Here is a 246,755-nt window from a genome sequence, read left to right as displayed (position 1 = left end):
AAGTCTCCACCTTCACAATATTCCATCACAATATAAAGTGTTGTATGTGTCCTGTCAATTATACGATCATAATAATGAACAATATTTGGATGTTTCAGTTCACGGAGTAAGTTCACTTCAGAAACAAGCATTTGTTTTTCAGATTCTGTCATAGATCCATAGTCCAGCTCTTTCCAGACTAAAACCTGAAAGAAGACAGATAAACCACTTCTAAACTATGAATATATATAATAAAATGATTAAATAGCACAATCATTTGGAATGAAGTCCAATGAACTAAAAAATAATAAGACAAGAATTAGGAAACTGTATCTCATGCCAATCTTGCAACAAACATCTTAGCCCTCCATTTTTATAATATCAAGATATGCCTGCATTTTAAAAGTACAGTTCAGACTTTTTCCTCATGAAGAGCCTTGCCTTGTTAAATATGGGAATATACTGCCTCTGGCAGGAGGCTGTAAATTCTGTCAGTTCCATCAGAAATAATAAAGAATAACACTTTTTGTCATAATAATCCACAAGGAGAAGCATATAAATTATAGATTATAAATTACTTTATTATTGTCATTGTACATATATACACAGTATACTCATACAACGAAATTCACATAACGCCCAAAGACACTATATCCCATGGAAACTATGCAATTAAGAACAAAAACCTTAGTAAGGATTTGAAAACATAGAATTATCTAAACTAGTCACAAACATCCTAATCTGGTTTGTGCAATAAACATTCAAGTAGAAACAAACTATCCCAAAGGACTGACTGTTCATAGCAACATTTCTTAAAGTATATCCACAAAACATGTTTTCGGAACAACTTGGGATAATCCCAAGAACCAATACATTTTTGAGGGTTTTCAATCTGCTCACTTTCACTAACCAAGTAGATACTTTCTATCAAAGAACAAAGAGACTTTAACAGACCTATCCTCAAATATTACATTGAATAACTGGAGGGGGGGGGCATTAAAAGGCGGTTGGTAAAAATTCACAAATAAAATTAAGCTTTTAAGTAAACAGTTGTATAATATCCATAACTACACTATTAACTTTTTAGGAAGACTGTAAAAGTCATCCTATTCCTAAAAGCATCAGGTAGATTGTATCACCTTTTAAAACATGATCCCAAGATTTATTTTATTATATGTCTGTATTGTTGATTTCCCCAGATTTACTGCTTTATAAATAACCAAAACCATTCAAATATTCCATAAAACTAACATTCTATAAAATCCTCACATGGCAATGACTCCTCAACAGTATCTTTATTTATTTATTTATTTATTTATTTATTTATTTATTTATTTATTTATTTATTTATTTATTTATTTATTTATTTATTTATTTATTTATTTATTTATTTATTTATTTATTATTTGGACTTGTATGCCGCCCCTCTCCAAAGACTTTATACTATTAAAACTCTTACTGTCGTTATCTTTAACTTGGCAAAACAGTGTACCATAGGGTATCAATTTTTGAACCAATGTACCTCAATTAATCTAATTTTAAATCCAGACCCCATGACTCCCAAAGGAATGAAATTTGGGGAAGTTGTGGCTGCCTCAACATTGTTGGCTACTGCTGCAATCACATAATCTTCTATTTCCAATGCTCCTACCAGGATGCTCAATGGAAAAGCCAGCAGGAAATCAGAAAACTTTCCTGCTCCCTTTGCTTTTTTATCTGCCTTTGGCCACTCTGTTTCTCTGCTTAGGTAAAAGATTACCTTTTCAGGGCAATGGTTGCCAATTGAAACAATTGCAGTAAATAGATTTACTAGATAGATTTATATGGCTGCCCAACTCACATTCGAGAGATGGTACAACATTATAGGTCAACATCTAGATTGTAAAAATTTTAAATACAAATTACAGATTCAGTATCTTCTGGAAGACCATCAGATTTATTTTGCTTTAATATGTGCTTATTGCAGAATTACTAAGGCAAACCTTGCTAGTCACAAGAGCATATCCCTATTATATAAAACGCTGTGATTCCAATTTTTAATTATGATCAGACTAATATAGAAAATATTTTCTTAGCACACTTAATTAAAATATCAAAAATATTCCAATTTAATTGTAATTATCAAAGGAACTCCACATGTACATTTAAGGACAGTTTCTGGAAGTGCATGAGGCTTTAGCACTTGGCAATATGTATCCCAGACTAAAATCGTTCTAAGCCAGGATACATGTTGGTTTATCTACCTTACACCTACCTTACCTATACATTGCCTTCTCCAGGTCCCATCGACTAAGCAATGCTGCCTGACAGGACCCGGGGGAAGAGTCTTCTCTGTGGCGGCACCGGCCCTCTCGACTAAGCAATGTCATCTGGCGGGACCCAGGGGAAGAGCCTTTTCTGTGGCGGCCCCGGCCCTCTGGAATCAATTCCCCCAGAGATTAGAACTGCCCCCACACTCCTTGCCTTTCGTAAATTATTGAAAATCCACCTAGGTCACCAGGCATGGGGAAATTGATATACCCCTTAGCTTTTACGATTTATGTATGGTTTGATTGGGTTGTGTGACTATTTTAATGACAAGGGTTTTAATTATTTTTTAAGTATTGGATTTGTACACTTTATTATTGTTGTGAGCCGCTCCGAGTCTCCGGAGAGGGGCGGCATACAAATCTAATTAATTAATTAATTAATTAATTAATTAAATAAATAAAGGTTATTAATTAGTAACACCTCTCCGTTTCTAAGAGGTCTGTAAGGGGTGTGCATAAGCACACCATTCTGTCTACTGTCCCTGTCCTACTGTCCCCTTTTATTGTTACTTTTAATTTAGGTTTATACAAATTACTACTATCCCACAAGTTTGATAAATAAATAAAATAAATAAATATTTTTTTAAAAAATTAACCAAATTCACTTTTTGGGGAAATTTTTCGAGCTGGTCTTTATTTTTGTCCAAGGCCAACTTCAAAATGGATTCACTTCGCGAGCTCCAAGGCTTCTAGGAGGAGAGCAACTAAAACATGAGGAACTACATAGGACTAGTCAGGTGGTTTTTTCTGGCTGCCCTAAACTCTCCCCCCAGTGGCTGTTCGTGTAACGCCTTGAATCACAAACAAACTACATTTTAGCTTAGAATACTGTGTAAACATATTAATTAACGCTAATAATAAACTGGTAATAACGTATGGTTTCGCATATGGTGCAATTTTGCAACATGGACTAGTCTCCAACCTCGGCCGCTTTAAGACTTGTGGACTTCAACTCCCAGAATTCCTCAGGCAGCTGGCTGAGGAATTCTGGGAGTTGAAGTCCACAAGTCTTAAAGCGGCCGAGGTTGGAGACCCCTGGACTAGAAGATCTTGGCTAAGGTAGCAACAAGTGCACCGCCCCCCATTCTCCATAATTCTTCAGACTTGATGGATAACAGCCAACCAGCCCTCGGGATCTCCGCGCAGGCGGGGCGGAAGAGACGGCTCCGCGGAGTTTAGGTGTATCCGATCAAGCAACGCCAAGTGCCAGGGGCACCGTTGTTACCCGACGGAGGTACCTCCGCTCACCTTGCCGTCCGCCTTCCGCCGCACTTTCTGGCATCTGCCGTACGAACCGGCGCCGATAGTGAAGAGCACTTCGTAATCCTCGGGGCGGCTCGGCATCCTCGCCTCCTTCGATATTCAACGGGACCCCCTAAAACAGTAGTCACGCCGTTTCGCCACGGAAGTTGTTTAAAACGCGCCGCGCCTGTCGCTGATTGGCCTGGCGTCGAGGCTCCGGCGAAGCCGCGCCCTCCGATTTTCGATTGGCTCCCTTGTGACTACGTTGCTGGACGCGCGGCGCAACGGTTGCTTCGGCTGTTGCTAGGCGACCACAATTGGTGGCGGTTCAGGGCGGCGCGAGAAGCGGCCAGAGATCGTCCGGATTGGCTGTCCAAGCCACGCCCCTATCATAACTTGATGCTTTGGATGGCGGTCTGCCTTCCGAAAAGCATCCTCAGGTGTTGTTTTTTTTAATTTCAAACAAACTTATCGCCGCTTTCATTTCCTTATTTCAATACCTTCTATTTCCTAATCATTTGCCCTATAACGGTTACCCGGACAAAAAGGTTAGTTTGTTCTCTTTTGTAAATTAAGTGTATGAAAAAAAATAAGCGTATTAATTAATGTATTGATTAATAATAAATTGATTAATTTGTTGATTAATAATAAATAAATAAATGTTAAAGAACAATAATGAAAATATGATAATAATAATGATCAATAATTAAAAATAAATTAATAATAAATTTATTTATTAATAAATTAATAAACTAACTAAACTTTATCCTGAGACTTACTGTTGACCTCATCTGTGCATAAGCTCACCAGCATGCTTAGTCGTCCAAATGTTCCCTTTTATTTGTACCCATCTTATGTACTCAAATAATGTTATACTTACATATACAGTATTATCAAATACGTACTTGACTAAATAAATAAATAAATAATTTTTTAAAAAAAAAACATTTTAAAATATAAAATAAAATAAGATTGGATTGGATTGTAAGCAACTAACCTTTAATAAACAGCCTAATCTTTGATACGTGTGTTCGGAAATAAACTTTACAAATACTTATATTTTTCATCAACTACTCTTGGAATGAAGTTTTCCTGGACATGTGTAATGTTCCATAAAATAAAGTCCATAAAGATAATCCCACCAAAAAATAATTAGACTATCAAATTTCACAACGTAGAAACCAATAGTGGTTAATTAGCTTTTTAGGAAGGAGATAAAAGATCAGAAAGCAAGGGCATTTTGAGATTTCCATGAAATCTTGGATAAGACTCTTGGAATATTATCCTGTCTTTATTACCTTACTTATAAGTAACTCAATGTTTTGGGAAACTGCCAAATGCTGTTAATTTTCCAGAACAAGATATGGCTTCAAGTGTTCCAGAAGTAGAATGGGTCAAAGGAGCTCTTTATTTGTAGGTTTAATTATGTGTCATTCTGCATTTAAATAGGTTGAGCAAATATATTTGCATGGAGGGCTTCTTTCAAAATGAAAAATCTCAATTTAATGAAGATTTGTTTAATATATAGTTGCTCCGTTTTCTCAGACTGAGCAATTATACACTGCAGCCTAAACTGCTTGTCTCCCATGCTGTTCCCATCTGTTCCTTAAACTCATATCATAGATTCACACCAGATTGCAATGAGTTGGCAACATGGCCGCCCTAAGGCTCAATCCCTACTATTGCCACTACAAGACTTAACTGGTCATTCCGCTGCTTCTTGCTCTTCCCATCTATGTAAAGGTGGCAGCATTCACTAATTGACTCCTTATGGACTGGGGACCAGATTAGATGGACAAATTTAACTTAGAGAAAAAAGTGGCACAGATATATTGACTGAAATATATTCGCACACAATAAGAGCTACGATATTCATAGACTGTATACTGTATCTCATATTTATTTAGACCAAAGCTTATCTTGAGTTGCAAGGTCCCTCATTCAGGTTGTTGATGCATTAATGTTTCTATTTAAGTATGAAGAATATACAAGGAAGAATCAGAATCTAATTTTACTCTTGCCTTTGAGCTTCTGTAGCTGAGCCTTTGCTCTCTGCATGTTGTAATTTCATTCTTTTGAAATAATGCCAGATTTTTTATAAAGAAAAATACAATACTAAAAGACTAAAATAACAATTAATTTTATACTGGTCTTTGATTTATAACAAAATAAACTTGATATCTGAAGACTCAGAAAAGAAGACGAATCTGAAAAACTGCCCTTTCTTTTAAAAACAAGACATTTGCAAAAGGCAAAACTAGTAAAAATTTAATACAGCAACTTTTATTTTAAATATCTTACAACTGAGTTATCAAATATCAGCCTTCCATCCTTCTGAGTTGGGTAAAATGGGGATTCAGATTGTGGGGGCAATATGCTGGCTCTTAAAAAGTTCTATTGCTAAAATGTTGTAAGCCGCCCTGAGTCTAAGGAGAAGGGCGGCATAAAAATTGATTGATTGAATGAATGAATGAATGAATGAATGAATGAATAAATAAATAAATAAATAAATATGACCTCTTTCAAACATGACTTTTTCAAAAATAACTGAAGTGAAGCTTTCAGAGCTCATACTGCAGGCACTAAATATTCCACTAGATGGCATTACTTTATCACGTCTAATACTCAGTTTTAAAAAAATATTTGTACTGTAACATAATGTTACAGCACATCTTATTAGATATGTTGTGCTGTCCTCAGTTGGCTCTATGTGTGTGCAAATGAAAAAGGGATGAAGTGCAAGAATAAAAGGTAATTTGGTTATTGAAATGGATGTCCATGTGCCGCCTCTATGTTGGTTGAGGCAGGCAGGATTCCCTTGAGTACCATTTGTTGGGGGTCAAGGGAAAGGGAGGGTCTTGCCTTCTCTTTCTGCTCAAGATCCCCAAGGACAATTGGTGGGCTACTGTGTGATAACAGAATGCTGGACTCGATGGGATTTGACCTGATTCATCATGGCTCTTCTTATGTGCCTTTTTTACATGAAAGGCAACTGCATAAGGCAATATCACCTTTTAAAATCCTCAAATGGTCTGCTGGCAGGTAGAGTCTACAAAGGGATGGAGCCAATTTAAATGAATGTTTGTTTGTTTATTAAGATTTCTATGCCTCTCTTCTCAAAGCGACTCAGGGCGGCGTACAACATTAAATATAACAATATATAAGAAATCCAATAACCATAAAATATGAAAATTTACTTTAAAAAATTAGAATACCCCATGTACACTCACACACATTTAATTAGTTCAAAAAAGTGAATATAATTACATATATTTAATAATGTTTCTAATTTGTCCTTAGTCTAAAATTTATAATTTGACATAAATGCTATGGGGCTGGCCCCTTATTTTTTTTCTTTTTGGGGGGGGTTTACACATGTGACTTCAGGCTGTAGCTTGGACAGTCTTGAAATGTATAATGAGAGCCCAGGGCACATTGACTATAGAAGTGATTGGTCTTTCCAACTACATTCTGCTGTTTAGTTTTACCCTAGCTAGCACAACATTGCTGGAAGGAAAGCAGCATCCTCAGCAATTAGTGTTGTTATAAATTGTTGTACGCCATCTGTTTGCCTTTTGAACTCATATATGAATGTACTTGGAAATGTGTCTATGCACATGCAATATCTGTCAGACAGGTAGTGTTTGTAGCCCACAAACATTGTTTCACAACAATCCAAAACAGGTTTACTTAGAGGTCCTGTTACATCCAGCTATTTTTCCTTTTTTCTGAGTATGTAATAGGCCTGCTGAAAGAGCATGGGAAGCTGTATGAGAACTGTTCTTCGTAGGTTTGAAGTGGTTTTCCAGCTTTTCGGTGATTGTGGTCCATGGGGCCGTCCGCACCGGTACTGGATCCGTGAGAGTTTTCGTTAGATCATACATTAGTTTGCCACAATGGTTGAGGAAGATTGCTCTCTTGACTTTGTCACTAGCATCTTCGTAGCCAGACGCCTCCAAGAAATTTTCGAACTTCTCCATATAGGTGTCCCATGATTCTTGTTCTGGGTCAAAGAATTCCGGCGCTTGAGCTACTAATTTGTGTTCCATGATTTCGTCTTGGGTTCTTTACTTCCGCGTCGCCACTTTTAAGTTGTGAGAGAACACACAAAAGCCTGGTCAGATTCGTTTATTAGGAATCCGCAGTTTGAAACAAAGGAATCATTTTGTAGCAACAAAAGACAACACGCCTCTCGGGTTTCCCTTTTTTAAAGGGCTCAGATTTTGGGAGGCGCGGCTTTGACAGCTGTTTGTACTTTCCCGCTCGCTGCTTGACCAATTACTTTAAACTATCTATGCATAGGTAATTTGGATAATGATTGACACCCCCCCATAACCATGGATACAGAACACTGCCTCTTTTGTTAAAGCCAGTGGTGCATGAATATTTCAAGTAAATATAAAAGTAAAAATAGTAATTGTAACTTTAATTATGGTAATTTAATTTTGGGGAAACTTCACTAGGACAAAGTGACTGCAATGCTGGATGTGCTTATTTGGGAGGAAGTTCTATTGAACATTAAAGATTTGCATTATGATCAGCCATGCTCAGAATTGTGCCATTTGGGATCTCAGTTTATTGATTATAGTTGTGTGTTTCTAAATTTATTTGTCTGGAACTAAGCTTTTGTTTATGCTTAGCTTATGATAATTATTGACATCAGTGAAAAGCTGGCAGACTTCTTTTTAGAATATTATTCATAAAAAACACAGTGCTTGCTATTTCAGGCAAAAATTATCCTGGCTGGCGTCTAAATGCTAGAGAAGAAATTCTAAATAAGCTTTTCAAGAAATAGAAGAATTTTCTCCAAAAAAAAATTCTTAAAGATGCCAAACATTCATTAACGATAATTGCACAGAAGATGGCCAGAACAAATGTTGCTGTTCAGCTAAAAATAGTCTTCTTTCAAATTTCACAATGATGAGAAAAGGAAACACAAAGTTCATGTTGTCTTTGCACGCATTACAAGCAATGAATGTTTCTAAAAAATCTTGCTTACTGATACTGCAGATAGCCAAAAACAAAGAATGAATCATCAGCAGTTCTATACAATGGCCTTACAGTAAAGATTCACTTGCATTATTACTGTCATTAATAAGAATTGCAAATATCATGTGGAACAAACCTGAGAGCATTTAGCAGGCAGCTATAACTGTAATTTTCTATTTTAAATATATTGATTTCAAATTTCTTTTGCCATGAAATTACCCCTTAAGGTAATGCTCAAAAGGAAAACCCATTGAATTCAAAATATTGACCAGAATCTTTCTACCATTGGTGGCCAATATTCTGCTTATGATTCATTCATCCACTTGCAGGCCATGAACAGGATGCTGTTACCCAATTATTGCTGCCTTGAATTTTCCACGATGAATTGTCATCATTTCCCACATGTTCAGGAAGCTCTACTTTTTCTTAAAACTGAAAGGGACATCATCATCATCATCATCATCATCATCATTAATTAGATTTGTATGCCACCCCTCTCTGGAGACTCGGCATGACAAATCCAATACTTAAAAAGACATCTAAAACCCCATATCATTAAAATAACCATACAAGTCAATCATACCATACATAAAACATATTAGCCTGGGGATACCTCAATTGCCCCATGCCTGGCGACATAGGTGGATTTTCAGTAACTTACGAAAGGCAAGGAGGGTGGGGGCAGTTCTAATCTCCAGGGGGAGTTGATTCCAGAGGGCCGGAGCCACCACAGAGAAGGCTCTTCCCCTGGGGCCCGCCAGACGACATCGTTTAGTCGATGGGACCCAGAGAAGGCCAACTCTGTGGGACCTTACTGGCCGCTGGGATTCGTGTGGCAGAAGATGGTCCCGAAGATATTCTGGTCCGATGCCATGTAGGGCTTTATAAGTCATTACCAACACTTTGAATTGTGACCGGAAACTGATCGGCAACCAGTGCAGGCTGTGGAGTGTTGATGAGACATGGGTGAATCTAGGAAGCCCCACAATTGCTCTCGCGGCCGCATTCTGCACGATCTGAAGTTTCCAAACACTCTTCAAAGGTAGCCCCATGTAGAGACTGTTGCAGTAGTCGAACCTCGAGGTGATGAGGGCATGAGTGATTGTGAGTAGTGACTCCCTGTCCAAATAGGGTCGCAACTGGTGCACCAGGCGTACCTATGCAAACACCCTCCTTGCCACAGCTGAAAGGTGGTGCTCTAATGTCAGCTGTGGATCGAGGAGGACACCAAAATTGCAAACCCTCTCTGAGAGGGCCAATAATTCCCCCCCCCCCAGGGTAATGGACAGAAAGATGGCATTGTTCTTGGGAGGCAGAACCCACAGCCACTCCGTCTTGTCAGGGTTGAGTTTGAGCCTGTTGACACCCATCCAGACACTAACGGCCTCCAGGCACCGGCACATCACTTCCACTGCTTCACCGACTGGACATGGAGTGGAGATGTATAACTGGGTATCATCGGCATATTGATGATACCTCACCCCATGCCCTTGGATGATCTCACCCAGCGGTTTCATGTAGATGTTAAATAGTAAGGGGGAGAGAACTGACCCCTGAGGCACTCTGCAAGGGAGAAACCTAGAGGTCGACCTCTGACTCCCCACCAACACCAACTGCGACCGACCAGAGAGGTAGGAGGAGAACCACTGCAGAACAGTTCCTCTCACTCCCAGCTCTTCCAGCCGGTGCAGAAGGTTACCATGGTTGATGGTATCAAAAGCCACTGAGAGGTCAAGAAGCACCAGGACAGAGGATATGCCCCTGTCCCAGGCCCACCAGAGATCATCCATCAGCACGACCAAAGCAGTTTCCGTGCTGTAGCCAGGCCTGAATCCTGACTGCTGATGGCCTAGATAATCGGCTTCTTCCAAGGATGAATGATACCACTGTCTATCCTGTTGTTGCTTTTACAAGGCAAGGCTTTTGCCATATATGTGTTTCACTGAAAACCGAAAGTTCAATGAGAAGAAATAATAAGATCATAAAATATTTTATGATTGTAAAATGAATGTGCTCAGCTTCATGTAACATCCACAGGACCTGTGGCACATCAACTGGTATGAACAGAATGTATCAATAGAGTGCAGTCCTCTTATGTACGTGGTAAGCTAACTGTACTTTGACTTTAGAACAGAAAAGCAAGATTTTATAGTGATAGGAATCACCTGTTTGGAAATAGTATTTCTCCTTAGGAAGTATATATTGCAATTTTATTTATTCTTAAGACTGATATCACCATCCATTTTATCTATAATAACCTGGGTGGCTCACAGCAAAATTACTCCCATTAACCAATAACAGCAAACTATAAAACATAAATATACAACTTATTAATGACATAAAAAGAACTGTCCTTTATGATAAAGGATGTATGGTTATTGTAACTATACCTGACTATATATTCTATATCAGGGTTTTGTAACCTTAGCAGCTTTATGATGTCTGGACCAATTCCCAAAATTCCTAGCTAGCATGCTGGCTGGGGAAGTCTGCAAATTGAAATCCACATACTGTATCTTCAAGCTTCCAAGACAGAAATACTGTACTATTTTCTGCTGCAGTTCTCGTTTTATTGGTGGCTGCGAAACACAGAATTTCTCCTCTCTCCTCTCAGATCTATGTAAAATTGCTGCTTTATTGATAATTCTGCCATGCTGACACTGAGGAAAAGACTCAAATAGGAGAGAAAAAAGGCAGCACGTGTGCCTGAAATTTTGTCAAGGAACCTGCTCTTCCACATACTTTAGGGAGAAACTGTAAAATGTTGATTTATCTGTGTCTACCACATAACATCTCAACAACAACAACAAAGTCTGGATAGAGGATGTTGCAGTTCCTGCAGACTTCAGAACAGAGAAAAAAGAACTGGAGAAAGTACAAAAACCTACAGATAGAAGTAGAATGATTATGGTAAAAGAAAGTAAAAATTGTACATTAGTAATAAGAATCATGCATGCAGTTCCAAAATATTTGAAGGATCGTTTGAAGAACATTGGCATCAACAACTTTGCTATCTATTATTCAAAAGGCAACTTTACTTAGAACAGCTTATGTCCTATGATACCATTACAATATCAAACAACAGCATCTTCCTCTCCCAGATCATAATAACATACAGAACAGCACTTAATGAAACTTAATTGTTCAAAGACAGCAAATATATGCTATAGTTGTCCCCTGTCAGTTCCTTAAAGTTTTCTGGAAAATTTGTAATTTTGTCAGTTTCCAAAAATACCCATCGGACTATTTGGGTAGAAATGATCACATTTCATACTAGTGTTTTATGTGTGTTGATAAGATTTTGGTTACTGAACCTCATCAATTAGCTGATTGGATCGATGTTCATGACACGGGTTGATGTGTCTCCTCATGGATCAAAACTGTCCTGCAATCACAAGTTGGGAGCCACTGGCTATAAAGAGCAAGATCATTTCACATTTGTGATGAATCACTTAAAGTCATGTAGCAATCTCAGCTATACTGCATATAGGTGGTTTTAAATTATTTTATTTATTTATTGGGTTTATATGCTGCCCCTCTCCGAGGATGTTTGCATTCAGAGAGTTCTAGTTTCCTGTCTGGCAAGGAGGTCTATCAACATACTAAAGGAGCAGTCAGAAAGAGCTTTCTGGCCCTTTATCTTCCCCACCCCTACAGTGTTGCAGTACTTAAAGTGGTAAAATGGTGCGTTAATTTTTTTTGTGTTTAGGCCAGCCATGCATAACCTTTGACCCACTAGTTTAGCCATAACTTCCAAATAAAATAATACTGTCTGCCAACAGTCTTCCCCAAGCTTTTTTAATTATTATTTCTAAGCAAGAAACAAAGAGATTTCTTGAGTTCCTGCTAGACACAGCTGGTAGGCCTGCATCCAGATGAGTCAATTTGTTCAGGCTTGGTTTGATAGTCAATTGTGAATTTCCTGTAGGAATGAAATGGAAGGAACAGACTGAGGATATTTGATTATATCAAATTTAGGTGGGTAACAATGTGACTCAGAAAGCTGACACTATCTCTCTGGGACTTTGCTAAAGCAAAATTAGCATCATGCAGGCTGGTTGCCTGAAGAGGTGCAGATAGCAGTAAGGAGTGATCAGGAGGCATTTGGTTCCCTGCATATTTTGGCCATTAAGTGTATTCCTGCGTCATGTCCAGTATGGAGAAAAATATATTACCGTGTATTTACCTAGATAGAAGTCATCTGTATCTGGAATTAGGCAGTGGTCATAATTTCATATTTCACTGCACAAGATCATGGATACATCATTTCATAAATGCTGCCATGGATAAAATGGAAAGATCCAGAAAGAAGCTACCCCCCCAAAAAAAAATTTCTATATTTTTCTCACCCTCCTTACTTCCACTTATAACTTTTCAATGGAAATGTGAACTGTCTCCTGTTATCTGACCTCATGTTCTGTACAATTCTTTTCTTTTTTGCGAAAGTGAGAATATATGCTTTGGAGCTGAACAGCAGAGTTAGACTGAGGTCTCGGAGAGTTCCATAAAACAGGCCAAACTAATTTTCAGTCTGAAAAAACCATCACTTCTGAAAAATAGGGCATAAAGCACTCCACTTAAAAAACCTTTGAGAAGTCTGGTCTGCAGTTATGTTGTTGAGCAGATAAAGAATATGAATAATGCAGCAATGAAATCTACTTACCTTCCCTATTGGTTCAGAAGTGTGTGTGATTTTTTTCACCCTCTGCGCATGCGCAGAAGGCTTTACGCATGTGCAGAGGGTTTAAAAAAGGGAAATGATGACATCTAGGCAGGTGGGCAGTCTTGTGCTACTGTCAATACTAGTTCTCTGAACCCCCGGCAGTCACCGCTACCGGTACATCAAATGAGGCCAAACCGGTAGCATTTCACCCCTGGAATAATGGCTCTGCCATATCTGAATTTGGTTTGTAGGTTATACTTAGGGATATGTCAGACTGAGAAAAATATTTAAAAGTTGTCCTGTGTGTTCAAGTATTTAGACCATCTCTGGATGGAATGACCAGTGTGTCAATGTATTTTTTTTTACTTCTGTAAAAGACAACCTAACTAATTGACTGGTTAGTAAATATCAACAAAAAACAACTAGAGAGTTTCCTTTGATATAAAAACCATAAAAGAGGCATAATTGATCTACAGCAAGGGCCTCAAAGTCGCGGCCCTTGGGACAGTAGTTTGCAGCCCCCACCTCAATATCAAAGTTTAATGTTAGTGAGGCCCGAGTTTGATACGAATGGCACTTTTCAGTGTTGTGTGCGGAGCTGAATGAACCTATCAATCACAATGGGGTATATTGCTCTCGGAGGCAGGACATCAGCCGGGCTTATTGCGAACTTGCACCATTACCCCGGGCTCAGAAGTGGAGGCGGTCATGGAAATTGCTACTCAGTGAGACAGAAAAAAAGGGGAAAAGTTTAGCCGCTAAACACTAAAACAGTGACACCAAGTGTAATTATATATTACACAGCCCCAAACATGTCTTTTTCAAAGCCTGCAGTGAAGAGAAAGGTTGGTGATAAGCACAGACAATTTCAGGAAAAGTGGGAAGTGCAATATTTCTTCGTTGAGCACAGGGGCATCCCGACGTGTCTTATTTGCCCAGATAAAGTTGCGGTGCACAAAGAATACAAATTGAAACGTCATTACACAACTAGATATGCTGAGGAGTATCAGATCCAGGGGCTTAAAACACAGAAGTGTTTGTGCTTTTTTAGAGGAAATGGAATCAGAATATGGGGATGTGCTCTACTTCACCGAGGTACGTTGGCTCAGCAGGGGAAACGTATTGAAGAGATTTTTTGAGAGCGGAAGCGAAAACCTTCATGGGGAAAGATGGAGTTGCTGTTCCTGTTCTAAGTGATCCAAAATGGCTTATGGACTTAGCTTTTTTTGTTGATATCACACATGAGCTTAATGTACTGAACAAGAAGTTACAAGGCCAGGGGCAACTTGTCAATGCTGCCTACAACAATGTGAGAGCATTCTCTACAAAACTTATGTTATGGAAAGCCCAGCTTTTTCAGACAAACCTTTGCCATTTCCCAGCATGCAAGGCACTCATGGACGCAGGCACACCATTCATGGTGAGAAGTATGTGGATGTCATTTTGAAGCTACAGGAGGAATTTGATCACAGATTTGCAGACTTCAAGATGCACAGAGCCACATTTCAAATTTTTGCGGACCCTTTCTCCTTTGATGTGCAAGATGCCCCTCCTGTGCTTCAAATGGAGCTCATTGACCTGCAGTGCAACTCTGAACTCAAAGCCAAGTTCAGGGTGAGTGGAAAAGCAGACAAGCTCTGGCAATTTTTGAGAGAATTGCCCCCCAGCTTCCCTGAGCTTTCCCGAATGTTCAAGCGGACCATGTGTCTTTTTGGGAGCACATACTTGTATGAAAAGCTCTTCTCTACCCTGAACTTAATAAGTCCAAATACAGGTCCAGACTTACTGATGAGCATCTTCAGGTCCTACTGAGGGTCTCAACTGCTTCCTCCCTTAAGCCAAATGTGGCTCGTCTATGCAAGAGTAAGCGCTGACAGATCTCTAGCAGCAAGAAGTAGGCAGAAGAAGCCATGTTCAAACAGTTTATGTTCAATGTTCCATTCATGTTCACAAAGTTAAATGTTAAAGAACTGTTAATACAGACATTTGAATCTGAATAATAATAATTACATTTCTCTAGTCAGCAACTATATGTGGTTTCTTCAGTCTTCTCCTGTATATCTGCTGTATTATTATCATTTTCATTTTTTTAATTTATTACCGATTGATTAATTTTTTTCTTATGAATTTGTTAATTTTTTTTATTTTTTAACACAAAATAAGATGAAAAAATAAAGACATTTGATAACACTGGAATGTTTTTGTAAGAGCTTTTCTTGTGGAAAACCTGATGCGGCCCAGCCTCACCCAGTTTGAGACCCCTGATCTACAGTGTTCTCCAGGCTATGGAACAAAATGTAATCATAATATAAAATCATTAGGGGAAGGGCAGGAAAAAGAAATTGGATTAATTAGGAGAATCTGTGCTGATACCTACCCACTGAATGCTGTGTAGTGTGTATGCCCTTGCTAACAGGAAAGCAGAAATACAAAAGCAAGGAAGAATATTCTGGTTTGAGACAATTTGAAAAAGATCTGTTCTGATCGCTCTTAAAATTGAAAGATGGAAAATATTTTTTTCATTAGAGAAAGTAGCATGATAGAGCTGCTATTGATGCTTGTAGCAATGTCGTTAGTCAATTTCTGTTCTATTCACTACTTGGCCTAAGGCTATCCTAGAAGCAGAATGGTAGCAGACTGTGGCTTCATGTAATTTAAATACATTTATTAAAATATTTATGACCTGCTTTTTGAACTGACTTCTGTTCAAGGACACATTAAACATAATAAAATAAATGAACAACTAATTTAAAATCAGTTGCCAATTATTAAAATACACACACACACACACGTGCATGCACAAACATCTAATAGAATAGAATTTTTTATTGGCCAAATGTGATTGCTCACACAAGGAATTTGTCGTTGGTGCATATGCTCTCAGTGTACATAAAAGAAAAAGATACATTTGTCAAGAATATATAATATAAACTATTAAAACAAACAAAATAAATCTCCAAGAACAAGGGGTTGGACTAGAAGCCTTCCAACTCTATTATTCTATGATGTTCTAAAATCAAAGATGGAGTGGGAAATCACAAAGGGAACTGAAAGTATTGCAAAAAAAAAAGTAGGATTGATGACCTGCAAAGTCACAATGAGAACAGGAGCCACCTGAACTGCTGGTTAACTTACCTCACCAGGAGAGATCATGTCCATTAGCAAAATATTGAGTACTATTATTGAGTACAAAATATTGAGTTTAAACATTATCTTTTTGCTGGTTTGATAGAAACATTGATTTGTCTATAGGGAATGCTGGAATTTCTTCCTGAAATTTGACAAAAGTATTTGCATATTTGGCCTTTTCTCTTCAGATTGATTGATTGATTTGATTTGATTGATTGATTTCTATGCTGTCCTTCTTGAGGTGACTCAGAGTGGTGTACAACATTATGTTTTAAAGCCACTTCCCCAATCTGAGTCCCTCTAGATGTCTTTCCTAGGCTAGCAATGGGACTTTTATGTGACAGAGACAAGGGCAGGGAAGGATCAGAAAAATAGACACAGGGAAGGATCAGAAAAATAGAATAACAGAATAACATTAGTGATAGAAAAGACCCCTAACAATACCATGGAGAGCCAAGAAAGCAGAACAAGAGAGTTAGAAAAAATCCTGGAGGTCTTCTAGTCCACCCCCTGCTAAAGCAGGAAACTTTATACTATTCCAGAGAAATGCTTGTCCAATCTCTTCTTAAAAACCTGGATGAAATTATAATGGTAGAAGAACTGAAGTTTTATTGCCAGACATTGTTCTCTAAAACATTGATACATAATCTGTGTCTAGACTTGATCAGCCTGCATTTTACTTCAGGCACAAAATCTAGCGATTATAGTGTCAGGGTGGAAGCAGTAAAAGTATTGCTCTTGTCTTATACCATATTATCTTGACCCTAGCTTTCTAACATCAGGGTAATAAATCTTTCAGCCAATCCCACTATCAATGGAGCAGGTCTAATTTATTGGCCGAAAAGCATGTACTGTAAGTTGCATGATCTCTCCAACATCAGGGTTAGTGAACTTCACAGAGGAGTTGGAGGTGACTGAGGAAATTGAATCAGCAAATGCTAATGAGGCTGATCAGCTGGGGAGTTTCCACACTCCTGAGCATTAGAAATTGAGTGCCTTGGGGAGAATAAACAGCTTCTTCACCAGAATGGGCATATGGAGTCTTCCTATGGGACGAGAGTATGAATTCTGCCTTTTGTGAATGTATGATCTAATTATCATAACTACATGTATGTATCAAGACTGCTTCAGATTCAGTTTGGATTGTGCTTGTATTTTGTTGTTTTGTCTCAAAGTAAATATTGTAATTGATTGTGCCTAGCATTAGGATTCTAAGATGATTTTAAGTCCATATGGTAGAAATGGGTTTGCTCCAGTATTCTGCAACCTGTTGGAGCCCAAAACCTGTCATCCTATTGAATCCCTGGAAATATCACAATAGTTTTCTGCAAGGATGTCCATAGAGTATGGTAAAATAAGTCAAAATGGCAGTTGCAATCGCGCCATCTGTTTTTTTATGACCATGGATACATTAAAAATTCTGATCACGTATTTGCAACTGACTTCTTAAAGCATGCCCTGCAGACATCTTGTCACCTTCTGCAAAGCCATCCAGCAGTAAACCACCACAATAATGAATTAGGAAAAGATTAGTGGAATTAGAATGCATTCGGAAAAGAAATAGAAGTGTGTTGAAATTTAATGCCACTTACTATTACTGCCAATTCTTAATAACTATAAAATAATATATCCTTAGAGAATTTCTTCTGAATTTAACTAAGAGATCAAATTTGCCTGTTTCCATAGTTGGTCCTTGGGAGTCAAACTTAGAAGGAGGGAAGGAGATTCTTTTTTAATCTATATTGTTAAATACTGTAGTTTTATACTCGTAAATATTTATGAAGAATCACCATTTATTTATTTTGTATATCACCTTATTGATTTATAAATAACTCAAGTCAGCGCACATACCTACCGGTAATCATCCCTTCTCTTCCTAATTTCCCACCAATAACAACCCTGGGTGGTGGGTTGAGCCGAGAGTCGCCCAGCTGTTTTTCATGCCTAACAGTCACAGTCTCCTGATTTCAAGGCCAGCCTTTCAATTGAGTTTAGATGTAAAGCATTCGGAGTCAACTTTATGTGAGTCGAGTAATTGAAAGTTTGTTTAAAAATAAATAAAATGTCTTTAAAGTTTCATTACATCCTACATTTTATTCAAACAGATCCAGTTTGGAAAAGGCATTAAAGCCTCATTTGACATGATGATGGACAATTGTAGGAAAGTTTTAGTTGGTGAGAAGAGAGGAAACACAACCTTTCTTGTACTCATGGGCGCTTCCTGCTAATTAATATCTGTCCTTTCCACCAGCCATTTTTCCATAGACAAATTTACTCCAGAGTCATAAATCCATCCCAAGGTAAAAAGAATCAGGCACTTTTATCTGGGAATATTTAGTTGTCAAAAAACAGGTTAATTGCTTACTTCTATTTATAAATAGAAAGTCCCATTTTGGAATATAGATGAAATTGTTTTGGACTAGAACCTATTCCTTTTCTTCCTTTATAACCATTCCTTTCTACCCCATTCTACCCCCAAAAACACCCCATGTGGCTCTGCAGCAGTGAGAAATCTCCATTAGATCAGTGACACAGATGAAATACAATTTCCAGAATTTGTATCCCAAGAAGAGAGCCTGACAGACAATTTGCCACATGGGATAAACAAGTACAATCTTCAGCACCTGCTCCTTTGACAAGGTTTCTCTGGGGCAGTTTTAAAGTTAAATTTGGTTTGTGGAAGCTACAGAGTTTAAAGACAATAGGGCTGATCAGGAAAATAATAAAAAGGTTACTATATAGGAAGGGGGGTATCACTTTCACTGAGCCCTTTTCAAATCAGGACATGAGTAGATTCTGCCATCACAATGACAGGAAGGAAAATCTGATGCTGAAGCAACAGCAGATAAAGGAAAATTTGGCCAACAGGGCTAAGAAAGAAGAAACTTTGGGGCAGGAAACATCTTTCAGTGCTCAAATTATGGTAACCCAAGCCAGCCTTAGTTTCAAATCGTTGTAGCTGCCTTATTGAGGACGTTAAATGGATTTATTTTGTTTTATTTATTTATTTATTTATTTATTTTTTATTTATTTATTTATTTATTTTGTCCAATACACAATACATATTGAAGAGAATAGACATGAAGTATTATATATAAGAGAAGATATAAAAATAGAGGAGAAGATATATGAAGGAAGAAAAGATATATGATATATGAGATAAGGAGAGACAATTGGACAGGGCACAAAAGGCAGGCTAGTGCACTTATGTACGCCCCTTACTGACCTCTTAGGAACCTGGAGAGGTCAATCATGGATAGTCTAAGGGAGAAATGTTGGGGGTTAGGGGTTGACACTACTGAGTGTGGTAATGAGTTCCATGCTTCGACAACTTGATTGCTAAAGTCATATTTTTTACAGTCAAACTTGGAGCGATTAATATTAAGTTTGAATTTGTTGCGTGCTCTTGTGTTGTTGCAGTTGAAACTGAAGTAGTCATTGACAGGCAGAACGTTGCAGCATATGATTTTGTGGGCAATACTTAGATCGTGTTTTAGGCGTCGTAGTTCTAAGCTTTCTATACCTAGGATTGATAGTCTGCTTTTGTAGGGCATTCTGTTTCGAGTGGAGGAGTTAAGGGCTCTTCTGGTGAAGTATCTTTGGACATTTTCTAGGGTGTTGATGTCCGAGATGTGGTATGGGTTCCAGACAGATTAACTGCATGCAAGGATTGGTCTTGCAAAAGTTTTGTAGGCTCTGGTGAGTAGTGTGAGATTGCCGGAGCAGAAGCTGCATAGGATCAGGTTAACAACTCTAGAAGCCTTTTTGGAGATATTATTGCAGTGGGTTTTAGCACTTAGGTCATTTGATATTAGTATTCCAAGGTCTTTTACTGAGTGGGGGTTGGCTGTAAGATTTTGTTTATTCAGTTTATATAACAGGTTTGGATTCTTTTTGCCGATGTGGAGGGTAGAGCATTTGTTGGTTGATATTTGAAGTTGCCAGGTGTTAGACCAATCTGAGACAAAGTCAAGGTCTTTTGGGAGAGTAGATATGTTGTCCATGGTGTTGAATAGTTTTACATCATCGGCAAAAAGAACACAGTTGCTTGTGATATGATTGCAGAGGTCATTGATGAAGAGAATGAAAAGAGTAGGACCTAGTACGCTGCCCTGGGGAACGCCACTTTTGACAGGGATGGGACATTTATGTAGCTCTCAGTAGTTAACAGTTGATCCTGCATTGCAGCCCCTCATACCTCATCAAGAAGTCCAAAGAGCAACACTATTGTCACCTCTTCTAGCTATTAACCAGAGGTTGTTTCAAATTTAGATTAAACTAATCAGGTTTCTTTGTTTTTTCATATATTTAGCTGTATAAACTAATATCTCTGCAGATTGTTTTAAAAAAAAAACACTACATGTACACAATTTTCAAAGCTATAATGCTACTACCGGTAGCTGTGACAACAACATGCTTCTCATTTTGCTTTTGTTCAAATAACATACCAATCCGAAGTATTGAAATTACTGTTTATCCGGTTATATGTTTCTTTAGTTCTTCTGAAAGCATTGATTTAAGGAAAAGAGCTTTTTCCTATGTTAATCCATCTTACGAAAATTCAAATGTTCTGGCCAAAACACAGGGCATGTATGCTTTGATATTAACTACCTGGATGCATTGTTCTTTCAGCTGAGTTCAAACCACAGCAACAATGGGGAGAGGATGTAGATATCTAGGATTAATAAATACAGAGGCTGGGGAGGGGTGGACATTCTATGTGTAAGAAGCTGGGCACTCTGCTGGGCAAAGTGATCCCAGATATGATGTATAATTATAATTTCCATTATCCACAGCCCAATGAATAATGCCAAGTGGGCACCAGATGAGGGGAAGTTGACACAAAATAGGAAATCCAGCCAAGAATGGGAGATGAAATTGAAGGAATATGATGCACTGTTAATATTTTTTTTTCTGAATTTCAAATCCACATTAATAGAGCAGCAAGTTGTCAGAGGGAAAGGTTTTGGCTGTCTTCCACTGCTGAAATATCTTATAATTCTCCACTGGAACAGAGCTTATATCTGAATTTGGCTTGCAAGTATCCATTAAATTAATGAATATTAAACATATTCAACATAGTTAAAGCAAAAAGAATGATGAAGAATGCCACAAGCTTTTCTTTAAACTACTGTAATTTGCATTTTAATGAAAGGATGGGTAAACTTAGGCACATGGAAGCAAAAGAGCCTCCTCTCACAGACAAAGTCTATAATCGAATGTTGAGCTAGTAGCCGCTGATAGCAGAGAAATGGAAGGGCAGGGATGGAGAGTTTGATGAACACGTGGATACATTGCAAAACTATGACAAAGGCTAATTACTTGTTGGGATCATTAAAAAGGGCTACAAGATAAAATTGCTCATTTTGTAACTACAAAAACTTTTGTGCAACCATATCTAAAACCTTGGATATTGGACAGAATACTGCAGAGGTAGAAAAGGTGCATTAAAAATATATATGTGGGAATGGCCTTGGGAAGTGGTGGGGAGATGCTGCCTATGGAATGATCAAATAAGGGATGAGTGAAAGCCCACAGCTGTCTGTCTGTCTGTCTGTCTGTCTGTCTGTCTATCTATCTATCTATCTATCTATCTATCTATCTATCTATCTATCTATCTATCTATTGGATTTATATGCTATATAAATATTCTGCTCACATAGCCTTACAATAAAGTAGAATTAGCTCAATTGGTTTGCTTCTTTTTAATTTATGGGGGGGATTAAAATATAGGAAAGTAAAAGAGGATATTGTAAAAGAGTGTAAGATTATGCTTGAAATAGAGACAAGAACAGAAAGACATGTTTTAAAATAACATTCTCTGGTACACATCCTCTAGTGCAGGGTTCCCCAATCTGTGTGGGGATTGCAATAGGGCCACAGAACAGCCAATGAGCAGGCATGCACACATTTGCTGTCTGCTAATGTGGAAACATCTCTCCCCCTTCGTAGGTCTGCAAAGCCGGAAACGTTGGAGAACACTGCTCTAATGAAATTGAATTATTTGCTACTAGGATTCCCCCCCCCCCCAATCTTCCTTTTTAATGAGGGTTGAATTGGCTTAAATTCAGGCTCATCTTCCTTTTGGGTAAATACAGTAAATAGTAAGTGATTTATAAAGTTCAATGACAATCCTCAGAATGAAATGCAATCATGACTACAAACTAGGACAACTTTAAAAGGGAAATACTATCACAGAGTCTTCAACCTAGACAATTGAGTCTAAAATATCTGTTGTTAAGTGAAATAGTGTTAAGTGAGTTTTGTCCCATTTTACGACCTTTCTTGCCATAGTTGTTGTGAATCACTGCAGTTGATACGTTAGTAACCTGGTTGTTAAGTGAATCTGGTTTCTCCGTTGACTTTGCTTGTCAGAAGGTCGCAAAAGGGGATCACGTTATCGTGAGACACAGGAACGGTCCTACGTATGAACCAATTGCCAAGCATCTGAATTTTGATCATATGATCATGGGTATGCTACAAAGGTTGTAACTGTAGGAAATGGTCATAAGTCACTTTTTTCAGTGCCATGGTAACTCTGAACAGTCACTAAATGAACAGTTGTAAGCCGAGGATTACCTATAGTAGTCATGACTCATTGTTTATCTATTTAAAATTTATATCACCCAATTTATATCAAAATCTGGGCAGCTCCTAATAAACAAGAGTATATGTATAACCTCTAATATTAAATGTGACATTGTATTACTCATTATTCTTGGGAAGCACAAGTGAGCACAATTGTTAGACTATTTTGCTGTTCCTTCAAGAGATCTAGGCTGCATAACAACACTCCTTTTTCAAAGTCCCCCCCCCCCCCAAAAAAAAATCCTGTGTGGTAGACAGAACTGAAAAATAATGTCAGATCCCAAATTTTGACCCAAGAAGTTTCCATAAATAAAGGAGAACATGGACTTTTAAGTCCAATATGTTATTTCTGTTGTGAGCTTCCTAAGGTTTCTATAATCCATTTTAGGAAGAGAATGTAAATCTAGATAAAATGGAGGTATGTGTTTATTGTAACTAAATGGTACTGTTAAGCTCAGATGTAAGAAGACAGTCTCCATGATCGTCTGAATAATCATCTAATTAATTTCTTTATGAAGAATTATTAATAGAGGGTATTTTTCCTTCCTCATCTCCTTTTCCTCCTGTCTTTAAAAGCCTGAGGCCAGGTACTATTTGATTTAGTGATTACTTGACAGTTCTGAAAAAAACAGATGTAAAAAATAAGTGATCAAAATAAGTGGAATGGGCACTCATTTGTTTAAATTAGGCTTGCAGGGGAAGTCAGTATTGTTGGATTGTTCCCAAGTTGCTATCCTTCATGAATCACAGTTGCTACTGCAGGATCAGCAGGGAAATGCAATTTAAGGTTCTGTGGCAGCATTTAAAATATAAAATAGCACCTGCCTAAGTACTCCTAGAACCTTTCTAGGGCTGTGCTGTTTGTACCTTGATGTTAATCTACATGCTCCCATTTCTCATGTATCTGGAATGAAAGGGTGCATCATAACACTTCTCTTACTAACTCAGAGTAAATTACTTATCTGGAATATTTAGATGTTTTATGGAACTGCCCAATCCTCATAATCAATTCCAAATGGTGTACATTAAGTAACCCCCCCCCCCCCAAAAAAAAAACAGTAATTACAAATGAGAAAAACTGTATGAAATGAAAAATGAAATCCATAAATCAGACAATATATACAGCCCAATACCAATCAAATACTTCCACCCACCCCCCCACCCCCGAAAATGGGTTCATCTATCATCCTGGCCCAAATCCTGAAGGAAAAATTGCATCTTTTAAAGCTTCCCAGGTGGCTTAATGGATTGGGACATTTGAATCTTAGGGGAAGCAGAATATCATACCAGAGAGCAGGCAACACCTCAGAAAAGGCACACCTTGTAGCTCTCATCAAATTAAGCGATTCCCGAGAGGGGAACTGGTCTGCTATGCTGTGAGAGTATGTGGGATAGGCAGTCAGGGGCATAAATTAGGTAACATCATTAGTGCTAGTAAGGAGTGCTGTTTGCTGTCATATTCTGCTGTCGCCTGTGTGGGTGGAGGCAGTCTTAGAGATTCTTTGGTTGGGCTGTTTACTGCTGGCTCTTTGGCACTTTCTTGATTGCGGTATTGCTTACTTGATTGTTGGTCTGAGGTTAACCTTGAAGTTAATCTATGCTGATCTAAATGATGATTACTGGTGGAGAGGTGGAGTCCTTTCCTCTTTTGTCTGGCTGATTGCACAATTTGTGCAATCAGCCTAATGTTGATGATAGTTGAATGTAAATACAGTGATCCCCCGTTTATTGCGTCCCCAACCATTGCGAACAGGGTACTTCGCTATTTTTCAACCCGGAAGTCAAAATACCATCTACGCATGCGTGCCCGTGGGCACGCATGCGTAGATGGCAACCGGGAGATCAGCTGCTGGGCGGCTTCCCTGAGTCTTCCCCCTCTTGCTGGCGTCAGCGAGGAGTTTCCCCACCGCCCACGCAAACTCCTCGCTGCCGCCCGCCCTTCGCCCGCCCACGCCGTTCATTCTCGCCGCACGGGCCTGTCCACGCTGTCTCTCGGCGCTTTCGAGCTGAGTCCGGGAGCGAGTTCGCTCCCGGACTCAGCACGAAAGCGCCGAGAGACAGCGCCAAGGAACGGGCCTGTCCACGCTGTCTCTCGGCGCTTTCCAGCTGAGTCGGGGAGCGAGTTCGCTCCCGGACTCAGCACGAAAGCGCCGAGAGACAGCGCCAAGGAACGGGCCTGTCCACGCTGTCTCTCGGCGCTTTCCAGCTGAGTCGGGGAGCGAGTTCGCTCCCGGACTCAGCATGAAAGCGCCGAGAGACAGCGCCAAGGAACGGGCCTGTCCACACTGTCTCTCGGCGCTTTCCAGCTGAGTCGGGGAGCGAGTTCGCTCCCGGACTCAGCACGAAAGCGCCGAGAGACAGCGCCAAGGAACGGGCCTGTCCACGCTGTCTCTCGGCGCTTTCCAGCTGAGTCGGGGAGCGAGTTCGCTCCCGGACTCAGCACGAAAGCGCCGAGAGACAGCGCCAAGGAACGGGCCTGTCCACGCTGTCTCTCGGCGCTTTCCAGCTGAGTCGGGGAGCGAGTTCGCTCCCGGACTCAGCACGAAAGCGCCGAGAGACAGCGCCCCCCGGACCCCCAACCCGGGTTTGGGGGGCTGCTAGGAAGCCCCCCATGCCGGCGGCAAACAGCCGCGCCGCCCCCAATCTTCGGCTCCTCGCTAGCGCTGTGGGAGTAAAAACACCATCTGCACATGCGCAGAAGGTGTTTTTACTTCCGCATCGCTACTTCGCGAAAACCCGCTCGTTGCGGGGGCTCCTGGAACGGAACCCTCGCAACGAGCGGGGGATCACTGTAGTTCGGGATTAAAAGCAATATAGGGGCCTAGTGGTTAAGCTGCTGGGCTTGTCAACCAGAAAGTTGGCAGTTCAAGACCTGAGCATCAGCTGCCCCAGCTCCTATCAATTAGCAGTTTGAATACATGCAAATGCAAGTAGATAAATACGTATCATTTCAATGGGAAGGTAACAGCATTCTGAGATCCTCGGCATATAGTCATGTCAGCCACATGGCTCAAGTGTCCTTGGACAACGCTCAGCTAGGAAATGGAGATGAGCACTGCCCTGGGGTTGGACATGACTGAATAGGAGAAAACTTTACTTTTACCTTTTTTAAGAATGAAGAATGTTCTCAAAACCGATGCACGCTTTTCTATTCCAGAAACATAATGTAAGGGAGGGAAATTTTGAAACCTCAGAATGTGGTAAACTTAAATGGATAAATTATAGTAAAAATTATAAGTTCAAGGGTCAGAAGAATATACAAATATGACATGAGAGAGCTGGGAGGGGGAAGTATCTAATTACTCAAAACGTATCTTAGAAAATAATGAATCCCAGATAGTCTAATGATCTTTTATCTATCAATGAAACAGTATCAAACAGTTCAGTTTAACCCAATACTCATTTTTTACCTTACATCATTAAAACAATTAGTATTCTGGATGCTATTGCAAAAATATTCATTGATGTTATTTATCACAGAAGAAAAAAACTCGTATAAGAAATACAAGATCAAAATGTTTCTCCTTTGGGATCTTTGCAGGGACATCCATAGTTCTTTAGGCTATTTTCATATCTTTGATCTTGCTGAGCCTCTTGTGCTTTTCATATTCATCTTTGACTATTTTCTCTTAGGAGAAATAACCAAAGAACATATTTTATAGTACAGCCCAATGGAACATGTTTTCCTTTTGAAGATGTTTATTGCACACAGAATGGAAAAAGCAGCAGCAACATCATTACTGTATTGGTCAAAAAAGAGTATCTTTCTGGCAGCTTTATATTTATCTCAACAAAAGAAACCACTAGATGAGATGAGTTGGCCACCTAAACCCATTAATATAGTATTTGCATAATGAGAAAAAAGCAGGTGTCTGCATTCTGAAATCAGAGCTGAAACTAAACAGAGCAAGTAGACTTCCAATCTTGCCAAATGCATCTTTGTTCAAGCATTGCATGTACAATATATATATTGAGATAGTTAAACTGAAAGCTAAATGAGAACAATCTTGAAACACACATTCTTGTTTTACTTAGAATATCAAGATTCCATTCTCATTACTTAATATGGAAAAATCACTCTTAACAAAATAACAAAATGGAAGGGACCTCTTTCTTCTAGTCTAACAACCTGCTCAAGCAGGAAACTCTACATTTCAGACAAATGGTTGTCCAATCTCCTCTTAAAAACTTCCAGTTAGAGATTTTTAAGAAGTTGGAGCACCTACAACTTCCAGAGGCAAGTTGTTCTACTAATTAATTGTTCTATCAGGAAATTTCTTACTTCTGGGCTGATTCTCCTCGTCTTCCCTTCAGAAGCTTTGGAGAATAGGGTAACCTTCTCTTCTTTGTGGCAGCCCCTTAGATGTTTAGACACTGCTATAATGTCACCCTTATTCCTTCTTTTCATTCGACATAACTAATTTCTGCAACTGTTTGTGTGTTTTAACCTCATTACTTAATAATGTTGCTCTTCTTTGCATTTTTTCTAGAATCTGAACATTTTTATATTGTGGTGATCAAAACTGGATGCAATATTCCAAGTGTGGTCTTACTAAGACATTATAGAGTGGTATTAACATTCAGGCCACCCTAGTTTAGCCTAGGTAGCCCTTGACGTATGATCACAATTGAACCCAAAATTTCCAAGCATCAAAATTTTGCCAAGCATCCGAATTTTGATCGTGTGATCCAAGGAGATGCTACAACAGTTGTGAAAACGTGACTGTATTGAACTGTAGAGTTACAATTCTATTTAGAATACAAAGATTTAGTTTTTAGATTTAGAATGCTAAAATAGATAGTTGTGTTTTCATGCTATTTCAGTTGTTTAGGAACTAGTTTTTGTTTATTTAAAGCATTTGTAGCCTGTTCTCAGTACTGTATCTGATGTTCCCCGGTCGGTTTACATATAAGTGGGATGGGGGTTGCGGAATTGCTTGTGTTTCATAACTGAATGGAATTAGGCTTTTCCAGATTCAAATTAAGACAAATTAAGGCTTGAGGATAGTTCTTCCCAGCCTTTCATCTATGGAAGTGGGTAGCTGCATTTTACCCCCAGCACTGGTAGCTCCATGGCATTCTTTTGCATCTGAGGTAGAAGCTTTGTTGAGGCTTTCAGGGTAGACTATGTGGTCTCATGGGATTCTGTACTCAAGAGAAAAACCTTCCTTGTTGAGGTCCCCTCCTCCGTTGTTTTCTATGGTTACCGTATGCACATCAGGAATCCCATAGAGATCTATCAATAAGTCTTGCTTACCTTCTTTCCAGCCCTACTACAGGCAATCCTCCACTTCCCACTCATTTAGTGATCATTCAAAATTATAATGGTGGTGAAAAAGTGACTTATGACTATTTTTCATACAACTGTTGCAGTGTCCCTGTGTCATGTGATTCCCTTTTGTGATCTTCTGGCAAGCAAAGTCACTGAGGAAAATTCACTTAACAACCATGTTACTAACTTAACACCTGCAGAAATTCATTTAATAATAGTAGCAAGAAAAGTTATGGCAGGGGGAAAAACTCACTTAACAGCTTTCTTGCTTAGCAACAGAAATCAATTGTGGTCATAAGTTGAGGACTACCTGTCTAGGATTTTTTTTTTTTGGCATCCTGTTTTTTTAAGCACTTGTACAATCAAAAATTATGTTAATAATGGTTTAATGTTATTTTGAGAAAGTAATCAGAGCTTATAACCTTTTTGGTAAGTTATTGAAAAGGGGGGAAATTTAAGCAGAGCATTAAATTTAAATGTTAAAAATCTCATTCAGACACTATGTTATTTCTGAGATTCAGCAGCACTACCCACATACTACCAAGCATCTTGTGGCAACTAACCAGCTATATTTTAAAAACCAAAAGAATAAAAGGAAAAGGAAAAAAATATAGGACACTAAGTTTTGTTTCCATTACTGTACTGTATAGAAAATGCTGAATGGGGAACTCAGTGGCCTGGTTGCTGTTAGGCTACATCTATCCATATTCTTCAATGCTTGCTGGGAAAGTAGTCATTACTCAACATCTGGCAAACCTCCCAAGCCAAGGCAAGTCAAATCCAGACAAAATCCTCTCTCTTACAGTATTTCCTTATATATCTATAACCTGGATGAAATCCAGGTTGGAAAAAGTTCACTGAAAACTTGTAGAATTCCTTTCACAAGGAAGCTTGGCTTGTACTTTCCAAACAATGAAAAAAAATCTCTCTCCCATTGTAGTATGTTCACCTTTACAATTTGTTGTTTGTAACAAGAAAAATGCCTGTATTATAATAGATTGTGTTATATAGAAGATATTTTTAAAACTAGGTTTAGGTTTAAGTTTAATTGGATTTGTATGCCGCCCCTCTCTGAGGACTTGGGGAGGCTCACAACATATACAAGAACAATAATGAAACTAGATAATCGAACCACTTCTTTCATATTCCAATTGCTTCTTACTACTCTGTTTCTCCCAGTAAGACATCCCCTGATAATAAACCCAATCGGGCTTTTGAGTGCATGGCAATAAGGCCAAGCACTTATTTCAGGGTTCAAAAAAATATAAGGCAGAGTCTTTTGGGGGAAGCACAGTATATTTTTATCAATGAGTGAAGTTGTTCGTAGAAAGCACATTCAAAGTATGTACTAAAACAATTGGCAAAGATCCAGTGATCTTATTGAATATTGTGAGTTGCTGGACCCTAAGCCTTAGGAATCAAAAAGTCCTGTCATAGGTTATTATTGTGCTATTTATATGATATGTGCAGTAATAACTATTAGGTCCTATCAATTGTTGCATGTTAATGAAGGCATAATGATTTTCTCACTAGTCACCACATCCTGAATGTGAAGACACACAAAGGGTGCTTTTGTACACATTGTTTATATTTATTAGGACATATGTGATGTCTTTGTGGTATTTGATCTCGCAGGACAGAAGCCTTTCCCTCAACAAAGAATCATGTCCTGAAAAGCAATCATGCCTACTTAGACAAATCCTATCTGAACATTACTCTTGCATTTAATAAAACTATATCCATGAATATAGGAGTAGGGCATATATAGTATATTACTGTGGAATCAAATGTATTTGATCAAACTACAGTATATGTCTGTTTCTAAATTTTAAAAAACTATTCAAGTAACATCTTTCTTCTAAGACCAGTTTTCTCAACTTTGGCAACTTTAAGATGGGTGGACTTCAACTCCCAGAATTTCTGAGCCAGCCTGACTCAAGAAGTCTGGGAGTTGAAGTCCACCCTTAAAAGTGCCATGGCTGAGAAAGATTGTTCTAGACAAATAGTAGAACCAGTTCCCACTGTGGAAAAGCTCAAACAGCCATCCCTTTCTAGGAATCATTTCAGAAATTCAATATGTATGTAAGCATCTCAAACTAGAGTGTCTTCTCAGTGCCAGAAACGTCAGAGAGAAATCGGAGAACTACTTGATTGTAATTTCCTGAAGAGATTAGATGAATCATGCATGTCAACCAACTGGCAGACAAGACTAAAGATTTAAAAGCCAAAAGACTGCAGCAAAGCAGGGTGTGCCAAATGTGAATGCCATTTTGGTATTCTGAATTTGGAACAAGATATGCAGTATTTCAGATTTTCATCACAAGATCAGGACAAAATGAGAGCTATTTTTGTTCCACAAAGGTTAAGTCCTAATTTTAAAAAAAATCCCCAACCATTAAGAATGTATATTAACCAATTAAACAAGGTGTCCCTACAGAAGCAGGAATGTAGTGCTATACTATTCTCTGTAACTCTCTAAAGCATCAGATCCAAGAAAGTGCACAGCCCTATTATTTTGTTTTATTCTAGGAAAAAATCTTTCCTTCCCTTTCCCTCTAATGCAGATAAGGCATTTCAATTTGTGGTGGTCTAAAAGGAGATAATGCAGCTTTTTGACCCTGAAAATTCACACTTCAAACACCAAGCACAAAGAGTTCCAAAATATATACATTGTATTGCTTTCTATGGAGTCAGCATTATTGCTGTCAAACTCATCACTTCTGGCCTAAAAATAATATTGTGCTACTCCTATGATCTAAAATTAACAAATTTTATAGGTATATAGTTTCAACACAAGGTTTCAAGAACAGCAGGTGAGCCAGGCAAGCAGGGAAAAGGTAGAAGATCAGATATGAGCTGCACTTAGTTACCAGCTAAGTATAATATTGCATACATAGCACACTGTTTGCATTCTTAAATTGGATCATTTGGTCCAATGGGTTATTGCTGAATAAACAATTTAAGCATCTTATATTCTGGGTAGAGAAATACTTTTATTGAGGAGTTCCTGAAACCACTGTCTTCAGTTTCTCCTGATTTAGCCATGAAGAAGGCACAATAATCTTTCTTTGTGTTTTCCACTGCAAATACTGTAGAATAAAAAACCCAGGGCAGTTTATACCGAAACGCCTCATTTGGAAGTGTCTCTTGAAATTAATGGGACATAGCATAACAGCATAGCATAATTTTAACAAAATCACAAACACAAATCATAATTAAAGGCCCATCAGTGTTTTATAAATGCCTTATAAATGCTTTATAAGTGATTTATAAATGTATCACATTAAATAAGTAGTGGAAGATCAGAAGATGTGGAGAGACCTGGCCCAGAGGATCGCCAAAAGTCAGACACAACTGAATGGACACATCATTATCATCATTATCACTATCATCTTAAAGAAAATAAACTAAAATTAGTGGTTAACCTGCATTACATCTAGTGATACCCATTTCTATTTTAAGAAGGCCTCTTTCAGAATTTGTAGTATTTTTCTATCAGCAATTTCTGCAATGAACAAGGACTGTATTCCTCATGACAGAGTTTAAAAACAACAGTGAACTTGAGTATCTACTTATTTTGAAAGCCCAGATTATTTTAGAAGCAAGTTAATCTAATGTATCTCCAAGTAATGTACATTTAAACATCTATTAGTTTCAAATCAACAAATGAGTCTTGAATTATAGTGATATCCATCTAATGAGTAGAAAAAAACCCTGTACTTGTAACACCTTTTTGCTAAAGGAGAATGAAACCTTCTGTTAGAACCAGCACAAAAAGGCAAGTGCAATTAAAATTACTTTTACTCCAAAATGCTGTATCTCATAAGAATTAATTCAATGCCTTTCTTTTTCTTACATTAGTAATCAATTGATCATGTTTCAAAAACTGATTAAAGTGTACCTTTAATATTCACAGCTGAATTACACACACCAATGGTCTATTGCATGTAATTGTGATGTCTAAAATATACGTTATCCTAGAGTGACCTATGGATGTTGCCATAATACATAATAAATGGTATTCTAGTTTAAAATTAGTATTATTTGTATATTATGGCATTTATATAATTAATATAAAATTTGCTTTTCTGGTTGTAATTCTATCCCATTCAAAACAAAAGATAAAAATAATGTGGTTTTATATTTTTATTTTATATACTACTCACCAAAGCTGGTTCTCATGAAATTTGGGGAAACAAAAACAGAACAAAAACAGGAGAATATATATCTCAAACTCAGCACAGACAACTGTTGTTGGTTTGACTTTGCTCTTAGAAAAAAGTTACAGTCCAGAAAAGACAACATTTGGTAATTAGTGTACAGGTCTGAACGTGTAAATTAGAAACTGGTTTCTAGGAATGGTTTTGTATTATAATGATGCAGTCACACAGTATTGATGTCAAGCATTCAAAGAATGATAACACAGAATTCTTCAAAATCATTATAAAACTGTAATGTGATCACCTGGAACCCTGTTATAGTGCCAAACTGCCTTTTCAGTTAAACTCCCCATGACAGTGACATATTTCAACAAGATGACAGATTTAGTAATGCCCTTTACAGTTCTGAGAATTTTACAACAGCTCTGGATTATAAAGCAGATACGGTAATCTCCCTTTTTTTTTGTTTTACTCAATGACTAGGAATTCTGTTTGGTGATTAAGCTGACTTCCTCTTATTTTTCCTATAAGCAAAGCATCTAGGTGCTTGGCATGTATGTACATAAACTGTCCCACACACATTTCCAGTGCTTCTTTGTCTCAGATGAAAATAAAGGCCTCTCTGAAGATTAAAAATTACTCCAAAAAATCATTTTGCCAAATCTATGACGACTCAAGTACTTCAATGCTGAAAATCCAGATCGTTCTGAACTGCTAATAGCTCTCCAAAATACTAGTTCTTAGAAACAGCTTCTACAATTCTGTCTAGCTATGCTGCTTATCACTTTTTAAAAGTGCATTTTGAGAAAAGAAGAGAGAGGGACAAGAAAGAAAGAAAGAAAGAAAGAAAGAAAGAAAGAAAGAAAGAAAGAAAGAAAGAGGAAAAAAGAAAGAATGAAAGAAAGAAACAGACAAAATGCATTCTATAATAACAACAGGAAACAGATTAATGACATTCCATTTCTGAAGCACCCTTTCAAAAGGATATTCACAAGAGGTTCAAATGACAAAAACATAGTAAAAATAGATTGGTCTATGAGGTATGCACAATTTTTTCAACACTTCGAGACACCACAAATCTTTTTGCAGTATACTTTTCCTTTTCTTATATTACAATACAAGATCTCTCAGATAGAATTCCAAAGATTTTTTTTAAAGGAAAAAAAAGCTACTAAACAGGTATCATGGGGCAATCACAATACCATAGCCAGGGCTGTGAATTATGTTAAACAGATCCAGCATAATTAATTACAATACAATTTGAGTTGTGCAGATGAAGGATCTCTACCACAAGACTTGCAGTACAGACTACTGAAGAAAGAGTTGCTGAAGATTTGAAGTTTTAACTACAGTGTTGAAATATTACCGGTGACAAAAGCATTCTCTGCTACAGATATTCACTTCTGATGGCTGCATAACTGCATTTCCTGTTAAAACGCTGAATTTGCTGACATAGGTATGAAGTCACCCCTTTTAAAAATATGGATAATTCTTAAAATATATCATTCGGTCACTATATTGTTGATCCTTTCTTCTAGTGGAGTTTAAAATCCTTCCCCAAAAGGAGAGAAAGTCTATCCAGTATGCTCCTTTCTACTGGCATATTCATATTTGAACACATAACATGATGCATTCTGTAAAGTACCCAAGTTCCTCATTGTGTCCTTGTGTCCCATTCATTCACCTTTTAAAATAGGCATTCATAAAAATACTGAAGAATGCAGTACCACATACCACCTGACAAAAATGCAAATAACTGTACAAGAACTAGCCACAAATTACTAAGAGTCATCTCTCGGGAAACAACTTCGGTCTGTCCTTGCAGAGGAGGGAATGTTCCTGAAACAGAAAGGAAAAAAAAACATTTTGTGACAAATTCAATTTACCTTTCTAAAAAATTTTCTCTTTATTATGGAATTTACCAAGAACTCAGGGCATACCAGATATAACTCTGGTTCTTTTTTTATAATCATCAATATACTGTATTAGGAAGCAGTTGTGTTTCCTATCTACATTTTCCTATCTGGAGTAATTATTGTTTATATAGCTCAGTAATGTTTATTCCACTAAGTCTAATTAGTTTTATCAACAATTTGATTTCTTATCAAATCCTAATCAAGCAATGGAAAATGAAAGTATCTCTGTTAAATTTCTGTTTGAGTAAGCATCGGGGTTTAGCTTCAACTATGATTAGGATCAGAGCCGAGTTCCTTGGCCTTGAGATAGAGCTGTGATGGCAAACTTATGGCCCGTGTGCCAGAAGTGGCAGACAGAGCCATCTCTCTGGGCATGGGAGCTATCACCTGTTGCTCTTTCAGGTTCCAATACACAGGCCAGCTGGTCCTCATGTGTGCGGGAATACTGGAAACTGGAAGGGCAACTGCCCGGTGCGCATATGCGCACCAGGAAGCTGCTTTTCTCGTGTCGTGTGCTCATGCGCCCTGGCCAGTTGACCTTCCGGTTTCTGATGTGAATATGCATGTGAAGATTAGCTGGCTGGGGCACATGCGTGTGCCAGAAACCAGAAGATCATCTTCCTGGCACATGCATGCGCACTGGGCGGCTGCTCTTCTGGTTTCCGGCATACACGCACATGCTCCTGTTCAGCACTTGGTGCCGAACAGGTTCACCAACACTGAGATAGGAAGAACCCACATAGACAAAGGAATCATATAACTTCAATAATTTTGCATAGCAAGAGACTGTTTTGCTCATAAAGCAAGACACTGTATCAAATTGTTACACTGTTTCTTATTACTGTTGTGAGCCACCCTGAGTCTTCGGAGAGGGGCGGCATACAAATCTAATAAATAATAATAATAATAATAATAATAATAATAATAATAATAATAATAATAATTAAAAATCTAAGCTGCCCTGAGTCCCAATGGAATTGGGTGGCATAAAGTTAAATAAACAAACAAACAAGCAAGCAAACAAACAAACGGAGAGGCTCTAGATATACAGTATACAGTTTAAAAGATTTTTTTAAATTTTTCTAAAATTAAAGAAGCAAAGATGACAGCATTTCTGCAATGAAACAGTGTAGTAAACTAGTATTAAAATGCAATTAATGTATTATATGAATTTATGTGAACAATCATAATGTTCAATAACTCACTCACCAAGTGTCAGTCTCTTAACGTTCATGGTAACAGGAGAGACATAGGACAATTTTCAATAACTGTTATTGATCTGGTCACCTGAATTTTCTAAGACAAATCTACAAGCTATGAAATAACTCGTGGTTTCTACTATAGATGTCTTATTTTTCCATGATTAGGCATCAATAGAAGTCAAATAGACATCAAAGATTTATTGTCCATGTTAAAAGTATATATTATCTCAAGAAAGGAGACTAACCCAAACCAATATCCATTGCGTGTTGGACCAACAAAATGAGAATATAAATAGGAGTTGTTTATCAGGACAGAAACACCTACATTGATTAACAAATTGTTGGTGGTGTTGGTATTAAACAGACAATTCTTACATAGTACCTGTCTTGTAAAAATGTGACAAAAGACCCTCCTTTTCAATGAAACGTTGATATAACCAAACAGTGAGTGCTTCAGGATCATTGGGTACATCCTTAATTGGAAAAATTCTGCATTTAAAAAAACAACAGAAAAGTCAATTAGATATATGCAATATTTTTATTTTCTAAGATAATTTCATTTTTGCTCTGAACTCCATCAGGATTTAGTACATGTTCCAATATTTACACAGCTTATTATTCAACAACAAACTATAATATTTATTAGTATTATTCAAGGGAGACATTTTTAAAATTATTAGGGCAGTTGAATTGTTGAATGATAGTTATTCTTCAATTTCAGATTTAAAAATTAACATTAATTCTGGCTTTCAGTTCAAACTCTAGCATCTGGCCTATATTTCACTAAAAGCTTATTTTATTCCTTCAAAGACCTCTACATTTTGTAAACAAAAATGTAATTTAAATTTTGTACTAAATACCTGGATTCTGAAAAAGAGAATCAGCAATTAAATATTCACAGATATAAATATGTAATATAAGGAGTGATAATTCTAGCTCTGATTTTATTTTCTATTTGCATCGGTCTATGAAGACAAGTACTATAAAAGAAAAATTAACATATGCATTACTATCTCTACCTAATGTGTGGCTTACATTATATAATTAGTATGATTCAGTCATGTTGAAATATGAAAAATCATGCCCATTTGCTAGTTGTGATCTGCTCTGTTCCTATCACATTTTTCTTGACAATTTTATTGACTTAATTTTATTTAAATACACAACCTGAGCAGTTGTCAGCCTGAAAGCATCAACCTCATTTCAGTATTACTGTATATACAATGTTTCTTATTCTTAATTTTGTTTAGTTTTGTTGAGAGCATCCTGGCTCTGCAAATCTTGGTTCTTACGTGCATTATGCACAGCCTTACGGCTTGTACATTCTTACTTTCTACTTCCCCCAGTACCAGAAATGCAAGATTTATATAACAAAGAAATAACAAAAGCTCTCAAAAGCAAGTTTAGGAAAATCAATATTTAGATGAATGGAATCAACTAAGTCAAGTTGAGAAATAAGGAATATTCACTTTGAACACAATGTTATCTTATTAGAACAATTCTCATAGATTTGAAAATGAAAGATTTTTGGCATCTGGCATTCCCAAATTGACCTCTCCTCTTGATTTATGAGATGCTTTCCTCTCATTTTTATTGATTTATTCCTCCCTCTCTTTGTTTTACAGTATTGCTTTATTTTGCTCCATTTTGGTTTCCTGAAGATAAGCAGATTGGGAAGTAACTGAGATTCATTACCTATATTAATTTGAGACCCTTTATCTATGAATATGTATGCTTACATCATTTGTTGCTTATGTATAAGAACATAAGAAGAACCATGCTGAATCGGGACAAAGCCCATCAAGTCCAGCATTCTGTGTCACACAGTGGCCCAACAATTGAACATAGGAATCTTCAGCAGAAAGAGAAGGCAAAACCTTCCCTTTCCCTTGACCCCAACAAATGGTACTCAAGGGAATCTTGCCTGCCTCAACCAACATAGAGGTGTTGCATGGACATCCGTTTCAATAACCACCAATATACATGGCATCACATACATATTAATCTCCCCTGTCTTTCTGGCAGGCAGACAGACCCTTTATCAAGTGGGGTCTCTCTCAATATTCTTTGGAAGGAGTTCCACTAGCATGTGTTGTTTAATAAGCACTTCAATAAGCTTTGATTATTTGTTTTGGGTCCTGCATTTTGATTTCGAACAAGTAAAACCTATTCCTTCCTTCTGTCATCAGTTTATTGAACCTTCTCCCTCAATCTGCAAAACAATGATTTCCTCTTTATTGACAAGTAAATACCTAAGAGTGAAAAAAACATTCTATTCAATAAAAATCCAAGGTGTTTTAAAATGTTATCATGATAGCATAGTCCTCAGAGAAAGGTTTATTGTCCTAGCCTAGTACAAGAAAGCTAATTCACTGAATAAAATGTTTTCTGTTCATTTGAACCAGTACATATCTGCTTGACTCATTTCACTGCCAATTTCTGATTATCATCATCCTTGCCAGGAAGATACTGAAAGGTCATGAAGTATCTGCTTTTGTTAGTAAGCTCTCTAAGCAAGTGCCTCTGGGCTTCTCTTATGCAAGCCTACTGAGCACCAACCTTCTGTTAATAGTATGAACTGGTGATCTAAGACTTAGGCATTCAGAAACATCTTTCATAATCAGAATCTGTAATGTCCTTTTTGTTGGTATGATTCTTTACAATTCATTGAAAAGTTGTTCAAATAATAAACTATATTATTGCATACTGTATTATATTCCAGATGTATCCTATTTTGGGGGTCAGTTGGAATCATAAATTTGAAAGTACCATTCATCTATTACATCCAATATTCATTACAGGAATCTCAATAAAAGCATTCTCATGTTAGATTTTTTTTTAGCACAGTCATAGAATTGGGACATGACTAATATAGTATGTGTTTTGTTTCATTAAGCGAATAATAAGCTTGCATGTTTACTCATAGTATAGCATCATATTTTGCTACTTAATAAACACAACTGTGAGTTTGCTGCTATGCCAGGAACATTGCAGTACGTGGTTTAGAAACCTTTAAGGGCATTGTGAACTGAGAAACTTTGGAATCCTCTCTTGTTGGGTATAATAACCGAATCACGAAAACTTGCTGGTACTTCCTTTTTTCCCATTACAACAAGAAGAATCACAGTGGAATTATTTTACTTCTCATACTTCCTCCTTTCCCAGGACTCATCAGGTCTTGCACAACCTTGACAAAACTATCTCTGCACTCCTCTACAAACAGGAACATAGAGCCGGGAGACAATTAAAGGTCCACTTCAGTGTTATCTACAGGTATCACACTGGGATAGGATAGAATAGAATAGAATGGAATAGAACAGAATAGAATTTTATTGGCAAAGTGTCTTGGTGCATATGCTCGCAGTGTACATAAAACAAAAGTAAAGTTCATCAAGAATCATAAAGTAGAAATAAGCAATCAAATCCTATTAGGAACCAGTCAATATAAGCTGAAAGGATACAAGCAAAAAAGAGTCATACATTCATTTGTGGGAGGAGATGGGTGATGGAAACGATAAGATTAATAGTAGTGCAGACTTAGTAAATAGTTTGACAATGCTGAGGGAATTATTTGTTTAGCAGAGTTATTGTTTTCGGGGGGGGGGGAAACTGTTCTTGTGTCTAGTTGTTCTGGTGTGCAGTGCTCTATAGTGTCGTTTTGAGGGTTGGAGTTGAAACAATACATGTCCAGGATGTGGAGGGTCAGTAAATATTTTCACAGCCCTCTTTTTGATTCCTGTAGCATACAGGTCCCTCAATGGAAGGCAGTTTGGTAGCAACTGTTTTTTCTGCAGTTCTGATTATCCTCTGAAGTCTGTGTCTGTCTTGTTGGGTTGCAGAATCAAGCCAAACAATTATAGAGGTGCAGATGACAGACTCAATAATTCCTCTGTAGAACTGTATCAGCAGCTCCTTGGGCAGTTTGAGCTTCCTGAGTTGGTGCAGAAAGAACATGCTTTTTGATGTTTTTCATGTTATCCATTTTAGATCTTGCGATATGGTCTAACCTAGGAATCTGAAGGTCTCTATTGTTGAGACTGTGTTGTCTAGTATTTTAAGAGGTGGAAGTATCGGCAGGTTTCTCTTAAAAGTTTACCCTTATTTCTACAGTTTTAAGGGCACAGTGGTGCCTCTACATAAGAACTTTTCTAGATAAGAATTGTGTGTTCAAGATTTTTTTGCCTCTTCTTAAGAACCATTTTCTACTTAAGAACCTGAGCCTGGAAAAAATGTCCAGGAAATTTGAGAGCAGAACAAAGGCCTGGCCAGTTTCCTGCTATTCCCCCTTTAATCCTGACCATCTCGGGCTTTTCTGGGTGTCCAGAAGAGCCTTTCAGTGGTTTTCCTTTCTCTGGGCACTTGGAGAGGGAATAAACCACTTCGCTGTGGTGACTCGCTCACACTGCCTCCCACACATTTGGAGCGAGGTTGCCTCCTGGAGTTTTTGGGCACAAAAAAGGCAAAAGGGGGTGCTTCGCCCCAGCCGGATCAACTTGGCTTCAGCCAAATTGAGGAGTCACCATAGCGAAGGAAAGGCGCCGGCTACAAAGTGAGCGAGCGAGAGGAGAGGGAAGTCCTTCAGCATTAGAAGGAAGAGGAAACAGGTAGCAGCAGCAGCCGCAGCCTTTCAGTCAAAGGAGTGGGAGGTTCCCCCCTCTTACCCGCATGGGTTTCTCTCTCTGGCGCAGTGTATGGGAAGCAGCCTCGTGCCGGGTATATGGGAGGCGCATGCTCTTCCTCGCCGCCTCAGAGTCCCTCTTTTTTTTTTTAAGCCTTAAAGTTTTGGATTTTTTTTATTCCTCTCACCTCACCTTCTTTCCTTCGGCAACGACTGTCCTCCCCCTCTTCTTCCTCCTCCTCCTCCCACCCAAATTCCAAGCTTTTCTTTTTTTCCTAATGGGTTTGTACGCATTATTTGCTTTTACATTGATTCCTATGGGAAAAATTGCTTTTACTTACAAACTTTTCTATTTAAGAACCTAGTCACAAAACAAATTAAGTTCTTAAGTAGAGGTACCACGGTATTCAGTTCCAGATTGTTGCATTCGCACCACAAGGTTAATTGTTCAACCTCTCATCTGTATGCGGATTCATCATTGTCTTGAATGAGTCTGATCACTGTTGTGTCATCTTTGAATTTCAGTAGTTTAACAGATGGATCGTTAGAGATGCAGTCATTGGTATAGAGAAATGGAACTTCACCTGTTGCTTCCTGTTTTGTTAGTAATAATAAAACCAAATATACGAGGGTCACCCAGAAAGTAATGCACATTTTTTTCTTCAACGATTATTTATTGAACACAATGAAACTTACACACAAGAAAGAATGATGTTTCTTCTACACTCCCTATTTTTCCATGTAATCTCTGTCCTGTTCTATGGCCTTCCTCCAGTGAGACACAAGGGCATGTATGCCTTGTTGGTATCACTCCTTGTTCTGGTCATGAAGCCATTTGTGCACTGGGCGAATCACCTCTTCGTTATCCTCAAAATGTCTTCCGCAAATGACATATTTTAAGGGCCCTTTTAATGGCACAGTGCAGAAATGGCTTCGTGACCAAAACAAGGAGTGATACCAACAGGGCATACATTCCCCTTGTGTCTCGCTGGGGGAAGGCCATAGAACGGGATGGAGATTACATGGAAAAATAGGGAGTGTAGAAGAAACATAATTCTTCATTGTGTGTAAGTTTCATTGTGTTCAATAAATAATTGTTGAAGAAAAAAATGTGGTGCATTACTTTCTGGGTGACCCTCGTACTTAATGACTGTATTTCAAATACCATAAGCTCCATTTATTTAATTTTTAATAGCTAGTATTACACAGTCATGATTTTGTTTTGATTAACTACAATTTCAAGATCCTATTCACATATATTGTTACTAAGCCAGATATATATTTGATATCTTTCCATTTGATTTATTTTTTTAGAACTTTGAATTGGTTTCTATTAAATTTCATCAGTTATTTTCACTCCACATCTCTTGCCTTAGCTAACCAATGTAATTTTGAATGCAATTTTCTAGAACATTAAGTTATGCCACCCAGTTCAAATTTTTAATATGTTAAATGGTATGTGACCAAAAATGAATGCTGGAATACCATCTGGAGTTTACCCCAATTTATTTCCAGAGACTCAAGCAGCTTAAAGAATGAATATATGAAAGTAAAGAATAAAAATCAATCAAACCAATACAACACCACTTGAGTTACCCAATCTTATTCATCTCAATCTGAAGAACCATAATTTCATAGGTCTCTGAAAAGAATGCATACTGAAAGGAGGGAGGGGATAACTGGATATCTAGAGAAAAATTGCCTGAAAGGAGGGAGTCTATTTCTTAGAAGATTTCTATAAAATCCCTGAAAAATGCATCTACTTGTCGGTGGGAGTCTCAGCAGGCCTTCTCTCCTCTAAATTCAATTTAGAGAAAGTGGTCAGTAAGATACACAATTTGACAAAAAACTTGGGTGATGAGCATTGACTGAATTTTCAAGTCACATTAATTGATGTGCCATCACCCTATATTCAATTAGCTTGCTAATCATGATAACATGGAAACTATAAAGGCAGGATGGATACACATACACCACCTTTATTATAACAAATATTTAATTATGAATGTTTATTAAAGTCCACAGCACTAACAAAAGAAAGCCTGCTCAGAATATCTGATCTGATAAGACTTAATCTTGATAAATCAAGGTTGATTTCAATTAATCACAGCGTTGTTTGGAGGTATTTTCTTATTTAATAATTTATAATCTGTTTTAAAATGTTTCAAAGATTTAATGTTAGACTGACTGCAGAATAATTCCATAATACCTTATTTTTCCTATTTTCAATAACAGGGACATTTGCTGTTTTCCATCATGTATAACTTTCAAGTATTCAGCAAGATTTCTCACAAATAACAGACATATGTTACAATGTATTATACCATGATTTAGCACTACATAAACTCTCTAAAATAAATCTGCACAAAAGCTTTGAACCTGCTCCCTCTCTTCCACTCTTATGGGGAAGAATGTCCTTTTTCTATCAGTTGATTTCATTTTATAGAATCTTAGCTGATTTCCTACTGTTTCACATCTGACCGCTGTTGAAAAATACGTGCTTGAAATGTTTCTAAAATATTTAATTGATTTTATAAGAATCTGCACAGCATATTATAAAAGCAAAATATTTATTTATTTGTTTGTTTGTTTCGTCTATATATTCTAAATACTAGCAGAACCCTTCTGGGTGCATGGGAAAAAGCAGTAAGAGAAACAGAAGCCTCAAGTGCAGCAGTGATTCCTTCCAGCTCATATAGGTAGCACTAAGAAAATTTTCTACAATTTGGTACACTCCAAAACTGTTGAACTATAACTCACATTATCCTCACGAGGAAAATCAGTTCTTACAGGAGTGGAATCAATTAAATCAAGCTATAGAGAGATATAAAGCCAAAATCTGTTATTTCATCCCTTATAATTGCAATGGATTGTGTGTGTGTGTGTGTGTGTGGTGACTTGCATTCCCAAAACGCCTCTCTCTTCTTGGGTTATGGGAGATGTTTTCCTTCCTGTTTTACCACCTTATTGCTTAGTAACCTGAGCTCATTTGCTCACAGTAACTTGAGGTCCTTTACCTACTACTTACATTAGTATCTGTTATTTATGCATTAGTCTCTCCTGTTGCAGCTGAATCAATCTACCAGTTTAGGAAATGAAGACCATGAGGAGATGGAGTAACACAGGTTTATTAATGCATGCAGGTTCAGAATATTGAAAGGTAAAGTCTGAACCCAGCTTATGCCCAGGGAAAGATTCTTATAGTTTACAGAATGCTTGGATGACCAAAGCGTGTCATCTTATCTACCAATTACAACTTTATGAGCTGAGGTGGCGCAGTGGGTAGAGTGAATTACTGCAGACCCCTAAAGCTGATTGCTAGATCTGCAGGTCAGTGGTTCAAATCTCATCACCAGGCTCAAGGTTGACTCAGCCTTCCATCCTTCCAAGGTGGAATGAGGACCCGGATTGTGAGGGCAATAGGCTGGCTCTGTTAAAAAGTGCTATTGCTAACATGTTGTAAGGCGCCCTGAGTCTAAGGAGAAGGGCAGCATAAAAAATTTAATAAATAAATAAAATAAATGAATAAATAAGTTTCAGATAATATCATATTCTTATACAGAAAAGGAGAAGTTAACAAATATATATCCCGTAAACAGGAAAATGCAGGTTTGATCATGCAGCTATAACTGTATCTTACACCATCTGGTACTTTCCATTTTGTGACACTGTTCTTTGCGTGTTCCAGTAAGCAAAAGGGTTCTTCAAAGGTTAGGGAAGTGTAAAAAGGGGAAGTCAGTACCAAAGCATAGATTTATAGAAATAATGATGAATTTAATGTAGATAAAATAATGATTAGTATGCACCTTCCTCATTCCCACCTTTTAAAGATAAAATATGAGTGTCCCACCAGTATGTGATGTTTAATAAAACATTGCAGTAAACCCTGATTATTTGCTGTGGGTCTTGCACTTGATTTCACACCAACCCTTATAAATGTTGGCAGAAGAGTGATAGAACAAGTAATCCTGTATTTTACAAAGAGACCAGGAAGAAGAAAACTATTATTTAATGGTAAACCAGCCTATTTTTAAATTACTGTTTTGTAAGTTGCAGAAACTGGCAGCATTGAAAACAAATTTAAGGAAGATAAAGAAATTCACTATTTTCCATAATCTCCTCACATTTTTCAAATTATCAGAGACAAAGCTGAAAAAGAAATACACCTAGAAACACAAATAATGTGTTTTTCTTTTCTTACGCGTAATTATTCCCATGATATTTCAAGTTGTTTAGCTGAATATTATTATTGACAGTTCATTTTGGTTAAGGAGATTTGATTTACCCTCCTCACAAAATTTGTTGCCGTTGCAATAATTATGCAAGAAAAAGTGGCAGAAAGAGCTGTTCTAGTCAGGGTTTTTAATCTGTTTGGGATCTCCTTTTGTTTTATTCTTCTTTGATAGATATTTAACTGTTAAGACTTTTTTGGGGGGAGTTGTAAGCTTATCACAGATATCTTAAATATGTTTACTATTAAATGTGCTAAAGCCTAATCATATATAAATTTATAGATGGAGGGGCTTCTTAAGCTCATTAGTTTGGACTTGGAACTGTAACATATAGCAACCAGGATTTAAAATATACTTTCCAACATTTCCAATTGCAAAGGTGCTTGCTCCAAAAATAAAACTCTAACTGTAAAGCTATTTATATTTTTACAGAATTGTATGTTCTGAGATGTTCCATTAGGAAACTTTCAAATCCAGGCCTGTTAAAATGAATTGAAGACAGAAAGTGCATTTCATACCTGTAATGTACATGAGTAATTGTTGGCCGCCTGTAGCCAAGAATCCATGTCTGAATGTCTATGGGCTCAGCTTTGGGATATGCAATAGTTGTATCTATCACCCACTGCAGACCTTTTGATTTACTTTCTAAGAAAAAGAAATTATAGAAAGAAAACCAGGAAAACAACACTTTTAATCACATATATCATAATTCTAATATATTTCATTAATGTTAATGTTCTAATAATTCATCTTTAAAAGATACTAAATCCCACATACTGTATTCAAAATTTTTATTTCTTAACTTGGATAACAAATGAAATTCTTTAATCTGTCAACTGCTACCTACACACATTGGATAATTTTAATCAGTACTGTACATCAAATGCTGGATGTTTTAAAAAATGTCCTGATTTCTTAATGAGCCATGAATTAAATCAACACTGGAATATAAAAGAAAAATGCTTGCCATTCAAATGCTTTATATAGTGGTTTATGTTTTTATTATTACATTATGTTATTAAATTTGTTTGCTGCCCAGTTTAAAGTAACTATGTGTTAATGGAATTGTTCTAATATCAAACTTAAATGATAATAAAAATAATAAAATAGTGGTTAATTATTAGTTTTAAAAATCGATGAGCACTGGAGCAGTTCTATCAACATGTGAATGGCTAATAAACCAAGCACTTAACTCAAGCTATAAATGCTAAGTGCTAAATGTATGTTTGTGTATTCTTTCCAGGCAAAAGAACTGACACCACGCCAATAAGTAACTTTAAAGTGCTTGCAATTTCTAGTATCACTAGCTTAGCTCTAAAATCTATTTTCAGATCCAATTTCTACACAGGAATAGAAATAGAAATAGAATGGTTCTGCTATTAAGAACTAGAACTTCCTTTTCTCTCACTTCAGTTTGCAAGATAATTCTTGTAATTCTTCAATATGCATGACCCTTTAGTAAATATGTCTTTGACACACAAAAGCCTTATGTTAGTACAACTGCTTAAAACAAAGCTGATTAATGTAAACGATACATTTCTTAATAACTATAACATTGTAATCTACATTGCACTTAAATCAGCATTTTCATTATCACCTATATGGTAATTAGACAGAAACCTTTACCTTTTACCTACATCACCTTGCAAATCCTAGAAGGGTGGAGTTGACCCAGAACCTGTTGTTGACCCAGAGACTGTTGTTGGGGAAGGTATGTGTTGCAATAAAGCATTGTATACAGGTTTGCTATGATGTGATGTGTCAAGTCCTTGGAGAGCAAAGAAGCGGGGCTATAAACATTCCTCAATTGAAATTTTCATGAATATTCTTGTCATAACATGAGTATAGTTATTTCACTACACCAGTATTGTACCATTTAGATACAGTCCGATGCATATGGGAGGATAAAGCATGATTTAACAACTGATTTAATGCCTTAACAATAGCTACAAAATAATTTATTGTTATAGTTCAGAATAAATCTATTAATCTCATTTATGAATATTGGAACTGCTACTGTTTTTCTGGAAGCCTCTGTTCTTGCAGTGCCCAATAACCAAATGCCTATTCAATACAAAAGCCAATACTGGACTTTTTGACAAACTGGCTTGACTGTGCACTTTTCAAAATGTTGGCAGTGGGTAGCAGCCCAACAATTAGTTGGAGACAGACATTATAGGGATTTGTGCAGAAATTAATGAAAATACATTAAAGGTTCTCATAGAGTTATACCCCCTCTAACTTAAGTGCTATAACTACTTTACAAACTTTTCAAAACTACAAAAGTTAACTAAATAAAAATTAATATCTGGAAATATGATGAAGAAGGATATTCAAAAGTAGACTATTGTTATCTAAAAGTTCGAGATCATGTGAAATTGCAAGTCTGGTGCCAAAACCAAATTACATGCTTCTATTTGATTGCTATCAAATCATTGTCAAATCTTAATCACAGATAAGACTTTTCAGGATGAGCCTAATCTGGCCTACCAAATCTTCCAATGGTGCATCACTACTACAGTATACAGTGTTCCCTCGATTTTCGCGGGTTCAAACTTCGCAAAAAGTCTATACCATGGTTTTTCAAAAATATTAATTAAAAAATACTTCGTGGGTTTTTCCCCCTATACCACGGTTTTTCCCGCCCGATGGCGTCATATGTCATCGCCAAACTTTCGTCTGCCTTTAATAAATATTTTTTTAATAAACTTTAATAAATAAACATGGTGAGTAATAATCTAAATGGTTGCTAAGGGAATGGGAAATTGAAATTTAGGGGTTTAAAGTGTTAAGGGAAGGCTTGTGATACTGTTCATAGCCAAAAATAGTGTATTTACTTCCGCATCTCTACTTCGCGGAAATTTGACTTTTGTGGGCAGTCTCAGAACGCATCCCCAGCAAAAATCGAGGGAACACTATACTTGAATCCATTAACTTTGGTGCTAATTATTTTCTTCTTTTTTTGTTCCATCCCCTCCCCCCAATGAGGACTTCTCAGGGGATCTGGAACTTTGCAAAATATGTCCACAATATGATAGGTGAGAACTCTGCATTCATTTATTCTATTATTCGTTTGTGTGATTTCTTGGGTATCCAGTGGGAGTCTTTGCCCACTAAAAGCATCAGCACTTTTTCTACCCTGCTTCTTCAAAGCAACTTTCATACAATATTGCCTACAAGATTTTTAACTTTTTTGATGGAGACATGTCACAACAATTGAATATATTTTCAAAAGCCTTCATCATTATCCTACCAAATGCTAATTTACTGCATACTTCTTGATTTCTGCTTCCTTTGTTATCTTCATTTGACACTTCTACAATTGGTTGTAGTAACTTGTCATCAGTTCAGTTTCTTCATATTTAATTATAATCCATTTTTTAAAACGTGCTCCTTCACTTGCATTACTACAGCTTCCACATCTGCATTTTCAACCAGCATGCTAATATCATCAACTATAAAAGTCATTGATGTTTCTTCTTCTAATTTTAAAATTGTATTTATCTTCTTCCAATACAGTTTCGTCTCAATGTATTTTCAGCACATAAACTGAATAAACAATTTATCTTCGGACTTTACTAAAGTCATTTGGAACATCTAATATTCCCTTTTCCATGTAGGGCTCTAATTATTTGTGTGTGTGTGTGTGTGCTAGCATGCAAAATAAGGATATTGTATGATAGAATGGACATTTGGTTAAGTTTTCTTACTTTGATATACTAGTATGTATATTAACCTCTTCCAATCTTTTTCCAGATTTGATACCTTAGTTTGATTACAACCTTTACTAATCCTTCTATTACTTGCCATATTTCTATAGATATTCCAATAATTGATACAGTTTTCCACTAGGCCTGCTCATTCAATGTTGAAAACTCTTTTTTTGTTGGGAAATCTTTTGGAAGAGCATTCTTGCATTTCTGTGTCAACTTTATGTAGATTGTAGACTCAGATCGAGACATTGCAGTCTAGCCCGAACAGCATTGTCATTTGCCTGTGGTCACTCGTGTGACCAACGGACAGAAGAGCTTTCGTGCTCTCTTACCACTCAGCCAGAGAGTAACAGCACAATCTGCTTTTCCCTGCAGAGGACTGTGCTTGCGCGGCTACCTATCATCTGCCCTCAGGCATAGGAGTCTTTGCCGTATAGACCTGTTCTTTTGCTGCCACCTTTTGCCGACCTCTGCCAACCTCGCCTCACAAGCCCGTCCGGATTCCGTCTGTGTCCCCAGCATATTTGATCTTCTGTCTCCCCAGTATATTTGTTTGGCTCAATTCAGACCGCAGCAGCTGCTTTTGTCATTCGGGCACTCAGTGAGGAAGTGGCCATCCTTTCACTGCCAGAGGCCACGCTGTGGGATAGCAGCCATTTTGACAGCTATGTGGCTGTCTGGCTGCAGCGATGGCCATTTTGAGTGCCACGGTAGCTATTTTGACCATCCTTTGTCCTCCTTTGATAGCAGCAACCATTTTAAAGGGCAGCGGCCATTGTTACCAACTTAGGCATGGCAGAGACAGGCAAAAGCAAGCATAAAAGTCACTCAAACAAGAGCCAGCATACAGTGCCAGCAGACTCGGTTTCAGAGATCTCTCCTGCCGCAGCCGGCCCTTCCTCCTATAGGAGGCGGTCCCTCCACCAACATTCCTCTGTCTCTGCCAGCCCAAATAAGGTCTCCAGGGCCACCCAGAGGATGTGGGTTGCAGGGCCAAAGCACTGGACAAGATTTGCGCCAGGTCCTATCACAACAAGCAAGTTCCAATTCGGGGTCACTCAGAGGGGCCTGCCTCAGCAGCTAGGAGTGATCTGGATGGTGGCCAGGCTGAGGTGGTATCTATTCACCCATTGGAAATCCTGTCCTTGGACAATCCAAATCTGAACATTGCTGATAAGGACATTTAGAAGGTTAAAACTCATCGTGAGATTTCTGGGCCTTCAGCTTCACAGACCACTGTGACCTTTACTCCAACGGCCACTGGGCTTGCTGCCCCATTGCATAAAGCAACGCTTGACCCAAACATTCAGGCATTGATTGGGGCCATGATCAACCAAAGTATTGAGGCAGGTCTTCAACAGAGAGACAGGCCGCTGGTCCTGGTCACCCACACCACTGGCCCTTCTGACCACGCTTCTGCCTTGGGGTGCAATGACTGTGGAGATCAGTATGACTACTACTCCCCAAACCAATCACTGGGTCTCGCTCTGATCTGGAGGAGGGCGAAATTGACCTCAACCTTTCTGATGACGAGGGGCTTACTCTGTACCCTCCAGCTTCTTCGGTCCTCTTTCACCGTGGCCTTTTCAAGTCACTTTGTTTAAGAAGAGGAATGCTGCCAATTTTATGTCTTCTGCCTTGATGCTATCAGAGGCCTCCTCCGCCAAGGACCCCGTTTGAGGAGATGACTTCTGAGGCTTGGGTATGGGAAGTTTTAGGGCCAGTTTGGTTCCAGACAACAATAGGGTCAGGACAGGGGTGATAAAGGCAGACAATTCAGGCGGTCCTTTTGAGATGTAGGAGGTTGGCCCCTTCTGCCATGTTTAGTGATTCCTCCCTCGATCCTCGGCCTCTTTGCTCATCAATGGGAGAACATTACTTCTGATGTGTGGGTTAGGGAGACTGTGTCATCTGGGCTCTCCCTAGAATTCCTTTCCTCCACCACCAACCAAAGTTCTTCATTGCCCTGTGTCTTCCAATCCTGAAAAATAGGTGCTCACGGATGCTGCCATACAGCACCTGCTGGATATTCGACCCATTCAAGCAGGTGCCTAAGGACCGGAAGGGGTTTTATTCCATCTTGTTTGTGGTCCCCAAATCCTCAGGTGGGTGAAGAGCTATTCTTGATTTGAAGCATCTAAATCGCTATATCGTATATAAGAGATTTAAAATGCATACGCTTCACTCAATTTTAAGTGGCATATAAAAAGGGGACCTCCTCGCTTCAATCTATCTTACTAACGACTATCTGCACATTCCAATTAGGCCTTCCCATCAAAAATGTTTACGTTTCTGTTATGCAGGTTCCCATTACAAGTACACAGTCCTTCCATTTGGCCTCTCCTCAGTACTGTGGGTTTTCAGCAAGGTTCTGGTGGTGCTAGCCACTCATTTGTGATTGATTCCTGTGTGTCCAATGTTACCCTGGACAATATCCTCATTCAGGCATCATCCAGGCACCAGGCATTGCAAGATTCTCGGTAAATTTGGAAGAGCCACCTGTTGTTCATTTCTAGACTGACCCACTTGAGAGCTATTGCTGATTCACTGGAGTGCATGATGTACTTTTCCCAGGAGCGGCGGGACAGTATATCTAAGGTTCTGGGGCAGCTCAGGGTTCCCCTGAAGCTGCTATCCTTGCTTCTGGGTAAAATGATATACGCCATCCATAACACACCTTGGGCTCACCTGCACTCCAGAGACTTGCAATGGTTTATCTTACCCTTTCAGAGGTCAGGACACAGTCCTATTAACATCTGCTGTCCGACACTTGCTCCATTAGTAGATCTTGCCTGCCATCACGAAGGGTTGTTACTTCCTGGAGCCCCGCAGAGTCACCATCACCATGGATGCCAGCATGTATTTTTGGGGTCCCATGAGCAGTCAGCCATAGCTCAGGACACTTGCTCTCCGACAGAGACACAGTTCAACATAAACAGGCAGTTGGAGTTACAGGCAGCTCAAACAGCTGAAACACATGGTGGCCAGTCAGCACGTTCTGGTCCTTATCAACAGTGTGGCTGCAAAAGCCTACGTCAACCGGCAGGGGCCACCATGTCCCATCATCTCATGGAAGAGGCCAAAGCTGTTGCCACACACTGCTGGCTCATGTTTAAATGACCATCCACTAGGATTCCAAGGTTCTTTCTCACAGTTGTTTTTGAACCAGGTTTTCTCTAATTGTATTTGTACCTTTGGTATTCATTTTTGGTATTTGGTATTTATACAAAGATTCATGTTATATGAATACTATAGTGAAAGCACAATCATGGGCTTTCAAAAACAGAGCAAAGAACAGGCTGGGCAAGATTTCTACGACTGCTGTTGCTTCCATAATAGAGGTAATCTTTGACTTACAACTGTAATTGAGCCTGGAAAGGTCATTAAGCAGGTTGCCATGTGATTGCACCCAATTTAGTGACCATTGTTGCTCTGGTTAAGCAAACAATGAAATCATTATGCAATCCCATTTTGCAAGAAATTGCAAGTAAACACTGTGTCCCAGCAAAAAAATATTGTAAATCACAGTGATAGGACTGCTGGGCACTGCAAATGGCTATAAATGTGGGCTGGTTGCCCAATCTTGTAGATGATTCCTTTGACTAGTGAAATACTACATCATGGCGATGGTTGGTGGGGGGAGTGCATAGATCAGGTTACAAGAGATACCCAATTCTTTTGATACTAGAAAATAACTAAGTTTCCTCTTTAGCAATTATGATAGATTTCAGCTGTTCTAAATCATCTAATGACACCTCAGGAAAAAGAAAAAAAGATAAGCACTTATATTTAGATGTTCCTCAAGAAAAACTATAAATGAAGGGGTTAAAATGTTTAAAAGAATCTCAATTGTTGTTACTTGAAGAAAATACAAATTTGTATCTAGTTCAGAGACTGCTCCTAAAAAGACTTTTACAGTTTTCAGTGTTGCTCCTCTTGAGAATTCTCCAAGTTCTTGTATCCTCTGAAAGCAACCAAATTAGCCTATAGAGATTTGAATTGAACCCTGCAGAGTGTAGGATGCATGTATCTATTTCTCTGAACAGGTCATTTTTCTCTCATAGCTTCTTGCAGTCAGAGGCTGACAAGAACAATAGTTTGCCTTAATATTTCATATGAACACACCATGAAGCACAGTTGCTTTCACTTAGTGTGATACAAATCTTTACAATACTAAGCTTTAAAAAAAACAAGAAAAAATTTGCAATGCTAAATGAAGTACCCTTATAATTCAAGTATATTTAGTCACAAAGTGTGTATATGTAACAATGAAATAGAAAATGAATGCAAACATGCACAGTTTTTTGGGGGGGGGAGCGTTAAACAATACAGGTAGTCCTCGATTTACAACATTTCCTTTAGTGACTGTTCAAAGTTACAGTGGCACTTGAAAACAGAGACCATTTTTCACACTTAGTTGCAGCATCCCCATGATAATGTGAATTACATTCGGATGCTTGACAACTAACTCGTATTTATGATGGTCGCAGTGTCGTTGGGTCATATGATCTCCCTTTTGCGACCTTCTAGAGGGCAAAGTCAATGGGGAAGCAAATTCACTTAATAAGCGTGTTACTAATTTAAGAACTGCAGTGATTCCCTTAAAAATGTGGCAAATGTCATAAAATAGGGCAAAACTCATTTAACAAATTTCTTGCAGCAACAAATTTTGGGTTCAATTGTGGTCGTAAAATGAGGATTACCTATATATCTGATTATCATCATTATCAACTGCTTATCATAGAGCCTTTGGCATACAGAAAAATAAGTGGATTATTATAGCCAAAAATATAATTTTGCAACCAATATTAAATTGACTTACATAATAATTTATATACATGTAATAAAGTGTGTAATTCAATTAAACACCCACATTTTAATATCGCATTTAATATAATATATATTTATTTGTTGAGTTATAATAGTTTTGTGTTTTTATGATGTCCACCAATTGAAATCATGTGCTGAAATGCATGGCTGTAGAAATCAAATAAATCAATAAAATTAGAAATCTACAGAAGTATTATGAGTAGAAATGCAAAAAATGAAATTAATAGTGTCATAATATATGAGGACCACAGAAGCCATTTATTTCCAAAAATGGCAAAATAAATAAGATAGCCAAGGCTAGAAAACTATTAGAATAAATGAAAAGTAAATTGGTTTGATCTTCACATAATTATTCTTGTATAACTTTCCACTAAAAGTAGCCAGCTTGTTGAACATATATGAAAATTCAGAAGGTATTGGTTGTGATTGTTGTTTCTGTGGATTGTTTTTCAACGAATTCAAAACACATGGATCCAGTTTAATTTTTAAAAACTAAGTAATGTATTTATTATTATTAGTTCTATATTAGAATCTCTGTAGTAGCCAAGATACTGCATATATTGTTATTAATGCATATAGGTACAGGTAGCCCTTGATTTACAACCAGTCACATAGCAACTACTTGATGTTATAATAGGCCCCCAAAAACTACTTTCAACCCAGTTTCCTAATTCCAAAGTTACCCTCCACCCTCTGGTCATGTGATTCCATTTTGAGCACTCAACAACTGGCCACATTTACAGCGCCCCATGGTCATTTCACTGCAGTTTATGATGGTTTGCTGAAAAACAGTGTATACTTCAGATATCTACCGGTAGCACAAACCAGCCCAGAGTAAGCATTAATAACCACAACTTTGCTTAATGACTGTGACATCAGAATAATGAGTTCCACACTGTAAAATCAGGTCTAGTTCCATAGTGATCCACTTTATGACCATCATAATTTATGGCTGAAATTGCCAGTATCAATTACAGTTATAATTCGAAGACTACTACAAATTTCATTCCTAAGAAAGACACCGACAAGTATTATTTTCATGATAGTTTACACTATAATCATAAAGGGGTCCACAGAAATGTGTGAATGTCAAAAACTGATCCCGGAACTGAGACTTCACAGTTTGATGTGAGACTAAAATGGTCTGAACAGTGTTTGTGTTCTACAAATTTGCCATTTAACCACAAAGTGTAGGTGTTGTTAGTTCAAGACGACTACGAGCCCCTAAACTGACTAAATTTGATCTGGAAGATTATTTTTATGGTGGCCTAAGTGGAAGTATTCTTGTATCTGGTAACAGAAGGAAAAAACCAAAGAAGCAATGCCAGCATTTGCTTGAGACAAATTTGGGGTGTTGTCTCCACATACGTATTTTGTTAGTTATCCTATTCCAGTAATTGCTATTTGGGCAGCCACCTTCCCTGATGGCAAAAGACTTGCTCTATAAGACCCCATGGAATTGCAAAGGCCTGAGATCAGAAGAGCACCTGCCTTAAATTTGGATCTGTTAATCTCCAGAAAAGAAATGATTCCTCTATTCTCTCAACTCCCCAGAAGGACTGAGAATAATGTTTCACCCAAGGAAAAACATAAGGAACCTCTAACTGTTATGCTGCAGATGTCAAGGGTGATTCCTGAAGAGCGCTACATGGAGAATTGCCTTTATAAATTCTGTTGAAGATACTATTCTGATTCTAAATCTCCATGTAAGGTCATCTGGTGTAAAGATGATCTTGATGGAAATATGCAAGAATCATTACTTAGGCAAAAGAAGCCAAAAAACTTTTCAAGTCCAGAGTAAGGCAATATCATTTGGAAGTGGCTCAGGGAGATGCCTACTAATTTGCTGAAGTATAAAAGAGGGAGTACAATCAGCCTTGCAAGATTCTATTAAAATTGCCAATTTCAGTAAAGATAGTTTTAGCCTTCCTCCGGAGTTGATTTCCTGATCTCACTTGTCAAAAAGCTTTTTCTAAAGTACCTTAGGAGCTACTCAAGACTTTAGAGGTCATAGCAGCAAAGAAAATTAAAATAAAACTTAAAAAAGGAATTATTTGGTAGCTTAGTAGTATTGCACAGCTTTGGGTAAATGTTAAATTTACAGGATACAATGTTAATTTATACAAATTGTTGTGTAACAAATTATGCATGGAATACAGCACAGCATAAAACCTCAGACTATTTTTAAGATTCTGCTCAGATACCAGCTGAGCCGTAAATATTCAAAATGTTCCATACCTGATACAGGAACCTTTTCACCCGCCAAAGTTCCATTTTCTTGCTGAGCTACCAGATTTCTCAGTATAACTTGTGTGGCTCCCAGTCTTGGCAGTGTGACATGTGTAAGAAATGGCAAATTGTTTTTCTTGGCAAATGTCTGACTGGTTTCTCTCCTTTTTCTAAGAAAACCACCTTCTGGAAACAATACAATCCACTTGCGGCTACGGCTCCTGTAATATTTTTCTAGATGTTCATGGAGGAGTATAAGCTGCTGGTCACGATAAGCCTTTCCCTAAAATGGAAATGACAAAAAGAATACTTAATAAAATATCAGACGCATCTCTACTTTCCTACCCAAACCAGGTATTTCAACTGAAAAACTTCAAACCAATGTTTCCAATAAATTGTGAATTTAAGAAATAAAGTATGAAATTAATGTATAATTAAAATATTTACAGAACTTCAATTTTCTTTTTCAAAGGTAGATTCATACATTGCAATAAGGTACAATATTGCTTTGTTTGATTAGAAGTATGTATGGATTTTTAAATAAAATATAAAATAAGCCGTAGCTTATTACATTGTATGATGAGAGATCCTTGATGCTTTCTGATCTTGGTTGTTTTCTTACAGATGTCTCATTACCCAAACTATGTAACATCATCAATGCTAGTAAGGAGTGGGGTTTGCTCTCAGTTCATTATTCCAGTGGCATGCTCTGACAGTGTTAGTGGGGATGGTCTTAAGAGCTGCGATGGCAAACCTAAGGCACCTGTGCCAGCGATTGGCACGAAGAGCCCTCTCTGTGGGCACGCACACCGTCTCCATCTTCTCTCCCAGGTTCTGCTGCATGCATGCACATCTGACAGCTAGTCTGGCACACATGCACCCCAGCCAGCTGCTCTTCCAGGTTCTGGTACTCCAGAGCACGCACACATGCTTCCATTCTGGTGGTGCTGAAAAGATTAACCATCATTGGTTCTTTGGTTGGGCTGTTTATTGTTAGCTTGACATACCTTGATTGGAGCATTGTTTACTTCTTGATTATTGGTCTGATGTTAATCGTGGTGTTAATCTATGCACACGTGGGTGTTGGTTGCTGGTGGAGAGATATTTTGGTCTTTTTGTTCCCTTTTGGGTTTGTTGTCTCCTTGGCTCAGTATAGATGTTGTTTATATCTATGTGTCTGTTAATGACCGATTCGTCAGAGTGCCAGGTTTACAAAAATTCTCTAACATTTTTGGGCCTGGCTTGATGTAGAATGGTCAGTTTTCCAGTTGAAACTATGTCCATATATTGTGAAATTAAAGAGGTTTTTTTCATCATATCTGGATGATGATGGATGCATTCTGGATGATGATGAGCCACGGTGGCGTAGTGGTTAGAGTACAGTACACTGCAGGCTACTTCTGCCCGTTGCCGGTTGATTGCAATTTGGCAGTTTGAATCTCACCAGCTCGATGTTGACTCAGCTTTCTGTCCTTTCGAGGTGGGTAAAATGAGGACCCAAACTGTTTGGGGGGCAGCAATATGCTTACTCTGTGAACTGCTTAAAATGGGCTGTAAAGCATTGTAAAGTGGTATACAGTAGTCCCTCACCTATCGCTGGTGTTACGTTCCAGACCTGGCTGCAATAGGTGAAATCTGCGATGGGGAATTTATTGACTGATAGTACTTATTTAAGTATTTATATTGTAATTGTTTGGTAAGTTTGCATTGTTTTAAGTGTTTATAAACCCTTCCCACACAGTATTTATTTTAGATACAGTATTTAAATACAGTATTTACAATTTTAGATATATTTTTTTAAAAAAAACCCTGCCGATCGAGTTCGGCGGGCTGTTTAAATCTGCCGATCGACTTCCTCAGAAACCCGCGATGAAGTGAAGCCGCGGTAAGTGAAGTGCGGTATAGCGAGGGACTACTGTATAAGTCTAAGTGTTATTGCTATTCTATTAGTTCTCTGCCTGTTTGTCCTACACAGTAGCTTTGTAATCTTTACAATATAGGTTGTATATGACTCTTGTTTTTTTCCTTTTTAAAATAAAACATACAAAACATTGCATATACTTCCAATATCAAAAAGACACCCCTTCAGAGTGGTTCTGGTCTGGTTCCAACAGGTCCGGACCTCCTAACGAGGATATTGGAGCTTCCCAGCAGAGCGTGGGGAACTCTGTCTCACCGGGGCCTTTGGCTATGCCCTCTGACTCTTGTTTTTTCTTCTGGGCCTGCTCAATCTTTGGGTTTACTTAAGATGTTTTGGAGAGCTTGGGTTGGTCTGTTTGCTGCGCTGATGCCGTAATTGTTTATTAGTGGTTTCTGAGATGATTTTTATATATGACAATGTTACCCACTTTATGGCTAGTTTTGGTTGTGCTATATTGAGTTGAATAGCCAGTGCTCAAGCATAAACATACTGCAGCCACCGAGAACAGCATAAAAAGGAAACATTTATGCAACATATTCAAAAAAAAAAATGGATATCCATGCAATTTCATCAAAAGTGCATAGCTTAACACACCAAGTGAACAAAAAGATCAAAACACCTTCCCATCAGCAATCAACACTCAGATGAACATAGCCTAAGATTAACATAAGCCTTATAATCAATAAGGGTTTTTTTCTGTTTATGACATTGTAATTTTTTTTTCCGGGTTGGAGTGAGGGCAACTGAATGAAGCTGAGCTTTATACTGGGCCAGATGCTCTTCCTGATGCCTATGCAGAGTTTGCAGCATATGTTTTCTCTTTGCGCCCTAATAAAGAAACATTTGTCACTGCCTAGGATTGAATTCTCAACCTTCTGAGTGGAAAGACATCTAGTCCATCTTGTGACTCAATCAAAAAGTACACAATACCCCAATCAAATAACTGCAAAACTCTTAGCTTAAGAGTAAACAGTCTAACAAAAAAACCTCCAGACCACTCCCACCAATACTGACAGGGCAAGTCACTGGAATATGAACCGAGAGCAAACTCAACTCCCCACTAGCACTGAATGTTATCTAGTTTGAGCAATGAAACATCTACAAGAAAACAACAGAATTCAGAGAGCACCATCTCAATATTTTCCTTTATCAATATATTGTATGATTTTCACACAAAGTGTTTACATTAAGAGAATTACTGTATTAGAAATTAGATACAAAAGTAAATCTTGGAGCTGTCCATTATTTAAGCAATTTATATATTTTGTAGTTACAAACATAATACATATCAACTTCTACACTTCACTAACAAGGAATGGTAAAATAATAATGCTATTCACAGAACTAAGAAAGATAGCTTTCATTCATGTTTAAGTGCTGGGCCTGGCCTAGAGAATCCTTTATGGCCTGGCACCAAATTACCTTCAGGACTGTAGTCACCCACTAGAATTGGAGTGATCAAGTTGATGGCTCTGAGAAAAGCAGTTTGGGGAAGGGGAAAAATCTCAAAGGTGCTATTTCGGCCACTAGGAATTAGGCAAGCACTTATTTGAATTGCCTTACAGACACATCTGAAAACAAGCAGATGAGCAAAATCGAATCAGTTCTTTAAAAAGTATCCTATTTCTACAAATGATCTTCTGTACATGTACATTGGACTTAAGCATAAAGCTTCAACTTTCAGAAATAATTTGTCCCTTCCTTACCCTAGAAAAAACATCTAAAAGCTTACAAAGCATGCTGAGTAAGCTTTTATGTTAAAAAAAATAATACTTTTAACCTAAATTTTAAAATAAAATAAAAAAGTGAACACATAATCTGTTCACCTGGGTAAATAAAGCCAATGTAATCAGCCTTATCATTATATAAACTTGTTAAGCACTATTCCAGTAAAAAGTAAACTTCCCAGAGAACAAACAATCAAATTTAATTTAATTATTTGTGAATTAATCATTCTTCCATTTCTCCCTGTAGCCCAACAAGGTAGACCAGATTTTTTTAAAAACCCAAAAACAATGCTACATAGATCAAGATTTTTGTTTTAACTAATGGATAGGTCCTGTATCTTTATCTTCAGGAGAGATAGGGAGGGGCCTGCCAATCAAATTTATTCAATACTCTCTTATCTGATCAATGCTATGGTCAACTCTTCCTCTTGCAGTCAAGATAATTTCCTATATACTCTATATTCCCCCATTGACATGATCTTACTTATTTGAGGATAAATCCAATCAAAATATGTTCCTGCCATTATTTCCTTTGCTACTAGTTTGTTGCTAAGTCTCCCAAGCACAATTTCTAGCCAAACAAAAGTTAATATTCAAAGACCTTAAATTGCGTTAGTTTCTTTTCACATTTTTCCATAGGAACCTGGGGTGATCAGAAATGGAAGGAGAGAAGCAATAATCTGTTATAGAACGGAACTACTGTATACCTAAAGAAGAGCAGGAACTAGATATCAGAGTTTGCAGAGCTATGATCACTCTATTTTGAACCTTGTGGTCTGGATCTAGGCTACTTCCATTTCTCCGTACTGAAGGAGCGGGTCCAGCAGTCACATGGGTTGCTCATGTCCAATCCGGTGGAACTGAGCCTAGTATTAAAAAAGCTTGCCGGATCCGCCCCTTCCCCAGAATTCGCTCAGTTCGCATATCCTGCGGTTGTATTGTGAATGCTCGTTCAACATTCTAACACCTTCCCTTCGATCTTTCCTTCAAAAAAGTAGTAAGATTTATTGTCTTTATTCAATTACTTGCACTATTTGCGCCAGCCGTTTTTAAAAGGAAAAAAATAAAAAGCGGCTAGGCTTTTTTACTTGGGAGAAGTTGCGGTTTCGTTTTCCCCCGGCGGTTTTGCCGGTTACGATTCCTGCGGCCGCTTGTGGATTCTTCTAATCCCTTGGCCTGGAGGTTCTGGTGCAAGTATTTATTATTGGATTATTGCTTAATTATTGTATAAAAATATATTTAAGGGCTTATAAAATACCTCCTGCGGAGTGGGACGCCTTTAGTCTCCTGGACTTAGTCGATCGCTTTTCCCCTTAAGAAATTCTACGAAGCGATTTTTTGGCGCGAAGGCCTTCGCGCCCTTTCTTAAAATATCTAGGCCTCTCGTGTTGGCCTTCTGCCAGCCGCGTAGGCCTCAGTCCACCGCGTGGATCCGGGAGCGGGCCTTGGGGGTCCCAGGCTAAATTCTCCACCGGCCTAGCCTCCAACCAGAGTGCCTTGGTTTTACTTAATTGCAAAGTTTAGGGAGGCTGGCCCCGCTGGATTTGGGGGCACGAACTCTGGGTTTGCCCAGATTGTCCTCACGTTTCAGCAGCTTCGAGGCCTCGAAGCAGGATCCATTCCTCTTGGGAAGTCCTTGAAATCTTCTCCTTATAATTTAATTATTGGCTCAGCCTTGTCTTCTGTTAATTGTCAGACTATGGCTACCTTTCCCAAGAGAGGCACAACTAAAGGTCCCAGAGAGGCCAGGCCTACAGGCGATGAGATTACTAGTATCCCCCAGGCCTCTTCCTCCTCTTCTCCAGGGGCCCGCCCCTCGACCAAGGTCACCAGGGCCGAGAAGAGAAGGGACCTAGCCCTACAAAAGATTCATGATATATCAGCAAAACGTTTGAAAGTGCAGGCCCAAGTAATCAGTAGTCAAGACCCACCAGAGGCCTCTAGCCTGCCTCCTTCTGGGGTCCCTGTGTTATCTCTGGATGAGCCAAACCTAGACAGACCCCAACCTAACCTATGGGGCATAGGTCCAGAGGAACCAGATATTATGGAAGATTCCCCCCAGCCAGGATCCTCCCAGGCCTTTAGGGATTCTTCTGCCATTTCTGCTGATATTTCCAGTTTACCTCCTGAGTTCCAATCTATTTTTGCTGTGTTGTCCAAAGCCATTGATGCCAAACTCTCCTCCATCAATGAGCTTCCTTTACCTCTTCCTCCTTCTCGTTCCTCCCGCCCCTTGGGTTCTTCCCCAGCGGTCAGAGCTCCTATTCAGGATGACTCAGAGTCCTCCCAAGATGAATATGAGGATGTAGAGGAGGATGAAGACCCTTTCCAGGGCCTATCTGAGGACGAGGAATCCCAAATAAAGGTCCCTCCTCCCATTACTATTTTCCCTTCTCAACTATTCAAATCTCTCCTCCTCAAAGCTAGAATTTCTACGGGATTAGCGGCCCAGGAGAAACAAGCCTCCACTTCCACTGATCCCCCGGAGGAGAATTTACCTTACTTCACAGAGGAACAGGAGGATAACGAGGTAATCCCTATGCCTAAATTATTTAAAGATGCCTTACTTAAACAGTGGGATTTTCCAGCCTCTGGCCTTAATCCCTCTACCAAGGACAGAAAGTTGTATAAACTCTCCTCTTCCTATGAAGAGCTTCTATCTTTTCCCAAACCAGATGAACCTGTCAAAATTCTTCACTCGGCAGCGGCTGTGCCAGGCGAGGCGGAGGAAGTCCTCCGTCCAGAGGACAAGCGCATCGAGCAAATGCTCAAAAGAGGTTTCTCCGCTGATTCCTGGGCCATTAAAAGTTCTGCAGCAGCCTCCTTCTTCTCCAGAGCCATGCTGCTGTGGCTTCGCCAACTTCAACAGCACATTCCTCCAGATGACTTGAGAGGTCAACAAGACTTCAACAAGGTCTTTGCAGCTGCCCAGTACGTGGCTGATGCCACCTTACAATCTACTAGATTTTCTGCTAAGTCTATTGCAGCCTCTACAACGGCAAGAAGACTCCTATGGATTCGCCCTTGGCAAGCGGGAGTTCGCCAAAAGTGGCAGTTATCCCAGGGCCCCTTAAAGCGCGACCTTCTCTTCGGTGATCTTCTGGATCCTCTCCTCACGGAGACCACAGACAAGAAGAAGGTTTTGGGCCCAACCACAAAAAAGGTTACTAAAACGCAGTCCTTTCGTCGCCCAGGGCGCCAGCAAGATCAAGCGGCTTCCTATCAGAGATCTCCAGGTCAGTATTCCCCCCGCTTTCGTTCCCAAGGTAGGAACTCCAGGGGTAGGGGTTTTCGTTTCCAAAGGGGAGCTGCCTCTAACAGGGCTTCAAAAAAACCTAGATGGTAACCTTTCCTCCATTCCCATAGGGGGTCGCCTAGCTCATTTCGCTGCAAATTGGCGTCTCACCTCCAAGGACCCTTGGGTCATTGACACTGTTCAATCAGGCCTTCTTTTAGAATTTATTTCTCCTCCCCCTAAACGTTTTATTTCCTGCCCTTCGCCCAGGTCATCCTCAGATTGTAACCGTATGGAGGAGGCCATTTCTCATCTATTGTCCATTAGAGCCATTCAGCCGGTCCCTTCCGGTCAGAAGGGCCTAGGTTTTTACTCCATCCTATTTATGGTTCCAAAGTCCTCCGGAGGTTGGAGAGCCATTTTGGATTTAAAGAAACTAAACCTATTCATCAAATATAGGAAGTTTAAAATGCACTCCTTGTCTTCTATTTTGGCCGCCATTCACTCGGGAGATTTCATGGTCTCCTTAGACCTCACTGAGGCCTACCTTCACATTCCTATAGCCAAATGCCACAGAAAATTTTTACGTTTTTCCTTTCAAGGCAGGCATTTCCAGTATAGGGCGATGCCATTTGGCCTTTCCTCGGCCCCTCGGGTCTTCACAAAGCTCTTGGGGTCCCTGGCGGCCTATATCCGGGCGTCTCCCATCCACATTTTATGTTATCTTGATGATATTTTAATTCATGGGAACTCCCTAGAGAGAGTGAAATCAGACCTTTCTGTCACCATGTCAGTCCTTCAGGACCATGGGTTTTTCCATCAACTTTGAAAAAAGTCACCTCCAACCTTCCACTTCCATTCCTCACCTGGGAGCCATTATTGATTCAAAATCTTCCCAGGTTTTTCTCTCTCCCGAGAGAAAACTCAGTATAGTGGAGTTAATTTCTAACATTTTATCTAATCCTTCAGTATCCATAGTTACTCTATCTTCTCTTTTGGGGAAGATGGTGTCATGCATAGGCATCATTCCCTGGGCTCGCCTTCATGCTAGGGAACTCCAGTGGCTTCTGTTGCCTTTTCAGAGATCGGGGCACAGCAACTCAAATCGACGCATTGTCATCCCACTGAGTGTTCGCAGATCCTTCAAGTGGTGGAAGTCTCCGGCCATGGACAGAGGATCCCCGTTCAGGTGCCCGGATCAATTTGTCATCACCACAGATGCCAGTCTATCGGGATGGGGCGCCCACGCCCAGGGGATGATAGCCCAGGGCACGTGGTCCCCGGAGGAAGCTTCCAGGCCAATAAATTGGCTAGAGTTAAGAGCCGTCTCCCTGGCTCTGAAGCATTTCTCTCCTCGCATCCCCAACAGGCACGTTCTCATTCTCACCGACAACATTGCCACAAAAAGCCATATCTGCAGGCAAGGGGGCACGAGATCCAAGGCTCTCATGAGGGAGGCCCTCAAGCTGGGCCTTTGGGCGGAAAAACATCTCCAGTCGCTCCTAGCCGATCACATCTCGGGGAGTCTCAACATCCAGGCGGATTGGCTATCCCGGGCAACGATAGACCCAGGAGAGTGGAACCTCCATCAAGACCTGTTCCATCAAATCACCCTCAGATTCGGCCTACCAGTCCTGGATCTCTTCGCGACCAATGCGAACGCCCAACTCCCTCGCTTCTATTCCAGATTTCCATCCCCAGGAGCGGAAGCGATCAATGCCCTCCGGAGTCCATGGCCTCCAGGCCTACTCTATGCATTTCCTCCGATTCCAATCCTCCCGGACGTGATTCACAAGGTCCTCACCGAGAGGGCCCGAGTAATCTTAATCGCCCCTCATTGGCCCCGCCGGCCCTGGTTCGCAGATCTCCAACAGCTGTCCGTCCAGGACCCTTGGCGACTCCCCGTTTCGGGGGATATGCTGCGGCAGGGGGCCTCTTTCCATCCAGACCCGGAGTGGTTCCACCTCACCGCCTGGCTGTTATCAGGAGAGATTTAGAGCTGCGTGGGCATGACCCTGATTCAGTGGAGGTCATTCTAAAGGCCAGAAGGGGCTCGACCAACCGAATCTACGACCACACGTGGTCCAAGTTTCACCAGTGGTGTCTTCAGGAAGGTCTCTCCCCTCTGTGCATCCCCATACACAGAATTATTTCCTTCCTTATGCAAGGTTTCCATAAAGGACTCTCCACCAGCACCCTCCGGCGTCATCTGGCAGCCATTTCATCTGTCCTAGGGGGCCCCCGCAGACAGCCTCTCCGATCCTTCCCTGAAGTTCAGGAATTCCTCAAGGGCATAGCCAACCTCAGACCTTCCAAGGTCCACAGGTATCCATCCTGGGATTTGCCACGGGTTCTCCACTCCCTCACGCAGGCACCATACGAACCCCTAAAATCGGCGTCCCTCAGGTACCTATCCTTTAAGGTAGCCTTTCTGGTGGCTATTACCTCTGCCCGACGCATTTCGGAGCTGGCTGCCCTCTCAATCAGGCAGGACCTTTGCCAATTCCATCAGGACAAGGTAGTCTTGCGACTGGACCCCACCTTCTTACCCAAGGTCAGTTCCATGTTCCACAGATCTCAGGATATTGTCCTACCTTCCTTCTGCCTCCAACGAGACCATCCCTTGGCAATTAGATGGCACACCCTGGATCTCACCAGAGCGCTGAGAATATATATCCAACGCACAGGACCCTTTCGGAGGTCAGAAGCACTTTTTGTAGCCTATCATCCCAGAGTCATGGGGGCCAAAGTGTCTTCAACAGTAATAGGCCGTTGGATCAGAGGGACTATATCTAAGGCCTATGAGTCGGCCTCCCTCTCAGTTCCAATGAACATCACTGCGCATTCCACCAGGAGCGCAGCCACCTCGGCCGCTTGGGCGACTCAAGCCCCGTTGGAGGAGGTCTGCAAAGCAGCCACTTGGGCCTCGCCAAATTCCTTCATCAGGCACTACAAAATTGATTCTTACGCTTCAGCGGACGCTGCCTTCGGCAGAAGGGTACTCCAATCCGTTATCTCACACGATAGCAAGCTAATCCCACCCTAGGGACCATCTATTGGGTATGTCCCATGTGACTGCTGGACCCGCTCCTTCAGTACGGAGAATAGGCGTTGATTGCTTACCTGAACGCCTCTTCTCGTACGGTGAGCGGGTACAGCAGTCACTTCCCGCCCTTGTATGTGTCTTCTTTACCTTTCTATCTCTTTCTTCCTCTAACAATGAGAGTTGAACACTACAGAGCTTCACAACTGAGCCTAGTCTATGGATTCGCGAATTCTGGGGAAGGGGCGGATCCGGCAAGCTTTTTTAATACTAGGCTCAGTTCCACCGGATTGGACATGAGCAACCCATGTGACTGCTGTACCCGCTCACCGTACGAGAAGAGGCGTTCAGGTAAGCAATCAACGCCTATTTCCAGCTACTCTCTAAGAGGAAATGTTATTTTTTAACTCACTCTTTTTTCTCCAGGGAGTATTATTTTTTCTTTATAGCCTATGAATATTTCAGCTTCAACTACAACACACACACACACACACACACACAATAGATTCAAACTCAATGTAAACTGCTTGAAACTCAATTGCAGAAAATACAACTTCAGCAAGATTGAGCAATGCCTGCAATGTACTACCTGACTCTGTGGTTCCTTCCTCAAAGTCCAAAAACTTTAACCATAGACTGTCTACAGTTGACCTCACCCCATTCCTAAGAGGTCTGTAAGAGGCATGCATAAGCGCACCATCATACCTACCGCCCCTGTCCTACTGTCTTATACAGATTTACCTTTACCTACTTTGCTTTGTTTATGTTTATACCATACCTGTTATCTTGTACATGTTTTGACAAATAAATAAAATAAATAAATAAATACATGTTCTCTTTAATCCCTTTCAAGTTTATGGCTGTTTGTCCTTATCACTTTTTTCTGTCTTTTACTTTCTTTTTCTGAAAACATTGAACAGCAGGAAACAAGTTTTCAAAAAGCAGAATATTGTATCTGCATCAGTAGCAGGGGTGGGTTCTAACATAACTTGCTGCCAGTTCACTTCCTCCTGCACCATCTGGCTATGCCGCATAGGCCTGCACATGCTTTGTGCATGCATGCATGCGCAGTGGCAAAAAATCCAAAACACCCCCCTCAAAATATTAGCCAAAAACAAGATGGCAACCACATGCACAATGCTGGAAACTCAAGTTCTGTGCATGCTCAGAAGAAAAAAAAACCAAAAAATTCAGAAAAAATATGACGGCACCCACGGACTGGCACCAACTGAACTAGTTCCATCACATCATCATGATGTCATCAGCGGGGTGCTACCAGTTTGAGCAAACTGTGAAGAACCCATCTCTGATCAGTAGTATTCTCTGAAATACATATGGTTGGTTGATTGTTGGCTGTCTAATAATAAATATACTATAGCTTAGAATTTGTCATAATTAAGTAAAAGTACTTCCAAAAGTCTATAAAACTATAAATGTCACTCAAGTTGGGTTCCTTGCCTAGGCAGATCAAATTATAAATTAAGAAATGTATATGATTTATAAGATAGATTTATAGGAGATGAAATTTACAGTTTAAACAACCCTTTCTAAATCCGTAATTATATGAAGAATATAAATGTTTTGTATATCAGGGATACATTATTAAAATTTCTGATCCCCTGAAGGATGCAAAATATTCTGTTGCACTGCAGTTCCAAAGAATCTTCTACTGTTTCCCCAAAAATATGACATGCCCTGAAAATAAGGCCAAGCCTGATTTTTGGGGAGGGTGCAAATATACATCTCCCCATGAAAATAAGCCCTAGTGAAGGGGTGGGTATGGCCAGCACTGGAGGCAGTCTTCCCTTCTCTGGTCAGCTGATGGCAGCTGGGCCCCTTAATCATGACTTGGAGCTGCCTCTCTGTTCTACTTCTCCCCAGTGTTCTTGGTGCTCTCTCCTGCCTCCCCCGTCAATCCATCCATCCCCCTTGCCTGCAAACTCCCACCCCACTTACAAGAGAGCAACAGCCCGGCACCTCTTGCCAAGTAGTGCCCACCCAGCAGGCAAACACCATCACCCTCTGGCCGGGCAGAGCGCCACTAAACGAGGCTGGTCAGGCCAGCTGCCTGCTGCCGAGCCTTCCGGGAGCCAGGGCAGAGTGTCTTCTGGCAGCGGCCGCTCTGGGACTGCGCATCCCGCTATATGATTCCAGTTCCATGTGAGGTTGCGGCTCCATTCTGACCGGCCTCTTCTCTTCCAGCAGGGTGTATGTCTTACACATCTCACAGCCCGGCCCACTCCATTCCCTGCCCGACCTGCCATCCCCAAAATGCACTCCACTGCGACACGCGCATCTTACCATCTGGCAGTTCTGTCACATCTCTGGGCCAGTCTGTGCAGGGAAACATCTTGTACAGGGAAAAAAACTTTCTCTAGTGTGAACAAACTTCTTCAGTCGCAAATTTTTTTTCTTTACTGTGCAAAGTGTTTCTTTGCACAGACCGGCCGAGACGTGTCAGAGCTGCCAGACCCCAATAAGATGCATGTCTCATGCCCCCCCCCCGCCCCATATCCCATAAGGCCATATTTCAGGGGTCAAAAGAAAATAAGACCCTGCCTTATTTTCGGGAAAATACAGTGTATTTGTAAAAACAGTAAATTTTTAAGATAAGGTGGGAGGTTATATAAATGTTTTAAATAAGTAACTATGGGACAATCTTGCATATAGAAAAGTCATTCAGAGAAAGCCAAAATATGGATTAATATTTTATTTTTAAAAGTATGGATTCACTTGTTTCTAATGTGTTTCTAATCTCACATTAGATTAGAAACTTGTGGCAAACTATGTACTGTACTCCAATCTGCAAAAAAAGCATAGTAAACAGAGGTCTTGTATTTCTAAGTTGGTGAACAAAAAAAAATGGAACATGTCTACAGTACACCAAACCAGTATTCTTAGTAGTTACTATGTTTTTCTCCACATTCTGTAAATTTTTTCATTGTTGACACTATTTGAAATGGGTTTCAATTTAATATATAACAGTAGTACCGTACTTAGATTTATATACTGCCCGATAGTACTTTAAAGCACTCTCTGTGTTGTTTACAGAATCAGCATTTGGCCCCCAGCAATCAGGATTTTCATTTTCCCGACTTTGGAAAGGTGGAAGTTGGAATCAACCTTAAGCCTGTCAGCATTGAACTCTGGGCTGGGGAATGAGTTAGCTTGCAATACACTGAATTCTAACCACTAAGCCACAAAGGCTTTTAATATACACTGACAATCATAGCAAGATACAAATAAATATTTAAGAAAGCAAATTTTACTATTAAAATATTTATAATTCTTACCTGTCTTATAAAGAAGTCTCCATGAATCAGAGATACAATTCCAAAATTTGTGTATTTAAATATATGATCCATCAGCCACATCATTCGACGAACAACCTGGGAAAATTGAGATAAGAAATAGTGTGCATTCTGCATATAAACAAAACAAAAATCAGAGATAGGTTTTCTGTTCCATAGAAGCAAATGTATAAAAATACAAAAATATTTTTGCTATTAAATAGAAAACTTAATACAAATTGCATCTTTTTAATGTTCATATAAATGTTTTTACTAAAAGCTTATCAGCTTTCAATAAGTATTTACTAAAGCAATATTCTCTCAGTATATTTCTCTTTCTTAACTTTCATTTTATCCTAACTTTCATTTTATATAAAATTCTATATAAAGTTGGAATCAACCTTAAGCCTGTCAGCATTGAAATAAAATCAACAGATAACTACTTCTTCACTATTTTAGGTAAATCATATTATTTAAAATCCACTTTCATTAATTAAGATTTTTAAAGTTCTCACACAATCTTTATTTCTATACAAACATTTAATTTTTTTTATTTATATATAAAAAACAAAGGTAGATGGTAAACATGATTTGCAAAATATATTGATTATTCAAAAAATGTATCTACCCAATAATACTTTTTAAGATCTTTAAGATCCATTTACAATGTTGACTTAATTTTTAAAATTTGTATAGATGTATGAAGTTCACAAAATTAAACTTGTTCTGGTATTATACCCATCACATTGATTTTGAACATGCTAGTATATGTTCTCCATTTTTATTTGTCCCATTTTGAATGATATAATTTCTTATGTTACAAAAAAGAGATAAGAAAAAACATGAGGACCAAATTAAGGTATCTAATTGCCATCACCTATTTCCCAATTTATAAATATGAAACAAAAACAGATATGTGAAAGAGTATAGGTAGGCCTCCAGTTTCAACAGCAACAGGGACTGGGATTGCTGTTGCTAAGCAATGTGAATATAACGCATGTCACACGACCACATCATTTAGCAATGGCAATCCAGGTAGTCCCAGTTGCCATTATGAAATAAAGATGTGTAAATTAAGCAGAGAAGCGATATTACACTGATATTTACCTATGACTTTCTACCATTAAATTCAATCAGTACTTTTGAATTTTCTTAAGTTCAAAAATGGGATGATTAAAGAAAAAGAGAAAAGCAAGCAGGTGAAATAGATGGAAGACAAGATGAAAGACTTAGAGACTGAGGTTCAACCTCTTAGATAAAATTGCATTCTCCTTAAAAGATCAGAACCGGTGTGGGAATGTGTCTTGAACCTCAGCTATGAGTGGATTCTTTAGTGATAGTGACAGACAGAAAGGAGGACCTTGCATAACCCCATGTGGTATACCAGCTGCATCCTTCCTGAGACAGTCAAACCTGACTGCTTTATCATGCCCTCGTGACATCCCATCTTAAGTGCTGAAATATGCTTACTGGGAGCTACAGTACCCTTGAAAAGTACTATTTGAAAATGTAAATTAGTAGAAAATTCTATGGTGCAAGATAGGATTTCAAATTAAACTTCTGCTGAAAGATCTGTACTATAGTCATTTCCTTACTGGGTACTATTTAAGGTGTAGTCAATCAACTTTATAACTCCTTAAGACCCACCTTTGCCGTCAGGCATGGGGGAACTAAAACACCTCCCCCTTGCCCATGTTGTTCTGTTGATTGATTGACTGTGTGCCTGTTTTTTATATATACTGTTTTTTATGAGATTATTAATTTCAATTGGAACTGGATGGGTGGGCATTGGATTTGGTATTGTGTACTGTACTGTTTTTTTATTATTGTTGTGAGCCGCCCCGAGTTTGCGGAGAGGGGCGGCATATAAATCCAATAAACCTAAACCTAAACCTTTAAAAAAAAAAACTGGTTACCAAAGGGTCAGCTATTACAAACTTCTTATATTTGTAAAATCAGAAATGTAGGTCCTCTTAAATATATTTATACTCGTGATGGTGAACCTATGGCATACGTGCAAGGCATTGTCCTATATCGGCACTGGCCAGCTGATTTTCAGGCTTCCAGAGGCAATTTTCGTTGTCCCCAGGCTTCAGAAAAGTCTCCGGAGCCTGTGGATGACGAAAAACAGACCCAACAACCCTGCAAGAAGTTCGCTTCTCAATTTCTGGTAGGCTTGTTGGGCCATTTTCCACCTTCCCCAGGCTTCAGGGGGCTTTTCTGAAGCCTGGAGAGGGTGAAAAACAGCCCAATGGCTCTACCAGAAGTTCATTTCCAAACTTCTGATAGGCCTGTTGGGCCATTATTTTCACCATCCACAGGCTCTGGAGGCTTTCCTGAAACATAGTGAGAGTGAAAACAGCCCAAAGGGCCTACCAGAAGTCCAGAGGCTTCAGTGATGTCTATGTGCATTGTGGGTGCATGTGCGAGGAGAAGGGATTGCGCACACACCCTTTTGGCACCCAAGCAAAAAAAGGTTCACCATCACTATTTATACTATCATATAAATAATCTTTGGAGAGGGGTGGCATACAAGTCTAATAAATTATTATTATTATTATTATTATTATTATTATTATTATTATTATTATGTTGTTGTTGTTGTTTTTGGCACATGGGAGTGGCTCTTCTCTTGCTATGGCACTCACTCCCTTAGCATTTATATCTGGCCCCAATTCTCTCACGATTTGTAACTTTGTAAAGATGCATGTGCAATGATTTTATTATTTTGTTTTTTAAATGTCTACTTTAGCTTCAATACAGCCTCAACTTATGAAGACAATTGAGCCCAACATTTCCACCGCTAAATAAGAAAGTTAAGTGAGTTTTGCCTCTTTTTACAACCTTTTTTGACATAGTTATTGAGTGAATTACTGCAGTTGTTACATTGGTTTCAAGACTGCTAAGTGAATCTGCCTTCCCCATTGATTTTGCTTGTCAGAAGGATGCATTTATGACTCTGGGAAACTAATTGCCATAAATATTTATCAGTTGCCAAGCATCTGAATTTTGATCACATGACCCTGGGGATGCTGCAAAGGTCATGAATGTGAAAAATGATCAGAAGTCAGTGCTTTTTTTCAGTGACTTTTCTAACTTCAAACAGTCATAAATGGTTGTAAATTGAGGACTACCTGTACTCAAATTTTTATTTTTATTTATTATCATGGCTATACATTAGAACAGGTAGGTAGGCAGGTAGGGGTAGACCTGGCTGTCACACTTCCAGCCTATGGACTGATGTGTAATGAGCTGGCCACGCCCACCCTCAGTTTAGCAAAGGGTAACAAAATCCTGATATGTCACAGGATGATACCATGATATGAGTTTGACACCCTTGGGATAGACAGATAGAGACAGGCAAGCAGACAGAATGTATTTAATGCTGCTTCTACAGCGCAAAATAGACATGTAAATAATGTAAATTGAAAAGATACAGAAGTATAAGATATGATTAAAGTATTGGATGGACATAGGTTTTGTGCACGAGTCTTCTAATGTTATATTTCTGAAAAAAGTACCCAGATTATTCAACAAGTACAATATATCAACAATATATATCAAAATAGCATACCGTGCCTTTGTCTTGAAGGCACATCATTAGAGTGCAAATATCTCCGGTTGCTTGATGGTTCACCAGCATCAAAGCTTCATCTTCTGAAACTGTTCTAATATTATCTCCCCATTCCATGACTGTGCAAGAACAGAAGGAAAGAACAGACTTAACTAAAATAATGGTCACTTACAGAAATTTAAAATAAATGACAGCAACTCATGTTTCATAGGTATTCCAACAAATTACAATACATTGATTTGTAAATTTGGATTACTTCAAATATAATACACAAAATATAAAAAAACAAAGACTTACAAAAGTGAGGCAAAACTAAAATGTAGCAATCAGGTAGTAAAATTTCTAAATCCAGGAACAAACACTACATTTTCCATTTGTAAATTTGTAAATTATTCTATACTACCCTGTTTCCCCGATAGTAAGACACCCCCGATTGTAAGACATATCGGGGGTTTCAGGGGGGTCGGCTAATATAAGCCATATCCCGAAAGTAAGACATATTGCCGCCTCCCTCTCATCTAGCTGCGCGCCGCCTCCTGCCCACGTCCGCACCGTCCCCCTCTCCATACGTCGCCGCGTCTGCCACCTCCCTCTGATCTTAATGAGCGCCGCCTCCTGCCCACTTCCGCGCTGCCCCCCTCTCCATACGTCACCGCGCCGTCCCCTGCACTTGTCACTGCCGCCTCCTGCTTAAAATGCGGTAATGCACACAGTATTAATCATACATCAGTAAAACATACACACTGGCATACTGGGGTATCATCTGCTGTTTTGTGGTGAATACAATACTGTTCAGGTTGTTAATAAATGTTAATTTTATGGTTAAAACAAAAAATTTGACAATTTTTTTTCCAATATAAGACATACCCCAAAAGTAAGACATAGTGGGGCTTTTGGGGATAAAAAGTAAGACACTGTCTTACTTTCGGGGAAACACGGTATATATTGAGCATGTACAGTGGAACCTCGACATACGAGCAGCTCTACTTACGAGCTACTCGAGATAAGAGCTGGGAGGGGAGCGACATTTTTGTTCGCCTCCCGAGCTCACATTCGGGATACGAGCGCCAAGGAGCTGTCTCCTGAAGCCGAACGCTAACTTCCGCGTTCGGCTTCAGGAGACAGCTCCTTGGCGCTCATATCCCGCGTGTTTTAAAAGGTTGCAGCCGGCCTGGGGGGCTCGGGGGGTGCTGGCAAGCCCCCCAGGCTGGCTGCAACCTTTTAAAACACGCGCGCCGCTTCGCAGCTGTCTCCTGAAGCCGAACGCTAACTTCTGCGTTCGGCTTCAGGAGACAGCTGCGAAGCGGCGCGGGTGTTTTAAAACGTCGCAGCCCCCCAGGCCGGCTGCGACGTTTTAAAACACGCGCGCCGCTTCGCAGCTGTCTCCTGAAGCTGAACGCGGAAGCGGGTTTTTTTTGTTGTTGCTCGGATTAATTGACTTTACATTGTTTCCTATGGGAAACAATGTTTCGTCATACGAGCGTTCCGACTTACGAGCCTCCTTCCGGAACCAATTAGTCTTGTAAGTCGGGGTTCTACTGTATGTCAAAACTATCATTAAAAATAAGTAAAAGAATGATAAGGCAACAAAAAATGAAAGCTTATAAAGATGAGGCAAAATCAAAATATAGTAATATGGCAAATAAATATCTAAATCCAGAAACAAATATCCTAGATTTTCCATTTTTAAATTTGTAAATTATGATGTACTGTATATGTATGTATGTTAAAACTATCTTTAAAAATAAGTAAAACGATAGGACAAAATCTCTTTCAAAGTGAACCCAATACCTGGTGATAATATAATGTAATATAATAAATATAATATATAACGTAATGTGAGATATGAGATATATATGATATGATATAGTAATGTAATGTAATGTAATAATATAGTATAATATAGTACAGTACAGAATAGAATAGGATAGTATTAGAAGAAACTCTTTATTGGCCAAGTGTCATTGGACACACGAGGAATTTGTCTTTGGTGCATAATTTCATCATTATGTTGTTGTAATTTTAAAATACTTGAAATGATTTGCTATTGTATTCTTCTATTATTATTTCCTTAATTTTCTACTCTAGCCTGATATTTTCTATGTCTCCTGCTCATATATCAATCCAGCCTGGGCAAAGATATTAAGCTTAAAGCTTAAAAAACACTGATGAATGACCAAGACCTGCACATAGTGAAACCTTTTCCTTCACAGGTATCTAAAAATGTCTACAAACAATACTGAATCATACAAAAATATAGTGTATCATAAAATTCCAATTCAAGACACACAAATTCAGCGTGGATAGAGTTATGTTAACAACCGCCCAAATGGATCAACTTTAGTTAACCATGGATAAATGTCATGTGATGGTAGCCCATGACTGAGTAGGACATGCAAGGAGAGATGTAAAACATAAGTTGCTAAAATTACCATGGCACAATTATGTTCTCGATTTTATTTCCAGAATTCAAAATCCATTCCCTGATGATCGACCACTTTGTGACTTTTCCTATGAGCATATTGATACTAGCACTAATCCAATTGAAGCTGATTAGTTTTCTTGAAGCATAGAGGGAATCATGATTGAACAATTCTAAGTGTACATATGTAAATTCTCTCAGTGATGGTGAACCTATAGCACCTGTGTGCCACAGGTTGCACGTGGAGCCATATCGGAGGGCATGTGAGGCTATGTCAGCTCTAACAGGCATGCATCTGCTGACCAGATGATTTTCAGCCTTGGGGAAGACCATTTCACCCTCCGGAGGCTTCAGGGAAATTTCTCTGAAGCCCCAGAGTGCAAAAAAACGCCCAATGGACAAGCCAGAATTTCAGAAAAACAGACTTCTGGTTTCCCCATTGTGCTGTTTTTCGCATTCCAGAGGCTAAAGGAAGCTTCCTGAAGCCCCAAAGTGCGAAAAAATGTGCAGATTGCCCAGGGCAGGAAAAGGCTGCCTCTGAAAGGGAAGCCATTGGATCTTCCTCAGTTAGGGCCTTTTACTAAGACTTGGTCAAGTGTTTTCTCATGCCCTGTGGTGCTTTTTGGCATCCTTATCCAACGCAGGGGTGCTTTTCCATACATAGAGGTTTTAGACCTGCTCTTTCCAGCAGTTTTACCCCTGGTGGTCTGTCAGGAACTCCTGGGGCAAGGAATATGAGCCCTACAGGTCCAGGAAGAGGGATCAGCCTGCTCAATATCAAAGAACAAATCTTGCTCAGCCATTTTACAGTGACCACTTCAAACCCCTCTATTATACAGACCAGTCCGATGTCTTTGGACTCGAGTTGGTCTCTATGGCAGTCTTGAAGGAGTGGTGGACTAAGCAGGGAGTTCCAGTATCCTTGCAATGGCCAGGGAAGGCAAGGCCCAATAAGGGACTAAGCCACAGCAATGGAATCTTGCTGCGGTTGCAAGTGAGAAAAAAATCAGACGAGAGCGGGAATCCAGGTCGCCCAGCACTGCTGCTGCTTGCATTCCAGACAAAATGGTGCAAGAGTAGGAATCCAGCTCTCCCAGCACTTTGGGAAGTGCTAAGTCCTCTGAGTTTGCCCCAGGGTTCCAGAGCCACCCTGAAAGTAGGAGCTGATGTGGTGGCAGTTGTGCTGGCGGACCAGGGAAACCAGCTCACCCATCGGCAGCAGAAGAAATGTGGGGGAGCAGATGCCCACACTTACCGGAAGAGCCCCGCAGGATAGGTTGAACTCTGGATGCTGCCTGATCAATGAATAAAGCAATAGCAGTTGACCTGGAATCCAAGGGAGACCAGCACACTTGCCGGCAGCTTTGGTGCCATTATGGCAGCCCAAAGGCTGTAATATGGTAAAAAAAAAAATCCCTCTTACTGGTTCTAATACTTCAGCTTCTAGATTTTTGGAGAATCCAAGCTGTTCAATAAATTTTCCACAGCAAATTAATACACGTCACTCTAGCTAGACTGAGTCGAAAAACTGGAACTCATCTGAGCAGAGGAGCATGGCCAATAAAGAAAAAAACTACACTCGGTCTCTGGTAAAAAGATAGAAGTCAACCCACTCTTGGATTCTCCAAGCAACGCATTTGAGAATGTCAATGTTCAAGACCATCCTCAAAAAAACTACAACAACAATGCTGTTCATGGCAAGGGTTACAAAGTGAAAGGCGTTGCTGATAGAATATTTATGGCCCATGATGCGATCGGGTTTGATATGCCTGGTCTAGTGGCCTAATCTAATCTTAATATTAATTTCTGCTCATCCTATTGATGGCTGATGAAAATAGTACTTAGGTCTTGTTTCCTTTTTGGCTTTTTAATTCTCTCTTTAATGTTATGTAGGTGTTTTTCTCTATGTTGATTTTTAATCAGTCATTTAAGCACACCTGATGTCAAATAACCTACCAACAATTCCTTTTTCAGAATGTGCCCTATTTCCATCAGAAAACACAACACAATATCCTAAGAAACATTGTGATTCATATGGACAAGAGATTGTAGAAAATCAGCAATCTGCAGGGCTTCATCTGGCCTGCTGGAGAACAGTTCCCTTCCAGTTACAGCTATTTTGTTCCTCCAAGGCCATTTATACATACGAAAGAAGAACAGAGAAAAGGAAGAGTTGATTAAATTTGATTTTTAAAAATTTGATCCTATTTCTTCAGTGGCAGTGCAATCTTATCTGGAGTCAATTTTAAAATCTATAAGTGGAAGATGCAAACTATCAGCTCAGAATTTACCAATTACATTTAAAGTTGTAAGAAAAACAGCTAAATGTTACTTTATAAGTTCTTCCATAGGGGATGAATTCTTACTATCAGTAGAAAATGTAGGTATAATAGCCATTATCTCAACTATCACAGTTCAAACAGTTTTAGTAAATAGCTACAAAAATGTTGACACCTGGAAAGTCAAATGCTTCTATAATAGGTAGCAGATGATATAACTGTAAAGCACGTGATGGAAATGTAAGGAAAAAATTAAAGGACGAACGTGGGGCGAGGGAGATTGTTTGATTTTTTTCCCTCTTGTCTGGGCAGTTTTCTGTATCTCATACATGAAATTTGGTGCTTGTTTTATTCTAGGCAGAGAAGCAATGAAGAATCTAATTATTACTGACTTCATTACTTCGGAACCTATTAAATCCTTTAAACAGATAATTCTTTATAAAGAGAAAAATCATTTTACTATTATTGTTTCTTAATTCTACTGCAATTTGTACAACTGTATTGTAAATTAAAGAATTCTTAAATATTGTAAGAGAAATGACTAGTCGAAATGCCATAAGTCTGTTACAATTTCAAAGATACTGAATGTTTCAGAAACATACTTTGAAAAAGAACCAAGGTAACCAACATAATCTTCAAAAGCAAGCATATACAGGTAGCCCTCAACTTGCAACAGGTGGTTTAGTGACCATTCAAAGTTACAATGGCACTGCAAACAGGACTTATGACATTTTTTCATGTTTACAATTGTTGCAGCATCCCCATGGTCACATGAACAAAATTTGGATGCTTGGCAAGTGACTCACATTCATGATAGTTGCAGCACCTCAGGGTCACATAATGGTCTTTTGTGACCTTCTGACAACCAAAGTCAATGGGGAAGCTAGATTCACTTAACAACCGTCTTACTAGCTTAACAATTGCAGTGATTCACTTAACAACTATGGTCAGAATGATCATAAAATGGGGCAAAACTCACTTAACATCTATCTCACTTAGCAACAGAAATCTTGGGCTCAACTGTGGTCATAAGTCAAGGACTATCTGTACCACCATGAAACAGTTTTATAATCATTTAATAACTATTATCTGTAATTATTTACTTAGCAACTTTGACAAGAGGTCGTAAAATGGGGGAAACTCACTTAACAAATCGTATCTCATTTAGCAACAGAAATGTTGGGCTCAATTGCAGTAGTAAGTCAAGGACTACCTGTAACAATCAATCATAAAACAGCATAAACACAGACAGAAACATCCTTGACTCACACCCAAGAGGTTTACTTTGCCCGGCTGAATTCACACACACTACTAAAGCAAAATGCAGTTTACATATCTGTGCTACTTTAGACTCAAACTTTATGCCTTGTAAAGTCCAGTATATGGCCTAGCATGATGATGATGTTCGTTCATCGTGTTCGAAGATGACCTTAACATCTAGTGCTTTGTGGGCTGTACGCGATGTGTCCGCAGGTGACTGGTAAGGCCTATACAGGCATGAAATGTTCTGCCACATGTTGGGCAGACATGTGTGAGCACCATTGTTGCAGCATTTGCAGCTCTGGCTTTGCGGAGTGCTCACTTCTCTTCTGCAATGGATGTTCTTCTGGCCTCATATGTCTGGCAGCCTTGGTGGATAATCATCATCATGTGCCATATTGGTCGATCTTGGGGCAGGGTTTCCCAGGAAGTGGTGTCCATATCGAGGGACTTGAAGGAGGCTTTCAAAGTGTCTTTGTATTGCTTCCTTTGTCCCCCATGCGATCACTTTTCTTTAGACAGCTCATCATAGAGGACCTGTTTAGAGATGCAATGGCCTGGCAACATGGCCTGCCCAGCATGTCTGGGCTTTCATCAGCAAGGTGGGAATTGATGGCAGGCCTGCTCTGGAAAGGATCTTAGTGTCAGGCACCTTATCCTGCCACCGGATCCTCAGAATTCTACAGAGGCAGGTCTTGTGGAAATAGTCCAATTGCCTAGAATGTCTCCTGTATACAGTCCAAGTCTCACTGGCATACAACAGGGTAGTTAACACTACTGCTTGGTAGACTTTGAGCTTTGTAGGAAGGCTTATTCCATGTCAGTCCCACATGTTGGTCATTTAATTCCCCCAAATTCTAGCCAGTATAGATATTACAGGACATCATACCGTCATGAAATTGACGTAGCATCAGGATGAATTTATTAGGGCACCAAATTTGACGTGATGCGCCACAGGCCTTCATGACTGACAGTGTCAAAAGCCTTAGTGAGATCCACGAAGGTGGTGTAAAATTCATGATTCTGCTCTTGACACTTCTCTTGGAGCTGTTGGGCTACGAAGATCATGTCCATAGTGTCACGCTTTTTGCGGAAATCACACTGTGCTTCAGGTAATAGATCCTGTTCCAGGTGGTCAGTGAGGCAGTTCAGCAACACTCATGCAAGGATCTTGCCTGTGATGGAAAGCAGTGATGTTCCTCTATGATTATCACAGACTTGTCGATTCCCGTTCCTCTTGTAGAGGTGTATGAGGGATGCATCTTTCAGTTCCTGAGGAATGGTTCCTTGATTCCAGAAATACTGGAACAGCTGAGTGAGTTTGTCGACAAGTACTGTACCACCATCTTTATAGATCTCTGCTGGTATCTCATCAGATCCTGGGGCCTTGCCACTAGACAGCTGGTTGATGGCCTGTAGGGTTTCAGTCTTTGATGGTGGGGAGTCTACTGTGAATGCTACAGCTACTAGGAGCCACAGGTGAGAGCCGAGTGATAAGTGAGGACCAAATGTGAATGAGCTGCCCTAAAAGCTGCCATAAAATGAGCTGCCATAAAAGGACATGACATGCTCTACACCAGAAGTACTACCCCTCCCTGAACAGCCCATACACCAAATACACACTTAGCATAGTGTTATTTTGTCACTCCATCAACAAGTCAAAAACAAATAGCCCTACAGAATTTGTGAATTAAGTCTAATTACTACTTGGGAAATCCAAGATGCAATGAATATCTTACATCCATTTGATTACCTAATTAAAACATAGTGTGAAATCATTTCACTTTGAAGAATAAATAATCAGAATTTTATGTTAAACAGAGATCAACTTGCAGCCTTAAGGTTGCAATGGATATGTTATGGTCAATCTCCAGACCCAAATTCTGTGATCCCAAGCACCCTTTAGGTGTATCACTGAATACACTGACCAACAAAGATTTTAAATAGATTTTTGGCTGCTAATCATGAAAATAATCCCCAGTTTAACCTATCACATATCATTTTATAGAAATATTCTGTTTTTATACAATAGCAATGTCCACACTTCATATCTATTGGCTATGCCACACACATTAAAGAAACATATAAAAATATGGAACAGCTGTTGAAGCACGTCCAGTACACCAAATACAACTGGAAAACTAAGTTCTAAAAGTAACAGGTCTGGCTGCTTGGAATGCAACTTATATATACCAAGTTCTGTTGTTACATATGTAAATGGGACAGCCATGAAAGAGAGTTGCATTGCATTAAAACAAATAGCCATTCTGAAATACTGTAATTTGCTTCCAAGAGGGAAAAACATGGTGCACAAACCACTTGACAATTTTTTTTTTGCTTCTGCTTCACTCAAAATTCCAACTAATTAAAAAATTTGTAAAAGCAATGAACAAGTGGAGGTTTCATTATTTGAGACACATGTTATCAAGAATAACTGATACCAATATTAAAGAAGTCATAATTGTTGGTCCACAGATCAGATGTCATCAATGACAAGTTGTTGCAAGGATCTATTAGGGTGGCCAGAGAAAATCACATGGAAAGCATCCATGGATGTAGTTGAGAATGTTTTTGGCAACTCCAGAGCACCAAACTTGTTTGACAAACTTCTTATAGTATACAAGAGCATGAAACACAATGTGGATATAATTGATAACTATAAATAACATAATAAAAATGCAAACAATTGCTATATGGATTAGATAAAGCAATAAGGAGATACGGTATGTAGTTTGCTTTTTGATTCACCAGGAATACAAACAAAATGGAAATGATGTACTATGTAACCATTTTCCTTTCTTTTTCTATTTTCTTTTTCTGTTTCTTCTATTTTCTTTTCTCACTTGAACTTGAACTGCTAAAATTAAAACAGGTTGCATAAGGTTGCATTTTATAAATCCCTATAATTGAATATTAGTCCATATTTTATTATGAAAAATAGCAACGTAGAAATTTTTATTTTAAAATTTCCAGATATCAGAGAGAAAATAATACATATTTAAAACAGATAGAAAATCACAGGTAAGCTGTAATAATAATAATAATAACAAAGTTGGAGGGGACCTTGGAGGTCTTCTAGTCCAACCCCCTGCTTAGGCAGGAAACCCTACATCACAATGATGGCGAACCTTTTTTCCTCAGGTGCCGAAAGAGCATGCACATGTACTATCACACATGCACAAATGCTCACACCCATAATGCAATGCCTAGGGAGGGCAAAAACAGCTTCCCCCAACCCCCGGAGGCCCTCTGGAGGCCAGAAGCAGCCTGTTTCCCAACTTCTGGTGGGCCCAGTAGGCTCATGTTTTGCCCTCCCCAAGCTCCAAAGGCTTTCCTAGAGTCAGGGGAGGGTAAAAACGCCTTCCTCCATGATCCATCCCCCGGAGGATCTCTGGAAGCCAAAAACACCCTGCCAGAGCCTATGCGAGCCAAAAATCAGCTGGGCAGCACACATATGTACGTTGGAGCTGATGTAGGGCAATGGCTCGCATGCCAGCAGATATGGCTCCGCATGCCATCTGTGGCACCCATGCCATAGGTTTGCCATTACTGCCCTACACTATTTAAGAAAATATTGGAGCATTTACAGTGTTGGAGCATTCACAACCTCTAGAGGCAAGCTGTTCCACTGATTAATGTTCTAACTGTCAATAAATTTCTCCTTAGTTCTAAGTTACTTCTCTCCTTGTTTAGTTTCCAACCATTGTTTTTACCCTCAGATGCTTTGGAAAATAGTTTGACTCCCTCTTCTTTGTAGCAATCCATGATACTGGAACACTGCTATCATGTCTCCCCTAGTCCTCCTTTTCATTGAACAATTCCTGCAACTGTTCTTCATATGTTTTAGCCTTCAGTCCCCTAATCATCTTTGTTGCTTTTCTCTGCATTTTTTCTAGAGTCTCAACATATTTTTACATCGTGAGGATGAAAACTGCATGCAGTATTCAAAGTGTGGCCTTACCAAGGCATTATTAAAGTTGTATTAACACTTCATGTGATCTTGACTCTATCCCTGTTAATGCAGCCTAGAACTGTGTTGGCTTTTCTGGCAGCTGCTGCACATTGCTGGCTTTTATTTAAATGGTTGTCCACTAGGACTCCAAGATCCTTCTCACAGCTACTGTTGAGCAAGGTATCACCTATATTGGACCTGCGCATTTTGTTTTTCTTGCCTAAATGTACAACCTTACTTTTTTCACCACTGAATTTCATTTTCTTAGATAGCACCCAATGTTCAAGTCTTCTGGAGAGTTGGCTATTCCTGCAAGTTGGTGTCATCTGCAAATTTGATGAGTTCCCCATTTATCTCCTCGTCCAAGTCATTGACGAAGATATTGAAGAATACTGGGCCTAAAGCAGAGCCTTGGGATACTCCAGTGCATACTTCCCTCCATGTAGATGCATTCCATTGAGCACTACAGGTTGAGTGCGGGTTAAGAGTTATGTACTTTCCTTCAAGTATTTTTAAAACACACCCTTTCTTTTAAAAATTAGTTGTTTTAAGCATGAAGATTACCTACAGATTATGCCAACTACAATGATGTGTTGGCAATGCTGCGTATATAGAGGAATTTCTCTTTATCAATTACTTAGTACCAGTAGTTATATAGATTTCTTTCATTCAGCATCCACTGATCATTCATGAACTATGTTGATTATGGGTGTGTATATAATTCACAAACATAATAATTAGCAAGGTACAGTAATTAAATATGACCTGAATGGCATAAAAATTACATGGATATAGAGAAGGTACCAAAATCATACTGAGTGTGTGCTTATCAACAGACATTCATTATACTGGAATGTATCAGCTGAAATACCAAAGAATTTGGCAGTCCTCACATTTTTAAATATTTTTATTTCAGGCTTAGTTCAGAAGATAGAGAATACTTATTATAGGTCTGGTTGACCCAAAATTGATGGAACAGCTTATATTCTAGAAGACAGCATAAATTAAAAATGTTTTTGATTTATTAGATGAGTGGGCTGAAAATAATAAGTTTTTTATACAGAGAGTAGAAACCAAATGTACAGATATGAAATTGGCTATATATGATCTTGCAATAGTGCGTGGGTGTCAAAGTTGGGGCGGGCCTGACCTGTACGTGGATGCATATGGCCCATGGGCTGCCAGTTTGACACCCCTGCAATACTAACTTAAGTGAATCAGTGCGATGTGGCTGCAAAAAAGGCAAATGCAATTTTTGAAAATATCAATAGAAGTATGGTTTCCAAGCCGTAAATAATTCTATTTTAGTCCTACTTATTAGTTCTCACCAGAAATCTGTCATCTCCAATCATCATACTTTACAGAATTAGCCAAATTGGATGAAGTTCAAAAAACAGCAATGAAAATGATCATGAGATTAGAAACTAAGTTATATGAGAATAGACAGAAGGAATTAGGTATGTTTTGCCATAACTGAGAGAAGGTATGAGAAAACTTTTCTAAGCGCCAGAAAGGGTAGAAACACAGAACATCAAGATCTGTTCTCCATCAACCAAAAAAGATACAGAATGATAAAATTAGGTTAGAAGATAGCAAGTGTCAGCTGAATATTAAGAAAATCCTAAAAGAAAGAGCAATTTAACAGTACATCCACTTATTCAAAGCACTACTTCTGATTCCCCCCCAAAAGTGGATGAGTTCAGCAGAAGCAGATATATGCAACCAATTTATTACTGTTTTCATATGAATTCTTCCTTTGAACAAAGAATTGACCTTCATGGTTTAAAAGGTCTCTTTCAATTCTATTATTATGAGTATCTTTTCCTGTAACTATCGAAGTTAATACTTTGGATATCAACACTATTTGGATTAATATGGCAATAAAACAATACAATGAAGTAGTAAAGGGTGACATTCAAAGAAACATTTCCACAAACTATTTGTGATGGTCATTATAAAATAGTATTAATTTCAGCCTTCACTATGGTTGATTTCATGCATCAGATTCTTATATTTTAACTATGATTTATTGAACAAACCTGATTTAAATTCACACAGCTCATACACTATAGTTGACAAATCACTACAGCTGACTTTGTACAATACTATGAGCAACAAATGCAAACAAACCAATTTTTGGTTTAGCATATGGAATATATTGAAGCTCTATAAGTTTCCAACCCACAAATTTCAATGCAACCCAAATAACAGTATCTAGGATAGCATGTAGATTCAGTATAACCAGCTTTTCCACAAAAAATGAAGGGTTTTTTTTTGTAAACCACTTACAAATGAATCCGAATTCAATACAGCTTTTTTCCCTATTCAAAATCAACTTGCCTTTTTAAAAGTATAAAATAAAAGCATGTTTAAGAATACAGTACCTCCGAAGCAAGTTCAGAACTCATTTTTATATACCTAGTCTAATATACATTTTCTGTTGGACCATCACTTTGGTACTAGGTTCTTTACATTACTTTAAGCAAGGTACAACAATGTGGACAAAAACAACTTAATTTGTAATACACTAGTATTTCTGGTATCTGTGCAAGAACACATGTAAATATTTTAAGGATATACTAATATATCTAAACATAGTTGCTGTTTGTACAATATCCTTAATTGAACTATGATTTAATCAATTAACCAAAATGTATAGTTTGCAAAGCAAACTGTGCCATAAATTAACAGCCTAGGTAGGGTCCATATATTATGTTAGCCTAAAATGTGGTACAGTGCATGCTTCATATAATCACTGTCAGTAATTTATTCCTGTATATATAAATGTTTAATATCAAAAAAATGTTCTTACCTGTATATCCTGCCCACCAGCCCCAGGATGCCACCATAGCTAAAAGCCATTTAAATAATACTCCTTCGATATACCAAAACCATTCATTATCCAACAATCGAAGAGGTTGCAGTACTATCATGTACAGAATATAGGACGGAATAGCAACAAGGTTATTAGCAACCATGAAGCTAAATCTTATCAGTGCTTTCAGAAATATATAGCCTGCCCTTTGGGCCTTCTCCAAAGTTATAGCCATTCTTTTTATACAGAAGTTTGTAGTCTTTTCCTACAGGATAAGAAAGAGAAAAATTACTATACACAACTTCATGTTTTAAAAAAAATCTTTCCAAAAAGATTTTTATCTAAAATATGGTAATACATTTTGCAAGTATTTTCATGAGTTTTTAAAATTTTCTAGATGACTACATAAATATTATCCTCAAATCTTTTTCTAAAAAACAATAAAATTCACTGCAGGCTAATAATGAGAATTACTTATCTTTATTGTTGTTATATTCACAACTGTTAGAAGAAATCTTACAAAGCTGTTCTTCAAACCCCTAGGGTTTGTGTTTTTACAAGAATATACATTTGACAAGATTATACAATTACATTCATTTTATCTCTCAATAAGATAACTGCATATGAAGTAAATTTTCATTTTCAATGTCTTAAGTATGCCACAGCAAGCATATTAAAGAAATGTGAATTCTATTTGGTAACACAGAAAACCTAATCATGATATACAAAGGGCAGATATTTTGAGACAAAGAATTCCCTTTGCTCTTCCTCCATAAAAATTGCAATGATGGGTTACACATTAACACAAAGAATACTTATCTGCCCTTTATTTTGCAAGAGGAAATGTAGGTAAAGAGAAAAAAAAATGAAAACATGCAGACTCTTATGCTTTCAAGTGTGTGCCTTGAGATTTTAGTGTGAAGCAATACAGAAATGCTCTTTCTAAATGATTTTAAAAATGACAAACCCATTAATTATCAACATGATTAAAATTACCTCAACCCCTAAATTACAAGAGGGGGAAACAGGGAAAATAAAAAATACAAAAGGGCCCAGTTACATGAAAAATAGGTAGCAAAAGGGGACAAAGACTAGAAACTCCATCCCAAAGGACTTATCTAGGAATAGGGTTTTACTAAATTCAGTGCTTGTATCTGGAGTATGTAGAACACTAAAGGGTTGGGGAAGGAGAATAGAAGAAAGGGAGGCTCAGCCCACACTATTCACTGGGATCACTCACCTTCTGCTGTGCAGAGGAAAGGGAACAGGAGGGCCCAGAGAAGTGGGCCTGATGGCCTTAGCAATAGAAGGGGGTGCCTTGATCGGTGGCTGCCGGTGAAGGAGAAGGAAGTGGAGGCAGCGGCTGCAACTCTGGCGGGATAACGGCGGTCTCATGGACATGGAGGTTGCTGGCCTGGATCCAAGGGAATGGGCTGGGAACACTCCCTATTTCCTTTGCACTTCTCTGAGGGGAGGGAGGAAAAAAAAGCGGAGGTATACCACTGGAAGCACAAGCGCCAGAGACAGCTATGTTACAAGGCGCCGTCCAGAAGACCTAACACACTCTTAGCAAGGTTTTTGCACAATATTCGCGGCCTACGGCGAATTCGCGCGCCTTTCTCGAGACAAGAGGTTGAATCCCGCCGCAAATCACTCCGGCTGGCGTATCCGCTACTTCCTCCCGAGAGGAAGAGGGCAGCAAGCGCAACTCCCGCACCTGTTGGGATAATCGGAGCGCCTTGCGCCGTAAGGGCGGGAGGGGGGGGGGGAGACGCGGAGAATGTCTTTAAAATCTCAGCCGCCGCTGTCGTGAAGGCTCGAGGACTCTGCGGACGTGCTCGAGTTTGCAAGGGCTTCCAAGAAAAGAGAAGCTCTAGCCGTGCCCCGACCAAATAGGAGAACTAAGCGTAGGACTCCGCGGTGCTGGGAAGCCTTTTACGCTGTTTATAAGCAGAGGAGGAAGGGCTGCGAGAAAAGTCTCCCTCCAAACCATGAGTTTCGCCACACCGTATTAAAGTGAACTTCCTCCTCACAGGGAGAGATTGCAAGGGTGGATTTTTTTCCCCACAAGCGCCCCAGGAAGGGATAGAATTAGACTTCTTTATTGGCCAAGTGTGATTGGACACACAAGGAATTTGTCTTTGGTGCATATGCTCTCAGTGTGCATAAAAGATACACTTGTCAACAATCATGAGGTACAACACTTAATTATTGTCTTGGGGTCAAATAAGCAAGAAACAATATCAATATGAGCAGACAGGGGAGGAGAGTGCTGGTCTCTCAAGGTCTTTTCGAAAGCATCCGGAGCGACCCCACTCACCGACACGAAGTCCCTCGAGAGATACTATTATCTTACATTCACAAGAGAGGTGGGGGGGACCTAGAATTCCCCCCTCGTATCCTCTTAATGGCTCGGGGAGTTGTGAATCCGAACCTTTGTTCCAATTCGGGGGGAACAAGAAAAGGATTCTAAACCGGCCACAAACTTTTATAAAGGTCGGGAATGGAAAGGCTGGTTTTGGCTCCTTTCCTCCCGGACTGAGAACTTCTTTTCAAGGGCACCAACGGCGTGCCTCCTCAGCCTCAAGTTGGGGGGGGGGACCTTTGGCCAGCAGCGCCGTTGCATACCTAGGACAACTCCCGGGTCGCTCTCCTGTGTGACCGACCGCCTCCGCCTTGCCGCCTCCCCCCCCCCCCCCACAACCCCCCTTGAAAGGGTCGCGTTCCCGAAGGCGGCATCTCCCCAGAGCCCAGAAGGGCAGTCGCGGGACAGGAGCCGCGTGAGCCCTTTCGAAGTTCAACCTCAGGGCTCCAGGGCAGCCTCCTCAAGGGCGACAGCCGCCCTCGTTCTCCTCCTCTTCCTCCTCCTCCATCACCGCCGCCACGCCGCGCTGCTCACCCAGAGCGAGGGGAGGAGGATCTGAAGAGAGCGCCAATGGGAAGGAAGCGCCCCGACCTCGTCTCGGGCGACAAGGGGTGGAAAGGGGGGGGGGGGTCCTTTCAAGGGCTCCGAGAGCCTGTCCCCTGCTTCTCCCCCAGGAGGGGCTGTTATTTCCCCCAAAAGCCCCGGGGAAGCGAAGGCGACAAGCGGTTTCGTGGCTCCCTCACTTATCTCGCCCCCCCCCAAAACCATCACCACAGTCCCTTCTCTTCCCCTCTTCGAGACGCGGGCAAAGGATGGGTGGGGAGTTTCCTACCTCTGGCCGGGCGGCTTCCCTTGCAGGGCCGTTTCTGAGGAGCCCGCCGGGTTCATAACGGTGGCAACCCGCGGCCGCCAAGGCAGGGCCCTCGCCCACCTCGACTGCCGCGGAGAGGCTGCGCCGTGACCCCTCGACGCCGCCTCTTTCCTCCCTGCGGCTAACTCGGCTCCGCCGGCAAGTTTCGCTGGCTCTCGAGGAGGCGAAAGCGAAGGCAGTAGCAGGTCGCTCGCTGCAGCAAGCCCCACCGTCTCCGGCCGACAGCTCCCTCTAACGAGCCGAAGCTTAGCAGTCTGGCTTCGTCCCTCCGTCAGCCAAACTCCCCGGCGGGCTGGGCCTCAGCAGGCCGCCTCCCTCACAGCTCCCCTCCCCGGTCCCGGAAGAAGGCAGCGAAAGCGCGCCCCTCTTCCCGCTTAAAAAAGGAAGGCGAAAGTCCGAATGTCGGGAGCGGGGGAAAAGACGAAGAGAATTGCAGCCAGTAAAAAAAAATGCAAAGAGATTTAGCAGCCCTTCCCGTTGTCCTCAGGCTTCTTCAATGGCAGCAAGGAGCGGATGTGGCCGAATGACTGCTTGGGCGACCTGACAGCGCCACGGCCTTTCCACAGTGGGTGACTAGCAAGGTTTGAACTTCAAAAGTCGCGTTAGGAGATTTAAGTCTGCTGGTGCAAAAAAACAAACAGCCCCATGCCTCACGTGTTCTCTGAAGGCCCCGAGGGGCTGCGAAAGAAAACTTGATTTAAGGGCCTATTGAAAATCAAACTTATTATTGTAGACAGGAATAGGCTGAGGACTGGAAAAAGGATCACAAGGTATGGTGTGTAAGAGGAGGCCTTCAAAGGAAATACACAGCTCAAAAAGAAAAATAAGGAGAACACTTAAAAAACAGAATATAACTTCAAATAAACTTCTGTGAAATCAAACTGTCTACTTAGGAAGCAACACTGATTGACAGTCAATTTCACATGCTGTTGTGCAAATGGAATAGTTGTGCAAATGATATTTCAATGATATTTCATTCATTCAGATCTAGGATGTGTTATTTGAGTGTTCCCTTTATTTTTTTTGAACAGTATACTGTAGAAGAAATATGAGGTTGAGTGGTGAGGAATGAAACCTCTTGTTGAGTTTTTATAAAGCAAAAGTTTAAACTTTATAAAAACACTAAAATAGGCTATTCTGCAACAACTTAGAGAAGAATTAGCATGTGCCAACAGTTTAGGGACAAAATATAAAGATGTTCTGATAGGAACAACTAGCTGGAACTCTGAATTCATTCTGTATTACAATTTTAAATTGCTTTTCTCTATGAACCTATATGTAACCAGAATCACATAACACAAAACAACATAATTGCATGATATATATTGGAACCATGATAAACTGAACTAAAAGCAGCTTATACAACATGCCATTGTTTTACATTTATATTGGCTGAATTAATTAAGGTGAATTCATTTTCCCTCTGAATATCAGATTTGAATTGAAATTTGCAGCAACTTTTAGAGGTACTCTGGTTTCAACTAAGATTTGCAGGAGCACATGTGATCCTGGAGTCTCATTTCTCATATGTATATATATGTATATTTATTTGATTAAAATATATCTTCTAGAATAGAGGTGTCAAACTCGCTTAGTCATGGTGGCATCACATGATGTATCAGGATTTTGCCCCCCTTGGCTAAATGGGATGTGAGCTTCGCCAGCATATGACACATCTGGCCCGTGGGCCGCAAGTTTGAACAGCCCTGTTCTATAATTTATTTATTTATTTATTTATTATTTAGATTTGTATGCCGCCCCTCTCCGCAGACTCGGGGCGGCTCACAACAAAGTGAAACAATTTACAACAAATCTAAATTACAGTTTAAAAATATTTTAAAAACCCCATTTTCTAAACAACCATACAGACAGACATACCATTCATAAATTGTATATGCCCGGGGGTGATGTCTCAGTTCCCCCATGCCTGACGATAAAGGTGGGTATTCTTGTCGCTTATTTAGGCAGATAGTATAGTAGTAATTTGACCTGATGTACTTTGCAGGCAAAATATATACTGTTTGGCATTTCAGCAAAGCTAAATATTTAATACTTCAGGCTTTAATAAACATTTGGTCTGCATCCGTTACATCACTGAAATTTCAAATTATGTTTTAGATCAACCCTACCCACTGTTAAGTGAGGTAATCCTAAAATCAAGCTTTATCTTTAATTTCAAAATCTGCAAATGAATTAAGGTGGGACATTACATTTTATATAAATTATATAAAATATAAGTTACATTCATATTTGATAGTTTGGACAAACTTTGTAATCAAATCCTTATTCTTAAAGTCACAAATATGTGACTGATGTTCATCTATAATTTCTAACTGTAAAAGTTATGAATCTGCTTTTGATAGGGATCAAGGTGTTAAAACATTGTTATACTATTGCAGGCCTGTCAAATTGGTGGCCTATGGTTCGGATGCGTGACATGCAGGCCATACCCACCCCACCCCACCCCAGCTCCGCAAAGGCAAAACACGGCAATACATTACAATATGCATGACGCGATCAGGTTTAACATTTGTGTACTATTGTGCACACTTCCACAGAGGCTGTGTTCTCAATGCTATTAGTTCATTTATTGAATACATCTCAGTTGACTGGGATTGCAATAAACAGTTACCTTATAGTCACAGCATTACACATAAGGCCAAATTATTCAGTAAACCCCATCTAAAACAAAGCGTACCTTAGAACTTTATGCAAGTTCAACTATTTTTATGATACCAAGAGTCAGTCAATCTTTATTTAGCAAATCTAAATACCATGGAACATAATGGTTTTAGTAAGCGTGCATAGGAATACACTATGATATCAAAATGATATGTAAGTAATGTACTTTTCTACTTCAATCACAAATGACTGTCATTCCATGCAAATAACTAATTCAATCTTTGGTGTATTTAGAAAGATTTATTTCTAGTATATACAATATCCTGTGGATAAATGTGGGACCATTAATCAGTATAAACAGTACTGTGCTAGGTGAACTGATCTGAATTTGTATAAAATATAGTAGATTCCTAAAAGAAATACTACTTTGTGATTAAGTTAACAGTTTGCTCCACCTCTGGGAACTGCCAGCACTAAGACATCAGTTTCTACTTCCCCTATGACTATTTGGCACACATTAAATGAGAGTTTTCAGTTACAGCTAAGAGTGTCAACTTTATATTCCACGACACTGATTTAATAGACCTTGTATATTTAATACACCAGCCAATTATTTTTAAATTAAAAGTAAGATTATCACTATTATATAGAGCAAAATCTTCATTTTGTATAATATATGATAACATGTTAATCCCTTCTACATTTCAGCTTTCAGTAAGTGAAGATATTTACCTTTGAAGAAGATAGCTGTCATGGGACACCATTTGGCATGAACATTGCTTATCTGTGGCCTGTCAGTTAATAAATTTCAGATTATTTAGTACTTGACAATTAATGTTTAACTGAGTTGTTCTAGTATTTTGGGTCAAATGTTATTCAAGAGATTTCAAATTATGGTACAATAAGCTACAGTTAACATGTTTGATATTTTTTTTTATTCCTGTCTTTCTTGTCAAAACGTCCCCTTGATGTCAAGATGATGATCTTTTCCACTAACTCAGTTGTTCCATTATTGCCACTGAAAAAAGGCGATATATTTTGCTACAAATAACCAAACACCAGTCCAAAGACCAGGGGAGCATGGGGTCATGCACACAGGAAGGGTGGTAGTCATGCATGCATGCGTGAGGGAGTGCAAGGGGGAACGTGCATGGACAGGATGGGGGGCAAGTGCGAGGGTCGCGCATGCATGCACGGGGAGCTGTGGGGAATTTCATGCATGCGGGGTGGTCATGCGTGCATTGCATTATGGATGCAGCGGGTGCTGTTGCGTATGGTCATTTTCAGCATACAACAACAAAAAGGTTAGCCATCACTCTTCTATGTAGGAGGATTGGAAAGAGAAAAAAGCTGCCATACCAAGTCTTTCATTTTTGCATATTACATGAGAAAAGAGATAAGTATTTTCAGCAATAGTCCTACATTTTCAGCAAATTTTAATTTTGAGTGTTTCAACTTGTTGAACTCCGAATGTACTTAACTTTAAATACTCCAAATTCTGGCCAGTATAGATATTATAGGATGTCTTTATTAATTGGAAGAATGCAAGTTGGGAAAGACTGATCTATCTTAACTTCGTTTTAAAAATCTAACATATCACACATAAGCAGGAAAATACACTTTCCATTATTTGGCAAACATTAATGAGACATCAAATAGGTATTGAAATTCATTGATGATGATAATACATAAGACCAATTGGTATTGGTCAAATTGGCACAAATATACACTAAGACTTAATCCAGAAAGTAATTTTATTCAGTGAGCAAGACACCAGGATGAAACAATTATCAGATTTGTTTACTGCAAGTTAATTATACAGTTGCTGAAGTACAAGTTCCAGCTTGTTAATCTTTTTAAAAGAGAGTGTGAGAGAGTGCATAATGCAAAAGTACTCAAGTAGTCATTTGTATGTAGATTAAATCTAAACCTCACTCAAACTTTGTGGAAATCCTATAGTCAGGCTGGTTTATGACAAGTTTTAGCCCTTGTGAATAGCAGGGGCTTATTTTTATATGAAAAGAAAAAGTCAGTCCTTTCCACTTGCCTGTTAATTATTCACCATGGTTATTGTGAGTTAATACATATTAACCAGGGCAGTTGTCAGGCCGAAGCTATTTTAGTTGGGTCTTTGGCCTGCCACACTTTATGCTATTTTAAAATGTATTCTTTGCTATGGAAATTTGGGAGGGGTCATCGCGTGAGGGATGTCTGCATGTAGCCATAACAAATTCCTTCTAGATTGTCAAGATCATCCTTTGTCTTTGCACTCCTGCACTTTCAAGGAAGGAGATGGGAGTTTCTGCCAAGTTGGCAGATGAAAATTGGTCAACATGATGAACTTGCGGGTGCAGGGGCAAGGGCTTGAACTTTCAACTGGGTGGAAAAACCACTGGAAATTCAGATATGGGTTCCTCCCAGATGTCCCAACATGGCTCTTGTAATAAATTGGAACTTTGAGGAATCATTAGCCTCAGACTCTGATTTAGTATTTAATGCTATTTAGAACCCTGACACTATTATTTATATAATGCTATTTTCAAATATTTTATCCTCTTATTTTGGTATAAGTCAGACAGTTAAGTCAAATGGAATGATAAATGATAATAAACACACTAAAGAGAGTGTCTGCCAGTAAAATAGGTTTATGACAGAAAAATGTGAAGTATTTAAAAGAAGTTAACTCCTTCAGCAAGGAAATGCTTTTTTGGTCTACTGGTCTTCAGTAAACTGAAGGAGGGTTTTATGTGAGATACTGGTGAAAAAAAGATAAGATGGCAGTCATGACTGAGAAATTGAAGTTCCATCCTTATTTGTGTGACTCACATAGATATTACTTATTATGATACTGTGTAGTGCAGAAATAATGGCCTTGAGAAATAAGAGAAAGAGCAACTATCAACAATCAGATAAAAGAGAATCTGGTGCAAAAGAGGAAATATGAATGTAAATGTTTCAGATACAACCCTCCCTCATTCTCGCAAAGATAAAGGATGGGAGCACATTAACATTTGAATGATTCTGCTATTGCAACATTGCAATAAAAAGTAGTACAATACTTATTTGACATTGGATTCTTAGACTGACTGTATTTATATAATAGGATTTCAGTTACTATTTTTTAACTATTAAATTTGTATACATATTGTTTGTATTGCATGTCATGAGCCGCTCCAGATCCTCAGAGAGGGGCAGCATACAAGTCTAATAAATAAATAAAATATCCACCCAGCTTGTATTTTGTGTTGTTGTTGTTGTTATTATTATTATTATTATTATTATTATTATTGTTTTGCCAATATGTAAGACAGAGCATTTGGTTGAGATTCAGAGTTGCCAATTGTTTGACAATTCTAACAAATAGTCAAGGTCTTTTTGTAGGGTAGCAGCATTGTCAGTGGTATTGAATAGTTTTACATCATCAGCAAAGAGAACACAGTTTTTTATAATCTGATCACAAAGGTCATTTATGTAAAGTATAAAGAGTATGGGTCCTAAAATGCTTCCTTTGGGGACACCACTGTAAACAGCTGCAAGGTTGGATAGGACATCCCCTATTTTGACTACTTGTTGCCTGTTTGATAGAAATGCAGCTATCCCTTTGTGCAGGGATCTGGAAATTCCATAAGATTCGTTTTAGAAGTAGTTTGTCATGTACTACTGAGTCAAAGGCTTTACAGAAATTAATATATACTGCTCAAAAAAATAAAGGGAACACTCAAATAACACATCCTAGATTTGAATGAATGAAATATTCTCATTGAGTACTTTGTTCTATACAAAGTTGAATGTGCACAACAGCACGTGAAATTGATTGTCCATCGGTGTTGCTTCCTAAGTGGACAATTTGATTTCAGAGAAGTTTGATTTACTTGGAATTATATTGTGTTGTTTAAGTGTTCCGTTTATTTTTTTGAGCAGTGTAAATTGTGTCTATTGCTTTACCCTTGTCGAGTTGAGGTCCATATGTTTTTGCAGTGTAAGAGTTGCAGATTGTAGGAAAATTCTTTTCTGAAGCCAAACTGTTTGAGGGTAGGTTGTTGGTCTCTAGAGGGTAATGGATTGGTTTATGACTGATTCTATGACTTTGCATGTGATGCAACATAATGAGATTGGTTAGTAATTTTCAAGTAGGCTGGAGTCACTCTTTTTGAAGATAAGGATGACCAAGGCTAGTGACCATAATACCATAGCTTTTATCATACTGCTGATTTTATTGTTGTTTATACTGTTTTTTTAAACTATTGTTGTATTTATAACTGTTGTCAGCTGTTCTGAGTCGGTTTCGGAATGAGTGGCATATAAATACAATACAATAAAAAATAAGTTAGGTAAGGAGCTGGTTTTGAAGGCTGTTTCATAGGGTAAGTTAAGAGGTTCTGCTTTGGTGGTTGACAGCTTTTTAAAGAAGCAGGCTCATAATCCATCAGGGCCAATAGATAGAAATGGTGTTAGATTGCATAGTGCCTTTTCAATGGCATCTTTTGTAAAATTGACATGTGGTAGATCATTGTGATTAGTTGTGGTATGATTGGGATATGTGGGGCATGTTCCGATGCTCTTTACAAACAATGAACCAAAGAATGTGTTGAAGAGGTTGATTTCCTACTGGCTGCAAAATCAATTGATCTTGACTTCATTGTCTGTACTGTAGAAGGAGGTCATTGTCTTAAACTTTTCACAAACATACAAATTGCATTTCAGAAAAGTCCAAGAGTCCCAGCATGAATACAGAATTTACAGGCTAGTAGTAGTAATATCAAGAGTTATTATGGTTTTCTGCAAATCTCGGCTTTTCCAGCACTCCTGTCACTGTGACATCAACTGACTTTATAAATCTTCCATGTGGAATGTTGGATTAGTAGTCTTCCCAGGGGTGTTGAGACTTGGCTTGAGTTCAAAAGCTTGAGGGATGGGATATCAACAATTGCTATTCTTGCTGGCAAAGAACCATTGCCCTGAGTGATTCTTTTTAAGCAATGAAAACAGAAATAGCACTACAGTAGCTGGATTTCATTCCAGGTAAGATTACAGTGTATCAGATACATAATATACACCAAACAAACAAAGAACAAAAGAAACTTATCATCTCCATGTGGTGACTAGTTTCCTACCTTGCAAATTCAGATTAATTTAGGAATAAATAATTTGGAATGACTTCAGTATCATTCAATCCCATCTACCATGCTTAAAGTTTGGGAATAATGAAATTGCCTACTCTCAAGTGAAACAGGATACTCTTGTCTCTCCCTGATGGTTTTTCCACCTCTCCTTTTCTTACAATGGGATGGATTTCAAGTCCAGTTTCCTGTAGAAAAAAAGGGAGGCAGATAAGATATAAGTCACAAGTGCTGAATTCCAAACTGGATATGATAAAATAATCAGTTTTTATGTATACTTAATATTGGGCTGTTCTTGAAAAGACGGGGAGGAATCGAGTGCAAAGAATTCTTCATTATTTCTTTAGAAAAGAGAAATTAGATTGTAAAAATCTCAATAATCATATACTGTCTATACTCCTTATAGCAAAATTAAATCTAAATTAAGTTTAGATGATTACTTAAGTTTTAGTGCATGAATAATACTAATAAAAACAGGGTTTTTCATTAATCCAGTAATCTCTACCATTAAGCATTTCTATAAATCTTTACCATAGACCAGGAGTTTCTAAAACCTGACTTTACCATGCCATTCCGTTTCATTTTCAGCAACTAATTGCATAGTATTTCAATAATAATGAAGTATGTGCTTGTGCTGCTATAGTCTCTGAATTTTGACCTTGTAATAATCTATCAGTTGCAAAACTGTTTACTATTTGCATTCTTTTTCCTGACCCAAGTTTTTAAAAAAAATACTTTTGTGTTTCCATTTCAAAATCCACAACAAACAGGATCCTAGGAACTTGATTTGCTAGCTAATCTCTATGCAAAGGTATTTTTGTTCCACCCAAAAGTAAATCTGGAATGAAAAGAAAAATATTGATGGCTGCCTTCTATTGTAACATACATAGTGATTCCAACTACCTAAGGACAATTATGGAAGGCCAGAATGCTTTTTTTTTTTTGGCTGCAACCCTAAATAACAAAGCCAGAAATCTGGACCTACACCAGTATTTCTAGGCATTACTAACTTGAATATGTATGGATTACAATTCTCAGAATTCTGTCTGGGAAATTTCTCAGATTTTATTATCTACTTTTAGTATAAATCAAATTGTTAAGCCAAAAGGGGGCAAGGAGAGGCCTCCAATGACCATCATCATAGAGTGGGAAGCACACTTGCAGAGCGGCCGCTGCCCTGGCTGGGGTTTGGAAGCTGCAGAGCCGGAGTTTGGGGGAGAGAGAAAAACTTCTGCTTTCCTTGCGTGCAGCCAAAATCAGAAGCAGTAGAATTCTTTCTTTCTTTCTCTACCCCAAACTCCGGCTCTTCAGCTTCCAAACTCTAGCCAGGGCAGCGGCCGCTCTGCGAGTGTGCTTCCCACTCTATGGTGATGGCTGGAAGTGCAGAAAAAACAATTGCTGCCTGCCAACCTGCCTTCCATTGAGGACCTGTATACTGTATTGCATGAGTCAAAAGAGGACGGTGAAAATATTCACTGACCCCTCGCATCCTGGACATAAAGTGTTTCAACTCCTACCCTCAAAACGTTGCTACAGAGCACTGCACACCAAGACAACTAGACACAAGAACAGTTTTTCCCCGAACGCCATCACTCTACTAAACAAATAATTTCCTCAACACTGTTAAACTTTTTACTAAGTCTGCACTTCTATTTCTACTAGTTTTTTCTCATCATTCCTATCACCCTTTTCTTCCCACTTAGGACTGTATGACTGTAACTTGTTGCTTATATCCTAAGATTTTTATTAATATTGATTATTTCTTCATTGCTTATTTGACCCTATGACAATCATTAAGTGTTGTACCACATAATTCTTGACAAATCTATATTTTCTTTTATGTACACTGAGAGCATATGCACCAAGACAAATCCCTTGTGTGTCCAATCATACTTCTATTCTAAATCCCAGAATTCTCCAGCATGGTCATTGCTGATAATCCTAGGATTTCAAATTACATTTGGTGGGTGCTGGGGAAAGAGAAGCCTGCTTAAAACTACTGTATATGGAATTGTGCACAAGTGTGTCTTAACAACCAGCATGAAAGAGGAGGATCTCAAGAAATGGACAAAAACCTTCAAGTAATTGGAATGCTAAATGGAGTACAGTGATCCCCCGGGTATCGCGATCCCGATCATTGCGAACGGCTATATCGCGATTTTTCAACTCGGAAGTAAAAACACCATCTGCGCATGCGCGCCCTTTTTTCTATGGCCACACATGCGTAGATGGCGCCGGGCAGATCAGCTGCTGGGCGGCTTCCCTGGGTCTTCCCCCTCTTGCTGGCGGGAGGGCGAGAAGCCCCCCCAGCACCCGCTCGCCCGCCGTTCGCCGCTCGCCCGCCCTTTGCCCGGCCACCCGCCGTTCGCTCGCTGCTCGCCCGGCCACCCGGGTTCGGGGGGGTGCTGGCAAGCCCCCCATGCCGGCGGCGACCTTTTAAAACAGCCGCGCGGCTTCCCAACTGAGTCCCGAAGCCAAACGTCAAAGGCGAACTTCCGCGTTTGGCTTCGGGACTCAGTTGGGAAGCCGCGCGGCTGTTTTAAAACGTCGCCGCCAGCATGGGGGGCTTGCCAGCACCCCCCGGACCCCCAACCCGGGTTTGGGGGGCTGCTAGGAAGCCCCCCATGCCGGCGGCGACGTTTTAAAACAGCCGCGCGGCTTCCCAACTGAGTCCCGAAGCCAAACGTCAAAGGCGAACTTCCGGAAGTTCGCTTCAGGACTCAGCTGGGAAGCGGCGCGAGCGAACGGCGTGGGCGGGTGAAGGGCGGGCGCGCGGGCAGGCAGGTGGCGGACAAGCGGCGGGCGCGGCAGCAGCGAGGAGTTTGCGTGGGCGGCGGGGAAACCCCAATCTTCGGCTCCTCGCTGCTGCGGTGGAAGTAAAAACACCATCTGCGCATGCGCAGATGGTGTTTTTACTTCCGCAGCGCTACTTCGTGAAAAACCGATCATTGCGAGGGGTCCTGGAACGGAACCCTCGCGATAATCGGGGGACCACTGTACTTCATTTTTAAAGTTGCGCAGGTTCTGAAGCTGTAGCAAGTTGCCCCATACCATATAGCTGACTTTTCAGAAAGATCAAAGCATGTGGGAATTAGGAAGGAGAGTCTACATTTTTTAAAAAATGTTTACATTTTTAAAAAGTGTCGCTAATCATTTCTGTGGGACTTCACTGTAGCTGGTTTTTATGGCCTTTCAGAAGCTAGCAAAAACCTCTCTTCTTGAGGGCTAGAGCAGCGTTTCCCAACCGCTGTGCCGCGGCACAGTAGTGTGCCGCGAGACAAGGTCAGGTGTGCCGCAAAGTTCCGCTTCCAAACCGGAAGTTGAGTGTCCCGGCTTGCTTCTTCACACCTTCATTTTCGCGCCTTTCTTCTTCGTGCCTTCCTTCTTTGCAGCAGGTGAGCTTGGGACTCGGCGGGATGGCAATAGTAGCGGCTGAGGCTTTCACTTGTGGCATCGGGAGTGGTAATAGAGGCGGCGGCGGGAATAGCGGGGGGGGCTCCTGCAAGTGGAAGCCTCAGCCCTGGAGCCCCCTCGCCCGTGGGAGTGATAATGGTGGCGGCGGCGGCGGGAATAGCGGGGGGGGGGCTCCTGCAAGTGGAAGCCTCAGCCCTGGAGCCCCCTCGCCCGTGGGAGTGATAATGGTGGCGACGGCGGCGGGAATAGCGGGGGGGGGCTCCTGCAAGTGGAAGCCTCAGCCCTGGAGCCCCCTCGCCCGTGGGAGTGCTAATAGCGGCGACGGCGGCGGGAATAGCGGGGGGGGCTCCTGCAAGTGGAAGCCTCAGCCCTGGAGCCCCCTCACCCGTGGGAGTGATAATGGTGGCGACGGCGGCGGGAATAGCGGGGGGGGGCTCCTGCAAGTGGAAGCCTCAGCCCTGGAGCCCCCTTGCGCCCATGGCTTTTCGTCGATGTCTCTGCCTGCCCGATCCGGAGTGCTAATAGCGGCGGCGGGAATAGCGGGGGGGGCTCCTGCCCGCCGCCGCTATTAGCACTCCCGCGGATCGGGCAGGCAGAGACATCGACGAGAAGCCATGGGCGCGAGGGGGCTCCAGGGCTGAGGCTTCCACTTGCAGGAGCCCCCCCCCCCGCCCGATCCTTCCTTTTCTGGAGCCCCCTCGCGCCCATGGCTTCTCGTCGATGTCTCTGCCTGCCCGATCCGGAGTGCTAATAGCAACAGAGAGAGAGTGAGAAAGAACAAGAGAGAGAAAGCATGACAGAGAGAGAAAGAACAAGAGAGAGAAAGAAAATAAGAGAACAAGAGAGAGAGAGACTAAGAGAGAGAGAAAGAAAAGAGAGAGAGAGAGAAAATAAGAGAATGAGAGAGAGCAACAGAGAGAGAGAAAAGAGAGAGAGAAAATAAGAGAATGAGAGAGAGCAACAGACAGAGAGAAAGAACAAGAAAAAGCACGAGAGAAGAAAAGCAAGAGAGAAAAAGAGAGATAGCAAGAGATACTGAAAGAAAGCAAGAAAGAGAGAGAGAGAGAAAAAAAGAAAGCAAGAGACACAGATAGGAAGAGGAAAGGAGAGAGAGAGAGAAATAAGAACAAAAAGGGGAGGAGAAATGAGAAAATGATTGAGGCAGAGAATGAGAGGAGAAACAAAAGAGAGAGAGAGGTGATTCTTGAAGCATATGGTAAAAAGCACCCAAATAATAAGAAAAAAACCCCAGCCCTCACCTGTTTTTGAAAAGAATAAAAGAGAATAAAACCCCAGCCCTCACCTGGTTTTGGAAATGGTTTGAGTACACACAGACATATAAGGGGCGGGGGGAGAGACAGAAATGAGACAGTAGTATAAATTTGAGGAGGGATGATTGATGATTGACTGTATTTATAAGGGGATGTTACATGGGATTGTATGTTCTATGTATAAATACATGTAGAAATACTGTAAATCTGAAGGTCAGCAGTTAAAATCTCATCCCCAGCTCCAGGTTGACTCAGCCTTCCATCCTTCCGAGGTGGGTAAAATGAGGACCCAGATTGTGGGGGCAATATACTGGCTCTGTTAAAAAATGCTATTGCTAACATGTTGTAAGCCGCCCTGAGTCTAAGGAGAAGGGGGCATAAAAATTGAATAAATAAATAAATAAATAATATTTACTGTCTTTTTGTGTCATTTTGGTTGGTGGTGTGCCCCAGGATTTTGTAAATGTAAAAAGTGTGCCGCGGCTCAAAAAAGGTTGAAAATCACTGGGCTAGAGGATTAGTTGCAGAGCCTTGGGTCCAGGAGTGGGCTACTGCCCGGATGGGGAGGAATGCAGTGGGGTAGCGAAAATGGGGTTCCACCCCAGAGCACCCAATTTGCACTTAAATATGTTGAAAGGAAATGCAGGGCGTTCTGCAAAAGCCACGCTGACAGTGTGGTAGTAAAAAGTTTGGTAGCCCTTCACTGCTTGGGTCCCTACATAAGACCATCATAATAATTATTATTTGTTCTTGTTTTGCTTTTTATTATCTATAAACCATCTAGAGTCCTCACATTAGTGCAGGGATAAATCACATGAATTAATCTGAGTCAAGGTGGAACAATGGTTAGAACACAGTACTGCAGGCTACTTCTGCTGCCTGCCGGCTACCTGCAATTGGGCAGTTCGAATCTCACCAGGCTCAAGGTTGACTCAATCTTCCATCCTTCCAAGGACAATAAAACGAGGACCCAGATTGTTATGTTGACTCTGTAAACCACTGTAAACAGTGTTCCCTCTAATTTTTTTTTGGGGTGGGCGGAAAAGTATAGTGTCTGAGCGGCAGTCCCTTCGGGACTGGGCGGCACAGAAATAATAAACAAACAACCCACCCTGTTTTGCCTCAGAGAATTTCAAAATAAAATACTGTACTATTTGTCTATAACAGTGAGCTCATAATAGGGCAACTCTATCAATATCAAAATGGCACTTAAATAGTTGAGCTAGTTTCAAACTAGATTTTGGTTTTATTATTTATTTATTTATTTATTTATTATTTGGATTTGTATGCCGCCCCTCTCCGAAAACTCGGGGCGGCATACAAATCTTTCTTTCTCTCTTCCTTACTCCCATTCTTTTTCTTTCTCTTTTCCTTCCTCTCTTTTTTCTGTTTCTCTCTCTTCCTCTCTTCCTCTCTCTCTCCTTCCCTCTCACTCTTTCCCTCTCGGCTTCTGGGCAGGTTTGGAAAACTCTGAGTTGATTATGATTTTTAAGTGAGTGATTGCTCACTGCTCAGCTTAGAGGGAACTATGACTGTAAAGCATTGCGAGCCAGTATATAAGCCTAAGTACTATTGCTATTGTTCAGGTATTTGTGGCCTCCATTATCACTGCAAGGCAATCATCAGAGTTTTGTAGAAGGTACAGTATATATAGTCTAACACTGTAAGGAAGCAGTCCTATTCAGAGGGCTGTTTAAGAAGAAGAAAAGATAGAAATATCATACAGGTGCATGGGTTTGGCAGGCACCTAACACGTCTGAATGTTAGGTGCTGAGTTTCAGCGGTTGTTACTTTCATAAGTATTTGGCTAGCAAGGAACGGGAGGAGAAAACTGAGTTAGGTAAATCTTTGGTATGATCCCTCAAGGCTTTTCTTAAAATAGGTTTTGCATTAATGAACATCATTCTTTTTCTTGCTCTTACCACCTTCAAGCCATCCAAAAGTGTTGAATTCTCTCAGTTCCCAGCCAATACAGTACAGGTTATAGGAGCTACAGAACAACTTGAAGACAGTATTGTATTGTCAATATGATGCACAACATTTTTGCCTTTGACTTCCTTCTTTCCTTCCTCCCTCCCTTCCTCCCTCTCTCCCTTCCTTCTTCTAGTCAATGCCAAAATGTAAATTGCAAACCATTTGCACAGGAACATTCCTTTTTCATATGTTTATTCAACAAAATGGTAATATATTGATGGTAATTAGCATACCCTTCTCCAATCCATTTAAGAAATCTTCCAAATGTCTAGTAAATTCTAAACCGGAAACTGATTGAGACACCACCCACCATCACCTTCATATAGATCTTAAATACCACGAGGGGAAAAAACCCAGTCCCTGAGGAATTCTAGACTAGGGTAACCTTGAATAGCTGTTCTTCCATAACTGCAACCTGAAACTGCCCAGTCAGGTAAAAAGAGAAGCACTACAAAACAGTCCCTTCAACGGTGTAAAGATAGGAAGTGTTTAATACCTCTCTGCAAGCTGATTAGGGTTTCTTTCCTAATTTATCCTCACTGGGTACTATTACTTACTAATTCCTAAGAAAATATACAGTAGTATGCTTAAAAGAAGAAAGTGTTCATCTTGCCATTCATAAAATCCATAGGACAAGTAGTCTTACCTATTTTTTGAACTGATCCCTGTGGAGGCTATAGTAACTGCGTTCAAACATTGCATAAATCCATAATATAGCTTAGTTGTGGCTTAGTGTAAATATGTGAATGCAACTGCCGGCATTATGGTTTATGGAATATGTCATATGATCATGTAGGTCATTCATCAAGCAATAATATAGCTAATGATATACAAGTTGAAGCCCCTCTCCAAAGCAGAATGTGTTAAGAAGATTCTACTAAATTGTAATGTTTAATGAGGAAAAAAAGAAAAATCATTAAACACATGGGGAACCATTGCGTTCGCTGTATTTGACTAAATCCATTTTTTAAAATCTTGACCTTGGTTTTTAGAGTACTTGGCCTGGAAAAAAATTGTCCATCTGTGACTTTATAGTGCGTATAGTATTTTAAGTTCAGTCGCTATAAGAACCTCGGTGGCGCAGTGGTTAGAGTACAGTACAGTGTTCCCTCGATTTTCATGGGTTCGAACTTCGCAAATAGCCTATACCATGGTTTTTCAAAAAATATTAATTAAAAAATACTTCACGGGTTTTTTTCTATACCATGGTTTTTCCTGCCAGATGATGTCATACGTCATCGCCAAACTAATAATTTTTGCAAATAAATAACAAAAAAAATATTATTGTTAATAAATAATTATGTTTATAAATATCAGAATCACTAAGTGTCTTATTCAAAGGTGAGTACCAGTAATAATGGTGAGTAAATGGTTGTTAAGGGAATGGGAAAGGGTAATTTAAGGGTTTAAAGTGTTAAGAGATGGCTTGTGATACTGTTCATAGCCAAAAATGGTGTATTTACTTCTGCATCTCTACTTCGCGGAAATTCGACTTTCACGGCTGGTCTCGGAACGCATCCCCCGCGAAAATCGAGGGAACACTACTACTTCTGCTGATCACCAGCTGCCAGCAGTTTGGCAGATCAAATATCAGTAGGATAAGGTGACCAGACATCCTACTTTTGGTGGGACCTGTTTTTGAGCAATATGTCCTGTGTCCCGCGGCGTTTTTAAAATGTCCTAATTTTTTTTAAATGGGATGTCTGGTCACCTTACCTTACCAGCTCAGCGCCTTTATAATAAACTGTCCCTTCATCCCAAACCCGCAACATCTACGCTTCCCAAAGTGGTCCCTCAGCATCTTCAGCAAGGAATTCTGGGACTTGTAGGCCCAGCCACTTCGGAGGCAAGCACTGGAATCCTTCGAAGAGTACGTGGATGTCGCTCCCTCTCACCTCCCCTTCACGGCTCATGGCAGGGAGAACAAAATGGCGTCCGAAGTCAACACACCCATTGGTGAGTTTCTATGGTAACCGCCATGCTCCCCGTCATTGCCCATCCCTCTTTTTCCTCCCCTCCCCCCACAATCACCTTCCCACGTTTGCTCCGGCAGTTGGGAGTGGCTGTGCTTTGAGGTTGTTGTTGTTTTTTAAAAGGATGAGCAGTCCTATGGATTTCAAAACATCCCTTAACCCGTTTCTCCGGTAGTCTCTTCAGATTGTTTTGGACCTTTTTTTCCGCTGTGCTTCTGGGCTCCCAAGGTGGCTTCTGCTGTAAGGGTCCTTTCTTATATTTCTTCCCCCCGGAAATATCCAGCAGGCTTCTTCAGACACACTCACACACACACACACAAAAGTTGTCCATCCCCACACCCAGCAATGGTGTCCCGCTTTACCAAAATTATAATCTGGTCACTTTACAGTAGGCTCAAAGTTGTCTCAGCCTTTCATCCTTCCAAAGTTGGTAAAATGAGGACCCAGATTGTTGGGGGCAATATGCTTTGTTCTGTCGGGCTCTCTGGTAGAATCATCCCAAAAATTCACAGGTACAAATTTCAGACACACACACGTTTGAAAATTCAAAACAATGTTCTTTATAATGAAAATTCACTTAAACTAAGCCCTCTTTTGGTATAGCAAAGAGCACTCATCTCCAAACAAACTGGTAATTTATACAAGTCCCTTATCAGTTCTGTGATACTTAGCTTGCAGCTGTGAGGCAATTCACAGTCCTTCTTCTTTCACAAAGTGAAACACACTTTGCTCTGGTTTAGTTTCAAAGCGGGGAAAAATCAGCACACAAAAAGTCTAAGTCAGTAAAGCAGTCACGAAACACAACGATCAGATAATTCTCCACAATGGCCAAACCCACAGGCTGCTATTTGTAGCAACCTCACTAATTACCACAGTCCCACCCAACCACAGGTGGCCTCATTTTCTTTGATAATAATCTCTCAGTTGTTGTTGCCTATGCATCGCTCTCCGCATGCGTGGCTGTATCATTAACTCTTGTTCTGAATCTAAGGAGGAGCTAGATAATTGATCTCCTTCTGAGCTGTCTGCCACACTCTCCTCCTCCCTGTCACTCATGACTTCTTGGTCAGAGGAGCCTTCATCAGCAGATTCCACCGGGGGCAAAACAGGCCTGCAGATGTGGATGTCTCCCCCACATCCACAGTCCTTGGGGCAGGAGCTGGGCCAGAGCTAACCACAACATGCTTACTCTCTGTAAATCGCTTAGAGAGGGCTGTAAAGCATTGTGAAGATGTATATAAATCTAAATGCCATTGCTATCACAGCCACAAGAGCAATTTCCTTGTGCATATTCTTCAGAAACCCCTCTTAAAGCATATAAAAGAATAACTGTAAACAATCACCAGGGATTTCCATGATCTTCATTCCATTCCAGAAAACGTTTTCTACTTCAAAACATATTTTTGCTTGATTTGATTGAGTAACAACTACTATCTGCTGAATGTATTGCTTTTGAAAACAAAGTCATGGATCAGATGTGTGGAAGAACGCCACGCACCAAAGCATTCCCTGTTTAGGTTCAGATAGCGCTGCTATTATCTGATCGCTGTTCCTTCTTTGATTTCATACTGCACTGATTGAGTAATTGTAGTATTGTTTGGTGTCTCAGGTATCTGAAAACTATACCAGGCTTGTCACTGATATCCCTTCAAGGTTTTAATATTGCATAGGGGTACAAATGAGTCACGAGTCAAAGCCCCATTCTGCCCTTTGACCATAAATTATGCATTCGTTATATGAAATTAAAATAAAGGGGGCCAGTTTTGGAATCTACTGAATCACATTTCTATCATTGGAGCCTGGGTGGCGCAGTGAGTAGAGTACTGTACTCAAGGCCACTGAAGCTGACTGTAGATCTGTAGGTCAGTGGTTCAAATCTCATCACTGGTTCAAGGTTGACTCAGCCTTCCATCCTTCCGAGGTGGATAAAATGAGGACTCGGATTGTGGGAGCAATAGCCTAGCTCTGTTAAAAAGTGCTATTGCTAACATGTTGTAAGTCGCCCTGAGTCTAAGGAGAAGGGCGGCATAAAGGTAGAATAAATAAATAAATAAATAAATAAATGTTAACCTCACAAGAGTTGACAAATTATGTACAGTGATACCTCGTCTTACAAATGCCTCGTCATACAAACTTTTCGAGATACAAACGTGGGGTTTAAGATTTTTTTGCCTCTTCTTACAAACTATTTTCACCTTACAAACCCACCGCCGCCACTGGGAACGGGTGCTTCTCTGGCAGCCAAAGCGCCCGTTTTTACGCTGCTGGGATTTCCCTGAGGCTCCCCTCCATGGGAAACCCCACCTCCGGACTTCTGTGTTTTTGCGATGCTGCAGGGGAATTCTGCATGGCAAAAACGAGCGCTTCGCTGGCAACGGAAGTCCAGAGGTGGGATTTCCCAGCGAGGGGGGCCTCAGTGAAATCGCAGCATCGCAAAAACACAGAGGTCCGGAGGTGGGGTTTTGAGGACTTCAGTGTTTTTGCGATGCTGCGATTTCACTGATGCTCCCTTCACTGGGAAACCCCACCTCCGGACTTCAGTTGCCAGCGAAGCGCTCGTTTTTGCCATGCTGGGATTCCCCTGCAGCATCGCAAAAACACAGAAGTCCGGAGGTGGGGTTTCCCATGGAGGGGAGCCTCAGGGGAATCCCAGCAGCGTAAAAATGGGCGCTTCGGCTGGCAAAAGGGGTGAATTTTGGCCTTGCACATATTAATCGCTTTTCCATTGATTCCTATGGGAAACATTGTTTCGTCTTACAAACTTTTCACCTTAAGAACCTCATCCCGGAACCAATTAAGTTTGTAAGACAAGGTATCACTCTACTTTAAAATTTCAAAGTTACCATTTTTATGCCCCCCATTTATACAAAACAGAGCCCTGTTTTGAATTCCGTAAAAGATTTAAAATTAAGGAAGATTTTTTCCCTTTGTAGATAGACATTTTCGCTCAAATCTTTTACATTTTCTCATCTGTTGTGCCTGATAGATAATATGCTAATGTGAGACAGTTAACAAATATATATATACAGATCCTTTGCAAAGAAAAAATGACAAGTTCAACCTGACATCCTGGGAAGATTCTGGAAAAGATCTTGAAAAGCAATGAAATTGCAAACACCTGGAGGCAAACAAACTCATATTCAGGAACTAAAATGGGTTTGTCAAAAACAGATCATGCCAGACAAATCGTTCTTTGACAATGTAAAAAAATTAGTGGAGCAGCATAATGCTGTGGATATAATCTACCATAGTTGGAGTTCAATAAAGAAAACTACAACCTACTACTTGATAAGACAGAAAAATGTAGGTCAGATCTGCCACAACCTAAACCTCTAAATGAAATTCTTGACTCCATTTATTGAGAAAGGTAGAGTTTATTAGAGTTCATGTGTATTGCAGTAGTGCAAAGCTGGAACTGAAAATTGGGTGCCAAAATCTCCGAGTTCTACTTTGCCCTCCCTTAACTATGTCTCATTGGCCAAATCCAGTGTAATCAATTAGAATCAGGCAAGATGTTTTCCTAAGGGTCAGTCCAGGGGTGGGTTCCTCCCAGTTGGGACCAGGTCTCCTGAGCCGGTAGCGACCTGCTGCTGATGTCATTGATCGCCTGGTGCCAATCCGTGAATGCCACCATCTTTTTAAAAGAATTTTTAATGAAGGTTTTTACTGTTCTGCTCATTCTTGTAAAAGGGCCTGCCCGCCCCCGGGCTTAAACTGACCTTTATTCCTTTGCCCGAAGCACAACTGATCAGCTGTGTTTTGGGTCGATTCCAGCTACTGAGCATGTGCAGAAGCCAAATTGCATGAGGGAACGCACCACATGTGTGAGTGGAACATGCACATGCGCATAAACTATCACAATGTTAATCCACCCCGGGTCAGTCTAAGTGTAATTTGGTATGCACCCCCTCCTTCTTCCAGCTGGGTGACCTTGAAGCAGAATCTCAAGGCAATACAAACCTACTTTCTTTTCCCAATGCATTCCCTTCATTCCACTTTCCTCTCCCCATAGTTTATGTTGTGGTTAGCTCTGGCCCAGCTCCTGCCCCAAGGACTTTGGATGTGGGGGAGACATCCACATGCTGCAGGCCTGTTTTGCCCCCCCCGGTGGAATCTGCTGATGAAGGCTCCTCTGACCAAGAAGTCATGAGTGACAGGGAGGAGGAGAGTGTGGCAGACAGCTCAGAAGGAGATCAATTATCTAGCTCCTCCTTGGATTCAGAACAAGAGTTAATGATACAGCCATGCATGCAGAGAGCGATGCATAAGCAACAACAACTGAGAGATTATTATCAAAGAAAATGAGGCCACCTGTGGTTGGGTGGGGCTGTGGTAAATAGTGAGGCTGCTATAAAGAGCAGCCTGTGGGTTCGGCCATTGTGGAGGATTATCTGATTGTGGTGTTTCGTGACTGCTTTACTGACTTGGACCTTTTGTGTGCTGATTTTTCCCTGCTTTGAAACTAAACCAGAGCAAAGTGTGTTTCACTTTGTGAAAGAAGAAGGACTGTGAATTGCCTCACAGCTGCAAGCTAAGTATCACAGAACTGATAAGGGACTTGTACAAATTACCAGTTTGTTTGGAGATGAATGCTCTTTGCTATCCCAAAAGAGGGCTTGGTTTAAGTGAATTTTCATTATAAAGAACATTGTTTTGAATTTTCAAACGTGTGTGTGTCTGAAATTTGTACCTGTGAATTTGTGAGAGGAGTGTACCAGAGAGCCCGACAGAACAGTTTATGGAAGTCTGTCACCACATAGTAGCAAAGCACAAGCAAGGGGGCAGATGAGAAATGGATTCATAACCGGCTGACCAACTGCATTCAACTTATAGTTCTTAATGGAACTGCATCTACATGAATGGAAGCCTGTAGTGAGCTACCTCACTATCTTAGGCCCTGTACTCTTCAATATTTTCATAAATAATTGAGGAAAAGGGATAGAAGAGGAACTCATCAGATTTGCAGATGACACCAGGCTGGCAGGAATAGCCAACACTTCAGAAGACAGGGTCAAAATATAGAATGATCTCCACAGACTTGAACACTGTGCCTATCTAATGAAATGAAATTCAATGATGAGAAAAGAGGTTCTACGTTTAGGCAAGAAAAACAAAATGTACGGGTATAGAATCAGTGGTACCTGGCTCAACAGTACGGTAGTAACTGTAAGGATCTTGGAGTCCTGGCAATAATTCCTTAGTATGAGCCATCAGTGGGCTGCAGCTTTTAAAAAAGCAGACACAGTCCTAGGCTGGTTTAGCAAAGGGATAGCATCAATATAACATGGTGTTAATATCACTTTATAATGCCTTGGTAAGAACACAGTTGGAATATTGCATCCAGTTTTGGTCCCAATGATATAAAAAAGATGTTGAGACTCAAGAAAGAGTCCAGAGAAGAGGGGGAAAGATGATTAGGGGACCTCAGACTAAAACATAAAGAACAATTACTGAAATTGGTTGGGGGGGGCATGATCGCACTATTCCAATATCTAAGGGGCTATCACAAAGAAGAGGGAGCTAAGCTATTCTCTAAAGCAAAGGAAGGGAAAGCAAGTAGGATGCTTGGCTTCATAGCTAGAGGTATAACAAGCAGGAAGAGGGAGATTGTGATCCCGCTATATAGAGCGCTGGTGAGACCACATTTGGAATACTGTGTTCAGTTCTGGAGACCTCACCTACAAAAAGATATTGACAAAATTGAACGGGTCCAAAGACGGGCTACAAGAATGGTGGAAGGTCTTAAGCATAAAACGTATCAGGAAAGACTTCATGAACTCAATCTGTACAGTCTGGAGGACAGAAGGAAAAGGGGGGACATGATCGAAACATTTAAATGTGTTAAAGGGTTAAATAAGGTCCAGGAGGGAAGTATTTTTAATAGGAAAGTGAACACAAAAACAAGGGGACACAATCTGAAGTTAGTTGGGGGAAAGATCAAAAGCAACGTGAGAAAATATTATTTTACTGAAGGAGTAGTAGATCCTTGGAACAAACTTCCAGCAGATGTGGTTGGTAAATCCACAGTAACTGAATTTAAACATGCCTGGGATAAACATATATCCATTGTAAGATAAAATACAGGAAATAGTATAAGGGCAGACTAGATGGATCATGAGGTCTTTTTCTGCCGTCAGTCTTCTATGTTTCTATGTTTCTAAAGCAGTGTTTCCCAACCATGGCAACTTGAAGATATTTGGACTTCAACTCCCAGAATTCCCCAGCCAGCATTCGCTGGCTGGGGAATTCTGGGAGCTGAAGTCCAAATATCTTCAAGTTGCCAAGGTTGGGAAACACTGCTCTTAAAGCACCTGAGGGCAGGGCAAGAAGCAATGGGTGGAAACTAATTAAAAGGTAACCTACCTAGAACTAAGGAACTAAGGAAGAATTTCCTGACAGAACCACTAATCATTTAAACAATTGAACAGCTTGCCTTCAATGGTTATGAGTGCTCCAACACTGGAAGTTTAAAGTAGAGATTGGACAACCTTTGTCTGAAATGGTATATAGGGCAGTAGTGGGTTCTACTTACCTTTGCTATTGGTTCAGGAATGGGAGCATGTGCAGAAGCTTTTGCGCATGTATACAGCATTTTGTGTTGATGTCCTTGCGGGCGAGTGGAGTCTCCTGCCACTGCCACTACCGATTCACTCTCTACATGGGGCTACCTTTGAAAAGTGTTCGGAAACTTCAGATCGTGCAGAATGCAGCTGCGAGAACAATCATGGGCTTCCCAGGTATGCCCATGTTACACCAACACTCCACAGTCTGCATTGGTTGCCGATCAGTTTCCGGTCACAATTCAAAGTGTTGGTTATGACCTATAAAGCCCTTCATGGCACCGGACCAGAATATCTCAGAGACCGCCTTCTGCTGCACGAATCCCAGCGACCGATTAGGTCCCACAGAGTGGGCCTTCTCCGGGTCCCGCCAACTAAACATTGTCAGTTGGCGGGCCCCAGGGGAAGAGCCTTCTCTGTGGCGGCCCTGACCCTCTGGAACCAGCTCCCCCCAGATATCAGAGTTGCCCCCACCCACCTTGCCTTTCGCAAGCTCCTTAAAACCCACCTCTGTCGTCAGGCATGGGGGAATTGAAATTCACTTCCCCCTAGGCTTACAGAATTTATACATGGTATGCTTGTATGTATGAGTGGTTCTTTAAATTGGGGTTATTTAGATTATTTTTAATATTAGATTTGTTTACATTGTCTTTTTTATTGTTGTTAGCCACCCCGAGTCTTCGGAGAGGGGCGGCATACAAATCTAATAAATAAAATAAAAATAAATTAAATAAATACCAGGTCAAACCACTGGCAACCCACCACTGGTATAGGGTTTCCTGCGCAAGCAGAGGGTTGGACTAAAAGACCTCCAAGCCAAGGTCTCTTCCAAATTTGTTGTTCTATACTGTTCTGTTCTTGGCTCTCCATGGCATTGTCAGGAGTCTTTTCCAACACCAAAGTTCAAAATAGTCAATAAAAAATAGTACTCCTGCTTCTTCAAAATCCAGTTTTCACTTCCATACAGTGTCAAAGGAAATACAATTGCATTCTTATCAGACTACTGTTAGTGATGTATTGTACTGTATATCTTAACTACGGTATTTGTTTCTTTGTTATTCAAAGTTGATCCTAAAAGGAAGAAACTACAAGTTTAGTATTGTCATTATCAATTCTAAGACCAGTTGTTCAATCTATTGTAATTGGTTTGGTATTCTTTAATTTTAGTCCCATTTTTCCCTGTAATCCTTGGTTTTTATTACTAGAGTTTGCAGATCCTTTGTGTTTTCAACTATCATAACATAGCACAATTTATTTATGCTTTTTTCTCCAATTTTAAAACACATTTATGTTCCTCTCACCCAGCTTCCCTTATTTTAGTAAAATCATAGTATATCATGAAACATACTAAGCACAATTAATTATATAGTATAACAAAAGGTCTTATACAATATTTTATGCTATACTATAAAGTGATTTGGTTAGGTTTTTTTATGATAATGGATGTGAGTTATTGCCAAAAATAGTATGAGAGGAAGAGAGAAAGGATTTCTCTCTTTGATTGTGCTTTGATGTATAGATGTCAAACTTGTGTCATTATGTTCATGCCATGTGACGTTTTTTGACATTTTTCTCATTTGCAGAGCTGGGGTGGGCGTGGCCTGTGTATGACACATCCAAACCATGGGCCGCCAGTTTGACACCCCGCTCTGGTTTGTGTGAACCCAGACACCATAATTTGCAATGTCTTACCTAGTTTGTAGTCCAGCATTCAGTAAATCCAGATATTCAGTAAGTCATTGTGAACAAACAATGTAATTGTCTGGCCTTAAGCCAGAATTGCTTTTTAAAGAGAACTCAATGTTTTATGGAGTCTTACACACACAGTATAAGAGTACTCCAATATATATAAAATATATGTTTTATATATAATAGTACCAAAGGGACTTGATTTCTAATCTTGATACTACAAAGTAAAATGAGGTACTGTAGTTCTACAGCAATCACAAGGCTTATGAAGAGCAAAACTACTAATATTTCAATTGCTAACAATTCCTACCCACTCTTATGTGCTAACAAATATAATATTGGATGTGATTCAGATTTTCCACTCAGTCATGAATTTTCTTTGTTATGCAAGAGAAATATGCCATTGGAATTCTTTAAAGCAAAATCTCTCCAATACTAACCCATGACCTTATGTAGTTTTTTGCATTCATAAGTAAAAGCCTTTTTGTCTTCTTGTTTTGAGAATTTCATCCAATGAGAAGCTAGTGTACTTGCTTTTCTATTATAAAATGTTAGGCATTTCTTGACATACATAAGATACTATGGACTTGTAGTAGGATATCTAAAAAGATGCACAAAATTTTAAAGATGATGTAAGGGTTGCATAGTATTGTACAAAATATTAAATTATCACGGAGGTAATTTCCCCCCCTCACCCAACTATGAACCGTGGACATCTGCACATCTACTCTTTCAGCTATTATTCCAAATTAATTAGGCAGCAATCATTGTTGAAATTCTTACTGGTCCTAATGCCACACCTAAATTGCAATGGTCTGTGCTATAGATGTTCAAAACTCAACATCACAGAAACAAAACCTTTTGGAGAACACTGTAATCAATGTTTATTCTAGAACATAACCATTCTGGACACTCTGAATACACATCAGTTTTTTTCTGGAAAGTAAATCTTTCAGAACAGAAAGTCACTTACAGTGTTTGGAATAATATTGTCAGGCCTGATAGGAGCACAGTGGCTCATGTGGTGAGGACACTGGGCTGATGATTGAGACCCAGTTGCTGCCATGGGACAGTGTGAATTCCTGTCACATGGTCAAGCTCCTGCAGACCCAACACTTTGAAAGCAGGTGACTATGAGTATATAAGCAGTAGCAGTTGGTGGGCAACTTAATGGCAATATGAAAGGAGCCCCCAATTGGACATCCTAGGGCAGAGGTCTCCAAACTTAGCAACTTTAAGACTTGTGGACTTCAACTCCCAGAATTCTAGGAGTTGAAGTCCACAAGTCTTAAAGTTGCTAAATTTGAAAACCTCTGCCCTAGGGCAATGGTGATGTCACTGTTCCATCCTTTCAACCTAGAAATGCTTCCGTGCTCCCGACACAACTGTAGTACCCGTTTCCCCGATAGTAAGACACCCCCGATTGTAAGACGTATTGGGGGTTTCAGGGGGGTCGGCTAATATAAGCCATACCCCGAAAGTAAGACATATGTCTTACTTTCGGGGAAACACGGATGCAACACACAATTTCATTGGGATCCCAAGTGTGCTTCTTTCAGGATAGACTACCACCAGTATATGGTAATCTACTTATTTATTTATTGTTAGAGTGGAAAGGAACCATGAAGGCCATCGAGTTCAACCCCCTGCCCAGGCAGGAACCCTATAGTACACCAGTCAAGTGGCAGTTCAATCTTCTCTTAAAAATGTCCAGAGTGTTGGAGTTCACAACATCTGCTGGTAGGTTGTTCCATTGGTTGATCGCTCTGACCGTCAGGAGGTTCCTCCTTATCTCCATGTTGAATCTCTCCTTGGTCAGCTTCCAGCCGTTGTTCCTCGTCCGGCCCTCTGGTGCCCTGAAGAATAAGTGATCCCCTACTCTCTGTGACATCCCCTCATATACTTGTAGACTGCTATCATGTCCGCTCTGGCCCTCCTTTTCTCTAGGCTATCCATGCCCAGTTCCCTCAGTCTCTCTTCGTAAGTCTTGGTTTCCAATCCCTTAATCATCTTGGTTGCTCTTTTTTGCACCTTCTCCAGAGTTTCAATGTCTCTTTTGAAGTGTGGTGACCAGAACTGAATACAGTACTCCAGGTGTGGTCGGACCAGGGCGTAGTAGAGTGGTATTAAGACTTCCCTGGTCTTGGAGTGTATTCCCCTGTTGATGCAGCTTAGGATTGTGTTGGCTTTTTTAGCTGCTGCTGCACATTGTTGGCTCATGTTTAGTTGATTGTCCACCAAGACTCCGAGGTCTGTTTCGCAGTCGCTACTGCCAAGAGGGGTTTCTCCCAGGTTGTATGTGTGTCCAGGGTTTTTTCTGCCTAGGTGAAGGACTTTGCTCTTGTCGATGTTAAACATCATTTTGTTGGTGTGGGCCCACTGTGTTAGTCTGTCTAGGTCTTTCTGTAATTTGAGCCAGTCTTCTATGGTATTGGCTACCCCTGCCAGCTTGGTGCCTTTTGGAAGATTATTTCCAGAAAACAATGTAATTATAGTTAGAAGATACAAATATGAATATTCTGGAAATAAAGTTAATCATCTCAGTGTTCAATGGAATGTTCTTCTCCCCAAATGGTGAATTTTGCAGACAACTTGTCTCCACCATCAAGAAGAGGTTCTTATACTAATTTAAACAATGTACACATCAGCAATATGTACTTGACCTTGCTGCTTGGCTAAGTAAACCAGATAGATTTATTGCCGGACTCTTGGCAGAAATAAAAGTAATTCTTACAAGCAAGGCTTTTACAGAGCCTTCTTTAACAGGATTTATTGAGAGGAAAGAAATAGGATTACAAGAATTTCATCAACCGAATTACTTCTAATTTAGAAAATAAAATATTCCCCATTGCATTAGGACAAAAAACCTTGTTTCTTTCTATAGGAGTGGCTTTTATGCATTAAAAACAAGAGAGTTCTTTTCACTGACAATAGAGGAGTTTGCAGGTGGCTGTTCACAAAACTGTTTCTGAATCTTTATCAGCTTCTAAACTAACCTTTACAGTATACATCCTCTAGTAATCAGCTGCAACTGAGGTAAAGCTGGATGATAATCCTCAAAATGATCAGTTTCTACTACATTTAAAAGTCCAAATCTAAATTACATTTAGGAATAGCTAGTAATAATATGATTAAATCATGACTTTCCAGTGTGCAAAGCCTGTTCTTCCTTCCCTTCAATAGTTTTAACAAAAATAATTTCTCGGAAGTTCCTATTTGCATTTCAACTACCATTAATGTTAATGCAAAAGAGCTCAATAAGGATTAGATCAAAACCAGATAAAAGTGGAATACAAACTTAAAAATCATATTTTAACTATTTGGCGGGTCCGCAGGACAGAGCCTTCTCTGTGGCTGCCCTGGCCATTTGGAACCAAATACCTTCCCCCACACACCGATGTCCATACTGCTCCCACCCTACTGGCCTTCTGAAAGGCCTTGAAGACCAATGAGAACATCTAGCTATGGCTGAATTGTGATTTGCTTGATATGTATGTGTGTATGACTGTATAGGTTAGTTTAGGGGCTTTTATTGATTAGTTTAATTGGGTTTTTACTGTTTTTCACTGTTTTTATTTGACTTTTATTGTATTATTGTACTATTTTACTGTTGTAAGCCGCCCTGAATCCCATGGGATTGTGCAGCATATAAATTAAATTACATTATTTTTATATTCATAATGGCATCATTCATAATACAGTCCTACCTCTACCTAAGAACACCTCTACTTACGAACTTTTCTAGATAAGAACCAGGTGTTCAATATTTTTTTGCCTCTTCTCAAGAACCATTTTCCACTTACAAACCCCTGCTTCCGAAACTGTAACCGGAAAAGACAGGGAGAAGCCTCCGTGGGGCCTCTCTAGGAATCTCCTGGGAGGAAACAGTGCCGGAAAAGGCGTGGATAAGCCTTTGTGGGGCCTCTCTAGGAATCTCCTGGGAGGAAACAGGGCCTCCACCCTCCCTGTGGTTTTCCCAATTATACACATTATTTGCTTTTACATTGATTCCTATGGGAAAAATTGATTCTTCTTACAAACTTTTCTACTTAATAACCTGGTCACGGAACGAATTAAATTCGTATGTAGAGGTACCATTGTAGTTTTAAAAATCTCAGACAGAAAAGGCTTGTCCAACATCCAATTATTATTTATGGAAATCAAACTGAACAAAATATAGTTGCAGAAAAAATATAGGGATAAACTGACTCGTTGAGCACAAGACAATCCTAATCACCAACCATGGGGCTAATGCAGAGGTGCATCTCCCCACATTTCATTTGCTTATATTCAGCTGCCAACAATATTTTGCCATGTCCAATAAGCAGAGATTTCTCTGAAGAAAATGACTACTATTCTTGAAGGTTGACTACGAGTTAAACACAAAGCAAGCTGTCATCGCGACATTTAGACCAGTGCTTCACAAAGGAATGTTTTGTAAAAATTACATGTGAAAAGGTATATCAGAGACTTTCCATTGGCACTAGATAGTAGTTGTAAGAGAGGAGGTTAAAGGAAATGAGTCAGAAGAATTACTGAAACAAGAAAATATGCCATTCAACACCCATTTCTTTCATTTTATTTTTGTAAGAAAACCGACTGCAAAAATGTTTATCCTGCTTGACAAGTCTGCTGAATAAAGGGAACACTCAAATAACACATCCTAGATCTGAATGAATAAAATATTATCATTGAATACTTTGTTCTGTACAAAGTTGAATGTGCACAACAGCATGTGAAATTGATTGTCAATCAGTGTAACTTCCTAAGTGAACAGTTTGATTTCACAGAAGTTTGATTTACTTTGAGTAAGTTATATTGTGTTGTTTAAGTGTTCCCTTTATTTTTTTGAGCAGTGTATATTCTACATTAGCAGACCAAAGTAAGAAAGGAGTTGTATTGTATATACAAAAAAAATAACATCAAGAAGTATTTATACTGATGAAGATAGAAGGATTTTAATGGTAGAAATGCTGAATAACAATAAGATATTACTAGTTGCAATTTATGCACCTAATGAAAATCAAGAAAAGTTTTACACCTACTTATATTAGAAATTTGTTGAATTAGAATATTTATTTGTTTGGATTTCTATGCCGTAGACTCAGGGCGGCTATAAAAATATATGCATTCTGGGAGATTTCAACACTATTGTACAGGTGGATTTGGACTATAAAACATCAAAAAAAATAAAACTCAAAGGAAAAAATTACCAAAATCTTTTTTTACTATGGTTGGATGAATTGAATATATTTGATGCATGAAGACAGAAGTTCCCAACAGAAAAACAATATACCTTCTATTCTTCTAGACATATGGCCTGGTCAAGGATTGATATGATCTGGATGTCCTTAGACATGTTAACTAACATACAACATATAAACATTGAAACAAGCATATAAGCTGACCATAACCCAATAACAATAACTGGGAAAGGGAAGAGGAAAAGAACTAGATGGACTTAGAACCAGGAAGTTTTTTAAAAAAGAATTTCAATAATACATAAGAAAAAAAATGGTGTTTTTTTAAAAAAAAGAAAATTATAGAGGTGATATACATCTGCAGATTTTATGGAACACAGCTAAGGCATACTCTAGAGCAGCGTTTCCCAACCGGTGTGCCACGGCACACTAGTGTGCCGCGAGACACGGCCAGGTGTGCCGCGAAGCTAGGGAAGCTCCAGCTGGGCCGGGCGCTGCCAGTGCCTCCGACCTCCCGGCTCCTGCCCGATGCCGCGGTTTCTGGCGCTCTCCTGCTGGGCCCCAAAGAAGGAAGGCAGGAAGAAGGAGAGCTTCATTCTTCGCGCCTTTTTCCTGCCTTCCTTCTTTGGGGCCCAGCAGGAGAGCGCCAGAAACCGCGGCATTGAGCAGGAACCGGGAGGTCGGAGGCACCGGCAGCGCCCCGCCCAGCTGGAGCTTCCCTAGCTTCGCGGCACACCTGGCCGTGTCTCGCGGCACACTAGTGTGCCGTGGCACACCGGTTGGGAAACGCTGCTCTAGAGTATGCCTTAGCTGTGTTCCATAAAATCTGCAGATGTATATCACCTCTATAATTTTCTTTTTTTAAAAAAAACACCATTCCCTGGCGTCGGCGGCAAGTGTCCTTTGGGGCCCGGCGGGAGGGCACTGGCGGTGGGAGCGGGAGGGGTGGCGGCTGCAGCGGTGCAGGCAGTCACGGGGAGATGGCGGTGGGAGCGGGGGGCGGCTGCAGCGGCCGCAGAAATTCACGGGGAGATGGCAGTCGCGGGGAGATGGCGGGGAGATGGCAGCGGCCGCAGGCAGTCGCGGGGAGAGCTCCAGGGTGGAGGCACCGACGGTGGCAATTGGACGTGCTGCTGGACGCCGTAATTGCTGGCGCTGCGGGCCTGGCATATACGGCGTCCAGCAGCACGTCCAGCCGCCGCCGTCAGGGCTCCCGCTTGCAGTCAGCTGAGAGAGAGAGAGAGAAAGAGACATATAAGAGAGGCAGAGAGAGAAAGAGAGACATAGCAAGAGAGGCAGAGAGAGAGAGAGAAAGAAAGAGAGACATAGCAAGAGAGAAAGAGAGACATAGCAAGAGAGGCAGAGAGAGAGAGAAAGAGAGAGAGAAAGAAAGAGAGATAGCAAGAGAGGCAAAGAGAAAGAAAAAGACATATAGCAAGAGACAGTGAAAAAGAGAGAGAGAGCAAGAAAGAGAGAAAAAAGCAAGAAAGAGATAGCAAGAGAGACAGAGAGAGAGAGAGAGAAAGGGAGAGAGAAAGACATAGAGGAAGGGAAGGAGGGAGAGAGAAAGAGAGCAAAAAAGAGAGGAAGAAAGAAAGAGGGATGGAGAGAGAGAAAGAAGGGAAGGAAGGAAAAGAGAGAAAGAGGGAGAAATAGAGCGAAAGGGAGGAAGAGAGAGGGTTTTTTTGTCCAAACTTTTCTTTAGCCCCCCCCCCCCCGCCCCCCCCCTTCAATGTTCCCCAGGATTTTGAAAATATGAATAATGTGCCGCGACTCAAAAAAGTTTGGGAAACACTGCTCTAGAGGATTGACAATAACTTATATTGCAAAAAGATATAAACAAAGGAAAGAGATCCAAAAAAAGAGAGAGATGAACAAAATAAAAAGATTAAAATGATGATGGATTTGAATAAAAAATGTTTGGACAAAAAAATTCTCTCTTCCTCCCTTTCACTCTATTTCTCCCTCCCTCTTTCTCTCTCTTTCTCTTTTTTTCTCTCTCTCCATCCCTTTCTTTCTCTCTTCCTTCTTTCTTCTTTTTTGCTCTTTCTCTCTCCCTCCCTCCCTCTATGTCTTTCTCTCTCCCACCTTCCCTCCCTCTCTTTCTCTCTCTCTCTCTCTTGCTTTCTTTCTCTTGCTTTCTTTCTCTCTTGTTTTCTTTCTCTCTTGCTTGCTTTCTCTCTCTCTTTCTCTTTCTCTCTCTCTCTTGCTTTCTTTCTCTCTCCCTTGTTTTCTTTCTCTTGCTTTCTTTCTCTTTCTTTCTCTCTTTTCTTTCTCTCTTGCTTGCTTTCTCTCTCTCTTGCTCTTTCTCTCTCTCTCTCTTGCTTTCTTTCTCTCTCTCTTGTTTTCTTTCTCTTGCTTTCTTTCTCTTGCTTTCTCTCTTTTCTTTCTCTCTTGCTTGCTTTCTCTCTCTCCTGCTCTTTCTCTCTCTCTCTTTCTTTGTTTCTCTCTTTGTTTCTCTCTTGTTTTCTTTCTCTCTTGCTTGTTTTCACTCTCTCTTGTTCTTTCTCTCTCTCTCTTGTTTTCTTTCTCTGAGCTTCGCAGCACACCTGACCATGTCTCGCAGCACACTAGTGTGCCACGGCACAGTGGTTTAAAAACACTGGCTTAGAGGAAGAAAGATGAAGTAATTGGGGAAAGGAAGAAGTGGAATGGAGAGAGGAAGAAAGGAAGGAAGGAAGGAAGGAAGAAGGAAGGAAGACAAGAGATGGAGAGATTGGGAAGGGAGTGAGAAAGAAAAACAGGAATACAGTCTGATAAACTATTAACATGATAGAGGTATAGATATAGTAATATAAGAGATCAGATAGAATTATGTAACTATGTATATGATACATATTTTATTTTTAATGTATATGTATTGATATATGTATGGATGTGAAGATAAAAAAATAAAAAATTATTGCCAAAAAAAAAATCCTGTTTCCGCATTGACTTTGTCAGAAGCCAGTTGAGAAAGTTGTAAATGGCAATCACATGTCCCTAAGATGCTGCCATCTTCAATATACCATATTTTTTGGAGTATAAGATGCACCTTAGTTTGGAGAAATGAAAATTGGGGGGGGGTCCCCCTGCCAGGTATTCATCTGACTAGCGTCCTTAGTCTGGTCGGCTTCAGCACATTATTTTATCCCCTGGTTAGGCCTGAAAAAAACCTATCGATTAGGTCCCACAGACTTGGCCTTCTCCGGGTCCCGTCCACTAAACAATGCTTTCTGGCAGGACCCAGGAGAAGAGCCTTCTCTGTTGCGACCCCGGCCCTCTGGAATCAATTCCCCCCAGAGGTTAGGACTGTCCCCACCCTCCTTGCCTTTCGAAAGCTCCTGAAGACCCACCTATGTCGCCAGGCATGGGGAAACTGATATACTCCTAGCTACTATGGTTTTATGTATGGTTTGTTAGGTTGTGTGATTGTTTTTCTTTTTATAATAAGGGTTTAAAATTGTTTTTAACATTAGATTTGTACATGTTGTATTGTTGTGGTGAGCCGCTCCGAGTCCTCAGAGAGGGGTGGCATACACATCTAATAAACTATTATATTATTATTATTATTATTATTATTATTATTATTATTATTATTATTGTTATTTATTATTATTATTATCAAAAACATCCTAAAAATTAAAAAATTAAGTTAACATTCATTCAATCAATAATTTATTCTAAACACTTCGTTGGTCGGGGGGGGAAGAGATCTAATGGCCCCAGGCCTGGCAGCAAAAATGAGTCTTCAAACTTTTTCGGAAAGCAAGGAGGGTGGGGGTAGTGCGAATCTCTGGGGGGAGTTGGTTCCAGAGGGCTGGGGCCCCCACAGAGAAGGCTCTTCCCCTAGGTCCCTCCAGCCGACATTGTCTGGTTGACGGGACCCTGAGAAGGCCAACTCTGTGGGACCTCACCGGGCGCTGGGATTCGTGTGGCTGAGTTGGGCTGAGCCTCTCAGAGGTTGGGCAGCATATAAATTTAATTATTTTATGAACACTTTTCCACTGAGGGGAGTTAGGGATTCACCCGCTCATTCCAAAATTATTATTCTACTGGTGAGTATTTAGAAATAATTAAGAACATTAAAAAGGTTTAACCAAAAGCAGAAAAAAAAGTTTTCCATAGAGATAAAGCTCTTGAATTAATAGCTTGAATGGATGCTAATTTTAGAAATGTGTTCTGTATTGCTGGCTGAAGGCCAAAGCAAACGCTAAATCATTTGAAATCTACACCATGAAAGAGAGAAATGCATAAATATATATGTGGTACCAGTAGTGTTGCCTCAGGCTTCATTTGAGTGTTTCGTGTATGATCTGCCCTCCCTTTGTACGTAACAGTTTGAAATTAATTGTGCAGTCAAACAGACCTGTCTAGGCTGGGTGTCCTGAGCTGCTCTTCTATGAAACGAGGTAAATTAATTACGAAATCAGGAATGAGTAAATTAGTCAGAGAGTAATCAGGTAGCTCGGAACTATACAGTGATCAAAACTACTGCTGATAATCTTGTAAATGTTCAGTCATATTGGACAGGAACAGAGAAGGCTGCTCTAGGCTAGATTGTTTGCACAACCCATGGCATAGTTCATTCAAAATCTTGAGTTCACACGAAAACATAAACAAAGGCATGAGTTGCCTTTGTACAACATTGCCTTGTGCCAGCAACAGCAACCGTAAGAAGTCAAGAGTTGATATAAATCTCAGCATAGGGCAGGAATGCAAGAGCTCTGGAAAATAATAAACAATCATCCAACGTTCATATCCATAGAGGGCTTTAACAATCCTAATTATATTGGTACATATTGGACCAATGCCTAATGTCCCATAGATGCTCCCCCCCCCCCAAAAAAGGCAACTGGATGTTCTTGGAATTTTTTTCTTTGAAAATGTTTCATTTCTCATCCAAGAAGTAGATAAGAAGTTTTCAAAGGAAAAAACCAAGAAAGTCCAGTTGCCTTTAGAAAATCGTGACCTGGATGATGTATTTTGCTTAGTAGAATTTGGTATACGTAGTACACTAACATGTTTATTTTCTTTTACTTATTTATTAAATTTAAACATGCTTATTTCAACATTGTGTTGCCAACATTGAACTTATTAAGAGGTATATGCATAATACTGACACACACTTAGTTTACTCAGTATAGGCTATCACTATCTGAATGTTCTCTTTCAGAGATTATCTTTTGGACAGTCGGCATAGTTATTCTGAAGGGTTTCTTTACAAATATTTTGAAAACTTCCTATAATTCCTATAGGAAACTTCCTATAAGAGAAGTATTTAGGGGTAGTGATTTCTGACAGTCTCAAAATGGGTGAGCAGTGTGGTCGGGCGGTAGGAAAAGCAAGTAGGATGCTTGGCTGCATAGCTAGAGGTATAACAAGCAGGAAGAGGGAGATTGTGATCCCCTTATATAGAGCGCTGGTGAGACCACATTTGGATTACTGTGTTCAGTTCTGGAGACCTCACCTACAAAAAGATATTGACAAAATTGAACGGGTCCAAAGACGGGCTACAAGAATGATGGAAGGTCTTAAGCATAAAACGTATCAGGAAAGACTTAATGAACTCAATCTGTATAGTCTGGAGGACAGAAGGAAAAGGGGGGACATGATCGAAACATTTAAATATGTTAAAGGGTTAAATAAGGTTCAGGAGGGAAGTGTTTTTAATAGGAAAGTGAACACAAGAACAAGGGGACACAATCTGAAGTTAGTTGGGGGAAAGATCAAAGGCAACATGAGAAAATATTATTTTACTGAAAGAGTAGTAGATCCTTGGAACAAACTTCCAGCAGACGTGGTTGGTAAATCCACAGTAACTGAATTTAAACATGCCTGGGATAAACATATATCCATTGTAAGATAAAATACAGGAAATAGTATAAGGGCAGACTAGATGGACCATGAGGTCTTTTTCTGCCGTCAGTCTTCTATGTTTCTATGTTTCTATAATAAATAACAATGTTGTGAAAAAGTAATCGTTGAACATTTTATACAATAAAAGTCATAATTCTAAAAGTTGGTAGCTGTTGTGTATGTATATTCATGAAACAATCCTTCAATGAGCTTGAAAAGGAGCATTAAATATGTCTTTACATATGCACTAGAGTTAAACCCCTCTGCCCTTGACTAAAGATTAATAAGAGGATTGGCAAGATAAATTTGTCTCAGGAAAGACTTCCATTTCTAGATAAGGGCTTTCTATCTAATCAAGGAGGATCTAGAACAATCTTGCTGAGCCCAGCTCCCTCTATAATTTCCATAGTATGATGAATAAGAATCACATGGAGAACAGAGACTTCAAAAAATTAGTCATTCAAGACATGAGATGAGAACATCAGAACAGGGGTGGAGAAATCTGGAGCAATTTATACCATTGTGAGATAGGACAATGGACAGAATTTTCTATCGACTTACTTATAACATGTGTTTCTGTTGAGGCAATTTCAACATTTGACAGTGAATCATCAAGCTGAGAAATCAAGACATGAAAAATAGAGACATGTGTATCACAGACAAGATTATTTATAGCAGTAGCTCTGGGTCATCTGAAGGAGAAGTCAAAAAGGTCAGAAAAGCGAAGCATGACAGTGTAGTTGAAGCCCCTCCCTTCTGTACATGCGTGTGACATCAAATGCATAAAGATATGAGGGAAGCTGACAGCTGAGGAAGATCAACGTGTAAACAATCACTTATAAGACACTAAAATACATCATTTTTAGGGCATGGTGTTTCAGAAGGAAGGAGTTTCATGGGCCATAGAAGCTTATTTATTTATTTATTTATTACTTAGATTTGTATGCCGCCCCTCTCCGAAGACTCGGGGCGGCTCACAACATGTAGAAACAAATCATGGGTAATCAGACAAGTTTAAAATGTTTAAATATTAAAAACCCCGTATGCTAACAGACACACACACAGACATACCATGCATAAATTAAACGTGCCCAGGGGGAGATTGCAGTGGCAATCTGCAAGTAATCAGTTCTACTGTCAAACTGCTCTTCCTAATAATTTTTTAAAAAATTGGACCATGCCTTCACTTTCTATTTGCTGATGTTCATCTAGTCCAGCACTGAGTTCAAGCAAATATTTAGGCACACAATAACCATTTTTGGTGGGGTTCTTTTCTTCTAGTACAGTGGTACCTCTATTTAAGAATGCCTCTACTTAAGAACTTTTCTAGATAAGAACCGGGTGTTCAAGATTTTTTTGCCTCTACTTAAAGAACAATTTTCTACTTAAGAACCTGACCCCGGAAAAATTTCCCAGGAAATTTGAGAGCAGCACAAAGGTTCGGCCAGTTTCCTGCCATTCCTCCTTTAATCTCAGCCATCTGGGCTGCCACAGGAGCCTTTTGGTGGCACATAAGGAGGCTTTGGCAGTCCAGAGCAACCAAAGCATTTTCCTTTCTCTGGGCGCTTGGAGAGGGAATAAACCTCTGCCAGCGCTCAAAGAAAAGAAACTCTCCCTTCACTCTGGGCAGCCGAGGAGTCATCACAGCGAAGGAAAGGCGACGGCTACAAAGCAAGCGAGCAAGAGGAGAGGGGAGCCCTTCAGCATGGGAAGGAGGTGTATGGGAGGCAGCCTTGCACTCGGTGTATTGGAGGACCGTGCTCCTCCTCGCCGCCTCAGAGTACCTCTTTGTTTTTAAGCCTTAAAGTTTTGCATTTTTTTGATACCTCTCACCTCACCTTCTTCCTTCGGCAGCAACTGTCCTCCTCTTCTTCTTCTTCCTCCTCCTCCTCCCACCCAAATTTCGAGCTTTTATTTCTTTCCTAATGGGTTTGCACGCATTATTTGCTTTTACATTGATTCCTTTTTTTAAAAAAAATAGTTTTTATTAAGTTCCTTTTTAAAAAAATACATATATCAAAAACAAAGACAATGCAAAACAAAAATACAACAACAACAACAACAAATTCAGAATAATATGTAAACTTATACTTTAAGAGGAGTATTCCTATGGGAAAAATTGCTTCTATTAAGAATGTTTCTACTTAAGTTCTTAAGTAGAAGTACCACTGTATCAGAAAATCAGACATCGTCAGCAAGGAACAGGTAATGTAACTCAAATTCCCTCACAAACTACATGTGCCATTCGGCTACAAAGCCATTGAAAGTGTTTTACTAATAAAGCATTAAATTAGCAATTGTAAAATATCAATTTTGGAAATTTTCAGAATTGTAGTGAAAATCTCATGGGTAAAGTGGTGTTTATGCCCTTATTTAATTATAATATAGCTAAAGGGTGCATGTATGTTCTTCCTTCTGTTTACATTAATCTGGCCAAAGGCCTGCAGCCTCCTCTCCTGCTCTTCAGTTCACTCTCCAAAACAAAACACCTTGGGAGAATTGCTTCCACTGATTTTTCTTAAAGTTGCAAAACCTCCTTCTCTTGCTGAGTTTGTGAAAAAGGAGGTCTAGACGTCTTCTCCAAACATAGAATGGAAACTGGTCTAACATCTCTCATTTTATGAACCATGAAAAATTATGACAATGCTTTGTCATAAATTAATATCTTACTCCTCGGGACGGGGGAAAGGGAGGAATGGGCTAGACAAAAAGAAAAGTAACATAGAAACATAGAAGACTGACGGCAGAAAAAGACCTCATGGTCCATCTAGTCTGCCCTTATACTATTTCCTGTATTTTATCTTACAATGGATATATGTTTATCCCAGGCATGTTTAAATTCAGTTACTGTGGATTTACCAACCACGTCTGCTGGAAGTTTGTTCCAAGGATCTACTACTCTTTCAGTAAAATAATATTTTCTCATGTTGCCTTTGATCTTTCCCCCAACTAACTTCAGATTGTGTCCCCTTGTTCTTGTGTTCACTTTCCTATTAAAAACACTTCCCTCCTGAACCTTATTTAACCCTTTAACATACTATTTAAATGTTTCGATCATGTCCCCCCTTTTCCTTCTGTCCTCCAGACCAGTGTTTCCCAACCTTTTTTGAGCCGCGGCACATTATTCATATTTTCAAAATCCTGGGGAACACTGAACGGGGGGACGGGGTGTGTGCGGGGGGGCTAAAGAAAAGTTTGGACAAAAAAATATCTCTTCCTCCATTTCAGTCTATTTCTCCCTCCCTCTTTCTCTCTCTTCCTTCCTTCCCTTCTTTCTCTCTCTCCATCCCTCTTTCTTTCTTCCTCTCTTTTTTTGCTCTCTTTCTCTCCCCCCTCCTTCCCTCCCTCTATGTCTTTCTCTCTCCCTTGCTCTCTCTCTGCCTCTCTTGCTATCTCTCTTTCATTCTCTCTCTTTCTCTCTCTTTCTTGCTATGTCTCTTTCTTTCTCTCTCTATCTCTTTCTCTCTCTCTCGGGCGGGGGCGCACGGGGGGGCTAAAGAAAAGTTTGGACAAAAAAAATATCTCTTCCTCTATTTCACTCTATTTCTCCCTCCCTCTTTCCTCCCTCCCTCTTTCCATTGTATCTCTCCCTCCCTCTTTCCTTTCTATTTCTCCCTCCCTCTTTCCTCCCTCCCTCCCTCTTTCCTTTCTATCTATTTTCTTTCTATCTCTCCCTCCCTCTTTCCATTGTATCTCTCCCTCCCTCTTTCCTTTCTATCTCTTTTCTTTCTATCTCTCCCTCCCTCTTTCCTTTCTATCTCTTTTCTTTCTATCTCTCCCTCCCTCCCTCTTTCCATTGTATCTCTCCCTCCCTCTTTCCTCCCTCCCTCTTTCCTTTCTATCTCTCCCTCCCTCTTTCCTTTCTATCTATTTTCTTTCTATCTCTCCCTCCCTCTTTCCATTGTATCTCTCCCTCCCTCTTTCCTCCCTCCCTCTTTCCTTTCTATCTCTCCCTCCCTCTTTCCTTTCTATCCTTCTCTCCGTCCCTCAGCGGCGGCAAAGAAGAAGGAAGGCAGGCTGCAGAGGGCACCGAGGACAAGAGCGCTCGCTTGCTCCCTCGCCCTCTGACTTCCCTCCCTCGCTGCTGAAGGGACGAGCGCGGGCACGAGCGCGCGCGCGGGCCTGCTGCAAGAAGTTTTTGTTTGTTTGTTTTTTTCCTTCCCCCGCCTCACGGGAGAGAGAGAGAGAGAAAGAAAGAGCGGAGCCAGGGAAAGCGGCCTCGAGCCGAGTGCGAACTGTAGAATGCGGCAAAGGACTCCTTGCCAACCAAAAAGGGGGTGGGGGTGGTGAAGGCAAAGCCTGGGAGGCAGGGAAGGGAAGAGCGGGAGACCCCCAGACAGAACGGCTGAGGGGAAGGAAAGATGGAAGGAGGGAGGGATTGAGAAGCGAAGCCAGGGAGGGCTGAGAGAAAAGGGGAGCAGCGCGCGCACGAGAGGGGCGGGGCGGGCATTCCCGAAACGGACGGAGAAAGCCCTCTCTCACAGCGAAAGCGCTCCCAGCCAGGGGGCTGCGAGAGAGGGCATTCTCCATCCGTTTCGGGAAAGCCCGCCCCAGCACCAGCAGCGCCCCGCCCAGATGGAGCTTCCCTAGGAGCTCCGCGGCACACCTGGCTGTGTCTCGCGGCACACTAGTGTGCCGCGGCACACCGGTTGGGAAACGCTGCTCCAGACTATACAGATTGAGTTCATTAAGTCTTTCCTGATATGTTTTATACTTAAGACCTTCCACCATTCTTGTAGCCCGTCTTTGGACCCGTTCAATTTTGTCAATATCTTTTTGTAGGTGAGGTCTCCAGAACTGAACACAGTACTCCAAATGTGGTCTCACCAGCGCTCTATATAAGGGGATCACAATCTCCCTCTTCCTGCTTGTTATACCTCTAGCTATGCAGCCAAGCATCCTACTTGCTATTCCTACCGCCCGACCACACTGCTCACCCATTTTGAGACTGTCAGAAATCACTAGCCCTAAATCCTTTTCTTCTGAAGTTTTTGCTAACACAGAACTGCCAATGCAATACTCAGATTGAGGATTCCTTTTCCCCAAGTGCATTATTTTACATTTGGAAACATTAAACTGCAGTTTCCATTGCTTTGACCATTTATCTAGTAAAGCTAAATCATTTACCATATTACAGACCCCTCCAGGAATATCAACCCTATTGCACACTTTGGAGTCATCGGCAAATAATCACTAATAAAGTAAAGCAACATGGTATAATGGTGAAGGAGTTGGACTTGAATCAGGTGATTCCATTTTTAGTCACCACCCTCCACAGAATCTTACTGACCTTTGGTCAGGCAGTCGCCTTCAGTTCAATCTATGTCATAGGGGTGCTATTGTGGAGAAAGTATCCATCTACTATACATGCTGTGAGCTCCTGAATGAAAGGCAGGATATTGGTTTCAAAATAATCATACCAAAGCAGATTGTTTGCTGAAGTTATAAAAATTAGGACTGTATTGGCTCTGTCCAGATTCAAGAGTTCTTAGAGCTACAATAGGCGTTGGGATGTGGTATTTATTTCATTATTAAGGTGTGTGTACAGATGTGTTGACTGAATAATGAGTACATGTGTATACTCATAATGCCTTTTTACTTCACAAAGAATACCATTTTAATACACAAATGAAAACAATTTATTAAACTGGCATGTACGTAAAAAAAACACCGCACAACAATTTAATTAATAAAAAGCCTATTTGAGTAATTTCCCTACAATCAGTATAAAAAGCACCTCTTGCTAATAAAGCAATTAACACACAAACACCCACCTACCCACCCACACTAACTCACTTTAACTGAATAAGACAGTGAGGATCTCCAACAACATGATTGTAAATCTGTAACCGAACAAATAATTATGAGTTGAAATTGTGACACTTAGACCCATTGCAAAGAGCCATTCTTCTTTTGTTACTACCGTTTATGGTATGTGTCCATCAGTGTTCAAATCCACTCACCTCTTTTTATATCAGCTAGTTTTTATTCACGAAGTAGGTAACACGAGAATCTTCTCAACAGGATACTTATGAAGCCTGTATAAGGAAGGAACTAATAATAGCAGGCAAAGTGCATCCCCTCCAGATTACAGGTTAGCGGTCATGCATTGTCCTTCTATCACTGTTCTACCTTAGAATGTATTCTCTTTTTAAGGAGTAGGGCCACCTTCTCAATGTGAAATTTGTATCAAAATTCTCCCATTTTGGGATGCATTATATTATATAGTTACTTTAAATCCAGATAGGAAGTACTCCCCCTCACCCTCAAAATAATACTAAGTATAATATTCAAAATCATAGTGTAATAAGCAAAATTATACACAGTTGGAATTGGATGATTCAAAGAGCTATTACGATTGGAATTTTTAAAAAAATCCTTATAGATCTACTTGCTCACTCACCAAGAAGGATTTCTCACAGTGTGGATGAAGATGGATGAATTGGGATACCAGTCAAAATTATTCTTATCTCAGGCTCCATAATGATCTTCATAAAGAAATAATTCAGATAAAATGTCCTTTAAGTTGAACATAGATGAAGAAAGAAGGGATGAAACTGGACTAAAGTCACTGGCTGTATTATGCAATGCAACTACACTCCAATTTATCACATGCACTGAATCTTGGTTAGATGAGCTGCTCTAGCAGAAAGCTATCGTAAGAAGCTTCAGTCCATCCCATTCTTTTAGTGACTGAAAAATTTCAGCAAAAATTTCCTTCGGTATCCGAACAAAAATTTGGATACCGAACAGCCACAGAAAATTTTGTTATTTATCTGAAATGTTACCGCCGGGGGCGGCTGCAATCCCGGCAGCTTCGGGGAGTTCCTTTCCTCAATGCTTCATCTTGTTACCTGTAGGCAGCTGCACTAACTTTCTCCTTCCCGGCGGCGGCAACGGCGGCGGCTTCCCTTCGAGGAGCAACAGCACCGGGAACGTCACGTGATGAAGGGAAGCCGCCGGAGCCATCTCAGCAGTTGCTGCTGCTCCAGCAGCTTCCCTTCATTACGTGACGTTCCCGGCGCTGTTGCTCCTCGAAGGGAAGCCGCCGCTGTTGCCGCTGCCAGGAAGGAGAAAGTTGGTGCAGCTGCCTACAGGTAACAAGACGAAGCAGTGAGGAAAGGAGCCCCCCGAAGCTGCCGGGATTGCAGCCGCCCCCACCCTTCCTGCAGCTTGGAGCGCTTATAGAGCTCTTCAGATTTTTTATCCCATAGGAAATAAAGAAAATAGATTTAATTGGTTCCCAGCGAGTCAACAGGGGCTGGGAACCAATTAAATCCATTTCCATTATTTCCTATGGGATAAATTAATTCGGTACTCGACCAAATCGGTTCTAGACCACAATTCTGGAACGAATTGTGGTCGAGAACCGAGGTACCACTGTATATGAAAGCCATCAAATGAAATTGGGGATATTTTTTTTTAAAGTTCAGGTTTTTAAGACTTGTACTAGATTACAAGGGCAAATTTGTAATGAAGTGAGATGGAAGACGATAACTGGAACTTCAAGCAGAACCACTTTACATAACCGGTTTGCCACACGAATTGCCTTCATCCACTGTCATGTTAGTGATCTCACAGCATTTCAAAGATAAAAATTGTGCTTAAGGGAAACAAAGTAGAATCAAGACTGCTGCTGTTATAGAGGAAGAAATGTGAACCTTGGGGCAAGGAAAAATTTCCAAACAAAAACAGCAATGCCTTTGACATAGGTCCTTGACTGATTATATGAGAGCTAAAAACGGGAGTACGCTGTCCGTGGCTGTGGTTGCAGCTGCTGTGGTTGTTGAGACAGCTGCTGCCCCTGCTGTTGCTGAAGCCGAATCTGCTGGGAGTAGGGATCTTCAAGAGACTTAATCAATAGTGTGGTTTTTGGCCCCGTCTTCCATATAATGCCGTTGAGATCTCGAACCGAGGACTCCACTGTGATGCTATGGGTGCCAACAACAATGAAGTTCAAGAGAAATTGTGTACTGAAATAATCATTGTGAGGCTCCACCATCTGTTCCATCTCATTAGTTAGGTTGTCGATGGGTATCTGTGGAAGAAAACAAGCACCAGGCAACCAAATGTTTAAAGAATAGTTGAGAGTTTCATTTTGTTTACAAATAGTCTAGGCTTTCTGAAGACACTATTAACCAGAAGTGAATTAAATAAGCAACAAATACCCCCTCTATTCATTTAGCATATCTAAACAAAATACAGTGGTACCTCTACTTATGAACTTAATTCGTTCCGTGACCAGGTTATTAAGTAGAAAAGTTTGCAAGAAGAAGCAATTTTTCCCATAGAAATCAATGTAAAAGCAAATAATGCATATGATTGGGGAAACCACAGGGAGGGTGGAGGTCCTGTTTCCTCCCAGGAGATTCCTAGAGAGGCCCCATGGAGGCTTCTTCCCACCTTTTCTGGCCCTGTTTCCTCCCAGGAGATTCCTAGAGAGGCCCCATGGAGGCTTCTTCCCACCTTTTCTGGCCCTGTTTCCTCCCAGGAGATTCCTAGAGAGGCCCCATGGAGGCTTCTTCCCACCTTTTCTGGCCCTGTTTCCTCCCAGGAGATTCCTAGAGAGGCCCCATGGAGGCTTCTTCCCACCTTTTCTGGCCCTGTTTCCTCCCAGGAGATTCCTAGAGAGGCCCCATGGAGGCTTCTTCCCACCTTTTCCAGTTACAGTTTCGGAGGCTCAGGTTTGTAAGTAGAAAAGTAAGTAAGTGGAAAATGGTTCTTGAGAAGAGGCAAAAAAATCTTGAACACTTGGTTCTTATCTAGAAAAGTAGAGGTGTTCTTAGGTAGAGGTACCACTGTATATGAAGTTATTTTTCCCCCCCTAAGTTACAATATTTCAAATAGCTGAGCTATTCCTATGTCTTTTTACCCAGCCGTGGGGAATAGTCGTCCTTCACTTGACTAGATTTGTTTCTTGCTGTCAGACAGCTGCACATTTTTAAGCTTGTTGGAATACTAGCAACTAGTATTCACTCCACTAGGCAGCAAGTTTCTGGGATGATTCTGGTTCCTTTGAAAATGAGACACTTGTTCCATTGTTCCCTGTCAATGGAGCAAGTGAAGACAAGGATTATCTTCCCAGGGATGTGATGCTTGTCATGGGGATATGAACTTAGCCCCACGATCAGCTTCTTAATCAAGTGTCTCATTTTCAAAGGAACCAGAATCATTACAGAAGCTCGCACTCATGTTAAAAGACAAGAACGTGCTTGAAGTGTAAAAAAATTCTTGCTGCCTAGTGGAGTGGAATTCTGTTCTAATTGTCCATGGGTTTCAGGAAGCAGAAATGTTGACAGTTCATGCTGTCGTGTTCTTTTCTTTTTTTTACCTTATACTCTTGCCCAGGTTTGCTCTGCAGGGTTGATGACACATTTAGACAGATGGATTGAATCTTTCGGAAAAGGCCTGGTTTGGAGCCGTGTTGGACTACTCCCTCTATTTTTAATGCCAGTTGCTGGTTATTTTGAACCACAATTGGCTCAGTAGGGTTACGTGGAGAAGGTGAGAGGGCAAGCTGAAATAGACAATGTTTATATTTATTAATGGATGTTTTTTGGAAAAAAAGAAAACATATCATACTACCGCAAATTAATTAGAACAAGATGCAAGTGGAAGAGAAGGAAGTAAGAACAGTACTGCAAAAGTACTGAGTCCTTCAGGATTGGGCGACATAGAAGTCAAACAAACAAACAAACAAAGAGAGACAGACAGACAGACAAAGAGACAGACAGACAGACAAACAAACAAACAAACAAACAAACAAACAAATAAAGACAAGGGTATTAGGGACCCATTCTGAAAATTCGGGTGAGATTTTTACAAATTGGCATCTCCTGTTTCTTAGCGTATTACTCACAGAGTAAATGCATTCTATCAGTGCATTTGCTGTGTGAATAATACGCTATTTAAAAGAAAGAGGAGATTCCAATTTGTAAAAATCTCGCCTGAATTTTCATTTGTGTCAAATCTGCTACTTCATCACTTCAGCCCTGCTTCACTTTGGTGACAGCCTACCGTAAACTATGGGGAAGAAGGGTAGAGGCGGTGGTAAAATCCTCTGAAGTTTGCTACTGGTTCTGCGAGTCTGTTACCGAGCGCACGCTTGCACAGCACTAAAAAAGGAACATTTTGAAGCCTTCCGAGTCTGCAAAGGTAAGTAGAACAGCGAGGGGGAGGAGAATTCACTGTGCCACACTATTTATATTAGTTGGAAAGCATCTTGCCACCTAATCTCCATCAAACAAGCCTTCTTCATGTGTCTAAAATCTGACCTGGGCATATTTGAAGCTCTAAATATTAAATACAGCATCATGGAATAAAGCAGGGAGGCAGTCAGTCTACTGATCCCGCTTTGTATAAAAAGTAGCTAAAGGATCTCAACTTGAAGGAAATACCTATGCTCTTAACATGACTCTTATAGCATTGTACATGGTTTTAAGTAAGCTTCCTCAGTTGTCAAAAGCTCTTAGGTTTTGATTCTGATAATCTTAAGTAAACACACTCCAAGCAAATCTAAACAGACATGAGCCCAACTGTTATTGACATAATCAACTGATTACCTAAAACAGACCTCAAGATTTCCCTACTTTTTGCAAAGAGTAACTTTTGTGCTTGAAACTGTGCTCTGGAATTATTTTCTTGAGAGATTTATCAGCTAAACCTTTGCGCAAGATGCAGCAGGATGGGAACAGATATCCATTTGAGGGAATCAATTTGAGGAAAATTCTGAATTTTTCAGCACGCTACTGGATTAATTTGTTTTGCATAATCTTTTCCGCCTATGCATTGATTTATTTTAATTTGGGTTCTTTTTACAGCATTTAAATATTTATGCCTAACTATCATGCTATTGCCTTACAGAGGAAGCAATATAATGCAAGCACATAAAAAGAAAAGGAAGTCAAAACCAATAAATAAATAAAGGGATAAAGAAAAATAAATTGAAACATGACTAAAATTAGAGCACATAAGTACTATTCACTATACTTCTCTATTATTTTCTATTATTGCAAATGCTCATCATTTCTACCACATCCATAAATCTCATCAATTCTGTTCAACTTTCTCAATCCTTCTTTTCCTTTTAAACCATAAAATTTTCCTTCATGTTATTTCCATTGTAAATTGATCTTGTTCATCCTGTCTATATAACCATTCCAACTCAATTTACTATTTTCATATTGGTCACTTGCTTTTATATTCCATTTATATCCATTCCTCATCTATTCAGTGACCTTATCTCTATTTTACCACCTATATTTCCAAGTAACTCATTCTAGCGCATTTAACTTTTTTTGTAACTTTAAAATAAATACAAACATAAGAGAGTATGGCTTTTGCCTCCCAAACTAATTGACCACCCAACCTTATTCTCCACTTTGATTAACAATGAGGGCTATGCAGATGTTTTGTGCACCATCTGCTACGAGCCAGGAGGTTAGCCTAGAACCTTCTACATTTCGCCATTTATTATTGAGTTTATCTACAGCATAAATTAAAGCAGTATGTAAAATGAATTGCAAGTATTCCAAAACCAAACACTACATTGATTGTTTACATATACAGTGTCCCCTCGATTTTCGCGGGTTCAAACTTCGCAAAAAGTCTATACCACGGTTTTTCAAAAATATTAATTAAAAAATACTTCCATTTTTTCCCCTATACCATGGTTTTTCCCGCCCAATGACGTCATATGTCATCGCCAAACTTTCGTCTGCCTTTAATAAATATTTTTTTAATAAACTTTAATAAATAAACATGGGGCAGAGCTTCCAAAATGTCCTCATCAGCTATGTTCAGATTTGGATTGTCCAAGGACATGGTTTCCAACGGGTGAATAGATGCCATTTCAGGCTGGTCACCATCCAGGTCACTCCTAGCTGCTGAGAGGGGGCCCTCTAAGTAATCCTGACTAGAGGGTTGCTTGTCATGATAGGGCCTGGTGCAAACTTTGTCTAGTGCTAGTGCTATCATTCTTCTGGGTGGCCCTGGAGATCTTATCCGGGCCAGCAGAGGCAGAGGATTGTGGATGGGAGGAGTGCCCCCTATGGGAGGAAGGGCCAACTGCGGCAGGAGAGATCTCTAGAGACAACAGGCAAACTGAGATAGCTAGCGATGGCAATGCTGTTCGGTCCAGATCGCAATGCCTCAATCTGAGCTGGACAAATTAAAGTGAAGTGAATGCAATGGCCCTCAGCTTGAGGCACTGTGCTTAACCCAGTGACTGCAATTTAAAACCAGTTAGCTGGGGAGTATTCACTGTGTCATACTTGATGAGCGATGGAAGGAACCTTCCAAAGAATGGGAGCAAGAAAAACATGCATCATGTTTAGGCCAAGGACTGAATCAAAGAGGGGGAATTGAGGCAAGATATACAATTTGTCAGACTCAGTCCTCATTGGCTGAAGGGATAGTGTCATCTCATTCTTGGAGGTGAGCTACACCCACTAATAGAGAAAGATACATTTTCTCTGTGACAAAATTACAAGGTGACTAAAGTCTCTACCGAATGTAGAAAACAAACATGAATTGACATTAGACAATCATTGGGAAACATTTTGGCTATATTGTGTCCAGATGCTCTCCATCAATGAACGATTGCCTTTAATGTATGATCCATTTATAGGGAGCGTATTTGTCTAGTAGCATGATTATTTTATAAGCAGGATATATGGTTAATAGACTAGAGGCATCTGACGCCATCTTATACCAAATGGATAATCAATAAAGCAGCCATTAATATGAAGCAGCAAAATAAAGCAGTAAAAGTGACCACAAGAATTTAAAAGATCAACACAAACTATCGGGAAATGTCAAGCTTCCAAAAGATTGTATAGCAGGCAGAAATCAAAATCGTCTGAGAAATTGTGCCAGAAACTGGGTACTCAAGGGGAAGAGTGAATGAGTGAGTGAGTGAGTGAGTGAGTGAGTGAGTGAGTGAGTGAGTGAGTGACGGAAGGAAGGAAGCAAGGAAGGAAGCAAGGAAGCAAGGAAGGGGAAGGAAGGAAGGAAGGAAGGAAGGAAGGGAGGGAGGGGAAGGAAGGGGAAGGAAGGGAGAGAGGGAGGGGAAGGAAGGAAGGAAAAGGCATGATCCAATATCCAATATTAATTCTGTCATTCTTTATTATACAGCAATCACTACTATGTTCCACCATTTTTTTCTGCACATCATCTCCTTCCTTCACCATAGTTTTCCTGCCCTCATCAGCTTGGGATGACAAAAACCCAGAGACAGAGAGAACCAAGATCATTTTCCAGTTTGGAGGAAGCAGAAAAAACACACCTACTGATGTTTCACTTTCTCTCTCTTCGGCAGTGAGACTTATTAGCCATCTGAAATTGTTTTCTGTTTAAAAACTGCTACTTATTCTGTGGGCTAAATTGCGAATATTATATTTTACATAGGCCTCATTCAGTCTTTCTCTGCTGATTATTACCAGAGGGGTTTTTTTTAATAAAAAAAGTAGGGCAACCCCTCTACTTAAAAAAGAACAAATCAGGGAGGTGACCTAGACCCGAGATACTCATTCAAGCTAAAGAAACCAAATTGCAAAGTGCTACATTGCTCTATTTATGTAAGATAGTTTTATCTTGTTTTATAGCTTTTCAAATAAAAAAATACGATAAAATGCATTAGCAAGCTAACGGAAGCAGCAAAACAAAAACATCCCCAACATCAATACATTAAAAAAGCACTACTTGCTTCAAAAGAAATATCGTTATTTGCTAGAAAATGTCTACGTCCATTAAGTCACAAGGCAGCAATGAATTGTCACCGAGGATCTTCATAAAACTGTCTCAGAGCACAAAACAGAACACATACTGATTTAATAATATTTTTTAAATTAAACCTTTCTTTCAGATGTGAATTCTAGTTCAAATATTTCATTAAATGTCTTATCTAACATCTTTCGTAAATCGGGGCTTAGGCAGCAATTGGTTGTCCCCACCTCACTCCAGCCAGTTCTGCCAGCCTGCTTACCTAGGAGTTATAAATAACATTTCTTCCCCCAAACTGCAATTATAAACTAAATGCAAATATAGCTTACCTTAATGCTCGTTGATTGTAGCTTCTGAAAAAAATACCTCTGAAATGATAAGGGGACTTTCAACAAGGCAATGACTGCACTGCATAAACAGGCGGTATGCTAGAACAAAAGAATGGCAAGTCTGATCAGAATTATTTATTTATTCATTCATTCATTCATTCATTCATTCATTTATTGGATTTGTATGCTGCCCCTCTCCGTAAACTCGGGGCGGTTAACAACAATGATGAAAACAGCATGTAACAATCCAATCCAATACTAAAATAACTACAAAAAACCTTATTATAAAAACCAAACATACATACAGACATACCATGCGTAAATTGTAAAGGCCTAGGGGGAAAGAATATCTCAGTTCCCCCATGCCTAACGGCAGAGGTCGGTTTTAAGAAGTTTACAAAAGGCGAGGAGGGTGGGGGCAATTCTAATCTCTGGGGGGAGTTGGTTCCAAAGGGCCAGGGCCGCTACAGAGAAGGCTCTTCCCCTGGGTCCCGCCAAACGACATTGTTTAGTTGACGGGACCCAAAGAAGGCCCACTCTGTGGGACCTAACTGGTCGCTGGGATTCGTGCAGCAGAAGGCGGTCCCTGAGATAATCTGGTCCGGTGCCATGAAGGGCTTTATAGGTCATAACCAACACTTTGAATTGTGACCGGAAATTGATCGGCAACCAATGCAGACTGCGGAGTGTTGGTGTAACATGGGCATATTTGGGGAAGCCCATGACTGCTCTCGCAGCTGCATTCTGCACGATCTGAAGTTTCCAAACACTTTTCAAAGGTAGCCCCATGTAGAGATCATTGCAGTAGTCGAACCTCAAGGTGATGAGGGCATGAGTGATTGTGAGCAGTGACTCCCGGTCCAAATAGGGCCGCAACTGGTGCACCAGGCGAACCTGGGCAAACGCCGCCCTCGCCACAGCTGAAAGATGTTTCTCTAATGTGAGCTGTGGATCGAGGAGGACGCCCAAGTTGCAGACCCTCTCTGAGGGGGTGAATGACTCCCCCCCCCGGGGTGATGGATGGACAGATTGTCCTTGGGAGGCAAAACCCACAGCCACTCCATCTTATCAGGGTTGAGTTTGAGTCTGTTGACACCCATCCAGACCCCAACAGCCTCCAGACACCGGCACATCACCGGCACATTATTTGTTTTACCAAAAGAATATGAGCAAACTCTGGGCGCTACTACTTTAGTTCCTGGTGCTTAGCAAACCAAGACACAACACACTATTGATCCCAAAAGCTCGAGAAATAGGAAACTGGATATGGAAGAAATCTGGAAGAAAATTTGCAAATCCTAAGAACTCCCATGTTCCTATACTGAACTGGGCATACAAGAGAATATCTGATGTTGACAGTCAGTGTCAATTTGGTGCTTATCTCCACTTATTCTAATAATCCCCCAATTAGCAAAATTATTTACTTGCTTGGCTGGAGGATTATAGGAACTGAGGCCTGAAGCATGCCAGCAAAGGTTACACTACAGTCAACGAAAGTGGCCAGCAAGATATGAACCTAAATTCAGACTAACATGGTTGGGTCAAATCAAAAGTCCAACTAATCAAATATCCTGTTTGGTCCATCGGATGTCTTTGGGAAGTATGCAAAGAAATATTGAGGCAATTGTCCTCCTTCCTGATGTTCAGGTGTTATTGTTATTATTTCCGACCTCTAGGCTCTTTTTTAAAAACATAAAAATTAAATTCTACCTGCACAACAGGCAAAACAAATTTCAAAATATATGGCATCTTTTCCAAGGATCAAATGAAAATGGCTTGAAGAACATCTAAAATCTAGTAAAAATAAAGTAAACTCAATTCAACATTGATTGTTTGCCACTTTGTTTTTGGAACAAGTATAAATGGCACTAGTATTCATAGGCGACTGAGCCAATAAAAGAAATACTAGACTGGTTAAAAGCCGTGCTGAAACCCAATCAGTATTACTGAATAAAGCAAAGACAGAACAATTATATAAGGTTTCTGGCATGACTCTACAACCAAACCTTTTATATAATGCACATCATAGCATGAGAGTCTGAAGTATTATTTTAAAAACCAAAAGTTCTGGAAAACGAAATAAAATTAGGCAGGAAAGAGAAGCAGTCTTTCCTTCTTCTCCATTGAAGTATATTTTGAATTAAATATGTGTAAATACACATTAAAAACATTAAAAATACACATATTTAAGCTTTTCAGTTTGAGGATTCTGTTCGCTTATCTCAGGCCAAAAGCAGGAGTGTTTTCCATATAATAAATTATATTACTTGCCATGTATGATACTGGTGCATATTTTTGGTTCAAGGCTTCCACTTCTTCCAACACATGGCCAAACACAGACATCATTCTCCTTTCATATTCACTTGCAGCGTGGGCCATTCTAGCAGAGCCATATTCCTGAAAGCTGTTTAAAAAGACACATATTCCGGGTGTGGTTATTTTATCTTTCCTGCAGAGCACTTTTTATACAGGCAATCTTGGACTCACAACAGTTCATTTAGTAATTGTTCAAAGTTACAGCAGCATCGAGTGACTTATGACTATTTTCCACGCTTATGACCGTTGCAGCTTCCCCATGGTCACATTATCAAAAATCATCTTATTTTTCGGACTATAAGACACACCCAACGGTTTCAAAGAGATAAGTAAGTGGGGAAAAAGTTTTTGTACTCTCCGGGCCTCAGAAATACTCTGCAAGCCCCCCCAAACCCTCTTTGTACCCTGTTTTTCAGGGGCGTTTTTACCTTCCCCAGCCCCTAGGAGCACTCTGCAGGCCTTCCAAACTTTCTGAACACCCTGGGTTTTTTTAAAAAACGTCCAGTTTTTCACCCTTTTTAAAAGAATTGTGTCTGCAGAGAGTCTAGGAAGCCTGCAGATTACTAATGTGGGTTGGTGGAAAGCAGAAATGCCCCCATTTTTGCAAAAATCACTCCATTTTTTGCCTTCCCCCAAACCCTAGGAGCACTCTGTAGGTCTCCCAAACCCTCTGCGCACCCCATTTTTGCAAAAAATGGGCCTAAATGGGATGTGAAAAAGGGATGGGGCTCCAGGAGACCAAAAATGGCTGCATTCAATGCATAAGACTCAACGACATTTCCACCCTCTTTGGGGGGGGGGGATGCGTCTTATACTCCAAAAAATACGGTGACATCCTTGGTAACTGATTGTGCGGTATGATTGCTTTTAATATCTATGGGTTTTAAATCTCGTTTTTTAATTTTATTGGATTTGTATTCTATGTATCGTATTGTTGTTGTTGTGAGCCGCCCCAAGTCTTCGGAGAGGGGCGGCATACAAATCTAATAAATCTTAAATCTTAATCTTAAATCTTAACTGGTGCCCCAGGGTCACTTGATAACACTTTTTGCAACCTTTTGACAAGCAAAGGTCAGTGGGGAAGCCAGATTCACTTACCCACCCCAGTGATCCACTTAACAACTGTGGCAAGAAAAGTCGTACAATGGGGCAAAATTCAACTTAAGAACTGTCTCACTTAACAACAGACATTGTAGCTCAATTGTGGTGGCAAGTACCTGTATTTACGCATATTTGAAGCATCTAGTTGGAAGGGTTAACAGAATAAAGAATATCAATTATATTACTTATGCAAAATTAAACACAGAAAACACAATATACCAAGAGTAATATTACTGGATAGTTTCTTATATTCTTTTCAATATTGGAGCCATTATGTTGCTTAAATCTTCATAATATTTTTTTTCCACAGTTAACCATCTGGGGTGTATCTCGAAGTCCAGATTTTTAAATAATGAATTGAGTAAGTGGTGATTTCTATCAACTCACCCAGATTTTAAGATGAGCACTAGATTCATATGGATTGATGATGAAGCTTAAGAGGACTAAATCAGTGCTGAATGCAATATCTCAAATGTGCTCCAGAACCTTTTCTAATATTGCACAGGAAATATGCAAATGCTCGCTAGCAGAAATAATGGGAAAAGCACTTCCTGAACCAGGACATTAGAGCTGTGTTTCTTAACCCTCACAAATTAATATAGGTGAGATTCAGTTCCCAGAATTCCCCAGTTGTTAAGATTGAGACACACTACACTAAACTCTTTAGATTGCTCTTTAGATTCAAGCTGAAAAATTGCTTGTATGTGTATGAACTTTGGCAAAAATAAGGCCCAAGTCCACTCTAAACCACCTGTGCAGCTTTAGATCAAAGTACAGCACATCCCCAGAAGAAATATTCATGCAAGACAGCTGTTTTCCATAAGGGTACATGAGGTCCAAGATTGTAGGGGGCAATATGCTGACATTTATTAACCATTCAGAGAGTGCTGTTAAACATTGAGGAGCGGTATATAAATTTAAATGCTATTGCTATTGCTACCTTGCTTTCATAAAGATTTCAAGAAGCAGCTGTTGAGTGCTCTTTTACAGAAACTTCGTATAGCTTTTATTTTATAACAAAACTGCTCAGATGAACATTCCCCAACGTGCTTTTTCCAGTTATGCTGGACTTTAGCTCCCATAATGTCTAGCCAACATATTTTTATTTTATTTTATTTATTCATTTGTCAATACACAAAATACATAGGAAGAAAATAGACATGTAGTAATATATATAAGGGTAAAGTGAACTTAGAGGAGAGGATATATGAAAGAAAGAAAATATACTGTATATGATAAGCGAGAGAAAGGAAAGACAATTGGACAGGGGACGAAAGACACACCAGTACACTTATGTACCCATGGAGGTAACATGAATATTAGTGGAAAAAATTAGCCAAAAAAGAAAGACAAAAGGCAATCTGAATTAGGTATACCTTGCAGATTCAGGATCTAAGATCAGAGCTTCAATTGCATGTGATATTAATAAGCAACTCTGCTGCTGCCTGTAGTAACGTTAAAGAATAATAACAAAGAAAAGTTGCAACATACATTTTATATTATCTTATACCCATTTAAGGATTTGAATAATGATGGGAAACCAGCATTTGTTACACATGCATGACATATCCTATAGCATTGAAAAAATCAGTCTATGTATTTGAATGAGACACAAGTATTCTTCTAACCTGGGGACATTTTTTTCTCTTGTATCAGTGCAACAAAACCTCAGAAGAAGTTGGCAGTTGGTGATACAAGACATAAAAGGCCTGAATGAACAGTTCACAGGATATGGCTAACAGCCCAGGGCAGACATATGTGCAAGCAAGAGAGATCTATGCACAGTTGGAAGTACATTTGTAGCAGCAGTGTCCATTGCCAAAAGAATAAATGAAGCAAATAAGAGTCTTAAATAACAAAGTGGAAGAAATGGGGAGAGTCCTGCTTTCCCAAAGCAAAATTAAGAAAAAAAATTAATTTTACACTATTTCCCACTAGGTTAACAGAAAGCATATTTTGCATACACAAAATTGCCTTCTCAATTATTTGCATATGTAGCCAGAAGATAAAGAAACAAATCTCAGAACTAGAAAAGAAATATCGGGGGCTTGTGTTGTAGGGTAGAGACAAAATAAAACAAAAAACCCCCCACAATCCTTCAGAATAGTTCCACTTCAGACTTTACAATGGAACATTCTGAGCCTTCCGTTTTGACTGAATCACATTTAAAACAATATTGAGTATTCTTGCAGAAGATATAATGAGGAGCTCCCTCACGCTCTTTTAGTTTTTGTCCTGGGGCTACAACAGTACTGGTAACTATGCTATGTTGTCCATCAACTTATGTGCAGAAAAACTACCTTGGTGGTGACTTTCTAAAATAACTTCAACATTTAAAAAAATATCTAATCAAACAATAACAACTTTTTCAGACTCTCATGCAACTGAGCCAGGAAATAAAGCAAGCAACAATAATGGATTATCTTAATACAACTGCAATTTGCCGGTAACCTGTGCCCCACAACCCAGCAACAGCAGTTCTGTTAATGGGCAATCCTAATTGATAACTCATCAACCAAACCCCCAACATATAAATGAAGAAAGCAGGGTGATTTATATATTTCACAACTGGAAGAAACCATATATATATATACTGTTTGATATACATGTACAAAGTACATTTTTGCATTCAGCAACTTATCTCAAAAAGAAAGCATGATTCAGAGAGAAGATATAGCAAAAGCAGTGTGGCATTACTGTCTGTAAACTATTAACTTTCTAATATCAGTCATGGAATTTGGGTCTCAAGTTTTAATGGCGTTTGTACTCTCCAACCTTTGGAGAAATGATAACAAGAAGACATTCCATTGTCTTCTTTTGCTCCCAGAACACAGCTCTGACGTACAGAGTATTTTGTCTCAAACGTGCTTTTTTCAAGAAGCAACTGAACTTTTTGATTTTTCTTTGAGGACGTTTCAGGAGATTTGAAGAAGCTTCTTGGATGAGAAGCGAAACGTCTTCAAAGAAAAACCAGAAAGTCCAGTTGGCTCTTGAAAAAAGCACCTGTGATCTAGATGAATTACTTACAAAACCATAGATACAGAGTACAGTGATACCTTGTCTTACAAACTTAATTGGTTCCGGGACGAGGTTCTTAAGGTGAAAAGTTTGTAAGACGAAACAATGTTTCCCATAGGAATCAATGGAAAAGCGATTAATGCGTGCAAGCCCAAAATTCACCCCTTTTGCCAGCCGAAGCACCCGTTTTTGTGCTGCTGGGATTCCCCTGAGGCTCCCCTCCGTGGGAAACCCCACCTCTGGACTTCTGTGTTTTTGCCATGCTGCAAGAGAATCCCAGCAGAGAAATCCCAGCATCGTAAAAATGAGCTCTTCGCTGGCAACGGAAGTCTGGAGGTGGGGTTTCCCAGCGAAGGGAGCATCAGTGAAATCGCAGCATCACAAAAACACCGAAGTCCTCGAAACCCCACCTCCGGACCTTTGTGTTTTTGCGATGCTGCGATTTCACTGAGGCTCCCCTTGCTGGGAAACTCCACCTCCAAACTTCCGTTGCCAGCGAAGCGCCCATTTTTGCGCTGCTGGGATTCCCCTGCAGCATCACAAAAACACGGAAGTCCGGAGGTGTGGTTTCCCATGGAGGAGAGCCTAAGGGGAATCCCAGCAGCGCAAAAACAGGTGCTTCGCTGGCAACGGAAGTTCGGAGGTGGGGCATCCCAGCGGCAGCGGTGGGTTTGTAAGGTGAAAATAGTTTGTAAGAAGAGGCAAAAAAATCTTAAACCCTGGGTTTGTATCTCGAAAAGTTTGTATGATGAGGCGTTTGTAAGACGAGGTATCACTGTATTTTGTTCTTGGGCAAAGAAGATACTTAATTTCACAATCCTACTTGTGATAATCAAATACAATCACCAAGAATAAGAAAATATGATATGGGCTATATCAAATGGGACAGACCTTAAATTTTAAATTAAATTAAAAGGCGTATTTTCAGTGATGAATTCTGGCAGGCCAACCATCATCGTGCTGTTTTTAACTTTAAAAATAAACTTGCATGTGCAAACTGTAAGTATCTAAAAACTGCCTGCACAAATTTACTACTACTTAGGCTCCCATAATAGATTAAAGGGAGCCTCTTTTGGAGAAAAACTTCCAAGCTCTGGTTGTTTAAGAAACAAGATAATCAAATTCAAACAAGCATGGCTTCTATACATACATTATAAGGCAAGGCAAATCCGAGCACTTACAGTAGGGGTTTAAGGGGTCAAATGTTTATAAACATTGCAAATTGATTAGGGTACAGTAAAGGTTAAGTTTTAAGCACAGTGAACTTAAGAAACCAAATACCAAGCTTCTCTCTTTGTTCTTTTCTTTCAGTATTCATAAACAACAATATAATAGAGGTTCTAGTATTAAATTCCAAGCTTTAAGCGCTTTTTTTCATATTATAAGAAGCAGGATACAGTTCCACATTTCTCAGAGTTTCAGAGTCTGCATCAAAAGAAGACTGATAGAGATCACAGTATCTTGCTGCAAGGTTCCTGAATTCTTCCATGGAGAGTTTCATCTGCAGTAGTACAAAGTGGAGGCGAAACAGAAAAAGCAGCCAAAAAAAGAAAAGAAAAGAAAGAAAAGACACTGGTCATGATTAAACATAATACATAGAGAATTCAACCAAGAAGTTTATATTATATTGGCCTGTCCTTTTTCCTATGATTATCTATTGCTTATTTTCACTTCAGTTATCATAGCATCCCTACACCAAGTCCAGCTATTCTTAGATCAAAGGCCAGTCTCTGCTGCAGAGACTCCTAAACGCGATCCTAAAATTCTTTCTGTACTTGGCTCTAGTTCTCTCTTATAGTTCCCCATAAAATGAAGCAAGATGAGATTATTGGCAGCAGGATTGGACTCAAATCTCAACTCATGCTTCTCCCTGTGGCTGAAAGTACCTAATTTTGCTGAAAGTAGCATTTGCCTTGTCCTGCTGTTAGCTGGCATGTAAGATTTTCTTTTTGCTACAGACTCCACATGTTGCCTTCCTGTTTCACATGTCTCCTCCTCTCATTTCAGATGAATAAATAGAAGGAACAGGATTTTTCATATTAAGGAACAGTCTGCTCTGGAAGACCTGCTAAGCTACATGCGTTATGGCCTCTAAAACAAGTTAGATGGAAACTAATGCACTCTACTGATTCCTGGTATCCAGGAAATGACAATTTTTGGATCATTTGCTTGTTTCAATGCCATAATGTTTCAGTGATATACTAATAATAATAATAATAATAATAATAATAATAATAATAATAATAATAATAATAATTATTATTATTATTATTATTATTATTATTTATTAGATTTGTATGCCGCCCCTCTCCGAAGACTCGGGGCGGCTCACAACAATAATAAAAACAATATTATAGTAGAACAAATCTAATATTACAAAACATATACAATCCTATCATTATTTTAAAAAACCAAACAACACATTCATACCAAACATAAAACAAAGTATAAAAGAGCCTGGGGGAAAGGTGTCTCAACTCCTCCATGCCTGGCAGTATAAGTGAGTCTTGAGTAGTTTACGAAAGACAGGGAGGGTGGGGGCAATTCTAATCTCCGGGGGGAGTTGATTCCAGAGGGCCGGGGCCGCCACAGAGAAGGCTCTTCCCCTGGGGCCCGGCAAACGGCAACTCTTTGGGACCTTATCGATCGCTGGGATTCGTGCTGTAGTAGGCGGTTCCGGAGGTACTCTGGTCCAGTGCCATGTAGGGCTTTAAAGGTTATAACCAACACTTTGAATTGTGAATTGATATATACTATATATATGCAAAACTATATTATTAGGGATATTGCAGAGGTCTAATGTCTTTCAACATAAAATAGTTTATTGCTTTAAAATGTCAGTACAGTAGACCCCCGCTCGTTGCGAGGGTTCCGTTCCAGGACCCCCCGCAACGAGCGGGTTTTCGCGAAGTAGCGCTGCGGAAGTAAAAACACCGTCTGCGCATGTGCAGATGGCGTTTTTACTCCCACAGCGCTAGCGAGGAGCCGAAGATTGGGGGCGGGGCGGCTGTTTGCCACCGGCATGGAGGGCTTCCTAGCAGCCCCCCAAACCCGGGTTGGGGGTCCGGGGGGCGCTGGCTCTCGGCGCTTTCGAGCTGAGTCCGGGAGCGAATTCGCTTCCGGACTCAGCTCAAAACCGCCGATAGCAAGCGGCAAGGAACGGCTTGTCTCGGCGCTTTCGAGCTGACCGGACTCAGCTCGAAAGCGCCGAGACAAGCCGTTCCTTGCCGCTTGCTATCGGCGGTTTTGAGCTGAGTCCGGAAGCGAATTCGCTTCCGGACTCAGCTCAAAAGCGCCGATAGCAAGCGGCAAGGAACGGCTTGTCTCGGCGCTTTCGAGCTGACCGGACTCAGCTCGAAAGCGCCGAGACAAGCCGTTCCTTGCCGCTTGCTATCGGCGCTTTTGAGCTGAGTCCGGGAGCGAATTCGCTCCCGGACTCAGCTCAAAAGCGGCGAGTATGAACGGCGTGGGCGGGCGAAGGGCGGGCGGCAGCGAGGAGTTTGCGTGGGCGGTGGGGAAACTCCTCGCTGACGCCAGCAAGAGGGGGAAGACCCAGGGAAGCCGCTGCCATCTACGCATGCGTGCCCGGCACGCATGCGTAGATGGTATTTTTGACTTCCGGGTTGAAAAATAGCGAAGTACCCTGTTCGCAATGGTTGGGGACGCAATAAACGGGGGATCACTGTATACCACTTTTCAGTAAATTTCAAAACAGTTTAATAATTTTCTCTATATAACATCTACTTTTGAATCCACGCAACTTGAAAAATTAAACAAAATTAGATTATATAACTGACAAATAAAATTGGATCACAAAACTATAATGTTTTGGAGTGTTTTAAGAAATTAATTGCCAAAGCCATCCTAGGATGACTTAGCATTAACTTGCCTTCTACAGAAAAATACACAAAGGAGGAAGAAATATTTTGTGTGAGTTTTCTAAACGTTAAACCTGTACTTGACAAGGTCATGCTTTTTATGGAGGTCATTCCAATTCCAATTTAAAGGGGAATATCCCACAGGATTTCATTAAATAGATCTTTAAGCGGTGGTAGAAGTAAAATCTAGTCTCAAACAACAATGCCTAAATAAAGATATAACAGCCCTTTTCACGAAATGCGCCTCAGAAATCAACCATCAACTTACTGCTCTCAAAAAGCATTGGATTTAGAATATTGACCATAAGTTACAAGAAGGCAGATCTCAGTTGACATTAAGAAAAAATGAGCAAACAACAGACATTTTTATTACAGAGCCACTGTAACTCTTAGGGGGCATCTGCCTTAGATGACCCTTTTCAGGATAGATTTCTATGACCGAAGAGGTGATGAAGACTCGGACTCAAGGAGTGGTGAAACTGGCAGTTATAGATTTGGATAATTGCCATTGTGTGAAAGACTTTTATGGTGCTGGAGATGGAATGGAAAAATGATAGGCTTTTATCCCTATTTTTCATTTTGCCTTGATCAGAATGAGGCAAGACAGGCCTCACAGAACATCTTGAATCCTCAATGGGTCACTCACTCAGTACCAGTAATGTCCTCGAAGAGGGGCAGCATATAAATTCAATTAATAAAATAAATAAATAAATAAATAAATAATGACAGCACACAGACTTAAAAGCTCTCTGTGGGCAGAGGAACATCTATTTATTATTATAGTGGTGCATATGCACATGTTGGTAATGACCTTTAAAGCCCTACATGGCATTGGGCCAGAATACATCCAGAACCGCCTTCTACCGCACGAATCCCAGAGGCCGATAAGGTCCCACAGAGTTGGCCTTCTCCGGGTCCCGTCGACCAAACAATGTCGTTTGGCGAGCCCCAGGGGAAGAGCCTTCTCTGTGGCGGCCCCGGCCCTCTGGAACCAACTCCCCCCAGAGATTAGAACGGCCCCCACCCTCCTTGTCTTTCGCAAATTACTTAAGACCCACCTTTGTCGCCAGGCATGGGGGAGTTAAGTTATCCTTTCCCCCTAGGCTATTACAAGTTATGCATGGTATGTTTGTGTGTATGTTTGGTTTTTGATAATAAGGGTTTTTTAGTTGTTTTTATTAATTGGATTGTTCATGTTGTTTTACCACTGTAGTTACCCGCCCCGAGTCTGCGGAGAGGGGCGGCATACAAATCCAATAAATAATAATAATAATAATAATAATAATCTACATCTTGTAAATGTAACTCCTGATTGATTTCTTAAAAAGATATGGAAGCCACCATACAATTTGTAGGACATGGTAGGAAGTATAGAGAAAGATAAGGAATGACCTTATCTTTCTCTAAGCTTTGATTACAGTTTGATTGTGCTTTGGTTAATGCTTACTCCAACTGGTGGCTCACAAATTAAAAGGCAATTACAATAACCTCTTCCGTTAAAAAAGTAGCAATGGTAGGTAACTAGTACGGTACTTTCAGCAAAGAAGAAGACTGTTAGCATACACTACAGGAAGAAAATTTGTTCCTGTAATGCTACCACTTGTGAAGGAGATTCTTGGGAGCCATAGGGCCAAAGATCAGGCAACTGCAATGGGAAGACAAGTTTTCCTTATGAATTACTCAAAGAACCTGAAGAAGAATTGAGCGAAAAATAACACAAAAATAATTTATTTTAACAAATTTTGTGGTCTAAAATAAATTTTAAGGGATTTAGTGGAAACTATGGCTAGTAATGTGATACTTGTGGGGGTAAAGTTCCTACCAAACACAGGTAATCCTCACTTAGTAACTACTAATGAGATTGGCAACTTGCTTGTTAAGCAGGTGCTATGTAAAACTGCTTGCGCTTACTTCAGCTTTCCTTTGTCCTACATAATATTTTGTAAATGTGAGGATTATTTGTTTGTTTGTTTATTTGTTTTTTTTTAATGCCGCCGTTAGCATAGAAACATAGAAGACTGACGGCAGAAAAAGACCTCATGATCCATCTAGTCTGCCCTTATACTATTTCCTGTATTTTTATCTTAGGATGGATATGTTTATCCCAAGCATGTTTAAATTCAGTTACTGTGGATTTACCAACCACATCTGCTGGAGGTTTGTTCCAAGGATCTACTACTCTTTCAGTAAAATAATATTTTCTCATGTTGCTTTTGATCTTTCCCCCAACTAACTTCAGATTGTGTCCCCTTGTTCTTGTGTTCACTTTCCTATTAAAAACACTTCCCTCCTGAACCTTATTTAACCCTTTTACATATTTAAATGTTTCGATCATGTCCCCCCTTTTCCTTCTCCTTAGACTCTTCCTTCTCCTTAGACTCAGGGCAGCTTACAACATGTTAGCAACAGCACTTTTTAATAGAGCCAACATATTGCCCCCACAATCCGGGTCCTCATTTTACCCACCTCGGAAGGATGGAAGGCTGAGTCAACCTTGAGCCGGTGATGATATTTGAACCGCTGACCTGCAGATCTAGCAGTCAGCTTTAGTGGCCTGCAGTACTGCAATCTGTCCTCTGCTTGGGTGGATTGGTCATAAAGGTACTTTTCCCATCACCATTATAATTAAAAACAGTCATAAAACGGGTACCATCTGCAATTTCTCCAGACTCTAGAAGGTTCAAAGGGGTTTTACACAGTTGCATAACTCATGTGAGGAATCACATAGAATCATTATAAAGAAGTATGTTCACAAAGCAGGTGGATCAGGTCACTTGCCTGGTTGGAAATACGACCACATCGCTGGAGATCACTGCCTGAAGTCATGGCAATTGTTGTGGCAATGGCAGGTGGGGGGCTAGTCTTCAGGCTATTACAGGTGCAAATGAGCTGAGAGAAAGCCTGGAGGAGGTCAATGCGTAGTTTAACAAATCCACACTGAAAACTCAAAGGGTTAAGTGGTGTGCTGGCAGCCTGGAAGGGGAAAAAAAACCAGGTAAAGGTATAACTTGGAGATTCATAATCTGTATCCAAAGTAAGCAAGTTCATAAATAATAATCTACTAAATGGTGGGAAACGATTTTCCAAAGAGGAAAGGAGGGCTTGTTTAGATAGGGATTATTTATTAAAAGCAAAAAACCACTTACACAAATGACTGTGCAGATGGTAGCTTCTGCTTATGTTTTGAGATTGCTGCAATTTGCATTGGGGGTAAGTGGACTATATTTAACATATAGATTACCAAACCAATATCATTTGCACCATGCTCTGATTTTGGTGACCTAGTATAGTAGTTCTTCCCTTACTCCACTGAGCCAATTAAATCATCTTCAGAAGAGAAGAGGAGGTGGAGAACAGGTCTTGTTTTCCAATAAGAAATAAACAATTAGTGAATGTAATATTTCAAGGACAAGATGGTACAATGGATTACTGTCCTGGTGTTATGAAAAATGTTATATGATGCTATGGTTTTCTAAAATTCTTAAACTCAAATTACCTAATTTGATTCATGAATTATCCTTTGAATTCAAGATAAGGGAGGCAGGATAAAGGAAAAGAAACATAAAGAGGGAAAATGCCCAGAGGGCACTTGTAAAGAACATCTAGGCATCAGATCAGATGCATTTTGAAGTGATGAATATCTTATCATGATTTTGTTAATCTTGACCGCAACGCTTTATCTGCCCAGTTTTTAAATATCCTATTAAAGGGCAGAGACACTCCAAATAACCAAGCAAACATTTGTCCAGTGAGAGGAATAATGATATCAGCGATGCCCAACCTTTCCAGCTCCACTGACCAGTGGAAGAGGCAAAGAGATGGTTTCACATACACAACCTAGATCCCCTGCATATTCAGACAAAACTTCACTCACTCGCCACTCATGGGAACCCCTGAATTATATGATCACAATTTGTATAATTTTATCAAATAAAAAGCTATTACAAGGTTAATAAAGATTCAACCTGACACTTGTAAAAGCTTTCATTTTTATATACCCTTTCTATTCAAATAGAGTCCATTTTCATAGCATTATTCAATTAAATACATTTTCCGCTCTATATGAACGGTTTCATTTCTGCTTAGGCAAGGTTGACAAATTGCTTTGTTCTGGAGTCAGAAATCACAATTGCACAACACAAGAATGAAGGAATTTAGCTAACCTAATAAGTAAGCCCTTTACCCATTTCTTTTCTTTCTATCACACCAAGTGACTTGCTTGGAAGACATAATTTCTATATTCAGAAAATCTACATAAATAGAGATGGCCTATGTTTGTAAAAGCTCGAAAGAAAATTCTACAAGTACAGTAGACCTTTACTTACAAACACTTGCTCAAAGATAGTTTGGAGTTATGATAATACTGAAAAAAGTGATTTATAATTCACCCTTTAGGCCAGGGGTCTACAACCGTGGCAACTTTAAGACTTGTGGCCTTCAGCTCCCAGGGTTCCACAGTCAGCTTTGGGAGTTCTGGGAGTTCAATTCTGGGAATTGAAGTCCACAAGTCTTAAAGTTGCTAAGGTTGGAGACCCCTGCTTTAGGTTCTGACAGTCATACCATCCCTATGGTCAGGTGATTGCAATTTGGGTGCTTGGCAACTGGCTTGTATTTCAAAATGGCTGCAATGGTCTGTAGTCACATGATTATGTGACCTTCTCAGCCGGCCTTCAACAAGCAAAGTCAATAAGGAAAACCAGATTCACTTAATGGTCACATCATTTATTTAAAGAGTATGTGATTCACTTAAAGACTGTGATGATTTGCTTAATGACTGCTGTACAAATGTCATAAAATTGAGCCTGGTCATGGGAGGACACTTAACAACTATATCCCTTAGATATCAAAATTCTGGTCCCAATTGTGGGTTGTAAGTTGAGGACACTTATATCTATAATACGGATTTCAATATTTAATCATCGCATCTCTACCTCATTTTTCTTTCAGGAAACTTACAGCCCAGTAAAATGCGAGTATCAGAATAAACTGGGGAAGCAAATAATAGGCCCAGCCTCAGAAGTAAATGAGAATTTGACCACAGGGTTCTCAAATTTAAAAAATGGTGTTCTAATTTATACAGAATTTATTTATTTATTTATTTATTTATTGGATTTGTATGCCGCCCCTCTCCACAGACTCGGGGCGGCTAACAACAACAATAAAACAGTATATAACAAAATCCAATACTAAAAACAGTTAAAAACCCATTATATAAAAAAACCAATCATACATACAGACATACCATGCATAAAATTGTAAAGGCCTAGGGGAAAGTGTATCTCAGTTCCCCCATGCCTGGCGGCAGAGGTGGGTTTTAAGCAGCTTTCGAAAGGCAAGGAAGGTGGGGGCAATTCTAATCTCTGGGGGGAGTTGGTTCCAGAGGGCCGGGGCCGCCACAGAGAAGGCTCTTCCTTTGGGTCCCGCCAAGCGACATTGTTTGGTTGACGGGACCCGGAGAAGACCCACTCTGTGGGACCTAACTGGTCGCTGGGATTCGTTGGGAATTGGCTGACGAGTCACTTTGTGAATGAAGCTTTATAAAGATATTTTAAAATTCAACATCATTTCTTTTCCTCTTCTGCTTTACTAATGCATTTCAAAATTATGTGGCAAATTCAGCATTTCTGAGACGAATATAATTCGGCTGCAAATCCTCTGCCTCATTAGAATATATGCAATAGGCAAATTAACCTCTCTTTTTAAATGCTTCAGGAATGTGGAACATAGTTGTATTCTTGCAAAAGCCACATTTTTATTAATTTAAAAAAAAATAAGCTTGTGGGAAGAACGATCTCTCTTTGCAAAAAGGAACTTTGACACTTGACTGATTATACCAAGAATCAAAGACTGCTCAAATTGCAGTCAAAAATGTTAGTGTTCTGACTCTGCCTCCTCCATATTCAGTCTTGGATGAAAAGTTAATGCATGTATCAAAGCAACTCATGGTGTGCTCACACCTACACTCTTACACAGCAGTATTTTGTGACTGAAATTACAGTGGGAGTTAACTAGCTCCACAATAAATGAAGTTATTGAGAAACTAAACACTCCTCCTTTCCATATTGCCCACGCTGCTGGTTCAATGAGGGACACCCCCTTGAGTTTGCTTCTGCAACAATAAAGAATTTTATTGCTTAAAGGTGGAATGAATTTTTCCCCTGTTCTTTTTTAAACAATAGGTGTATCTGGGTTTCAAATAATCCAGGCATAAATTACTGTCTACAAAGAAGCTACCAGACTTCCTAGTTTGGTCAGCCTCTGGACTATGGATAAAAAGAAGGACCAGAGAAGCAAAGAAAAGGATGTATCAGACAGGATTTTCACATGCACCATTGGAACACCCCACTAACTATACAGTGGTACCTCTACCTACGAATGCCTCTACTTATGAACTTTTCTAGATAAGAACTGGGTGTTCAAGATTTTTTTGCCTCTTCTCAAGAACCATTTCCCACTTATAAACCGAGCCTCTGAAACTGTAACCGGAAAAGGCAGGGAGAAGCCTCTGTGGGACCTCTCTAGGAATCTCCTGGGAGGAAACAGGGCCGGAAAAGGCGGGGAGAAGCCTCTGTGGGGCCTCTCTAGGAATCTCCTGGGAGGAAACAGGGCTGGAAAAGGCAGGGAGAAGCCTCCATGGGGCCTCTCTAGGAATCTCCTGGGAAGAAACAGGGCTGGAAAAGGCAGGGAGAAGCCTCCATGGGGCCTCTCTAGGAATCTCCTGGGAGGAAACAGGGCCTCCACCCTCCCTGTGGTTTCCCCAACAGCACACATTATTTGCTTTTACATTGATTCCTATGGGAAAAATTGCTTCTTCTTACAAACTTTTCTACTTAAGAACCTGGTCACGGAACAAATTAAGTTCGTAAGTAGAGGTACCACTGTATTTGGTTCCTCTTCAGAAAGGGAGGAAGCTCATGTCCCGTCCATGTCTAAGCCTACCAGCTACTAGGAAATGATGGAATCTCCAGCTCCTAAATAAGAACCCACTGAATCATTGCTGAAATCTTAGTTCCAGCCAAAGCTTTTTCTGAACCATGAGATACAAAGCTTCTTTTGTAGAATAGAACCATCTGCAATGATCATCAATGTGAATCAGTTTGCCCGGCATCTGAATGTTGATCACGTGACCCTGGGGGATGCTACCAAGGTCCTAACTGTGAAAAATGTTTATAAGTCACTTTTTTCCAGTGCCATTGTAACTTTGAACAGTCGCTAAAAGAATTGTTGTAAGCCAAGGACTACTTGTAATGGTTCTGCAAAAGAAAAGGGAAAAAAAATACTGACCGTTAAAGAAGCTATTCCTTTGTGATAAGATTTTAGTGACTCAGCAATGCAAGAAAGGGCAGAGCTGTAATCGTCCTCTTGCAGCCCGGTTAAGCACTGCTCTGCATGGGAGAACTCCTTCAGACTGTTCAGCCAGAAGTAGAAGTGCTCTGACGCTACCTTAGTCAGCAGGCTTTGATAAAGCTCTTTGGCCATGCCATGATTGCCCTACAAAGGGTAAAGGCAAACAGATGTAATTCACAGCAAAACATTCTCTATACTCAAACATAGGAGATAGCGATAATATTATCTCATGATTCTTGACGAACGTATCTTTTATTTTATGTACAGTGAGAGCATATGCACCAAGACAAATGTATGTATGTATGTATGTATGTATGTATGTATGTATGTATTTATTTATTTATTTATTTATTTATTAGATTTGTATGACGCCCCTCTTCATAGACTCGGGGCGGCTCACAACAATAACAAAGACAATGTAAGAACAAATCTAATAATTTAAAAAACACTAAAAACCCCATTAATAAAAGCAAGCATACACACAAACATACCATGTATAAACTGTATAGGCCCGGGGGAGATATCTCAGTTCCCCCATGCCTGACGGCAGAGATGGGTCTTAAGAACTTTACGAAAGGCAAGGAGGGTGGGGGCAGTTCTGATCTCCGGGGGGAGTGGGTTCCAGAGGGTCGGGGCCGCCACAGAGAAGGCTCTTCTCCTGGGTCCTGCCAAACGACATTGTGTAGTCGACGGGACTCGGAGAAGGCCAACTCTGTGGGACCTAACCGGTCGCTGGGATTCGTGCGGCAGAAGGCGGTCCCGGAGTTATTCTGGTCCGATGCCATGAAGGGCTTTATAGGTCATAACCAACACTTTGAATTGTGACCGGAAATTGATCGGCAACCAATGCAGACTGCAGAGTGTTGGTGTAACATGGGCATACCTAGGGAAGCCCATGATTGCTCTTGCAGCTGCATTTTGCACGATTCCTTGTGTGTCCAATCACACTTGGCCATTAAAATTCTATTCTACTCTATATCTGATGCACTTGCAATAGGTAACTCAAGTATAATCAAACGTGCTGGCAAGTTTGCTCTTCTGTGCTGTAATAGTGCTTGTGTGTGTGTATGCTCTTTCTGTGTGTATGCATGTGTGTACATATACACATTCTCTCTCTCTCTCTCTCTCTCTCTCCTTCCCATCAACTGCTGCCCGAATCGCATATATAGCATGTGATACTGCACTCTGCTCTCGTAACACCACGTAGGTTACATCCAAATATTTTGATTTGCCAAGAAAATTAATTTTGACTAAGTGGCATTTGTTAAAATAATTTAATCTTTTAAGCACATTTAAGCCAGGAGAAATTCTAATTGCTTAGAAAGAAAAAGATACATGATGTCGAATGAGGCTTACATTCTCCCTTGGAAGTTGTCATTCACTTTAGATCTGTTCCTGAACCCAGTACTGAAATTGAATACTAAGATTTCAATAGAGGTCAAAAGGGAATCTCCCTAGAGAAGATTTATAGTGCCAGATGTGTCTTTTACAGCAGTGTTTCCCAACCTTGGCAACTTGAAGATATTTGGACTTCAACTCCCAGAATTCCCCAGCCGGCGGATGCTGGCTGGGGAATTCTGGGAGTTGAAGTCCAAATACCGGTATCTTCAAGTTGCCAAGATTGGGAAACACTGTTTTACAGGATATAACTTATGAATTTATAATGCATTAACAATACATACTGTATTCACACACATATATAAAACTATAAATTTATATTACTTATAAAACTAATAAAGGCGGGGGGAGGGGGAACAACTCTAATAATGTGCTCACATTATTGCATCACACTAATTACAGGGACAATATAACTTTCTTAACCAATCGATTCCACGAATTACCAATTTGTTTTCAGCCATCATTATGATTTGTAAAAGATTGCCAAAGATTGGATATAAATGTCTAAAAGAACCCCATGTGACTATAGAGACTTGCCATCATTGCAAGTATGATTGATGGAAATGTGAGATAAAATTGATCTTCCTACTGTAGCTATTCCCAGGCTCTAAAGTTTCTATCGAGTCTCTTTCAGGCCAATTCTCCCTTTGCTGCATTTCACCAACAGATAAAGCCAATTTCTATTGAGGCAGGTATCTAACACTGAAGTGGGTTTTAACTGATGAGGTTGAGAACATACTCAAAAATATTTGAAAGTGTATTTATTGTGCTTTTCATTTTTATCTACCTGTTAGCCCACCAGGTATCATCTATTGAAGGAAATAAAGATTTACTTTAAAGTATAAATAAACTACATAAATTATTTCACATCTTCAATTCTGTTTTAAATCCTTTTTCAAATAAAGAATAGAGTTATGGTGGCGCAGTAGTTAGAATACAGTATTGCAGGCTAAGTGTGCAAGCGGTGGGCCACAAAGGTCTGTTCTGGGTCCTATTCTTTTTAATATGTTTGTGAGTGACATAGGGGAAGGTTTGGTAGGGAAGGTTTGCCTATTTGCCGATGACTCTAAAGTGTGCAATAGGGTTGATATTCCTGGAGGGGTCTGTAATATGGTAAATGATTTAGCTTTACTAGATAAATGGTCAAAGCAATGGAAACTGCAATTTAATGTTTCCAAATGTAAAATAATGCACTTGGGGAAAAGGAATCCTCAATCTGAGTATTGCATTGGCAGTTCTGTGTTAGCAAAAACTTCAGAAGAGAAGGATTTAGCGGTAGTGATTTCCGACAGTCTCAAAATGGGTGAGCAGTATGGTCAGGCAGTAGGAAAAGCAAGTAGGATGCTTGGCTGCATAGCTAGATGTATAACAAGCAGGAAGAGGGAGATTGTGATCCCCTTATATAGAGCGCTGGTGAGACCACATTTGGAATACTGTGTTCAGTTCTGGAGACCTCACCTACAAAAAGATATTGACAAAATTGAACGGGTCCAAAGACGGGCTACAAGAATGGTGGAAGGTCTTAAGCATAAAACGTATCAGGAAAGACTTTATGAACTCAATCTGTATAGTCTGGAGGACAGAAGGAAAAGGGGGGACATGATCGAAACATTTAAATATGTTAAAGGGTTAAATAAGGTTCAGGAGGGAAGTGTTTTTAATAGGAAAGTGAACACAAGAACAAGGGGACACAATCTGAAGTTAGTTGGGGGAAAGATCCAAAGCAACGTGAGGAAATATTATTTCACTGAAAGAGTAGTAGATCCTTGGAACAAACTTCCAGCAGACGTGGTTGGTAAATCCACAGTAACTGAATTTAAACACGCCTGGGATAAACATATATCCATCCTAAGATAAAACACAGGAAATAGTATAAGGGCAGACTAGATGGACCATGAGGTCTTTTTCTGCCGTCAGTCTTCTATGTTTCTATGTTTCTAAGTCAGCCAACTGCCAGCAGTTCGACTCTCAGAAGCTCAAGGTTGACTCAGCCTTCCATCCTTCTGAGGTTGGTAAAAAGAGGACTCAGATTGTTGAGGGCAATATACTGACTCTCTAAACCACTTATAGAGTGCAGTAAAGCACTATAAAGCGGTATATAAATCTATTTTTTTAAATAAAGTTTTTATTTACAAGGATAAATACAATAAATACATTTAATTACAAATAACAGTGTAGACATGTCACGATACAAGGGGGAAAAAAGAGAATTGGGTAATTGGAAGATTAAAAAACAAAAATTATATGTCAAATTATGGTCTAGACAATATGCATTTAACAGTAAACAGAAACAGACAAAACAAACAAGCAGACAAACATACAGACAAACAGAAAGAAAGAGAAAGAAAAAAGAAAGATAAGAAGAGGAGAACAAAAAAAAAAGGAAAAGGCGGGCGGGTGTATGGTAGATCTGTATTGGAATTATGAACTAGAAATATTCTCAGTATCTCATTACTTTATATCTAATATTTTAAATTAGAAATAAATAAAAGTGTTGAATAAATCAAAATAAGGAGATTTTAAGAAAACCAGTCTAATTTTAACATATATAGATGTCTCATACATCCATTTAGAAGAAAAAGAAAGATTTGACACCAGATATGTATCTATTTAAATATATAGGATTCTTAACATTTATTGGACAAGTTGTTCTTTTTTTTCTAACCAGCGATAGAAGGGATCCCAGCATTCATTCGGTATATAAATCTAAATGCTAAGTGCTATTACTAAAATTAATCAAAAATATAACTATTTTGCATGAGAAGAATTGGGCACCAGTCTCTGCTATATCCATACTGCAGTGTTTCCCAACCTTGGCAACTTGAAGATATCTGGACTTCAACTCCCAGAATTCCCCAGCCAGCGAACGCTGGCTGGGGAATTCTGGGAGTTGAAGTCCAAATATCTTCAAGTTGCCAAGGTTGGGAAACACTGCCATACTGTATATGATTTCCTCTGCAAGCAAAATTCCTATAGAAAATAGAAATTTTCTACAGCATTAAAAAAACACAAAAGGTTTTGTGTAATAAGAAACCTGATTTATAATTATAGACCACATACCATTCTTGAAGCCTGCCTGGCTATCCTATAAGCTGTCCAGCCATTTGAATCATTTTCAAGTTGTTGTTTGATAACAGCTTTCACTTCAGAAGATAATGTCTTCTGACTGGCGACGAATATCACAGTAGCAAGAGAAACCTAATGAGGAAAAAACAGCAAAAGCAAAATGTTGAATAAAAAGTAATGTATATAAGGGCTTGACAGAATGTTGAAGTGGATAAACATGAACATCAACAATTTGACTTACAACAATTGGGACAGAAACTTCAATTGTTAAGCTAAGTAGTCGTTAAGTGAATTCCACCCAATTTTACAACCTTCTTTGCTGTGGTTAAGTGAACCACAGAGATTGTTAAATAAACCACATGATTGTTAATTGAATTTTCCTTGAGCAGTGAGGACTAGAAGACTTGTAAGGTCCCTTCCAACCATAGTTCCCTCTAAGCTGAGCAGTGAGCAATCGCTCACTTAAAAATCATCATCAACTCAGAGTTTCCCAAACCTGCCCAGAAGCCGAGAGGGAAAGAGTGAGAGGGAAGGAGAGAGAGAGGAAGAGAGAGAAACAGATAGAAAAAAGAGAGGAAGGAAAAGAAAAAAAGAATGGGTGTAAGGAAGAGAGAAAGAAAATCAAAATCTAGTTTGAAACTAGCTCAACTATTTAAGTGGCATTTTGATATTGATAGAGTTGCCCTATTATGAGCTCACTGTTATAGACACACGGTACATTATTTTATTTTGAAATTCTCTGAGGCAAAACAGGGTGGGTTTTTTATTTATTTGTTTGTTGGTTTGTTTGTTTATTTGTTTATTTATTTAATATTTCTGTGCCGCCCAGTCCCGAAGGGACTGCCGCTCAGACACTACAGTAGTCCCTCGCTATACCGCGCTTCACCTACTGCGGCTTCACTTCATCGCGGGTTTCTGAGGAAGTCGATCGGCAGATTTAAACAGCCCGCCGAACTCGATCGGCAGTTTTTTTAAAAAAAATAAAAAATCTAAAATTGTAAATACTGTATTTAAATACTGTATCTAAAATAAATACTGTGTGGGAAGGGTTTATAAACACTTAAAACAATGAAAACTTACCAAACAATTACAATATAAATACTTAAATAAGTACTATCAGTCGATAAATTCCCCATCGCGGATTTCACCTATCGTGGCCAGGTCTGGAACGTAACACCAGCGATAGTGAGGGACTACTACTGTATACTTTTCCGCCCACCCACCCCCAAAAAAATAGAGGGAACACTGCTTCCAACTGTTATTTTCTATTCTATAAATACAATAGCCAGTATATTTTTCAAAGTGTGATCAAACCCAAATCCGAATAAAGTCAACATACTGAGAAACACATTAGAATTTTCCATAATGATTCTAATCATTGCTTATAATGAGGTATAGGACTATTTCCCCATATTGATAGAATAAAACCTCCTACCTTTGCAGCTGTCAAAGCATTAGGGCAATTTTCTGACTGAAAAAAATTCTCCTGTGATCTCAGGGAGGACTGACTGCAGCAAATGTGCACCCATTTACTTTATATATACAGTGTTCCCTCGATTTTCGCGGGGGATACGTTCCGAGACCGCCCGCAAAAGTCAAATTTCCGCAAAGTAGAGATGTGGAAGTAAATACACTATTTTTGACTATGAACAGTATCACAAGCCTTCCCTTAACACTTTAAACCTCTAAACTGCAATTTCTCATTCCCTTAGCAACCATTTAGATTATTACTCACCATGTTTATTTATTAAAGTTTATTTAAAAAAATGAAAGTTTGGCGATGACGTATGATGTCATCGGTCGGGAAAAATCATGGTATAGGGAAAAAACCCACAAAGTATTTTTTAATTAATATTTTTGAAAAACCGTGGTATAGCCGTTTCGCGAAGTTTGAACCCGCGAAAATCAAGGGACCACTGTACAGCCATTCCTTGACTTACGACCACAGTTGGGACTAGAATGTGCGGTCACCATGTTCATATATAAAGTTGGACCCAATTTTATGATGAGTTTTATGGTGGTCATTAAGTGGAACCCACCGTTGGTAAGCAAATCATACTTCCCTTTTTGCTGGAAATTCATAAAAAAGTTGGATATTACAATCGCGTGACAACAGGACATGCAATTGGTTGTAAAGGCAAGCTGATTGCCAAGCACTCAAACTGCAATGACGTGACCACAAGGATTGTGTAATGATCATAAGTGCAAGTATAGATTTTAGGTCACTTTTTCCAAGGCCATTGTAACTTTGAACTACCATTAAAACAAATGTTCATAAGTCAAGGACTACATCTAATGTAACACAAGGGTGTTAAGGAGTGTGCAGAGTAATCTCTGAATAGTCGAAGGTACACGTACACAGAGGAAACGTGGAGGTCTGGCAGATATCCAGCTGATAGCCCAGGGGCATGAGTTCAGGAAGATAGTCCAGATAGATTAAGTGTATAAATATTATTTACTCTGGCAAATATCTTAGTCAAGAACAGTCCTAGTCATACACAGTTAAATCAATCAATGCATATACAAAATGATAAGCCTAACTTGTTCATCTTACAAATACCTAAACCAGTGTTTCTCAACCTTGGCCACTTGAAGATATCTGGACTTCAACTCCCAGAATTCGCTGGCTGGGGAATTCTGGGAGTTGAAGTCCAAATATCTTCAAGTGGCCAAGGTTGGGAAACACTGGCCTAAACCATCATTTGAACACACAGTTCTTACAACAGCAGTCACAAAGACAAAACAGAAATGGCACAGAATAGCTAAGAGAGAAGATGAAGCTTCTAGCTCCTATCTATCGATCTATCTATCTATCTATCTATCTATCTATCTATCTATCTATCTATCTATCTATCTATCTATCTATCTAATCTATCTAATCTATCTATCTAATCTATCTATCTATCTATCTATCTATCTATCTATCTATCATCTATCGGACTTGTATGCCGCCCTTCTCCGTGGACTCGGGGCACCTCACAACATATCAATGACCAAACAGTATACAATAATATAGCCAGATCCAATTAATATAAACAGTTAATTTAAAACATTATAAAAAGGCTAAACATTAAAATCATTCATACAACTACAGCCATAAGCATACTAATCATTCAATGGCCAGAGGCAAGTAAGTGATATTTACTCAGGAGTCATTGTATCAGTAGCAAAGCTTACATCACCAGATGCATCTTACGGCAATTCGTAACACTAGCTCTTAAAGCAATAGTGTCCTAATACATGTAAGCATACATTGTTGGTACATAATACTAAGAAAGGGTCCCCAATCCCTGAGCGTGGACCACTACCAGGTCGTGATCTATTCACAATTGGGCCGTCATGTGAGTGGCAGGCTGGCACGCACACATACGTGCACAGGTCAACTTGCAGTTGAGCTGCATGTGCATGGGTGCCGCCCCATCACTTGTGCAGCTCGGTTCCCTTCTCCCCTTCCCCAGCTGGGCCACCAAGCTGCAATGTTTGGGGACCACTGATATAACACAGTTCGCATTTGCTATCCATTCATCCAGTAATATTCCTTGCAACCTAAGTTCATTTTCCACATATTAAACATCAAATTTATGACTGTTCATTTTGAAGCAAGGTAAAAGTTTCCAAACAACACAGGACTCATGGAAGAAAATCATTTATACTTGTTAACAAATATCCATATATTTTTAAGTCAAGTTCCACAGCATGTTAAAAAGAGATTACAAGTGTCAGCAACAGTGTGAAGTTCTCATACTTTCCACTACATTTGCTAAGGCCAGCCAGGCCAACCATGAAAAATAGGTGCCATCTACTGGGCAGAACAAGGATTGGGAACAGTGGTTCGGTTGCTTGTTTTAATAAAAAGTTATACAGAAATGGGCTTTTATATTTCCATTGTTGGCTCAATGAAAAAGTTCACATAACTCTTGTTTTCCACATGGATATTATTTTATTTTAGCCATCTTTCTGATGGCACTCTTTTGTTTCTCATTTGTAAACACATCCTCAAGATTATTTTCTTCTCTTACACTTTCTCAGTCTGCTGATCTCTTCTTGGGTTCTTCATTTTGCTCTCTACTGAAGACATAAGCAATCTTCCAATGACTGACGCTACTCAATATGTGAGGAGGATAGAGTACTTCAAAATGGATGGGGCTATTTCACATATTTATTTATTCATTTGAATTTATTAGCTACTCAAATCCAATGGACATACATATATTTGGCAGGGCCGGGGTGTGTACGTCTCAGTTGCTTTTTAATGGCTATTTACTTCTAGGGATTGCATTCCCCCCTCTAAATATGCTTTGAGTTTTCACTAATGGTCAAAGAAAGCATACCCAAAAGAAGACTTAGAGGCTATAAGCAGCCTTTTCCTGATAGCAATAGCACTTATATACTACTTTACAGTGCTTTACAGTCCTCTCTAAGCGGTTTACAGAATCAGCATATTGCCCGTAACATCTGGATCCTCATTTTACCCACCTCAGAAAGATGGAAAGATGAGACAAACTTCTCCCCATTCATTGCTTCTTCCCTCATTATAGCCTTTCTTTCTATTTTGAATTATGGGCCACTTCAAGTAATGCCTTTTGGCTTTGATTGGTTTGCTTTGCTTCCAACACAAAATCTCCAGTCTGTAGTCACTATGCAAATAATATTGTTTTTAGGCATCTTAGAAACATAGAAGTCTGATGGCAGAAAAAGACCTCATGGTCCATCTAGTCTGCCCTTATACTATTTCCTGTATTTTATCTTAGGATGGATATATGTTTATCCCAGGCATGTTCAATTTCAGTTACTGTGGATTTACCAACCACGTCTGCTGGAAGTTTGTTCCAAGGATCTACTACTCTTTCAGTAAAATAATATTTTCTCATGTTGCTTTTGATCTTTCCAACTAACTTCAGATTGTGTCCCCTTGTTCTTGTGTTCACTTTCCTATTAAAAACACTTCCCTCCTGGACCTTATTTAACCCTTTAACATATTTAAATGTTTCGATCATGTCCCCCCTTTCTCTTCTGTCCTCCAGACTATACAGATTGAGTTCATTAAGTCTTTCCTGATACATTTTATGCTTAAGACCTTCCACCATTCTTGTAGCCCGTCTTTGGACCCGTTCAATTTTGTCAATATCTTTTTGTAGGTGAGGTTTCCAAAACTGAACACAGTATTCCAAATGTGGTCTCACCAGCACTCTATACAGCGGGATCATAATCTTACTTATTTCATGGAATTTCAAAACATCCATTGATATCATTCATTAATTTAAGTACTCTGATTTTTTGTTTACTGACCAAATGGAATTATTTTTGGAAAGTTCAGCACAAAACTATTATTATTTTTTTATTATTATTTATTAGATTTATATGCCGCCCCTCTCCGAAGACTATCTGCATGAAAACTAGCTGGTAAGTGCACTTCTTTGTTGTTAGTCCTTCAACTCAGTTGGTAAGGATTGGCAGTACTAAATTAAAACTCCTTGTATTCTTCCGTTTCCCTGAATAGACCTTTTGGAAGTTGCATTTGAAAAGCCCTAGATTCCTCTGGCTATCAGGTTTGGAAACAAGTTGTCTTTTTGAAACTCATGGTTTGTAGGAATAATCTGCCAATCTTAGTGGCATCTCTAGGAGTTTTTATCAGCAAAGATCTGTCAATTTTCTCCTGGAAGAGCTGGAGAATAAAAACAACCTAATCATAGAAAATGGGTGGTGAAAGACAGCAATTTTATAAGGGTGTCATGCTTTCTACTCCATTTATCAATACAACAATTGAAGTCAGGGATGTCCAATCTTGGCAACTTCAACTCAGGCTGGAGAATTCTGGAAGCTGAAATCCATAAGTCTTAGCATTGCCACCCCTGATATAAGTATTGAATATACAGTGATCCCTCTATTATCGCGAGGGTTCCGTTCCAAGACCCCTCGCGATAATCGATTTTTCGGGATGTAGTGGTGCGGAAGTAAAAACACCATCTGCGCATGCGCGCCCCTTTTTCCATGGCCGCGCATGCGCAGATGGTGTTTTTACTTCCGCACCTGGGAAGACCCAGCAGCTGAGGAGCCGCCTGCCTGCCCGCTTGTCCGGCCGCCGCTTGTCCGGCCGCCGCTTGTCCGGCCGCCGCTTGTCCGGCCGCCGCTTGTCCGCCGCTTGTCCGCTTGTCCGGCCGCCGCTTTTCCGCCGCTTGTCAGCCGCTTTTCCGCTTGTCCGGCCGCCGCTTTTCCGCCGCTTTTCCGCTTGTCCGCCCGCCGCTTGTCCGCTTGTCCGCCCGCCGCTTGTCCGCCGCTTGTCCGCTTGTCCGCCCGCCGCAGCTGATGTGCTCGGCAGCGCAGTAGCAGTGAGGAGCCGAAGATGGGGTTTCCCCGTTGCCCACGCAAAGGGGAAACCCCATCTTCGGCTCCTCGCTGCTACTGCGCTGCCGAGGAGATCAGCTGGTGGGCGGCCGAAGGAACCTTCCCTGGGTGCCGCCCGCCGCTCGAGAGCAAGAGGGGGAGAGATAGAGAAAGAGAGAGAAGGAAAGAAAGAGATGAGAGAGGGAGGAAGAGAGTGTGAGAGAGGAAGAAGCAAGAGAGAGAAAGAGAGAGAGAAAGAAAGATGAGAAAGGAAGGGAGTGACGTCATCAGGTGAAAAAATCGCGATATAGCGTTTCGCAAAGATCGAGATCGCAAAACTCGGGGGATCACTGTATTGTCAGATAGCAACTAGTTCTGCCAAATGTTCATCAATTTGTGTCCAGATTCATTTGTAACCTAGAAGAAATATTCTGAATCAGTGTTTCTTACCAAAAGCTCTTGCTGTTTATTGGCCACAGAACAGCCAATCACTTTATAGAGATTCATTAGGTCTCCCAGCATTCCATCTCCTAAGACAGGTAACTGCATGGCAATGGCTGCCAAACAATGACATATGAGAATTTTAGCAGCATCCTGAGCACGAGGCAGCTGTGTCAACAAGGACTCCACGATGGATTGGCTCAGATGGGGGCGGCTCTGGGCCAGCTTCACCATACAAGTGAGCACTATCTGCATGAAAACAAAATGGCACTTTTTCAGCTTTCATTATACCCCAGCTGTCTGTTTTAAAGATATTATCTACCGTCTACTTACGTTATCAACTTATAATCAAAATTGAGCCCAAAATTTATGCTGCTAGGTGAAACTATTGTTAAGTCCCTTCCCCCACATTTTACAACATTTCTTGTCACAGTTGTTCAGTGAGTCACTGAAGCTGACAAGTTAGTAACATAGTTGTTAAGTGAATCTCGCTTCCCCATTGACTTTATTTATTTATTTATTTATTTTATTTCTTTATTAGATTTGTATGCCGCCCCTCTCCGTAGACTCGGGGCGGCTCACAATACAATAAAACAGTTCATGACAAATCTAATAATTTACAATTTAAAATTTAAAATATTTTTAAAAACCCATTATTAAGCAGACATACATACAAATATACCATGCATAAATTATATAGGCCCGGGGGAAATATCTCAGATCCCCCATGTCTGACGACAAATGTGGGTTTTGAGGAGTTTATGAAAGGCAAGGAGGGTAGGGGCAGTTCTAATCTCTGGGGGGAGCTGGTTCCAGAGAGTCGGGGCCGCCACAGAGAAGGCTCTTCCCCTGGGGCCTGCCAACCGACAATGTTTAGTTGGCGGGACCCGGAGAAGGCCCACTCTGTGGGACCTAATCGGTCGCTGGGATTCGTGCAGCAGAAGGCGGTCTCGGAGATATTCTGGTCCGATGCCATGAAGGGCTTTATAGGTCATAACCAACACTTTGAATTGTGACCAGAAATTGATCGGCAACCAATGCAGACTGTGGAGTGTTGGTGTAACATGGGCATACCTGGGGAAGCCCATGACTGCTCTCGCAGCTGCATTCTGCATTCTGACTTTGCTTGTTAGAAGTTCAAAAAATGCAATCACATGACTCTGGGACATTGCAACCATCATAAATATGAACCAGTTGCCAAGCATCTGAATTTTGGTCATGGGGATGCTGCAACGGTTATAAGTGTGAAAAATGATCATAAGTCACTTTTTTAAGTCCCATTGTAACTTGAACAGTCATTAAATGAATGGTTTTAAATTGGGGACTACTATCACAGGTTTTATAACACAAAATAATCTGAAGCAAACTGCTTATTAATTCCTACATAGTTAGTATTTGGGAATCAACGTACCAATTTGGATCTCATTTAAAACTAAATTTTAGGTTGAAAAATCAAGAAGAATCAGAATTTTATGAGGTTTGGCAAAAGGTATATATCTGGTGGGATACAAAGAAACAGAGATAACCGTATTTTTACACTATTTTAAATATATTTGTACCCAGTAGTTATATTGTATTGGACAGTGATTATTAACAATATAAAGATAAACTCCTTCTTTCCTCTTCTACCATTTCTCTTTTTTGTTCTTCATAGTTTATTTCAAGTCATAATTTTAAAATTTCTATATATTTTTTAATGTTTTAGATGTGTTTTCACTTATTATCTTACAATTGATATATCTAAGTATTTTATAAATAATGATAAAGTTAGTTTATCTTTTTTTCTTTTTTGCTTATTATAAATATAAAGATGACTTCTACTTTGAGAGGAGCGATTGTTGCTCCACTAAATGTTACATGTAATGTATGTTTTGTCTGTCTTTGCAATTTAATAAAAAATATTTTAAAAAAAATAAAACTAAATTTTAGTGTTACGTTGATAGTTATAAATTGCTATTTCCCCCCTTTTCACCTCTGGCTAGTGAAAAGGCAATTTGATTTAATTCTACATTTAATAGTTGGAATAATAGCAATGTCTCTGTAGATATTTATAGTAGGTAGGAATGCCTCTGCAGACACCACTTTGGGTGTGCACAAGCCATAATTCCCATCTTATTTTCATTTTTTTAAAAGATTCTTTGACATTATGTCCTCTCATTTATTTGTGTATCTGACAATGTCAAACGACATGATCCCAAAATATGGATGATGAGCCAGAACACATCTTGGCATTAAAATAAAATCAATATTGGCACCAGCCAGAGCAACATCAGTAATTAAGTTCTATCTTGTGCTATGCGAAACATGCTATTCCCCATTAACAAGACCTAAAAAAAGAATTTCCTTTGAAAATCCTGATGACTGGTTCAGTCTGTATAAGGCGGCGTTTTCCAACCTTGACAACTTGAAGGTATCTGGACTTCAACTCCCAGAATTCCCCAGCCATCCAGATATCTTCAAGTTGTCAAGGTTGGGAAACACTGGTATAATGGAAAGATCACATTCTAATATAAAGGACTCAAAAACATTAACTGTTTTTTTTTTAAAAAAATGGAAGCATACTGGGAATAAATGCAATACTAAATTTTCTTGCAAACAATAGTGTCACTGATTGTTCACTAACTACACCTTTTGTGTAATCCAGAACAACTGCAAATACCAAATATTGTATTAATAAACCACAAAGACATCTAAAATAACAAATAACAATTAAAATATAGTGGTACCTCTACCTAAGAACGCCTCTACTTATGAACTTTTCTAGATAAGAACTGGGTGTTCAAGATTTTTTTGCCTCTTCTCAAGAACCATTTTCCACTTAAACCCGAGCCTCCAAAACTAACCAGAAAAGGCAGGGAGAAGCCTCCGTGGGGCCTCTCTAGGAATCTCCTGGGAGGAAACAGGGCCTCCACCCTCCCTGTGGTTTCCCCAATCACACACATTATTTGCTTTTACATTGATTCCTATGGAAAAAATTTGCTTCTTCTTACAAACTTTTCTACTTAAGAACCTGGTCATGGAACGAATTATGTTTGTAAGTAGAGGTACCACTGTAACTGATAATTATAATAAAACAAATATTCAAAATACATCAATTAGTATGAGATACAATATTTACATCAATTTTACATCAATTGGTATGAGATACAATATTTCAAAAGAAACTTTACAATTTACCTTTAAGGTTGCTTCAGGAGATGAACTTGGTTCTTGACTACAAAGAACAAGAAGAGATCCAAGGCCAAACACTGCATCTTGTTCCAATGGCAAAAGTTCTAGGGGAGAGATACATTTTTATCTTCAATCACTCAGAATGGAGCTGGAAGGGACCTGAGGTCTTCTAGTCCAGCTCCCTGCTCAAGCAGGAGTACCTATACCATTTCAGATAGGTGGCTGTCTAGTCTTCTCTTAAAAATCTGCAGTGATGAAGCACCTACAACCTCTGAAGGCAAGCTGTTTCACTGTTTGATTGTTCTCACTGTTAGGAACTTTCTCTTTAATTCTAGGTTACTTCTCTCTTTGATTACTACCATTCATTGTTTCTTGTCTTGCCTTCTGGTGCTTTGGAAAATAAGTTGACTGCCTCTTGTTTGTGCCCGTCCCTCAAATACTATCATGTCACCCCTAGCCCTTTTCTTTAGACTAGATTATTATTCTTTAGATACTAATCACTCTAGTTCCTAGGATACACTGGAGGACTATGTAAAATTACATTTACAATTATTTATATTAAGGCTCTGCCCTGGAGGATAGAACTCTTATTACAACAACAGAGCAGAGACAACATCACTCCAAAAACAAATATATTATAATTTTTCCGGACTTATTGGCATGTGTTTCCAGCAAAACACAAACAATTTAGTCTGTAAGTGTTTTCTTGCCTGGCATCCAGCCAAAGTGGTGTTATGAAAAAAGGCTATAAGATTTGATTAGGAACTGGAAAACAACATTATTGTTTATAATTACTTTTTCATCAAATTAGCAAAGAGGAAGAGGCAATAGAAAACAGTGGAACTTAGGAACATTTTCACTGCACTCTCACATGACATGCTACACTGAATGTCACAAACTGTTCTGCATACCCTGCTTCTTCCACACCTTTAGGAATTACCTTTTTCTTGACAAGAGGCAGCTATATTTGTCAGAACATGTACTCCATGTGCTGCAATATTCTGATTATTATGATAGCAGCTTTCCTGGGCAAGCTTGACTAGATCAGATGACCTTGCTGTAGTAGACTTTGTTCCTAGGTAAGAAAGTATCATTTTTATAGCATGGTACAGTATATTACATGTAACAGGCTTTTTTCTGTAGTTTTCAGAGGAAAGAGGAAATTAATAGCAATGGCAAATCTCTAGGGATGAGTAGATGTATTGACACTTGACATCAAAAATGTCCTCAAAAAAGCACAACCAAGAATGTTCTTTCTGCACCAACTCAGAAAGCTCAAACTACCCAAGGAGCTGCTGATTCAGTTCTACAGAGGAATTACTGAGTCTCATCTGCACCTCTATAACTGCCTGGTTAGGTTCTGCAACCCAACAAGACAGACACAGACTTCAATGGATAATTAGAACTGCAGAAAAAACAATTGCTATCAACCTGCCTTCCATTGAAGACCTGTATATTGCATGAGTCAAAAAGAGGTCAGTGAAAATATTTACAGACCCCTCACATCTTGGACATAAATTATTTCAACTCTTACCCTCAAAATGACACCACAGGGCACTGCACACCAGAACAACCAGACACAAGGGCAGTTTTTCCCCTGAATGGCATCAACTAACTCCCACAACACTGTCAAATTATTTACTAAGGCTGTGTTACTATTATTCTTTTCATCCTATTACCTATTTCCTCCCACTTATGACTATAACCTTGTTGCTTGTATCTCCACGAATTATATTGTTTTATTTGTTTCCTAGTATGATTTGATTGCTTATTTAGTAACCAATGACTATAACTAAGTGTTGTATTTTATGATTCTTGATGAATTTATTTTATTTCTCTTTATGTACACTGAGAGCATATGCACCAAAGACAAATTCGTTGTGTATCCAATCACACTTGGCCAATAAAGACTTCTATCCTATCCTATCCTATCCTATCCTATCCTATCATTATCCAAACTATAAGAGTCTCTTGTCAACAGAGAAGAGCAGCATGAATCACAATTTTTCAGGAAATGAATGAGAAAAAAACATGGAACTGGATTTTTACAGGCAGTCTGCACAGAGAATTTTCTGGAAAGATTCAGAATAAATAAAAATAATGCGGATTAGTATCCCTGGGAAATGGTACAAACTTTTTTCTTCAAGATAAACTTAATTGACAACAATAACTGTATTATTGAAATACTGTACAGTTATTTCAATCTCTCATAGAAACATAGAAACATAGACGGCAGAAAAAGACCTCATGGTCCATCTAGTCTGCCCTTATACTATTTCCTGTATTTTATCTTACAATGGATATATGTTTATCCCAGGCATGTTTAAATTCAGTTACTGTGGATTTACCAACCACGTCTGCTGGAAGTTTGTTCCAAGGATCTACTACTCTTTCAGTAAAATAATATTTTCTCATGTTGCCTTTGATCTTTCCCCCAACTAACTTCAGATTGTGTCCCCTTGTTCTTGTGTTCACTTTCCTATTTAAAAACACTTCCCTCCTGAACCTTAATTAACCCTTTAACATATTTAAATGTTTCGATCATGTCCTCCCCTTTTCCTTCTGTCCTCCAGACTATACAATATACAGTACTATACTATCTCATCACTCACCATCACTTTGTTGACTGTGGCAATTTGTAAAAATAGTGAACTAGAAATGCAGTTAAAATTTTCAGTCACGAACATGGCTAAAACACTCCAGCATGATTAAAATAAACTGGACACTTTTCTAGAAAAAGGACTATTCACTAACAATATTTTTATGTTAATGCCATAAATAAAGAGATAAATAAGAAAAGTACCCCAGGATTAGGTTGATCTAATCTATTCATACCTGGAGCAATGCTGAAGTACTGTTTGATGGCTATTGTATCTGACAGGGTAGAAAGTACAGATAGCATACCAAGTTTCAAGCTGTCATAAGGAGTTTGAAGAGCACATTCACACAGGGCCTAAAATACAGACGAGAGAAAAATGGTTTTAAAGAAAACAAATCTTACATACTGGCTGCTGATCGGTTTCCGGTCACAATTCAAAGTGTTGGTAATGACCTTTAAAGCCCTATATGGCATTGAGCCAGAATACATCTGGAACCGCCTTCTACCGCACGAATCCCAGCGGCCGATAAGGTCTCACAGAGTTGGCCTTCTCCAGGTCCCGTCCACCAAACAATGTCGTTTGGCGGGGCCCAGGGGAAGAGCCTTCTCTGTGGCAGCCCCGGCCCTCTGGAATCAACTCCCCCCAGAGATTAGAACGGCCCCCACCCTCGTCTTTCGTAAACTACTCAAGACCCACCTTTGTCGCCAGGCATGGGGTAGTTAAGATATTTCTTCCCCTAGGCCATTACAAGTCATGCATGGTATGTTTGTGTGTATGTTTGGTTTTTATAATTAGGGTTTTTAGTCGTTTTATTAAATTGGATTGTTACATGTTGTTTTTACCATTGTTGTTAGCCGCCCCGAGTCTGCGGAGAGGGGCAGCATACAAATCCAATAAATAAACAAACAAACAAACAAACAAACAAAATATCAAATCCCAGACAATTTACCTATACCTATATATCACCTGACAATTCATAGCTCAGTCAGTGAAGTACCTCTATTGACAAGCATTTTATTGGCCACTTTAAATAATACTTTGAGATCGTACAACAACTGAGTGATCAAAGCCCTTCCTGCAAATTATAAATTGATTTTGTAACAATTACCCTGTATACAAACAAGGCAATATTGTGATGGCAGGCAAAAGTGAACAGAGCAAGACAATATAGGTTTCTCTTTTAGGCATAAAGTATTCTTCTCCATTTTGGTCTCCTCAAATGGTGTTGGATTACTGTTTCCATTCCAAACTATATTGGGGGGAAAACTGGCATGCAAACTCCCCCATTTTCAAATTTGAGCTCTGCAGAGGCACAAAGCCTAAAGATAAAACTGTACCAAGACACATGAAGGATGAAAGCAAGCCACAAATAAACACTTCTTGACTTGCATTTTGGAGTATTTTAGGTGAGCATTTGAAATTATTTAATGCAAACATTTGGTTTACAAACAGTATTTTATTTTAAAAAAAACCTAATTGGACACGTTATAACTTTATACATTAAAATGTATTTAAAAAAACAATTAGGTTTAAAAATTCCTACATTTTTGTAAAATTCCGATGCTTTTTTATATTCTGCTGATCCAAATGCATAAACTCTAACATCCTCACATAGAAACATAGAAGACTGACGGCAGAAAAAGATCTCATGGTCCATCTAGTCTGCCCTTATACTATTTTCTGTATTTTATCTTAGGATGGATATATGTTTATCCAAGGCATGTTTAAATTCAGTTACTGTGGATTTACCAACCACATCTGCTGGAAGTTTGTTCCAAGGATCTACTACTCTTTCAGTAAAATAATATTTTCTCATGTTGCTTTTGATCTTTCCCCCAACTAACTTCAGATTGTGTCCCCTTATTCTTGTGTTCACTATTAAAAATACTTCCCTCCTGGACCTTATTTAGCCCTTTAACATATTTAAATGTTTCGATCATGTCCCCCCTCTTCCTTCTGTTCTCCAGATTGAGTTCATGAAGTCTTTCCCGATACGTTTTATGCTTAACACCTTCCACCATTCTTGTAGCCCGCCTTTGGACCCGTTCAATTTTGTCAATATCTTTTTGTAGGTAAGGTCTCCAGAACTGAACACAGTATTCCAAATATGGTCTCACCACCACTCTATATAGGGGGATCATAATCTCCCTCTTCCTGCTTGTTATACCTCTAGCTATGCAGCCAAGCATCCTACTTGCTTTCCCTACCGCCTGACTGCACTGTTCACCCATTTTGAGACTGTCAGAAATCATTACCCCTAAATCCTTCTCTTCTGAAGTTTTTGTTAACACAGAACCGCCAATACAATACTCAGATTGAGAATACTTAAATACTACGTTTTATTGGACATTACTAAATATGACCCAACTTCTACAGTTTACCAAAAAAAGGATTCTATATCTTATTCTCCATGTTCTACAAATTAGGTAAAGATTACCTTTCTCACCACACACAACAATTTTATTGAGGCAGTGGATATTTCCAACAATGGAAACAACTGGTCTCAGAAGTTTAAGAGAAGAGTTCAAACAGTGGATTTCTACTTTCAAGACTACAGCCTTCTGCAATCTTGGAGTGGGAAGTAAGCCCATACTACCTAAAGTGTCTTTTCAAGGAACTTCAGAAGTACAGACTTACAATATGTTTTAATGATCAACTGAATATTTTTCATTTTTGCAGCAGCATTCACCTCTGCAGCCAAAATAAATCTCATGGGAAGTTTCAAGGTTTTCACTTATTCCCTTCGCTTTTATATGAGCAAACTACATTGCAGATATTTTACTAGAGGGCTATAAATATTTAATAAATCTTCAATAAAGGGACTAAAAGACATAATTACGGAGATGAGTTACTGAAATGAACAAAATGAACACGGTACCAGATGGATGCATTTTTTATAAAACTGATCCTGATTTACATAGTGATAACTTTATGTTCCTCTTCACTACTTATTGTTATGACAAATCCGTTGTCAGCTTTATTCCAAGCATGTTTGCTTTAAAAATTGTAATCTTATTTGTAATCCTTTCCTGACAAAATTTTTCTACATGGAAACTTAACACAAAGGACTGGCAAAAAGTTTTTTAAAAACCACAACTAAATGATACCAGCTAAGGAAGAGATTCCAGAAATAATGAAACCTTATTGGAGCTCCTATGAATAAATAATGGAAAATATTATTTTAAACAACTGACTTATAAAAGAGAAAAAGGGAGGGCAGTAAAAGATATTAGGAAACCCTGCACTTGACTTCTAAGATCTGTCGACTACAGCCACTTATTTATGGAAGAACAAGACTATGAAACCTAGTTGAAATGCAATATTATGCAACAGTTTCAAAAAAGCAGGCCATATATGTCTATTTAGTAGACCAGTCATAATACTTTTAGTCATGCATAATTTGCAACATCTAAATGTGCTGTATTGAGAAAGGTTACATTGTATATTTTTCACTAGTTAGGAGCAAAATATGAATAAATAAATGAGTCCTATGTTTCAATTTCAAATGCAGTATTTAAATATACTACAGAAACTGTATTCAGCCTGCACAGGAAATTTAAGCAGAAGTTAGTGGCAAATATATACAAAACAATCCTTCTCAGAATCCCAGTCTATCCAGACACTTAAAACATTCAAGTGCCACATCAAGGACACAAGGTCACCTGAAGAGTATGGTATCTTATAAGGAAGATTAAAAATAATCCATTAACTAATTCAGTCAAATCATAATTCTCTCGGTTACCAAATTCAATTCATGGGTTTTAAGAATAGCATGTTATCTCTTCCTAATAACTCTTACTACTGGAATTAATTCTCATTTGCATAAAGAGTTTATGAATCACACATTAGGATCTGTGTTACAAAGTGTTTCATTTCAATGTTTTAATTATTAAACACAATTTATGTCCTCCGTGATGCATTCTCGATTACATTCTATTCCCCCTCCTGCTACAGCCCAGCAGGAATTTTCTGTACTGTGAACTCATTCTTTAGACTGTTCTAACTCGAATGCACCACTTCACAGGTTTTCTCTATCACTTTCTACAGTTCTGCAGACTTGGGGATTCCCACTCCCACCTTCTAATTAAAATTCTCTAGCTTAGTACACTAACACTTTTTTTCTTGCGGTTTTTACAGCTTGACCTCAGGAAATATTAAAAGCACATTTCACATTTATTAGTATAACAGGTGAAAATCAAGTCACTTCAGAGCATATAAGATTTTAACTGAGAAGAAAGGAGCCAGAGGTGGGCTTCAAAAATTTCAGCAAGGGGTTCTCTGCCCTGTTGCTGGGTGGATGTGGCCATGGTGGGCGTGGCCTAGTCAGCCTCTGATACCATAGGGGGGGAGTTGGGGGGGGGTTTGCCCTTCCCGGAGTCCGGAACCTTTCCTTGAGGCGCCAGGAGGGCGAAAATAGCTTCCCCAGGCTCCAGGAAATGGACCCAAACTGCCAGTATTCCCATTTTTCACCCTCCTGAGCCTCCACGCACACCCTGCAATTACCTGCATACAAAACAAGCCACGTAGGGACTCCTGGTAGGGGCGGGGCAGGGTATGCTGAGCCAACCAGAGGTGAGATTATTTAGTAAGGCTTGAGTATGAGATAAAAATGGCACGTATCACACTTGGATTATATCGGATGAGGGCAAGAAGGGGGATATGCATCCATCTTGTCCTCTGTGGCTTTCAATACCATTGGCCATGATAACATTCCGGATTGGCTCAGAGGATTGTGGGCATGTGGCACTGCGTTATCCTGGCTTGCCTCTTTTGCCTGGAGCAAAAAAGATCCTGTCCTCAGCCTAAACTATGTGGACTGCTGCGGGATTCAATGCTCTCTCCACTCCTATTCAACATCTATATGAGGCTACTGGGTGAGCCCATGTATTAAAGCTACCATTTTGGATGATGTCAGCAATATTTTAAACTGTATTTATCTATCCTTCCCCATCAAAAAAAAACCTGTGCCACTTTTGATCAAATACACTCAGTGTCAAATTATATGCTATTGCAGTGCTGAAGTTGTACTACGCAGGACTTCAGAATCTTAATTCAACAAATCCAATAAACAAACAAACAAACAAACAAATAAATAAATAAGAAAATAGCTGTGGATAAGCATAAATAAAAATAAATAAAAGAAACCTCTTTTTTAAATAAGATCTACATAAAACATGAGCAAAGAAATAACACATGTAGAATATGTATAGTAGGGTGAACCAAAACACTATATGCTGAAAGAACACAATGTTGGTTCAAGATTTATATTGATTTGATATATTAAGCATACCTTCATAGATACAATTCTATGCATATTTATTTATATATAAATCAAATCATTTCCTGCCCAATGCAAAGACTTAGGAACGCAGCTTTTAATGGTCAATCCCAAAGCAAGCATTTCAGCCTTGCTTAGATGGACCAGATAAAAACACAATCAGATGAGCCAATTCTATTTTATTGTAAAACTACATTACAGAAACTTGCAAGTCTGCAAGTAAGTCTCCTGCTCTCAAACCCTTTACAACCACAAAACTAGAGAGGGTCTCTTATGACCCTCCTACATTCTTGCAATGGGGCTGAGGACAGCTGTCTTTTATCTGACCATTCCCTTGGCTGCATCTGTTTGCCCTGTCTCCCAAGGTCATCCCTGCACACCATTACAAAACATGAGGTTGTTTATTTACCTCAATATTCTCATTGTTCCAAGTATGTGGTGTTTTTTTTGCAAGCAGTTTTAAATCTTGGATAGCAAGCCTCTTTACAGCCTCTCTTCGGTCATTCTTCATGTACTGCAGTAAGAGTTCTATCTGTTTAAAAAAGAAGACTTTAAAATGAAATTTCATTTCATTGGATTTCTTAATATAATTGCAAGTACAATCAAGTCTCCCCTTCTTGGAACTCTCAATTTTTAAAAAACATTTTTTTGTAATTTTATAATGTTCTTTTAATGTGAAATTATTTGGTTTTTAATGTGTTATTTTACATTGGAACATGTTATTAATAGTGATGGGTGAACCGAACAGTGTTCGGGTTCGGCAAGTTCGGATGAACTTCGCGCAAAATTCGGCCGAACCCGAATTCGAGCGGTTCGTGACACCAAAGCTCCGCCCCTGGATCCCATCGTTTTTTATTTTTACGGATTTATTTTTACTTATTTTTATTTTTACGAAAAAGGACGTCGCAGTGGCGCCGCAAGCAAAGGGAGGTCCTTTCACGTGAAAATAAAAACTTTTATTTTTACGTGAAAAGGCCTCCCTTTCCTTGCAGCGCTGCTGCAACGTTCTTTTTTGTAAAAAAAAAATTTTTTTTAACATGAAAAGACCTCCCTTTGAAGGAGCTGGGGAATCCCTCCCACGAAGAGTTTCCGGGGGCGGAGCTTTGATGTCACGTATACCGGCATGTTGCTAAAGACGACAAAGTGATCACTTCCTGGATTCCATGGAATCCAGGAAGTGATCACTTTGGCGTCCTTAACAACCTGCCGGTATACGTGATGCTAAAGCTCCGCCCCCGGAATCTCTTCATGGGATTCCCCAGCTCTTTTTGTGCCTCCCGACCGGCGCCCGGCTCCTCCTCCTCTTCTCAGCAGATGACAGCCGGGCGGTGGCTTTTGCGGTGTTCGGCAGGAATCCCGAACTAAAGCACGATTTAAAAAAAAATATTCGGGTTCAGGTCCGGCATGCCGAACACCACAAAATTCGGTACGGATCCGAATTGTGCGGGTTCGATTCGCCCAACACTAGTTATTAATTGATTCCTATAGGTGTATTAAGTATTAAAATGATGAATACTGTACTAAACAAACCACTTAAATGACTTAACACATGACTCTTTGTTTCAGCTGGAAAGAGTAGCGAGTCACCAAGTGACCAACAGCAACAGGTTCTAGTTTGCGTGTTAAGTACCAAAAAAATGACAAATACAAAACAAAATGTTCACATCAAAAGGCACACAGTACCAAATTAATGAGTTTCATAGCTGTTGAGTACCAATGTACCAATAAACTCTAAAATTTCTTAACTTACCTAGGATAGGTTCACTTATTTTGTGCATCTAAAAATTATGTGCTTTCAAAAGAAAAAACAAATGAGCAAAAATAGAGTGTTATTACCTGCTTGGGGATATCAACCAGAGAAGAGGCAGCAAGCAAAGTAAATGTATGCAAAGTCACAATGACCATCTTAGTAGATGGATAGGATGTCACCAATTGTTGGAGCAGCTGTCTTGCACTGGAAGCCAAGCTGGCATCATGATGCATATGCTGCAGAATGGGGATCAGCTTCAATTTCAAGTCTACCGGAGTGGCTAATCCTGTTTAAAATAAAATAGCTTTCTGAATAAACCATAATCAAATTGGGGGATGGTTTCTGTAGAGGTGTTACAGGACATGCCAAAAACACTAGAAATGTGGATAGTGCTATTATTGCCGGATCGCAGCAACAGGGCAAAGACTACGCAGTTCAATTTTTCAGCCCACTGCTTCCACTGAAATTAGGATTGTAGGGGTGAAACAATAAGTATCAAGGACACGGCGTCCACTGTTGCTTGTGTCAACAGCGCATAATGTACACACATTTATATATACACATATAAACAATAATAATGGGTAACATAAACACCTACTCTAAAATGAGTTGGCAGAGTCAGCCACTCAGAAAGAAATATGTTATAGTTAAAACAAAATATTATAGAAACATAGAAGACTGACGGCAGAAAAAGACCTCATGGTCCATCTAGTCTGCCCTTATACTATTTTCTGTATTTTATCTTAGGATGGATATATGTTTATCCCAGGCATGTTTAAATTCAGTTACTGTGGATTTATCAACCACGTCTGCTGGAAGTTTGTTCCAAGGATCTACTACTCTTTCAGTAAAATAATATTAGAAGATATTCTATCTTCTATGCTCCCAAGAAATTCAAATGAGAAAGCATTCCTCTTTGGATGCGCTCAGGCTGTGTTCGTATTTAGATACAAGCTGGAGTTACCACATTTCCACTGTAAGACTATCCAATTATTTTATTGATAATCAAGTTAAGGCACGAGCTTTCAAATAAACATAGTATCCACACAATTTACAATTCCCTCATGTGGTGTTGGAAACAGATAATTTTATCTGTAATTTATTGAAAGAAGCCAACTTTATGAGGCATACTTTGAAGTTTAAAATGATTTCCTGTTTGCTCAGATTAAGTAAGAAGCTTGCTTTATTATCAAGAATGGATAATTTCTTCCTCATAGCCGTACTGGAGTAAAAGTGAGCATGTGGAAGTTAATTTCCATTGTAAATGACCTACGGCATCTGAATCACACTGGAATTCTTTTTCTAGATCATGAAATTAACTTTTGGAGCATTAATAAATAGAGTTCTAAAAAGGACTTCTAATATACTGTTTACCCAACAAGGTGATGAGGAAGTTTGTGAACCCTTCATAACTATTAGTAAGCAATGACACTATAATCAACAATATTCTTACTGACATAAAACACTCCAAGTTGATGTGTGGGGCTTAGCAACACGTACAAGAAACATTTTATTGAAACATTCAGCAAAAGGAGGTGCCACCAGTTACTAAATCTAAAAAAGTGTTTATTAGTAAACAACAAATGCTAGCTCAGTGAAGATAACCAAGATATGGTACAGGATACTGTTTCGTATGTTCTTTGTTTAACCAGAAATTACCAGTTGACAGAACTTAGGTGAAGCTATGATCACACGCAGCACTGCAGTTTATGTTTATAGTTTAAGGAGTTCACAAACTTTCCATCATTATTAGTATCTTTGGCTGAATGTAAAAGACTAACAAGGTTTAGTTGTAGTTTACTGAAAAGTTACAAAGTTTCCAGAAGAAGGCAATGCTAAACTACTTTTGTTATGGTCAAGAAAACTACTTGGTTGCATCCATAAAGCCATCAGGAATTTGGCTCAGGTTTTGTATTTTTACAATAAAATATAAATTCCCTTTATTCATAAGGGATCTTTGCAAACTAGCACATTTATTAACATTTTATTCATTAATAATTTTATTAATTTATTTACCATTAACTATTTTTAATCTGAAAAGATGCTGTCAAATTCCTGATTTTGTTACCATAACTATCCTCTCATGGTATCTACAATGAGATGTTTCTTTGAAATACCAATCTCAGAAATATTTTGCGTTGCATCCAATGAAATATGATTAAAGTGGACAAAACCTTCACCCAGCAAACCCTTGCCCCTTTGATTCTGCTGGCATTTCCAAAATCTTAGTTCAAAATTGAAATATTTTAAAAAACAGAATTATAACTTTTAAAAAACTCTCTCAAAGGCATATATACAAATGTACAAGGAGAAAGTCCAAAGGGCATATACCTTGAATCATTTCACTTATTTTGTTACATATTCCTCCCGCAAAATCTCTGTGAAGGAAGAAATATAATGAATTAAAATAAGAATGAACTTTTTAAATATTATTTTTAGTGCAATATTTCCATCTTTCATTAAACAGTGTATGAACTAAGTACAAATATCTTTGTGCAGTAACAATCAACATTTATTACAGTAGTCATTACATTGATATTATTTTTCTATCTTACAATACTAATATTTAACATACTAAACCTATTCACTTCTCCCTCTTAACCTATCTTCTAATTGAAGTATAATAGTAATATTAAATTTAATAATACTAATATTCATAATAATCATATTGTTTACATCTGTCTCTTAGCTTATTTACATCTCACTGATCTCTTTTTATTTCTAACTTTCATTTTTATTCTCCAACCATTGATAAAATGATTCCCATGTCATATAATGTTCAGTTTGTTCTTTCTCCTTAATTACAAGCGTTGATCTATTCATTTCTGCACATTCTAATATTTTCTTCATCACATACTCATCAGTAGAGATCTCTTCACTTTTCCAGTAATAAGAACAAACTCTGAAAAATCTGGTGGTGTCATATTTTCTTTTGGAGCATACTATTAGAACTAATATTATCAGATTAAAGTTTGTATGTTTCTTTACAAACAAAATCTGTGTACATAAAACAATGAATAGATCAGGAACACCAAAAAAATGATAAGTCAATCATACCAACTGTTGCGTGAACTAGACTTTGCATATAGTTTTCCTACATTAAGCCTTAAAAAATTAAGTTGACTATTTAGTTACATTATTCGTCCCGTATTCCTCTCTCTCCCCTTTCTGCTTGATCTGGGGTAAAGATAGTCAGAGATTATCAAACTCCCCAGAATGCTATATTGTTTTTCAAGATTTATACTGCTGCCACTAAAGCAGAATTAAATGACTGTTGACATTAGTGACTTTCGGTGTTCAAAAAAACTACAACTTCATAGTTGTAAAGTACAAACTAATATGAACTATACACATATCTAAATGTTAGTAAGAACTAGTGTTGTGCAGCAGATAAGAAATTAATAAAACATTTCTATTCCTCAATACAGTGGTACCTCTACTTACAAACGCCTCTACTTATGAACTTTTCTAGATAAGAACCAGGGGTCCAAGATTTTTTTGCCTCTTCTCAAGAACCATTTTCCATTTACAAACCACAGCCTCCAAAACTGTAACCTGAAAAGGCAGGGAGAAGCCTCTGTGAGGCCTCTCGAGGAATCTCCTGGGAGGAAACAGGGCCGAAAAAGGTGGGGAGAAGCGTCTGTGGGGCCTCTCTAGGAATCTCCTGGGAGGAAACAGGGCCAGAAAAGGTGGAGAGAAGCCTCCATGGGGCCTCTCTAGGAATCTCCTGGGAGGAAACAGGGCCTCCACCCTCCCTATGGTTTCCCCAATCGCACACATTATTTGCTTTTACATTGATTCCTATGGGAAAAATTGCTTCTTCTTACAAACTTTTCTACTTATGAACCTTGTCATTAAGTTCGTAAGTAGAGGTACCACTGTACGTTTGAAATATGTTTCACAAAATTTTGTGGGCTTTAGTTCTAAATAGGAATACTATTTCAATCAAAATCACAAAGTTACTGGTTTATATCTTGTTCATTTCCTACACGTGATTCAATCTTAATTAGCAGTGTAACATATCATACAGTAGTTTAATAACAAAACAACCTAAGAACAAAGCACTGGTGTGGTTCATTCTTTTAGTCTCCCCCTGCCACTCCTGTAAATTATAGGCAAGCGCAGCAGTGAAAGATCAATACTGGATTCCCCATTGATTTTGTCTCCAAGAAAGTTGTAAAAGATAAATCACATGACCCCTGGGACACAACAACTGTCATAAATATGAATCAGTTCCCAAGCATCTGAATTTTGATCATGTGACTGTGGGGGATGTTGCAATGGTCATAGGTGTGAAAAACAATCATGTCGCTTTTTAAAGTGCCGTTGTAACTTTGAACAGTCATTAAATGAACTACTGTAATCCTAGAGTTACCTATATTGACATTTTTGCAAAAGTTGCAAAACTTTACTTTATTGAATTGTTTACATTTCATATCGCTAAATCACTCATCTCCCTCAGAGAAAATGAAAAGAAAATGAATAAGAAAATAATTAAAATAAAAGTCTATCGAGATATCAAGAATTAATTGCTTGCTAACTTGGGAACAAGTAACACAACCCAGGTGTTGTTCTTACTTGGACTGGGCAGAAAAATTGGCTGCAGCAAAAATGGCAGCTTCAACTTCAACGTTGTCATGTGAGTCAAGGCTTTGGCGAATACTGTGATGTGCATTCTTCCTCTCGGGGATAATGGAAGCCATACTGCCTAGCATCCTAAATCAGAAAATAAAACAGAAGAATTCAGTATAAAATCTTCATAATAATAAGCGATACGGGGGAGTGTTTTTCTTAATCCTATCCTAATTTTACTGTTGATTCTTATAGCTTGTTTTATTTGGGGGAAAGATTAGAATTAACATGAGAAAATATTATTTTACTGAAAGAGTAATAGATGCTTGGAACAAACTTCCAGCAGACGTGGTTGGTAAATCCAAAGTAACTGAATTTAAACATGCCTGGGATAAACATATATCCATCCTAAGATAAAATACAGGAAATAGTATAAGGGCAGACTAGATGGACCATGAGGTTTTTTTCTGCCATCAAATTTCTATGTTTCTATGCTATCAATTATATATTGCACATTGACCAGAGCACCTCAAGGGAGACAGGTGGTTTATAATGAATGAATGAATGAATGAATGAATGAATGAATGAATGAATGAATGAATGAATGAATGAATGAATGAATAGGCAGCATCTGGGCAGCCTTCCTTGATAAATAAGCATACCTTAATGTGATTGCTCGAGCAACAGGATCATTGCTATGAATAACTGAGAAGATTCTTTTCACAAATTCATCCACGTTCAGGATCTTTTCCAAATGCTTCTCACTTTGCTGGGTCACTTTCAAAACACACAGCCTCAGGAAATTGTTACTGTTTTAAAAATATAGTTAATGTGTTTAATTGATGATAATTGTACTGTTCTTTTCCTGATCTATTCCAAGGTATTAGCAAACATAATAAAAGAGTGAACATCAAATAAAACAGTTTCAGAATTAAATATCATATTTAAAAATAATTAAAATTGCAAATCTCCCAACAGAAGAAATTCTGCATAATAAAGAAGGGGGCTTTCTTTGGTTGCAAACAGTTTCTTCTTAGTCCTATTCAAAGAATAATACAGAGGTCCATAAGACATAGAACAGGACCTCCATTGATAATTTTACAAAGATTTTTTTTCTTTTTATGATTCTCTATTCTCTTGCCTCGCCAATAACGAGTTCACTGCAGATATTTTCTCATTGCACCCAAAGAGAAAGAAATTATCTATTGCTACCTAGGATCGAACTCACAGCCTCCCAATTGTGAGGGGAGAGGTCCACCTCTAGGCCATTGTACCCACTCATAATTTTACAAAGAATACTAGACTTAAAATGAAGATGCTGATCTTCCAGCAATCCAAACAGCTGAGAAAAGATCACTATGGGTCAAATAGAAAACAATGCAGTTGCTAGAGTACTAAAATTAAGAAACAAAAAATATTCACTCACCCAACTCTGAAAACATCAGCTAGCTTTAAAAATGCTGAATTAATTAAAATTGGGAACGGATACTTCTGAAAGAGTCTTGGAAAACGGACAACAGCCTCACATTGTTCTCCCAACTTGCCAGATCGAAGACCTATGACAAATAATAACACAGCACATTGCTACAGTACAGAGTGTTCAAAAATATTTGTTGAAGGGACAACATATATAACTTGAGCATGAACTAAATTTATAAAGCAATACATTCAATTCATTCATTTTACACACAATGCAATTCCACACAATGCAATTGATTCACCGAAGAAGCCTGCATAGGACACAATTTTCAGCTCCATCTCCACTGGAGAAGCCCTAGGGGAAAAAATAATATATCACAAAAACCCTTCCAGTGCTCCTCCTAGAAAGCACTAGAAATAGAAATCCAATGTTTCTCCAAATGCTCCCAAATGGATTATTGTCATGATGCAAAAAGAACTCAGATAACAAAGTTGCCTCTTAAGCCACTGTGTAGCTGTACCATTGTGATCACTTTACTCTAGTTGGTACGCATGTGTATTGTTTATTCTTTATCCTGCTAGTATATTAATACTTACTAATAGTGCTAGTATATTAATATTGGCTCTGGATTTTAGTCCAGCACAGGAGCAACTACAGCGAGAGTGGAAATCTAAAGGTCAACACCTACATAACTACAAATCACTGCTTATCAAAAGGGATGGAGCAATCACAATGCCATGCTTGGCACCTTGCAGATTTTGACAACCCACCCCTCCTTCGGTTTATGTTGCAGCTCCAGTGCTCTCTCCAGAGAGAGAGAGAGAAGGAAAAAGAGAAAAAAGAGAGGGAGGGATGGAAGGAGGAGAGAGAGACAGAAGAAAGAAAGAAATAGAATTAAATGTTCCTAATGAAATGATTTCTGATAGGAGTTGGATAAGCACTGACCACATATGAAAACTTTGGCCTACATATCTGAAAACTGTCCTTTTTATTGCTTAGACTCCTGATGAAGGGGGAAGTCATTTACTTACATTTTTTTCTTTCCTTTATTATATTATTTTTTATTTCAATCTTTTTTTCTGCACTTCTTAAATTTCCCTAGTTTGTATTAGTTTCTTCAATGCAATGTTTAATAAAATTATTACTTTAAAAAGCAAACTATCCTGTTTATATTCTGCTTTATTTTAAAGCTTAGGGCTTAAGAATTTTAATAGTGATGTTATACCTTTTAAGAAGCAGTTCATAAACAGAAAAAAGAATGAATCCATAATGCAGCTATATAAATTTGAAGTGATTCAAATCATTTGAAACACTGAGCAGTGATCTTTTGCTCTCCATGCTCAAAAAAATCCTCTTTGTATATGCAAATTACACGCACAAGCTTCTGGTCTTTAGCTCAAACGTAAAAAGTATATTAAATCTTTATTATTCATGTAACCACAGTGGAGCTGGCAAGAAATGATATTGCCTCTAAATTTATTTATGTAAAACATTTGCAAATTCCTCCTATCCTTTTTGCCTCCTGCTATTAAGCAGCTGTAAACTTAGTATTGTAGTCAAATTTTGTCTTGGATTCCATTTGCAAAGGATGGGATGGAGAATGTAAGCAACTCCTGTGGTTAAAATAATGTTGTCTTTGGGGAAAGACAGCACTTGCTTAATTTTATCCTAGCATAGATTTTGCAACCAGAGGATAATCAAAACTGCAGAAAAAACAATTACTGCCAACCTGCCTTCCATTGAGGACCTGTATACTTACTGCACCAGTCAAAAAGAGGGCTGTGAAAATATTTACATCCTGGACATAAATCCTACCTTGAAAAGGTCACTATAGAGCACCACACACCAAGACAACAGAACAGTTTTCCCCCCGAACTCCATCACTCTGCTAAACAAATAATTCCCCCAACACTGTCAAACTATTTACTAAGTCTGCACTACTATTATTACTAGTTTTTCCTCATCATTCCTATCACCCACCTCCTCCCACTTATGACCATTTGACTGTAACCTGTTGCTTGTATCCTGAAGATTTTTATTAATATTCTTTCTTCATTGCTTCTTTGACCCATGTATAACAATCATTAAGTGTTGTACCTTATGTTTCTTGACAAATGTATCTTTTCTTTTATGTACACTGAGAGCATATGCACAAAGGACAAATCCCTTGTGTGTCCAATCACACTTGGCCAATAAAGAATTCGATTCTCATTCCAAGTTATGTATTCAATCAGAGGCCCAATGCACAACTGTATGGAATTTAATCTAAATTGCTTTACTGCAGGAGGGGATGTGTGACTTAATTTATATAGGCTCATGCTGCTCTATGTTAAAACAGATGTGACTTTAATGTCACTTGCACCACACAGGATAGCCGTTGGCTGAGATAATTAGATAACTAGGGACGATCAACCAGTTTGGAAAACCTGGGAATTGCCTTGGAATGAATGGGAATTGCAGCGATGAAGAACGCTAAGAAGTTGGGACAGGGAAGCTCGTGGCATCTTAAAATGCACAGTAAAACTGGCAATGTTTAGAAATCACAAGGCTTCCATTCCTTTAAAGCAACTTCATCCTTCTGCAAAGCTGCCCCAACACTTCGATTGCACTCAAAGCTAAACGAGGAGGGACTTCCTTTATAAAGTACTGTACAGTATTAGGTTAGGACATTATTCGCGCATGCGCAAGTTGCCACGGGCGCTCTCTTTCCCCCCTCCCCTTACCTTTATCCAGTTCCATGAGTGCGGCATTGGCATCCAATTCCTGCTCCCCATAGCCGGCATCAGCGAGAAAGGATTTGGAGGCCATTCCCCGTTATATAAGGAGTTTCTGAAAGGAATCGTAGAAGGACCCTTTATGACTCTTTGTTTTTACACAGACACGAAAGCAAAGTCTTAACGCGGCCCCTTTTCAGTTTCAAACAATAACTATCTGCGCTTGTGCGGAAACCTCAGCCTTAGGCGCCTGCGCACTCGCGCTCCCGCCGCCGCTTTCTACTAACACGCGGATTATTACCCTTTCCGGAAGATAGGTTTAGCTAGCTCACGAGCAGGGGAGGGGGGAAGGGGGAGTCTTACGCACGCGCAGTTCCAAAAAAAGACCGGTTGGCTTATAAAAACTAATGTCTCGGTATAAGGGCGTGGCATCATCTTGCCGTGGGATAGGAGAAGCCAATGGAAAAGAGAAGGCGTGGCTTCTTGCCGCCAGAGCAGCCAATAGCTGTAGAAAAAGGGTCTTTGGCGCGGACTTCGGGTTGGCGGGAGATCTGGTGGAGAAGCTATTGATTCTTTTTCCCGCGGGCTCAGTGATAATAGAGCTCCCAACTGCCGGCGTTGTGGGGATGTTGTGTCGTTCGTTAGTCCGTCGCTGCCAGGATGGACCGCTGGGTAAGTGTTGGGAAGCCCCTCGTTCATGAAAAGAGCCAGTTTTGGAATACTGTAAGCGGTTTATAATCCAGGAGACTCTTGAATTCCTTAGGCTGGAAACCAGCTAGATAAGTGGGGCTCGGTCGCTCTTATCAGCCCAACGCACCTCATAGGATTGTTGTGGGGAAAATACGAAGGAATATCATGGTATGCTCTCTACCTTGAGTTATAAGAAGACCGGGCACAAAAAAAGAGAGAATAACAACCCTCATTGCTCATCCATTGGTCTTTTACTCCCTTTGAACTCTTAAGCTTCCTCGAGGGAGTGAGGAAGACATTTTATTTAATTTATTTAATTTATTTGACTTTTAAGCCGCCCAACTCCTTGCAGACTCTGGGCAGCATATAGTAATAAAAATAATTGCTTATTTGACCCCATGACAATCATTAAGTGTTGTACATTCTTGACAAATGTATATTTTCTTTTATGTATACTGAGAGCATCTGTTCTCTTTTCCCCTTGTGGTCATTCTGGCAGAAAGTTCTTTATCCATTAATCATTCATTTGTCAATTAAATTTGTATAGCTGTCCCTTTCACCAAAAATGACAGGACAACACAGCTAAATGGTTCATCTGACACACCCCAACCTGCCCCGTAGGAAATGAAGATAAATAGTAGGCAGACTTGCCATATGTTGATATCTCAGTCCAGATACTGTATATTGTACACTTTATAAGGCACTTTAAAAAAATACAATACATGGGGGTGTGGGGAGGTAGCTCAGAGAAACATACTATTCAGCAAACCCATGTGCTGAATAGTGGACTAGAATAACAGAGTTGGAAGGGATCTTGGAGGTCTTCTAGCCTAATCCCCTTGATTAGGCAGGAAACCCTGACATCACTTCAGACAAATTGCTATTCAACATCATCTTAAAAACTTACAGCATTCACAACTTCTGGAGGCAAGTTGTTCCACTGATTAGTTGTTCTAACTGTCAGGAAATTTCTCCTTAGTTCTAAGTTGCTTCTCTACTTGATTAGTTTCTACCCATTGCTTCTTGTGCTACCTTCAGTGCTTGACTCCCTCTTGTTTCTGGTGGCCCCTGAGATTTTGAAACACTGCTATCATGTCTCCCCTAGTCCTTCTTTTCATTAAACTAGACATACCCAGTTCCTGTAATAGTTCATCATATGTTTTAGCCTCCAGTACCCTAATCATCTTTGTTGCTCTTCTCTGCACTCTTTCTAGAGTCTCAACATCTTTTTACACTGTGCTGACCAAAACTGAACTCAGTATTCCAAGTGTGACCTTATCAAGGCATTATAAAGTGGTATTAACACTTTACATGATCTTGATTTTATCCCTCTGTTTATGCAGCCTAGAACTGTGTTGGCTTTTTTGGCAGCTGCTGCACACTGCTGGCTCAAATTTAAATGGTTGTCCACTAGGACTCCAAGTCTGTCAAAATCCTTCTGTATCTTAAGCCTGTCTTCTGGTGTTGGGTATTCCTGCCAGCTTGGTGTCATCTGCAAATTTGATGAGTTCTCCATTTATCCCTTTGTCCAAATCATTGATGATGCTGAACAGTATTGGGCCTAAAACAGAGCCTTGGAGTACTCTGCTGCATATCTCCCTCCATGTAGATGTAGAGTGTTGAGTGCAGTTAGTCAGCCAGTTATGAATCCATCTGGTGGTGAAGTTATCTAACCCACATTTTTCTACTTTATCGAGTAGTAGATTATGGTCTACTTTGTCAAATGCCTTACTGAAATCCAAGTAAATTGTATCGACAGCATTCCTCTGGTCCACTAATTTTGTCACTTTTTCAAAGAATGCAATAAGATTAGTCTGGCATGATCTGTTTTTGACAAACCCATGGTTACTGATGCTACATTTCTATAGGGCATAATCAGTGGATACTGAGGATAAGGGAACTAGGTAGCCAATATATTTTGAGGGCACAGCTGGTTTAGGAGATATTGAGCGAGAATATAATGACAAGTAGTGTTTAATAGAGATACATGAAGAAATCCTATAAACCTGCTTGCAGAATTCTTGTCAGCTTTTCACATATCCCTGAAAAAATACCCTTCGGTATATACTTCAAGGCATCTGGCAGGCACTACTGTCCCAATCTCCCTAAAAGATGTAAATACCTGGCTATTCCTGCAGGTCTTGGGGTTATACGAAGTTGAAGTTCTCGAAAACTATACATGTATTTCTACATGTGGTGCTTGGGGAAGTTTTTTGTTGGTGTTTACACTTATTACTGTTTCATTGTTTTATTACTGTCAGTAAAAAATAAGTAAAAATAAAATAAACTTCTCTGTCTTACAAACTTTCTTTTTTGGTAGGTTTGGCACCAAGATTTTCCTTACACCATTTATTAGGGCAGTATCAGTGTATTAAGGAAGACGATCATCCTTCCTATGGAGAAATGGGAGTTCCAGTTCCTCCTTTTGGCTGTAGCTTTCCAACAGGTAAAGTGATGCCTCATCTGTAGGGTTTATCATTATGTTGGTTTAAAAGTAGATGTGATTTCTAATATTTTTTTTGTACTATAATAAAAAAACATGGTCAATGAAAAGTAAAAATCTGATTTGTAGTCCAAACAAATTGGCATATACTAGACTGTGAAAGACTCCCTAACCATAAGGATGAAACAACATGGTAGACAACTTTTGGTAACATTCAGATCATTTGGGGCTAATCAAGGTAAAGGCTAGTCACTTTCATGCATTAGGGAGTTTAGGATGGGTAGTAAATTATGTAAAGTTAATTACTTTTTGAGTGAAAACATACTATACTTTTCCTTGCAGTATGGAAGTGGTTTGCTATTACATTTTTCTGGGGTGCTTTTTATTTTTCAGCTAGGCTACAGCCATCCAGTTATAAGTATTTCTATGACAAAATGAAGAAAATATACTCTATTCACCATTAAATTTGCTTTTTCTCAGTAGCCATTTTCAAAATTCAGCAAAGGCAGGAAAGTAAATAATCTTGGAAAAATAAAACAACTAATGCTTAATAAAATTGATATCCATTCCTTTTTTGAAACAACTATCAAAAAGATATATAGAAAGAGAATTTGTTTATGTTCATTAGGTGAATTCCCCTTGCTTAATTACAGTATCTGCTAGTCTTTCAAAGTAGCTTGTTTGTTATTAAGTTAATCTTTCAAAGTAGATGATGTTTGTTTATTCTTAGGATAATAAGAATAAGGGAAAAGTTGATATTTACAAGAATGCCTTTATATTTTATATTTTTTATGATTAACACTTAGAATAACACTTAGAATATAAGAAAATTTTCTTATACAGAAAAGTTGCGTACTATTAAGCATTCAGAACGTTTTAAAATACAAATATTACTACATTATTTTTCAGCTCCAGATGTGCAACATGTACTTGGTGTTGCCAATGAAGAGGGATTTGTTAGGCTGTATGATACACACACACAACTGAACAGCAAGGAAATTGTTAAAGGTAAAAAGAAATCCTTGTATTTGTACTATATAAATTGAATTATTTGATAAAAGCAGTAGCCTATAGAGCAGTGGTTCTCAATCTTTCTAATGTCACAATCCTTTAATACAGTTCCTCATGTTGTGGTGACCTACAACCATAAGTGTAGCACCAATTCTCCCAAAGAGCTTTAAGGTGATTGGCAGAAAGATCAGAGGGATACCCCCACTGTAAATGCCTGATTGGTCGGATTGTAAAAATATGTTCCAAGGCGCCAGAATAGAAACTTTCATTCCTAACACCATGGGAAATTTGCCTTTTCCCATAGTCTTGGGTGACCCCTGTGAGACAGTTTGACTCCCAAATGGGTCCTGACTTCCAGGTTCAGAACAACTGTATAGAGAGTTTTTTAAATACTGTATTTACATTGTGGTACAGTTCTTCGTAAATTTGAGGAAGGTAATAGTCTTCATTTTTCATATGTGGATGTTTTATTACAAAGAATTTGGTTTATTAAGGTCTAATATAATTACTTTCACTTCAGAATGGCAAGCTCATTTAAATGCTGTGTTTGATCTTGCATGGATGCCCTATGAACACAAAATTGTGAGTACTGAAACTCATCACTGTTTGTTTTATTAGCTATGGATACCACTCAATCTTGGGTTATGCTATTCCGTCTGTTTCTATTACTTACAATTCATTATTATGCTTTTTCTGGCTCTTAATATTCTAGCAAGATCATTAGTGAGCTTAGTAATATACTACAGCTAATAAATTTATTTATTTATTTATTGGATTTATATGCTGCCCCTCTCCATGGACTTGGGGCGGCTAACAACAGTGATAAAAACAGCATATAGCAATCCAATAATAAAACAACTAAAAAACCCTTATTATAAAAACCAGACATACATCCAGACATACCATGCATAAACTGTAGAGGCCCAGGGGGAAAGAATATCTCAGTTCCCCCATGTCTGACGGCAGAGGTGGGTTTTAAGGAGCTTACGAAAGGTGAGGAGGGTGGGGGCAATTCTGATCTCAGGGGGGAGTTGGTTCCAGAGGGCCGGGGCCGCCACAGAGAAGGCTCTTCCCCTGGGTCCCGCCAAACGACATTGTTTTGTTGACAGGACCCGGAGAAGTCCCGTCAACAAAATCGGTCGCTGGGATTCGTGATATGACCAGAGTCTAGTCCAGTGATGGCGAACCTATGGCATATGCCAAAGGTGGCACGTGGAGCCATATCTGTTGGCACGTGGGCCTTGCCCCAGCTCAGCTTCAATGTGCATGTGTGTGATGGCCAGCTGATTTTTGGCTCGCACAGAGGCTCTGGGGGATGGGAGAGGGCATTTTTACCCTCTGCCAGCTCCAGGGAAGCCTTTGGAGCCTGGGGAGGGGGAAACACAAGCCTACTGAGCCCACCAGAAGTTGGGAAACAGGCCATTTCTGGCCTCCTTAGGGCCTCTGGGAGGCAGGGGAAGCTGTTTTCACCCTCTCCGGACATTGAATTATGGGTGTGGGCACTCGCATGCGCAATAGCGCACACACTCTTTCGGCACCCAAGGAAAAAAAGGTTCGCCATCACTGGTCTAGGCCAGGCATCACGAAATACAGAAGAATTTAGTTTTCGCTCAGGACAAACTTTCTATTGAAATATCTATATTTTCTGGGCTCCAGTGGAACAAAACACGAAATACCTCATGTTTTCTTAGTTCAACACAATAAATCATGATAGGAAACTGCTGGGAACTTGAAACTAGCTGCTGGTTTGCTTACTTTTTATGGAGGTTCATAAAAGCAGGTAAATGGATGTTACATGCTGATTTTTTAAAAAAAAATATTTGAAATTTGGAGTTGTTGCCAAGATATCCATTCACCACTGCCTCTTTCGCTTGGTACAATATTACAGTATGTGAATTTAAACTAGATGTTTGTTGTTTTTGATGCAAAAGGCAGAACTAAAACGGGCAGTTCATTTAGTGTAGCAATGAATTATACTTCATTGAGAGTTTATCAGTTTTCTTTAACTTTAACAAGCAAAGCAGTGGCTATGAACTGCCTGATAATTTGCAGTGTTGCGGTTGGACTTTTCAGTCCTAGATCTTGTTTTAAAAATGGGATTCAACAATATAATACTCATTCTGAATTTGATTAATGTATTTGTGTCTGGCACATCTGTTGTTAGGAAGCGTTATTTATATTTTAATCTACAAATAGTCCTTGACTACTAGTTCATGTAGTGACCGTACATAGCACTGAAAAGTGACTTATGATTGTTTTTCGCAATTACAACTATTGTAGCATCCCCATGGTAATGTGATCAAAATTTAGGTGCTTGGCAACTGACTCATTTATGATGGTTGCTGTGTCCCAGGGTCATATGGTCACCTTTTACACATTTCTGACAAAGCCACATTCACTTAACTGTAGCAAGAAAGGTAGGGCAAAGCTTACTTAACATCTATCTCATTTAGCAATAGAAATTTTGGGCTCAATTGTGGTTGCAAATTGAAGACAACCTGTACATCGCTTAGATGTCTTATACTTAGTACATGTACATGTCTTATACTTAGATATCTTTAACCATCTATTTACCTGCTATCTTACAAAACAGGAATTGTATGTACTTTTTGTAGGGACTAAGTTCCCCTGAACTTGCTGGAGTTCATTTTGAGAAAATACGGTATACATATCATTGAATTAACACTTCATTTCATATATCTGTTGAAAAAATGCTTTTGTTTTATAAACATGTTAAAGTTACCATAATATTTTGCTTCCAGTGGTAAACTGTTGCATTTGTTTTCTAATTACTAATTATGAAGGTTACTGCTTCAGGAGATCAAACTGCAAAAGTGTGGGATATAAAGACTGGTGACCTCTTGGGAGTGTGCAAAGGACATCAGTGCAGTCTCAAATCAGTTGCTTTCTCTAAATTTGAAAAAGGTAACCTTTAATAGCCTGTTCTTCAATGATTTTCTTTTTTGGGGGGGGGGGTGCTGTAAAAACTATAGAACATAGGAATTTGGGAATGGTAAAATAATACCATTACAGTGCCATGGTTACGTCAATGTTCATAGATCATAAATTGTGAAAAAAGTTATGCTGCTATCATATGTTCTTAGATGAACTAGCAAGGATAATTAAGGTAGAAATCCCAGTCTAATATGCCACCTTTATGTTTACAAAAGCAATAATTTCTCAAGGATAATTTTGAAAAGCTCAAGATAAAATTGAGAAATCCCTCAAAAACTGTGAAATTTAGACTACTTTGAAGTATACAACAGAACATATAAATGTAAAATATGTTTAGTGCTTGAAATACTATTTCAAAAAAGAGACAAAAGTTAGAACATTGTTTCTCTACCTTTTTCAACTAATCAACAAAGAACAATTAAGAAAAAGAGGCAACCACCTGAGCAAATACTCCTTCCCCACTTTTTTTTAAAAAAAATTAACAGCTATTTATTTATTATTTATTAATTGGACTTGTATGCCGCCTCTCTCCGTGGACTCGGGGCGGTTCACAACATATTTAAAAAAACCAATATACTGTACAATAAGACATCTGAAATTCAATTAATATAAATATCTAATCTAATCTAAGATATGGTGGTGCAATGGTTAGAATGTAGTATTGCAGGCTGACTGCTCACTGCCAGAGGCTCGATCCTCACTGGCTCAAAGTTGACTCAGTCTTCCATCCTTCTGAGGTCGGTAACATGAGGACACAATTGTCCGGATGCAAGTAGGCAAAGACTGAGTGGAGTGCAGTGTGAGTACCTTCCATGAAGTAAGTCAAAGGTAGTAAATGGACTCTGGCCTATGAGCATATGAAGGTTGAAGTAAATTTCTGTGGACTACTATTAGTCCAAGGAATGCATTTGAAGAATTACTGAATCTAATCAACATGTTTTTGTGTGCGTGTGTAAAGTATTCTAATTTTGTATTATAGCTGTGTTCTGTACTGGAGGAAGGGATGGAAATATCATGATCTGGGACACTCGATGCAGTAAGAAAGGTATGTGACGTATCTGTGTATTCTCTTGAATCATTGCAATGGTGTTATGAGATGGCAGTGACTACTATGAGATTTGTGGATATGAACTTGGATTTCCCGGTATTGATTCCAGTGCTTTCCATTACATAATACATATTAATATTAGATAAGATGAATTTACAGTATGATTATGGGTCATTTACCATATACGAACTAGCCAGAAGGGAAGCTCTTTTCAAAAATGTTTCCTGAACCTGTTTTACAGATGGATATTACAGACAAGTTAAACAAATAAGTGGTGCCCACAACATCATTGATAAAACACCAGCCAAACTGAGGAAGAAAAAACAGAATGTGAAAGGACTTGCACCCTCAGTGGTAAGAATCTGAAATTTTAAGGCCATATTTTGTCATGTTCTGTCTTGGCAACTGTACTAGCTTAAGAGCCGGGGAGGCACAGTGGTTAGAGTGCAGCACTGCAGGCTACTTCAGCTAACTGTAGTTCAGTAGTTTCAAATTTCACCACTGGCTCAAGGTTGATTCAGCCTTTCATCCTTCTAAGGTGGCTAAAATGAGGACCCAGATTGTTGGGGCAATATGCTGATTCTGTAAACTGCTTAGAGAGGGCTGTAAAAGCATTATGAAGCGGTATATGAGTCTAAATGCTATTGCTATTACTAGCTTAAAATTATTAGGGAGATGGTGGCAATTTGCAAAGCTTCTTCTCTGATAGCACTGTACTAGGGCATACAAAACCTTTGCCAGACCAATCCTCGAATACAGCTCATCTGCCTGGAATCCACACTGTATATTGGACGTTAATACAATTGAGCGGGTCCAGAAGTATTTCACTCCTCTGCTCACAGTAGAATACCTTATGCCACTAGGCTTGAAATTTTGGCTTGGACAACTTTGAACTACATCGCCTACGGTTTGATCTTAGCATAGTATACAAAATTGTCTGCTACAACATTCTTCTTGTCAACAACTACTTCAGCTTCAACCGCAATAATCCACAAGCAAACAGTAGATACAAACTCCGCAGTCTGCATTGGTTGCCGATCAGTTTCCAATCACAATTCAAAATGTTGGTTATGACCTATAAAGCCCTTCATGGCACTAGACCAGATTATCTCAGGGACCGCCTTCGGCTGCACGAATCCCAGCGACCAGTTAGGTCCCACAGAGTGGGCCTTCTCTGAGTCCCGTCAACTAAACAATGTCGTTTGGCGGGACCCAGGGGAAGAGCCTTCCCTGTGGTGGCCCCGGCCCTCTGGAACCAACTCCCCCCAGAGATTAGAATTGCCCGCACCCTCATTGCCTTTCGTAAGCTTCTTAAAACCCACCTCTGCCGCCAGGCATGGGGGAACTGAGATATTTTCCCCCTAGGCCTTTACAATTTTATGCCTGGTATGTTTGTTTGTATGTATGTTTGGTTTTATAATAAGGTTTTTTAGTTGTTTTAGTATTGGATTGTTACATGCTGTTTTTATTACTGTTGTTAGCCGCCCCAAGTCTACAGAGAGGGGCGGCATACAAATCCAATAAATAAATAAACAAACAAACAAATAAATAAATAAATAAGGTAAACCGCTCCAAACTAGATTGCAGAAAATACTTCTTTAGTAATAAGTGGTCAATGCCTGTAATGCTCTACCTGACTCTGTTGTTACTTCCTCACCCCCATAGCTTCAACCTTAAACTGTCTACCGTGGACCCCACAATATTTCTAAGAGGTCTGTAAGAGGGCATGCATAAGTGCACCTACTGTCCCCATTTATTCATACTCATTTCCTGTGCTCATGTCCATGTTTATACTTGTACCTGTTATCTCATACATGTTTGACTAACTGAATGAATGAATAAATGAAGTAAAACAACTGAATTGATTACATTGATTTATGTCAGGGCAGCCAAACTTGCAGCCTGCAGGCCAGATGTGTCATGCACTGCCTACGCCCAGTTTAGCAAAGGGGAAAAAGTCCCAATATGTCACTGTTCAAGTGGTGGATATATAAATTTATTTAATACATTTTTCTTCACTTACCATACCTGTTAGGCAGTTTCTTAATTATGTTATGGCTTACGTTTGGAAAGGAGGCTGAGAAATAAATGCACTAGCTACATTATAATTTACAACCTGTTTCACAAGGAATCACTTAGGGGACTTTAGAAAAATTGAATTATTCTGGTTAAGTTGCATTCCGCATCCAGATAGGCGTGAATGACATTAAATCCTGAGAAGCAGTTTTAATCATTTATAAATCATAAAATTTAATCTCAATTATGCTGACTTAGAAATGAATATAACTGTATTCAGTGGGATTCAGCAGATAAATGAGAAGACGGTGTTAATTAGGTTTCTCTTCCTTTGTGTGCTTTTCTTTGGAGTCCCAGTTTTTGAACATCAATAAAGAATTACCAACTGGGTCAAATGGGAAGCTGTTCATAGAAAATGTCTAAATCAGTACTGAAATTAACTTTGCTCTAGTATTGAGAAATGACCTCTTTCCCCATTTCTCTTCTTAGGATTTCCAGCAGAGTGTAACAGTGGTACTACTTCAAGATGAACATACCTTAATCTCAGCGGGGGCTGTTGATGGGTAATAGTCAATTTTTCTTTTTCCAATAATTTTTTAAAAATTCTTTTGAGAAGCAGTATGGATTTCTAGTTTTGGATTGTTTGCTCATGTGAATATGTAATGAAACTTGATTGAAACTGTGTAGAATGCCTTTTACCTGGAGAACAAGGGCTGTCGTGGGGGAGGGGGAACAGACTATTTTGTTATTTGATTATGTCGTTATTAGCTAAGCCATTTGTCAAATAAGTATCCATCCTATAGCTGAATCATATTAGAACATAGTGAAACACACCCTCCCACATTGTGTAGGCTTTAAAGCAGGGGTAGGCAAAGTTGGCTCTTCTATGACTTGTGGACTTCAACTCCCAGAATTCCTGAGCCAATCAGCCAATCTCAGGAATTGTGGGAGTTGAAGTCCACATGTTATAAAAGAGCCAACTTTGCCTACCCCTGCTTTAAAGGCATGATGTAGCTGCTGTCTCTCTTAGCAATTAAATAAATTGAGAATATAATTTCTCAATCTTTGTGTACTGTCAATTCTTGGAAGGTGATATCTTGATAGTAAGCACATAACGTTTAATATACACTGTATTTGTATTATATTTATAATTGATTAAATCTCTCCAAGGTTGAGTTTCGGTATATCAGCAGATGTCATTGTACTAACATAAACCACAGGGTCACATTGCCCCATAAAATGGGATGTGTGCCTTGGGGATGTTCTTCTTTGATTCACAGCTGCTTTTAAATAGCAAGTGAAGGCCATTGTGCCACCTTTGCCCAGCTTTAGTTGATGCATGAGTTGTAGCCCACTTAACTCAGGATGCACTAGCCTTGATAATTGATACTTTGAAGATTATTTGCCAGGACTACTGAAATGTCTCTGAGAGGGGTGAGCTTTGTAAATGACCTGAAAACTACATTGTGTGTCAACAATATAAGCATACTTTATATACAATTGTTACATCAACTGTTGAGACAGAGCCACAGTTATTGATAGATCAGTTTCTTGTAAGGTAGCAACTTTACTGTTGTAGCGTTAACTATCACTAAACCTTTGGGCTCAATGCAAAGTGCTGATAATCGTCTATAAAAGCAATATGTAATGTAGCACAGGGCTGCATCAGACACTGCTTAATCAGAATTGAAGCTGCCCATTTGGGGGGAACACCTTGGAAAGTACTGCTAACAATTCTACTTTTGAAGTTAGGGGGACATGAAAAAAATCAACAAGCCTCTATGGGCAGCTCCCACACTTGATCTATTCCTGTGGTTCACATAATCCTCTCCTTCGTGGAATTTAGAAAATGACTGAAAATAGTTCAAAATTTTTATTATTGAAAATTTATTTCACTGAGTTGTTGAACTTACCAAAATGTTAGTAATGTTTGTCTTTGGAGAGGTTGGCTTATTTTTTAAAAACATCTTGTAGCCCATCCATAATCTTTTGATTTGGGCTATAACTTAAATAAATTAGATAAGTAGACATTCATAGTATGCTTCCTATTACTGTATTTCTCAATTGATATTGTTCCCCTGCTAGCTGAACAAATATGTCCATTAAGGGTTTGTTCTTGGTCTGAGTATGGCAAGCTTCCTTCGTATGTTTTGGGACTATGATTCGCTAAATTCATGTCAGATATATTTGAAGAAGATCAAACTGAGGAAGGCTTGATCATTGTATATAATTCTGAAGAATTCTGTTTTCTTAATTTTAGTGTGATCAAGGTATGGGATATGCGCAAGAACTACACTGCATACCGGCAGGAACCAGTGCCCTCCAGAGTTTTCAGCTACCCTGGGAACAGTACCCGTAAACTTGGTATGGCACAACTGAATATTCAAGGAGGGTCATTCCAAAACAGATCTTTCTTTGCTTTTGTTCTGCTTTGTATTCCTATACAGAATTACACTTGGTGCTGAGGTCAGTTACCAAGATCTATCTTAGCCTGATTTCAGGGCTGGCTTTAATAAAATAAGGGAATTAATGATCCTGTTTGGTTGCTTGTTTTGAGAAAATGGATAGAATGAGATAATTCTCTAGGTGTCAATAGTCTCCATTGCTGCCACATTACTCTTTGGAATGGTCTCTGGAAACTGGAGCTTAAAGTTTCCATGATCATAGAGAATTGTTTTTTTAAAATGTGTTTTTGTTTTTGGAGAGGATACTGTGTTGGTCACTTTGCTATAAAGGGCTGTACAATTTATTTTCTGGCCCTTGTGATTTTCAGTGTTCCATGATATCTCTCAGGCAGGTCATTAGGAGTTAAACAACACACTGACAGTATCCAGCTGTTTTACATCTGATTTAATGGCAGCAGTTGCCATGCTAGATTAGTGTCACCATTACTAAGGAAATAGATGAATGCTAATAGATTGATTTTTTTTAAAAAAATGAAATTCTGTTAGTGAGTGACCTAATGTTGTCACAGTCAAAACCATTCTGTAAAATATTGTAAATATGACTTGCTATGATGTTAATCAGGACTGAATAATAAGAGCCTGTGTATATGTGTAGGACTTCTCAGTGCTCTGCTCCTTCCTCTGACATAATGTAGGCAGAACTGAAGAGAGGATTATGCAATTTTCTCTTAGGGAATGCTTTTCAGATGGCTTTTCCCCTCTGGTGCCAAGCAAAGTTTTCCATTTCCCTGGGCTTTTAATTTTTAAGCAGTGTTTTGAAATACTTTTTTAGATATTTTTGATTTCTACCTAGTTTTTATCTTTTCTATTTGATTTACATGGAGCCAGTTTGGTGCAATGGTTTAAGGGGGCAGAGTATAAATTGGGAGATTGAGAGTTCTACTCCACTTTAGACACAAAGCCAGCTGGATGACCTTAAGCTACATGGCAAACTACTTTTAAAAATCTTTGCCAAGAAAATTGCAGGGATTTGTTCAGGCCATCTCAATTGAATGGAAGAAAAAAAATCAGATTTCCACAAGCTGTTATAGAAATGTTTTTACACTGCAATGTGGGATGTGCTAAAATACATTTTTAATAGCTTTATTACTTTTATCAAAAGGCAAAGACTGACTAAATAAGCAAAAGAGTTTAGTTTCCCTAGTTATAAAAATGCTCGCATTTACCAAAACAATGAAAAAATGTGTGCTATTCCACCTTCACAAAAAAGGCAACCTCCTCTTTGTATAACATAAAACTTAGATGAGTTTCCCCACTATACATGCTTGTACCTTAGTATCTTATTTGAAAGCACTTACTGGAATTTTTGTGTTTAATCTTCCAGTAAATACCAATAATCAGATTTCTGCTGGGATTAGCTGTTTCTTATTGAGCCTTTTAAGGAGAGAAGTTAACAACAGAATCTTCTGTGTTCTAGGATATTCCAGTCTTATTTTGGATTCCACTGGTACCAACCTATTTGCTAATTGCACTGATGATAATATATACATGTTCTGTATGCCAGGACTGAAGAATACTCCGGGTAAGTAGTAATATTTTGGAATACAGATTATCTGTACAATACTTATCAGGTTTAGAAAGCTATGGCTGATGCACACTATATCTCTTGCAGTAGCACCATATGCATTTCCAGGAAAGGTAGTTCCATATATTAAGCTATAGAATTGCAGTATGTAGTAAATTATACTTCAAATACAAATCTATCATGATAGCTTCGATTAATTGCAGTATGAAAGTTTATAACCCTACAGATGTCTCCATTCTCTGTTTTCCTTTAGACAAACAAGCTCAGTTGTCTGAGGACTACCTGTATATCTTTTCTCTATATTCTTATTGTCATTTGCAGCCTTTTACATTAATCCAGACTGGAACCATTACATCATATGTCAGGGAATTCCTTTGTTAATTGTAATCTCAAGCAAGCCTTGTTTATTTATTACCTGTCAGACCACAAGAAAACAGCAAATACTAAAAAAATGACTTAAATATGTTTTGAATAATGGGTGTTATTAAATGGTCATTGCACTTAAATGGAAATTTATCTACATTCCAACTATCTTCCTTTATGCTATATTCTGTAATTCTGCAAGAGTTGGAAGGTTCAGTTGATTTTGGTAAATTGGTTTTTTTGAAGAATAGCTCAATAAAATCTACAAAACTTTAATTGCTGCCTTTTTCCCAGCGGCAATTCCACAGTTAGAATATTTTGAAAATATAAGAGGTTTTTTTCTATGAAAGTATCACTGTTTTTTGAGAAAATGGGAAAGCTCAGATAAAAAAGATACTTATATCTGTTTTTATTTGAGTTTTACTAATAGAAGGCTACCAAATAGAAAGAAAATAAATCCTTGCAATATTGGAAAACCAATTCAATTTTTGCTAGCATCTGTAAAGATTTCTCATGTTTGGATTGTAATCTAGCCTCGATACATCTAGCAGATACCAGAATAAAGAAAGCTGTTCTAAATGGTCAGGTTCATTCCTTGGTTCTGTCTCTCTATTACTAAAAGAAGATTGTTTTGGATTTCAAGACCCAGATACAAGAGAGACAAAAATTAACTTGGATCTACCTATCCTGACTGTCATGATCTATTTCAAGTCAAAAGACTCAAACACAAAGAGCCTGCTCTGTCATCCTGAGCAATTGGAGAACAGTTTAATACTTGCAGTCAAACTTGCCAATAATTATTTGGGAGAATCAGTATGACTCAAATGACAAAGAAGCCAATTCCAAGCAGTGCCATCCCTGAGAACATGTTACAAACTCCAGAGAACTAAGAATGGCATGTTCTCAGAGGAATTCTGCTCAACGCATTGAGAAACCAGCAATAACCTTAATTGTACATATAACTGTCAGCAATTGGTTTTTCCATAGGGAAAAACTGCTTAAATGTTCTATATTTTCATTACTTGACTCCCCTATGCCACCCAAATCTCAATTTTTTGGTTCCAGAATTGTCTGACTATCCTGAAGCCTAGACCTTTCAACTGCTTCTCGACTTATGCTTTGCCCATGCTCTGATTTTACTTTGGACTCTTCCAGGCACATACCAACATTCTGCCTATTAAAGCCTGAAAATGTTTCAGGTTTCAATTGCACGAAACTATTTTAAGCTTGAATTTAGTGTTCAATCTTGAGATGACCACTTTTGTGCTAGAACACATCAATAAACAGTATCACTGTTCCCTTATTCCTGAAAATAGCAAATACTCACAGAGTTCCTGTATGAAATCCTGTGCTAACTTATAAAACGTTGCAAAAAAAAAAAGGAGGACCCACTATGTGTTAAAGATTTTCAGAATACAGTACTTTAAAAAAAAGTCCACTTATTTATTTCTTCAGGGAATGCAAGTTTTGAATGGTTTATCTCTGAGGTTAATGGGAATACTGGATTGTTTGCAACTTTTCACATTTGGCATTTCTGAAGTAGACACTAAACTTTCAGTGTCCAGTAGGGAAGTTGCTGCTTTTCTCATTTCCTGAAACCGGTATCTTATTTCTTAAGAAGGATGTGCAGTAACACAGAGATATGTGTTACGTGGCTATTTTTAAACAACTTTGAAACTAAAGCCCCTAGCAAAGGGAGTTGTGTGCAATAAACACTATGCAATGAAGAGTGGGATGTCAGATTTCTACTCAGCACAGAAAGTTACAGAGACTCTCTAAGTCAGTATTGAAAGGAAAACCTGTTATAGTATTTAGAGGTAAATGGAGGGGTAACTTTTATTTCAGTGTATTGCATTCCCTGCTCTTTTTCCTTTGATTGTGAGTATTCCATATTCTTCCACAAATATCTTAGCTGCTGGTCCTAGCTCTTTAAGAAAATTGCCTGAGTTGAACGAGTCTCTTAATTATTTCTCATATTACTTAACCGTGGTTATATTTTTGGCCTGTTATCTTATTGTTCTTCTTTTACTTTAAAGCAATGTTTGTCCATTGTGGAGTTATTATAGACAACCATACAAATATCACTTAGGCTATTAAATCTAAGCCTGCATAATGCAAGAATCCAAATAACAATCCAAATAGCTTCAATAAATTAAATCCAATGAAGAGAAACTGTCAGCTCTCTCGGTAATTCGTTTCACATACAAATTGCTGTTACTATGGAAAAATTTTCCTAACTTTTGCTTGGAATTTGTCATGTAGTTTAAATTTATTATTCTGTGTTTTATAGTCTGAGATAAAAGAGATCTTGCCACTTTTCTGTATTTGCATATACAGTGATACTTCATCTTACAAATGCCTCGTCATACAAACTTTTCAAGATACAAACCCGGGGTTTAAAAAATTTTTCCCTCTTCTTACAAACTATTTTCACCTTACAAACCTTACCGCTGCCGCTGGGATGCCCCACCTCCGGACTTCTGTTGCCAGCGAAGCACCCGTTTTTGCGCTGCTGGGATTCCTCTGAGGCTCCCCTCCATGGGAAACCCCACCTCCAGACTTCCATGTTTTTGTGATGCTTCAGGGGAATCCCAGCAGGGGAATCCAGCAGCGCAAAAATGGGCGCTTCGCTGGCAACGGAAGTCCGGAGGTGGGGTTTCCCAGTGAGAGGAGCCTCAGTGAAATGGCAGCATCACAAAAACACAGAGGTCCGGAGGTGGGGATTCAAGGACTTCGGTGTTTTTGCAATGCTGCGATTTCACTGATGCTCCCTTCGCTGGGAAACCCCACTGCCAGACTTCCGTTGCCAGTGAAGCGCTTGTTTTTGCGATGCTGGGATTCCCCTGCAGCATTGCAAAAACACAGAAGTCTAGAGGTGGGGTTTCCCATGGAGGGGAGCCTCAGGGGAATCCCAGCAGTGCAAAACCGGGCGCTTTCGGCTGGCGAAAGGGGTGAATTTTGGGCTTGCACGCATTAATCACTTTTCCATTAATTCCTATGGGAAACATTGTTTCGTCTTACAAACTTTTCACTTTAAGAAGCTCGTCCCGAAACCAATTAAGTTTGTAAGACAAGGTATCACTGTATTGCTGATGTGTAAACATCACCATTCCTTCAAACTCTTCTTATAGACTTTGGTTTTCTAGTCTCCTGAGCTTATCATCAGTCCTGAATATTTTCTAGTTTGTCTCAATTCTTAAATATGGTTCCCAGCATTAGATAGTGTTCCTCAAGTGGAATCTGATAACACAGAATAAAACAGAAGGATTAGCCTAAAACAGTGATGGCGAACCTGTGGCACGGGTGCCACAGATGGCACGTGGAGTCAAATCTTCTGGCACACAAGTTGTTGCCCTAGTTCAGCTCCAACATGCATGTGTTCTGGCCAGTTGATTTTTGGCTCACAAAAAGGCTCAGGGAAGGTGTTTTTGGCTTCTAGAGAACCTCCAAGGGGATGGGGGGAGGGCATTTTTATCCTCCTCCAACATCAGGAAAGCCTTTGGACCCCGGGGAGGGCGAAACACGAGCCTACTGGGCCCACCAAAAGTTGAGAAATAGACCGTTTTTGGCCTCCAGAGGACCTCTGGGGAGTGAGGGAAGCTGTTTTCGCCCTCTCCAGGCATAGAATTATGGGTGTGGGCACTCGCACATGTGTGACAGCATGGGTGTACGCTCTTTTGGCACCTGAGGGGAAAAAAGGTTCGCCATCACTGCCCTAGGATATAAAAGGTATATGGGTAGCCCTTGTCTTACAACAGTTCTTTTAGTGAATGTTATAATGGAACTGAAAAAAGTGACGATTGTTTTTCAAACAGTCATTGCACCATCCCCATAGTCACGTGATCAAGATTTGGATGCATGGCAATTGACTAATATTTATGATAGTTACAGTGTTCCAGGGTCATCTCATCACCTTTTGCAACCTTCTGAGAAAGTCCATGGGGAAGTCAGATTCACCTAACAACTGTGTTACTAACTTAGCAACTGCAATGATTCATTTAATTGTGGCAAGAAAGGACATAAAATGGGCAAAACTCAGTAACAACAGTCTCGTTTAGCAATAGAAATTTTGCGCTCAGTTGCGGTTGTAAGTCAAGGGATACCTCTACAGTGGTACCTCGACATACGAGTTTAATTCGTTCCAGACCCGAGCTCATAAGTCGATCAACTCGCATCTCAAACGAATGCCTTTAGACTTTGTTTTTCGCGCCGAGATAACTGGAAACAAGGAGATTCTTGCGCCACCTAGTGGAAGCTCGGCTCGTATCCCGAATTTGAGCTCGGGTGTCGAACAGAAATTTCGCTCGCGTCGCGGCTCATAACTTGGAAAACTCGCATGTGGAGCAGCTCGAATCTAGAGGTACCACTGTACTTCCATTGATGCAACCTAAATCAAATATGCAATTTTTGTGACCACAAAACAGTTCTGGCCCATATTCAGCTTTGCAGTTAGCTACTTTTCTATTTTTTTTCCTCTTAAGTAATATTAACACATCAGACATTCATCAAATTTTACTTCTTTATTTTTCCTAATTGAGGAAAATTTTCATTTTTGCCATCCGCAGGCTTCCCAGATCTTCTGTCCACCCCATTTTTTTGAAAAATTGGTACATTTTTCACAAAAATGGGATGCAGGGGCAGGGCTTTGGCACAACAAAAATGGCTGTATTCGGTGTATAAGATGCACCAAGATTTTCACCCTCAGGGTGTGTGTGTATGTTTTATACTCTGAAAAATGTGGTATATCAATTCTTTATTTTGAATATATTTGAATAGTTAATTCTTGCTAATTTTAATAGTCTTTCTTAAGCTCTTGTTTTCCCCCTTTTTTGCTTTTCCTTTCCAGTTCCGGGCTATTGTCTATATACTTTTCCATTGTCATCTGCATTATTTCTATCATATGTATATGTCTTATTTATTTTTAAATCTTGTATTGGAATGTTCTAAAGTCTCAATTTATATCATTTTGGTAATTATGTAATGTATACATATAGTCATTGGCAATAAAGACCTGATTATTCTGCTAGCGAGAGAAATGATACTAAATATTTTAGAGCCTTCTCTTTATAAAATACTATGTGATGTGAAGAATTTATCCTCAAATTTGGATCTTAAATTGTGTATGACTGGTTTTTTTGTGTTTTTTTTGTTGTTGAATTGCAGTGTCAGTTTTCAGCGGACATCAAAATTCCAGCTTCTATGTCAAATCCAGCATTAGCCCAGATAACCAGTTCTTAATCAGTGGTTCAAGTGACCAATGTGCCTATATCTGGAAGGTAAGCGGTGTTGGCTCTGACTATAATATTGCTATGTTCTTTCTATATTCACTTTGTGCAAGGAAGATGGATATGTAGGGCCAGAGAGAAGATGATAGTATTAATTGAACAATGTTTCTAGCATATTGTGTCTAAAGTACACAGCTGTCAAACCTGGATACTAGTCCAGATATAAAACAGAGCTAAGTTCCTGCCTCTACCTTCTCTATATTTCTAGTTGCTGATATTAATCTGGTTTTAATAGGCCTTTAAAAATCTCTTTTCATTTCTGCTTTTCAGCAATTGCAACAAGTTGAAAGTTCTTGCTTTACATTTAACAAAAGTCTATACATTAACCAAAGTTTAATAGTCATAATTGTTTTTATTTTTTCAAGCTAATCATTTCCCAAGGTTTATAAACTGCATCACAATTAGGTTTTATTTCATAACCCCTATCTCATGATCCTCAATTTCCAGCAGTTAAGATTTTATTATGGCAATTCAGTCAGAATTTTTAATAACATTTGCCAGTATCAGCTGGAGGTTCAGGAATTTAGTTTACATGCCAAGCTTTCTATGGAGAGATGCATATGTTTCAGTATAATTTCCTTATCCAGTGACACACATTAGAGCAGCGATGGCTAATCTTTTTTTCCTCGGGTGCCAAAAAAAGCAGGCATGTGCGTGCGTGCAACCTCCCTAATGTAATACTGCTCAGCAGGGCCTCCCACACATGCACAGGCAACCCCCATGCTCTCCCGCCCCTCGCGCATGCATGGGTGACCCCTGTGCAGTCTTTTGGTGCTAAGAGGCCTCCCCTGCAGCGCCTCCCCCTGCCCATTTTTGGTCCCAAGAGGCACCTGAAAGGCCTGCTAGCACCAATATGGGAGGGGATCCCCAATCCTTAAACATGATCTAAGTATTGCCCACTAGATCATATGCTGCAACATCCTGCCTGTCAACGACTACTTCAGCTTCAACCACAACAACACAAGAGCACACAACAGATTCAAGCTTAATATTAACTGCTCCAAAATTGACTGTAAAAAATATGACTTTAATAATTGAGTTGTCGAAGCGTGGAACTCATTACCGGACTCCGTAGTGTCATCCCCTAACCCCCAACATTTTACCCTTAGACTATCCAGGGTTGACATCTCAGATTCCTAAGAGGTCAGTAAGGGGCATGCATAAGCACACTAGCGTGCCTTCTGTCCCCTGTCCTATTGTCTCTCCTATATCTCCTATATCTTCTCTTCTATCCCTATATCTTTTCTTCTATTCTCTCATTGATATATTGCATTTCTATATTTTCTCTTCTTTCTTTGATATATTTAACTTCAAGTGTATTCTCTATAACCTTCATTGTGTATTGTGTTTTGGACAAAATAAATAAATTAAATAAATTTTTAAAATATGATAAAAACTCATTTAAATAATGAGTGGGTATGTTCTTTAATTTTAGAGCAACCTCCTTTTATTTTGCATTTGATTCTGTTAACTTAGTATTCAGGAAGCCTAATAGGGTGCTCCTTAAACATTTTTTAAGAACCCTGAGAAATTTTAAAAGTATAAACATTCAGGGTAAAATATGAAGCGTGAACTGTTTATGCTAACATCTACATAATTTTTGAGTTATACAATTTGTTTACTTTAAACATTTATATAGCTGCCTATTTAAAACCAGCTCTGGGCAACTTACAACCAATAAAATATATATTGTAAAACTAACAGCAATAAAACTAAAAACAGGAAAATCTGGTGCCACGGCCATGCTTCTCTGATGCATTCATATTCTTGTCTAATCCTGCCTTCGCGCTGTCCCAAAACCTGGGGAGTGAGGGGAGGTGAGGTTTTATGTGAATGGATAGAACCGTAGGGGCTGTCAGATCTTGGGGGAAGAAAGTAGTATTCAAAGTGAAGCCTCACTACTGCAGTAAAGAGTAATACTATCAGTTCCCGTGATTTAGATGCTATCCCTGTGTCAATGCTGCCTAGGACTACATTGACCTTTTGGCAGCTCTAGCTGACCCATACTTAAGCAGTGGCCCAATATGACGCCTAGTTCTCATAAGCACTAGTGTTGAGCCAGTTACAGAACTCATTTGTGCTTCCGTGGCTTCATGCTGAGAATTTGAAAAAAGATAATCACAAATTTACGTTGATCAATGGACATCGCAAGAGATCTGTGTATGTATTTAAAAGATTTTAAATTGAGAAAACTTAATACAACAGTCTTAAGGAAATTCATCAGCCTTACATGTCAGGATATAGCTGTGAAAGAGCAAGGGGATGGCTTTAAACATCAAGATTAAAATATAGGAATGGAATGGAATAGAATAGAATAAAATAACAGAGTTGGAAGGGACCTTGGAGGTCTTCTAGTCCAACCCCCTGCTTGGGCAAGAAGCCCTACACCACTTCAGACAAATGGTTATCCAAAATTTAAAAACTTGAACCATAATACAGGTACTAGTAGTTGGAAGTAAAGGTTCAGCTGCATACCGTAATTCATCAACTTACCTTACAATGAAGAACAGGAAAACCTATTAACACTTGGGTTAAAAAATGTTCAAAATTTGAATCTTACTTTTACCCATAATCTAGGCTTAGCTTTTGCATGTTTTAAATATAGAATTTAGCTTACAGAGGTAGCTATAATGTTTATACAGGATGTGTGTGGCTTCGCTACTTCCTTTTGACCTTTAACCAACAATACATGATAGAAGCTCTTCTTTGATAACTTGCATCAGCTCTCTCTAACCCAAATTATCTAGATATATTGCATTACAGTTTACAGCTAAGAATGATTGGAGGAATCCAGCCAATTTGGGTATCTACTAGGGATGGTTTCTGTAGGAAAAGCCAGAGAGAAATAAGAATTCTTCACAGAGTGAAATTGATGGCTAGACGTCTAGAAGTTCAAGTGTCCTACCTTTGAATTGTGTCCCTTGGGCTAGTCATAAATAAGCAATAATCTTTCTTGATATATTTTTTTTAATTTTTGTGTCTATATAGGTATCTGAACCACAACGTCCTCCAATGGTACTTCATGGCCACCTGCAAGAGGTCACTTCTGTTGCCTGGTGTCCATCTGATTTCACTAAGGTTTGTTTCTGGTGTTTTGTCTTCTTTTTTTTTTAGTTCTATTCCATTCTCTTTTTGCAAAAGTAAATATGACTGTTTTCTCTTGTTTTAAAAACATGGGTGGCTATTTTAAAGGTTCTTTATTCCAAACATTTTTCTTCCTATTTCATAATAATAATAACAACAATCACAAAGTTGGAAGGGGCCTTGGAGGTCTTCTAATCCAACTCCCTGCTTAGGCAGGAAACCCTTTACCACTTCTGATAAATGGTTATCCAACATCTTCTTAAAAACTTCCAGTTGGAGCATTCACAACTTCTTGAGGGAAAGCTGTTCCACTGATTAAAGCGATCCCTTCTTTGTAAGGCCCTTCGGTTGTGTAAATTAATGTATTGTCCTGCAGACAAACTGAGAGAAGACAAACTGTCCAACGAACTGCCAGCCCCCTCCCCTGAGCTGTCTGCTAATTCTTCCTGGCTCTTTGCCACATCTTCCTGACTGTCTGCTACATCTTCCTGGCTGTCAGCCAGGCTTTCACAGTCACTGTGTGCCGCATCTCCCCCATCTGTGGGGGCAATGGCTGGCCCAGGCCCAAACACAACAGTTTCTAACCATTGCTTCTTGTTCTACCCTTCTTGTCCAACCCTCAGGTGCTTTGGAGAATAGTTTGACTCCCTCTTCCTTTCAGCAACCCCTGAGATATTGGAACACTGCTATCATGTTTCCCCTTCTTATTATACAAACCTTCATGTTTTCCCTAGAAATATTTGGTCCTCAAATGGCTTCTCCTACTCCTTTTTATCATGTAGATTAAACATGTATATAGAAATCAGTTCTTGCTATATTATAAAATATAATGCAGTGAAATGGTTCTCTGATCAGAAGTAAGAATCCCTGAGTTTGATAGGCTTCCTAAGTGAATGCAGCATGGCTGATTACTTTTTTTCCTAGACTGAGGCCTGCATTCCCTCTGTATACAGTATAAGATACATGGGGTATACTGTAAATATAGGCAAGTCTAAGAAAAATATTATTTAGTAATATTGATTCCATTAATGGGTGATACTGGTGACTTTTAGGAAGTGTTCCTTAGAAGTGATATCAGTTTCATCCAGTGAAGGTATTGTAAATTGGATAGTAAGGGCCATATGCAGCCAATAATTTGCCCACTCTAATCTTTTATATTCCATATTTCAAACTGCAATATTTGTCATGCCACTTTGCAGATTTCCACTTGTTCAGATGACAACACTATCAAGATCTGGCGTTTGAGGCAAAGCACTGAACAAAAGACCTCGACAGACAAAACCAGCTTGGTTGGTTGGACTGATCAAAAGACAGTAGCAGAACAAAACAAAATAGGTAATGCCTTCTGAATTAATTATTCCTTTTCTCTAATATGGATTTAGATCTTGTAAAACGTTTACAAAATAAGTTGCAAAACATAATTTATTCCTAATTTTCTCTTAGCTTGGGAAGAGCTTAAACTTAATGCTACAAGAGTGCTTCATTTCTACTGTATCTATTGACTACAACTCACAGCACATATACAATAGATCTCTTTTATCTCTCAAAAAAGTCTCTGCTATAAAATTAGTGAGAGAGAAGGTTCCCAAAAAATGAATTATGGTGGTATCTTTGAGTGAGTTTGGCAATGGCATATTTCTAGCTGTAGGAAAGGCAGTAAATTGTTCTGTAAACATAAAATCCCTATGCAGGAAACTTGTAGAACAATAGGAGGGTATGTGCCAGTTCTCTTTCATGCTGCGAGTATCTCACGTGCACATATACATCATTGTCCTGTTAGGAAACTTTAAAATAATCACTTCCTATTCCCTTAGATAAAGAAGAGTGCTGTTTAATCCTTTGGTTTGAAAACTGCAAGTGATGTGCATGCTGCAGCTTTATAAAATTGGTAGTAGTACTGTATTATATAAAGCGTCTCATCTCCTTATTCTCCTTCATTTTCTCCTGAAACAGCTTAGAAATGGGAAAGAAAGTCCATGAACACATCAAACATAAGCAGGCTTCCTTTTGAGACCTTGGTTTGTTGAATACAGAGCAAATGTTAAATACATAAAATACAGTGGTACCTCTACTTAAGAATGCCTCTACTTAAAAACTTTTCTAGATAAGAACTGGGTGCTCAAGATTTTTTTGCCTCTACTTAAGAACCATTTTCTACTTAAGAACCCTAGCCCAGAAAAATTTCCCAGGAAATTTGAGAGCGGCACGAAGGCCCAGCCAGTTTCCTGCCATTCCCCCTTTAATTCCGGCCATCTTGGGCTTTTCTGGGATGCCAGACTTTCGGTGGCGCTTAAGGAGGCTTTGGCAGCCCAGAGCAAATGGAGTGTTTTCCTTTCTCTGAGTGCTTAGAGAGGAAATAAACCACTTTGCTGTGGTGACTCCCTTGCGCTGCCTCCCATACACTCGGTGCGAGATTGCCTCCCGGAGCATCTGGGTGCAGAAAGGCAAAAGGGGGCGCTCACCTCACCACCTTTCTTCTGCAGCAACTGTTCTCCTCTTCTTCCTTTCCTCCTCCCCCCCACCCAAATTCCGAGCATTTATTTCTTTTTTAATGGGTTTGCACGCATTATTTTACATTGATTCCTATGGGAAAAAATGTTTCTACTTAAGAACGTTTTTACTTAAGAACGTTTTACTTAAGAACCTGGTCACGGAACGAATTAAGTTCTTAAGTAGAGGTACCACTGTAATTATTTACACTGATTCATATTGTCTTAAGTGATGGCTAACCTTTTTGTCATCCTGTGCCGAAAGCATGTATGTGCACCAAAATGCAACACATGTGTGACACCCCTGCTCATGTGCACCTGACAGCCCACATGCGCACCCCGTGTTGCCCACATGCACCCCAGACATGCACGGCAGCGACCCCAAAACCAGCTGACCAGTGGAAGGCGTGAACGATGGAGCTGAGCTGGGGTGACAGCTCGTGTGCCCTTAGAGAGGGCGCTGCATGACACCCGTGGCATACTTGCCAAGGGTTCACCATCACAGTCTTAACCTCAGTTCTATTTCAGGGCTGTTTAGATAAAAGCATGCAAGATGTTTGTACTTCCTCCATCCTCCGTTCACTGGCACAGACAGTTGCACTGTGACTATCTTGAAATTATATATGCACAGGCTTTCTAAGCTTTTAATATTTGGAAAAGGGATACAGGGGTGTTTACCATTTATTTTTATGTTTGAGAATGTAGAGGCAAATTCTTTGTTCTTTGTGGGACTGCCTGATCTCTTCAGACTTTATCATTTTGTATCTTGTCTTTTACCACAAAAACCCTCTCCAAGATGGATTGAATTTTCCTAGAAGTAAAATGTTTCCAAATAACTTTATACACATTTTCCTAAGTAGCAATTCTTAGGTTGCCTGCTAAGAAAACACAAGGGGGAAAACCCTTCAAATCTGAATCATTCAGATTATAAATATTTAAATACATTTATTGTGCAACATTGCTGCATTTTATTTATTTATTTTATTTATTTAATTTGACTTCTATGCCGCCCAATCCGGAAGGACTCAGGACAGCTAACAACAGCATAAAATAACAACAATAACAATAATTTTTTAAAAGTCAAGGAAAACCCCCCGAGCAATTTCTAAAATCCAAATTAAAACTTAAAAACAGTTTAAACAACACACATACTACTTATTTATACCAATTGATATACGTGGACAAGCTAGTGGTTGATTTAGGGCTCCCAGGCCTGCCGGCATAGCCAGGTCTTCGTGGTCTCACAAAAAGCCAGCAGGGTGGAAGCAGTGCGGACCTCGGGAGGGGGGGAGTTGATTCCATAAAGTTGGGGCAGCAACAGAGAAGGCCCTCCCCTGCAGTCCCCCCAACCTGTATTGTTTAGCTCAGTGTTTCCCAACCTTTTTTGAGCCACGGCACATTATTCACATTTACAAAATCCTGGGGAACATTGAGCGGGGGGGGTGTAAAAAAAGTTTGGACAAAAAATATCTCTCTTCCTCCCTTTCGCTCTATTTTTCTCTCTCCCTCTTTCTCTCTCTCTCTCCCTTCCATCCTCTTTCCCCTCTCTCTCCATCTCTCTTTGTTTCTCCCTTCCTTCCTCTCTTTTTTGCCCTCCTCTCCCTCCTTCCCTCTCTCTGTCTTTCCCTCACCCTCCTTCCCCCCTCTTTCTCTCTCTCTCTTGCTCTCTCTCTTGCTGTCTTTCTCTCTTCCCCCTCTCTCTCCCTCTCTCTTTCTCTCTCTTGCTATCTCTCTTTCTCTCTCTCTCCTTTGCTTTCTCTCTTTCTCTCCCCCTCTCTCTCCCTCTCTCTTGCTATCTCTCTTTCTCTCTCTCTCTTTTGCTTTCTCTCTTTCTCTACCCCCTCTCTCTCCTTTCTCTCTCCCTCTCTCTTTCTCTCTCTCCCTCTCTTGCTATCTCTTTCTCTCTCTCCCCCCTCTCTCCCTCTCTTTCTCTCTCTCCCTCTCTTGCTATACAGTGATCCCTCGAGTTTCGCGATCTCGATCTTCGCGAAACGCTATATCACGATTTTTAAAAAAATATTAATTAAAAAAAAAACCACTTCCGCGTTTGGCTTCGGGAGTCAGCTGGGAAGCGGCGCGGCTGTTTTAAAAGGTCGCAGCCGGCCTGGGGGGCTTCCCAGCACCCCCCCTAACCCCCAACCCGGGTTCGGGGGGGTGCTGGGAAGCCCCCCAGGCCGGCTGCGACCTTTTAAAACAGCCACGCCGCTTCCCAGCTGAGTCCTGAAGCCAAACGCCAAAGGCGAACTTCCGCGTTTGGCTTCAGGACTCAGCTTTGAAGCAGCGCGGCTGTTTTAAAAGGTTGCAGCTGTCCTGGGGGGCTTCCCAGCACCCCCCCGAACCCCCAACCTGGGTCTTCCTGGCCGCCCACGCAAAGGGGAAACCCCGGCTCCTCGCTGATGCTCGCCCGCCCGCCAGCAAGAGGGGGAAGACCCAGGGAAGGTTTCTTCGGCCGCCCAGCAGCTGATCTGCTCGGTAGCGCAGCAGCAGCGAGGAGCCGAATCGGGGTTTCCCCTTTGCGTGGGCGGCGGGGAACGCAAACTCCACCATCTACGCATGTGTGGCCATAGAAAAAAGGGCGCGCATGCGCAGATGGTGTTTTTACTTCCGCAACCCTACATCGCGAATCGATTATCGCGCGGGGTCTTGGAACGGAACCCTCGCGATAATAGAGGGATCACTGTATCTTTCTCTCCCCCCCTCTCTTCCTCTCTCTCTCTCCCTCTCTTGCTATCTCTTTCTCTCCTCCCTCTCTCCTTCTCTCTCTCCCTCTCTTGCTATCTCTTTCTCTCTCTTTCTATCCCCCCCTCTCTTCCTCTCTCTTTCTCTCTCTACCTCTCTTGCTTTCTCTTTCTCTCCCCCCTCTCCCCCTCTCTCTTTCTCCCAGTAGCCATGGGGCGACGGCAGGGTGATCAGCTTGAGGCGGAGCTCCAGAACGGAGGCACAGACGGTGGTGGCTAGACGCCGTACATTTCTGGCGTTGCGCTGGGCATGGACATGAGGCTTGAGCCTCCGTCCTAGTCCAGCCAGCAGGCAAGTGCCAGCCACGCAATTCCAGCATTTCCAGCCGCCGCCGTCGGTGCCTCTGTTCCGGAGCTCCGCCTCACAGCTGATCACCTTGACGTCGCCCCACGGCTACTGGGAGAAAGAGAGAGGGGGAGAGAGAGAGGGACCACCCTGCCACCGCCCCACGGCATGGCTCCTGCCCGCTGCCGCTGCCGCCATCACCCTCCCCCTGCGCGCCGCCCTGCCGCTGCCCTCCCACCAAGCCCCAAAGCTCACCTGCTGACAGGGAAGCTCCAGCCGGGCGGGGCGCCGCAACTGCTGGAAAACTTGGAAGGCGCAAAGAAGCAAGCTCAGCTTCCGGTCTCACAACTTTTTTCTCTTCGCAAAAAGTTGCGAGACCAGAAGCTGAGCTTATTTCTTTGCGGCACACCTGACCATGTCTCGCGGCACACCAGTGTGCCGCGGCACACCGGTTGGGAAACACTGGTTTAGCTGATGGGACCCGGAGGAGGCCAACTCTGTGTGATCTAATTGGTCTCTTTTTCCTTCATGTTGCTTTATCTTCTATCTACTAAAGGTGCTATGTTTTCCTTTCAGAAATTCTTAGCAGCAGACATGGTACTCCACCTAAGGTTCTTCCAGCAGGCAGCCCTCCTATTTCTTCACCACAGCCAGCTGCTTGTGCTCCAACTTACACAGGGGATCTTCCACTTCCTACGAACACACCAACATCATCTTCTGCCAAGACGTCAACCATCTCAATTTGCACCTCCACTCCTGCAAAGAAGAAAGTTACTTCAAGCACCTTATCGAAGCCGGTGCTTCCTTCAACTACATCCATTCAACACTGGGTTACAAAGACTCCAAATTCATCTCCACCTATAAAGGAAACAAAGCTAGTTTCTCCACAAATAGCTGCAGCAGATATTCCTGACACGGCCTTTGCTTCCCCCTCACCACATCTGAGGTCGGAAACACGTGCCAAGAGAAGGTTAGAATCCAGTAGGGAGGAAAATATGGCGTGTCTCAAAAGCTGTAACTGCATGACTGAACATCACCCAGAGTCTAAGAAATCCAGACAAGAACAGTTCACTTTGGCGGCAGGTTCAACACCTTGTAGAGGAGACTGCCTTACTCTTAATGGAGAAGTACAGAATATTAATGGAGAAGCACAGAATTTTCAAAGCTTGAAGGAGCCCTTTTCTCCTAGCAGTCCTTGTTCTTCCACCACTTGTCTAAATTATCCACATCTTATCGAGGCATCTTGTGAGAAGATGGTTGACAAGGAGAATGGTTCTATTGACAGAAGAACCTGGCTGTCTGATTTGGGAAATAAGCTACGGACTAACAAGATGACCAATGGGTCACCCTCATCATTACGGAATCCAAGCACAAAACGAATGGAAGCTAGGACAGGAGCTACATCACCAGGGCCAGTAAGTAAATTGCACATGGTTACTAAACCATCTTTGTTAATTTGGTCAAAAAGTCTTCTTAGAAGTATTAGATATTATAGTAGAAGCACCATCCGTGCTAACGAGTAGAAAAGTCTCTTTGCTATAAAAAGTAGGGAGAGAGGGCTAAATCAACATCAAATTAAGGCAGTACAGTGTTCCCTCGATTTTCACGGGTTCAAACTTCGCGAAAAGTCTATACAGTAGTCCCTCACCTATCGCTGGTGTTACGTTCCAGACCTGGCCGCGATAGGTGAAATCCGCGATGGGGAATTTATCGACTGATAGTACTTATTTAAGTATTTATATTGTAATTGTTTGGTAAGTTTTCATTGTTTTAAGTGTTTATAAACCCTTCCCACACAGTATTTATTTTAGATACAGTATTTAAATACAGTATTTACAATTTTAGATTTTTTTTTTTTTTAAACCTGCCGATCAAGTTCGGCGGGCTGTTTAAATCTGCCAATCGACTTCCTCAGAAACCCGCGATGAAGTGAAGCCGCAGTAGGTGAAGCGCGGTATAGCGAGGGACTACTGTACCACGGTTTTTCAAAAATATTAATTAAAAAATACTTTGCGGGTTTTTTCCCTATACCACGGTTTTTCCCGCCCGATGACATCATATGTCATTGCCAAACTTTCGTCCACCTTTAATAAATATTTTTTTAAATAAACTTTAATAAAGAAACATGGTGAGTAATGATCTAAATGGTTGATAGGGGAATGGGAAATTGCAATTTAGGAGTTTAAAGTGTTAAGGGAAGGCTTGTGATACTGTTCATAGCCAAAAATAGTGTATTTACTTCCGCATCTCTACTTCGCGGAAATTCAACTTTCGCGGGTGGTCTCAGAATGCATCCTCCGCGAAAATCGAGGGAACACTGTATTGTATACCCAAAGAGCACCACTCTTGGGCATAACAGGCAAAGATGGGGAAGTGGCTCATGCTTGAGAACACACAAATAGTTTGAAGAATTTCTAATACTGACTTATGAACTAGGGATACTCAATTGTCAGAAATTGACTTTCTAATTTTCCAAATCTGAAAACTAAATAATAAACAGAACTCCTACCTCCTACCATGTTTCCCTGAAAATAAGACACTGTCTTATATTTTTTTTAAAAACCTGAAATAAGTGCTTGGCCTTATTGCCATGCATTCAAAAGCCTGATTGGGCTTATTATCAGGGGATGTCTTATTTTTGGGAAAACATGGTTCATAGCCCAATTTGCTCTGCAGGCCAGGTTTTTTTACATATGTAGAAATGTGGAGTTTGTAATCTTTTATCTGCAGAGTTTGGATGAATTTTATATTTGCAGTCTTTTGTTCTATGTTCTAAAACTAATGGTCAGGCTCTATAAGTCAGCGATAAATCTATAATGGTACGGAGATGATGTTTTTCTGTTTCAAGATGTAAGGCTAGTAAAAATTTAATAAATATACTGTTGATGGTTTTTTAAATTGTGCCCCTCCCCCACTCCAAGCAGAAAAATAAGCTAGTGTGATTTGATGTTTTGTGAGATGATTATTTCTTTTGGCCAAGAGGATCGGTTTTTGTCTGTCTCTTTTTATAATGGATATATCAGATAGTGATACTGTCACTTTCACTTCTTGATACTAGATGCGTTCAAACAAACAGCCATTGGTGTGTTGCTTTAATTCCAGCACTAAGTAGGAACATGCCTTCAATAATGAAATCTATTATTTAAACTTTCTTAGACTGATTTACTATACCTTACTAGACTACAACTTCTCATTTACTTTCTGGCTATGAAAGATGTATGATAATTAGTTGCTAATGTAGAAAAATTGATTAGAATGACTATGGAAAGAACAAAATGGTAAAAATGAAACTTTTTATGCTGATAATTATATTTGACTAGATTTTTTTGTTTTTAATCTTACAGATTATAACTACAATAACAATGAGGAAGATTTGTACATACTTCGAACGAAAGTCACAAAAAAACTAAAGAACTATGATTTGAGTATACCTTAATGCTGAAACATGCTTTTTATTAATCCAGATGGATTTAGTTTTGTCCACAAAAAAGATACCCATGTGTTTTAATTAAAACTAATACTTTCTGTTTTTTATTTTTTTTTATATACCATCTTGCATTTAATTAGTTAGTTTAGGACACTAATTAAAAGGACAAACAGGCTCAATGAAACAGCCAACCCCTTTGTAAGATTTGCGTTTTTTTCTTTTATGATAAATTGTAGGAAATATTTTTTTCAAATCTTTTTTTGACTTATGTTTACCTATTTGAATGTACTTTTAATTGCTAAGTTAGCACATAATGCAAAACAAAAAAGGAATATCCATTCAATAATGTTTTACTTGATCTGCCTTATACTAAAGGAAATCCCTTTATTTTATGCATCCCACTTTCCCATTGTATTGGTGCAAAAATATTTTCTGATAAAGTACACTTTTCTTAACATTGCAGCTCTTTTTCTTCTTTTGTGTAATGGAGCAGATAATAAGTAAGAGGGACAAAAAAGCCTACTATGCACTCCTGGAGGAAATCTGACACTTGAATTCTGAGCCAATTAAAGAAGTGGTGAAAGCTAAACTTTTGATAGTTTTGTATTGAGCATTTACCTTTTCATAGCACACTCAGATTCCTAAAATTGACATATGTTGCCATGTTTATCACATTGGGAATTTATTTATTTATTTATTTTATTTATTGATTTGATTTTTATGCCGCCCTTCTCCTTAGACTCAGGGTGGCTTACAACATGTTAGCAATAACACTTTTTCAACAGCTAGGCTATTGCCCCCACAATCCAAGTCCTCATTTTACCCACCTCGGAAGGATGGAAGGCTGAGTCAACCTTGAGCCGGTGATGAGATTTGAACCGCTGACTTTCAGATCTACAAGTCAGCTTCAGTGGCCTGCAGTACAGCACTCTACCTGCTGCGCCCCCTGGGAATATATAGGTTATTAAAAATGTGTACCAAAAAAAGGTGTAATTTCATACCCTATTTTCCCCCAAATAAGACATCCCCTAATAATAAGCCCAATGGGAATTTTGAGTGCATGGCAATAAGGCCAAGCACTTATTTCAGGGTTCAACAAAATATAAAACGGGGTCTTATTTTCGAGGAAACACGATATCAAGTGACAATGTTGTATTTCTATACAGTATTTTCTAGACATATGAAGTAATTACCCTGTTTCCCCGATAGTAAGACACCCCCGATTGTAAGACGTATCGGGGGTTTCAGGGGGGTCGGCTAATATAAGCCGTACCCCAAAAGTAAGACATATGTCTTACTTTCGGGGAAACACGGGGGTATTGCCGGGGGGGGAGCCCGATGACGTCGCTTCCAAGCTCCCCATGCGCCCTTCGCCTCGCCGCCACCGCCTCTTCCCCGGCTTGGCAAAGCGAAGGACGGCGCTGGTCCGAAGCGAGCCGAGCGGGCGGTGGCTTGCAGCGAAGGCGCTCGTCCCAGCAACCGAGTCCTGCCGAGGCTCGGCTGCAAGCGGCCAGCGAGGCTGACCAGCTCCGAGGCGAGCGGCCGGAGCTGCGCCCTCCTTCGCCCGCCTCCTTTCCGGCAGGCAGGTGGGGCTGCCCAACTGCGCAGAGCGGCTCCTCCCCTCCAGACACACGCTTCCCCGACACGCGTCTGTGGCTCCACACGTGCACGCCGCTTGGAGCCCTGAGGTTGAACTTGGAAAAGGGCTCATGAGGCTCCTGTCCCGCGGCTGCCCTTCTGGACTCTGGGGAGATGCCTTCGGGAACGCGACCCTTTCAATTTTTTTCCAATGTAAGACATACCCCGAAAGTAAGACGTAGTGGGGCTTTTGGGGGTAAAAAGAAAGTAAGACACTGTCTTACTTTCGGGGAAACACAGTAGGTTTGTTATAGTTAAATAAATGCATAGACCTAGTGAAAAAAGGGGATCTTTATTTTTATTTGTACGTCTCCTAGAGTTAGTTACAAAGATGAGATGAGTGGCAAACAAGTCGAATAAATAAATAAATCATCAATTCCAAAGGTCACTCAGTCATTGGCTCACTACAGAAAGTAATGTTATCTTTTAACACATTTGTTTTAAATACAGTGGTACCTCTATCTATGAACGCCTATACTTACGAACTTTTCTAGATAAGAACCGGGTGTTCAAGAACCTATTGAGGAAAAAATTTGGAGGTGGTTAAAAGAAATTTTACAAATTGATGTTAAATTTGAACCAGAAATAATTTTACTAGGGATGGTTGATACAAATATTAAAAAAGACAACAGATACCTAATCATACATTTGATTACAGCTGCAAGAATCTGTTATGCCCAAAACTGGAAAAAAGACTTCACTCCTACTAACGTACACATTAAAAATAAAATATAATGGAATTGGCAGAAATGAATAGATTAACCATTGTGTATTAAAGAGAAAGAAGACTCAGTCTTCTACAAAATTTGGGATAAATGGTATAATTGGCTGCAAAACAACAAAAAAGGGGAACAATTTTTTTTCTTTACGTCACAATGAAGAGATATTATAAGAACGAAAATAGAGAATTTTTATTTCTTTTTTTTGTTAAATATGCTAAAATTATAAATATCGTAAGTAAAAACCAGATAAATACCAGATTTCTTATGATCTGGTAAGAATCACTTATTTGACCCAGAATGAATATCATTTGTAATTTACATTTAACTTTTGCTTTTGTTTGAAATATCCTTCTTTGTTATAGCATCAGGGTGGTTGGTTTTAGCAATCAGTATTTTACTGAGCATTTTGCTACCACTGATTTCAATTGAAGTGTAATTCTATCTAATTCTATGTTGAACTTGTATGGTGTTTCCAGAAAAGGAAGTTTCCAAGGGAGGCTTCAAAAAAGTTTCCAAGAATGAATAAAGGATTTTTCTGCAATTGGGGAATAAGATATAAGAGAGAGATAAGCTGTTGAATCGCTTTTGACTATTTGGGGTGTGGGGGATGGGAGGAAGGTACAATTTGTAGAGGACAAGATTGTAACATATAAAACAGTAGATAATGTTTCTTGTTGATTCATCTCTGTCCCAGAACTTACATTTCGATCATGCCTTAATCCTATGAGATTAAAAAGATTTCATAATAAATACCTTTATGTTTCCCATGAGCTATGGAAATTCAGATTTTAATATAGCTTTCCTTATCAATCTGATGCAAAATATATGTGTGAAAATCAGGATTAGGATAAGTAGTTTCCTTTTCATCCCAAAACAGGACAGACTTCTGAATAGGTGAGATGAAGTTTACGTTTGTATCAAGACAAATATTGCATGCGATAAATGCTAAAATAAATTAACTCCTGACACTAAATTCCTCAGTGAATATAACATTGTGCATAGGTTCTTTCATGTCAGGAATGTTGTCCCACCAGCCAGGCGAGACCTTCTTGCAAGCCCAGCTATGCAAGTCTTAGTGTTATTTACAGGCTCTTTCAGATCCTTGAAGAAAGGAACTGGGTGTCAATGTGGTCTGTTGCATCTTATTCTTTTGAATACAGATTAATTGGAAATAATAGCTTCGTATTGTGCTGCTCAGCCACGCTTATGTGCCCTCTGATCCATCAATTGTATAATACGAAGATAGCCATTTTGCTTATTGTTCAATTCAAAACTAAGTCAACATATTGTCCTTTCTTCAAGGTATCCCTTATTTCAAGAATATAGAATGATATAAAGAAGCACAGGAAAGGTCAGCAAGCTTCGGTATCACCCATTCCCTGGCCACAGTCTGAGGAGGCCTATTAGTTTCTTACAACAATTTTAGCCACTGTGATAAAATGCATATTTTCATTTAAATTATTTCTAGCCATGCTTCTCTAAAAAGTAACATTGGGTGAGAATGAAGGAGAAATAAATGAACTTTTTTTGTCCCATGTACTTTCTAATTTTAATCAACACAGAAGTAGCTACAAGTGACACCAACTCAGGTATCCTTTTCATCCATCCACAAATAAAGCATTGTTTTCTTATCTATGCCAAGGTCATGTCTTTATATTGATAAAACTGAACGGGTCCAAAGACGGGCTATAAAAATGGTGGAAAATCTTAAGCATAAAACTTATGAGGAAAGACTTAATGAACTCAGTCTGTATAGTCTGGAGGACAGAAGGGAAAGGGGGGACATGATCGAAACATTTAAATACGTTAGTGTTAAATAAGGTTCAGGAGGGAAGTGTTTTTAATAGGAAAGTGAACACAAGAACAAGGGAGCACAATCTGAGGTTAGTTGGGGGAAAGATCAGAAGCAACCTGAGAAAATATACTGAAAGAGTAGTAGATGCTTGGAACAAGCTTCCAGCAGATGTGGTTGGTAAATCCACAGTAACTGAATTTAATCATGCCTGGGATAAACATATCCATCCTAAGATAAAATACAAGAAATAGTATAAGGGCAGACTAGATGGATCATGAGGTCTTTTTCTGCCGTCAATCTTCTATGTTTCTATGTCTCTTGTTTTAAATAGAAGGTGCTTTGTAGTGCATGAGGGCATGCATATATAAGTTTACCATTCTTTAAAGCAACCAATCATTTTACCGGGATCACATGGTGTTACATGTGCAACCCTGGGAGAAAAAACAAGTTGCTTTAAAGAGTTGTCAACTGCTTCTATGTTAATACAACATGTTCCATATTATTTTCAGATCTTTTTGTTGTTGTTATTCTGGAAACACATTTGGTGTAGTACTTAAGATGCTGGCTAGAAACCAGGAGACTGAATTCTAATCTCTCCTTAGGCATGAAAGCCTAGCTGAGGTGACTTTGTACTAATTACTCATTCTGCCATCTCACAGGGTGGTTGTAGGGAAAATAGGGGAAAGGAATGTGCATGGGGAAGGTTGTCGAGAAGGTGGTGTTGCTCCAGCTCCAACGGTCCTTGGAAGAAGCCGATTATCTAGGCTCTCAACAGTCAGGATTCAGGCTCGGCTACAGCACGGAAACTACTTTGGTCGCGCTGATGGATGATCTCGGGCGGGCCTGAGATAGGGGTTTATCCTCTGTCCTGGCAGCACTCCTTGACCTCTCAGCAGTTTTCAATACCATCGACCATGGTATCCTGCGACGGCTGGAGAGGTTGGGAGTGGGGGGCACTGTTCTACAGTGGTTCTCCTATCTCTCTGGCCGATCGCAGTCGGTGTTAGTGGGGGGTCAGAGGTCGACTTTGAGAGCTCTCCCTTGGGGGTGTCTCAAGGGTCGGTCCTCTCCCCCTACTATTTAATATCTACATGAAATCGCTGGGTGAGATCATCCAAGGGCATGGGGTGAGGTGTCATCAGTACTCTGATGGCACCCAGTTGTACATCTCCAACCCATGTCCAGTCGGCAAAGCAATGGAAGTAATGTGCCGGTGCCTGGAGGCTGTTAGGGTCCATATGGGTGTCAACAGGCTCAAACTCAACCCTGGCTGTGGGTTTTCCCTCCCAAGGACAATCCCATCTGTCCATCCATTACCCTGGGGGGGGGAACTATTGACCCCCTGAGAGAGAGTTCGCAACTTGGTTGTCGTTTTTGATCCAAAGCTAACAGAACACATCTTTTGGCTGTGGCAAGGAGGGTGTTTGCCCAGGTTCGCCTGGTTCACCAGTTGTGGCCCTATTTGGACAGGGAGTCTGCTCATGGTCACTCATCCCCTCATCACCTCGAGGTTTGACTACTGCAACGCTCTCTACATGGAGCTACCTTTGAAGAGTGTTTGGAAACTTCAGATCGTGCAGAATGCGGCTGCGCGAGCAATCATGGGCCTCCCTAGATACGTCCATGTCTCGTCAACACTCTGTGGCCTGCACTTGCTGCTGATTAGTTTCCAGACACAATTCAAACTACAGTGGTCCCTCGATTTTCGCAGGTTCGAACTTCGCGAAACAGCTATACCACAGTTTTTCAAAAATATTAATTAAAAAATACTTTGCGGGTTTTTTCCCCTATACCATGGTTTTTCCCGCCCGATGACGTCATACGTCATCGCCAAACTTTCGTCCACCTTTAATAAATATTTTTTTTAATAAACTTTAATAAATAAACATGGTGAGTAATAATCTAAAGAGGTGCTAACGGAATGGGAAATTGCAGTTTAGGGGTTTAAAGTGTTAAGGGAGGCTTGTGATACTGTTCATAGCCAAAAATAGTGTATTTACTTCCGCATCTCTACTTCGTGGAAATTCGACTTTCGCAGGCGGTCTCGGAACGCATCCCCCGCGAAAATCGAGGGAACACTATATTGCTAATGACCTATAAAGCCCTACATGGCTTATGATAATCTTATCAATTATATTGCCACTTATCTTGCAGCTCAGGCAATTTTGGTTTACCTTTAAGCAAATATAGAACAACCTTTTCTAGAGCTACAGATTAAATCTGTTGCCATCAGAGAGGGGCGGATATACTGTATATATAATATATAAAAGATTAGATTTTAAAGTACTGACATCTCTCAAAAATGTCTATATAATGTAACTGGCCTTAAAACTTTGGTCATATTTATTGCATTATAAATTTGTGTAGGATAATTATGTGACCTATTTTAAAATCAAGACCAGGAAGAGATATTTCCAAATATATTAACAATTTGCATTCAAATAAAAATCCCCAAATAACAGTATTGACAGTCACATTGTAAACTATTAATAGAGGCTTTTTGTGTACAATAGTTCCTGTTGTGATTCAGTCTGAGGCTCCTCAGGGAACGGCTGGAACTCTGCCGGCTCCATGCTCAGAGGGGGAGGACGAGGAACAGGAGGAGGAGGAGGACCAGGCAGACGGGGAAGAGGAATGTCAGGACGAGGAGGAGGGGGAACAGCCTGAGACCCCTGGGGGGGAGCTCTCCCCAGCGAGTAGCCTGGAGTCATTGGATGAGAACGCACAAGCCATCATAGATATGAGGCAGAGAAGGGCAGCACAACGAAGGGGACAATTAGCCAGGTATTTCCATCCCTAATAGGCAACAGCTGGGTTTGGGTGTGGTTCTCCTCAGAAAGGTTGAAAAGGCAGGCCCGCCCTTCCTGTATTGTGGAGAGTTATCTTTTGGGAGTCCTGTGACCTTGCTTCGATCCTTGGCGTCTCTGATTCTGGCTTGTGGCCCGAAGGCTGAAAACTTGGGGGAGGCGTGGGTTTTATTATCTACAGTGGTGTGTGTGCCAGCAAGAAGCCTGTTGTATTGTCTGGCCGTCGTGACTCTTCTGTGAAGCTTCACAGCATTCCAGTTTGTAAGAACAGTTTTTGTTATCTGTGTTTGTTTTCAAAGATATAAAAGGACTTTGCTTTTTACCAGCGTGTCTGGCTACTCTTTTTAGTTGGTGTTGGCGTCTGGGGGAACCCAGACAGAACAAGTTCCAAAAAGTTAATGACAATAAATACTGCTTTCATTTTTGTTTATTACATCTTTAAACTATATATATCATGAGCATGCAAATACTACAGCAGATTCTTGTTCCATTGCCATAATTGCCTTGTGGACTCAACCTACAAGTAGTGGAAAACTAACCCCAAATGATTCTGATGACAGTATTAGAAATAATCTGTCAAGCTATAAAGGTCAGCCCATAAATATCTCCCAGGCCCTATACTATAAACCTAGCATCTTATGATCAACAGCCTCTGCAAGATAAACAAAACCCTATCTCACTGTCAATAAATTGCATTTATGGCTGTGAAATATGATTTGGTAGATGACTAGTCTGTAGCTACAGATACTTGGCTTTCCCAGAAAAGGCTCGGCGCATTGACAGAATTGGATTTCTTTCTTTTAAATCCTGTTAATGGCTTTTGTCCTTGGTCACAAACCTTTCTACAGGAGGTGAGTCTGGATGAATCACCGTTTTTCACTGTTCAGGCTTCCCAGAATTAGAATAAAATGAAGACTGAAGGGATGAGGCCAGCCCTGCACGACATTCTGATCCTGTTGGAAGGGTGGCCCATATATTTATCTTGTCTCAAATGAACTCTTCATGAAGTGTTGCCAGAAATAGCCCAGGGGGCATTGTAGGCAGGCTGTAAAACACTTCATCTGCAATTGCAGGAAACACATATTTTAGTCAGAGAAACTCAGCCCTACCCACATAAAGAGGCTTCCCTTTTATCTAAGGCCTGTCTTGCTTTCCAATACATTTCCTTTTTGTTGCCAGGCAACCATATTCTATGTGGTGAGCAAATATTGTGTAACCTCTCCAGTTCTCCTTTTATTAGAAGAATACGCACCTTGGCCAAAAATGGATACCCTCCCTTTTTTTGGTAGGCAAACATACTGGAATATTTATTTATTTATTTATTTATTTATTTATTTATTTATTTATTTATTTATTTAGTATTACATTTGTATGCCGCCCCTCTCTGTAGACTCGGGACGGCTCACAGCAACAATAAAACAATGTTCAACAAATCTAATAATTTAAAAATATAATATAACATATAAATATAATATAACAAATCCAGAAAATCCTTTTTTTAAATAGACCCTAAACATTTTAAACAACTGCTCAATAGAAATTGGTGGCCCTATTTCATTTCCTTACTGGCTTTAAATTTCTGTCAGTCTAAAAGGACACCTCTTTTTCCTAGAATTTGTGAAATTCGAATAAATATGTTTAAACATATTTGTGTGCTTGCGCCCTACCAATTTTGTGCTTGTAAAGATATCCTCCCATTCATGTACGGGTTTTTTTTTAAAGAATATGTGGAATTTTTGCGACGGAGAGGAAATTATTTCATATTAAGATTGTGTTTGAGGGAACATGCTGAATTATAGTGAACAAGTACACACTCCATCTTTGTAGCTACCAATGTACATAGATTTTAAACCAATGTTTTGATTTACCATATCGTATGAAGTTAATTAAAAATGGCTAATATTTGGAGAGTATTCAGCATAAATATAGATTGAATATAATTCTCCGTACTGAAGGAGCGGGTCCAGCAGTCACATGGGTTGCTCATGTCCAATCCGGTGGAACTGAGCCTAGTGTTAAAAAAGCTTGCCGGATCCGCCCCTTCCCCAGAATTCGCTCAGTTCGCATATCCTGCGGTTGTATTGTGATAGCTCGTTCAACATTCTAACACCTTCCCTTCGATCTTTTCCTTCAAAAGTAGTAAGAATTGTTTATCCTTATTTGTTTACTTGCACTAATAGCGCCAGCCGTTTGTGGCTCGGCTTTTTTCCTTGGGAGAAGTTGCGGTTTCGTTTTCCCCCGGCTGTTTTTGCCGTTTACGATCCCCGCTGCCGCTTGTGGATTCTTTTAATCCTTTGGCCTGGAGGTCCTGGTGCAAGTATTGATTTGAAAAACATTGATTCATTATTGTATATTGTAAAAGGGCTTATAAAATACCTCCTGCGGAGTGAGACGCTTGTATCTAGTCTCCTGGACTTAGTCGATCGCTTCCCCTTTAAGAATTCTATTACGGAGCGATTTTTCGGCGCGAAGGCCTTCGCGCCCTTTTTAAATTTAGGCCTCTCGTGTTGGCCTCCTGCCAGCCGCGTAGGCCTCAGTCCACCGCGTGGATCCCGGAGTGGGCTTTGGGACGCTCAGGCTTAATTCTCCACCGGCTAAGCCTCCAACCAGAGTGCCTTGGTTTACTTTAATTTAAGTTTAGGGAGGCTGGGCCACGCTGTATTTGGGGACACGAACTCTGGGTTTGCCCAGATTGCCCTCAAGTCTCAGCAGCTCCGAGGCCTCGGAGCAGGATCCATACCTCTTGGGAAGTCCTTGAAATCTTCTCCCTAATTATTCAGTCTTGGCTCAGCCTGGTCTTCTGTTAATTGTCAGACTATGGCTACTTTTCCCAAGAGAGGCACAACTAAAGGTCCCAGAGAGGCCAGGCCTACAGGCGATGAGATTACCAGTATCCCCCAGGCCTCGACCTCCTCTTCTTCAGGGGCCCGCCCCTCGACCAAGGTCACCAGGGCTGAGAAGAGAAGGGACCTAGCCCTACAAAGAATCCATGACAAACCAGCAAAGCGTTTGAAAGTACAGGCCCAAGTACTCAGTAGTCAAGACCCCCCAGAGGCTTCTAGTCTGCCTCCTTCTGGGGTCCCTGTGTTATCTCTGGATGAGCCAAACCTAGACAGACCCCAACCTAACCTATGGGGAATAGGTCCAGAGGAACCAGATATTATTGAAGATTCCCCCCAGCCAGGATCCTCCCAGGCCTTCAGGGATTCTTCTGCCATTCCTGCTGATATTTCTAGTTTACCTCCTGAATTCCAATCTATTTTTTCTGTGTTGTCCAAGGCCATTGATGCCAAATTCTCTACCATCAATGAGCTTCCCTTACCTCCTCCTCCTCCTCGCCCCTCCCGCCCCTTGGGTTCCTCCCCAGCGGTTAGAGCTCCTATTCAGGATGATTCAGATTCCTCTCAGGACGAATATGAGGATATGGAGGAGGATGAGGATCCCTTTCAAGGCCTCTCAGATGATGAGGAATCCCAAATAAAGGTTCCTTCTCCAATTACTATTTTTCCTTCTCAATTGTTCAAGTCTCTCCTCCTCAAAGCTAGAATTTCTACGGGATTGGCGGCTCAGGAGAAACAGGCCTCCACATCCACTGATCCCCCGGAGGAGAATTTACCTTACTTCACAGAGGAACAGGAGGATAACGAGGTAATTCCTATGCCTAAATTGTTTAAAGATGCCTTACTTAAGCAGTGGGATTTCCCAGCCTCTGGGCTTAATCCCTCAACCAAGGACAGAAAATTGTATAAACTCTCCTCTTCCTATGAGGAGCTCTTATCCTTTCCTAAACCGGATGAACCTGTCAAGATCCTTCACTCGGCGGCTGCTGTTCCAGGTGAAGCAGAGGAAGTCCTCCGCCCAGAGGACAAGCGGATTGAACAAATGCTCAAAAGAGGATTCACCGCAGATTCCTGGGCCATTAAAAGTTCTGCAGCGGCTTCCTTTTTCTCCAGAGCCATGCTTCTGTGGCTTCGCCAACTTCAGCAGCATATTCCTCCCGATGACTTGAGAGGTCAACAAGACTTCAACAAGGTCTTTGCAGCTGCCCAGTACGTGGCTGATGCCACTTTACAATCTACTAGATTTTCTGCTAAGTCTATTGCAGCTTCTACAACGGCAAGAAGACTCCTATGGATTCGCCCTTGGCAAGCGGGAGTACGCCAGAAGTGGCAGTTATCCCTGGGACCCTTAAAGCGCGACCTGCTTTTCGGTGATCTTCTGGATCCACTCCTCACGGAAACCACGGACAAGAAGAAAGTTTTGGGTCCAACCACCAAAAAGGCTACCAAAACGCAGTCCTTTCGTCGCCCAGGGCGTCAGCAAGATCAAGCGGCTTCCTATCAGAGATCTCCAGGTCAGTATTCCCCCCGCTTTCGTTCCCAAGGTAGGAACTCCAGGGGCAGAGGTTTTCGCTTCCAAAGGGGAGCGTCCTCTAACAGGGCTTCAAAGAAACCTAGATGGTAATTTTTCCTCAATTCCCATAGGTGGTCGCCTAGCCCATTTCGCCTCTAGTTGGCGTCTCACCTCCAAGGACCCCTGGGTCATTGACACTGTTCAAACAGGCCTTCTTTTAGAATTTATCTCTCCCCCTCCGAAACGTTTTATTTCCTGCCCTTCTCCCAGGTCCTCCTCAGATTGTAACCGTATGGAGGAGGCCATTTCTCACTTATTGTCCATCAGAGCCATTCAACCGGTTCCCTCCGATCAGAAGGGTCTAGGTTTTTATTCCATCCTATTTATGGTTCCAAAATCCTCCGGAGGTTGGAGAGCTATTTTGGATTAAAGAAGCTTAACCTATTCATCAAATATAGGAAGTTTAAGATGCACTCCCTATCATCTATTTTGGCCGCCATCCACACGGGAGATTTCATGGTCTCTTTAGACCTCACTGAGGCCTATCTCCACATTCCTATAGCCAAATGCCACAGAAAATTTTTACGTTTCTCCTTTCAAGGCAGGCATTTCCAGTATAGGGCGATGCCTTTTGGCCTTTCCTCGGCCCCTCGGGTCTTTACAAAGCTCTTGGGGTCCCTGGCGGCCTATATCCGGGCGTCTCCCATTCACATTTTATGTTACCTTGATGATATTTTGATTCATGGGAACTCCCTAGAGAAAGTGAAAACAGACCTTTCTATCACCATGTCAGTCCTTCAGGACCATGGATTTTCCATCAACTTTGATAAAAGTCATCTCCAACCTTCCACATCCATCTTACACCTGGGATCCATTATTAATTCAGAATCCTCCCAGGTTTTTCTCTCTCCCGAGAGAAAATTCAGTATAGGGGAGTTAATTTCTTGCATTTTATCTAAACCTTCAGTATCCATAGTAACCCTGTCTTCCCTTTTGGGGAAGATGGTGTCATGCATAGGCATCATTCCCTGGGCTCGCCTTCATGCTAGGGAACTTCAGTGGCTCCTATTACCCTTTCAGAGATCGGGGCACAGCAACTCAAATCGTCGCATTGTCATCCCACCAATGGTTCGCAGATCCTTCAAATGGTGGAAGTCTCCGGCCATGGACAAAGGATCCCTGTTCAGGTGCCCGGATCAATTTGTCATCACCACAGATGCCAGTCTATCGGGATGGGGCGCCCACGCCCAGGGGATGATAGCCCAGGGCACGTGGTCCCCGGAGGAAGCTTCCAAGCCAATCAATTGGCTAGAGTTAAGAGCCGTTTCCCTGGCTCTGAAGCACTTCTCTCCTCGCATTCCCAACCGGCACGTTCTCATTCTCACTGACAACATTGCCACCAAAAGCCATATCTGCAGACAGGGGGGCACGAGATCCAAGGCCCTCATGAGGGAGGCCCTCAAGTTAGGCCTTTGGGCGGAAAAACATCTTCGGTCGCTCCTAGCCGACCACATCTCGGGGAGCCTCAACGTCCAAGCGGACTGGCTATCTCGAGCAACGATAGACCCAGGAGAGTGGAATCTCCATCAAGACCTGTTCCATCAAATCAGCCTCAGATTCGGCCTACCAATTCTGGATCTCTTCGCGACCAATGCGAACGCCCAGCTCCCTCGCTTCTTTTCCAGATTTCCATCCCCGGGAGCGGAAGCAATCAATGCCCTCCGGAGCCCATGGCCTCCAGGCCTACTTTACGCATTCCCTCCAATTCCAATTCTCCCGGACGTGATTCACAAGGTCCTCACCGAGAGGGCCCGAGTAATCTTAATCGCCCCTCATTGGCCCCGCCGGCCCTGGTTCGCGGATCTCCAACAGTTATCCGTTCAGGACCCTTGGCGACTCCCCGTTTCGGGGGATATGCTGCGACAGGGGGCCTCATTCCATCCAGATCCGGAGTGGTTCCACCTCACCGCCTGGCTGTTATCAGGAGAGACTTAGAACTGCGTGGTCACGACCCCGATACAGTGGAGGTCATTTTAAAGGCCAGAAGGGGTTCGACCAATCGAATCTACGACCACACGTGGTCCAAGTTTCACCAGTGGTGTCTACAGGAAGGCCTCTCTCCCCTGTGCATTCCCATACACAGAATCATTTCCTTCCTTATGCAAGGTTTCCATAAAGGACTTTCCACCAGCACCCTCCGGCGTCATCTGGCAGCCATTTCATCTGTCCTAGGGGGCCCCCGCAGTCAGCCTCTCCGATCCTTCCCGGAAGTTCAGGAATTCCTCAAGGGCATAGCCAACCTCAGACCTTCCAAGGTTCACAGGTATCCATCCTGGGATTTGCCACGGGTTCTCCATTCCCTCACGCAGGCACCATACGAACCCCTAAAATCGGCGTCCCTCAGGTACCTATCCTTTAAAGTAGCCTTCCTGGTGGCTATTACCTCTGCCCGACGCATTTCGGAGCTGGCTGCCCTCTCAATCAGGCAGGACCTTTGTCAATTTCATCAGGACAAGGTAGTCTTGCGACTGGACCCTACCTTCTTACCCAAGGTCAGTTCCATGTTCCACAGAACTCAGGATATTGTCCTACCTTCCTTCTGCCTCCAACGAGACCATCCCTTGGCAATTAGATGGCACACCCTGGATCTCATTAGAGCGCTGAGAATATATATCCAACGCACAGGACCCTTTCGAAGGTCAGAAGCACTTTTTATAGCCTATCACCCCAGAGTCATGGGTGCCAAAGTGTCTTCAATAGTAATAGGCCGTTGGATCAGAGGGACTATATCTAAGGCCTATGAATCGGCCTCCCTCTCAGTTCCAAGGAACATCACAGCGCATTCCACCAGGAGCGCAGCCACCTCGGCCGCTTGGGCGACTCAAGCCCCGTTGGAGGAGGTCTGCAAAGCAGCCACTTGGGCCTCGCCAAATTCCTTCATCAGGCACTACAAGATTGATTCTTACGCCTCAGCGGACGCTGCCTTCGGCAGAAGGGTACTCCAATCCGTTATCTCACATGATAGCAATCTAATCCCACCCTAGGGACCATCTATTGGGTATGTCCCATGTGACTGCTGGACCCGCTCCTTCAGTACGGAGAATAGGCGTTGATTGCTTACCTGAACGCCTCTTCTCGTACGGTGAGCGGGTACAGCAGTCACTTCCCGCCCTTGTATGTGTCTTCTTTACCTTCCTATAACCTTTCTTCCTCTAACAATGAGAGTTGAACACTACAGAGCTTCACAGCTGAGCCTAGTCTATGGATTCGCGAATTCTGGGGAAGGGGCGGATCCGGCAAGCTTTTTTAACACTAGGCTCAGTTCCACCGGATTGGACATGAGCAACCCATGTGACTGCTGTACCCGCTCACCGTACGAGAAGAGGCGTTCAGGTAAGCAATCAACGCCTAATCTCAATTTCCAGGAACCCAAGATGGTAGGCATTTGTCTTAGACCAGTGTTTCCCAACCTTGGCAACTTGAAGACATCTGGACTTCAACTCCCAGAATTCCCCAGCCAGCAAATGCTGGCTGGGGAATTCTGGGAGTTGAAGTCCAGATATCTTCAAGTTGCCAAGGTTGGGAAACACTGTCTTAGACAATAAGATAGCTATAATCACATGCCCGCTACTCAAGTGTTTTAGTGCAACATTGCTAAAACTATTCATTCTAGTGTGATAAACTGATATATATTAGCAAAGATACATTGGGAAAATGAAAAACCTAGTTCTGCCAGCATTAATCATTAGGAATTGAGAAGAAGAAAGATATTGACAAAGATATGCAGGAACTGTTGATTAGGCAAAAGGCTGAAACCTTTGAAACCAAAACAAGAGATAATATAATATTGAAAAGCAGCTGAGCTATTTCCTCAACACAAGAGGAGGAAGTATACTACAATATGAGATTCCAACATGCTATTATATCCAATCTCAAAATAAAAGTAATTTTAACCTGTAGTGTTGATATCGTGCTGAATTCTATCTAATGGGACTGTCATGAATCTACCTAGTTGATCTGTAGTGGATTTTATGATCTCACAGTGAAGCCTGTATAGAGCCCTGGTGAGACCACATTTGGAATACTGTGTTCAGTTCTGGAGACCTCACCTACAAAAAGATATTGATAAAATTGAACAGGTCCAAAGACAAGCTACAACAATGGTGGAAGGTCTTAAGCATAAAACCTATCAGGAAAGATTTCATGGACTCAATCTGTATAGTCTGAACAACAGAAGGGAAAGGGGGGACATGATCAAAACGTTTAAATATGTTAAAGGGTTAAATAAGGTTCAGGAGGGAAGTGTTTTTAATAAGAAAGTGAACACAAGAACAAGGGGGCACAATCTGAGGTTAGTTGTGGGGAAGATTAGAAGCAACGTGTGAAAATATTTAACTGAAAGAGTAGTAGATGCTTGGAACAAACTTCCAGCAGACGTGGTTGGTAAATCCACAGTAACTGAATTTAAACATACCTGGGATAACCATATATCCTTCCTAAGATAAAATACAGGAAATAGTATAAGGGCAGACTAGATGGACCATGAGGTCTTTTTCTGCCATCTATCTTCTATATTTCTAAGCCAGGAGTGGGATTGAAACATTTTAGCAAGCAGTTCTCTGCCCGGTTGCTGGGTAGGTGTGGCCTACATGGCCTTATGCATCATGACTCTGGAGGCTTTCTTAGAGCGTCTAGGAGGGTAAAAATGGTCTCCCCCAGACTCCAGAAGCCAGAAATGGGCCCCCATTTTTCACCCTCCCACAGTCTGCACACGGGTCCTGCACTTACGTGGTATTCAAAGTGGGCCGAATGGAGACTCCTAGGAGGGGAAGAATGGGTGGGGTCAGCCAGTCTTTGCAACTATCAGTTCAGAGAATCAGATGAAAAATTAAAAATAAAAAAAATTAAGAGGAAAATACAACATTGATAGAATACATAAGGTTTGCATTAAATGGAACAATTGGGAAATGATAACAGAAAGGCAGTGAAAGTTGAACAATATTAGTATGTCGATAGAAAGAGGCTGTAAGAATACTCTATGGGTAAAATGTAAATATTGATACATCAAATAAGGGATGTATATTTTTTAAACTTTACATGTTTTTGTTTGTTGTTTTGTATTTGTTGTGTTTATTTTAGTTTTTTTTCTTTCGTATCGTCTTTTTTAAATTTATAATTCAATTAAAAAAAATTTTTTTTTAAAGAAAAATTATTAATATCCAGTTCACCCAGACCACTCCCAACGGGCTGAATCCCACCCCTGAGTGAAGCCTATAAGGTGCAAAAGCTGCAGGTAATGTACGGTGTCAATTTATTAGGATTATAAAGTGGTTGTGTGTTGCATATTGACACAACAGTAGGAAATATATCCATTGTGTCTCAGAGGGCAATTAAGTATGATTCTGTTAATACAGTGTACCATTGCCAAGCTAGCAATTCTTTTTTTTCGGTAGAGCTCTTAAGTGAAATTACAACAAGCTAGGCATGCAGATTATTATGTTGTGCTCACTTAAAGTTTACCATGTTCTGAAGAAGGAACGATGATGAAAGGCTATTTTGTACAAAAGGATATTACAGTGTTGTTGCTTCTTGTATGTGCTGGGGAGAGGGACACGATAACCACATCGCCAGTTCAGCTATTGGGGTTGACTTCCTCTGGATGATGTGGAGAAATCTTCAGCATAACATATTTTCATAAACAGATTGCCATGAACGAGAGGAATATAGCTGTCATTTTTGCAGTTTGTAAAATAATTATTTCCATTTGCCGTCTCCTTCCTGTAACATTGACCATACAATACTCAATATGAGCACAGAGTTAATTCCAAACCCTGTAGATTTTATTTATTTTTTAATCTTCAACAGCACATTTCTATAATTCTCAGTTTCAGATGTATTCTACCCCTTTGGGAATAAGCATGTCCTGTAGAATAATTTTTTTAAAAGCACATTGGATTTAGAATAAAACGCTATTTAGCATCTAGATTATGTTATTTTCTGTATGAAACTGGTCGGATCTCATTTTCAGGGTTGTCTCTTTAATCAATTTAGAGCAAGATAAAATTTTGAATAGATGCCAGTTACCAATGGAAAGTATTACTCTCCTTAATGGTTAGTAATCAATACTGAAAATAACAACTGTGAGCAGAGGACTGTGGTATGTGCCTTACAATAAATAATTGTATACCATCCATCCAGTTCAGAATATTTTAAAAGTCTTGTGGGCAATGATGGATTACTGTATTTTTGTTTCCAGTTTGAATTAAATTTGTTTATATGTGACAAAACTAGTCTATTAGATGATTGGTCACTGATTAGATCCCACATAGTTCTTGGCTGTTAAATTACAAATGAGAGGAGGTAGCACATTTGTTATGTGCTGATCGAGCGGCCTATCAGGCAGCTTTGTATTTTTATTAGCTCACAAACCAATTCATTTGGTCATTTTCGAATAGGATTTTCCTTCTTTGGTTCTCCCTCTATTCTCTTCTGAAGGCTTCGTTAACTGGCATTATTTTAACATTTTATTGTGGGCTGCATGAATCACAAACATTTACACAAATAAGACCTAGGCTTAGACATTTCTATTGAGACAATTGATTTCTAATTTTTGTAATTTCACTGTGCTTGTTAGATGCCAACCATATATTCTTACCCAGCTCCCTAAACACAACAAACTCAAAGATTCCTTTATTTGGAGTACCAGCAGCTCCAGCAAAAAAATTCTCTCATTGCAGGCTAACAAATCCATCTGGCAGGGAGATAAATAGTTGTCTGCCACATCTATTCATCTCTGCCCCCTACCTTTTTCCAGATAGGTAGGGTGAGGCTTTGCTAGCAGTGATGGCTCTTCCTTCCCAAGGACTGGCCCATGGATTTCCACTCTCCTCTCTGCCTTCCGCCTCTCTGCCTTCTGTGCATCTGGCATCAGGTACTGAATCCAGCTGTTCCTCCTCTTCCTCATCAGCCACCCCCAGACCTGGGGGCTGTTGACTCTCCATATGAGGGCTGACCGACAACCCGGGCTCTGCTTCTGTCTCTCTCTCTGTCAGCTCTATTCCCTCTTCCCCTTCGGAGCTCTCAGGTTGCCTTGATGCTGACCCTGAACTCTTACATCTCCCCATCTGATTCAGCTGCTGGAGAAGCTGGTGGCTCCCAGGCCACAACACCCTGCTTATCAGGATAAATTAGTGGGGGAAAAGTACATAATTTTAGATATAAAAGCTCTATCTCAAAAATGAAAACTTCTCTCAGAAACCTCTTAAAAACCCTTAACAGATATTTTGCATTTGTAAATATTTCTTGAAACAGTTTACCTTAGATCGAGTTCCCTATGGATATGAAATAGTACCAGATTTCCTGAGCTGGTCATCAACAATCAAATAACATACTGTACTTGATCTATAGATGGAAATTCCGAATTCTGTCTACCAGTCAAGTTAAATCTATTTGTCTGCCCTTCAATCTAATCGCACCCTATTTCTAAATGTAAATTAGGGCTGGGTTCATACATTGTTATTTTATTTATTTATTCATTCATTCATTCATTCATTTATTTGACTTTTATGCCACCCCTCTCCGAGGTCTTGGGGCGGCTCACATCATATAATAAAACAATACATAACATTTCGGGTCCAATTAATTAAATATATAATCCAAAACTAAAAACCCTAAAAAAACAGTCATTCTCATTCAGTCAGTTTCTCTCAGTCCATTCATCGGCCAGGGGCAAGAATCTAATGGCCCCAGGCCTGGTGACATAAGTGAGTCTTGACACTCTTGCAGAAGGCAAAGAAAGTGAGGGCAATACGGATCTCTGGGGGAGTTGATTCCAGAGGGCCGGTCCCCCCACAAAGAAGGCTCTTCCACTAGGCTCCGCCAACTGGCATTGTCTAGTTGTCTAGTTGATATTATAATCAAGCTTTTGCTAACCTAGTGACCTTCAGATGTGTTGTGACCCTGGATTCTATAAATCCAAGTCATTCTATCATAATATATGAATATATGATGTAGTTTAAGGTTTATGGATGGGTGCAGTCATAAAGACCACCCAACTAAAACTGTTTTATTTCTTCAAGAGCAGCCTGAAAGTTCAGATGTCAGAATTTAGTGACATGATTCTCTGTGGGAATTACATAGAAAAATAATTAAATCCTTAAAAAGGTTTAACATCTTAAAAAAATAATAATACAGTGATCCCTCGATTTTCTCGATCTCGATCTTCGCGAAACGCTATATCGCAATTTTTCAAAAAATAATAAATTAAAAATACGTGTGCGGTTTTTTTTCTACACCACGGTTTTTCCCGCCCGATGACGTCACACGTCATCACCAAACTGACATCTGCCATTGCTGGGAGGGGGTGGCCGGCATGAAAAACAACCATTGCCAGCCTCCGAACTTTCGTCGCTTCACCATCTGCGCATGCGCGGCCATGGAAAAAGGGCGCGCATGCGCAGATGGTGTTTTTACTTCCGCACCGCTATATCGCGAAAAATCGATTATCGCGAGGGGTCTTGGAACGGAACTCTCGCGATAATCGAGGGATCACTGTAACGTAAGTTCCCTGCAAAAACACTCAGAAGGGAAATAAAACCTGGCCTTAACCACTGTAGAATGTTGCAGCCCTATAGAATGTATAGATCATGGTCAATTGCGGTTTTGATGACTCATCTGAAATATCAGAACCAACTCTAGATGAGGCTCAAATGGTCTAGAAAAAGCTAGGGCAATAAAAGAAAAAGCCCAAAATGCTTGAACCTTCTGCATCATCCTAAGGGCCAAACTGAGTTTTGAGCAGGATCTCTGAGCAGTAATGCCTTGTGGAATGTTATGATATCCAAGGCATGTCATAGCAAAGACTAGCAAAGACAATTTAGCCTTTTCTTGCTTATTTACAAAGCTTCTCCACTGCCCAGCAGTTTAAGAAGGGTTAAGCACACACACACGCACGCACGCACACACGGCAGAAAATATGTGTACATTTTTGAGTTGTCCAGAATTCTTCTCCAGGTGTCAAGACAAACAAAAATTAGGTATATGCATTGAGAGAATAGATATTCATGAGAATTATACACATATTACAAATATTGTTTCTAGAGCTGTTTCCTCACAATGGCTGCATTCATGAGGTATGATTGTAATCTCATTTCCTCACTTATATAATACTCATTGGATTCATACATCATGTTTAGCCATTATGTAATTTGTTTCCTATTGCGTTAGCATATTGTTTCTTTCATTTGTAAATCCTACCTTATTGTTTTATGATAACCATTTGAGTTTACTTTATTCAATATACCATAATTAAATAATAGGTACCCTCACGTCCATGCTTGGTCCAGCTTTATAGATAAAAGCAATGTCATGGTGTATTTTGTTTGGCTAAATTAAAATATGGTATTCTATAAATCCAGCCCGTGTGAAAAATAAACCGTTATATTTTTGCATATTGGCAAATAAGACAATTGCAATTTATTCCCCAAAGTACAGTGGTACCTCTACCTAAGAACGCCTCCACGTTAAAACTTTTTTAGATAAGAACTGGGTGTTCAATATTTTTTTGCCTCTTCTCAAGAACCATTTTCCACTTACAAACCCGAGCCTCCCAAACTGTAACCGGAAAGGGCAGGGAGAAGCCTCCGTGGGGCCTCTCTAGGAATCTCCTGGGAGGAAACAGGGCCTCCACCCTCCCTGTGGTTTCCCCAATTGCATGCATTATTTGCTTTTACATTGATTCCTATGGGAAAAATTTCTACTTCTTACAAACATTTCTACTTAAGAACCTGGTCACAGAATGAATTAAGTTTGTAAGTGGCGTTACCACTGTATAGTTAATCAGACCATAGCTTTCTGTAATGTAGTTATTGAAACCTTGTTATTGAAAGAGGGTCTTTTCTAAAGTCTTTCCAATATCTCTAGCTGATGACTTCTGGTGAGCAATTTCACAGAAGAGCCTCCACCAACTTCTTTATGGCTGAATGGAAAGTCCTCAAAGGCCTAATAAAGCCCAAAGACCGAAAGTGTCCCAAGCCTGCTTAAGTTTATAAGCTTCTTAAGTAAATAAGCCAAGTCCCCAAACTCTTCACCTAATTAACCCCTTTATGGGGTTTCAAAATTGCTCATCAACCCCAAGCATTTATTATATGAAAACAAGACAAATAAATACTACTTTAACAGTACAACAAGTAATAACATCAATTCTTTGGATAGTCACATCAATTCTTGGAAGTCAATAGTCACATGGGAGAATCCTGAATTAAGGAAGGTGAAACAATATTATTTCTTAAAGAGAGTGCAACACCTGGGGGGGGTCTTATGAGAAAATAAATGAACATATTTTCAACAGAAAAGAGCCCAGCATGCATACAAATAATTTGTGTTTCTGCTTCCTGGTTTTACTTATGGATCCCTTCTCATATCCATTGCTTTTTAATATATTTTTATAATTACAATTCTAGGTGGGTTTAAACTGGAGAAAACTGACATTAATTTGATACTCTGCTTCATTGAAGAATGTTACAGCTAAAGACAACCCCCATATTAATAAGATCTGAGACTGGAATTTGATTTCTAATTCTACAGCTTTGCCTCCATTATTGATAGTTTTATTAAGATTTTCATACTTAATATTTTTAAAAGTTTTGTAATATTAGAATACGTCATAACCAACTTAAACAAGATTCACAGCATTTATTTAATAAATTTATTTGCCGCCTATCTTGTGGTGGAGCTACTCTAGATGGCTTACAACAATAATTAATAGTAATACAATAAATCAGAATTGTGAAGAAAGTGACAGATAGCAAGTGTCTCCTCTGCAAAGAACCTACTGCAGCACCACCTGAACACCATCAGCATTGACAAATTCACCACCTCAATTGCAAAAGGCAGCTTTAATTTGAACAGTTTACATCCTGAGATGATATCTGTAAACATCATCCACAACAAATATTCACGTCCGCCTATCCCAGATCCTGTGAAAGACTTGATAGGCAGACAACAGTGCCAAATCCGATATGAACATTTGGTTGAATATATGGCGAACAATTACATAATAATTTGAACTGTAAACGATTTATATACAATCAAGTGCTGTAAATACTCCAGAGTAGGGGTATCAAACTCACATCATCATGGCGGCGTCACATGACATATGAGGATTTCCCCCCAATTCGCTAAACTGGGTGTGGGTGTGGCCAGCATACTATTTCAGCTTCAACCACAACAATACACAAGTTCATAATAGATACAAACTTAAAGTGAACCGCTCCAAACTTGATTGCAGAAAACACGACTTCAGGAACAGAGTGGTTAATGCCTGAAACTCATGTAACTCTGTGATTACATCCCCAAATCCCCAAAATTTTAATCTAAAACTGTTTACTGTTGACCTGATTTCTGACAGTCTCAAATGGGGTGAACAGTGCAGTCAGGCGGTAGGAAAAGCAAGTAGAATGCTTGGCTGCATAGCTAGAGGTATAACAAGCAGGAAGAGGGAGATTGTGATGCCACTATATAGAGCGCTGGTGAGACCACATTTGGAATACTGTATTCAGTTCTGGAGACCTCACCTACAAAAAGATATTGACAAAATAAAACAGGTCCAAAGATGGGCTACAAGAATGGTGGAAGGAAAGACTTAATGAACTCAATCTGTATAGTCTGGAGGACAGAAGGGAAAGGGGGGACATGATCAAAACATTTAAATATGTTAAAGTGTTAAATAAGGTTCAGGAGGGAAGGTTTTTTTCATTAGGAAAGTGAACACAGGAACAATGGAGCACAATCTGAGGTTAGTTGGAAAGATCAGAAGCAACGTGAGAAAATAGTACACTGAAAGAGTAGTAAATGCTTGGAACAAGCTTCCAGCAGACGTGATTGGTAAATCCACAGTAACTGAATTTAAACATGCCTGGGATAAACATATATCCATCCTAAGATAAAATACAGGAAATAGTATAAAGGCAGACTAGATGGACCATGAGGTCTTTTTCTGCTGCCAATCTTCTATGTTTCTATGACCTTACCCCATTCCTAAGTGGTCTGTAAAGGGCATGCATAAGCACACCAGCATGCCTACTGTTCCTATCCAAATGTTTCCTTTTGCTTGTACCCATTTTATGTATTCAAATAATGTTGCACTTATGTATGATATCAAATACGTACTTGACAAAATAAAAATTTAAAAATAAAAATAGTTCACTAAACTGTATTATTTCATTAAGGCAGTTCTTTCCCAACCTTGGCAACTTGGAGATATCTGGACTTCAACTCCCAGAATTCCCCAGCCAGCATTTGCTGGCTGGGGAATTATGGGAGTTGAAGTCCAAATATCTTCAAGTTGCCAAGGTTGGGAAACACTGCATTAAGGCATGTTAATATTATCCAAACTTAATATAGTGTATGAACCAGCCAGTAAAAGGCTTAGAGTGGGATGGGGGAGGGAATGTTGACTTTTTCTTCCAACAGACCAAGGTCACAATACAAAAAGGAGCAAGATTTCAACCATATTGTGGTTTCCCTCTTAGCTTTTGAACTCCCTGCCTGTGGACAACCCTGCTGTTTTGTAGGCGCAGTTGTCAGCTGAAGTCATTGTAATCTGAAGAGAGATCATTACTTTGAATGAATATTGACTTCCTTATAGATTGTCCACATTTCAATCTCTGGTGAAAATCACTTAGGAGATGGCAAGTAGACAATACTGGAATCCAATGTATTTCTTTCCATATGCTTGCCTCTCCCTAATTTTGTTTAATTCCTTATTGTTTTTACACACTAGTTCACCCAATTATTTTAGGAGGCAGCGAAGGATTACTTATCTCTAGCAGAAGATGTGTTTACGCTGAATATATCTGAAGTTTAAAACCTGTTTCACACAAAATAGCTAATAGGGAAGCATACCACATGTTCATGAACTCTGAAAGCACCTTTTAAAGGGAAAAAAAGAAGTGGGCTCATTTAATAGTTTGATATATTGAATGTTGCTTTATTCAGCAAATACTTTTTTGAACAGAGATAATCTACTGAATTGAATCTTGGAATTAATTGAATCTTTACTTCAAGATAAAACATAAAATGCACATAGAAAAATTATATCCATTCTAATAATACTACTGGAATAAAATAATTAAAAGATAGGAAAGTTAACACAATACTATAAAATTTGAACTCTGAAACACTTTAATTATTAGAACAATACCTCTAGTATTGGGGCCTCTGAAGGTCATCAAAAATGTAAAAAAAGAGTCTACATATACACCTTATAAAGTTGTATAGAGTATTACTTCATTCTACTTAATGTCTTCTGTAAGTCAAGACTCAGTAATGCTTAATGTCACACTTCAAGTATGCAGATTCAGGAACTTTAAAATTTGTCTCCAAATGTTTGTCTCCCTTTCTATGTAAATTACGTTTATTATTTATTACGTATCTATATTTAAAGTGTTTTCTGTAGCTTTAATTTCTAATTATTTTATCTTTTTGTTTCATTAATAAAAATATTTTATTATCTAAGCATAGTTCCATATCTACAATATATCTTTTGTTTACTCCTTGCTGTTTAAATGAGAATTAAATTCCAGCTCATTGCTGTTTATCTATGGCGACATCTTGAACCACAAACTAGGCAGCCACATGTTAAATAGATATAGCCTTAACCTATTTTACATGTACTAGAAAAAAATGCTGTTTCCTCTGCTTCTTTGCACAATCCGCACTTTGAATCATTTGATAATTTTTGAATTCTGGCTTGATTACTACATTAGTTTGAATACTTTGCTCTTTTGCAAACAAAATAAAACCTAAAATTTCTTTTTTTAATGTTGCAGATGTAAACTATTGTAAGATATAATCTTCATCTCTCAGTTGTTTGTAAAAATTCACCATGTCATAATTTTGTTTGATAGCATTTATGTTTTTATTACATCATTTTGATATTTATTTGATATTTGATATGAGCCAGGGTGGCGCAGCAGGTAGAGTGCTGCACTGCAACCCACTGAAGCTGACTGCTAAATCGGCAGGTCAGCGGTTCAAATCTGATCACTGGCTCAAGGTTGACTCAGCCTTCCATCCTTCTTCCGAGGTGGGTAAAATGAGGACCTGGATTGTAGGGGCAATATGCTGGCTCTGTTAAAAAGTGCTATTGCTAACATGTTATAAGCCGCCCTGAGTCTAAGGGCGAGAAGGGTGGCATAAAAATCGAATAAATAAATAAAATAAATTTATTTTTTGTTTCCTGTACATTTACGAGTACAATGTGCATTACAGGTACATTAAGTACCTGCACATGAAAATTCCGATTTTTAACTGCATCAATGCTTCTTCTTTGCCATCTTTTATGTAATCAAACAATGCACATGTCTTCATTGCTGTGAGGTAGGTATAATCTGTCAATATTAGTACAGGGATGTAATGTATACTGAATAATTTTTAGTTTTCCTGTTTTTTTGTGTGCAAATTGTCCATTTCAGCTTGTGTTCAATTAATCATTGCAACAGATGTGGCTTAGTTGTTGATGGCTTTGTCCTATTCAGTTTTGTCTTTAGCACTTTTCTCTCTCTTTGGATGTATTTGTTACTAATAATTTTTTAACTTGTCCGTGCTTGATGCTATCCAACCGCAAGATTCCCAAATACTTGTAGGTTTCATCCTGTTGGTCCTGATGGTTTGGTCATTTGGCATATCAATCCCATTACTGTTTGCAATTTTATCCGACTTTATGACTACTGCAGCACATTTCTCTAGGTCAAATTCCTTTGCAATATTTATGCTAAAAATTCTTACACTGTTTTTCAGTAACTGAATTTTGATTTCTGATTTTCCATAAGGCTTCAGATCATCCATACAAAGCAAGTGTGAGATATTATTAGCATTTTTGCTGTTTGATAGCCAAAATATATTTATTTGATTTGTATATTGTAGTACCCATCTCCCAAATGTGACCCTGGATGGTTTATTGTTTGAAAGACAAATACTGTAGTTCTATGTAGTAATACTTCATATGTATCTTTTGTCTTCACTGATGCCTATTATAGGTTCCCCTAACAATGTTTAGTATTAATTTATTTTTTTCTCCTTTTGTTCATATTGAAAAAAAATCAGAAAGGTTTATATGATATGATTCCTTAATTTTTGTGCAAATGTATTTTTTCTTTATGTGTAGTATACAACTTTCATCCTATCTGATCTTTTTCTTTGGGACAAGTTGTTGGATCCCAATGCTATGTGCCAATCATAGCATCATCCATCAAGTTTCGGTGATGTCTGTTATATTGTTTTTGTCTTCTTCAATTAGAATGTAGTTTTCCCTGTTTGCTTCCCAGTCTCTACGGGAAGAGCACAAAGCTCAGTTAGAAATATCTGAGGATTGAGCATAACCACCTGCTGACACATCTTTTATAGAGATTTACAAAACGATGAATCCCACAGTAATGTCTTACTTCCCGCTTTGTGTTTTGGTCTTTAGGACCCAGTCCTTGACTATTTGTCCCGGATGGGGTTTCACTGCCCCAAAAAGATCTAGTGTACAACCTGAGTATTTTTCTGGACTCACAACTCTTGCTCAATGTAATGTTGTGTGGCAGTTATGTCCTTTCCTGCATCAAGAAGCCCTTATTTCAGTCACTCATGCACTGTTCATCTCCTGTATAGACCACTGCAATGTGTTCTACTATAGGGCT

At 39.8% G+C, this 246,755-nt stretch overlaps 4 protein-coding genes and 2 long non-coding RNA genes across 13 annotated transcripts in view; 3 read left to right on the top strand and 3 right to left on the bottom strand.

The window, feature by feature from the left end:
* Nucleotides 1-3,789, bottom strand: part of NEK2 (NIMA related kinase 2) — a 20,712-nt gene extending 16,923 nt beyond the window's left edge. Inside the window, exons 1-2 of the mRNA XM_070734483.1 lie at nt 3,537-3,789; nt 1-185 (exon numbers count right to left, since the gene is read on the bottom strand). The exon at nt 1-185 is cut by the window's left edge and continues 33 nt beyond it. Of these exons, the coding sequence (XP_070590584.1) occupies nt 1-185; nt 3,537-3,632 (281 nt within the window). The 5' untranslated portion in view covers nt 3,633-3,789. The remainder of the gene's footprint in view (nt 186-3,536) is intronic.
* Nucleotides 3,790-31,144: 27,355 nt separating this feature from the next.
* Nucleotides 31,145-91,204, bottom strand: LPGAT1 (lysophosphatidylglycerol acyltransferase 1). 8 transcript variants are annotated; one of them, XM_070734464.1, is made up of 9 exons: nt 91,180-91,204; nt 85,830-86,054; nt 84,587-84,854; nt 71,862-71,980; nt 68,291-68,419; nt 55,081-55,354; nt 44,818-44,944; nt 35,832-35,938; nt 31,145-34,170 (listed from the first exon to the last, which is right to left on the bottom strand). In XM_070734464.1, exons 3-9 carry the CDS (start codon nt 84,822-84,824, stop codon nt 34,019-34,021), a joined length of 1,146 nt encoding a protein of 381 aa, XP_070590565.1. In that variant the 5' UTR covers nt 84,825-84,854; nt 85,830-86,054; nt 91,180-91,204; the 3' UTR covers nt 31,145-34,018. The 8 variants fall into 8 exon arrangements, with proteins under 8 accessions (XP_070590565.1, XP_070590567.1, XP_070590568.1 ...); XM_070734466.1 differs by lacking the exon at nt 91,180-91,204 and adding an exon at nt 89,704-89,726; XM_070734467.1 differs by lacking the exon at nt 91,180-91,204 and adding an exon at nt 87,787-88,492 and having other exon boundaries at nt 68,291-68,386.
* Nucleotides 55,250-74,041, top strand: LOC139157574 (uncharacterized). The gene is made up of 3 exons (XR_011557511.1): nt 55,250-55,425; nt 71,040-71,107; nt 73,950-74,041. It is a non-coding gene; the product is annotated as an uncharacterized lncRNA (long non-coding RNA).
* On the top strand, nt 87,893-93,677 carry LOC139157572 (uncharacterized). Its single transcript, XR_011557510.1, has 3 exons — nt 87,893-88,390; nt 90,225-90,314; nt 91,156-93,677. It is a non-coding gene; the product is annotated as an uncharacterized lncRNA (long non-coding RNA).
* A 674-nt stretch (nt 93,678-94,351) lies between these two features.
* Nucleotides 94,352-188,202, bottom strand: INTS7 (integrator complex subunit 7). Its single transcript, XM_070734461.1, has 22 exons — nt 187,942-188,202; nt 185,225-185,354; nt 184,461-184,607; nt 183,805-183,942; nt 181,558-181,604; nt 179,313-179,512; nt 177,886-178,008; nt 172,434-172,551; nt 170,539-170,673; nt 169,605-169,702; nt 166,437-166,676; nt 159,657-159,794; nt 155,136-155,342; nt 150,630-150,824; nt 145,371-145,474; nt 142,332-142,400; nt 139,810-139,942; nt 137,539-137,637; nt 132,819-133,004; nt 129,891-131,525; nt 95,846-95,908; nt 94,352-95,755 (listed from the first exon to the last, which is right to left on the bottom strand). Exons 1-20 carry the CDS (start codon nt 188,024-188,026, stop codon nt 131,223-131,225), a joined length of 2,895 nt encoding a protein of 964 aa, XP_070590562.1. The 5' UTR covers nt 188,027-188,202; the 3' UTR covers nt 94,352-95,755; nt 95,846-95,908; nt 129,891-131,222.
* A 72-nt stretch (nt 188,203-188,274) lies between these two features.
* Nucleotides 188,275-220,212, top strand: DTL (denticleless E3 ubiquitin protein ligase homolog). The gene is made up of 15 exons (XM_070734459.1): nt 188,275-188,604; nt 190,943-191,068; nt 191,975-192,073; nt 192,597-192,658; nt 194,881-195,001; nt 196,011-196,076; nt 196,321-196,433; nt 198,585-198,658; nt 200,356-200,459; nt 201,978-202,082; nt 207,612-207,724; nt 210,722-210,811; nt 212,017-212,152; nt 216,907-217,745; nt 219,675-220,212. Exons 1-15 carry the CDS (start codon nt 188,340-188,342, stop codon nt 219,738-219,740), a joined length of 2,379 nt encoding a protein of 792 aa, XP_070590560.1. The 5' UTR covers nt 188,275-188,339; the 3' UTR covers nt 219,741-220,212.
* Nucleotides 220,213-246,755: the final 26,543 nt, after the last annotated feature.

The sequence above is a fragment of the Erythrolamprus reginae genome, chromosome 1 (genome assembly GCF_031021105.1).
Source record: "Erythrolamprus reginae isolate rEryReg1 chromosome 1, rEryReg1.hap1, whole genome shotgun sequence".
NCBI lineage: Eukaryota > Metazoa > Chordata > Lepidosauria > Squamata > Dipsadidae > Erythrolamprus > Erythrolamprus reginae.
The sequence above is the reverse complement of the archived record's forward strand: the minus strand, read 5'-3'. Positions and strand labels throughout refer to the sequence as shown.

What these genes read in the sequence shown, in the direction of transcription:
- LPGAT1 (XM_070734464.1), bottom strand. Translation starts at nt 84,824, where the DNA reads ATGGCTATAACTTTGGAGAAGGCCCAAAGGGCAGGCTATATATTTCTG. An exon ending in GCCTTCAAGACAAAGGCACG is followed by an intron (nt 68,420 to 71,861) that starts GTATGCTATTTT and finishes GTTTATATGCAG; the next exon opens with AATGCACACTATTTCTTATC. An exon ending in TGAAAAGGTTCCTGTATCAG is followed by an intron (nt 44,945 to 55,080) that starts GTATGGAACATT and finishes TCTTTTTCTTAG; the next exon opens with AAAGTAAATCAAAAGGTCTG.
- INTS7 (XM_070734461.1), bottom strand. Translation starts at nt 188,026, where the DNA reads ATGGCCTCCAAATCCTTTCTCGCTGATGCCGGCTATGGGGAGCAGGAA. An exon ending in ATAAACAGCAAGAGCTTTTG is followed by an intron (nt 159,795 to 166,436) that starts GTAAGAAACACT and finishes TTTCCTCATTAG; the next exon opens with GTTTCTCTTGCTACTGTGAT. An exon ending in AAGGAATAGCTTCTTTAACG is followed by an intron (nt 150,825 to 155,135) that starts GTCAGTATTTTT and finishes TTCCCCTTCCAG; the next exon opens with GCTGCCAGCACACCACTTAA.
- DTL (XM_070734459.1), top strand. Translation starts at nt 188,340, where the DNA reads ATGTCTCGGTATAAGGGCGTGGCATCATCTTGCCGTGGGATAGGAGAA. An exon ending in TGCCCTATGAACACAAAATT is followed by an intron (nt 192,659 to 194,880) that starts GTGAGTACTGAA and finishes CTAATTATGAAG; the next exon opens with GTTACTGCTTCAGGAGATCA. An exon ending in AGGACTGAAGAATACTCCGG is followed by an intron (nt 202,083 to 207,611) that starts GTAAGTAGTAAT and finishes GTTGAATTGCAG; the next exon opens with TGTCAGTTTTCAGCGGACAT.